The sequence below is a fragment of the Microtus oregoni genome, unplaced genomic scaffold, assembly GCF_018167655.1.
Source record: "Microtus oregoni isolate MIOR12 unplaced genomic scaffold, Mior012 000009F_ref0000495, whole genome shotgun sequence".
Classification (NCBI taxonomy): Eukaryota; Metazoa; Chordata; class Mammalia; order Rodentia; family Cricetidae; genus Microtus; species Microtus oregoni.
This window is the reverse complement of record NW_024543068.1, coordinates 6,700,744-6,944,536: the sequence shown is the minus strand read 5'-3', so window position 1 is coordinate 6,944,536 and position 243,793 is coordinate 6,700,744. Positions and strand designations below refer to the sequence as shown.

The 243,793-nt window shown below is 44.2% G+C and overlaps 3 protein-coding genes and 1 pseudogene across 5 annotated transcripts; all 4 read right to left on the bottom strand.

The window, feature by feature from the left end:
* Positions 1-292: 292 nt before the first annotated feature.
* On the bottom strand, positions 293-154,706 carry Ston2 (stonin 2). 3 transcript variants are annotated; one of them, XM_041658385.1, is made up of 8 exons: positions 154,593-154,706; positions 117,689-117,965; positions 113,337-113,612; positions 93,378-93,575; positions 15,789-17,621; positions 9,663-9,865; positions 7,908-8,005; positions 293-1,062 (listed from the first exon to the last, which is right to left on the bottom strand). In XM_041658385.1, exons 2-7 carry the CDS (start codon positions 117,774-117,776, stop codon positions 7,922-7,924), a joined length of 2,682 nt encoding a protein of 893 aa, XP_041514319.1. In that variant the 5' UTR covers positions 117,777-117,965; positions 154,593-154,706; the 3' UTR covers positions 293-1,062; positions 7,908-7,921. The 3 variants fall into 3 exon arrangements, with proteins under 3 accessions (XP_041514319.1, XP_041514318.1, XP_041514320.1); XM_041658384.1 differs by lacking the exon at positions 293-1,062 and having other exon boundaries at positions 5,234-8,005; XM_041658386.1 differs by lacking the exons at positions 293-1,062; positions 93,378-93,575 and having other exon boundaries at positions 5,234-8,005.
* Positions 43,413-79,300, bottom strand: LOC121452224 (cytochrome b-c1 complex subunit 7-like). The gene is made up of 3 exons (XM_041658163.1): positions 79,026-79,300; positions 69,486-69,573; positions 43,413-43,481 (listed from the first exon to the last, which is right to left on the bottom strand). Exons 1-3 carry the CDS (start codon positions 79,298-79,300, stop codon positions 43,413-43,415), a joined length of 432 nt encoding a protein of 143 aa, XP_041514097.1.
* Positions 154,707-178,940: 24,234 nt separating the features above from the next.
* Positions 178,941-223,519, bottom strand: Sel1l (SEL1L adaptor subunit of ERAD E3 ubiquitin ligase). The gene is made up of 21 exons (XM_041658201.1): positions 223,337-223,519; positions 217,877-217,914; positions 216,651-216,882; positions 206,321-206,488; positions 204,449-204,554; positions 203,642-203,804; positions 200,429-200,482; positions 200,282-200,341; positions 198,608-198,689; positions 198,119-198,273; positions 196,710-196,766; positions 193,032-193,100; positions 191,599-191,676; positions 190,537-190,599; positions 189,318-189,405; positions 188,843-188,991; positions 187,997-188,162; positions 187,615-187,689; positions 186,801-186,973; positions 184,972-185,100; positions 178,941-182,998 (listed from the first exon to the last, which is right to left on the bottom strand). The coding sequence occupies exons 1-21, from the start codon at positions 223,404-223,406 to the stop codon at positions 182,789-182,791; spliced, it is 2,385 nt and encodes a 794-aa protein (XP_041514135.1). The 5' UTR covers positions 223,407-223,519; the 3' UTR covers positions 178,941-182,788.
* Positions 223,520-236,599: 13,080 nt separating this feature from the next.
* Positions 236,600-237,507, bottom strand: LOC121452466 (annotated as a pseudogene).
* Positions 237,508-243,793: the final 6,286 nt, after the last annotated feature.

Below are 243,793 nucleotides of genomic sequence, written 5' to 3'. Positions count from 1 at the left end.
CCTGCCTCTGCTTCCTGAGTGCTGAGATTGTGAGATTAAAGACATGCACCACTACCTGTGACTTAAAAGTTTTTGGAGGATTAAAAAACGTGTTATGTATGTATGTTTGTGTGGGTATGCATACGTGTAATGCAGGTAGCCACAGAGGCCAGAGTATTGGTCCCCTGGAGCTGGAATTACAGGATGTTTTTGATGTATGTCCTTTGGAAGAGCAGCAAGCACTTGTAACTGTTAAGCCATCTCTCTTGTTCTTTTATTAAAGACATGAGCCACCATAGCCGGCAAATGTATTCTTTATCACGCCTGCATTTATTAAATGCTGCAATGATACTTTGCTTAAAAATGTTTTATTAATACTTCCTTTTCATAGCTCGAAAAAGATATTACAGATTATTCAGCAAAACATTGAAAACAAAACCTCACCTCTACAGGAATAGCCAGTGTGTAGACTTTGTTACGTAGGCACATTCTTTTAAAAGTTAACTGGTACATTAAAATTAGCCACAAGAGTGCAAGAAGTTACACCGAGTAAGGATAAGTTGACAAATGAAGTGAAATACAAGCCTCAGATCAGTGAAGCCATTCACTGGATCTTGGGTCCAACCACTCGGACACACTGAAATTCACACAGACATCACAAGGGGGCGGGCGAGAAGGGATGCTCCCGCGTTGCCTTTTCTCAGTGATCCCGTTTAGCCTCCTGAATATGGCAAAGGGTTCTCCAGATTCTGTTGGCAAGTGAACGTAAAAGATAAACGAATGCCGGCAGGAGGGGAAAGGGGCTCACGTCCTCCTCACATGCCGTTCTTGAAAACCCTTAGATCCAATAAGGAGTTAAGTGTACATCTGTGTTCACAGAACTTGCTGCTGGGAGTCGCGCTAGGATGGCCCATCGCAGAGCACGTGGAGCGGGCAATGGTGGCGCTTCAGGCTTCAGTCACAGTGTGGCTAGTCTCCACAGTGAGAACTGGGGTTCCGTCTGAGGCAGAACATGGGAACGACGGAGAGGATGCTGGGACTCCACCTGACCAGTTAGCGCTGACCCATTGTATCTGACTAAGTCTAACCAGAGGAGAAATTAAAGTCATGCTCAAATACAGCCACAGAAAGTTATTTTATAATGATCCACATTAAAAAAATTAAATATGTTTTAACATGGTTTTCTCTCATTTGACTTTCTTGTAACTAAGATGGCTCCAGATTAGTTTCTGTTCTCTCCTCCCTCCTATAGCCATCCACATAAAAGGATGTACCTATAAATCCTAGACCATCTTACATCCTAACATCTTCAGTACTTGGAGGATTAGATCTACTTATGTTTCACCTGGTATTCACATCCTAATATTCACCGGGAAACTACCCTTTTGACCTTTGTATTGAACTGGTATTTTGAAGTCAACCGTAGAACAGAGAATTGGGGGCTTTCCTGCAGTTCTGTCATCTAAACAGATGGGGACGGGAAAGGGGTTTGAGCAGAAAAAGATAAAAACTAGCTGGCCTCTTCAGCATACATGTTTTAAACGTCTTGGTTCGTAAGCATGGATAAAGAACCTCAGAGACAAGGAATATCAACAAAACGTGGCAAGAAAGGACATTTTGTGAAACAACCCATAAAACCACAGCTGGGAAAAAAAAAATAACCCAAGAAGTGAAAGTCCAGCCCTCTCTCTCTTTTGTCTCTGGAAACTGACATCAAGTTGGGGAAATAACAGGTGAGTTAGCAATAGTGATTGTCCTCATGCTTATGCAACTTCCCCTTCACAAAGTCATCCCCGCATGGCTACCAACAACGATCCTTAGCATCCTATTGGACAGCCTCTCCTCCCTTCAAGGAATCCCTTAGCCAGGGCACTCGATGCAAGCTGAGCTGAGCTGAAGAGCTCTGCTGTCTAGTCCTGCTAGGCACCCCTCTTTCCCACAGCTTCTTACTTTAAGAGACGACCTCCAGTTCAGGTTACATTGAATCTTGGGTGGCCAATGCTATAAATCCTTCAACTCTTTTCACTATTATTTTCTTTAGTTTGTTCTTTAGTAGCTTTTCATTACATCTAGCTTTTATTTGCATTGTTCCAGGTTCTGCAGAACATAGTACTATAGAAACTTTCTTACCTTTGTGGGCTTGGAATTGCAATACACATACTTTAAGAACTGAAAGGGTGAAATATATGTATACACATACACACATGTATACACACACACACACACACACACACACACATAGTCCCTCTTTCAATTCTTAAAGTATAAGACTGTAACAAGAAGGGCTAGACCTGCTTGTTTGTTGGGGTTTCTGTCCTTCCCGGTACCCCCAGCTGTTTAGGCCCAAAGAAAATCACACAAAGATCTCTGTAAGTTATAAAGCTGATTGGCCCATTAGCTCTAGCCTCTCATTGGCTAACTCTCACATCTTGATTAACCCATTTTTCTGATCTATGTTAGCCATGTGGCTCAGTACCTTTTTTCAGTGGGGCAGATCACATCCTGTTGCTTCAGTGGTCTGGGCAGGAGTGGAAGGAATCAACTTCCTCCTTCCCAGAATTCTCCTGTTCTCATTACCTCATTTCTATTTCCTTTCTGGTTTTCCCACCTATACTTCCTGCCTGGCCAATCAGCATTTATTTAAAACATGATTGACAGAATACAGACAATTCTCCCGCATAAGACTGACTTTCATTGGCAAATTGTCTAAGGCACACTAGAAGAAAAATAAAGCTTCCATGTTCTTACTTGAGTGACCATGGGACTATTACTAATACATGCATTTGTTCCTACTCTTAAGACTGCTTTCTGTATTTCCTTCAGTTATAAATGATAATATCCAAAACCAATCTCATTTACAAGAGCATAAATAAAACATGGTCATGTGTAGGGAACTGGTAAATTGACACTGGTCATGTTTAGAAAACATCAATTAGAATCATGGTGAGAATACATTGACTAATTCTATAGAAAATGCTATCACAGCTTGGTAGAAATGTTAATACAAGATTCATTTACTAGATGGCATATTTTTAATTTTTGTTAGCTCTGTTCATCAATTCTCTATCAAAGTCTAATCCAATCATAACCTCAACTTCAGACAAGCTAGGATTGATTAATTTAAATCAACCATTTTTAGAAGAATAACTTTGTGGTGGTGGCACACGTCTTTAATCCCAGCACTCAGGAGGCAGAGGCAGTTGGCTCTCTGAGTTCAAGGCAGGCCTGGTCTACAGAGTGAGTTCCAGGACAGCCAGAGCTACACAGGGAAAACCTATCCTGAAACACTTTTTAAAAAAATACCAGTTTTTACCAGAAGAAATTATACAAGTAGGTTGGATGGTATCGCTTCCAACTCATAACAATTAATTCCTTGAACTTTTAAGGAAAAATAGAAAAAGATCAGCTCAATCTCTCTCTCTCTCTCTCTCTCTCTCTCTCTCTCTCTCTCTCCCCCTAAACTGATTATAAAGTAGACTTTTTTTTTTTGTTTGTTTTTTGAGACAGGGTTTCTCTGTGGTTTTGGAGCCTGTCCTGGAACTAGCTCTTGTAGACCAGGCTGGTCTCAAACTCACAGAGATCCGCCTGCCTCTGCCTCCCGAGTGCTGGGATTAAAGGCGTGCGCCATCACCGCCCCGCTTAAAGTAGAAATTTTGAAATCATGATTTCACCTGGTGAGCCTCAGCCTTCCCATCTCAGATCCCCATCCCATGTGGGGATGTGGTGTGCACAGTAGCACTGGTCAATGTGGGAAGACAAAGACCTGACAGAGCAGGACTGGCTGTGTGCTCCATCAGACTCTTGCATCTTCCACTACTTACTCTTGTGGGCAAGGCCAGGCAGGGCTCACAGGTCTGTGGGACTGGCAGCAATAAAACTGGATCGATAGCCTAACTGTGGCCAACACCTGCGCCCCTCCATCTCTGAGCGCAAAAATGTTTCTCAATATGAATAAGGTCTGGTGTGGGTCAGCGTCAGCCACTCAGGAAGTGCCTCTGTCCTGACGCTTGGTTGACACTGGTGGCAGGAACAAAAGCAAAATAGAAGTGTTTAAGTCCTCTGGAAAATGAGTGCTGCCTGCTTGTTAGCTGTAACGTGAGGACCAGATGCTAACTAAGCAAAGGATAAGCGGTCTCAGAGCCAAAGCGCTGATAATTTCCACTCATTTAATGAGTGTATTTGACAGGAGTTAAGGGGGCTGGGCTCACACTTTGTGGCAAGCCTTTAAATCACAAGGAGAGTGGTTCAGTAATAACCACAATAATTTGTCTTCATGTAGCACACTCCTCAGGAGTAGACCTTCTAGGGACATACATTCCTGATCCCAGCCAGGTTTCTGCACAGAAATTAGTCTCATTTCAAAGAAGGACTCTTTTGAATGAAGGAATAATCTTGAGGACAAGCCTGGAAGAAATGTGGGAAGGTAGTGAGGTGGGGAAGCAAACAGGAAACAAAACAACAACAAAAGAAAAAGTCTGCTAGGATCAAAGGGCTGGCTTCTGAAAAACTAACCAGCACTACGTCTACAAGAGAGGTGTCGGGGGTCTGTCTTCAAGATCCCTCCCACCCTTTTCGTTGCTTGCTTATTTGGTACTGGGGGTTGAACCTGGGGTCTTGTGCTTGCTAGACAAGTTCTCTACCACTGAGCTACACAGCCAGTCCCCTTGTTTGACATAGTAGAATGAGTATCTTTTTTTGTCCTGTTTGACTGTAAAGTTGAAAAACAAGCTCTTGACTCAATAATAAAGTTTTTGAAACCATGTGACCCCAAGCGTGTTCGAACTGCATTGGTAAAATCCATCCTCTTTTTACACTTTTTCATGATTGAGAACACAGACTAGGATTTGTGTGTGTGTGTGTGTGTGTGTGTGGCCACAGGAAAAATAACCGAGGACCCAAACGGCAAGCACACATTCTGTATATCAAAAGGGCAATCTGCCTAACTATGATTTTCATATAGGTTATTCATAAGTCATCAAATACATCTTATTATACTCCTCAGCTCCATACACTGTTATCCAGAATGACCCTAAGCACAGTGGAGGCAAAACAAATCTGGTGATCAAGGTAGTAGATTTTTAAAGATTAGATAATTTGCTTACTAGATACAAATAGCACAGAGGGGAATATTTTTTTTTTTTTTTTTTTTTTTTTATATTTTTTTTTTAATATTTATTTATTTACTATGTATACAATATTCTTTGTGTATGCCTGCAGGCCAGAAGAGGGCACCAGACCCCATTACAGATGGTTGTGAGCCACCATGTGGTTGCTGGGAATTGAACTCAGGACCTTTGGAAGAGCAGGCAATGCTCTTAACCTCTGAGCCATCTTTCCAGCCCCGGGAATATTTTTTTTTTCAACCAATGTTTGATTAATGGTGAAACAACGAAATTCTAAACAGTCCAGGAGAAGCACCAAAGCAAGAAGAATTAACCGAGGGGGTAGGAGATTAGACAGCACAGGTACTGTGCACTCTATGCTACCTCAGAGACAGGGCCCTTGACAGCGCCGGGCTAGGGATGACCTTCTTGCCCATGCTTCAAGCACTTGGGTATCTGAGAACTCTTGAAGGCCTTTGGCTTAACAGCAGAAATGACATGGGATTCTTTGACCAAGTTCTTTTTGAGGATCCCACTGTCCTCCCACAGGACGAAAACAGAGAAAGGCTGTCTCCAGCTGGAGCGTCTCATTCCTATCGAGACTATTTGGAAAAGAGCTTTCCTGTCATCCTGCCCCAAACCAACATGACAGTCCCATTCACAGCACCTGGGATAGGCGTGGCTCAGTTAACCCATGGGCATCTGCTACAGCAGGACATCTTTTTCTTCTTTAGAGCACTCCTTACTAGAAGATGCTTATCTTGAGCAAACATCTGTCATCTGTAAAGTTCTCTCCGGTTTCTATTCTGTTTGCCTCTGAAGCTATGCAAAGCAAATCTAACTCCTCTTCCTTTTTATAGTTTAGTTGAAACTTTGTGGCAGCCGTTACATCATTTCCAAACTGTCCTCCGTTCGCAGCTATACCCTCTGTTCCTGAGGACACTCCCACCCCCTCCCCCGGTCCTTATAGAGTCACCATCTTCACAACTTTGCTTACCTGCCTGTGGACACATTCAACCTATTAATGCATCCATTCAGGCATGTGTGGGCGAATGCACCATGCAGAGTTGTTTAAACCCCTACCATCACAGATGGCATGCATTAGCTTTGTGAATAGCTGGTTCAAAACCAACCTCTCATTTCCTTAAGAAAACATTTCTATATGAACTGCTATAAAACCCAGCCTCCTGGGTTCTACGAACACACACACACTTCTAACTGAAAGGGTGGCATTTTAAAAACTCAAAATACAGGTTTATGCTTATGCAGCTTGTCCTTTTCATTTCAATCTAATGCTTAGATAGTTAAAAACATAGTTCAAGCTGGGGAAGGTGGTGGCACACGCCTTTAATCCCTGCACTCTGGAGACAGGCAGATGAATCTCTGAGTTCAAAGCCAATCTGGTCTACAGAGAGAATTCTAGGACAGCCAAGGCTACACAGAGAAACCCTGTCTTGAAAACAAAACAAAACAACACAGTTTAAAACACTGCAATGATTTCTAATGTCTAAGGCCAGTACATAGATCGACCTCACTGAATATGAGCTCAATATATAAATCTTGAATCAGTCAGTCCCAAACTGCAGGTATTTTATATTTCCTTATATGTCCCCAGCCTGATAAAATATGCATTCTGTCTCCTCACTTTATCCTTCAGGAGAGAAAACACCAAGGTACAAAAAAGCAGGGACAGGGAACAGTGGGTGGGCTGGGAACATGGGACAGAAAGGGAAGTTCTGGTTCTCAGAAACAGGTTTTCATGTTCACAACACCAGGAATCCGGCTTTCTCCAGCCCCACCCCGGAGGCTTCTGCCTCTTGGTACTTTCAGAACGCTGACCACCAACCTTGTTCTTTGAGGCAAAGCTCATTCCAATTGAGCTTTTACTCTTTAAGTTTTCTCTAAATTTCGAGTTAAAGGGACATGTAACAGTCACTGCCTACGAGGTATAAAAAGAACTCCCAAGTGTCTTTCTCACAGGCCTCTCCCATAGCCATGCCTGTATTTCAGGAATTAGAGGTGATCGGTGAGACCCTGACAATTCATTATGACTGAACCTGTCTTTGAACTGAATATAATTACACATAATGTCCCCTTTCCTTCAAGTGGAGAAAAAATAGTTCAGCTTTCCGTTCTTTTCAACAGACCGTGGATACAATCCAGGCCATTTGTAGAATTAAGCTCCAACCCCTGAATTTGAAAAAAAAAAAAAATCTGATTGACCTCTCCCACTGAGTATCATGACTCAGGATAGCAAATGGGAAAGTAGGAGTTGAAAAAAAAAAAACATTTTGATCTTGAACAATCCAGAATAGAAAGGAAACATCTGGAAAACTTCTGTGGAGTAAAATCAGCATTTAAAGAATGGAGATTTCTAGAAAAGGCCTAGTAGACCCAAAGGAGAAATGGTTTTGAAAGTCTTCTCACTTTTTTATAGAGGGACCCCTGGAGATGGATTCTTGATTTAACTTTCCAGACTGCTTTTTCCAGAAACCTACAAGGGACAGATGGATACCAGGAGCAAACTGTGCCAAGACTGACGTTGGACGTTCTCTTCAGGTCTCTAATCGTCACCATAAACCACACCCCAGTGTCATGATATAAGCAGAAAAGAGACAAGGAGGCTCAATATACAATACACTCCAAAAGCCGGGTGCACCCCGTGCTTCAGGCATCCTCAGCGTCAAGGAGACTATTGAAAGTGACCCCCTCTCAGGATTTCCTGTCACACACAGGTGACTGCACACAGGAAGCAGCCACAGCAGGTGTTGACTTAACATATTCAGGAAGACACCGCTCGGGAGTCAGCATTCCTCAGGTCCTTACACAGTAGGCCTCTGTCACTGTACCCCACATTCCTTCGGGTTGTCCAACTCCTCTCCCTCAAAGTCTGGCTTCAAACTCTTTTTTTGTTCAATTTCCACCTGAAAAAAAAAATGGTGAAAACATCAGGAATGAGAGGGAGGGAGAGGAAAAGCATGAAAATGAATGAGCCCAAAGAACCTCAGAAGGTTATTTTGTGGAAGTTCTGGGCTGCTGCCCTAATGGAACCACTAATCCCGCATATGTCATGACGCCCTCTTCGTGGTCCTTCTGGGGAGATTCTTATTCTTTGTCTTGCAGGATTGCTCCTCATCCAGTGGGGTGACCGAGTTCCCTCTGAACAGTTCTGGTATCCCCAGCTCCACTATTCCATAGGCCCCATGGGACAGGAGCAAGAGCTAGCTCATTTTATCCAAGGTGAGGAAACCAATAGGCAATACGGAGTTTACCGTCTCTCCAGCTACTTCATTTAAGACGCTAGGCTAATAAGTATCGGAGCATTTCCTAGTCTAGCCTATCTTCTGCTAAATACTGCCAAGAAGTTGCCCTTTCAAAGTAACACGGCTTGCACTAGAGAGACAGCTCAGTGGTTAACAATACTGGCTGCTCTTCCGGAGGGCCTGGGTTCACTTCTCAGCACCTACATGCCTCTCCACTGTCTGTGACTCCAGTTCCAGGTTCTTCTCAGGTGCTACAAGCATGGGGTGCACAGACGTGCATGTAGACAAAGCACCCACACACATCAAATAAATCAATAAATCTTTTTAAAGTGTAATTGGCCTTAACTAAAGCCCCTGATAGGTTTGAACTGAGGAATCTCATCCTCATTCCGACTGCCTCTCAGCCCTACCCTGGATATTAGACTTCTCCACTTGGAGGCAACAATTGAAGACAGATTACAGTCCATGGTTGGGGGCGGGGAGTGCTAGCTTTTTTCCTGGCCACAAGAGGGGGCATTTGTTCTTTTTGGTTGTTAAAAGGCTTAAGTGATACAACTAAGAATATTTAAAGGAATAGCAAATTATATAAATCTGTGAAAATCATTATACATAGGAAATTGCCAAATATCTTTGCAAAGTCTTAATAATGCCTCTTTCCCTTCCGTCTCTGGAAGTCAGTCGTCTACCCAAGTCTACCTCTTTGTGCCAAAAGTCCTTGCTTTTGCAGTCATCTACCTATAATCTGAGCACTCAGAGGCAAGACAACAGAATTTGAACCAGACTGAGCTACAGAGGGGACCCTGTCTCCCACTCCACCCCCCACCAGAAAACCAGTTCTCCAGCGCTGACCGCAGACTTCTCCCACAGCTTCAATCCTGTTATCAAAGTAAAGGGTTTGGCTTTTAAGTTTTACACTCTCACTGCCCTCTGAGTGCCTCTGTTGTGTTCTGATACACAATTCCCACAGATGAAATACTTGCTTCAGCTTATCACGTTCTCAGTGCTCCCCTCCATTTCCAAAACCCAAATTATGTCACAGGTGAGTAACAATTATTGCTTGGTCCCTCTGTTCTTTTGTTATCATTCATGGTGTCAGACATTATATTCTTTATTTCCGTCATCAGCCCCTTAATTCTTTTTTCTCCAAACCTTTCTCTTACCCAGGAGAGATTATTTCATTAAAGTCGGAGCTGATTTATCCACAGCTATGAGTGTAAAGTTCCTTGATATGAGAAGAATTTGCCGAAAGGAAGAGGGGGAGGGGTTGAACGAACAAATGGACTTGGGGAAACATCAGCCCAGAGCCCCCTGAGGCTACCTTGTAGCTGTAGTGGGCAGAGTAATTGACCCACTTCCTGACACCAGGCTTGTCTTCCACAGAGATGGACCTCACAGCTGCTTTGGAGGCAGAAGTCGTGGGCATGCTGAAGTCGACATTTACATAATTGGCAAATCTGGAAGGCACTTCCCGGTCAGAGCCAAGTTCGAGGTGGCAAAAGAAACAGTGTGGGTGACCAGAAGCTATAACAGAAAAAAAAAGAAATCAGAGGTCAAGTACTTTGAGGATGAAATTAAAAAGGACAAGAAGCCAGAGAGCTACTTTGATAATAACAGCAGTCTGCAGGCTGTGCACCTGGCACTTTCGGGGGGTCCAATGCTGAGCAAGGGGGCTTCTGTATGCAGACGTCAGGCTCTGTGTGCCTCTTGATTACACGCTAGAGATAGCTCAGTGCTTAAGAGCACCGGCTGCTCTTCCAGAGGACCTGGGTTTGATCCTCAGCGCCCACATGGCAGTTCACAACTGACTGTAACTCTTGTTCCAGGGGATCTGACACCCTCACACAGACATACAGGCAGAGAAAACATCAGTGCACACAGAATAGATATCAAAGTGACTAAACACCATTTTCAAACGAAAACAAAACCCCACACCTGAGAAACTGGGGCCCTTGTGCCTGTTTAGGTCAAAGAGCTATGTAGACACAGCACAAACACTAAGGAAGGGGTGCTTAGAAGTGGAAGAACGGAGAGAAGAGATTGAGTAGCACTTGGCACCTAATACAGCAACAGTGACGGCCACCTGGAGCAAACCGCTTTCCTTTACAAGATGAATTTTCTTAATAGCATTTTCTATTTTCAGAGACGCCTCAGGCATGTTTCTGTGGGTGGATGACATATGAAAGTGACAGACTTCCAGAAGCGCACATGACATCGGGGAATACAGTGCAAAGGACAGACGGTCTGATCTGTAGTCATAACGCCTTGGTCGGCTTGCAGTTCTCCAAGCGGAAAAGTCCTTTGTTCTCTTCTGACCTGAACTCCTCATCTGGAAAGTGGAGTGGTCAGGAGGGGCACGAAAAAACGGCTGTACAATAAACGCAGAATTAAAGAGCCGTGGCTGACTCTGTGTGTACGGTTGACTGTACTTACAGGTAAAATTAGGATCAACTTTTCACTTGACAAGCTAGATTTGAGGGGGAAAAGAGTTTAGTTGTGCGACTATGACATCTGAACATCACTGTCCTTCTTCATTCAGTGGGGATGGCTGGGTGCCCTGTGCTAGATTCTCCACACAGACCTACTGGCTGAAGCTCATCACAAGTCCTCAGAGCAGCAGCAGTTCTCAACCTGTGGGTCACGACCCCTTTGGGGGGGGGGGGAGTCACATATCAGATATCCTGCATCTCAGATATTTACAGTACGGTTTATAACAGTACAGTTATGATGTAGGAATGAAATAATTTTATGGTTGGCAATCACCACAACATGAGGAACTATATTAAAAGATCACAGCATTAGGAAGGTTGAGAACCACCGCCTTAAGGTCACTGCGGTCTCTGGAGACAAAGTCAGCTGTCACAGGTCATACTAGAAATTGGCGGAGCTACCTATGACTGTGGGCTGTCACCCCTTTGTCTGAGTCACAACTCATGGTCCCCAAACACGAAGGTCAGACTGTGGGACAACAGCCCAGAGATGGAGAACAGCGAGGGGCTACAGACGAACTGCGTGACAGGGCTCTGATGGAATTGTCTGACTCCTCCCTGCTTCTCCAAATAAATAACTTCAATTTTCTTTATTGCTCCGGGCAGGATTTTTCAATCTCAGAAGTCGGGGGAGACACACCCTCTCTCCAAGGAGCGCGCTACAGAGTGAAGTATTTGTTTTTCTCTGTCTCACGAACGTAAAATACTTGGAGGGTTATTTCTAAACAGTAAGGCTAGGAAATTCAACTGAAAATTTCACACTGGTTTTTAGGAAATAAACTGAAATAAGATACACATAATAATAAGAAAACACAATGGTGTCTGCGATGAATCTGTTCGTTCTATCCCCCTGTGCCGCAGACCAATTTCAGAGCCATCACGTATCAGCACCACTAATATTCGGCTTCACACTGAAAAGCACCATCCAACTTATTCTGAACGAGCTGGGTATCAATAATCCTACTTCGTAGATGAGAAGAAATAGATTTCTCTAAAAGGGTTAAATAAATGGCCTGAGGTCACACCACCATTAAGCAGTGTAGCTGAGAATAAAATTTTCAGACCTCGCTGACTTGCAAACCAGGTTCTAAATACTCGGCACGCTGTTACGGATTTGCTCACTACCGTGCAGAAGGCCTCTCATCTCAAAAGGCAACTTGAAACAATTGTTTTGCTCTAATTAGCTTTAGTTGACATTGCTGGGATACAGAGAAATTACTCCTCAGCTTGTCTCTAAGCGTGAGTGAGACAGGAAAACTCTGCAAGCCACGTCTTGTCCTGGTTTCCTAGTCTCAGCTACTGAATGCATAAGGGGAGTCAGGTGGTGGTAGCGTGCGCCTTTAAGCCAGCACTCAGAAGGCTGAAGCAAGCGGATCTCTGTGAGTTCAAGGCCAGTCTGGTTTACAGAGTTAGTTCCAAGACTGCTAGGGCTGTTACACAGAGAAACCCTGTCTTGAAAAGCCAAATATATCCAAATATGTGTGTGTGTATGTTAACTTGTCTTTCCTGATGAAATTCAGCATTAAGATTCATATTATTTCCAAAAAAGGGCCATCACATTGGGTATGTTTTCTCTTTACCTAGACCAGTAAGAACCAGCTAAAAAAAAAGGTTATTGTGCAGGACTGAATGTTTCATCTCTTAGTGTGTTCTGTGGGCCATTCACATTCCCATGTATGACCAGGGGACAGTGTATACAGAGAGGCTTGGCTTTGGACATTTGCTCGGATCAGACACTTTTCACGGTAATGGAGGTTGTACTTATGAAAAAACAATCTGTAAAAAGCAATTTACCAGCTCGGCTATGGTGGTACACACCTTTAATTCCAGCACTTAAGAGGCAGAGGCCAGCAGATTTCTGTGGGTTTGAGATCAGCCTGGTCTACAAAATGAGTTCCAGGATAGTCAAGCCTACACAGAAACCCTGTCTCAAAAAAAAAAAAAAAAAAACCAGTCCCCACCTCAAAAAAAAAGGGGGGGGGGCTGGAGAGATGGCTCAGAGGTTAAGAGCACTGACTGCTCTTCCAGAGGTGCTGAGTTCAATTCCCAGCAACTACATGGTGGCTCACAACCATCTGTAATGAGATCTGGTGCCCTCTTCTGGCCTGTAGCATACATGCAGACAGACTACTGAATACATAATTAATAAATAAACCTTAAAAAAGTAAAAAAAGGCAATTTGTTACGGGTGATACCTTATAAACAACTCAGAAAATGGGTTGGAATCAGTAGGTCATCACCAGCTCTTTGGTTTTGTGACGAGGAAGGCAGAAGCTGGGCAATCCTTGCCAGCTGTACTGGTTAGTTTTATGACAACCAGCTGGAGTCATCAGAGAAGGAGCCTCAACAGAGAAAAAAACACTTCCATAAGACTGGGTTGTAGGCAAGCCTACAGGGCATTTTCTTACTTAGTGATGGATGTGGGAGGGCCCAGCTCATTGTGGGTGGTGCCATCCCTAGGCTGGTGGTCCTGGGCTCTACAAGAAAGCAGATTAAGCAAGACACGAGGAGCAAGCCAGTAAGCAGCACTCTGCCATGGTCTCTGCATCTTGATTGCTCTGGTTACTTTTCAACTTGAGCCAAGTGGCCCAAGGACCAAAAATGATGATAAAAATTTGTCTCCATGGCTGTACCGAGACAACTCTCAGTTTCTGTGACTAGTGCTGATCCAGAGCTCTCTCTTCTGACGTGTGTTGTTTAACCTTTCCTCAGTTCAGAGAGCTACCCATACCCCCTCCCCCGCCATTCCCATTTAAGGTTGGCCCTTGTTGCTTATAACTATAATCCTTCACGCAGCACTTGTAAATACTTTAAATTACCTTAAGAAACTACAAAGTTTTGTTCCCATGGTGGACATGATTTGAGGCATGCACCTATTTGGCTTCATCAATAAGGGGACCTGTGGTATTGAGAAGAGAACCCTGTGTGCATTTCCGTGACTTCAGGTGAGTAGTGTCATCTCTCAGATTTTACTCTCTCATCTACGGCCCAGCTTGAAGGCCCAGTCCTTTCACAGCTTTCTCTTCCCCAGGGCTTCCCTGCCAAAGGAGAGAGAACACAGGGCTTCTCATCGACAGTACACGAGATGCCTTTCCAGCCACACCTCTCTAGGAAAAATTCCTAACACTCATTTCCACTGTGGAGTGAGGTGGGCCCTGATGGCCGACTGAGGCAGCCAGCACAGGAGCACAGGGAGAATGCAGGCCTGAGCAATGAGTGAGCAGGCGCGGGACGAAGCCTGTTTTCCAAATCCTGTCAGTGCAGTAGCAGAGTGAAGCTGCCCTGGCCCCCAGCACAGAGGTCTGATTGTCTCTGGCTGGCACTGCTATAGCCAGTGTCAGACACAGAATGCCCGGTGTTTGCCTACTCCCCGGGCAGCCTCAGGACTTGATTAGACTGCGTGGCCTCTTGCTATCTCATCGAATTCCGTTTTAGATATGATAATGCAGCCAGTCCACACTGGCGGCAGAACACCCTGAATACACGGTAATGATTCAAGAGTGGGAATGTGAGCCAGCAGGGGCAAGGCGCTTTGACCAGGATTTCAAGCCAGTATTTTTTTTTCTTCCTTTCTTCTTTTTGCCTTCCACTTTTCCTTAACAGATGGGCATGGTTTATTACAGACAAGAGGAGAAGTGGTTTAAAGGCTTGTGGGATCACAGGCTCTTCACGGGCCACTGAGGTCACTTAGACGCAATTCAGAAAATAAAGCCATTACAGCTGGTTGTAGCTGCCTTGTTCTGTCACTCCCGAAGTCTCGCTAGCAGCTGCCTTCTGGGCTCTTGTACACACAGCAGCACAGCCCCTGGCTGGGAGCAGGGCAGCTAGGCTGGAAAGTTTGTTTAAATCCAACACTCCCTTCTTTATTTTCTGTCTGGTGGAACTCTGGCCCCTTGGACCTTGATATCCTGGATATTTAGTCTCTTTTCCATCAAGAATCCCAAAGCCAGACTCTGGGTCTGAGATATTATGACTGACCACAGCTAGTTGCAGAGGCTCGCTTCTCCTACGTACTGTGTGTGGTTGGATATCAATTGGCTCTTTCACCCTCATTAAGGAGATAGAGTTCCTCTTCAGACCCCACAAGACTTTCAGGATCAGGGAATAAATGGTTTTTAGTACCACACCTAATAACGAGTTCAACAAACCTTCAAGGTGCTGGAGAGACGGTTCAATAAGTAAAATGCTAATATTAAGGACCTATAAATATAAAATATAATTCGATCCTAGGAACTAATATAAAAGAGCCAGGTGTGGTGGTGCATGTATATGATCCCCAAACTGGGAACGGGCTGGAGAGATGGCTCAGAGGTTAAGGGCACCGGCTGTTCTTACAGAGAACCTGGGTTCTAGTCCCACCACGCACATGCTAAGTCACAACCCACTGGAACTTCAGTTTCATGGGATCTGAAAGCTTCTTCTGACCTCTGCAATGTGTACACATGGCACACAGACATGTATGTAGCCCAAACACGCATATACACGATAGTAAAATAAACCAACAACAAAATAAACCATAGCTGGGGAAATAAAGATAGATGGATCACTTGGGCTCGCTGGTCAGTCAACCTAGCTGACCTGGCAGATTGAGTTCCAGGCCAGTGAGACCCTAACAACAATGTCATCTGATGACTTTCTCTGGTTTCTATACATACATGCATACACGCACACATGCATTTGCACACACACATACTCATGCATACATACACAATTCAGAAGATGCCCCGGAAAGCTGTTTAGCTGCTCAGCTGAGCAGTGTAATACATCTTATGCAAATACTGGTTCATCGTGGTTGCTACCACATGCAGATTTTTTTAGTCTCCTCGTCTCCCCTCCCTGTTCCCCCCATTTCCACCACACAATGTAATCAGATGCTACACAGATAGCTATGGCTATAGAAGGTATAGGCTACAGTTTTCAGCTGTCTCAGCGGCTGTCTCCAGAGAATCCCTACCTACCTGAGTTCTTATCTGGCAGCCGGTTTATCCTCCACACAATGGCATTGAAGGCGTGCTCATACTTGGCAGTTCCCAGAGTTACTCTCATGACAGGCTCAGAGCCAGAGACACCAGCCGAGCCAAAACTTGCCCCCCGGTTCACTTTGGCTTTCAAAGACTTTTCCCCTAGAACACTTTCCCTGCGGAAGTTTTTCACCCATTCGCTGGGCACTGGGTAGCGAACCATCACGTTCTCACAGGGAACCTGAGTGAGGGGGTCACGGTTGGATGAGAAGCCAGGCGACATCCTCAGCCAGCTCTGCACCTCTACCTCTGCCCCGTTGATGCTCGCTGCCGTCCTGAGCGTGAAGGGCAAGGTCTTCTCGGCAAATACTGTCCTAAACCTCATTAGCTCAAACCGGCACGCATCCAAAGGGTTGAAAAGAATAACCCGGGAACTGGTAAACACGTCCTCATCCACACACCCGTGGAACCGGCACTCGTGGAGCTTGATCCACTTTGTGGTGGTGGTGGGCATGATGTCCTGACGGGAAACGATTTCGTTTCCTTTGATAAGGATGTCATTGAGGCCCAGGCGGCACTCAGCGAGCCCAGACAGGAAACTCAGGACGTGGATCCGGGTCAAGACACGGTGCTGGAGGATCTGGTTTTCTCCCTTGCTTACGGTGCCAGAGAATTCGTCTCTCACATCCACAGTAATCTCCTCTTCGAGGTAGTTTAAGCCAACCGTGCTCAAGTCCATGGAGAGCACCGGTAAATCCATGAGACAGTCCTGAACCGCATGGATGAAGCTCAGGAAATCATCATAATTGGTGGTACCCAGTTTAATCACCTGCTCCCTCTCGGCTGTGTGGGCCACAGCCGGTTTGGGCTGGTATTTCTTCTTCTCTTTGTAAGTGACGCGGTCTATCCTCAAGCTGTGGATCCTCCCGTTCTCATCATAGTTTTGGAGCCGGGGTTCGGAAACCTCATGGCAGATCTCCAGCTTGAATTCACGGAATGGTTTTTCCAGGCCCTGCTCGTAATACAGCTGCAGGTAGCCGCTGTCTGTCAGTTTGATGTAGATTGGTCCCCAGTGCCTAGAGGACATGATGTTTTTCTTCTCGGGGATTCGTAGCATCATCGGCCATCCATCCCTGGGTTGAGACAGAGCTGAGGCAGGTGAGTGAGCATCTAGTTCAACCCAGGCTATGGGGTCGTCATCAGGCAAGGCAGCAGGGCCGACCTGATCGGGGTCATCAATTTGGAGCTGTTTGAGCTTTTCAATAGCATCGGGGTGGGACTGGCTTTTGCCCGAATCGTCAAAACTGATGGTTTCCTGGTAGATGACAATGAGAGAATCTCTTTGGCTTTTGCCCGTGGAAACAGAACTGCGTTGGGAGCGCCGCTCTTGCTCTTCAAAGAAAGCACTAAACGGGTTGATAGGGGAGGGCTGTACATCCTGCAGCGTCTCATTCAGAAAAGGATTGGTGGCCCTCCAGGGAGGTGCCTCGATTACGGAAGGCGGACGGTTTAAGGAAGAAATGTCCAGCTTCTGAACTTTGGAGAAGTTCATCAGTGTGCTCTTGGGACGGTCCCTCTTAAATGACCCAGTTGGGTTGTAAGATGCATCTGGGGTGGGAGTTGCAACCGATGGTGTATTTGGTTTTGCAGGAGAGGTGGCCGGTGGCAAAGGGCAGCTGACTTCATTGTCATCAAAAGTGACCCAGCTGGGGAAACGGGCAGTGGTCACTGGTGGGACGGCAGGGTGCCCATTCATGGCTGGACTGCCGGCCTGCCAGCTGATAGCTTCCATCTCTACTTCTTCATCTTCCTGGAGGGAGGAGGAATTGTCTGAAATGAAAAGGCAAAGACATGAGGAGCTGACACGCAGGACCTTAAAGGAAACTGAACCCAGCGAATGTCCCAGCAGCTTAGTACACGACTCGAGTGTGCACAGTGGACACTCTGAGCATTAGTCTCATGGTTTCGTGGTGGCATTCTGGAGGGCTCACCACATTAAATGTAATAAGAAAGAACATGACGACTTTGTCAAAACAGATGCACTAATGTGTGACACCGACCTTTTCTGCACTTAGTTCTAAGGTGCGTGTTCTTAATTAAAACATCGGAATGACTCTATGTGAAATGATACAAACTGACTTTTGAAAAATAAACTATAGTCTATCAGTCATAATGACAGCACATAGCCTTAAAATAACAATGACCGAAATATGATCAATGAAAATGAATGACAAAATGTGAGTACCCTCAGTGTGCATGTGATAAATTCAAACACACAAATAATTTGGTCACTGGCCAGAAATCGGTCCAAAAAACGAACTTCTGTGAGGAGAATTCTTTGTGCTTGTGAGAAAACCTCCAGAACACAAGACAAGAATCTTGTGACCTCAGCTTCTCCAACTGTGTTCTCATGCTCCTTCCAGGTGTGCTGGATAGGCGCGAGCTTATTTCAGCTGTTGTTAATTCATACTGCCTCGATGAAATAAAAACCCACATGTGGCTTCTTTTTGTGATTGTATTCACCTTGACCTCATGAGAACTCTGCTCATGTGACCTTTCTTAATGCTCTGAGTGTAAATTGTCTGATGCTCTGAATAGAGCTGGCTATTGCATGAGACGTTAGCCTGCTTCACTTTTAGGCTCCATTCTTCCAGCCCCACTGTCTTCAGAGCGATAGACAAGCAACTGTGAAGAGATTTTTTTTTAAAAAATATTTATTTGTTTATTATGTATACAATATTCTGTCTGCGTATATGTCTGCAGGCCAGAAGAGGGCGCCAGACCTCATTACAGATGGTTGTGACCACCATGTGGTTGTCGGGAATTGAACTCAGGACCTTTGGAAGAGCATGCAATGCTCTTAACCACTGAGCCATCTCTCCAGCCCCCTGTGAAGAGATTTAAGCCCACAGTGGAGTAATACCTAGCCACCACAGTGTTGATAAGTTTGTAGCAACACAGGAAATGATCATGATATATAGTTTTCTTCCTTTAAAATTTCCATCTCTGGGTTTATGTACTTTATAATTTAAAAGGTTATTACAAATATAATTCTGTTCTAACAGGGTCATCAAGGAAGGAAATAATGGATTTGGGTTTTAATAAGAGAATGGTCCAGGGGCTAAAGTGATGGCTCAGCGGTTAAGAGCATTGCCTGCTCTTCCAAAGGTCCTGAGTTCAATTCCCGGCAACCACATGGTGGCTCACAACCATCTGTAATGAGGTCTGGTGCCCTCTTCTGGCCGGCTGGCATACACAGAGACAGAATATTGTATACAGAAAAAGTAAAAAAAATTTGAAAAAAAAAAAAAAAGAAAGGTCCAAAGTTGTTGTGTAGCAGAAGTCCCTAAGTGTATGAGGGACTTATGGGGAGGGACCACAGGCTTTTAGCAAGGAGGAATGGATTTAGATAAACAAACATAACAGATAAAAAATGTCAGGCAACAGTAAATACTCAGAGTTTTACTGACTAGATAAGGAGGAAGTTTTGCTATGGTGTAGATCAATATTTCTTTTTTTGGTTTTTCGAGACAGGGTTTCTCTGTGGCTTTGGAGCCTGTCCTGGAACTAGCTCTGTAGACCAGGCTGGTCTCGAACTCACAGAGATCCACCTGCCTCTGCCTCCCGAGTGTTGGGATTAAAGGCGTGTGCCACCATCGCCCGGCCAGATCAATATTTCTGTGTGTGTGTGTGTGTGTGTGTGTGTGTGTCTATGCGTGCGTGTGTGTGCGCACACGTGCATGTGTGTGATACCACCCACTATTTCTCTTGCCAGTCATTCAGGGGCAACTGGAAATAGACACTTGAGTTTTATTACTATCTCACTGATCCTTCATATGTATCACATCCAACTACACTGAATCAACAATGCTACACACAATGCACACATAATTACACATGGAAGGGATGGCTGGCTTGTTATCCATTCTTCCAAGAAATTCAATCAAAGAGATAGCAATTTTCTTAATTAAAAGGGTCATTTTGAAAGCCAGGCATGGTGACATACACCTGGAACCACAGTACTCCAGCAACTGAGGCAGGACGAGTGACATAAATTGGAGGTGTGCATGAACTAACTATACAGAATCAGACCAGTTAGAACACATGGCAAAGTTTTGTCTCAAAGAGGAAAATAAAAAAGGACATTATAAGGCTGAAGGTCTCAGTAACATGTTCGCTTTGCAAGCTCAAGGATCTGACTTTGAGTCCCCAAGCTTATACTAAAAACAAAGGGAGATTCTTGACAGACAACAGCATTACAAGTCTAATACGCATGCATACATACACATGTACACACAAATTTCCATTTTGAAAAGGCAAGATAAACGATATGAATACAAACCCATCCAGAGCTACCCCAGAACACAACAAGCATAGCGTGCTTTCTGTATGTGTAGCCCTGAAGAGGTCTCACCCTCAGATGTGCTTTTGTAGATGCAGAGTTTACTCATTTACTTACTTACTGTGGGAAAAGGGAGAGGGGGAAGGAAACAACCCAAGCTCATAGTATTAATACCTTATGCATTTATTAGTCATTATTGTGTTTGTAATGAGAGATAAGGGGAACATTGTGGATTCGTATAAAATATAGTAACCTCTTTGAAGCAGTCATACATCTGACAGACCCCAGGAGTCTCAATGTGGGAGCTCCCTGTAAGGCAGTGTCTCCACCCATACAGCCCCTTGCCATCGCTGTTCCAGGGACATCCCTGCTGACTTGAGCTCATCCTCACTCACTAGCTTGAGACAAGCTGAGCCCTGTTCCTTTGGAGGGTGGCTTTCTGCCAAAGCTGTTTATACTCTTGCCAAGGGATTCCCTTCTGTTGGAAACCTTGTTCACAAAATAGCCCCCTTCATTTACTTCTGAGACAAAAATTTTAAAAAAATTAATTAAAAAAAAAAAGAAAAGGAAAAAAGGGCTTGTGTCTTTCCTGAAGATTATTTTCTTTTTCTTTTTTTTTTTTTTTTTTTTTTTTTTTGGTTTTTCGAGACAGGGTTTCTCTGTGGCTTTGGAGCCTGTCCTGGAACTAGCTCTGTAGACCAGGCTGGTCTCGAACTCACAGAGATCCGCCTGCCTCTGCCTCCAGAGTGCTGGGATTAAAGGCGTGCGCCACCACCGCCCGGCCCTGAAGATTATTTTCTTATAATAAATTCATTTCAAAACCAAGTTGTTTAAAGTTCTAGACATTAGGGACTGAAACATTAGACTCAATGTCCAATTCATCAATTTCAGTGTTAAGACTTTAACTCAGGTTGTCATTCATGCTAGATGCTACCACTGGGCTATTCCATTAGCTATCAACACACACACACACACACACACTTACTTTTCTTTTAAAGGTGACTCAAGAATTCTTATATGAATTTGCCTGAGAAAATAACAAGTTTGTCACAACGTACAGAGGGGATGTTTATCATAAAAATGTTTAGATCACTGAAAAGCTATAAACAGCAAACACTTCAACAACAGACAAACATTCTCTAAACTGTTGCGCCCTTAAAATGGGACCCCGTGTCACCTTTGAGACAACGACCTTGCTGCAGGTTTGTCGAGGGCCAATCCAGACCCTACAATCTGAATTCGAATTGCTCATGTTTTAATTATGCATCAGGGTCTTACTACAGCTACTTAACTTTGGGTACATCTTCAACATCTGTGTCTCAGTTTTCTATCTATGTACTTAAGAAAATTATTAAATCCCACCTGATAGGTCAAGAACGTAACAGTCAGTGACTGCGCTTCCCATTACTACTAGAAGAAGACATTTCATTTATAAAGTAACTATACATTAGGGCATAGTATTTCATAAGCCTTTGAAGACTAATGTCTCATTGAGTAAAAGCAGGATTAGAAAATTACAAATCCACATTCTTTCTCGTGCAAAACAAAAACAATGTGATATTACTCACACAAAAAGCATAAAATTGTTGGGTCGATGGCTCAGTGGGTAAAGTGCCTGCCACACAAGTGTGAGAACCTGGCTCCAAATTCTGTGAGTTCAAGGCTCAGTAGCACAGGTTCGCAACCCCAGTGCTCCCAAGGCAAGATGGGGGTGGGAGGCAAAGACAGGGGAACCCCAAGACAGTTCTGTAACTCTTACAGAAAGGAGACAGCTTTGCTACAGTCTGTGTTAAACAAGCCTGCTAGTTTTTTTTTTAATTCCAGTCTGAAATTGGCAAAAGCTAATTATCTTGAATATGAATTTTACTATCACCCACAATTCCATTTACTTTTTAAAAAAATCCAGTATTTGGTTTAATTACTCTCCCTTCCACTTGCTACTCAAAATAGCATTTGTTATGGTCTAATTGACTGCCGACCAAGGGCCGCGTTTAAAGATCAGGTTCCCCGGGGCTGGAGAGATGGCTCAGTGGTTAAGAGCATTGCCTGCTCTTCCAAAGGTCCTGAGTTCAATTCCCAGCAACCACATGGTGGCTCACAACCATCTGTAATGAGATCTGGTGCCCTCTTCTGGCCTGCAGACGTAAACGCAGACAAAATATTGTATACATAATAAATAAATAAATATTAAAAAAAAAACACTCACAAAAAAAAAAAAAGATCAGGTTCCCCGTCCATACTATAAGAAGATTGCGGGGGCTGGAGAGATGGCTCAGAGGTTAAGAGCATTGCCTGCTCTTCCAAAGGTCCTGAGTTCAATTCCCAGCAACCACATGGTGGCTGACAACCATCTGTAATGAGATCTGGCACCCTCCTCTGGCGTGCGGGCATACATGGAAGCAGAATGTTGTATACTTAATAAATAAATAAATCTAAAAAAAAAAAAAAAGAAGATTGCTAAGGCCCAGGAGCTTTCTGGCACCATTACTGATATAAACATAATATTCACAGTAGTGAATTCTTAAAAATCAGCTTATACAAAATTTAGTGACCACAAAGGTAATCAAGCTGAAGTCTCCACACTTGGGACACAGTAGACCCCTGCCACGCCCAGCTGTTAATCTGATTCGTTAATGTAATGCCACCATGCAGAAAACCTATTTCCAAAAGGCAGGTTTCTCACCACGAAAACGAGCCTAGTTACATAAGAGGATACACTTCGGCTTGTAGTTAGCCTCTGATAAATGGCAGCGGTCTGTGCGGTGAGAAGAGGAGCACAGTACTTCTTGAGAGACAGTAAAACTTAACCCTCATTCTGCCGAGAAGACCATGGTTTGGGGGTCTTAAGAAAATTGCCCAGGGGCTGAAGAGACGGCACAGTGATTAAAGGTTTGTTCCGGTCAGCCACATGGCAGCTCACAACCACACGTAATTCCAGGTTCAGGGGTTCTAACACCCTCTGCTGGCTGTAAGTATTGCCCTCGTGTGGTGCATATATCTGTGCTGGCAAAACATGTACACGTGTAAAATAAAAATAAATAAATGCTCTTTTAAAAAAAAAGAAGAAAAAGGAAAAAGAAAACCGCTTCTCTAATGAGATCAGGAGCCCTCTTACTTTAAATTTTATTAACTGTTATTCCCTTAGTGTATGATCGCCACTGTAAAATCTGACCAACATTTTCCATTTGAGACGGGCAGAGTCACACCGATATAAATTTCTTAGGGGTTTCAACCAATTTGGAGGAAAGATGGAAATTATACAAAGGCTGACATATTTGCTTACACTTAAGCTTCTGGACAAAAAGTCACACTCTGTTACCCCAAATGTGTGTATGTGTAAGAGCATCTAACTTTATACAGTAACAGTGAGATGATTCAACTCCACGATAAAAACACAGCCAGAGATGAGGCTCTACCTGTCCTAAGCTCTGTCCAGGACTGGGGATGCTTCCTTGCTGGTAAAGTTACCTGGCCAGAAGTTTCCGGGAAGCAGGAAGCAGACTGGGCATCAAGATGCTCCTCTGTATCTATACAAATAGTGGGCACAAGTTTCCTGTCAATTCGTCTCTCTGCTTATCTAGACTAGCCAACCCGCCATGCAGGAAAATGTCGGTGTCAAATGTTTCAGGAAAATTCCATTTCCTTAAAACCTGCCAGTGTGTATCCTTACGTATGGTCAGGGATTAATCTTTTCTCTGGAGTTCCAGACTTTGGCTCCTGTTTGATCACGGACCTCTTTTCCATAACTACCCAATACTCAGTTTCTGTATCTTTTTACTCTGTCCTATCCTCCAAGAAACCTTAATCAATCTGGGCATCCTAGTTCCCTGGCTCAAGATGCACCAGAGGGACTCAAAGACAGATTCTGAAGAAGTGGGAAGGGCTCTGAAGCTTGAGAACTTCAGAGTTGTAAGGGGTAATGCAGGTAGCAGGGGAGGGAAGGAGCCTCCTCCACCTTGACTGAATACAGTTCTGCCTAGAAGTAGCTACCAGATCTGGGATCCAGGAAAACCACTTTCTGGCAGAGCATTGGCAAATCCTCAGGAGCAGCTGCCTGCCTGCGGTGCCAATGCTCTGACTAGAGTAGGTGACTCATCAGAGCTGTAATCGCCATCTCCACACAAGCCTCACTCCTGTGCTTCCATGTCCCCACATCCCCTCCCCTTCACCAGGTGGAGCTCTATGCCAGTAACAGCCCAGGGCATCTGTAGGAATCTCTAGCTACCTGAGGCAAGCTTCAGGAAGCTAGTGAAGGGCTAGGGTGAATCAGTACATTGAAAACTGTGGCTAAGGGAACTGAACCCTGATCTTATGTTGTTCAGTGACATCAGTTCCTAATAGCATCTCCTCTCTTGAGAGAGCAGGTAAAATTAATTCGGTGCAATCGTAAGACAATCTCAGATCCTGGGATTGCTCGGGAAGTTAAATAAACCACACTATCACTTTCACAACCCTTTAATTGCACTAGTTAATTGTTTTTGTTTTTTTTTTTTAAAGGACAGATCTATAGAGGATCAGAGCATCCAACAGTGAGGGCTGCATTACTCTCTTGGTTATGTTAATAAGTAATAAAAGCCAAGCTAAGCCTCAGGGAGGATGTCACAGTGACCAAATGTCAGTAGGAACATGAGCTTGAAGGCAGACTGGGTTATGAGTGAGATCCTGTTCCCAAAAACCCAAATGAAATGAAGATTTCACGTCTCATCAGGGCCTCATCCATCACACTCACAGTACTCTACCCTTAGCCCATTAATGTCCTATCACCAGTTTATGCCCTGGGCCAAGCTGGTACTTAACATCTTTCTCACAGATAGTACTTCTTGTGTGTATGCACATGCCCATGATTGAGGGTGTGTGCAAAGGGCAGAGGTCAACCTCAGCTGTCACCCCATAAGTGCCACCCACTTTGTTTTCTGAAATAGTATTTCACTGGCCCGCAGTCCACCAAGTGGACAAGGCTGGCTGGCCAGCAAGCCCCAGGGATCTGGCTTTCTCCAGCTCCCCAGCACTGGGATTACAAGTATGCATCACCACGCCTGGCTTGCAATTATTTACTCATTTACCTGGTTGTCTATTATTTATTTATTTATGAAGTGTGAGCTTTGGGAACTGAACTCAGGTCCTTGTGCTTGCATGGCAAGCACCTCACAGCTTGAGCTATCTCCCCAGCCCACACATGCAGTACTTCTGTGTGTATTTTCATTGTGTAAGCCTTAGTGAAGGGAATGTCTGATTCATCAAAGTGAATTCTGTTCATTTGTTTGGGGGTGTGGTGGGGAGGACAATAAGCAAGGCTGGGAGTTCTTACATGGTGTTAAATATGCATGTGCACACATGTACAGGGGTATGAGGAACAGACATTCTGGATAACTAATACCTATTGACCTTGTTAAAATACAATATAGTTTCTTGAAGAAATTCCAGAACTTTTTTTGGGAGGGACAACATCACCACCAACATCACGTTAACTGCCTATCTTACAAGCTGCAAGGACCTCTTCTGATCCAGTCTCCTGTGCTACCCCAAATTCACTTCTCTTCGTGTTGGTTTTCTAACAACACTGACAATAAAATGACCAAGCATCATGTATGCAACAAGCCATTTCTTTTCAAATGGGTTTGAATTGCACAATTTGTTTTTATTTTGTTAGATCAAAGGAGACAATCTTACAGACTGCAATTAATAACAGTAATAGAGGCTTGAGAGATGATTCGGTGATAAAGAAGCACTTGCTCCTGTGGTAGAAAACCTGGGTTTATTTCTTAGCCCCCCACATGGTAGCTCACAATAGATATAACTCCAGTTCCAGGGCATCTGATGCCCACTTCTGACCACTGCTGGCATCATCACACATGTGGCTCAAGTACATACGTGCAGGCAAAACACTCACACAGAAAATAATAAATCAATCTTTAAAAAAACTTAAGAAACTATGCACATATCAAGATAGTATCTTAGACAAATGAGAAAAAAAACCTAATTTCTAACAATTTAAAGGATTCATTTAGCAGGTAGAGATTTAGGTGTGCTTCTAAATCTCTTAAAACTTCCGAGCAATGCCTTAAAATAATCTGTGGGAGAACAGTTATAAACTATCTCTAGATGGTTCCTTTGCTCAATGCTTTTCCTGACTTGTTAGCAAACTATATTCAAGTGTTTCCTAGGTGGACACACAGCTCATGAGCAAAAGGCTGCCTTAAAGGGGGTTTGTACTAATCCTGATTGACTTTCTGAGCCCATGCCTGGCTTGACTTCCAATTCAGAGTCATCAAGAGGCAGGAAAGGACAAAAGTTAGGTTCTTGAGTCAAACTGACCTTGCTTAGCCCTTGCCCTACTATACACTGAGTTCCTGGGAAGGCTCCTCAGTCCCCCATAAACTTCAGCATATAATGTTACCAATAATGTTACCAATTTCAAGAGTTTTTATTAAGGACAGTGAATTTAGGAATGTCTGGCCCAGCTGGCTGTGGTGGTGCATGATGGAGGCAGATACAGGTGGATCTCTGTGAGTCTGAGGCCAGCCTGGTCTACAGGAGTGAGTCCCAGGTTAGCCAGAGCTACACAGAAACCCTGTCTCAGAAAAACAAAAACAAACAAACAAGGATGCCTGGCCTATGGGGCTGAGGAGATGGTGTAGTTAGTAAAACACTTACCATGCATGCATAAGGATCTGAGTTTGGATGTCCAGTACCCACAGAAAATAGGGAGTTCAGAAGCACGTGCCTGCAATTCCAGTATTGGGGAGGCAGAGACAAGAGGATCTCGGGAGCTCAGTGGACTGCCAGTCAGGCCAAATCAGTGAGCTCCAGCATCATGTGACCTTGTCTCCAAACAAGAAAGTAGATGGGGGCTGCAGAGATGATGGTTCACTGAGGAACCAAGGTAAGTTCCTAGCATCCATATGCCTGCAACATCAGTTTGGGGGAAGGAGTGAAGCAAAGCAGGGGAGAGGGAAAGGGAAGGGAAGAGGGAGGAGCAAGTACCTGGCCCATAGTCAATAAATGTTATTGTAATAGGAAATCTGTGCATAATTACTTCAGAATTGCTAAAGAAGGGGAAAAGGAAAGATGAAAGTTATCTTTTCAATTATATTACTATTAATCTAAGAGAAGAAAAGTGAGAAGAATGGAAGGAAGGGAAAGAGAAATAGGTAAAGATTCCACATACCTAACGATTGGAAGCCCCTGGCCTGGGAGTTGTCCTGGTCCAGACTCCAACTCCCAGCCTTCCAAGCGCTGACCTCTCCCCCAGGGAGGGTCAGAACCACTCCCACAGGCTATTTAAGCTTGCCCCAGAAAAAGAAACACAAGGTCTTGGGTTTGCATGGGCTCCTCTTCCCGCCATGTTGTGTTGGTCCACCCAAGAGTGCCACATTTATTAAACATGGACATTTTAATTTAGTCTAATCTGGTTTGATTGGAGTTCATTTGCCTCTGCAGAGAGGCTTTTATTAAGTTGGTCAGCTAACATAGGTTTCTAAAAATGTTTTGTCTGTCTGTCAGAATGATGTGGCCACACTATGTCCGGGTAAATGTGTTTTTGTGATGTGCTCAAAATATTCCTTTTAATCTTCTTGCACCTACTAGCATTGATAAACTGTAACTAATTGGATACAACACATGCCTAAATTTAGCTTATATGCCCAGTTTAAATAACAGGTAACGGTACCTAGTTCTCAAGTGCCTTTACAGATCTGAGGGCATGGCATTTTAACAAGAGCTTCTAACATAGACATGCAGCTTCTGCAGCACCCTTTAGTGCCTCCAAAAAGACAGAAGACCTTCCACTTCCAGGCCTTGCCTCTGGGTTTGTCAAAGTAACCCACACAGCAGAAAGCGGCCTTCCACCTCTATAGCTTCCTGGACGCCTTTTGGGGAATCTATTTCAGCCAAGACAGTTAGACTAATCCTCCCCGCTACAGGAAAAATCTTTGGGCTTCTTGTACTCAGCAGGTAACGGCAAACACTGCTTCTAAGACTGGTGTTCTCCAAGGACTAAGGAGGGGATTTGCGATTGCCTGTGTGGCTAAAAAAGCTGGCTCATTTTTGCTCATTTATCCCTCCCAGATCTGTCTAATGGCATTTGACAACTTAAGGTACTGTTAATGTATTACTTCATCCATGACATTTAATGAAGTTTCTTACTAAAATACAGACAGGTATGACTCTTTAACAGGCTTCATAGTCCAGGACTAACAGGTTTCAGGTGTGTCTTCAGAGGTTCAGAGTTTCCAATTTCCTTTAATTGTCTTCTAAAATCTGTTCCAGTTCTCTTAAAGTTCTGCTACACTAACCCTAGCCAGTTTCACGCATATTTTACAGGTTACTCCTGCTGCCTGGGCCAAGACCAACTCACAAAGCGCTCTCTGGATAATGCCAAACACCTATAACAGCTCCTGGGACTTCACCTTTGGTACCAACTCTCCTGGATCAAGGACACCTGTCAACTAAACTCTGGTTCTATCTGCTATTGTGTCCATCCCATGTCTAGCCCGATTTCATAGGGCCAATAATAACAATAACAATATTTTTTTTATCCTAGCCACCTGCCTTCTCATCTCCCTCAAAAATCAGCTGCCTAAGGACTCCAGGACGACAGTAAACCAGATGCTGTTCCAGCCACGCCTTTGGCTGAGCATGCTCGCACCAACTCTCAACTCTCCCCCTTCCCACGTCGCCCCATGCCCACAGGAAGTAGCCAGACTTGAGCCAATGCCCCTTTATCCAAAGAGAGCCTAAAATATTGGTCATAAATATATCATTTCAGCTCATTGTCAGATCCCTATATCCAAAGAGTCCAGAATGTAATATTAAGTTGGGGGCGTCACCTCAGCCCCCTAATACCCCTATATCCAAGAAGTCTGGGATGACTGGAAGCCCCTGGCCTGGGAGTTGTCTTGGTCCGGACTCCAACTCCAAGCCTGCCAAGCACTGATTCCTCTCCCAGGAAGGGTCAGGAACACTCCCACAGGCTATTCGGGTTTGCACAGGCTCCTCTTCCCGCCATGCTGTCTCGGTCCACCCAACAGTTTATTAAACATGGGCATTTTAATCCGGTCTAATCTGGTTCATTTGTGTCGGCGGAGAGGCTTTTATTATGATTAAACCAAACACTTACATCTTTCTATAATTATTAAAGACGAACCCTTACAAAATGATGAGTATTATGAAGTGCACAAGTGCCTGTATTTTATATATGCAGACAGTGACGTTCACAAAGCCACTGTTAACATAACAAGGAACGACAAGAATTCAGGCACAAACACACCTCGGACAAGACAAAGCCCCTGATTGCCCATTATCCCTAAGGTATGAGGAGGCTGCAAAGGAGTATGGGTAAGTGGTGCAGATGAGAAGTCCCTAAAGTAGAAGTACAGGGAGGAAGGAAGGATACCGCCTGACTCACTGTGGTGTGCCAGGAAGGTATTTTAAAACCTTCATTGTGTTCCCTTTCTTTTAAAAACTGTTTTTTTAATGTAATAAAAAATAAACTAAACTAAGTTTAGAATTTATAGGCAAAATAGAGTCTATTTGTTAATAAATACATAGGCATATTAGAAGCACATAATTAAGCTTTTAAAGAAACATGATCAAACACTTGGAGAAAGTTAACTTGGAGCACTAGGCATGCGTGGCTCACATACTTGGCATGGGTTCACACAGACACACAGACAGCACCTCCTCCTCCCGTCCTTTTGTAAGAAATGGCCATTATGGTCAGAAAAATGGGCTTGGCTGTCAGTCCAAAAGGAGAAGCATTCGCCACAAATAAGATCTATTATTCCCTTAAACGCTTCAATTTATTTGGGCATTAATTCAATCAAATGACTTCATTCCCTGGTGACAATGCTAACACCCTGTTCAGGCTTTCTCTGGTGCCTGGAATCTAACAAAGCTGTCTCCACCATTCCCCTTCTCTGCTTCCTATGAAGTCTGCCAGCTAGCCTTCCAGTTCTGTGGAAACTATGAAAGTGACCCAAATAAGTAATTGCTGTAGTCGCTGCCAGGGTCGTGGGTTACGTAACTTCACAGAATGTTTTTTTCTTGGCTAGTTACCTGGTGCCTAATGAATATACAGCAGTGGCAGGAAGGGGAAGCCTATGGGACTACAGCCCGTGCTGGGACATCACTAGCTTTACAGCAAGTGTGTTCTGAGTTAAATGTTTAAATCTGATGCCCAATAGGCAGGTTTTTACTGTTGCTTCCAGTAAAGGCCTACAGTTCCTACAAGGTCCAGAGAAAAGCCACAATAGCACAAAGAGCAAGCAGATGATCTTGGGGCCCATAGATGTGGGTCCTCTCCACCCTGACTTTTAGGCCAGAGAGTTTGAGCCAACTTTTGCTCCTTCAAAGTTATTGACGACAGGTGTGGCTACAGAAAAGCTATCCAGACCTTGGGTGTCATTACTTGTGAGAAACCGGGCTGATGCTGTCGTCTGGACGCGGAGGACAGCAGACGTGTGTGTTCGGGGCGTTGCTTTGTGTGCTCTGCACCCTCCCCTACTCCTCTGGATCACAGCTTCATAACTGTTCGTCTCTGTTAGGGAACTTTTCTCCTTCCAGATAAGTCTTTACAGATCGCAAAACAAGGGCCTCTGTCCACAATATGTATAACCCCAATAAAGATTCCTTTCGGAAATCTTGAATGGCTTTGCTCAAAGACGTGCAAATGCTAGGGGCTAAGTTAGTCAGATGGAGGGTCCCTAAAAAGCTGGCAGCACTTGAAGTAACATTGTCTTGAGAGGGAGTTTGGTGCAAGCATGCTTGTAATGCTAGCACTTAGAACACGTGGTAGGTTCAAATGAGGTAAACTGTGAGAACCTGTCTCATAAAGCCAGGGGCAGGGGGACAGATATATAGTCCAGTGGTGGAGAGCTTGCTAACTCACTTGCACAGGGGCCAGGGTTTAATGCCCAGCACCACAATAAAATAAAATAATAAAATAACAACAAAACTGATAAATTTCTTGACCATATCTGGGGGACACAAAAAAGGGCCAGGGATTCTTCCCATCTCTACATCTCTATCCTTGCTCTGGATCCATCCTGTCCCCCACTGACTGTATGGCCCTGTGTGTGCTTCATTAAGAATTAAATTATGGGGCTGGAGAGATGGCTCAGAGGTTAAGAGCACTGACTGCTCTTCCAGAGGTCCTGAGTTCAATTCCCAGCAACCACATGGTGGCTCACAACCATCTGTAATGAGATCTGGTGCCCTCTTCTGGTCTGCAGGCATACATGCAAGCAGAACACTGTACATGTAATAAATGAATAAATCTTTAAAAAAAGAATTAAATTATGTACTACAAGTAGATATTCATGGGATCCGCAAGGTTACGCAGTAGATCAGCTGACATTTAGAAGGCTAATCCACCAGAGATTTACACATCTGATGTAGGTTAAATTCACGTAGGCATGGACCATGAAAAATGCTGCCTTTTGAAAGGCTGGCTGTCTCTAAGTGCAGATTCTCTCGTGTGATAGCATGCTCCCCTGCAGTGTAGCAGGGGATTCCTCATATGTTGGGCACAGTTTTCCTGTGTTCTGTTAGTAGTACGACGTTTTCCCAGAAGCTGTGTATTCTGGCATATAAAAAAAGACAATCAAACCTTTTGTCCCACCCTGTAATAGGAAAAAAACCTTAGATGATGAGGCCAGAAGAAAGTGCTTGGGGAGAGATCACAGGAGGAACTTTCACAGAGCGGAATAGCAGGTATTTGGCCTTGTTAGATCTAAGTCCTTCAAAGATTTATGATGAATTAGGGCAGTGTTGCAGGTGCCTGTCCTTGTTATACCTTAGTCCTTCAAGAGATCAATAGCACCTAACTTACTAATCATGTCAGATATTATCAATCACACTTAAGAAGTACAAAATAATGTATGTATTCTTTGCCTTTTCCTTAGATCTCTCAATGGTTTCGTTTTCTCCCTTTGTAACCTGTAGCGGTTCCTTTAAAAGCAGGCCAAGACATCCTCACAGCTGCAGCTGTGGCTAGCTACAAACTAGCTGAAAAGTTTGCTGCATATCTTCAAAGAATGTTTGTGTTCCTGAGAATTTTCCTTGTAGTTTTTTTAAATTACTAACAAGTTGCTAATCGATAGATATGGATATATATTTGGGAATTTGTAACAGCAGAAGAAGTAAGATGGAGAAGAAATAAGATTGAATTAGTAAAAATGTAGAAGAATAAAGAATGTAGAGAAGAAGAAGGAGGAGGAGGAGGAGGAGGAGAAATATAGAGTAATTAGAACAAGAATGAATTGGAACAGAGATTTGTAACAGAGAATTGGAATTAGAATTGAGACAGAATTAGAGCGAAGAAATTATCGAAAATTAGGGCAAGAAAATTAGAATTACAGCAAAATAATAAAGAGACTCGGCCGGAACTGCAAGCATGCGTGAGTCTTGTCTCTCAGATCAGAGCTATCCTAAAACCCCTTTCACTACGCTGAGGCAACTGACCTGAACCCTGGTGGGAAGTCAGTAGAGCCGGCCTCTGCTAGCTCCTGAAAAGAAATGGGAAAAATGCTCGTACATTTGGATTTTACTTTTACCCAGCACTTGAGACCCTGAGACCATCGTTCGTGTGAGTGACCTTCCAGGGGATGGGTAACCATATGGAAGAGAACTGTACTGTGCTTAGCTAGCTGACTGACGGCACACTCCATGAACAAGAAACTCCCCAGGGAGACCAGCAGAGCCTCACACAATCTAGGATGTTCAAGCCCTGCCCAGACTGCTGATTTACAAGAAGTATGAGCAAAACAAAGGATGGTTCTGAGCCACTAAATTTGGAGATGTTCTGTGACAAAGCATAAGTTGACATGGCAATTTCCTAAAGCCTAAGCGTCTGGCTTTTCTGTTTCTTCTACACACTATTATGTTCTTAGAAGAAATTATTTTTGCTTAGTTGAGTTGGCTTCTGTTAGTTGCCATGTGAGTTTTTTAGCGACCAAGTAACACAGATGGATGAAAAGATCCTGTGGGGTGTGTAGGTAGACAGGTATTCCTAGCCAGGGTCCTTCAGACATCTATCTATGGCTACTGGGCAAAAAATATTTTGGCTTCATTATTCTCCTCTACGAGTGCTTACACTTTCCACAAGGCAATACAACAGTTAGTTCTATTTTATTGTTTGAGCAATATAAAAGGCATACCTGAAACTCTTAAGTTTGAAAGCAATGAGTTTTGCTATTTGTACAAGAGATTTGTACAAATATTTATTCTGGGGTAATAAAAAAACCCACCTTTGGCCTGGCTGAACCTGTAAACCCAGGCTGATGTGTGTCAAGTGATGGAGGATATGTGATTGGTGCTCACTCACCTCCTGGCTCCTTTCTTAAACACAAGAGGCCTTAATTCCATAAATGCAGAGTGGAGATTCTCCTACGCTGACGCGAGGATGGAGTTGGTGTAAGTGTTATAGAAATATTTGGCATTATATTTTTTTTTCTTTGAGGCTGTGAGCTCTTGGGGGGGAAGATCTTGAAGAGTTTTAGCATTGTGGGGCCTTTGACAAAGCTATGCAACAGGAGGAGGCTTTGTTTCTACTCTCAACTCTACTGAGAGCTGTTGTGCCAATTTGCTCACAATAACATGGAACAGTTATCTCTGGTCTAGCCCACGGGGTTGTTCGAAAATAAATATGAAATAACATGCACGAACTTGCTTCTCATCGTTCACAGTGAGCAAGCACTGTCTGGCTATGATTCAGACTACTATTTGGATATCAAAGTATTTTTGGGTTACTAACGAGTTTTCCTCTATTTTGTTTGAATAGGTCAGTCCCAGGTGGGTAGTCATTGCAACCTAACAGAAAACCAGAAAATTTAGAAAGTACGCCTGTTTAAAAGAATGGTAATTTGAAAGCATTCTTGGCAAAGGGATTCATTTGAAAATATATTGTTACACTTGTCTACAACTATGGATCTGTGATAATAAGCTGTGTTATATAACAAATCAAAGGCACTATAGCCTTTTCAAGACTCTTAGAGATCGTGACTATTTCTGGGGAAGGAAGTGAAGTCAGGTAGCTAGGGACTAGAGGAGAGCAGGGAATGTAAGAGCACTTCCGTGTGCCTTAGACAACCTGAACCAAGAGGTGTCACTTACTCTACCTGTCGCCTATCTTTAATGGTTTGGTGTACGGACTCCACTAACATGTAATGTGAAAATCTAACACCCAGTGTGATAGTATTATGAGGTGGACCTTTAGGAAATGATTAAATCCCATGGGTTTGGTCCTCCTGTACAACAGAAGGGTTTTAGGAAGCGACTAGTGAGCACCAAGGAAATTGGGGTGCTATGTTGGCAGCAGAGACCAGGATCCTCACTGGATGCTGAAACTGCTGGCACCTTCATTATGGACTTCTCAGCCTCCAGAACCATGAAAAATAAATTTTGACCCTTATTATTAAAAGCAACCATTTAACGAACTCTGGACTAAAGTTAACTCAACATCTGTCTCTAGAGCCATAGGGTGAGTGTCCTTGTGCCTCTGTTGAGAACGGTTCAGGATTCCAGGGTATTGAGTCTAGTGTAACTCACATTTGAAATCAGTTCAAAGAAGATTGGTTATATACATGTTCTAAGTTATCATGTTCTAAATCAACAATATTTTGTTCCTATAAATATAAGAAAAATTATATTCCTTGGCTTTTAAGGACAAAGTATATGTCTTTTGTTTGTTTGTTTTTGTTTTTTCCAGACAGGGTTTCTCTGTGTAGCTTTGGAGTCCAGGACCAGACCAGGAAAGGAAACGCTCACAATTGGCTGGGCCCCCTCCCTTTGATAACTAATTAAGAAATTGTCTTATGGCTGGATCTTATGGAGACATTTTTCTCAGTTAAGTTTCCCTCTTTCAGACAACTCTAGTTTGTGTGTCAAGTTGGCATAAGACCAATCAGCACACCATAAAGTATTTGGGAAGCACAGAAAAACATTCAGATAATAAAGAATACCCAAATCTTGCTGCTGCTCGTGATGCTCAACATCACTACTGGAGTGTGCTATATTCAAGCTGTGTATTCATGCATGAATATCCATAGCACACGCATGGATGTTATTCTGCAAGGGCAATTTATAGCCTGTTTTCCAGGCATGGTGGCAACATACCTATCACCCCACTATTTAAGAAACAAGAGATAGTGGTTTAAGGCCAGCTTTGGCTCCGGGTCGAGTTCAGGGCCAGCCTGGGTTACATGAGATCCCGTCTCAAAAATCAAGATGAAATAAATATTGGCTGAGAATTTTCCTGGGGCAACAGAAATAAAAAACAAAAAACAAAACAACAACAACAAACCAAGCAGTGCAATGACAAAGAAAGAAAAGGAGCTGTTAGCAGTGCCTGATTAGGCTATTAACAGACACATCCAGTACACCGACTGAGGACAAAGGGCAGATCATTCAAATCTCAATTCTGGTATGTAAATGCAGTATTTGGCCACCTCCGTGATCATACAGGATATACGAAAAGTAATAAAGGATGACATTGGATAAAGGACGAGCAATACTGCTGGGTTGGTTTAATGAAGTAAATCTGATCCCAGCTGACATTTAGAGACCAGGACTTGAGTCGACCCAGGTGAGGTCATGTGATCAGGCTGCTGTTGCCCAGCGGGGACACACTGTGACATGTTGACAAGCAGAAGCTCTGTGCCCCATACTTGGGGCACTTCCTAGGGATCAGCTGGAATCTCCTTTGCAGCTAAACACATAGCAGAGCGGTATGTGGGTACCTGCCACCCCATCGTTGCATATATGACAGAAGAGATCACGCTAACCCTCACTAAACACATGCTACTGCATGCTAGGCATTCTGTCCGTGAGGAACCAAATGGTTTTGTTTAACCCTGAGATACCCATTTACCTACCCGGGCCAGGCCCTACTGTAACCATATTTTAGGGATGGGGGACAATAAGACATAGAATTTCAGTGATCAGTGAAAGCCACACAAGTAGAGAAGCTAAGATCCAAGCCACAGAAGTGAATTTACAGGCAGCCTAAGACCAGAGTAACCTTCTAAACACAGCACTGGGGCTACAGCTTAGTGTCGCCAGGGCTAGCCAATCTCAAGCAACTTCCTCATGGGGGTGGGTAAAGGGGATGAGACAGGCTCTCAGGTAGCCCAGGGTGGCCTTAAACTCCCTCGGTAGGTGAGCCTGTGAACTCCTGATTTTCCTCTCTCTACTTGCCGAGTGCTGGGATTACAGGTGTGCACTGCCACAGCTGGGGTCTTTCTTGTTTCAGAGTCTCCATCTCCTCCTTTTAAAGATAACTTACCTCACACACTGAAGCGTGGATGTGAGTCCCATGTGGGACACCTGGATACATTTGAATGTCATTTTTAAATTTTCATGCTATATAATTTAGGTGTTTTTTAATTAAAGATTTATTTTATATGTAGTAGTGTGTTGGTGGCACATACATGCCTGGTACCCACAGAGGCAAGGTATGGGCAACTGTAAGCAGCAGGCAGAGCTCTTAAATGTTGAACCATCTCTCCAGTGTCCTCTGGCCCCCTGGGAGTAGGCTAGATTTAAACTGGAAAGTCTCCTGTCTTAGTCTTCCGAGTGCTGGGAGAGCAGGCGTGCATCCAGACAGGAAGCTGGATGGCCTTTCAGCTCAAGAATATGTTCTAAGCAAGGTAGTGGTGGCACACTCATTTAATCTCAGCACCTATGAGGTAGAGGCAGGTGGATGTCTATGAATTTGAGGCCAACCTGGTCTACAAAGCAAGTTCCAGGACAGCCAGGGCTACACCAAAAAAACCCTGTCTTGAAACACCAAAAGTTTCTAACCTTAGTAATTAATATAAGATGATAAAAATAGGGACATTCATTGTATATTCAATATTGAGACCATCTCAATATATGCAGAAAGTGATCCATCTATCCAGGAACCTGTCATCAGAAAGGAAAACATAATAACGTTTATTTGGACAAGACAGTGACTTTGAATGGTGTTCCCATGGTGGGAACACTGGAGCCATGGACACTAAAACCACTGGAACTGCTCGCAAGCAAGAGACACTTCCCTCTGGGGAAGAGGAAATGAACAATAAAGGATGTGTGGCTCTCTAGAGGATGACTTCCTAGTCTACAAAAACAAAGCACACAGCTGGAAATAAGAGCTTAACTCCTGTATCCGTTTCTCAAGCTGCTCAAAGCCCAGCGTGAGACAGGTGTCTGCTCTAGACCACAAGCATCTCAGCTGCATCAGATGGCTTAGACTGCTGGAATCGGAAAGGCAGCCTTAGAAAGTCATCGCTGAGAAAGTCGCTGTGAACACCACAGTCCGCTTGTTAGAGGTTGCTATCCCTGCAAGCAGAGCTAAGCTGCGACCAACGTCTTGGTCCCACTACACACTGGCATGCTCTGCCATGCTCGTCATTGCCCACCCTGGCTAGTGAGTCGCCCGAGAGGAGAAGTTAGAGAAGAGCCCAGTGTATGTCACAGTTATGGGAGTATCGCCCAGGAGACCAAGAGTGACTTGCTAGCTTTGAGACGCCCTGCTCACCTGAACATGGCTTGAGCCCTTACCTCTGGCATGACCCTGTGGACCCAACAGCAGCTGTCTCAGTCTGAGCGCTTTACGAGAAAGCTAGAGAGAAGAATAGAACGAAAGAGAGAGAGACAGAAGAGAGAGAGAGAGAGCGCGAGCGCAGCGGGTGCCTCCGTAAGTATCCATTGAGATCATTTATCTATGAGCTGCCAGCTCTGTGCCTGGCTCACAGCAATACGCGTCTTAACCAGCATGGGATGCCCGTTTGCAAGTGTCGAGAACAGAAGCTGGCAATAGGTAATACATCTTTCAGATAGAGCTGGCCTAGTGAGGTAGGAGCAAGATAGCAGAGCTTTCTCAATATAGGAGGGGCTCTTCCTGCATAGACTAGAAGGCTCAGGTGCATCTAAGATTTTAATATACATAGCAGTGTAGATGTGGTGGCCCTATGATGGCATAGCAGGCTATGTGTTTCTAAAATAGGAGCTCAGAATCTGTATGCAAGGCTCACCTGGCTCTTACTGACACCCCAGTCAAACTAGTACCAGGAAAGGAAGAACATATCCATGATGCCAAAGACCACAGTGCCAACCTCTGCCAACCACGTAACTTTGCATGCGTGTAACTGACAAACTGAAGGGAGATGGGAATTAGCATGATTGAGTCAGCAAAGCAAATACCTCATGCACTTCCGTGAGGCACATGAGACGCCCACGAGGATGGGGGATGGTACTGTGCCATGAATCGGTTGTGGCTGGGGAAAGTTGGTGCCACTTATGCCAAATCCTAGGCCTTCACTTCTAAAATGACACCCCGTAGCCATGCGTTAAGAGCCAGAGATTCGTGAACCAGTGCCGGGCAAGTGCCTTCTATAGGACAAGACAGATAGCTCTTTCCGAGATTATCATTAACATAATGCACTGCCAGCAAGGACTACGAGCTGCGGGAATAGGAAGATATGGGCTAAGAACGGATGGCTTCTGTTGCAGAGAGATGGGGTCAAACTGCTTTTAGCCTGCTTTTATGGAATGCTACTCTGAGGAGATGTAAATGGGACGAGAATGTGAAAAGATGTACCGAGTAGAGGCGGAGCAGAGAGAAAGGAGGAAAAGGAAAACTGCCGTTTTCAGAAGAAGCACATGCTATTTCATCACCGGCCTATAAACAATTGGAAGGGAAAGTCTCCAGCATTTCCTTTTATCTTTTGTGCTGCTTTTATTCATTATGAAATGCTATATTAGAATCTGAGATACTGCGTGGGTACCCAGCAGGTGTGTCTGTGAGTAAACACAGGAAAAGGAAGCCAATGGCATGGTGTGGGGACAAGCAGCAAGCCATAGTACTGATAAGCAGGAGTGACCTTTGCCCCCGTGGGTGAGTCATGGCACCACCAAACTGACGACACATTGTGACAGGTCCATTCACAAATGACACGAGGTCATTCCATGAACAAAACAAAGCCCTGGGAGAGGCCTCAAATCTCAACACAGGAAGAACCTGTCCCAATTTGTAAGAAACTGTCCCCAGTGAGCTGATGAGGTAACATAAAACACTATAGTACTCTGACTTACCCTCAAGACAAGGAGAGGTTTCATAGTCTATAGTAAGAAAAAGTTAGCTTAGGTAATTCATCTTGGAGCCAAAACTTCGAGTTTCAAAACCATTCTCTTCATCAGGCCGAAGCAGAACACACGGCGAGAAAGGGCACACAGATAGACAGGACTGTACGGATTCATGTCTCCGCAACCTCCACAAGAAACAAGAGCCCTTGTATGTCCTTCAGTCAGCCCCTGAAGGGTGAGCACTAACCTACTTCTTTAGCCACTCCATGAGTTTTACTCAGGGCAGTGTGACGTGTAGTATCATTCCTTGTGTGTTCTTTCTTCCTTCCTTCCTTTCTTTCTTTCTTTCTTTCTTTCTTTCTCTCCTTCTCTCTTTCTTTCTCTCTTTCTTTCTTTCTTTCTTTCTTTCTTTCTTTCTTCTTTTTCTGGACCGTATTCCTTTGGTAGCCTCAACTACCCGAGAACTAGCTCTGTAGACCAGGCTGGCCTTGAACTTACAGAGATCCGCCTGCCTCTGCCTCACAAGTGCTAGGATTAAAGGCGTGTGCCACCACCACCCAGCTGTATTTTTCTATTTTTTTTAAGATTCATTTATGTATTCATTTGTGTGTGTGTGTGTGTGTGTGTGTGTCTTTCTGTGTATGCAGGTACCCTTGGGGGCCAGAGTACATTTAATCCCCTGGAGCTAGAGTTACAGGTGGCAGGATGCCTCCACACTTGGGTGCTGGGAACCAAACAGGTCCTCTGCAAAAACAGCAAATGCTCTTAAATATTAAATACAAAACTATCTCTCTAGCTCCAACTGCATATTTCCCTTACCAATGACTAATCTGTATTTTCTCAGTTCTTATAGAGGCAACTGTTTGTTATTTGACTTGTCTCTATTGATTCTAGCCTCACCTCAAGGTCAGGCTTTTGTACAGGTTAAAACACTTTAGCCCAGAAATGTACATTCTGGAATATTAGTAAATACACAGAGATATCTTAGAGATTAGACCCAAGTACTATATGTGGACTATGTTGCTGAATTCATCTAATAACCCGACAACCACTATCACCCGGTAACACCCAGTCAGTGAGTCAGGATTCAGACCCTGACATTGTCAGTTTGGCCTTTCTCATTGTGTCCCTGTCTCCCCTTTCTTTTTTCATTTCTGTTTTTTTTTTTTTTTTTTTTTTTTTTTTTTTTAGACACATTCTCACCATTTAGCTCAGGTAGGCCTGGAACTCACTACCCAGTCCTGGCTTGTCTCATATTTACAGAGCTCTTCCTGCCTTCCCCTCCCAAGTGCTGGATTATGGACCTATAGCACCAGGCTCACTTTCTCCTTTGCTTTCTGCGAACAGTTTATTAAAACGTCCAGCACAGGGAAAAAGAACATAAATTCTATCTATATTTACAGCTTAATGTGGTTTGTGAAGACATTAATGGATCGAGAGCCAGAACACAGCCAGCACTCAGGAAGACGTCACTTTGCCCCAGCCCTTCCACCAGCTCCCCTTCTCATCATGCCTGTTGTGAGTATTCATACCATATAGTAGCTTGCAGGATTCTGAACTTTACACAGGTAAGACCAGCCAGTATAGGGTCCTTATGGTCATGAGATTCATTCGCAGTGTTGCATGTGATAGATGAACATTCCTGTACTGCATCCCAGTGCACGAGTACAGTTTATCCTGTGGTGTGTTTATAGATATCTGTAGTTTCCGTACATGGGCGATTAATAGGTGGTGCCTCAGTGCGTGTTCTTGTACATACTCCGGTACTCACAAGGGTGTATTATTTGACTATGCTAAACAGGATGCTAAACAGTCACTGTATCAAATTATACTTCTATCCACAGTATCCAGTGCTCTGTTGGCCTGTATCTTTGCTAACACTCTACACTGCTGTCATCTTCACTTTAGCTACGATGGTCCCTATGCAGTTTATTATTCGGTAGACTTAGCTGGCTGTCACTGATAACTAGGGTTAGCTTGCACCCTGTGGCATGTTTTATTAGCTATCTGGCGATTCTCTTTTATGAAGTACCTCTTAAAAGCAATAGTTATTATTATTGTGAGAGTATATGACTGTGGCACAGGCCTGCCACAGCATGCTCAAAGGACAGGTCTGTGGAGTAGGTTCTCTCCTTCCACCTCTAGGTGGGATCTGGGAATTGAATTGAGGTCACCAGGCTTACATGACAAGCACCTTTTCCTGGCCCATGACATTATTTCACAAGGCTTTTTTGTTTGTTGTTTGCTGTGTTCCTGCTGATTCACAGAAGTTTATGTTCTGCACGTCAGCCGTTTGCCAGATATACCTATCGGCAACATTTCTTCCTACCCAGTCGTTTGCTTCTAATAGCTTTTAATTAACAGGTACTTTTACTTCAAATGTGATCTAATTTATTGATTATTTTCCTTTATGGTTAGTGCTTTCTAGGTCTTAAGATTCATTTAGAAGAGACTTAAAAAGACGGACTTGTGGCCATTGTTGGCTTTGAGTCACTACAGAGCTCTTTCCCTGAAAATGAGAAAGCATGTTGCTCCTTCTCCAGGGTGGTATTGCTTAGAAGGAAGCGCCTGCAAGCTCATAGGCTCTTGCTCCTTTCTGGAACTGGCTGTCCGACTTGATCTTTCCCCTTGCCCTTCATTCCCGCGAGTGTCAGCCACCAGATTGCCCCCACAAACCCTCCTTTTCAGACTTCTGGTTGGTCAGCACTTATGTTTGCTCCCTGTCACCAAAGCGCCCCCCCCCCCCCCCCCGTTCCCCCGTTCCTCAGCTCGCATTTCCTTCACTTGATGGTCTCCATGTTTACCCATCACTGTGTTGGCCATTTCTCTAACTGCTGGGATCTGACAAGCAGCAAGGGAAGGCAAAAAGGGTTAATTTTGGCTCACAGTTTATGAAGGTATATAGACTATCTCAGTGGGAAAGGTATCATGACCGAGCGTGGGAGTCAGGAAACAGAAAGCTGACAGACAGGAAGCAGGATGAGAGCTACAAAACCTGAAAGCTTGTGCCTCGCCCTCAGCGACCCATCTCCTCCTGCATGACTCCCCCCACTTAATGGTTCCCCAGCCTTCTCAAACAGGAGAGAAAGGGATCCAATACACAAACCTGTAAAAGGAATTTTGCACTCTAACCACAATGACAGCAAACACAGCCTGAACGATCACACTATATTAACGGAAAGTTCACCTTCAAGGAACTCAGTCTTCATCCATTCATGATTAGTGCAGGATGACTTCAAAGGACAGGCTTCGGGTATGCCCAGGAGAAACAATAGCACGCTCCTCTCACTAGCCTTTAGTGCAAGGATGAAAGGGAAACCCTAGCTAACATTGGGCATCAATACAGTACAATATGAACACTCGTCCTCTAATGAGTAACAGCAAAGACACCCAGCCCCGTAGCTGCCTGAGTATCATAGTTAATACTATCTTTTCAGCTGATTTACTGAACAGAAGGGCAAACAATATCGGGCAGTTAAGGGAGCCATGCTGATACCAGCTAGCAGGCAATGGGAAGCAGACGCTGATGAAACACCATCATGCCTGTAAAGGTGTTTGGGGACTCTCTCCAATCCTCTAGGGCCAAGGCTAACATGACTGGCAAGCAGCACAAGTCACACCTCCAAATGCATCTAAGCTAGTGAACCAGGCAAGCACTGATAGGGGCAGCTAGGATAGGAGGCATGCCTTGACTACATCTCTCTGCAAGTGTTTTCAGAAAGCCAACGTGGTCTTCAGCCTGCCCAAGCGGTGGCAAAACTTCATCTCTTGGCATTGACTGGGTGTAGTATTTTAAAACAGAATTAAAGCTAAGGAGTAAACATCTGTTTTTAAAGGGGCACCGGAGTGCAGTTTAGAAATCTGGATCCGACTGTCTTTGGCTGGTGTCTGACAGTGAAGCGTGGCTTCAATTTCCTAAAGCATCACAAAGGATTAATACCGCATGGCCCGGGTGCGGCTGATAAATCGGATAATATATCTAGAGCTATTATAGCTTTTATTTTATTACTGTAAGGAAGAAGAATGACCTTTGTCTGCTGAATATAAATTGGTTTAGAAAAGATTTCCCTGACAGAATTTTATGAGTTTTAACCATTATTATGGTCATTAGTCACCGTCAAGACATATTTTCTCTGGATTTGTGCAATCCACCTCAGACCCAGCATTATTTTTAGGGCTCTGAGCTGAGAAAGCATAACCACAGGAACCATGTGCTAACAGTAGGGCACTGGGTCACGGTTCTTCTCGGTGTCAAACAGCTTCTGAGCCGAGTGTCTCACGGGCTGTAGAGGGAGCCAGGAAAAAAGGGCAGTTTTTCAGACCAGGAAATATACGAGAATGAATGGTGGAAACAGACATTCCCAAGGAATAGATGTGCCCAGAAGTGATGGGGTTGTTCGGGAGAGTACAGACGGGCGCCTTTTCTTTAACCTAGTAAGCATTAATGTGCCATGTCTTCAAAACGCCAGACAGCTGGCTGCTGTGCAGTGCTGGCCAGGTAGAACCGGCTGACTTAATAAGAGAACCAGCTGTACAACCTCTCCATGGCATCTGCCTGCCCTGTTTTTATGGACCTAGAAATAAACTGTCAAATGGCCACCCCACCCCCATCAAGTAATTTTGACTCTGAGCCTCAGTATCTGTATCAATAAAATGAGAGAAATCATATTTCCTTCCCAGTACTATGAAAATTAAATGAGATCTCAGGAGAAATATTTATCACGCTGTCTGGCACATATTGCTGCCTGACTAAGATGTTGTTACAGTAATTATTATCGGTTTTAAACAAAGAATTAAATACCAAATATTGGGTCTAAATCACAAATTGAGAAACATTTAGTCTAGTCTGGGATATTCTAGGACTTGCTGAGTCTTGATCAATTTCAATATCTGGAAGGATTATGCTTCTCCCAGTGCTTCTTCACGCCTTTTTGTTTTAAATGTTTATGTGTATGGGTGTTTGGCCTGTATGGATGTCTGTATCCCATGTGCTTATTGGTGCCCATGGAGGCCAGAATGTGCTGGAGCCCCTGCAGTTACAGTCAGTTGTGAGCCACCCCATGGATGCTGGCACTGAACCTAGGTCCTCTAGAAGAGCAGCCGGTGCTCTTAATAGTTGAACTATCTCTCCAGCCCTTTACTTTCTCTTTAAAGTCTGTATAAAATTTGGAACTTGATTTAGTTAAGAGGAATTTTTTTTAAGTTGCTTAGTAGATTACCTAGGGTTTGTGCTCTCAGAGCTGATAGCTGCTTGGAGCTGGTGAGAGACGGACTGAAGTTCTACTATGTAGCAGTGTTACAGTGCCAATCTCTGGACCATAAAGGAGAGCAAAAATTGTACCACTGTAACCATGGCTATGGATGCAGGAGCACACAATCTTGGGAATCCCTCAGTGGGAAAAACGGGAACTGTTAATTTTCTCATTACTGTCCTTTCTGAAAACAGAAGGATGGGTTTTCTGATGGATAGGCAGAGGTAAGTGCCAAAGACAGGAAGAGACTTAGCCAGAGGTGGTGGTATCTGAGAGTCCTTCACACAGGTCATCTTCCTTACATTTCGAACAATGGCTCCAGAATTGTTTTATGACCTGTTAATGATGGGGAAGTCATAGGCCAAGAGACTGTACTACAGGTGCAGGGTGCGTAAAGTTCTGCCCTTGGGCTACAAAATTCATTTAATACCCTAAACCCTCAACTCTACTTTTTAAAGGAGATGGTTCAAATGATCTTGTATTAATGCCAGAATGAATTCATATTCATATTTCCTATTTACTCCTTTTATTATGAAATGCAACCATGCAAGCCACCCAATTTTTATCAGAAAGCATTTTTAAAAATTCACAGCTTTGATGAGGTAAAATGATGAACAAATAAGAATAAAACATGAGTTCATATTAGCATGTATATACGATGCTATCCTGCAGTCACTACGAAGACACTGACTGGCCTACCCATCATTACATCAGCCTGCTTACCATATTTCCTCTCTTTTACCATCTCTGGCAATGACAGACACAATATCCATGGGTCATTTAATTCTAACCTATGAACAACTAAGACTCTGTGGACCTGCAGAGAGATTGGCCAGCACGAACAGCTTATACCATTTCCTTGTGGCCAACAGGAACGGTGGCAACATCAGCAACAGCAAGAAAGTTTGAGCTACACAGAGCCAAGAAGTCTTGATGGCCTCCAGGAGTTAGGCATACGTTAATCATGGCTAACATCTATCGAGAACTTATTGTATGCCAGGTCCTCGGGTCATGGGCTTTATATATGTTAAGATCAGTAAAACTTCTATCTCCAGATGACAGCAGCTCTGGAAAAATACAAACACATGGGTAGCTGCCATTTTAACCTCACTGCCATCTTTGGTAAGGGTAACCACGTGTGCTAGTCCACCATCTGCTAGTATTCTTTGACTTATTAAAATATTCCTTTTAATCTTCTCACATCTACTAGCATTGATAAACTGTAACTAATTGGATACAATACCTGCCTAAATTTAGTTTATATGCCCAGTTTAAATAACAGGTAATGGTACCTAGTTCTCAAGTGCCTTTACAGATCTGAGATTATGGCATTTATCAAAAGAGCTTCTAACACAGAGACATGCAGCTCCTGCAGCATCCTAAGAAGACATGCAGCTCCTGCAGCATCCTTCTGCTTCCAGGCTTGGCCTTGGCCTTGGCAAAGCCACTCACACAGCAAAAAGCAGCTTTCCTTAAGATTAAACCAAACAATATACAGCCCCGTAGTAAAGTTCAATTGGTGCTCCTGTTCTGTGGGTTAGCAGAGAGGACAGGAAAGCTCTGGCTCCCCCCACCCTCCCACGTCCTCTTTCCAGGGCCTTTGCAGAGATGGTTTACATCCCTTTTGCACAAGCCTGAACGTCCTTCCAGGTTAGATGCCTGTGAAAGTTCCATCCTGGGTCTGTCTGCTCTTTGACTTTTTTTAAAAAAAGCATTTCCTCTAAGAGCCGAGTGGCTGTATGACTGCCGATCTGTTGCTAGCATGAAGTCCTCTGGCAACAGTGATCGCCTTCCTTCTTCATCTGGGCTGGGCATTTTTCCACGTGGCAGGTTTGGGACAGAATCTGAGCTAAAGAGCAAGCACAAGAGGACTTAGAGAGGGAGGCTAGACTAGAACCTAGATTCAATTCCTGGAAGATTGAGTAGAATTCCTATTTCTTTTGCACCTCATATCCATGGATATTCAAGCTGTATAGCATAATGCAAGAGCAACGACACAGGAGGGAGAATATGGGGCTTAGGTTTCCAATACCCCATTCCTGCCTGGCCGCCTCTGTTCTGCCATGTTCCAATACAACCTGGACACCAAGAATGTCGAATATGAAGAGATGTTTCCAACTGGAAATGGCCGGAAGAGGTTGTCTTTCTGAAATATCTATTAAAAAATTAACAGCCAGGCTTGGTGGTGGTGCACGCCTTTAATCCCAGCATTTGGGAGGCATAGGAAGGCGGATCTCAGTGAGTTTGAGGCCAGCCTGGTCTGCAAGGCAAGGTCCAGGACAGCCAGGAATGTTACAAACAGAAACCCTTTCTCAAAAAAATAAATAAATAAATCAGCAACAACAACAAAAAGCATGTAAAAAAAAAAATCAACAGCCAGGCATGGAGGGGCACATCTTTACTCTCAGCACTCCAGAGACAGAGGCAGGTGATCTCTGAGTTCTAAGCCAGCCTGGTCTATGGAGTGAGTTTCAGGACAGCCAGGGCCACACAGAGAAACGCTATCTTAAAAAACCAAAACCAACCAAACAAAAAATGAACACAATGGGCCAGTTATTGTGGAGGGAAAAAAAGGGCTGTTAAATAGTTGCTTCTCCTAAGAATTCTAGGAGAGATATTGCCATGAGCTCAAAGTAAGATAAATACGATGAGGTGCAAAGAAGTCAACTGCACAGTTAGAAAGCGGTACGGCTGTGATATAAAGGAAAAGAACCGGATTTGCCTTATTACGTGTTCTTCTGAATAAGTCCACAACCGGGCAGATTGCTAGGAGAGCCGGAGTGTTTACAGCAGACCCTTCTCTGGAACACTGGCTAAGGGGCATCAGATGGGAAGGCACCATGACCTCCCGTATTACTTGGTGTGCTTTTGTACAAGGAAGGAGCAGCCAGCCATACGACTTGGGAAGACATATGTGCCTTCTGACTTGGCTGCTTATCAACTCAATTATTTCCTGGTCTCTGGCCAACATGACACACCATACTGCCTCTACCCAAGTAAATAAGCCAGTGCATGTGTGTAACAGCTGTGCAGCTGGGGATAAAGGCCACCAGGCACACCTTGCATTCTTGGCTTAAATCCTTCCTGTCTATGAGGAAGAGGGATTGTGTGTTTGTTTTTGTCATTCTTCTCCCCCTGACGTGGCTCAGGGAAGACCAGAACCCGGCTAGGATTGCATCTGTCTAGTGTGGGTGGGACCAAGCTTAGAGGTAGGCAGGCTGTGGACATTTCTGTGCCAGCAGGTGCTGGTCAAAGGGACACCAACCATCCATTCAGACAGCCAACCAACTCCATCCTTAGACCCCTTGAGGGAGAGGACCACTGAGAAATAGGCAGTTTTACCTGTCCTAACTCTTACTGAGGCTTGTTCTGAAGACAAATGAAGGGTGCCTGGGCTTCCTGAGCCGAGAGATTCCAGCCTTTTGACTGAAACCTAATTGCTTAGGCAACACCCCCACCCCAGGCTACATCCTCTGAAATGACAGACTCTTTGAGACCAAAGGACTTGCCTCTTGCAAAGCAGTCAAATCCCCTCTCCCAGCTTCCTCTCCCAGGACTTCACACTTTAAACTTGAGGAATTCTCACCCTTCAGGCATCTAAACAAGCCTTGGGGGCTTAGAATCAAATGATCTCTTGTTCTTTGTTTGTTTGGGCAGGACTATCTATGAGTTCATGAACCATTCGTCTGTATTTACCATAACTGCACTAAGTTATAGAAACCTGCCAATCCTTCTGAAAACGGAAATACCTTTCTGGTTGTGTTTGTACATGTTTTTGGTTCACTCATTTTGTTTGAAATATAATCATCCTTTCAGAAACTCCTGTGTGATCTTCCAAGTCCTCACCTCATCTTATAGATTCTGCCCCGAAAGGCCTCGCAGTCCAGCCAAGGAAAGTGAAAATCTGCCTAACAAGCAGATCAGTAATGAGAATCCAGGCTTTAGGTCTGAGGGAAGGCAAGGGGGTTAAAAGACAAGGGAAGCAGAGAAAGCAACTTGGAAGACCCTTAAGGCTGTGGCTAACAGATTGTAGACACCCAGCGATTCACCTCACTTCCACTGCCCATCCTAGACATCGCTTTCAAGTCTCTCATTATACATATGATGTGATTATGTTAAATCCCCACATCAACAGCCAGGGTCCCTACTGATTAGGCTAAGCACAGTGACCTTGTAATCACATGACCCATGCCTGGACAGTAGTTTAAGGGATACCAGGGAATTTGAGGTTGCAATGATGAGACCTGGAAACCTACAAAAGATTAAGAGTTTGAACTGTGTGGTTTAAGTATAAAAAACAACTCAACTGATATTTCAGGTGGTGAGGGGTTTTGAGAATTAAACCCAGGGCCTTGCTCATGCTATGTAAGTGATCTATCACTAAGCTCCTCCCCTACCCTAAAAGTACATTTTTAATAATAAAACCTGGTGCTCTTTCTGAATAAAGTCTCAATATGCTGATCATAAAAAAAAAGTCAGCATGCATTTGTAAACCAGATACAGACAATGAACCAAGTAGATTTCTCTGTAGACTAGCACTAGATCAATTAATTCAAATGACTGCTAAAGTTCATACTTGGCTGCTCTTCAGAAGACCTGGGTTCGATTCCCAGCTCATAATCATCTGTAACTCCAGTCCAATGGAATCTGATGCCCACCTCTGGCCTCCACGGGCTCCAGGCACACATGTGGTATACAGACATATATAAAGGCAAATCACAAACACACATAACAATAGTTTTAGATTCAGGTTTACTAATTTCGTTCATTATCCCAGAAGGAACTACGATTAGCTCCAAACTCTGATTATTCCCACACCTAAGGTTTCCTTGCCCCAGGAGAGACCCTACGCTGCAGCCTAGAGTAGCAGGTTGGGCATTTTTGTTTGTGAAACTTCCCCTGAAGTCAGTACCCTCACTGACTTTCCTCCCCAATGTTCCCATCACAACACCCCGCATTCAGAAAAAAAAGAACTCCATTTCTCACTCCCGGTTAGCTCTTGTCAATAAACAACGAAGGCAGCATACTAGTCAAAAGGCCTGATAACTGCGGAGGGACACCCCACATCCTGGCACACCCTGTCGTCTCCTCAGGAGCTTTGCCTATCCATACCTGTATGCTAACAGAGAGAATAAAAGGAAGTGTTCCGAATGTGGCCATGAGGTGTCTCTCAAAAGAAATGCCTCACTGAAAATGGGGAGAGGCTCTGCCGGCTACAAATCAAACCTCCACTCTTGCCCCACCTCACACCTCTTCCAGAGACAAAGGATTGGCAAAGTCCCTCCAATCAAAATGAGAGTGCTTTCTGCCTGTCCATGATTCTTAGCTCTATACTTGCATTAACCGTTTGGCTTCTTCCAAGAGTTGCTTCCTTGAAACGTCACAGAGAGCAGCTGTCTCCACACAATGAAGTGGCCCGCCACTCAGGCATTTTCAGTGGGCAGGCAGGCGACAATGCTGGCAGAATTTCTCAACCTGTTGCTATAGTAGCAGGGAGAATGTGATTCAGGCAGCTCTGCTGAGATCCAGATCCAAATCCCACCCGCTCTGGGAGAGAACATTAACCCTTCCCCGCCATTGCCAGGCGCAGAAATTCCCCAGGAAGAACCTTCTTTTCCTTTGTGCTGGAGGCAGTTCTCTTGGCATGTAACCATCCTGCCACCCACCGAATGCCCGCTCATTTACATATCATTATGCGAGTCCCGAGTTTTCATGGAAAGCAAGCCAGGCATGGTATGAAGCATGAAGGAGGAGGTGGATGTTAAGATATTGCTAAAACCACAGCACACAGTGTAGTATCAGCCTATTTGAGAGACATGAAGTTTCAGCAAAGACATCACCAGAAAACCATCTCTCCAAGATAATCAGAGGATTCTGTAGTTACAGTACATTCTGCGTGTTCTGGGCCAGGGTAATGATCTGATAATTTGTGGGTGCTAATTTAACAAATAACATCACTAGAAAAGCCTGCCCTAATGCTCTCAATGCCTCCCACAAATTGGTTTAAATAAGTTGTTTAATTAAATCAAGTCTCCCCTCCCACAACATAAAATAGAAATAAGATAGTCTGTTAGAGAAGCATGGCACACAATGGCTGTACATGTCACCTGGCAACAAAAAAGCCAGGTACCTACTTGGAAAATACACAAAGAAGCAGTGTCCAGGCGCTCTAAAACAGTTCCCACTTCCCATTCATATCTGTGATTAAGATGTCAACGAAAAGGTTTTGGGAAATACACTGTAGAAATGACCTATGTTTAATCCAGACGTCTTTCCTTACATTGTGGAGTGGAAATCTCATGGTGTCAAACACACCTCCTTGCTCAACTTCCTTATTTCCCACGAAGCTCAGACAGAAGGAAGGTGGAGCTTCTTAGGAGATAATAGCAGTAAGTAGGTAATATTATCCCATAAGCTTTCTGTGAAGCAAGGCCACAGCAATCAGATTGCCAAGCAAGAGCTAAGAGGGCTGGGAGAGAGTGCACTGTGCGTAAGGCTGCTTTCTGGACAAGCTAAAGGACCTGGGTTTGAATCCCCAGCAACCACACACACCACACACACATAACCAGGCACTGTCACACATTCCTGTAATATGTGCATGGAGCAGGGGAACATTGTGATTTCTGGAGCTCCCTGGCTGGCCAGCCCAGCCAAAATGAAGATGTTTTGTTTCAATGAGAGACCTCGTCTTAAAATAAGATAGAGGGTGGGTCGAGTGGTGCAAACTAGCACTTGGGAGGCAGAGGCAGGCAGATGTCTGTGAGTTCAATACCAGCTAGGCTTACACAGTGAGACCCTGTCTCAAAACAAAAGCTCCTCTGAGCTGGCCACTAGGTGTGATCCTTTGCACCTCAGTTGTGCTGAGCTATGAGGTAGATTGGATGCAGCACATGGATGCAAAGCCCATCAACTAGTGGCCTGAAAGAAAACACTGTCAGTGTTCTTAGTAACAGTGTACAATGTGGTCTCTACCCTGGACAATATTTGAGAACCACAGTCCTATATTAAAACACTGATTTCCTATCTCAACAAAAGGCTCAGGCCACAGTTAAAGAAGGAATAGATACAGATATTCACTCAAACATCTGAACCACAGCAACGCTGGATTAGAAGATGTAATAAGACCCCAACAACAGGACTAGATAGAAACTGGTTACTTCTCTCTCTGTCTCTGTCTCTCTGACACACACACACACACACACACACACACACACACACACACACACACATTCTTCTCTTATACAATACATTCTGACCAGTTTCTCCTCCCCTTACTCCTCCTAGCCCTGCCCCAACCACTCCTCTCCTCCAGATCCACTCCTCCTCTGTTTCCCTTCAGAAAAGAGCAGGCCTCTCAAAGATATCAAGCAAACACAGCCTAACAAGTTAAAATAAGACTGGGCACAAACCCTCTTCTCAGGGCTGGGTGAGGCAACCCAGTAGGAGAAAAGGGTCTCAAGGGCAGGCAAAAAAGTCAGAGACACCCCTATTCCCATTGTTAGGAGTCCCACAGAAATACCAAGCTAACAACCATAATATATTTGCAGAGGACCTAGCTCAGATCCATGAAGTCTCTGTGACTGCTGTTTCAGTCTCTGTGAGCCCCTATGAGCCCTGCTTAGTTGATTCTGTGGGCCACGTTCTCCTTAAACTGGGTGGCACCTTTAATTCCAGCATTTAAGAGACAGAGGCAGGGGGATCTCTGAGTTCGAAGCCAGCCTGGTCTACAGAGTAAACCGGTTATTTTTCACCAGAGAAAATAAATGATAATTAAGGTATGTCGGAGGACCTAGAGTACCTGATGTCACCTGATGTCACCCTTCTCCAGGAGTTGGAGAGGAGGCAGCCCACCAAGTGACCTGCACGGTTTACAGGACATTCCATAGAGATTTCAGTCAATTCTCTGCAGCATTCCTTTCCTTTGAAATCTCATTCAATAGATCATACAAGGTCGGATGCTACTTCCACATTACCAGGGGCAAACAGATTGGCTCGAAAGGTGGGCACTTCCTTGCCTCTTGGCCACTCAGGGACCCAACTATAACTCCATGATCCTTTCCAAAGGAAATGGTATGATTCCTTCACACGCCCTACTACCTGCTAGTAGGTAGTAATCCTACTACCATTTCCCACGCTATGAAAGCAGATCTATTTCCCTGACCTTTGACACTAGACTTGGTCATGTGAGATGCTTTGAGTACTAGAATGGTATGAGATTGAGGACACAATTAGAAGCTGGAAATGGGACACCATAGTCTTTGCCATCACCATGAGTGTATGTGTGTGTGTGTGTGTGTATATAATATAATATATATTATATATATTGTGTGTGTGTGTGTGTGTGTGTGTGTGTGTGTGCGCGCGCTTTCACTAGCAGGGAGAATAGAATGAGGGGCATGGGTGGTAAAGCTACTCCCATCTGAGCTCAGCCTAGAATTAGCTGGTTCCCTGGTTCAGCCTGCAGAGGGGCGAGGTAATGGGCAGTATTGTACGCCACAGGGATCTTGTAGTTGTATTCAATTTTTTTTTTTTTTTGAGATAGGGTTCCTCCTCTATGTAGCCATGGCTGGTTTATAACTCATTATGTAGACCAGACTCACAGATACCTGCCAGCCCCAGGACTGGGATTAAAGGATGCCCAGCCTGTAGTTGTTTGCGCAACAACCAAATCACCCAACACAATACTAGTTTACCTGTAGTCTAAGAGTTCAAATAGTTTTTGCTTTTCCTTAACATGTAATAAAAAAAAAATGAGTATTACCCCATAAATTTGGAGTCCCATTGCCTTCCTAATGTCCAAGACTCTTGAGTTCATGTCGTGTTCTAGGCTCTAGAGAACACGAGGTCAAGATTACATAATTGTAATTATCAACTGCACCTGTGATTTTTTTCCATCCAGCACCAGGGCCAATGTGCTTTTTCCTGAAGATAATAATAAAATGATTTCTGCAGCTAAAAGCCGAGTCAGTAACAAATTCTGAAGCACCAAATGTTACTTGCTTAAGTACTGGAAAAACTGCAGTCACTGCATTTGCAGTAGTGACAGTTCTGTGGATTGGCAAAACCCACCAGTTATTAGCTTTTTTTTTTTTTCGGTTACTAGCTTTTATTCTTGGCCAATCACCAGAGCTCTGCACATTACAGATTCTAAATCTCCATCAATACTTCTATATCAGATCCAAACAAATATCAAACCATATTTGATGAGATACTGGCACAAGACACAAGCCTGTTGTTAGAAACCATCCCGGCGGTAGTAACAACCCTAAGAACTGAGGACGTCTCACCCAGCACCAATCTAACACAAGCCTGTTGTTAGAAACCATCCCGGCGGTAGTAACAACCCTAAGAACTGAGGATGCCTCACCCAGCACCAATCTAACACAAGCCTGTTGTTAAAAACCATCCCGGCGGTAGTAACAATCCTAAGAACTGAGAACGTCTCACCCAGCACCAATCTAACAGAACTCCATGTGCTGACCAAATCAAGTCTGTGATGACATTAGTTGATTCAAAAATGTGCTCAGGAACCAATTCCAGGCAGACCAAATGTATCGGTTGGTTGTGGGTTGCATAATAAACCCATCTGCATTCTAGCTTAAATCAACAAGCGTTTGTCATCAGTCTGTGGCTTGGCTAATCTTGGCTGGGCCATTCAAGTGTCTGGACAGCTCAGCTGGTGGAAGTGGGTCTCTGAGCCACTAAAGACCATCCAAGGAGCATCTGTTTCAAGAGATGCAAGCGCAGGTATATGAGGTCTCCCAAGATCTGGAGTAGGGAACACACACCTTTACTTCTGCATGTTACTGGCCAGCGCAAGCAAGGAAGGCAAGCCTCAGTGGGAAGTCTGGGAAGAAATTCAAAGAGAATGACAGAACCCATTTTTTTTTTTTTTTTGCAATCAATTTATCACACAGAATGGGGTGGGGTGGGGGGAATTTCAGCTCCAGCCACGTGTGAATCTAAGCTGTATCATTAATCTAGGCTGTATCATTATGAGTTTTATCTAGAAAAGATACAAGGCTCTCACATTAAAGTTTCATTCCTATTTCTACTTCTGCCCGTGCTTGCACATGCATGCACGTACTGCTTAAAATCCTTCTGACCTCAGCCTTGCTTGCACCAGAGCAGAAGCAATCTGGCTGCTTCTGGCACCATGTATATCATGGTTTGGGGCATCGGAAGATGTGGAAGACATGAGTATCTGGTCAGGGCAAACCTGTCTCCCTGCAGTGTATATTCTTGGCTTGGGACGTGACATTGCTACGTCCTCAGAGAACATGCACAACCTTCACATGAGGAGCAGCCAAGCACGAGAAGAAAGTTACACAGCAAAGGTAAAACGTAAGAATTGCAAAGAGCCCAGAGAAGCAGGAACCTGGAGCTTGCTAGAGATCACAGGCTGCTGGCTACTTTAGCTAAGGGCTGCTGGCTCAGCTAGCCCTGACTCCCTAGGTCACTCACACTTGCCCATTGTTACCACTTAGGAAACATGCAAAAACTATGTCGACTACATCTACAACTGTTTTCCCCGATCTGGGTTCCCACACATAAGTGTGCTGCCTGAGACTTAGAAGCAGTTCTTATACAATAAGGTGCGGCTTCTGTTTTGTTTTGTTTTTTAGAAAAATCACCATGACCTTTTGGAGAATGCGATCACCACTGACACTTGAATGTCTTAAATACCTACTTGTGAGGTCTAGTCAGCGTGGGGCGGAAGAAGAAAGAATTCCAGCAAGCAGAACACAGTTTAATGGATGAGTAGGATCAACTAGAAAGTTCCTAAAGGCTCTTTGGAGGGAATTCTTCAAGCAGGAAGGGGAAGGTATATCTTTCTCAAAAGCAAAGCTGTCTAGAGGAGTACATACATAGACTAGCTCTGGCTTATTAAAAAAAAAAAAGAAAGAAAAAAAAGAAAGAAAGGAAGAAAGGAAAGGCTATGAGTTCTCTTAGGTATGGTAGAGGAGAAAGTTTATTGTAGGCCAAAAGAAAAGCATAGCCAGAGGCAAGGGACATCAGGGAAAATTCAGAGTGTACATAACTCTGAGCTGAGCTGGGCCATGTGGGGAGAGGGGGAGGAGAAGAGAGAGGAGGACAGTAACCAAGAGAGCAAAGGTATAAAAAGGGCTGGTAACCAAAATGGCTGGATTATATAGGGAAGAGCCTCTCTCTGGAGGAAGTACAGTCCAGGTAGGAAAACCTGGTGGCTGTGGGGGGCCAGCCAAGATAAGCTAAGTATGGACAGGTCACCCAAAGGAAGTTCTTTAATTCCAACCATTATCACCTGGCAGAGGAGAACTCTGGCCCTGATAAATTTAATTAGAGGCCTGAGTCACAGTAGTTTATCCTAAGGCAACACCTGGTTGCAGGACCCAACCACTGCCCCAAAAACAGAACATTGAAAGGAAATGCCTAACATTCCAATCACTGTAGATAGGACCACCTGTCAGTGCACATTCACCAGGACACCCCTAGACAAATGTTGGTCAATCAGGGGTTCTGAACCCCTCACCCCCACCTTTACTACTATAAAAACCCAATTCTAATTGAGCTCAGGGCTCTCCAGTTATTCCAGTACGTTTGACATGCGAAGAGACCGAGTGTGCAAACTTGATTAAAATAAAGGCTCTTTGCTTTTACATACGGGACTGGTCTCCTTGTTGGCTTTTGCAGAGACTTCGCAGATTTGGCTAGGCTGGGTTTGATATGGTAAACAGGCACCTCAACTATTTGTCCCAGGGTCTGTAAGTCTAGTTTACAACGTGCCGGGTAGGACCGCTGCTTACAATACCAAGCACCAAGAGGACCAAACCCAAGAGAATAGTAAGAGATGCTCTAAGTTTGCCATGAAGATGCCTCAGAAAAGCCCAACTAGTCAAGCACTGCATCCAGTTTGTTTCAAGACAAAAGCCTAGGACGTTAGGGCACCAATGGGAGGAATCATCAGCCACTCTCTTCTAAAAGGTATGCCGTCCCAGAGTTCCAGATCTGGGAGTGTGATAGGTTTGGTAGGGAGAGTGGTATCATCTTATCACACGAAACACTCAGTGTGCAGATGCTTGCAAAGCCAGAACGGAACAGTTCCGAGTGTTCTGCAGCGCAGGGGACAGCTCGGTACGCGTCCACTTGCTCTCTGTCACAAATGAACAGTCCTAGATTGAAACTAGGGATTGCCAGGTAAAGCCACCCCGGCACAATGTTTCTCCCTCCACTTCTCACAGAAGTGCCACACTGGGATCTCAGGACGAAGAGCTGACTGATTGGGAGGCCTTCAGTTAGTTTCAGCTTTTAATTAGCCAAGGGGAAGCCACTTGGATAAGGAAGCAAACATCTGGCATTATCACCCCGGGAACACCGATAATGACGATGAAGACAAGCCAACGACTCTCTTCAGCATAAGGCCCTCTTAAGAGGTTTTTTTTCATCCAGCGACCCCACCCCCACCCCCCGCTCTCACACACCAACTTTATGCTCAAGTGCTCTCCTGCCTTCCTATTTTTTTTCCCAAAGCTATTCATTGCTGCTTGAAAACTCAGGTTTGCTCAGTTTAGGCAGCTCCTTACGCAGAATCCTGGTGCTGCCTGCTCCAAGGTGCCAAAGAACGATGCAGTGAGAGGCACCTGGGCACGATCCAGCAATCCACATGCATCATGCAGGGAGCCTCTGCTTAGCGCAGTTTCTATCACAGTTCCTATTCTGCCTGCCTCTTAGCTCGGCATCTTCCCACTCTAATGTAATCACGAGGTAATTCCTCGGGGCTGTGAAGAGAATAGCATGTCTCAAATACACAGTACTAGTGTGATCGAATTAAATTTACCCGTTGCTCTTTATCTTGCCTTTCAAACATTTTTGTTTTTTGTTTCTTTTTCCCTCTCCCATGTATTCAGGTTCAGATGGGGCCGGGGAAACAGAGGCAGTGGTTTTATTCGGCCCCACGCCAGTGATTCTGTGGCTTGTTTTCAGAAGATCTGAAGCCCAGCCGATGCGAACAGTGAGCAACTTGATTGCTCTAAATGACTCTCTCACCCACAGCCTTGAGAGAGAAGCTCTTGGCCCGAATCCCACACAAGAAACCTGCTTCCCAGCTTCCTCCATCTGTCTGGCGACCCTCCTCTCTCAGAGTCCTCAGCATACAATACAAAGATCTCCGTTTTCTCCCTTCAAGACACACGAGGTTCACATCAAACGCCAGCCCTTTCTCTTCCTGGACTGTTGCCACCTTAATACTTCCGTGCTCACATAAATTTAATTAAACTCACTTATCTCTTAAGACCTTTTCCACCCCGCCCCCGGAACACCACCTCAGGTCACCTCTCCAGAGTAAAACCTTTTAAAATAGATTTTTCTCTTTGCTTTTCAGACAAAATGTCATGTTGGTTTTCTTTAAAGCTACAGTAATAATCAGGTGTACACTTCAGTCAGAAGGGCCCACACATTAAAATTACCACAAGCCCTTAGCACAGTTTTCTCAAAACCTATTTGGTTATTTGGTGAGCAATTTGGAAGAGGAGGTGGGGGGGAGGGGAGAGGTGTAGGGGAGTGGAGAGGTGGGGGGTAAGGTTTGGCATGGATAGTCTCTACAAGGCCAAAAGGCTAAGTTATACTATCAGAAGTCCTGAGTATGTTAAGTTTTGTTGTAAGCCAGGCTATCAGGTTACAAGTTCTAATAAACTAGACCAGAGAAAGACATTTCTTTGTCTCGGGACCACTGAAAACTAACCAAACAGAACACCTCTCAAAAACACGCCCACCTCATCACAATTGAACGGGAAAGCCAACACGAAGGAAAACAAGGTCCGTGGAGAGATCCAATTGCAGGTAGCCCTTACCACTGTGAGCAGAATCCCCCTAGGAACCCTGGCCCGGGCTCTGGGTCCTCCCGGTTCAAGGAGGTGGTGGTGACGAGGGGTCCTGGGAATGGGCGCGGGTAGAAGTGTACTCCGTGCATGCTTCAACAGGACTCCGGCTGTCTGCCTGTCTGCCACTCAGTCCTCTTGTCTGGGTGGGAAGGGCCAAGACGAGGGGGAACAAAGTGCAGGTTACTCACTGCCTTCTCAGGCAGACACACCCAGGAGGAGGGAGAGGCTAGGCGGACTGGGAGACTCTACTGAGGCTTTCTTTGCCTGAGAGATCAGTCGGATTCCTTTTGTTATTACTTCCTGAGTTAAGTCGGCCTGAGCCTGGGTGCTGAAGGGAGGTAAATAACACTTGGTGGCTGGATTGCAAGAATGTAATGCAAAGGTTGCTTTGAAAGGAAGATACCTAAGCATACACCTTCAGGCTGAACCCCCCACATTTGATTCTGCTGGGTTTAGGTGATCAACATTGAATCAACAGACAAGTGAACGGTTGGTTACCTGGGGCAGAAGCTGGGAGAGCCTGGAGCAAGAGAACTAGCATGTATTTCTAAAATAACCTGCAGACTCCAGTCTAGGAAAACGGGATGCTCGGCTGCCTCCTACAGTCAGCCAATGGGCTGCATTTTGTATAAGATGCACGTTATTGAGTCAGAACTCTGTAAACAGAGATGGAAATGGAGCCATGGCAATTGCAAGAACTATCACCTGATAGTCTGGTGGCTGGTAGATCCCAAAAGGATCGTTCTCTGATAAAGGGACCATATTGTGACTTGTCTGTCAGGGTATTTGTGGATGTGCCAAAACAAAAACAACTTTGGTAACTCAAAGAAGATAATGGTGAAAACAAGGGAACCGGCCATGGTACTTTCTACACCCAGATGCTAATCTCATTTAACCCGAAAACACGCTCAGGAGAGGGCTGTGCCTCTATCTTCATATTTGAGCACATTGAGAGTTTGCACTCAGCCAGCCGAGGAGAAAGCCCAGGCTTTGGACACAGGTATGTCAGAATTCAAGACCTCATACTTACTGTCCCAGTACATCAGCAGGCATGTCTGCAATACATTAAGTAAAGCTCTCCTTCAGTTTACCTAAGACCAAGACGTACCCCCATAAGGTAAAGTCTTGTGGGGGTAACTCATGCTAGAACTCACAGCACTCTCTGAGGCAGGAGGATGGCCACTAAATTGATGATTGCCTACTGAGACCCTATCTCAACAAATAAGTAAACCAGATTGGTGTGGTGATAAAAGCCTTTAATCCCCAGTGGAGGCAGGAGAATCTCAAGGCCAGTCTGGTCTACACGGGGAGATCCTGACGAGCCAGGGCTACAGACTAGGACTCAAAAAAAAAAAAAAAAAAAAAAAAAAGGAGAAGAAATTTTAAAGAGCAGTGGGAAGGTAGGGCTGGGCCGATGACTCAGCAGTTCACAGAGTGCTGCTCTCACAGAGGAGGTAGTTCCCAGCACCCCTGACACCGGAACTCCAGCTCAAGGGACCTAACAATCTCTACAGGCTGTCAAGAGCACCTGCACACATAGGGTGTCTATTCACACTGACACACATGGAAACTAGAAATTTCATTTCAAAAAGCAACAGCAGCCTGGCAGTGGTGGCGTGGATCTCAGTAAGCTCAAGGCCAGCCTGGTCATCAGAACGAGTTCCAGGACAGCCAAGACAGAGAAGCCTATTTTGAAACACTCCTCTCCCCGCCACCCTTTACAAAGTTAAAACAAATTGTGAATCTACAAGCCTGGGGGCCCATGCTTACCTTTTGCAAAGGGGTTTGGGGTTTGTTTTGCTTGATGAGAGGGGAATGGTTTGAACTCAGCCAACACTAGTACGGAAACAAGTCATTGCATTTTTCTCTTCCTCTCATAAATTATTTTTAAACTTATAAAAAATCCATCATGAAAACTTTCAAGGGGTGAATGAATATAAAATAAAAAGTAATCTCCCCATTATCCCCCAGTCCAGTTCCAGTCCTCAGAGGAAAGACAGCACCACTAACATGCCTTATGTTTCTGGCCACGATGAATGCACTTTTTAAAATAACACACCCAGGCTAAAGTATAAACCTGGTGTGCTATTCGGCACATTTTGAAACTTAATGATATGGGAGAATATTTCCCATATCAGCATATTGAACTGCTATTAGCACGTCAGAGTCAAGAAAAGTAAAGGTGGTTAAGGCTAGGGAGGATGTTCAATGGAAGAACTCTTGCCTGGCATTTGTGCCAGCCCAGAGTTTGATCCCTAGCACTGAGAGGAGGGAAGTAAAAGTATAAGGGGGAGTCTAAAATATGAGGTTACTGCATTACAAAACTGTCCTCTTGGGCAGGGCAGTAGCGGCACATGCCTTTAATCCCAGCACTTGCAAGACAGAGTCAGGCAGAACTCTGGGGTCGAGGTCAGTCTGATCTACAGAAGGAGTTCTGGGACAGTCAGGGCTATACACAGAGAGAAACCCTGTCTTGGAAAAAGAAACAACAAAACAAACAAATAGAAAAACAAAAAAACCACCCTCTAGGGGCTGGAGAGATGGCTCAGTGGTAAACAGTGCCCAGCACCCACTTGAAGGCTTACAACTGTCTGTTCCTCTGGTTCCAGAACATCAGACACTGTCTTCTGGCTTCCAAGGGCACCAGGCAAGCAAGTGCTGCACAGACACCCATGCAGGCCAAACAGCCATACACATACATGTCTTTTTAATTATTTCAATAATATATACTTTTTAATTAAAAATATCTTCTGTGTGTGTCATGGTAAGCTTTATGGATCTGCCTGGCTTCCCACTCCAGCCCTGGTTTAACCTACAGCTGGGGCTCAGGAATAGAATGGGGAGACTCTAACAGTTACCTCACCGTAAAGGCCTAGCAATGGTAGCACAAAACTGATAAATAGGGGCTGGAGAGATGACTCAGCAGTTAAGAGCACCGGCTGCTCTTCCAGAATACCTGGGTTCGATTCTCAGCACCCACTGGGCAGCTCACAACTGTCAGGGGATCCGACACTTTCACACCAAGGCACATAAAATAATTTAAATTATTTTTAAAGAAATGATAAATAAATAAATAGTGCTCAATGAGCACTTAGCATGTCCTCAGTGCTTTTTAAAATTCCTATCATGCACTGACTCCACCCTTTCTCTCCAGAACCCTGTAATGCAAAGGCTGTTTATAGAAAGTAGCCAATCACTTTGTAGCGAGCGCATGGGAAGAGCACAAAATGTTTAAAGCTGCTGCACTAATACAGCAGACAGTCTCGCTACGTGTCCCTGATTTTGCCACCAGGCAGTCTTCTCGTAGGATTATGATGCTATTTGCCTGGAGGAACACCGTCATAAAAACTCTGTTCAAGGATCTCAGCTTGGCTTCCTATAAATTCCAGACATGATCAATAAACTGTTTTGGCCTTTTTAAAAAATTTTTTGCTTTTTTTGAGACTCTCTGTATAACAGTCCTAGCTGTCCTGGAACTCACTCTGTAGACCAGGCTCACCTCGAACTCACAGAGATCTGCCTGCCTCTGTCTCCCTAGTGCTGGGGGGTTACAAGCATGAGCCACCACGCCCCTCCCTCTTGGCTCAGTTTTGACATTATTATTATTATTATTATTATTATTATTATATTTTGGGGCCAGAGAGATGGCTCAGTGGTTAAGAGTGAATCCTGCTCTTCCAAATACCCCTAGTTCAGTTCCCAGTACTTGTTTTCAGGCAGCACAGAGCTGATGACAGGCCATAGCTCTGTCCCTAGGACCACCTGACACCTCTCTAGGCTCCTGCACTCACGGGCACACACCCTATATCCACCCCCAGTAAACAATTAAAAATAAAGTAAATCCTTTAAATTATATTTATTTACTGTGTGTGTGTGTGTGGTGGGGCTGTATGCACATGCATGTTGTAGCTAATGTGGAGAAGTCAAAGGACAATTTGTGGGAGCCAGTGGGTCCCAGGAATCCAATTCAGATCAAGCAGCAAGTGCCTTTACCTGCTGGGCCATCTTGATAAATGATCTCCTACGACAGAAACTGAGAGCGCCTCAAGTAGTCTCGCCTTTTTAAAAATTATTTTTAATTCTTTTCTTTCACACTTTTTGTATGTATTTACTTGCATTGCCATCCCTTATCTCCCCCCACCAAACTTTTCTTATTCCCAGAAAGTCTCCTTTTGCTTTCATGCTTTGTGTGTATGTGTGTATGTGAGTGTGTTTATGTGTGAATGTATATGTATGTATGTGTGCCTGAGTGTGTATGTATGTGTGTTTGAGTCCGTATATGTATATTTGAGTGTCCCACATAACTATATATGAATATATATGAATTATATATGAATAGTATATAATTATATATATATCAATTATATAGGAATATAATTATACTCACTTGCATGAGAATTGGCAGGGGTTATTTATTGGAGCAAGGGTGACTTACTTGTGACTACACCACTGAGAAAGACGACTTCCTTTCCCCATTGACTATTAACTGTCTAGAGTGGCTCAGGGGGGGCCGCCTTTCATCTGCCATGTTGGCCAGCCCAGCTTGAGCAGGTAACCACCCCTGCTGTGAGTTCCTGCGGGCATGGTGGCCACAACGGCCAGGTCACATCCAGAAAACAGCATTTGGATGGCACTCCTTCCTGTTTCGCTGCCTCTCACATTCTTTCTACCTTCTCTTTGGGGATTTTCCAGAGCCTTGGAGAAATGATATAGATGCCATCTTTAGACAGCCCCTCCTTTATTACTGAAAGAAACAATGTCTAATAGGTTGCTGGACAGGCTCCAAAGCTTCAGAGAAACCCTTTCTGAAAAACAAAAACAAAAACAAAACAAAACAAAAACAAAAGAAAGAAAGAAAGAAAGAAAGAAAAAAAGATTTTGCCAAATGATTTTCTTCATTTAGATTATGGAAAATTTCAAACATACATGAAAGTGGAGAGAAAGGTGTAGCAAAGACTCAAACATCAAAGCACGTTAGGGCTCACCCTATGTTCATGAATTGAAGGCTCAGTCCTAGGGACTGAGCTGGGACATAGTAGCGTCTTTAATGGGTGGGACCCACTAGAAGGTCATAAGTTCACTTGAAAAAGACTGTGGAACACTTACTCCTTACCCCCTTTCTTTTCCTTTTGTACTTCGTAGTCACTCTGCCATGACCTCCTACTAGGGGCACAGATGGTGGAGAGTAGGAGGTGGTTTGAGAAATGTACCCTATAGGCTCTTGTGTTTGAAAACCTGGTCCCTGCATGGTAGTGCTGCTTTGGGAAGTTCTAGACCTTCTGGCACCCACATTCTTGGGGGGGGGGGGCGCTTTTAGACTTTAGAGCTTTGCTCTATTTCCAGTTGGCTCTCTGTTTCCTCTGTGCGGCTGAGACATGATTTCTCAGCTTCTTATTCCTGCCATCTGTTGGCAGAATTCCCTTGTCATGAATTCTTCCTCCATCACAACGAAAATTAAGACAAACAAGGACTTCTAAAGCTGAGTAAATGTTTTCTCATTATAAGCTGATTATCGCAGGAATTTCGCTATAATAACTGAAAGCTTACTAGCTCACCTTCTCCAGTGGGTTGAACTGTGCCCTTTAAACCACAGGCTGACGTCTTGGCCTTCCAGAACCTGCGAATGTAATCTTAATTGGGAATGGGGACGTTGCAGAGGTGACTCAAAATGAGTCACGATGGATTAGGGTGGGTCCCCTAAATTTAATCAGTGTTTTCCTTGTAAGAAATGCAATGCTATATGGACAAGAAGGGGGCATATAATGGAGGAAGAAACGAGTTATGTTTCTACAAGCCAAGGAATGTTAGGGATCACTGGAAGTTACCCGATACCCTAAAAACATGCAGAGTTTGGACTTCTTATCTCTAGAGCTGCAAAAGGATACATTTCTACTGTGTCAGGACACCCAGTTTGTATTCATTCGCTGCAGCACCTGAGAAACAAAGCACCCAGAGAACTCGGATCCCAAGCGTAGCTCAGGCAGTCTACTGTGGATTTAAACTGCTCAGCGAGAGTGGTGGCATGCAGGGTGTGGGGTGTGGGTGGAGATCCCAGATGGCAGAACATGAATCAGCAAATCAGCTAGAATGGGCCTCGCATCAGCAAGGCGTACAGCCGACTCTTCAAAGCTACACAAGTACCAACAGGTGAGGCCGCCTTACCTGGCAGGCAAGTGGGCAGAAGCTACACAACCTGCTGGCACAGACACGTCCTGATGAGAATGCTCTCTGCGCGGTTAGGCAGCTTTCATCTCAGGTGGGGAACGGGAAATGCGAACAGGACTCAGGCATGGTGGGAGGGAGGGCCTATCCCAGGCAACCTTCACTGTGCCCTAAAACAATGTCCATCTGAAATTGTCTTCAACTGCCAAGCACTGACCACCAGGCAAAACTGCCTTTCATCTAAACTGAAGATCACCAGACAGTGGACAGAATCATTGGAATTGACCTAGCTGCCCAGGTCAAGGTAGGCTTGTCTTCCTACAGATTTCTTAGCCCACAGGATCTTCTGGAGTCTGGCAGGCCCTGCACTAAACAGCAAAAGAAAAAATACGACCCTCAGTGACCATAGAAGACCCTGAGGAGGGGCTCTAGGTGCCAACCAAGTAAGTTCTCTGTCATTTTTTAATCAATAACTCAAGTAAAATTTTATCCTTTTCAAAGATCTCTTATGCAGTTTAACAATGGAAATGTTTAAAAGGACAACCTCACCAAACATATTTCAGTAAAATACCAATATAAGTTATTAAGGTGTGTACCTGCAAGTTATAAAGGTGTGAGGACAAATACAACTTACCAAATCTCTCTCTCTCTCTCTCGTTGCCTCCCATAGTCTTTTTTTTAAAATATTTATCAATTTATTTAATTATTATGTATACAGCTAGCCAGAAGAGGGCACCAGACCTCATTACAGATAGTTGTGAGCCACCATGTGGTTGCTGGGAACTGAACTCAGGACCTTTAGAAGAGCAAGCAATGCTCTTAACCACTGAGCCATCTCTCCAGCCCTGCCTCCCATAGTCTTAAAGATACTTTTCATTATACAAAAACATCTGTCATAGTCATTCTGACATAAATATGCTACTGTTTATACAATGTATTTGTTTAAAACTTATGTTTTCACAAACCCAAAAAATTCTTGTGAGTTTCAGGGAGCTGAATTGAAGGATCCACCTTAAACAGGTCAGATACAACCCTCTCAATTCCCTGGTCCTAAATATTTTTTCCAAAACTTAATTTTGTCCTCTGTTCTGCCAATATCAATATCCTTTTTTTTTTTTTTTTTTTCAAGACAGGGTTTCTCTGTAACTTTGGAGCCTGTCCTGGAACTAGATCTTGTAGACCAGGCTGGTCTCAAACTCACAGAGATAAGCTTGCCTCTGCCTCCTGAGTGCTGGGATTAAAGGTGTGCACCAGGACCACCTGGCTTCTGCCAATATCTTAAACAGTTGTAAGAGATACCATGTATTTCCACATCACAAACACTGGACAGGAACAAAGAGACCAGTTACCCCAGGATGTGACTAGCACCCAGCTTTCTCAGGTTCTCCCTCTAAGATGATGCCCACAGATAAGCAGGAAGTAGTCTTGAGAATCTGCCACCCCAATTCCTTTGACCTGTTGTGCCTAACCTCCTACCTTTTATTTTTTAAAATATTTATTTATTATGTATACAATATTCTGTCTGTGTGTATGCCTGCAGGCCAGAAGAGGGCACCAGACTTCATTACAAATGGTTGTGAGCCACCATGTGGTTGCTGGGAATTGAACTCAAGACCTTTGGAAGAGCAGGCAGTGCTCTTAACCTCTGAGCCATCTCTCCAGCCCCCTCCTAGCTTTTTATTATAAAAAAGAGATGGGAATGTAATGGTCTGTCCTTTCCGTCTAAGAGATGAGCCCTGCCCACTCCCCACCAACTCTGTCTGCTGAAGCAAGTGGATCTTTCTTCCGCTTCCAGCCCGAGTTCCTTCCTTCCTTCTTTTCTGTTTCTCTCCCTTCTCCCCACTTCTCCCCTTTCTCCCTCCTCTCTCTCTATCTCTGTTTCTCTCTCTTTCTGCTCTTCTCCCTTCTCCTCTTCCCCCCTTTCTCTTTCCCTTCCATAATCCACTACATAAATACCCACTTTCTCTACATGGCATGCCTATAGGTCTCTGTCTCTTACTTGCCAAATGGCTCCCTGCCTGGGACCGGCTGCCTTTGTGGCCCACCATGGTCTAGTGACCCACTCAGGGACCTGCAGTGTTTTACCATAACAGAGGATCTGTGGCCTAATGGAAACATATGTGCACCGAAGAAAGATGCTATGTTACTTAACTGTGCCAACGGTCAGGAAGCCACCTCTCGCACTGAGAATACATCACAACAATGAAGGGAAGAACATGGCAAGCAAGGGTGCTGCCATGACACCTGTTACAAAGTCACTGCCTGCACATTTAAAACACGAAATAATGGAGGTGGTTGTTCATGTTCCCTGAACACTCTGAGCATGGAGTGGGCTGTTAGAGTCAAGATGAGCCTTGGCTCTGATAAGTGAAGTGTGTCAGGGGTTGTGAGATTACAAACTGTGTGTGTGTGTAGGTGTAGTTTCTTTAATGTTACAATGAAATTTAATAATAAAGTGTCTTAAAATGAAACTGGTTGTTTTTAAAAATAAAAAAGGCTACCACATGCACATCTTTACAATTTTTTAAATAGCTACCAAGGAGAGCCAGTGATCATTTTTGCCTTTTTCCTCACCCACACTGAATTCTAAAGGGGTCAACAGCACATGATCATGATTTCGTTAGAATTTAATTGATGGCGAATCAATCATCTCAGGTGTGCTGGCTTGATTTCCCCAGATTAACTCCTTCAGAACAAGAGTTACCTCCTTTCTCGGCATCTGCTAGCACCAACTCCAGGGCTCATCAATCTCTGAGATTAGGGAGACTTATACACAAATTGCTTCTGGCCCCGCTGAAAAATGAGTCATAATTAGCGACCTAATGATTACTTTGGGGCAAGGAAGGAAGTAGAAAAGGCTGTAAGTCTTTTGCTCACATTTGGGGTCTACTAATCATTTTTTTTAAATATTTATTTATTTATTTATTATGTATACAATATTCTGTCTGTGTGTATGTCTGCAGGCCAGAAGAGGGCACCAGACCTCATTACAGATGGTTGTGAGCCACCATGTGGTTGCCGGGAATTGAACTTAGGACCTTTGGAAGAGCAGGCAATGATCTTAACCACTGAGCCATCTCTCCAGCCCCTACTAATCATTTTCTATTGGTTCCCCTAAAACAGTGGTCCTCAACCTTCTTCATTCGGCAACTCTTTAATACAGATTCTCATGTGATGAACCCCAGCCATGAAATTATTTTCATTGCTACTTCAGAACTGTGATTTTGCTACTGTTATAAATCATACTGTAAATATCAGATATGCAAGATATCTGATTTGCAACTCTCAGAGTGGTTGCAACCCATAGGCACCTTTTATCAGCGAGGTAGTCTCAACTTGCTTCCTCTGTGTCTGAATGATGACTAAAGACTCAGCCTTTTCTCTTCCCAGAATTCTCCTGTTCTGGTTGCTCTGCCTATACTTCCTGCCTGGCTACTGGCCAATCAGCATTTTATTAAACTAGTACAACTTACAAAACTTTACAGGGTATAAGACTATTGTTCCACAGCATGTGTGTGTGTGTGTGTGTGTGTGTGTGTGTGTGTGTTCATGTTTGTGTGTGTATGCATGTGCACGCCAGGCTAAAACAGTATCTTGTTCTACAGAGATTAAAAGCTAGCCTTTCTCAGTGACTTCTGGAACAGACTTGCTCTGGGACTGCCACTGATACTTTGGGTTCTTGTCAGTAGCAGCTGCTGGTCCCATGTATCTTTGAAAATGTGGAAAAGGGTGTCGTGTGTTATACTGTGCTGAGATGTGTGTGTGTGTGTGTGTGTGTGTGTGTGTGTGTATGAGTGTGTGTGTGTGTGTTTTATTCCTTTTTTTTTTTCCTGCTTTTTAAAGTCGAAGTTCCATTATGTAACCAAGGCTGGTTTGGAACTTGCTAATATAGGCAAGGCTGGCTTCAAACTTGCAATTCTTCTCCCTGGCCTCTTGCATTCAGGAGTCTCAGGAGAAAGCCACCATGCCAAGCTAGTGCTAATGTCTTTATTCTCTGCTCTCTTTCTCTACTCAGCCTCTCACAGCAATCCTAATCCTGTGACACTAGCTGGGAAACTGCCTCAAAAAGGCAGAGCCAGGGCCGATGCCATGTTTGAGTGCCAGGTTTGATGCCATTTAGCTCCACAGGACCACAGGACTATTAGACGGGAGAGGAAAGAGCCACAGACAGAGACAAGCATAAGTGAGGCTCCTAGGCATTCTTCTCCTGTACCCTCACGCACACTGCCCACAATGTAAGCAATGAACTCTGATCTACAAACCTCAAAGTCAGGGCTGGAAAGATGGCTCAGCGTTAAGAGCACTGGCTGTTCTTCCAGGGGACTGGGTTTAATTCCCAGCACCCACCTGGCAGCTCACAACTGTCTGTAACTCCAGCTCCAGGGGATTTGATACCTTTACACCAATGCACATAAAATCATGTTAAAAAACAAAAAAATCCAAAGCTATACCACAAGGGTAGTCTCAGTACTTAAATCCAGCCATGGGGCAGAGGGAAAGAAGGGAACCATGAGGAAACTACTCCACTAGAGTTACCAGCCATTTTCCTTCCTCTCCACACAGAATATCTAGCTAAAGTCAGAACCCTAGAAACCAAACAAAAGGCTACCAGAATCCCACACATTGTAGCCTAACTTCTGCCAGCCACTGCAGGGAGGGCAAGTGCCCCGACCCCACAAGTGTTCAACGGTTTAATGAAGACTTGGCCTGATGTCTTTGCAGGGAATTAAGCCCACTGAGAAGAGCTAGATTTTATTCTCTAACAAAATAGTAGAATATCCCTTCAGGCCAGTAATCAGCATGAAACGGACCAGACATGGTTTTAACTCCTCAGTGTAGGCAGCTGGATATGTCCCAAGCCCCTGATTTGGCAAAGCCAAGATTCTCAGGATGCTGAGAATCATCAGTGGGAGGCATGTGGAGGGCATGGCCTGCAGCTGGCGGCTGACAGGCTTGAGGCACATTTTAGGACAAGTTTCTTTCCCCAGGCATCGCTAAGGATGGGCCTACTCACCCAATACCACCCAGAAGCAAACAGGGGCGTCCAGCTAGCGTTGCTGGTTTGGGGTGATTCACATTCACACTCATAAATAACCACAAATCTATAAGTAAATAACACTAAAAACTCCATGGCTTTATATACATCAAAAGCGAATTCTATCTTTGAATATAAAAATAAAAAATTGTCCTTTTTGCTTGGTTAAGACTCTAAGATCTCTCTTTTGAGGATAAAAATTTCAAGGCAAAGTCATTGTTACTAAAATATTAAAAACATTTTACTGTTGAGTTCTCTAGTTCGCAGGGCATCATATAAAACCTAAGGCACACAGGTCCTTTACTCTTTTGCCTTTATAGAATTAAGTTTACAAGTAGAATGTGGGACTGAAGACTTTTTAGCTATTTTCAAATACAGTGTAAGCTGACATATTGAAAAAAGACTGGATGTATTCTTCAGTGATTTCAGACAGAGTGATAATGATGCTGACTGCAAAGACAAGTATTATTTTAATGGATGAGAAGATGTCCTCTAAGCATACTTATTGTGTCAATCATTATCTAATCTAAGAGTTTTAAACACACTTTTCTGTCAATCTCCATGTGATAAATAATCTTTATTATCATGTTGATGGGATTAAGAATCACCATGGAAACACACATCTGGACTTCTCTATGAAGGATTAAAAGTAGGCTGGGCAGTGGTGGTGGTGCATGCCTTTAATCCCAGGAGGCAGAGGCAGGTGGATTTCTGTGAGTTCGAGACCAGCCTGGTCTATAAGAGCTAGTTCCAGGACGGGCCCCAAAGCTACATAGAAACCCTGTCTTAAAAACATGAAATAAAAGGGCAAGGAGTGCCCAACTGGCATGTAGGTAGTACCATCCCTCCCGCTGGGGTCCAGTATTGAATACAGAAATGGGAACAAGTCAAACCCCAGCATCCATCACTCTCTTGACTATCGAGCCTGTAGATACAATGTGTCCAGTTCCTCATGCTTCTGCCAATGTGACTTCTCCACTAGGACTAGGCCCCCAAACTGAGTCAAAATAAGCCCTCCTCCTCTTCCTCTTTCCCCCTTTGTTTTTTTTTTTTTTTTTTTTTTTTTTTGAGACAGGATTTGTCTATATGGTCCTGGTTATCCTGGCACTCATTTTGAAGACCAGGCTGGCCTTGAACTAAGAGACGTCCCTGCCTCTGCCTCCCAAGTGTTGGGAAGGCATGCACTATGCCCCCCACCCCAGTAGCCTTTCTACTTTGTCCTTTTTTTCCCAGTTATTTTATCAATAGAACAAGAAAAGTGACACACTCCACAGCAACTTCTTGCCATTTCCTGTTTTAATTTTGCAGATGAAAGAAACTCTAAACCTCAGAGATGTATGTTTCATGAGGCCAAACAACTTCAGAAAAGCAAAGGAAGTATTCGAACAGGTAGTTGATGGCTGTAGGACACGCAGCTCACCACAATGTTGTGTGAACTTGGAATAGGGTACTCCCCAGAGAGTAAGTCTTACAGGCATGGACCACTGAAGTGAGAACTCAGGGTACACTTGTAATATTGGCCGGTCACCCCTTCATGTCCCTAGTAATGACTTCGTATTTTATGACATGGAGTTACTTAGCATAAACATGGTTGTCTAACTTTTAACAGGTTCTACAGTTATATTTTCATCCTTGTCAGGAAGTTATATGTCATTCAAAAGTCTGCAGGAGAAATAACTGTCATTATAGGTGACATTCAGATTTCTGTCTGAAGACAAAGCTTGGTTCTGAATATCTGTTCTGAAACTCCTTCCTGTCTTCTTGGAAGTGGGTGATTAGAGGTGCCTTCCCCAGTGTTTCTGTTCCAAAGCCAAGAAGTTCTTCAGTCAGGCTGTTGCTGCACGGCACCTATGTCTCTTACGATCCTTAGTTAGAATGTGAGCCAAGGCTCCAGTGTGTCACTGGGACCAGAGGGGACCAAGACCCTGCAAATCCTAGTGAGACGCTATAGGTTCCTGATCCACCCCAGTGGCCTCAGCAATGTGCCTCTCCAATACCCCAATCCTCTGTGCTAGAGTCCAGAGCTCTGAAGTGTGTGTAAAGAAGTGATATTAGGTTTTTTGAAAGACTGTTCATTTTTTCTTTCTTGACTTTTTTCCTTTTCTTCATTTACTTAAATATGAGGACACAATTTGAGATCCACCACACATGATAAAACCTTCCAGAACAGAGAAGGAGGAGATAATGTCCTAAGTTCACTCACCAGCTTTGAATAGTTGAAATGGGACCCTTGATCAAGCTTCTAGACACTATCAAATAGTGGTTGCAACCCTCTCCCCCCTAATATGCTGGGGGAGTCAACATCAGAACGCTCGGCCTCAGAGATGCCTTCAATTGTCTCTACTTCCATATCTTAGTTCTCAGACAAGCGTTCATTATGACCCTCTCACACATCCCAGTCTGTGGTTTCCACTTAATGAGGTATGCAGGGGTAGCTGGACCTGGAGGGATGCGCTTAACAGAACAGTTTCTTCTTCCCCTCCCAAGAAGACAGAGGTCCTAGGGGTACGAGGAATCTACGGGCTAACACAGTCAGATGGGGAATGTATATCTATCTAGCAGGATAACAGAGAAGGGGCCTAAAGGAAAAGAACACCAGATTGTGACTATGGACCTCAAGAATGTCAAAATATTTTAAATGGTTTATTGTTAATTATATGTATCTGTGTGCAGGTACGTGCAAGAGAGTGCCGGTATGCAAGTGCAATTGCAAGGACGGGTGAGTGCAATGGAGGAAAAGAAGGGCAAAGAGGCCAAGATTAAGTATAGCAAGGAGACCCTGCCTAAATGGAACAGTCTGGGAAGGCTATCTTCAGGAACATAGAAATTGGGTAAGCAGTGATCCGACGGAAGTTGGCAGGTACAGGCCTCTAGACAAAGAACAGCAAGCAAAAGAGCCCTCAACAGCAAGGATGGCAGGCGTGAACACGAGAACACAGAGCGTTCTGGGCAATGCAGTGGGGATGCGGTGATTGGCTGTGACAGAATGGGTCCCACCTTGGGGCACTAGCGTGTATGTGTAAGGAGGCTATTGTGGCATACATTTATATACGGTCTTTGCCCCGTTTTCCCAGGCAGGACTCCTAGAACCCTTGTAGGGAAAAATGTTTTGTTCTAAGAATTGGTCCTTGGGCCCACTTCTTGACACTGAACTTCTAAATTCCTTGGATTCCTCGGAGTGACTGAATTTTTTGTTTTAATGAGGTGACTCTGGGTAGATTCCTGAAGAGCCTCAGGAGAACTAACCACGTGATCAGAGTCTCCCGGAACTCTGGTAGGGTACGGACTGAGGCCTGGGTTGATCACCAATAGCCACCGGTGTTATCAAAATCCACGTCCACTTAGTGAAGCCTCCACAAATCCCCCAAAGGTGATTTCACATGAAGAGTTTTCTGGGAGGTAGCATGCCCAGAGAGGGCACAAAGGCTCTGGGCCACTTCCCATGTTAGCCTATCATTTCTTCCACCTGGTTTTTAACCTTTATACTAAACTGGGCAGGGTCACAGAGTATTTCCCTAAGTTCCGTGACAGGATGTAGCTAATTAATCAAACTCAAAGTAGAGGTCATGGGAACCCCCAATTTATGCCTAGTCAGACAGACATCTAGCTGGCACCCTAGTGACTGACATCTGATGGAAGAGTGATCATGGGTCTGAATAACACCTTTGGGTCATTATTCTATTTCCCGAGCCAGAATGGAGTTAAATCAGAGCGTTCAGGCATCTGGTGGACATCTGGGTGTTGGTAGCCAGACATTCACATAGCTCAACTCTCAGAGGTGAAGTATTCCATGCTGAGAATAAAATTGGGTTATCTATCACTTATGAGAGCACTTAATAAATCTATGCAGATGTCCCAGGGGTGCTTGTCAGGGATGGTATTTGGGCCCATTGTAAAGGGAAACCACAAGCCAAGTTCAACAGCAGTTGCAGGAACAAAGAAGGAACAAAGAAACCTAAAGCAGAGGCAAAACAAACAACATGAAGTTTTAAATATGTTAAAAAGACCTTATTTGTTTATTCAATAAAGTCATTGTACTGTAATTAATTCTCAAACAAAGCATCACCCAGAGAACACCACTAAACACACATTTGCCCAGTCCCAAACCCCGTATACCACAGGTTAGAACGGCTATTCTGACGTCATGCAGCTTCACTTCAGGGTTTTTTGTTTGTTGTTTTGTCTTGCTTTCCTGTCTTTTCTGAGACAGGGTTTCTCTGGGTAGCCCTGGCTGTCCTGGAACTCACTATGCAGGCCAGGCTGGCCTCAGACTCACAGAGATCCTCCTGCCTCTGCCCCCCAGAGTGATGGGACTAAAGGTGTGTGCCACTACCGCTGGCATACTTCAGGTTTTCTACTTTGACTGTCAATTACATTTTTATATACTTACCCACGAACAAAATAAGGAAACCACGAGAGTTGAAACTAGAAAACAAAAACAAAAAACCAAAACAAACAGCAAAGAAACAAAAACCCAAAGCTTTGTGTCCTCTTTCATGGCTCACGTGTCCTTTTCCCTGCATTCTGTCCCTGGTCATCACCTAATGTTACCCTTCCTTGGTCTTTCTGAATGTTACCCTTACCCGTGCAGCTCTTTGCATATATGCCTGCACACACTATAGGCTAGCCCCCACCTATGAGAGGCAGAACGTGCAGTTTGTTTGAGTTTGGGTCATTTGCTTAATATGCTTTCCCAGCTCACCCATTTTTCCTATAGATGTCATCTTTCTCTACAGATGAGTAACGTTCCATTTTGTCTATATGCAGTGCATTTTTGCTCCCCATTAATTTGTTGGTGGACACCTGGGTTGGTCCCATCTCCTTGCCATGATGGAGTGGTGATAAGCGTGGATCTATAAAAGTCATTATGGTAGAATATGGGGTTGTCTAGATATATGCCCAGTAGTGGAACAGCTGTGTTATATGGCAGTTTGATTTTGAATTACTTTGAGGAACCTTCAAATTGATGTCCACAATGGCTCTATTCGTTTGGACTCCCACGAAGAATCAAGGTTCCTCTTTCCTCACCTCTTTTCCAGTGTTTTTTTTTTTTTTAGTTAGATTTCTGGATGAAAACCATTCTCGATGGGGTGAGGTTGTATGTCAAGTAGCTATAATTTGCATTTCTCTTATAATTAGGGATGCTGAACACTTTTCAAAACAGTTACTGGCCATTTGTTTCTTTTGAAAACTGCCTGTTCATTCTATTAGCCCACTTGGAATTTTGATAGGCATTGCATTCAATCTGAAAACTGAAAATCAGGCAGGAAAAATAAAGGGAAAGAGAGGGTAAAGAAAGAAAGGAAATCTTAGTTGACTGAATACCGTGGTTTGTGCCTGTTAACCCAACACCTGAAAAGCTGAGATAGGAGGATTACCATAAGTTTGAGGTCAACCTGGGTTACATAGCTTGATTACATAGTTATAGGCCAACCTGGGCTACAGTGTGACAGAGTGACATTCCAGGCTAAAGAGTCAGAGGTTAGGCCTAGAAAATCATGGAAGGCTTATGAGCTCAGGTGGGACAGAGTCAGAGTTGTGGTGTTCTGAGTTAGTCAGGCATGTAACACGCACCAGCAAATGACAGTGAAGATCTCTCGGTCTCCAGGGAAGATCCTGGATGAGCTGTTTCATTTCTTTTGAATTCTGAAGGCCCTGGGATACGATGCCAGGCCAACATCAGATAGAAGCACTTGACAAGCAGCCTATCTAGCTTCAACTTCGGAGCCAAAGAAAGTGCAGCATCTGCCCTCCTCAGTCATTTGTTGTTTGTGTGTTGGGTTTTGCGTTTATCATTATTATTATTTTTTTTTTGAGACAGGGTTTTACTATAGCCCTGGCTGGCCTGGAACTTAACTGTGTAGCCTAGGCTGGACTCTAACTTACAGGTATCTGCCTGCCTTTGCCTCCCAAGTGCTGGGACTAATGGAGTCCTAAGCCAACTTACTGGTTTTACTCTGGACGAGGAGTGGACAACTTGTTCCATGACAGAAAAGCCATGTCCCAGCAGCATTCTTCACAGTCGTGATCTGAAAATCCGTCCTTGTAAAATTCTGTTTAACACAGGTGAGAATATAGAACTGTGGGTTCATTCAAAATAAGAATATAAAGGATAGATTTGGAAGATAAAAAAATACCAACTGCTATTCATATTTAAGGCTCTTATCCTGCTTCAAAAGTCTAGCCCTGAGACCTACTCTCAGAATATCAAATATTGCTCATCTCAAAGTGAATTTGGGTTCTTGCAATTGAGATGCAGCAATTATAGCAACTGAGTGGGTTTGGGGAACGTTCCTGCTAACTTCCAGAGCTCCAGAAATCCCTTGAGATTTCTTCTAGACTCTTCTAGAAATTGTGTACATCATGGCAAAAAGTTCTGCTAAAGTCATATATTATTAACATTATGTAAAGCCAAGACACCTTTCTTTTCCTTTTTTGCATGTGTGTGACCGTGTTCATGTATGTTCACATATGTGTAGATGCATGTGCATTCACACATGTGTACATGAATACGGAATGCTAAAGATCTTGTTTGCTTGTATGTGCACCCCCCCCCATCTCTGCTGTGGAACAGTTGCTTTGACACTGAAACATTCCACCCTGCAGGGAAGCGCCTTAGGTAGGATGGCAAATAACTCAAAGTAACTTCAGGAAGTCCCTGAAACTGAGTAAATTCACTAGGCCCTTCCCTGCCAGAATAAACAATAAAGGTGAGAGTCCCTCTCAAATGACATGAAGCTCACTCAGAGGAGAAAAGCTACAAGGAAGACTTGAAAGCAGACCAGCTGCCTGGAAGAGGTTTAGACCAACCTAGGCACCAGGAAAGGACACCCTTTAACCTCTTGAGCTGCCTGTCATTTCTGTTCCTGTAAGGAACCCCTAACCCATACTCCTGTAAGGAACCCCAGTAAACCCGAGGCTCACAAAGTTAGAATTTGATATCTGTACTCTTGTCTGTCACGCACTCCCTACCTAGGGTAAGTAAACGTGTGTGTTGCGACTCCCCAGGAAAAGTTTTGTCATACAACAATGTCCATGGTGTGGTCCTCGCCTTCAAAGTCTGACCACTAACACTGTGGTCTATACGTAGATTCAGAGATCCTGGAAGAGGGGAAAGTCTGTCTACAAGGAGGATTCTGGAGGCTGGCACACACAAGACACTATCTAAAGTGGGCACGAGTACATGTAAAGGTAGGTGTGGAACAGAGGTCAAGCCAGGGTGTGAGAGTAGAGGGTATGGAGGGCAGTAATGCTCGGCTCTGACAGGACAAAGGGAGCACATGGCTCTTGCTGCTGCCAGCAACCCATACAGCTGTTCTTCTGTAGCCCCAAAGCAAGTCACATGGCAAAGCCTGATATCCACAGGGTGAGAGCAATGTCCTGTTGCATGGGCAGTGGGTGGTGGTGGTGGGGATGGTGGGGATATGATTATTAGGTCATTGGGAGGCAAAGTGAATGTTTTCACCAGAAATGATATCTTTCTTAGTCACCAGGACTGAACGATTAAAGAAGGAAAGCAAAGTCCAAGAGTTGAAAGTAAAGATTAACTAGTCGTGTTGGAAAGAGCAGAGCCATGAAACAGCCTATCCCACAGTAGATAGATACCCGGTATAAAGAAGAGTTCAGGGCTGTGGCCTACCAAAGTGGGAAAGGTCCCTTCCCTCCCACTTCTGCAGCGAAGGATAGAAGGGAAGTATTAAGTCTCCAGGGACACACACACAGGTGCAAACTAAGGTGCTGCTTGAGTCAACCCATCCTGGGGAAGGGACCTGGTTCCTCTCTGAAGGGACTCTCATGACTTGAGTGTAATAAGCACGGCTCTGGCAGGCCTTGCCCTTCTCCCCCATTCCTGTTGCCTTGGTAAAAACCATTAGATTGCATTCCTAAAGCTGCCCCCAAGGTCTAGTCCCTTATTCGCCCACTTCTTCCTCCTGAGTTTGACTACCAAGGTTCAGCTATTAAAGTATTGAAGTCTGGCAATCAAAAGTCCCCTTTGGCTCACTTAGCTCACATGCCCAACTAAAATTAAACACATCCTAACACAGGGTTTCCCCTTGTACCTTTATAAACTGACATTTGTCTATGGGCCACATCTGTCTCCTCCCCATCCAGATGCAGTCCTTTGTCCTCCAGGACCAATATCCCTTCCCCACTCCATTGCTCCCTTCTCCTTCTCCCTCTTCCTCTATCTCCTGTATTTGTCCCATATCCCCTGCCCTTTGTCCTTCTGGAGAAATAAATCTCCTTCATGCTGAGAACTTGGTCACGGGGGTCCTGAGTGGATACGAACCCCTTTCCTTTCATTCTTTCTCCCAGCTCTCTCAGGAGAGTTTCTGATCCCAGTCCTGTAGTGTAATGCCAGTCACCAGTTGGGTGAGTCCTCCCCTCAGTCATGTGAACTGAAAGAATAAGAGAGACCACCCGTATATGTGACCTGGGGCTTATTATTCATCATGGGGTGGCCTGAACCTGCTATATAGTCCAGGCTGCCTTCAAACTCATGACCTTCCTGCATTAAACACCCCAATGCTAGAATTAGAAGAGTGCTCAACAATACTGGACAGTAACCTTCCTTTTCCATGAACAATGTAATTGGGATACTTGTCAGGCCTACACAGCATTTCATTTGATACTTGGAATCTGGGCTGTAATTGTTTGCTTTCGTTAATATAAATAGTGCTGCTTGTCAGGCAGCCTGGTGCACACCCTTAATCCTAGCACTCAGGAGGCAGAGGTAGGTAATCTCTGTGAGTTCAAGACCAGCCTGGTCTACATAGTGAGTTCCAGGACAGCTAGAGGTATATAGTGATACCATGTTTTGAAAAACAAAACAAAACAAACAAACAAACAACAACAACAACAAAATGATGCATTTTAATCCCAGTACTTGGGAGATAGAGGCAAGTGGATCTCTGTGAGTTCAAGGCCAGCCTGGTCTACAATAGCTAGTTCCAGGACAACTATGACTGTCACACAGAGAAACCCTGTCTTTTTTATGTTTTGTTTTTTTGTTTTGTTTTCTTTTTGTTTTTCGAGACAGGGTTTCTTTGTAGGTTTGGAACCTGTCCTGGAACTCACTTTTGTAGACTAGGCTGGCCTAAAACTCACAGAGATCCACCAGCCTCTGCCTCCCGAGTGCTGGGATTAAAGGCATGTACCACCACCACCCGGCTGAGAAACGCTGTGTGAGTGTGACTTGTTTTGTTTTGTTGGTTTTTTTTTTTTGGCTTCAATACACATTTATTTAAAGTGAGGTATCAGAAGAACAAATAATTCTTAAACTGTGATTCAGGCTGAAACAACTTCATAAAAATATGCTGAGAGCCGGGCGGTGGTGGCGCACGCCTTTAATCCCAGCACTCGGGAGGCAGAGGCAGGCGGATCTCTGGGAGTTCGAGGCCAGCCTGGTCTACAAGAGCTAGTTCCAGGACAGGAACCAAAAGCTACGGAGAAACCCTGTCTCGAAAAATAAAAAAAAAAAAAATAAAAAATAAAAAAAATAAAAATAAAAAAATATGCTGAGACCAGGCACATCCACAGATCTCAACTACAAGATCACTTCTTTGCCCGTCTTCTTTCTCTTTTCTTTCCCGAATAACTTCTTTCAGATAGGATTTAAGGTAGAATTTGTCCTCCTCATATTTTGTCCACTGCTCCTTAGGCAAGATCTGATGCTGCATGCTCAGGTCCAGGGCTCTCTTAATTCGAAACATTCCGTCATTATAAAGATGCTCAGGAAGCCTTCTTATGGCTTCTTTCACATCTTCAGTCTCATGTAGTGTATCACCTCGCATTAAACCCAGTTTGTTGAATCCAGCAGCATTATAATATCATTTTCGAAAACCATCCAGCCACTTGCTTGAAGCTGCAACTATAATTACCACACAGCAGGTCTGCCCACCATGATGACTTGAGCGAGCGTGACTTGTTTTGTTCTAGCAACAGAATGTTTAACTATGGATGTAGCCTGCGACTTCCAACTAGTCTGTTCATTTCCTTGTATCATGTTAATGCAGTTTTTTTTTTTAATCTTACTCCTACCTCTTGGGTTCTGGGTATTTTAAGCAAACTGGAAAATAAATGCGGGCAATTTCAGTACTCACTGGAACTCCCTTCCAGTACTATTGTACATTTTTCTGTCTTACTATTTTTGTGTCTTTGAATTCATTTTTTTAACTTTATTTTTTATGTGCATTGGTGTAAAGGTGTCATATCCCCTGCAACCGGATCTTCAGACAGGTGTGAGCTGCCATGTGGGTGCTGGTAATTGAACCCAGGTCCTCTGGAAGAGCAGTCAGTGCTCTTAACCACTGAGCCATCTCTTCAGCCCCTGAATTCTTTATTAATATTTCTAAATTCCAATGCTCCTACCCTGACAAAAGGTATATTTATCTAGGCTGGTCTCCAACACACACCAACAGAGTCACACCTACCCAACAAGGCCACACCCACTCCAACAAGACCATACCTCCTAATGCCACTCCTTAAGCATTAAAATATATGAACCCTATTGTATGTGGGGCTATTCCTCTATTCAAACCAACACAGGGGCCAAGTTTTCAAAAACTCAAACCTTTAGGGAACATTGCTCACCCAATCCATCACAGGGACGCACACAAGGAGAACAATATACATACACAAAGAAGGATGGGCACCTGCAAGTCAAGAAGTTGGACCTCAGGAAAAAGGGGGAAAAAAATCAACTTTACTGGCATCTTGATTTTGTAGAACTGTGAGAAAATACCTTTCTGTTGCATAAGCCAGCCAGCTGGTAGTATTTTGTTTCAGCAACCCTGGTCAACAAATACACAATGTATTCCACAAATGACTAAGAGAAAGTCAACTATCAAGTTCACAGAAAAGACAAGAGGAATAATGATCACTTTAGGTGCTGCTACCAGAGAGGGAAAATATGTTAACGTCCACTATTCTGTCTGTGGCGGTTATCTGTGTTGCCAAATGTGCCACAAGGCGACAGCATCAATTTGTTTGTTAGTCTCATGACAACTCAAGTCAAGAGCAATGAATTCTAACTCTTCTGGAAGCTTTGCCTCCTGGGCTGCTTGCCATGTTTGTCACTTGACCAAGGTTAAGCTATGAACTCATGCACTCCCTTGAAGGAAAATGAAAACCAACTGTCATTTTATTGTTGTGCGTGTGTGGGGGAATCTGTGTTCATATATAATCCACAAGGAGCTTTTTGAAAATGTGAGTCATTTGAGAATGGAAGGGAGGGCTGAAAGTTGAAGCCAGGAGGCCGAGAAAGGTTCTCCCCTGTAGAGTTTCAACTCACCTCCAACAGGAAGAGGGACTGCAGGTTTCCACACAAGAGGCCCCAGAGACAGAAAGACCAAGACTTACCCCATAGTGCGTCAGTATCAGCAGAAGTGGTATAGAATCTAACATACATGAACTTGGAAGTCAAAAGACTTTCTATGACCAAATATTCATCATGTCAAACTTGCTATTAAGGGCAAAATAATGTATTCTGGGAGGATTTTCACAGTCATTGGTCCACCTTTTATCTTTTGTATGAGTGATGGAGGAAGGTCATTGGCTAATAAAGGAACTGCCTTGGCCCATTTTATTGGTTAGAACATAGGTAGGTGAAGTAAACAGAACAGAACGCTGGGAGGAAGAGGAAGTGAGCTCAGTCTCCACAGCTCTCCTCTCGGGAGCAAACGCCTCAGAGAGACGCCATGCTCCCCCTCAGAGAGATGCCATGCTCCCCACTCCCGGGAGGAGAGCTGTGGAGACTGAGCTCACTTCCTCTTCCTCCCAGCGTTCTGTTCTGTTTACTTCACCTACCTATGTTCTAACCAATAAAATGGGCCAAGGCAGTTTCTTTATTAACCAATGACCTTCCTCCATCATATGAGTGAATTAAAACCTCAAGAAAGGTAATCTAGGGGGCTGGAGAGATGGGTCAACAGTTAGGAGCACTGGCTGCTAGGGGACCCTGGTTCAGTTCCCATCACCCACATGGAAGCTCATAAATGTCTCTTATGCCAGTTCCAGGGGATCTGACACCTTCATACCAACACACATAAAATAATAAAGTTAAATAAATTATTTTAACAAAAGAAAGGTAATCAAATTTTTTGGAGGGGTTGGAGGGCAACTTTTAGAGTGTAATGAAATGAAGGGCAGTTATGGTGGATTGAAAGAAAATGGCCTCCAAAGGGAGTGGCACTATTAGGAGGTGAGGCCCTTTTGGAGGAAGTGTATCACTGTTGGGGCGGGCTTTGAGGTCTCTTTTGTTCAAGCTTCTCGCAGTGTGATACTCAGCTAACTTCCTATTGCCTCTGAGTAAAGATGTAGGACTCTCAGCTCTAGCACAGTGTCTGCCTGCTTGCTACCAAGCTCCATACAATGATAATGGATTGAACCTTTGAAACTGTAAGCAAGCCCCCTCAGTTAAACGTTCTCATTTATAAGAGTTGCCATGGTCATGGTGACTTTCCACAGCAATAGAAAACCATAAGACAGCAGCCTACCCATGCTCCCTTGACCAGTCCCTCAGGTTACAACATGATTCACCAAATGGATGAGGTATAAAGTGGGGTTCTGCTCATGATATATCCTAGGCATTGGTGTTTTTGTTTGTGAAATGCAGAAATTCTACTAGATAATCACTTTTATTTATTTATTTATTTATTATGTATACAATATTCTGTCTGTGTGTATATCTGCATGCCAGAAGAGGGCACCAGATCTCATTATAGATGGTTGTGAGCCACCATGTGGTTGCCGGGAATTGAACTCAGGACCTTTGGAAGAGCAGGCAATGCTCTTAACCACTGAGCCATCTCTCCAGCCTAGATAATCACTTTTAAGGTCTTAGCTACCTATGTAGACCAGGCTGGCTTTTTTTTAAAAAAAAATATGTATATTTTATGTACATTGGTGTTTTGTTATGGGTGTTAGGTCTCTAAAACTAGAGTATAGATAGTTGTGAGCTGCCATGTGGGTGCTAGGAATTGAACCCAGGTCCTCTGGAAGAGCAGTCAGTGCTCTTAACCACTGAGTCATCTCTCTAGGCCTGATCAGGCTGGCTTTTAACTCACGGTGAGCCTCCTGCCTCTGCCTCTGGAATGTTGGAAGTAAAGTCATGCACCATTGTACTTGGCCAAACTTTTAAGTCTGTTTTTATTTTAAAAGGCTATGATACCCAAAGAGTCCAAATGGGAGCCAGGAATGATAGCATACACCTATATCCCAGCCTCTGGGAGAACTGCCTTGTGGCTGAAGTCAGCCTGGGCAATACAGGAAGACGCTGTTTCAAACAACTTTTAAAAAAAGGAACTAAATGGGTTGGGGTATAATACAGCATGTGTTTAGCATATGTGAACTCCTGGATGCAATCCCAGCATCAAATTAAACAAAACAAAACATTACCAATCACTATGATTCCATGTCCAAGTAAAAAAGACACTTATTCAGAAAAGCTTTGGCACTATTTAAATAAGATAATAATAAAAAATTGGTAAAGGATTATGTACCACCAACTATGGCATCAGAACTTTATATCTATGGATATTTTATTAAGTTTAACATTTTAGTATTTAAAAATAGCATAGCTTATAATTCTTTCTCGTGTCTGAATTTTCTGGATGTTGAATGGTTTGTATGAAAGTTTTAGTGAGCAAACTGTAATTTCATTTAAATCAATTTTGTTATCTTGTTTATCTGAAAAACATCAGACACTATCCTTCTCAGGTATATTTGGTCACTTATTTAAAAAGTATCTACAGCAGGCGGATCTCTGTGAGTTCAAGACCAGCCTGGTCTACAAGAGCTAGTTCCAGGACAGGCTCCAAAACCACAGAGAAACCCTGTCTCGAAAAACCAAAAAAAAAAAAAAAAAAAAAAAAAAAAAAAAAAAAAAGTATCTACATTTAAAACTCCCAATAAAATAATTCAGAATTGCTGGGCTGTGGTGGCTCCTGCCTTATATCCCAGCACTTGGGAGGCAGAGGCAAGCAGATATCTGTGAGTTCAAGGTCAGTCTGGTCTACATAGTGACTTCCAGGACAGCTAGGGCTACACAGAGAAACCCTGTCCCCAAAATCAATAATAATAATGATAATGATAATTGTTGTGGGAACTCCTTCAGCTAATAAGATACGTCCAGTTTGGGCGTGGTCTCATGCACTATAAGTGCAGACAAAAAGGATGTGCAGCTCCTTTTTCTGCTGGATTTGGTTCCAGTTCCCAGTGCATGCAAAGGATTGTGGATTGCTATCCTTACTGTGAGTTTATTCCCAAATAAATAAACCTTTGTTATACTCCATTCTGGGCTATTGTGGAACTCTTTGATACTACCACAAATAATAATAATAATATTATTAATTTTTTAAAATTAGCTTTCCTTTAATTTCTCAGGCTGGAAGCAGGAGTATAATGCTGATAGTATAACAGAAAGGAAGTATCTCCATGAAAATGTCTGAGGAACAGCTTCTTAGATCCTGGAATATGATAGGAAGATGATGTCCAAGTAAAGAGCCCTCTTTGTTCCAAGGTAGGAACAGGTAGAGCACTCATGACATGGAACAAATCAGAGAACTGAGGCTGACTAGATGCTGTCCCTGACCTCTGACACATGTTCTGTACCAAGTATGCCCTTTTCACATCACACACACACACACACACACACACACACACACACGCAAGTAAAATAAAGAATGAAAGGAACTCCAGTCTGTAGGACCATGCTTCTCACAGAGAAAGAACTTCATGGGAGGAAAACAGCTCTTGAATTCCATCTTAATCAGTGGGAGTTTGTCATGTGTGTACTGGGAGGGAAGATTATTCAGGATTAGGAACAAGAGCAGACACATAGAAATGGACTTTTCTGAAACATAACAGGGGAACCTGTTTGAAATCCCGTCCCTCTGAAGTGCTTTTGACTCCAGTTTCCTTTAACCCTGTCCAGTCTCTGGTCCAGACCACCATCTATTGTTGTGAAGAGGCTGCTCGTTTGTTTCCCAGCTGCCCAGACTCCCGAAACAACTACACAGAAACTGTATTAATTAAATCACTGCCTGGCCTATTAGCTCCTTTTATTGTCTAGCTCTTACATCTTAATTTAACTTAATTTTATTAATCTGTGTATTGCCGCGTGGCTGTGGCTTACCAGCAAAGTTTTGGCTCGTCTGTTCCTGGCGGTGGCTCCATGGCATCTCCCTGACTCTGCCTTCTTTCTCCCAGCATTTAGTTTAGTTTTCCCTGCCAACCTCTATTCTTAAGCCTGCCAGGCTGAAGACAGCTTCTTTATTAACCAGTGGTATTCACAGCATATGGAGGGGACCCCCACATCCCCTGCATCCTGTCCTGGTGGCTAATATAATCTATCGCAGAGCAGCATTTTCCAATTCTGCAGACATCATTCATCCACAGCTTTCAGACCTTTAATGGATGCCACTCTTAGACATAGTTCACTCTTTCCCCACCACCCCAGACAGGTCTCTTTATATAGCCCTGGTTGTCCTGCAACTCTCTCTGTAGACCAGGCTGGTCTCAAACGCAGACATCTGCTGGCCTCTGCCTCCTGAGTGCTAGGATTAAAGGTGTGTGCCACCACCGCCTGGCTATTTAAAACTCTTTAGTATGAATTTGCCTCCAAAGTCCTATGTTGTCTGTCCCTGCCTTGAGTTTAAGATCCAGCCAGTCATGTATCCACCACTTACTTACAGCTCTTTAAATTTAAATTAATTAAAAAAGAAAAATTAAGTTATTTCTCTCAGCCACATCTTAAGTGCTCATTAGCAACATGTGGCCAAAGGTTACTACTGTAGAGGGGAGCATGGTCCAGAGGAGCACTAACGAGGTGACCCTCTCACCATTCAGGATGAATAAGCTGTATGGTTTAATCAGAGGAACCAAGTTCCTGAACTCGCTATGCTTTCTCTGATTTTAAGGCCTTCCTTCAAGCTCAGTAAGCTGCTGCATTGAAATGGCTCTCTGGAGAACCTTCCTGTCTCACAGCTTTGGAGGCAGCCCCCTTGCCCCCTTGCTATTTCCTTGTGATTCTCCTAACCTTTCCTATCAAAGAGGCCCTCCCTCCCTCCCTCCCTCCCTCCCTCTTGTTATCTCGACCTACTTTCAGACACATTCACAGCTGTTTGCACACCAAAGCTATTGGTTATGTTATGTTATGTTATGTTATGTTATGTTCATCCTCATAGAGCCAGGTCCTAGGCCAGTGGTAGCATACAGATAGCCCCGTTTGTGGAATGATTGAATCAGCTAAGGTAAAATTACACCTAGTTTCACTGAAAAGTACCAGAGTGTCAACAAACCAGGATTCCATAGACCCTCTGTCAGTCTGGTAAGACCCACTGAGGGCCAGGTGTAGTAGTGCACACCTTCAATCCCAGAATTCTGAAGGCAGAGGCAAACAGATCTCTGTGAGGTCCAGGCCAGCCAGGGCTACACAGTCAGACCCTATCTAAAATAAATAAATAAACAAATAATGAATAAGACCTATTGACTCCTTTTCGGGGCAATTCACTAACTTTAAGAATGTAAGACTTACAAAAAACTATACTGAAATAATAAACATTAAAAATAGATTTCAAAAAACTTCTGAAGTAGCATGAATATAACTGTGATAATGTGCTAATACTATCAATACAATGTGTTGATGAGGTCTGTAACTATCCTCAGTTAGGTATCAATGACATATGGTATTCTGAGGGACCCATTGCTACTAAGAAGCGCTATGGAAACAAACATCTTGTTCTGTTGGTGTGAGATTTAGTATTGTCCACTTGACAGGATCTGTAGTCACCTTGGAGACAAACCTCTGTGCATGCTTGTAAGGGAGTTAACAGACTAGGTTACCTGAGGTGGAAAAACCTACCTTAAGTGTGGATAGTATCAATCCATGGCTGGGGTTTGTGGTAGTTTGAATGTGCTATTTTTTTTCTCAGTGATTCTGAATTTCTAATTGGCTCCCATAATCTCATAGGGAGTGGTGTTATATAGGAGGTGTGGCTTTGTTGGAGTGAGTATGGCCTTGGAGGAAGTGTATCACTGAGGGGGTGGCCTTGAGGTTTCCTATGCTCAGGATACCCACCCCCAGTGTCTTAGTCAACTTCCTGATGCCTGCAAGGTATAAGACTCTCAGCTACTACTCCAGCACCACGTCTGCCTGAATGCTGCCATTTTTCCTGCCATGATGATAATGGGCTGAACCTTTGAAACTATAAGCAAGCCACCTCAATTAAATGTTTTCCTTATAAGAGTTGCTGTGGTAATGGCGTTTCTTCGCAGTAATGGAGACCCTAACCAAGATAGGGTTCTAGACTGAGGACAAAGGGGAAAGCGAGCTGAAGAGTGGCAGTCACTGTTCTCTGCATGCTTAGTGCACATATAGCACCCTTAGTGCATGTGCAGCATCCTTAGTGCACATGCAGCATCCTCAGTGCACATGCAGCATCCTCAGTGCACATGCAGCATCCTCAGTGCACATGCAGCATCCTCACTGTATGTGCAGCACCCTTAGTGCATGTGCAGCATCCTCAGTGCACATGCAGCATCCTCAGTGCGTGTGCAGCATCCTCACTGCATCCTTTTAATTCTCCCTAGTCCTGTAATTGTGCTTCAGTGAACAGAGACACTTAAAGCTACATAACTGAAAAAAATACGCTTGCAAATGAAGGCCCTTCAGCCCTGTATTAAAATAATTACTTTATTCCATAAAATTCCGCTGTGGAATGTCGACGTGCCAGACATAGTGCTGGAGAAGTAAGCACAGTCCTTTCTTCCTAGATGGCCTCAGTCTGGCGGGGACTCCTGAGTCTCTCTCCTCCACTGAATTAGCTGCATGAGAGAAGTTTACACGAGGCTCCTGGGAGATGCAGAGAAAGCAATGTCAAGGCCTTGGAAGGCTCTGTCAGTGCTCCTTCCCACAGCTCACTGTATTTCCTAACACTGGCTTTAACAGCAGGCCAGGCACAGGGCCGGTGAGCAGCAGAGAGGGAGGAGTTGAATTGCAGTGTTTCCCTCTGTGAGACTATGTATGGGCAAACCCCTTTAGGGATTATGTCTGCATTTATAACATGGGATAGTACCGAGGACTTTTAAGATTGTGAAGACTGGATAATGTGTGTATCAAGTGTGCCGCACATTCCTGCCTGGGACATAACAGGTGTTCTATACAGAGAAATATTCTTAAATTATATGTAAAACTCTCCTTAACAACAAGAGCGAAGGTCTGTTTTCAAACCACCAGTTCTCTGTGGGAAAATATCACCTAATTCTCTCCTTTGTTCTCTATGACTGGTAAACGTAAGGACTGTATTAATATCTGTGCACTGGGGAACTCTCAAGCTTCTCCAGAGAGACTTTCAGACAAAACAGACATCGGAGCAGGAGCATTTTCTTAGCACCCGTGAAAAATTAAAACACAAAATGTGTTGGGCGGTGGTGGCGCACACCTTTAATCCCAGCACCCAGGAGGCACAGGCAGGTGGATCTCTGTGAGTAGGACCAGCCAGTCTGGTCTACAGACTGAGTTCCAGGACAGCCAAGGCTACGCACAGAGAAACCCTGTCTTGACAAACCAAAAACAAAGACAGAAACAGAAAAACCACTACAAAATGTACAACTAATGAACACATAGAAACAAATGTCAGGATAAATTTGTGTTTTTTCATGAATGAGAAAACATATATAATTTTCTCAAAAAACTACTCTGCTACTCCCGAATTTGGAGGAAGGAAACTACCAGCCACAAGATTATAATCATCAGGTAGGAACTGGCTCAGCAGGTAAAAGTGCTGGCTGCCAAACCTAATAGCCTGGATTGACCTGAGTTCAATCCTTACTGTCATGCACACACACACAGACACACACAGACAGATACAACATAAATTAATTAATTAATTAATGTCATTATAATTTTTAACAATTACAATTGTCTCTGAAATATAAAGGAAGAAGTTTTAAAAGAAAACAGTGAAGTTTTATTTTTCACACAAGTATAGTATATACTGCTATGTGTATTACATGAAAGAATTTAGAAGATATATACTTGTGCCTTGTGAATAACAAAAATTGTTGTAGGCCGCTCATGCACACGGCAATTACTGTTTACTTGGGACTCAGATCTTCATTCTAATTTATGCTGTACTGGCTGCAGTAGTTTTAGGACAAGACAGAAAAGCAAGTTCTACCATGTAAAGAGACCTGCACCTAAGGGTAGGTAAGCCTCTCACACAAGAGAGTCTTCTGATACACTGAAACATTGTCACAAAATGTGGGGCCTCTGTGGGCTGGGGGGATGGTACAGTAGGAAAAAGCTCTTGCCAGGCGAGCATGAGGCAATGTGGGTGCCCAGCGCCATGGTATGTGTCAAGCGAGTGTGGTGGCTATCTGTAACGCCAGCCGAAGCAGAGGATTCCCCTGGGCACTGCTTAGCTAGACCAGCTGGGATTTGCAAGTTCCATATCCAGCGAGACACTCTGCTTCCATAAATAGACAGCAACTGAGGAAGACACCTACATCAACTTCTCAGTTATGCACGTGCACACACCCATACACCTGCATATATAACACACATAAGCACGTGCCAAGAAGAAGAGGAGGAGGAAGAGGAAGATGCAGCAAACAAACAAAAAAAAACTTCAAAGACCTCGGTCCATAACTCTTTATATAACATAAACATTTGTTTCTGAGAAGGAAAGACAAAAGAATCCACGTCTGGGGATAGCCTCTGGCAGAACCCAACTGCAGTTAGAAGCAAATGAACCACAATCATCTGGGCTACATCTGCTTTAAAGTCCGTGGCTTTATGTACAAAAGTATGTATAGTTTACATAAAAAAGGTATGCATAGCTCACTACAAAGGAAGCATAGCAAAGTATACTTTTGCAGGGGAGGTTTCAAGACAGGGTGTCTCTGAGTAGCCCAGGCTGTCCTGGAACTAGCTCCGTAGTACAGACTGACCTTGAACTCACAGAGATCCACCTGCCTCTGCCTCCCGAGTACTGGGATTAAAGGTGTGCACCACCACCGCCTGGCAAAAAGTTCACTTTTACATCTACTGGGTCTAGAACTTAAAGCAGCAACAGCTCTTTTTAAAAAGGCCAAGAGGTTTAGCAGTGCACAGGACTAACTTCATAAAGTTAACTCATCTGGGAGTTTATTTTATACATTTTTCCAAGTTCTGTTCTTTGCCAATATGTTATTCCAAAATAAAACTTGCTAACTGATGTGTTTTGGGTTTTCAAACATTGACGTCTGACCAGACAGGTAGGATAATTCAATGGAAAACTGAATATGTGTGTGTATAAGCACACGTATGCTCACATATGTATATATACAATTACATACATATGTTTCAGAACTTTGCATATCACAGATCTGCAGCAGAGGTACCAAAGTATGTCCTAACCCAAGGACTCCCAGCATCCTGCTTTATGTTCCTGCTGCTGTATGGAATACAGGTTGGGAAATGCTGGATTCTTAAATATGAACGACACACAGGCATCTAGGATGGTGATAACTCTTGCCTCCATTTGACAGACCTTCCAGTCCGACATTCTTAGTTTGTCTAGAGCTGTACGTTCTAATCTCACACTGAAATGTACACCTTTCCTGTGCACACGCAAGCACCAGAGCTTAGGCATACCACTTAAAGCAGCTTGTAACTACTGCAAACATAATTACATGCTTTTTCTCCGCTGCTTAGAATAGAGTTCAAAGGAAGAGGCTTGCTCCCATTCCCTTGATCCTCTGGCTCTTTAAGAACTTTGTGTAAACGTGGTAGCATTATCTGCCTGGTGAAGGTGACAGGTGTGCCTTTCTTGTCTAGGCAAAGGAGACCTTGGGGAGACAGGGGTGCCAGAGAAGGGAAAGATCTCAAGGTGGTGCTTCTTCCTAATTTTCTTGTCATTTGCCCTGGAATGGGGTCTCTAGAGGATACACCATCTCTACTCCCCAGCACCCCATTCCTGTAATCTACCAACTCCGGGGCATTTGTTTGTTTTCCTCCTCTAATTATCCCCTTGGTGAGAAACGGAGAAGAAAGTGTGGGCTGGTGACAGAATCCTTTCCTCCACAATTACACGGCAAATCATGTTGTCCTGTGAGGCAGGCAAATCCCCGCAGAACTCATGAACAGATGTCAGGGAGGAGACCGACTCAGCTCCCTGCAGTCTACAGTCCCGCAGGCTGACCTGAGTGCCACCATCCATCTTCACCCAAAGGTGACAACACACAGAGCGCTTGTCCTGGCTGCTGTCATCACACTTGCTCAGGGAGAACCGAATGAGCTCTCCTATGATCTCAGCTTCTGCCTTCTCAATGAATTCTCTCCAAATAAGCCTTCCTCGTGTACCACCTGCTTCCTTCCAGGTCCCTGACCAACCAAGAAGGAAGTGTTTTTCCTTTCTTTTTTTCCCTCCTCCTTCTCCTCCTTCCCACCTCCTCCCTTCTTCTCTTTTTTGGTACTTTTTTGAGACAGGGTTTCTCTGTGTAACAGTCCTAGCTGTTCTGGCATCTCTCTGGAGACCAGACTGGCCTCGAACTCATAGAGATGCGCTTACTTCTGCCTTCCAAGTGCTGGGAGAAAAAGTTTTTCTTGATGATGAACTGTCACAATATCACTGAGAAAAGTAAGATGTTAAAAATTATAACTGCTGTGCGTGGTGGTGCACACCTTTGATCCCAGCCACTCCGGAGGCAGAGGCAGGCAGATCTCTGTGAGTTCGAGGCCAGCCTGGTCCACAGAGTGAGTTCCAGGGCAGCCAAGGCTACACAGTGAAACATTCCCCCCAAAAGAAAAAAATTATATATATAATTACAAACTTGGGATCAGATGTGGCTCAGTGGTAGAGCATTTGCCTAGCATATAAAAGGCTCTGGGTTCGACCTTCACATTTCTTAGTAAAGGGCTGAATTTGCACCTCTGGAGAGTCATGAGAACTATTTGGCAGTTTATCCCTGGTATCAGTTCTTCCAAAGCAGGCATCGTGTAGGTTATTCTATATAAACTGTCTCGCCTGGTAAGGTACACGCTGCTATTATTTCTATTTGGCAGATGATGAAACTGAGTCATAAAGATATCAAGGGTCTAGGGCTGGAGATGTGTCAGGTGTAGCTCAGGGCAGAACACTTGGCCTGTCATGCCTGTGACCCTCTGTCTGATCCTGAGAGTCGCAGACACACAGTCTCTCTTCTCCCCCACCCCGCCCCGCCCCCACTCAGGGCTATAGTGTTTTAATAAATGTTCCCCATAGTCCCATACGATTATCCCCTTGGTTCTCAGCAGGTGGTGGTGTTTGTCGCTGGAGGAATTGGGTCACTAGGGGCAGGTCTTGAAATTTACCAGACACTGCTTCCTGTCTGTCTGTTTCCTGTTCCACCAAGACATGATCAGGTGACGCGTCCCTGCCGCATGCTCTGGACGTCATGAAGCCACCTGCTACTACTATGCCTGGCCTACTGGGATGGACTATGTCCTCTCAAACCACGAGCCCTAAAAACTTCTCCCCCTTAAGTTGTTTCTTGTCAGGTATTTGGTCAAAATGATGTGAAAATATAAGAACATACTTGTACACACATGTCAATATACATATATGCATGTAGACAGTGTAAGGATTGGTGAAGGTGTGTGGCTGGTATATGACAGAACCAGGATTTGAACCAATGGCTGTTGAATCTGAGCATCCATAAACACTACAAAGAGTGTGTGCTTCCTCCCTGTGAAGGCTTGGGGAGGAAGTGGAAGGCAATGAGAGGTGAAGGGGACACTCAGCCTCTCTGCCTAACAGGCTCAGCCGCTGCAGGTACCGCCTACCGACGAGATTGTCCCATGGTAGAAATGGAATTGTGGGGCACATAACAGCCACATAAGCCACAGAGACTAATGCACGCTGAAGGAATGTTTATGAAAACAAAATGCCATAAGGAAGAATGGTTGGTAAAGATGAATTCTTTGGTTAACTACGCTGGTGGACAATTTTATCAAATTCCAAAGCAAATCCTGCCTGAACCTTTGACTTTCTATGCAGGATCACTGTTAATGCTTGTAGAATCTACCAGCGTACTGCATGAGAAAAAAAAAAATGTATCTAAACTTTAAAAATGAAATGACCTAGAGACAAATTTCACAATATTTTTGAGAAGGAAAACAAAAAACTATTGACACCGTGGGGTGTGTCTGAGAATAATTTCTCCCATAGACCAGCTAGCAGTGAACATCAAGAACATATATCTTTCCAGTACCATCCCAAAGAGCCCGTGAGACTGCTTGTTGGCAGACCCATTGTCTACCTGTGGTGAAGACCAGACTTCCACCCTATGCCTACTGCAAAGTTTGATAAATGAGACCATGGGACATTACAGGCTGTCACATAGCTCAATAAGGCACAATGCTACAGGCATTTGGCTGCATAATCCTTAGCAGTCTGGATGCTAAGGTTGAACCCAGATTCTCATTCTGTTTCACTTAATAATTAATTTCTCCCTGTTGAGATTCACCTTCCTCTTGCTGAGGAAGAGAGGTGTGTGGGCGGTAGGATGAGTGATTCAGCCTCGTGAATATTAGACACAGCTCAGCAGCAACTGGAAGAGGATGCATTGACAGGGAAACAGTACTTGTGCTAAACAAAGAGCAATGCTTTGATACACACCATCAAATGGTTTCCCAACATGAATCCTTGGCCAAGTAACCAGTCAGTCTGTTTACCCATTTTCCCGATGCCATTACAAACCACTGAGGATGCTAGCGTTCGAACCAGACAACCACATATGTATTTGTTCTGCAGACAAAGCTGGCTGTGGGGGAAAGAGGAGCTTAAGGAGGACCTGCGTACACCAAAAGTGATCTGCAGAGAGCTCTAGCTTGGAACTCTGACTTACCCGTGGAGTCGGTCCTGGAAGCCCGGCCACTTGCCTGCTCCTCAGCACTGAGGAGCTGCAGGTCCGTGTATGAAGGAGCAACACTAGGACTGCTGGTATCCTCGGAATGGGTTGTCCAGCTGCTCTCGGAGGTTAGAGGGCACCTTCTTAAAGAGTCGAAGGAGGGGCAGGTCCAGCAAGGCATGGTCAATGTGAGGGCTGAGAAGAGATGGAAATCCAAGAGGATACGATGTAAATAGTTATCTTTTGCTTACGTCTATCACACTCGTCTTACGTTGATGTCACTCAGATCCTATGCAACGGCAGCCATCATAGAAAGCAAGGGGACACTTGGGATGAGGAGAGAGAAAATAGATTGAATGAGGCTTCATAGAGAGTCACTATCAGGCACCTTTACAAATGTTTTTTGCATTTGATCCATTGATATTAGGAGGGCAAACCAGCACAGAGATTAAGAAACCTACAAGATCATATAGTCAGTTATCCCAGCTGAAGCACCGAAGCTATAGTTGGGGTAAGAGACAGAAAGGGAAAATCGAGATTTCAGAGGGAATACTTGTTGCAGTATGGAAATGAAAAAAAGAGAATCTGCATTCCTTATTTTCTTGGGCATGTATGAAACTCCTGGATCTTTGCACTGAGGGCTCATGGCTTCTTTTCCATGGAACTATTATCCCTTGGCAAATCACCTGTGAGCTATTCTCTCCACAAATGCAAGGCTGCCTTCTACTTATTTATTTAATTTATAGCATCATTGCTATGTGACCCGCTATATCCCTGTTTTCAGCTAGAATTCAAGATCACCAGGGAGGAAGACCTTTTGTCTGTTTTGCTCACTTCCTACAATGCTGCCTGACACAAGGCAGGCCCTCATCACTTGCTGATTATGTCAGATGAACTACGACAAACCATTCCCTAACAGTCTGTATTACACAGACTGTCAAAACCAGACCATCACCTCTAAAGCCCCTAGACAAACAGAAAGCAAAAGGATACTCGTACAAATAAGACAACTAGAAAGTAAAGATGAGCTTGTAATAGGTTTGTTGTAGGACTGCCATTCCCTGGTGGAGGATCAGGGACTTTGAACTACTACGGAAAAGATCTCTTAGATAAAGTATATTAACATTAACATATATATACAGCATGGTGCTATCAAGCGGCCAAGGGAAATCTCAAAACTAGAAATGTAAGTGAAGCTTAGCTGATTTCCATACCCTGAGGACGGCTGAACAAACAGGAGACCCCCTGCTGAGTCTGAGTACGTATGGCCCATGTGATGATAAAGGAGAATGAACCTTCAGTCAACCCAAGATAGACAAACTAACAAAAAAATCAGATGCCTAAATGAGAATTCCCAGAGGTTAAAAGGAGTACATCGGGGATACCTTTATCTTTAGTTAGAGATACAAAGAAAAATGTCTACCTTAAATTTGGGTCCAAGGGACAGAGAAAAAGAAAAATCTGATGTAAGGTCCCACATAGGGATTTGTGTGTTGTGTGATATTTTGATTACATAGTAATAGTAAAGTTTGTTTTGAATCTGAGGGTAAAGCTAGCCACTACCTGACCAAAATTAACCATAGAGGTTTTGGAGGACTGAGGAAGTAGTAAGGCAGGGCTTAGAGAGGATCTGGGCCCTTTTTGGAGGAAGGAATGGAAGAGGTAGGAAGTCACTGGAGGCTAATCCGTTGTTTCTCTGATCTCTCAGGTTCTTACCCCAATATCTGACTCCTGATTTTTTATTGATAAAGAATAATTGGATAAATGCATCATTTGTGTATATTGGAAAAACTTTCAGCCTAAATTTCAGCTGAAATATTTCCACATAGCTTCATATACCTGTGAGAGAAAAATACTAACCCTTTCTGGAAGAGAGTGCCCACAAGCTAGCCATCTCAGGCAGAATATCCCAAGAAGGTGGTAAAAACACAACAGTAGTAAATCACAAAGTACATAGAAAATCAAATTACCATGAACAAGAACAAGGAAGATATTGGAAGGCTGAGCAAATAGAGTCAGCCCGGCAAAGAATTCAGATAGTGGGTTTAGGAAGCAGGATGTGCAGCTAGATATGGTGTGTGTAAGGAAATAAGAAGCTGGAAATATGAGAAAGGAACACGTAGTCATGAGAAACAGCTAAATGGATTTCTTAAGAAGAGAAAAATAAACTACCTCAAATACAACAGTGAGTGGACAGCGTGAAGGGCAAAGAAATAAGGTGAAAGACACTGAGGAGAAGGAAAGTCCACGGTGCACAGGGAGACACTGAGGAGAGGGAATGCCCACGGTGGAGAGGGAGACACCGAGGGGAAGGAACGCCCACAGTGGACAGGGAGACGTTCTCATCCGTATATCTGAGTTCCTAAGGATGTGAGAATGGGAGGAAGGCAGTATCTGAAAAACCGCTGCTGGCTGAGAACTTCCCAGGACTTGTGAAAGAATTTCTTTTTCAGATTAGAAATCCCCAGGAATGTCAATCAGAGTAACTAAAAGTAGACCTCAGAATCGTGTAAGACTAAAGACAAAGGGAAACTCTTAACAGCTATTGGGAAAACTACACATTACTTTCAAAAGTGGTCGTTCCTTGTCCTCAGTGTCTCCCTGTCTGCCATGGGTGTTCCTACCACCTTCTCAACAGGACGAGATGGACGCCAATGAACATGTCAACATGCTGATACAGGCTAAGATCAGGATAGGATCTTACCCAGGGTGCTCTGCTTTCCTTCCTATTGCTATGATAAAACCCAATAATCAAAAGCAAGTAGGGAAGAAAAGGGTTTATTTCAGCTTCCAATGTACCACTCAAGGGAGTCAGGAAGGGAACTAGAGTAAGAACTTGAAGCAGAAACCATAAAGAGATGCTGTTGGCTGCATGGCTCTCAGGTTCATACTTAGCTAGCTTCCTTATACAGCCCAGGATCCCCTGCCCAGCAACAGTACTGCCCACAGTGGGTTCAACCCTCCTGCATCAATTAACAGTTAAGAGAAACACCCCCCCACACACACACAACATGCCCACAGGCTAATCTGATCTAGGCATTCCTCAAATGAGACTCCCTTTTCAGGTGACTCTAGGCTGGGTCCAGTTGATGGTTGAAGCTAACTAGGTAGGACATGGAGAAATGCCTTCACACTGGAATCGGCCAACCTGTATAATATATGGGTGCACACATGCTATTAGCATTTGATGGCTGCTTGGGGGAGAGTTAGTTTTCTTTAACAGGGTGACCCCAGTTGTAGTTGGGGTGGCACAAACTGTATCACACTGGTTTTGTTTTCTTCTATAGAGAGAAGGAGAAAGAGAAAACTCAAAATTGGGTAGGGAGTTGAGGGTGGAAAAGCTGGGTCTGGGAAGGGGTGGAGGAAGGAGAATGAACATGACCAAAATTCATTGCATGACATTCTCAAAGAACTCATAAAAATAATATTTTTTTTAAAAAGTCCAGTGACATCCTTGGTCGTATAAGGAATCTGAGGCTCACCTTTACGAGAGCATGTCTCAGTGCAAAGGAAGAAAAGGCATTAGAAGAATGTTCACAGAAGCATTTTGTTAACTGCCAAAGTAGAGAGGACCCACGTGTCCAGCCGTAGCCTGGTAAATGAACTTCTGTAGAATGCTATAATCATGATGGAAAGCACAGCATAGAAACAACAGGGACTGCAGCCACAGGGAAGAAGATGGGCAAGTCTCACAAACCACAAAGTCACAAAATACTAGCTAGAACACTGTTCCATTTTTGCAAAGTTCAGAACCAGACTAATTTAAATCACAGCTTCCTCGACAAATGTGTAGGTTGTAAAGCTGTCAAAAAAAAAAAAGGTACAAAGACAAGTTATTGCCATGAGCCTGGGGCGTGGGGGTGGGAAGCAGCTGAGGGAGGGGCCGTGATGGAGGAGGTTGTGATTAGTAGGAAATCAAAGCCCTTCCGGATGGATGATGGCAATACTCCATTTATTAACGGGGCAATGGCTTGTATGTTGTTCTTCAGACTTTGATATATTTTTAAGAACAATCCGTTTGTGTTTACCTAGTTATAAATAAAATTTATTAAACCCACATATCAAAAATGCTGATTTCAATACCGATCTTTACCTTTATGGGTGAAAACATCCATATTTCCTTTGAGAGATAAATTAAGGCTAGCCAAAGGAGGGTGGGGAGGTTAATAAGGCCTTGTAGCGAACACGCTGTTCTCATTTGGTCCCTAGCCACTATTCATTTACCAGCTTCAGATTCTGGAATGAGCTATTTTACGCAGGCTTGACTGAATGAATGTCCTGAGGCCACAGGTTTCTCTGAAATGAGAGAAGGCCCTGTGCTGGGCTAGATGGCTCTTCTCCCAGGGCCAGACCTTTGATGCCTGAGCCAGTCCAAAGTGGGCTGCCATGATGATGTTTCTCAGACACATCCATCCAGTGAAGATGTATGTACCCCAAGTTCTAGAATGAGGGCTCTGAACCCAGATGCCTCATTCCCAGGCTGAGGGAAATGGATAAATGCATCCATGACTCCACTTTTTCACCTGGAGCATGGAGCCAAAGAGAGTAAAACCCTAGCTAGGGTATCGGGTCGATGGCAAAGCACTGTATACAAAGAAGTACCTGAAACAGATCACACAGTAGCAGCTGACGTACGAATGTGACAGCATATCCTGAGGCTTCAACCGACTTGATGTCGCCATCAGATCTCTCACTCTACATATCCTATACTAGGTTACTGCCATCCCTTTCAAACAGCCCCTTCATCCTTTCGGCTACCCAGGATAAAATTCATGTCACCCTAAAGTCTTTTCCTATTTGGTCCATCATAAGTTCTGTTCAAGACCTACTTTCTTTCGTTCTTATTTTATTTATTTATTTATTTATTTATTTATTTAAGATTTCTGCCTCCTCCCCACCACCACCTCTCATTTCCCTCCCCCTCCCCCGATCAAGTCCCCCTCCCTCATCAGCCTGAAGAGCAATCAGGGTTCCCTGCCCTGTGGGAAGTCCAAGGACCACCCACCTCCATCCAGGTCTAGTAAGGTGAGCATCCAAACTGCCTAGGCTCCCACAAAGCCAGTACGTGCAGTAGGATCAAAAACCCATTGCCATTGTTCTTGAGTTCTCAGTAGTCCTCATTGTCCGCTATGTTTAGCAAGACCGGTTTTATCCCATGCTTTTTCAGACGCAGGCCAGCTGGCCTTGGTGAGTTCCCGATAGAACACCCCCATTATCTCAGTGGGTGGGTGCACCCCTCGCGGTCCTGAGTTCCTTGCTCGTGCTCTCTCTCCTTCTGCTCCTGATTTTGACCTTGAGATTTCAGTCCGGTGCTCCAATGTGGGTCTCTGTCTCCTTTCATCGCCTGATGAAGGTTAATATTCAGGAGGATGCCTATATGTTTTTCTTTGGGTTCACCTTCTTATTTAGCTTCTCTAGGATCGCGAATTATAGGCTCAATGTCCTTTATTTATGGCTAGAAACCAAATATGAGTGAGTACATCCCATGTTCCTCTTTTTGGGTCTGGCTTACCTCACTCAAGATAGTGTTTTCTATTTCCATCCATTTGTATGCAAAATTCAAGAAGTCATTGTTTTTTACCGCTGAGTAGTACTCTAATATGTATACCATACTTTCTTCATCCATTCTTCCATTGAAGGGCATCTAGGTTGTTTCCAGGTTCTGGCTATTACGAACAATGCTGCTATGAACATAGTTGAGCATATACTTTTGTTGTATGATAGGGCCTCTCTTGGGTATATTCCCAAGAGTGGTATTGCTGGGTAGGTTGATCCCGAATTTCCTGAGAAACCGAAACACTGATTTCCAGAGTGGTTACACAAGTTTGCATTCCCACCAGCAATAGATGAGTGTACCCCTTTCTCCACAACCTCTCCATCAAAGGCTATCATTGGTGTTTTTTATTTTAGCCATTCTGACAGGTGTAAGATGGTATCTTAAAGTTGTCTTGATTTGCATTTCCCTGATCGCTAAGGAAGTTGAGCATGACCTTAAGTGTCTTTTGGCCATTTGAAGTTCTTCTGTTGAGAATTCTCTGTTCAGCTCAGTGCCCCATTTTATAATTGGGTTGATTAGCCTTTTACGGTCTAGTTTCTTGAGTTCTTTATATATTTTGGAGATCAGACCTTTGTCAGTTGCGGGGTTGGTGAAGATCTTCTCCCAGTAAGTGGGTTGCCTTTTTGTCTTAGTGACAGTGTCCTTTGCTTTACAGAAGCTTCTCAGTTTCAGGAGGTCCCATTTATTCAATGAGGTCCTTAATGTCTGTGCTGCTGGGGTTATACATAGGAAGCGATCTCCTGTGCCCATGTGTTATAGAGTACTTCCCACTTTCTCTTCTATCAGGTTCAGTGTGTTTGGGCTGATATTGAAGTATTTAATCCATTTGGACTTGAGTTTTGTGCATGGTGATAGATATGGATCTATTTTCATTCTTCTACAGATTGACATCCAGTTTTGCCAGCACAATTTGTTGAAGATGCTCTCTTTTTTCCATTGTATACTTTTAGCTCCTTTATCGAAAATCAGGTGTTCATAGGTTTGTGGGTTAAAGTCAGGGTCATCTATTCGATTCCATTGGTCGACTTCACTGTTTTTATGCCAATAACAAGCTGTTTTCAGTACTGTAGCTCTGTAATAGAGTTTGAAGTCAGGGATGGTAATGCCTCCAGACGATCCTTTGTTGTATAAGATTGTTTTGGCTATCCTGGGTTTTTTTGTTTTTCCATATAAAGTTGATTATTGTCTTCTCCAGATCTGTGAAGAATTTTGATGGGATTTTGATGGGGATTGCATTGAATCTATAGATTGCTTTTGGTAGAATTGCCATTTTTACTAAGTTGATCCTCCCAATCCAAGAACAAGGGAGATCCTTCCATTTTCTGGTGTCCTCTTCAATTTCTTTCTTCAAAGACTTAAAGTTCTTGTCAAATAGACCTTTCACTTCCTTGGTCAGAGTTACCCCAAGATATTTTATGCTATTTGTGGGTATCGTGAAAGGTGATGCTTCTCTGATTTCCCTCTCTGCTTCCTTATCCTTAGTGTATAGGAAGGCAACTGATTTTTTGGAGTTGATCTTGTATCCTGCCACATTACTAAAGGTGTTTATCAGCTGTAGTTCTTTGGTAGAGTTTTTGGGATCACTTATGTATATTATCATATCATCTGCAAATAACGATAGCTTAACTTCTTTCTTTCCAATATGAATCCCCTTGATCCTCTTATGTTGTCTTATTGCTATTGCTAGAACTTCAAGCACTATATTGAAGAGGTATGGAGAGAGTGGATATCCTTGTTGTGTTCCTGATTTTAGTGGGATGGCTTTGAGTTTTTCTCCATTTAATTTAATGTTAGCTGTCGGCTTGCTGTATATAGCTTTTATTATATTTAGGTATGACCCTTGTATCCCTAATCTCTCCAAGACCTTTATCATAAAGGGGTGTTGAATTTTGTCGAATGCTTTTTCAGCATCTAATGAAATGATCATATGGTTTTTTTCTTTCAGTTTATTTATATGGTGGATTACATTGATAGATTTGCGTATGTTGAACCAGCCCCGCATCTCTGGGATAAAGCCTACTTGATCATAATGGATAATTTTCCTAATGTGTTCTTGGATTCGGTTTGCTAGTATTTTATTGAGAATTTTTGCGTCGATATTCATGAGTGAGATTGGCCTGTAATTCTCTTTCTTGGTTGAGTCTTTGTGTGGTTTTGGTATCAGAGTGACTGTAGCTTCATAAAAGAAATTTGGCAATGACTCTTCTGTTTCTATATTGTGAAATACATTAAGGAATATAGGTATTAGCTCTTGGAAGTTCTGGTAGAATTCTGCATTGAAACCATCTGGTCCTGGGCTTTTTTTGCAAGGGAGATTTTTGATAACAGTTTCTAGTTCTTCGCGACTAACAGGTCTATTTAGATCGTTCACCTGGTCATGGTTTAGCTTTGGTATATGGTACTTATCTAAAAAAATGTCCATTTCTTTTGCATTTTCCAGTTTTGTGGTATACAGGCGTTTGTAGTAAGATCTAATGATTCTCTGAATTTCCTCTGTGTCAAGATCTACTTTCAAAAGCTGTGGGATCTGGTTATTTCTGGCTACCATGCTGATATCCTCAGCCCAGCCACCACACTCTCATTTGGATAAGTTTGAGGCCTCTCTAGCACGTCCAACCACACCCTTCTCAACGGTCACACTATGGCAAGCCACAGAGGGTGTGTTTTAATTAACATATATTAATTACACATTATAATGGGTTTCATTATAACATTTCAAGCATATACATAATGTATTTAGATCATATTCACCCTCCCAACTCTCTCCTGCTCCCCTCCCACACAGGCTCATTCCCTTCTTCTTTTCTATTAGTCCCTCATCTGTTCTACTCATATGACCCTCACCGCCCCCGTATATGTGTGTGTTTCCATTAGTGATTTACAGGAGTATGGATGAGGGCTTGTTTACAGGAGCATGGGCACCTTACCAGTGGCTACAGCATTGGGGGAAAAAAAGCCACAGTTAACTGTGTACATCCTCAGCGGGGGTGGGGCCTCCCCTCTCTCCACGACAGGGTGTTGAGAAGCCCAAGGTTATGCAGATCTTATATGGGTAATCACAGCTAATGAAGCCTCAGCATTTTAATAGTTATTTTTTGAATTGTCCCTCTTTGGATAGCTGCTATTGCATCCGTAATAAAAGTCAAAATCCTCATCACCCTGTCCACGGATCTACATGCCTGAAGCTCTAGGACTCCCCTGCTGCACGGCTGTCTCTTCTCCCATTTTGCTCCTGTCAGAGCGCAGCTACCCTTCCAAGCTGTCGCTCCTGCTAGGCCAGTCTTCCACCGCTTCATCTAATCACAAGGGCTACATGTAATTTTTTTTTCAATGCTGAGAATTCAGCCATGGATATAAAACAGATATTAATGCATTGTGATTTTCCTGTACTTCAGAGTGGCAAAATGAAGCGCTTGTCCCCAGCACTGGTTCAGGGGAGCTCTTGTTCATCTCTAGAAGGCCCATTAGGAACAGACCGCCCAATTGTTAGTAAGCACAATTGAGGGAGAGCAGGGAGTCCTGAGTCCAGCTGTCTCATAACGGCATTCCCAACACCTAAATACTTTTTCGCATGAAGGCACTAGTTAATTGATGCATGTTCAGGTAGTTTATTATGTTTTGTGTTCCACAGATGGTAAGAGAGGCCACAAATTCTGCTGAATGTTCTCTGGAACAGAATATTGGAATTTTAATGTTTAAAGATAGAGAAAAATTCACCTTTAAAACTTTTTCCTTTACCCGTGGCACGATAGTACCTTTCAGTACAATAAATAAAACTTACAGAGGATAATTTTAAGTATACTTCCTTTTAAAGGCAGCCCCCAGGAAAATATATGTTCATGTATATCCATGGATGTATCTGTATATACGTACATACACGTGTGTTATGTTGTTATGTGCACATGTTAAGTATGTGTGTACACGTGTTACTATATATACATATATATGGAGAGAGACATGTATACATATATATATTGAGTATATGATGATGAAAAATTATGAACCAATGATAATAGTTAATCAGGGCATGATGACAGGTTGGCACAATTTCTTTGTCTATTTTGTTGAAGAAGAAAGAGAGGAGGAGGAGAAGGGAGAGGAACAGGAGGTGGGGAAGAAGGGGAGGAAGACTGACAACTATAACAGTAGTGAGAAAGTGGAGGAATGACAACTATGACGATGATGGTGGTGGTGGTGGTGATAACAATAACAACAATGATGACTGACTTCACCAAGGATGCCATCTCTTTGGTCTAACTAAGGGTAGACCTGTTATTCCCATCACTGGAGCCATCAGGTAGTCCACAGTGGGTTTCATACCCACCCCTCCTATCTTCATTTACTAATCAAACAGACACTAAGTAAGCACCTAAATCCACATACCACATTCTCGGAGAGAGGATGGATTAGAGAGATGAAGTTCTTTGTTCAAGTGGATAGACAATGAAACCAGTCTTCTTTTGAGAAACCTGCTACCCATGTCTTGGGTTGTATACTGTCCTTTTCCTAAGCACCACCCCCTCCCAAGACAGGGTTTCTTTGTGTAGCCTTGGCTATCCTGGAACTAGGGCCTAGAACTCAGAGATCTGCCTGCCTCTGTCTCTTGAGAGCTGGGATTAAAGGTGTGCGTTACTACCGCCCACCTCAGCACCACTGTCTTAGTATCTTTGCTTAAGCTATTTATCAATATAAATAGCTCAAAGTTATTTATCAGGCTGGGGGTATATCTCTATTGGTAGGGTACTTGCCTAACATGTACAAAGTTCTGGGTTCAATCCCCAGTGCCACATAAACCAAGTACACACCTGTAACTCCAGCCCTGGGGAAGTAGAGGAAGGGCTACTTGTGACCTGTCACAAAACAAAACCAGACAAATACCCTGTTTCTTCATAACTATACTCCATCAAGAAACTGACTAAAGAAAAAGAAAGTAAAGGAATAAACATGTGACTGCATTCAGCTGGTAAATTTCCAAGGGAAAGCTAGCTTGAGGGTGGGGTGTGGAATGCTCTCAGCCTCCCTAAGGAGGCCACAGATGTGTGGGATTTTGAGTGAGAAACTGGAGGGAGAGCCTCTAGGCAGAGGAAACAGTGCTAGCGGCAGTCAATGTGTCTGAACCAGCAAGGCTGAGCGGTGAGGGAGGCGGGACCCACTCTGTTTCAGATTTATTCCTGGGTATGTCTTCCGGAAAGGTCATCAATTATATCTAGTAGCAAAGAACAATTCAAGGTACTAAGAAAATAAGAGTGCCTCTATTGAGGAGGGAAATACATATGCATGTCTCCATATTCACCCCTACCCAACACCCACCCCCAGCAGCCAGAATGAACCACTGGGCGAGCTTCGAAGATGAAATCTCTCTGGCCTCTTTCTACACAGCTGACATCATTGCTGATCCTCCTCCCAAACAAATGGCTCTTTCTCTGGCCCCAAATAATTAGCTTACCCCAGACACAATGGGAAGGCCTCAGCCCAAGCTCATAGAGGACATATGAAGGATAAGGGAATATTAGTGTTTCGCTTGGGCTGTGGGACAAATGTTCCGGAAATGAAAGGGTTTTGAGAAATGTTTTTAAATATTCATATCCTGCAGTATCTGCATAATGGGTTCAATTCAGCCCCGGTTCCAGCAGAAACTGTCATGTCCGTGGAGGAAGGTCAGCACACAGGATAATGAGGGACAGGAAGCCGCTGCTGATAACAGTGCCTTCATATCCGTCTTCTAAAATTTGGAGGGTGAACTTTGTTCTCTTCGTCAATCTGTCAGCGTTTTTAAACACAGTCAGTACGTGCAATGCACTTTGTGCATGGGTGAAATTGGTTTTGGTCGGAAAGAATCTTTGTGAAGATTGTAGGGGATAGGTTAAGTTGACCACTACGCTCTTTGCATGGAATTTTAAAGCCAAATGTCAGTCAGATGTTTGTGGCTACAGAAAGTTGGGAACTAGAGCTAATGGGCTCAACATGAACAAAACAGCAGCTGGGTTTTGCTTCATTCTCAAAATCTTTCTCTTAAAGAAAAATACGAAGACTTGATTTTAGTTTGGACAGACTTTCTAGAAGTTTATTTATTTATTGTATCCCTTCGTTCTACTCATAGCTTAGCAGACTGTCTGAGCAGCAAGCATAGGGCTCAGCAAACAAGTTTTCTTAAAAAAACTTTTTTTAATTTTTAAAATTTTACTTTATGTGTATATTTCTGTGTATATATATGTACTCCACAAGTGTGCCTAGTGCCCATGTCAGAAGATGGCAAAGACACCCTGGAACTGGAGCTACAGGTGGTTGTAAGCCACCATGCAGTTGCTGGGATTTGAACCCGGGGCCTCTGGAAGAAAAGCCAGTGCTCTTAACTGCTGAGCCATCTCTCCAGCCCCATATAATGTTGTACCACGGCACACACACAAACTGAGATGCGGACAGTGTTCTGTGACAACATGGTCTTAAGTCTTTGGCAATCTAAAGTTCTGACATCAAACATTTACTAAGATGGCCCAACTGAAAATAGTCTTATTAAGTTGGAGATGTATCCTATATCTGACTTCCATCACATTTCAGGGGTTTTCATGGGATAGAGTCAAGGGGAATCGTCTGATTGGTCCTCTCCCTGCTAGTATCCTCAGCTCTCACATCCAAAGAATTGAACATTAGCTCACTTACTTTCTTCAACACATGGTAATAAAAGGGCTTTTTTCCATTTGTATTCATTTATTGCAGTGCTGGGGATGGAGCCTAGGGCCATGAGGCTAGGCAAGCTCCATCATGTTTTTCTAGAGGAAATCATGTGCCTCTTTTTCCTAGGCCAGCCACGATGGGATTTTATTCACTTCAATTCCTGCCCTAGTTAAAAGTCCAAGAGCCGGCTGTGCCGCTGATGTATCTAAGCGTTTCTGGAACTGTTTCTGGATCAGGTGCCACTCCTGGCTTTCCAGTGACCCGTGGGCCCCTTCAGTGCGCAATAAAATAAGTGACCAGGTCATCAAGGTGAGCTAACAATTCCCTGGCCTCGCTAAACTCCCTAGGGCAAGGCTCTGGCCATTTCAATGTCCTAAAAATAAAAGCTCTACCATTGAGGGCAACATCTTTGTCCCTAACTCCACTGTGCCTACAGGCTCCTTGCATTTTAATTGGGGCAATCCATTCATTCCCTTTCCAGGCTGGAGTCCAAAGCCTTCTGGCTTCACTCTTAGGTGGAGAGATCTTTTGTTTTTGTCTCTCCTTTGCCAGAAGGACTTCAAAGAATGGAGGGAAGGAAAGGAGTCTTCCAGATAGCATTTCTCCTTGGTGTGTCTGCTCCCCTTGCTTTCCCAGCTCCTCTCGGCAAGCCAGAATCTTCAGATACTGAGCAGCTGGCTAGAATAGGCTTCACTTCTCTTGTAGAAATGACTGCTAAGAATGATTCTATCAGAACAACTTCTTTTCCTCATCCTCCCACCCAATTCTCTTAGGCCAAGACCACGGAATTCAGTGACTACAGGGAAACATTTTTCTCTTAGCTCAAAGACATCTTATTCTACAGTCTCTTAGCACAAAGACATCTTATTCTACAGTCATAGGGATTTAATACCATCATCAGAAATAGTGAATAAACTAACTACACATTACTGCTCTGACTGGAAAGAAGGTTAAATCAATCAAATTTCCTTTCCCTGGTCCTTCTCTATGGCTGAACTTCACCACCTACCTGAATGATGAGACAGACCTACATATTCATCTCACCAGAAATCCAAATTTATTTCCATGTTTAACATACACATCAAACACTGCCCTTTTCTCAGTTCCTGTATGCGTTTTTTCCTGCATGTATATCTGTACGTTACTTGCATGCAGTGTTCATGGGGGTCAGAAGTGGGCACTGGATTGCCTGGAACTGGAGTTACAAACATCTGTGAGTCCCCCTATGGGTGCTGAGAATTGAACCTGGGTCCTCAGGAAGAGCAGCCAGGGCTTTTGATCACTGAGCCATCTCTATTACTCCTCCATTTCATTTATACATCACCTAGTCTGAAAGAAAGGGACAGCGAGATGGCTCAGTAGGTGAAAGCAGTTGCCATGCAAGTCTCATAACCATAGATAACACCCAGAAGCCATAGAAGGACAGAATGCATGCTACTCCTGAAGATGCTACTAAAGTACACATGGGCGTGGTGCTTACATGCCCACCCCACCTCTCACACACACATTACACACACACACACACACACACACACACACACACACACACACACACACACACAAACCACCACCACTAATAATAATCTTGATGATGAATAAACTTTCTAAAAAGTTTTCTTGGAATCTACAGTTGAATGAAAACATTCAGAATGTGAATCCAAAGACTTAAGGAAAACATTTTTTAAAAAGTAGATAAGTGAGAAATAGGTAAAGAAACTTTTTTATGTTGTCAGATGCCCCTGAGAATCATATGATAACTACTGATTTTCTGGAAGCTGAAAACCTACCTACCTGTGAACTCTCTAAGTAGTCACCAGTGGTCCAGGGCAAACTGAGCAAGAACTTCGAAGAAGCCGCATGGTGGTGGCGCATGTGTTTAATCCCAGCACTCGGGAGGCAGAGGCAGGCAGATCTCTGTGAGTTCAAGTCTAGCCTAATCTACTGAGCAAGTTACAGGACAGGTTTCAAAGCCACAGAGAAACTCTGTCTCGGAAAAAACAAAAACAAAAAAACTTCAAAGATGTCCTGGAAGTAACTGATAACTGACAAGGGAGAGTGCTTTAAATTTTAGTTTTTATTCTTCACAAGAGATAATAGCTGAACCTGGCTATAAAATGAAGCTCTTGAATAGAACAAAAAAGGAAAGCATAACAAAGACAAAAAACTTCTCCCAATATCTACTTTTTCCTTTACTTCCTCAGAGACAAGTTCAAGTTTCCAGCTACAATAAAATGTAAAACATTAACAATAATAACAAAAATGCACGAAGTTGCTGAAAGCCATGCATGGGAAAACAGGTGGTTGGTTATCAACGGGAAATGGACAGGAGAAATCATACAGGTGCAAGCTGGCTCTGGGTTCCTACTAGAAGGCTTGGGAAGAAGCTGAGTGAGTGTCTGTTAAATTCTGAGCACTACACTCTGTCTTTGGATGCCCACACCTAGCAGAACTGCAGAGAGGAAGCACTTGCATGGGTCTTATCTCCAAATAAAGTAACATTGACAGGTTCAAGGTGGTGAACCTGCTGCTTTTGGGTGCAATTATTCATCCTACTGAAACGTAAATTTCAGTATTACCAAAAGAATGGAGCAGGCTGCAGTGAGTGCGTGCAGCAGCGGCAAGGGCCTCCAGCATGATGAAGGAGGATGCTGTAGAGATATAGGCTGTTTCTGTGTGATGCTTACAGGTCCAGCCACAGTCTTGATAACATGACACATGATCCACACATGTTCCACTTAAGTTAAAATCTTGCACTATCCACTATCCACCAATGTCCAAAGTGAACAAAGGTCTAACCTGTGGACTGTTTATGTTGGCCACACTGAGTGGACTGATGGCCAGTTTCTCTTCATTTTCTTTTGTTGTGAGCTCTACCAGCCATCCTACTTGTTAAATACAGCCCAAGGCAGGAAGCCCAGGGGAGCAGGCCCACGAGGAAAATGATGGTTTAGATGACAAGAAAGCATCCTGTAGCCTTTTATTTAGCGTGCTCTCTCAAAGGTCAAGTGGCACACGGGCAGGTTTAGAATCTGGCTCTTGGATTTCTTAATCCTCTGCTCTTAAACAAGACTAATGCTCTGTATAGAGTCTTAGGGGACCAGATAGTCCTATGCATAGTTCAGTCTAGCTTCTTCCTAGGCTCCATCTTCACAGAGTTAGTGAATTCATCAGACACAGAAATGCATGGGATTATTGATATCTGAGTAATTTTCAAGACAAACTTAGTCTTCCATAATTGTAACTTTTTGCTTTGTCTTCTACGGACACTAATACACCTTCAATTCAACGAAAGGCTAGGGTTAGGGTACAGCAGGTGATAATAATTGTCTTGGGTTCACAATTTACAATGTACCAAAAAAATCTCAGCTGTCAAAACAATACTTTGCAACATGTTATAAATGTGATACTTTAAAAATATCAAAGCAAACCAGCAAACTAGGGCCCAGACATTAGCCTTTTGCTGCTGTCAATAAAGCTTTATTGCCAGGACTGAGGTAAGCTGTAGTCTTACATGTCTGAGCTGGATTTTGTCTTTAAAGTCTAATATTTTGTTCACCAAGGATATTTTTGTATTATTAAATTTTTAGAGATGGTGTCCCAAGTAGCCCAGAATGACCTCAGGTCTTGCTACAAAGCTGACACTGACCTTGAGTCTCTGGTCTCACCTCCCCACTGCTGAGATTAGAGGTGTGAATTAGCACAGTCATTTTTTACAAGGTGGTGACCAAACCCACCGACCATGCATGCTAGACAACCATTCTACCAACTGAGCTATTAACGTTGCTTCAGGTAATAAAGTCTTAACTCTATAGCAAAATCATTGTCAATAACCACTCAGGATCCTTAGCTGGATGGAAACTACATAATTAAGGCTAAGTCCGACATCAGCTTCACCAAAGGAAGTGGTAACGAGTCGAGGCAAGTTGCCCCATCTGTCACCCTAATTGTTTTGAGCAATTAGAGGCTAAACGTGAAGTCTGAACAAGAAGCAAAAGGATCTGGATACTTTGAATATTATCCAGGCCCTGAAGGCATGGACACTCAGAAGAGAGTTCTTTCTGCCCTCCCATCACCTTCCAGCCCTGGCCTCCCACCCCTTACTCCCCTTGCCTCTGGTGTATTTCAGGAGAAGGGGGCCCTGGAGCACTGGCAGTGGGAGGAAATGTGAGGCAAGAGGCAAACACCACAACACAGCGCTGGCTGCTCCAAGGCCTTGAGGCTGGTGCACCAGGTGTTAAAGCTCTTTTCTGTCACTTCTTAGCCCCTAACCTGGAGCAAATTCTCAAACCATTACCTGCCTCGGTGTCCTCACAGAGAAAGGGACTTCATAGTAAAACCTTCCTTATCGGATCGGTGTAAAGGATACACGGTGACTCAGTGAAAGTGCTGAGAGTCGGCGTTCCACAGAGGTAACTGACCAAAAGTAAAGACCGGCCAGGCTTGTGCTGCTTGTCTGTAATCTCACTATAGTGGAGGTGGAGGCAGGAGGATCAGAAGTTCAAGGCTAGCCAACCTGTGCTATATAGACAGTCAAAGGCTAGCCTGGGCTATATGAAATCCTTTATACAAAATAAATAGTAATAACAACAGTCACACTTTTGTACTGATTCATATGACTGGCTTTTCTGTTCTTGTTGTCATACTATGATACCGTGGGTTGAGTAATTTATAAAGAATATAAATTTAATCCTCACAGATCAGGAGGCTGGGAAGGGAAGGTCAAGATAAAGATACCAGATTAAGATCCTGGTGAGGGTCCATTCTGTACAGACAGCAGCTGGTGTTCTCACGTGGCAAAAAGACAAACATTGCCGTGGGGGAAGGGCGCTGAGCCCCTTCACAAAGGGTCCACCCTCAAGATGACCTAGTCACCTCCCAAAGGACCCCATAATACCAAAACATTGGTGATTAGATTTCAACATAAATCCTGGAGAGACAAAACATTCAAACCACAGCCCCCGTGTTCCATCATTTTCCTGTGTGGAGAGCTGAAGAGCCAGTGTCAGAGGTTCACTAAGAGTGGCTCTCTCACTCCCCAGCCAGCCAGAACCAGTCTGGATCTGACACAGCGTGGCTCAATCACCAACAAATCGCTGAAAGCCTGATGATTAGAAATGAAAAATGACACCCAAATGTTTGAGGTATTCTGTCAAAATGGAAACACGTGTTATATGGCAGAATCATACTTTATATTTTTGTATATAACTCAACTTAATTTCATTTTATATGTATAGGTGTTTTGCTTGCATTTATTTCTGTGTACCACAGGTATGCAATGCCCAAGGAAGCCAGAAAAAGACATTAGATCCCCTGGAACTGAAGCTACAGATGTGAGTCACCAACACAGGTGCTAGGATTTAAAGCCAGGTCCTCTGGAAGAGCAGCAAGCGCTCGTAAACCCTGAAATGTCTAACTCTCCAGACCGGTATATTTTCTTGAAATTATTTTTAATGACAAGGAAGCATGTTAGAAAAAAGGAATCTCTTTTTAAAAATGTCTTCAGTAGTTAGTTTTCTGTTGCTGTAATAAAAAAAAAAAACAAAAAACAAAATTATGATCAAGGGCAACTCAGGGAGGAAAGCTTATTTGGCTTCCAGTTCCAGGGGGTCAGGATCCGCCCTGGTGGTGATGACAAGCTAGCAGAGCCAAGAGACTCTGCTTCCATCCACATGAAGGAAGTTGAGAGAACAAACTGGAAGCTGGGTGAGGCAATGAGCTCTCAAAGCCTTCCCCCCAACTGATGTACTTCCTTCGGTAAGGTTCCACCTCCTAAAGGTTCCTCCCCAGTGTCACCAAACTGGGACCAAGTTTTCAAATATCTGAGCCTATCGGGGACAGCTTTAATTTAAGCCACTACAGGTTCTTCCCATGCTGCCTCAACTGATCTCAAACTCCTGCGCTCAGATGACATCCAGTGTCAAGCAAGACTGCTCACATGCTTAGACCACTGCTTCCTTTGAATCCTCCTTCCCAATATTAGGGACTGCATGCAGACCTACAGGTATGCGAGGCAGTGCTCGACCAGCCCTTTACATCTTTTATTTTAATTGACAGGGTCTTTCTAAATTTCCCCAAGCTTTACAACTAGGCCTGACTTCAGATCGTATTTTTAAAAGTAAAACTAGCAAAACAGTTAACACATCAACAGAAACACATAGCAGTTCTGGTTTTTTTACTAATATGACTCTGTAGTAGACAGGATGATGTCCTTCTAACCCCCAAGACCTGTGAATGTATTACCTTACACGGCAAAGGGATTTAGCAGATACGAGGAACATGAACATGGTGGTTTGATTAAGAATGCCCCTACAGGCTCATGGATTTGGATGTTTGGGCTTTAGGGAGTGGTGCGACTTCACAGGGATTGGGAAGTGTGGCCTTGTTGGAGGAAGTATATCAGTGGGGGGGTGGGATTTGGGGTTTCAAATGCTCAAGCCAGGCCCCCCATCTGTCCCTCTCCTTCCTGCTGCCTGCCAATCCAGATGTAGAAGTCTCAGCTACCTCTTCAGCACCATGCCTGCCTGTGTACCAAGACAATAATGGACGAAGCCTCTGAAGTGTAAGCCAGCCGCAATGAAATGCTGTCCTTTATAAGAGTTTCCGTGGTCATGGTGTCTCTTTACAGCAACAGAATATTAACTGAGACATCGAGATAGGGAAATTATTCATATGAGCCCAACATAACCACAACAGTTCTTAAAAATGGAATAGGGGGGCACTGGAGAGATATTACTTCAGAATAAAGGCACAGAATAATACTACAGCTCTGGCTTTGGAGACAGAGGAAGGGGTCCCAAGTCAAAGAACTTGGGTGGCCTATGGAATCTATGAAGGACCAGGAAACCGATTCTTGCCTAGAATGTACAAAAAGGAACACCATGTCAGAATACTGAAAGGCAGAATTACAGGTGATAAGCTCACGCTGTTTAAGTCACCAAGTCTGTGGTCATTTGTTACAGCAGTAAGTTAAGAACTAATACACACACAGGATTATCAAACCATCCTTGATATACTGGAGCACATAGCGCAGTAAATGGCTAGGTCACTAGGTGGGGATGGGGAGTCAGGGTGGACAGTGAGGTGTGGGTTGAGGGATGTGTAGGGATGAGATCAATTCCCTGTGTTCTCTGAGGTTCACAGTGCAGCTTCTGATCAGTTAAGTGCAACAAAATAAGATCTCTGCCACTCAAGGCCATCTCCTACCCTGAGGACTCTGATACCAGAGGTCCCTGTTTAGGGATGGTCAGTGACTTACAGGTTAGAAACACTCATTCCTATGTGTCTGCAGCTTACAATACAGGAGCTGAGTAAATGTAATTCCAATTTCTGATAATAGATAAAAATATAGGTACTCATGCTGGGTAGTAGTGATGCACACCCTAATCTCAGCACTCGGGAGGCAGAGACAGGCGGATCTTGATGAGTTTGAGGCCAGCCTGGTCTATAGAGCTAGGTCCAGGACAATCAGGGCTACATAGTGAGAGCTGTATCAAAAACAAAACAAAAATGAAAATGACCTAGAATCCAATCCTTTTGTGTACATATTTTAACCAAAACCTTGTCATGGAGTTGAAAAGAGATGGGGTCTTTGCTCTCTCCTGTACATTTCCAGGTTCTGAAGCTCAAAAATCTGGAGCCCTAGAAGCCTTACAGACCTCTCACAGGAAAGCCCTTCAACAGCCTGTACAAAGCCAGACCCCTCCTTGACTTCCTCCCCAGCTCACCGGTTTCCTTGTGAGGTGTTGAGGTGCTGCTCCAAGGCGTATCATCTTCAAACTGGACCCAGTTGCTGATGGCCGAGGCCAAGTCAGGCGTGGGCTGCACTGGGCTCCCGGGAGGGGTGGTCGCTTCAGAGATGAGGCCCATCTTCTCAGAGGAGTCATCCTGCTCAGAGTGGGAAAGGTCCTGGCAGCCTCCATCCACGGCAGGATTCTCCCCGGAGGAGCTCTCAGACGGGTCTGAGGAAGATGATGATCCTGGGAAGTGTTCTTCTGTGGCCCCTACAGAGGGTACCAAACACGACCATCATGCAAGGAAGGATGCTAATCAGAAGTGACTAACCAAGGGACGGGGTGACATGACACTCACTGGAAGATGAAATGGCCATGCCAATCCATCTCCGTGTTAAAGGGCTGTGTCCCTGATAACTTTTAAAGCCTGTAATCTCATTTGTTCCTAGTTACTATCCCAGAGAACTGAGAAAAACATTCCCCATTATTGTATTTATTTATGTGTGTATGAGTGTATATGATGTATGTGTGTGTGGGTGTGTGGCGGAGGTTGATGTCAGGCATCTTCCTTGATTGTTCTTTACTTTTTGGGGTGACATATTCGATGTACACATGTGAGGGGGTACTCTGCCCAGTGCATAGTGTATGCACCTATGGAGGCTGGACGTCAATACCAGGATGATTTTTTTCAATTGCTCTCCACCTTACTTTCTGAGACAGGGTCTTTCCCTGAACCTGGATCCATCTATTCCGCTAGACTGGCTGATCTGTGAGCCCAGGGCTCTGCCTGTCTGTACCTCCCCCTCTCTCAATGCTGGGGCTGGCTGTACACATGCACCGCTCGCAATTTTCCATGGGCACTGGAGGTTAAATCCAGGTCCCAGTGCTTGCACAGCTGGCACTTTATCTGCTAAGCCATCTCTCCAGCCCTTGTTCATTATTTTTACTCTCAGTCTCCGTGCCCAGTTTGAGAGCAAACAAATTCAAATGGCAATAGAGGTCAAGCAAGAAATATTCCTGAGCCGAGTGGGGACAAATGAGAAGCAGTAGGGTGCTGGGGACTACAGCCAAATAGTGGAGCTTCCCTCTGCACTAAAGAAATTCAAATTCAAATTTGAAACTCCATTCTGCACAAGCTACTCTGCAGGCAACCCGTGCAGACCCCACGAATCACTGGCAGCTCTGACACTGGGGTTCTTCCTTTTCTTCATGTTGTCCCACTGGCCCTGAAAGGCTTAATGCCCTTCAAAACTTGTTCCTTAAAAACTTTTATTACATTTTTTCCATAAAATATATTTTGATGATATTTGTTCTCCTTCCCAAACTCTTCCTAGATCCTCCCAAGGTCCCTACCCACTCAAGTTCATGTTCTTCCTCCTTCTGACTCAAAATAAACAAAATAGAAACAGGAAAACAAAGCAAAACAAAACAAAACAAAAATGCTCATGCGCACATACACACAGAGTCTGCTTTCTATAGGCCAGCTACATCTGGGTGTGGAGCATTACTGACAGACCTAGTGACACTCCATTGAGAAAATGGATTTTTTTTCCCCAGCAGGTAACAGTTGCAAATGGCTTCTTGGCTAAGGGTGGGACTTTGTGTCCAGGAAGATGGAGAAAGAAAACTTGTTTTTCACAATAAAGCATATGCACTGATTATGGTGGTTGAATATACAAATATATACATGTTTTTAAAATTCATCTACTGCATAGCAAACAATGTCCATTTTACTGTATGAGAGTTTACCTGCTTTTGTATCGCACAGCCTATATATGAAATATTCTAAAGAGTCAAAAAATAATTTGAAAATCCTTTTTCCTATCATAAGATAATCATAGTGTCTTTTATACAATCAAAGGCTCCAGCACTATCTAAGTAAAATAAAAGGTGAGACACGTACATAAGCTTAAGTTTTCTAGTTTCCACATTTAAAAGGAGCTGGTGGTGGCGCACGCCTTTAACCCCAGCACTGGGGAGGCAGAGGCGGGAAGATCTCTGTGAAATTGAGGCCAGCCTGGTCTACAGAGTGAGTTCTAGGACAACCAGGGGCTGTTACACAGAGAAACTTGTCTCCATAAGCCAAAAAAAAAAAAACAAACAAACAAAAAAAAAAACAAATAAAAACTGTTAATGAGATACTGAAGCACGATTAATTAAAAACTCAAGAGACAGAAATTGGAGTTCAGCCTGAGGGTCAGAAAAGCAAAACAGCCAGCCACTGGCTCTTATCTATACTTTAGTCCAAAACGACCATCTTGCCTCCAGGAATCTCAGAATGAGACTGAGAGCTGTCTCCTCCCATTTTATAATCCTCTCTAGTTCTGTGGTTAATGGTGTGCACGACTACCGCCCGGTTTCTATGGCAAGCTAGTGTGGCTATTGAGATTAAAGGTGTGTGTCATTGCTGCCTGGTCTGTAAGGCTGGCCAGTGTGGCTGCTTTGCTTTTCTGATCCTCAGGCAAGCTTGATTTATTAAAATACAAATGAAATACCACGACGAGACACAACTGTGTGTATGTGTGAGAGAGTGTGTGTGTTTTGAGTGTGTCTCTGTGCTGAATGCACACGTGTGGGGGCAGGTGCATACATGTGCCTATGCATGTGTGGCAGCCAGGAAGAGCTCACCTAGTATTTTTTTCCTATCACACTTTGCTTTAGTCCCTTGAGACAGGTCTCTCACTGGATCCGGATTTAGGCTGGTAGCCATCCATTCCCAGCAATCCTACTTCATGTCCTCCACAGGACTGGGGTTAGAGTTGTGTACAGCTATGCTGGACTTATAGCATGGTTCCTGGCCATTTGAAATTAGGGCCCCCACGCTTGCAGAGCCAGCGCTTTCACTGAGTGAGTCGTCTTCCCAGCCCCCCAGACATGTGATCTTTAGTAGGTCTTTGACATTCAGAGAATGCACATCTCCATACAGGACACTTTGGCCACGTTTCAATTCAGATTTGCCACATTTTAAGGCTTCACTATCCACATGGCGACCACACGGGCTGTATACCTGTTGACTGCCACTTCCCATCTGCGCAGGTGAAGGTCAGTAGGCATAGGGGAAGCAGAGCAGAACCAACCGGCCTGGTGCTGCAAATATCCCTGGGTCTACCTTGACCTTCACCCTGGAGCACTAGTCTCCTACAGGGCAATGTGGTCACTTCTACTGTGACAATGCTCGGCTCCTTGTGTGAGCCAGGTACTCCAGCAGGCATTTTACATCTGCTGACTAAATGCTCGCAGAAGCTCCCGAGGCAGGGCCTGTGATCACTCCTCTTATAAATAGACAAGGCAGCGGTGGTAATTGCAGCACTCCAGAGAGGGGGGTAGGAGAGCTGCTGGGGAGGTCATGGCCAGCCTAGTCTACAGTGACTTCTAGGACAGCCAAGATTATAGTGTAAAAACCTGTCCTAAAATTAAAACACAAAACCAGCTGGGTGTGGTGGGGCATGCTGTTAGTCCCAGCACTTGGGGGGGAGGGGCAGAGGCACGTGGATCTCTGAGTTCGAGGCCAGCCTGGTCTACGGATTGAGTTTCAGGACAGCCAGGATACACAGGTTTCCCTGTCTCAAAAACAAGAAGCAAAAGGAAACAACAACAGAAACAAATCACAAAGCAAAAAAAAAAAAAAAAAAAAAAAAAAAAGTTTCAGAAAGATGTGGGTAAGAGCGTTGGCTGTGCAAGCGTGAGGACCCGAGTTCAAGTCCTCGGTACCCACCTATAAACCAGGCCTGGCAGCACATGCCTATAACTGCGGCGTTGCGTAAAGACAAGCAGATCGTGGTCAGCCAGCCTCGCTAACACACAGGCTTCTGTTTCGTTGGTAGATCATGTCTCAAGACAAGAGGGCAGAGAACGATGGCACCTGAGTCCTGCTCGAGCCTCCACATAGATGGGCACGGCATGTGCACACGCCAAACACCCGCCATCTCACCCCACACGTACATCGTTCACCCCAGAACATACCATTCGTCTGTGGTGATGCCAAGGTTAGAGATCTGCAATCTGGCTCAGAACCTGTCACTTCGAGCAATTATATTTTAAAAGTTGAGAAAAATCCAAAGGGTTGGTGGGAGGAGCCACCAAAATGGCCAACAGGAAAGCAGTATGCAATTAGAAGTTTTGTCTCCTGGAAGGAATAAGCCCCCCCCCCCCCCCACTGGTGTTCCAGGGTTGTAGTGCAGTCTCACGCAAACAAAGAACCTCCTCTTGCTACTGAATGAAAGAAACCATGCGCATCCCTGGTAAGGGACCAAAAGGCTTTTTTCTTTTTTCCTTTTAAATCCCACCCACGAATGATCAAGAACCAGACACAAATCTTGTCACTTTAAAAAAAATCTTGTCCTTACCCTCTGAAGGTACAGGGAACAGGGGCTCTTCACTGAAGGAGACCCACTCCGACTGGTGGGTAGCAACGACATGGTCCAAGGTCGTCATGCTAAGAGAAGGCTGCTCATCTTCACCCTGCTGACCTCAAGTAGACCCCAGAAAGATGTCTGGGGAGAGCAGGGCAGCAGCACCACGAGCTTGGGCCTCCAGTCTATCACAGACGTCCGTGAAAGCCAGCAATCAGAACAGAGTCAAGATTGGTCCTTCTTGCCTTTGGTCAATCTGCCAGGCAGAGATCTGTTGAAATGAGAAAGGAAATTGAAATCCACAAAGACCTAGGGCTTTGAATACCACGATGAGGTCTCGGGTAGTTCCCAACATGCCATGTTTCTCTCTTTCTCTCCTAAACCGTCTCTATTGAAGCAAGATCCCTGTATAAGGAGTCAGGTCAGATCACTCATTTAATAACCACTCAAAGTTTAGCATTTTTAGATTGGCTTCCCTGATTTCCCCAACCATTCTCTTTCGGAAACACTGTTAGCTATAATGGAAGGCTATTGGTTATTATTAAGCATTAAAACTTGTTCAGAGGCTTTCCCGGTTTTTACCCAGATGGTGAAATAAAAGCATGCTCCTTCCCGTTTTAACCGAAGCCCTTGCTTGCCTCAGGCAGGTTCCTTTTTGTGAGTCTGATCTGAATCTCTGGCAGAAACCCAGCTGTAACCAGATAGCATCTCCAAGCGTGATTAACCAATCAGGAAAAAAACAAAACAACACAAAACAATAACGGAGTCACCGCTTGTTCATTTGAAGGAAGAGGTTGGGGAATATTTGATTTACTGATTAAAAATAAAAAAGCAAGTTAAATACATTTTCAATCTCGGTCAATTTGAATTAGTGTATAAATGTCAAATCCTTCCTTGTAAGGCAATTATGTTCTGTGAATGCTCAAGATTATTTAATTGGCTTATAATTTTCTTTATGTTATTAATGTCTTTTTACAACTGGAACCTCGCTCTTGATCTTATGATGAATGGATAAAATGAGAATTGGTGCAAAATTAATGTGCTTTCACAAAGGAGCTTCTGTCTGTCTCGGGCCCCATTGTTCTTGTTAAGCAAATACACTCTTCTGATGGTTTCTAGAGTGACGTAACTCAGCCTTCACAATAACAGTAGAAGTTAAACTTTGCTCTACATTATTATTTACAGTGAACACTTTATACTGAGAAAAAAATCAGAATAGAAAACATTTGATGATTTTGGTGAGGAAAAGGTTTGTTTTATAGTTCTTAAAGCAACTGTTTCTATAAAATTTATAATCCTCAGAAACCTATTTTTATACTGCTCGTCACTTAGGTTGTCAGTATACTGGTCAGCTGTTGTTTGTTTGTTTGAGACAGTCTCATATCTGAGGCCATCCTAGCTACATGGACAAAGATGACCTTGAACTTCTGATCCTCTAGTCTCCACCCCCGAATGCTGAGATTACGATTACACAGCAGTACACACGGTTTAAGAGGACTTCCTGCATAGCAGGCAAGCACTCTCCCAACTGAGTTGCTTTCACAGCCTTCACCGTCCATTTTATTTTATTTTATTTTTTTAAATTTTTATTTATTATTTTTTTAATGATTTTATTTAACTTTATGTTCATTGGTGTGAAGGTGTCAGATCTCGTGGAACTGCATTTTCAGATAGTTGTGAGCTGCCATGTGGGTGCTGGGAATCGAACCCGGGTCCTCTGGAAGAGCAGTCACTGCTCTCAACCGCTGAGCCATCTCTCTAGCCCTTCACCGTCCATTTTAGATGACTAGGGCAGGTGACAATATAGTTCTTTTATTGATTAAAAAAAAAAATCTGAGGAGAGAGAAATGAGGTGACTTATTCAACGCTAAAATGGGCCCTAACATTCCCAACACGCTTCTTCCAGGCTTTTTAAGTCAAAGAAATTCACGGCTTCAGGGCAATTGACTCTCGGTTTCCATGGTAGCCTCCTATATAAAGAAAGATCAAATAGAGGCCACAACAAACTGGTAGACTAGAAAATGGAAGCTGCTGGGTGACAAATCCAGTCCCTGAGCCCAGGTCCTCTAATGTCAAAACACTGTAATCTGAGTCACAGCCACGAAAAAGCACTACTGAGTATATTATAGACTATCATGCAACTAAAGTAGGTTACAAACATCAACTACAAGGGAACTTTACTGACATTTCCTGACAAACTCCCCTTATGGAGATCTGCCAGGACACCCTATGCACACGAAGGATGGAATGTCCAGAAGTCTCTACTCCAAGGCCCTCCCCTGAGATCCTTACCAGCCACAGGACTGGACATGTACGAACAGCCTGGAGAAGGCTGCCGTCCTAACCCAGGTCTTAACTCAAAGGACTGGTCCTCATGAGTAGCAGCCTGTGAACTTTTTTTCTCTCTAGCCCCATCAACGTCAAGGCTAGTGTCACTCAGTGTGGTAATGGCTGTGAGCCAGAAAAAGAAAGCAAAATTGAAGAGTCAGATTCATCTTCTGGATGTCAAGCCGAACCCCACTGCACCTCTCAGACAGAAAGCCACAATGCAAGGCATGTGCTGACACACGCCACGTCACGGCTCCGTGGGAGTTTATCCCACAAGGGTGAGCCTAGCCAAAGCCGTGGATAAGTGGGCTTGGAGGGATGGATAGGGAGAAGGAAATAAAAGGTAAAAAGAGCAGAGAACCCTAAGAATAGGTGGGCTCTTCAGCATAGCTCCTGAGTGTGTGTTTACATCACACTTATTTATGTATGTGTGTGCATGCAAACCATGTGGAGGTCATAGGATAATTTGCAGAAATCAGTTCTCTCCTTTCACTATGTAAATCCGGTTATCAAACACAGGTCAGCAGATTGGTGGCAAGTGCCTTTATCTGCTAATCCATTGCGTGGCCCAGTCCAGAGCTGAATGCTGTCTCAGACAGAGCTACGGTTGCTGTGATGAAACACCATGACCAAAGTAACTTGGGAGGAAAGGGTTAAATTAGCTTACACTTCCAGGTCATAGTCCAGCACTGATGGAAGCCAGGGCAGGAACTCAAACAGGGCAGGAACCTGGAGGCAGGAGCTGATACAGAGAGGCCATGGAGGGATGCTGCTTACTAGCTTGCTCTCCATGGCTTGCTTAGCCTGCTTCTTATAGAACCCAGGGCAATCTGCCCAGAGGTGGACCCACCCACAATAGGCTGGGCCCTCCCCATCAATCTCTAATTTAAAAGTGCTCTACAGGCTTGCCTACAGGCCAATCTTAGGAAAACATTTTCTTAATTGGTGTTCCCGCCTCTCAGATGACTCTAGGCTTTGTCAAGCTGAGATAAAATTAGCCTGCACGAGTGCTTGAACTCATAATTCAAGCTGCTTAAGTCCCAGTTTACCTCTGTACACCAAAAAGAACAAAACTCACTTCACCATTCAGAGCACTCAGTGGGATCATGAACGCTGCTGATGTTTAGTAGTGGGCATACTAAGCCTCCTGTACTGACAACAAGGGTAGGCTAGAGTTATTGAGCCTCTGGTGGACTACTGGCCTAGCATGCACAAGGCCCTGGACTCAACCCCACTGTGAGCACGGTGGCACACACCAGCAATCCCAGCACTCGGAAGGTGGAGGCAGGAGGATTAGAAGTTCGAGAATATCCCTAGCTACATACATATAATTTGAGACTAGCATGGGCTTACATGAGACTCTGTCTTGGAAAGAAACAAATAAGTGACAACGACAATATCAGGTGACCTGCTGTAGGAAGTCTTACAGCCAGTGGTTACCCGCCCACTGAGGCGTGGTCGCTTATACTATATAAGCTGATGTAGGGCATGCGTCCGGTCTCTTTTCCGGCTGTGGGATTCGGTTTCTGATCATCGTTCAAGCAGAGGATTCTGATTTGTGAGTCTACCCCTAAATAAATAACCATCTATTTCTCAATTCTGAGCTAGTGTGGGATTTCTTTTAAGGGTCCATCTCCAGTGACCTTACAGAGGGATTACTCTGGGCCAGGCTCCGCTCCAAACCCTATGCAAGCGTTCGCTATTGTCATCACCACAGTTGTTCCGTGTCTCAGCCGAGGTGGCAAAGCTCTTTGGGAAAAGTGTTTGGATTAGAGTACAGACTTATTGAGCTGCCCTATTTCTGCCACTGATGCGTCCTCTTCCAGTGATTTCCCCTTTCCCTCATTGTGTCTGCTGAGAGAACAGGTCTCTCAGATGCTAAGTAGAGATAAGTGCTTGGTTCCGGGGCCCAGAAGGTCAGCTTCCTCTTTTCAGACAGAAGCACATTCTGCGTGAGAAACCAAAACCATCACTCAGCAAGAATAAATGGAAGAAGGGGCCCCTGGGAACTCTCTGCTCTTTCTTAGCTCATCCATCCCAGGTCAGGCATGAGCCAGATGTCAATACTGAACAGTCCAAGGAAAGACTGACAGAATACTTGTTACAGGGAATGTCCCAGCATATCCTGTGAAATGCCTTCTAGGTACTTGTCCTGAGAAGCACTATGCGAGTTACTCAAAACCCACAGAGGAACCCAGTAATTGTGAGGCTAGGCTCAGACTGGAATCAATTCCTCAGTCAAAACCTCACCCCACTTTTAGAGCGTGAATCATGAAGTGAGGCTGGCAGCCACCACAGATGAGTGGTGACTCAGAATCAGCAGCAAGAGTGACTTGGAGATACCAGAGATTCCACTGAAGTCTTGGGGCTGCTATGGTCCGCACCATTTAGGCTCTAAAACATGGAGCTGGAGAGTGCGCTTGGCTGACGGGATAGGAGTCTTAAGCAGATTGTCTCAGGTCAGTCCTCTGTAAAAACATGCCAACTGTCCTTCGAGATAGCAATCCTCAGGCAGCCATAACTTAGCTGGGGGAGACAAGACAGAATAGCAAAAACAAGTCTGGGATAACTGCCCGCTGAAGGACATATGGGGGTGGTGTGACTGCCGGCGGTGGAGAGATCTCGGAGAGTTGGAAACACAGGGGCCTGATGCAGGCTGCATGGGTATGAAGGATGCCCTGGGTTCTGGAACACTAGAAGGCGAGAGTAAGGCTTTCCTGGGGACAGATGGATCAGTGTGAGTGGAGGCTAATAGTCTTGGTAAGGGTTAACTCTGGGCAGCTGATGAGATTGGAGGTATGTACCGGGGAAATGTGGAAAAGAAGGACCGAGGGACCTTAAACACCAAAGGAAAGATCCCTCGGGAAATGGAAACCTGCTAAAGGTTTAGGAGTGAACAGTGACTCCAGGGCATGCGTAGGGGACATCGACATTCCTCGCTGTGTTCAGCAGCAGCTGGAAGATGAGTTATCAGTCACAATAATATTCATGGCGTGCCCTACGGTCAAGGGGCTGACACTGTCAGGAGCTGGTACTAGGCAAATTGTGTTGGGCACAGAGAGTTTTGAACTTTCAGAGGATATGGGCACACAAGAGACCAACACTATCTCTGCAGTCAGCTTCGGAGATCTAGACAGCCACCTCTGTTCCCTAACTTATTCTGATGACCTGTCCTGCAGAACCGCAGGAGTAGAGAAGGGTCCAGACTACCCAGGGCTCACCTGTTCCTTCATCTGGAAGGGGGGCTCTGAGCACGAGGGAAAGACAAAGCCATTTAGGAATGGATCATAGTAATGGCACGCTGGCCTGCAATGACTTATACGCTGCTGTTGTTGGTTGGTTTTTACTCTTTAGCTTCTGCTCTTTTGTGTGGGGGGGGGGGCACCACCCAGCTCTCAAATAAATCACACATGGAGACTTATTCTTTTTTTTTTTTTTTTTTTTTTTTTGATTTTCGAGACAAGGTTTCTCCATAGCTTTTGGTTCCTGTCCTGGAACTAGCTGGAACTAGACCAGGCTGGCCTCGAACCTGCCTCTGCCTCCCGAGTGCTGGGATTAAAGGCGTGCACCACCACCGCCCGGCTGGAGACTTATTCTTGATTATAAATGTCTGGCCTTAGCTTGGCTTGTTTCTAGCCAGCTTTTCTTAAGTTCTCCCTTTGACCTTTTGCCTCTGTGTTTTTTTCTCTTACTTCTGTAATCTTAGTTACAGTCTTATTCCACGGCCGGCTGGCTGGCCCCTTTTCTCACCCCTTGGTCTCTCTTCCTCCTTCTTCCTCCGCCCAGATTTCTCCTATTTATTCTCTCTGCCTGCCAGCCCCGCCTATCCTTTCTCCTGCCTTGCTATTGGCTGTTCAGCGCTTTATTAGACCATCAGGTGTTTTAGACAGGCAAAGAATCACAGCTTCATGGAGTTAAACACATGCAACATAAAAGAATGCAACACATCTTTGCAAACGTTCCACAGCATAAACAGATATAACACATCTTGAAATAATATTCCACAACAGGCTGCTTATCACAAAGGCACAGGAGTGGTGTCAGGCGCAGTGAACTAGTCTTGAAGAACGCATTGGACCAGCTCGCTCCATTTGCACTGCTGAAGTCTGGTTCAGCCTCCTTTTCTCTCATCCTTGTTACGAGTCTCTTACAGTCTCCCTGCTTTCGGCCCCATTCTGCGGCTTCTTGGATTCCAACACTCTGCAAATGGCTGTGCTACAGTTCTCCTTAAAAGCTCCTCAATTAGCCGGGCGGTGGTGGCGCACGCCTTTAATCCCAGCACTCGGGAGGCAGAGGCAGGCGGATCTCTGTGAGTTCGAGACCAGCCTGGTCTACAAGAGCTAGTTCCAGGACAGGCTCCAAAACCACAGAGAAACCCTGTCTCGAAAAACCAAAAAAAAAAAAAAAAAAAAAAAAAAAAAAAAAAAAAAAAAAAGCTCCTCAATTGCTACAAAATAAAGCAAGAGTGAGAAATGCAGAGGCTTCCTGAGAGCAGGGGCTGTACAGCCTGCCGGCTGCGAGCTCTTAGCACTGAGTGCAGAACTTTGTACCTGCCGGGAGCTGGGTAAATACTGCAGCTCCAGGACAGGACCTCCTCTGCTGCTGTCTCCCCGTGTGAGCCCCTTCTTCCAGACAAACTGAACTGTTTTCTACGAAAGACTGTTTCTATGCATACTTTGCTTGGTTTGGTCATTTGGTCATATATGTGTCTATCTAATAAACTGGAAATCTCCTTGGGTTATATTTTCCCTACATTGTTATTTAATGGGCTCCTACTCATCTTAAAGAATTAGCTCATTCTTTACCAGGGGTTTAATTCAACCAGCATTTACTCTAAGTGGTAGCCACTCGATCCAAAGAAAGAGAAGGTAGTAGACTCTTGCTTTGAAACTTTCATAATGGGTATGTTTGTTGTGCTTATTTTGGTTTTCTCACCAAATATTCAAAAATCTCCCTCATTTTTTGAAAAAAAAAATACTCTCTGTCACTCTTGTCAGGTGATCCAGTGATTTGACAGAAGACGCTAGGATCTTGAGAGAGTCCTGAATGGTACACAGACTCTGAGCAAAGCACAAGTAACATAGCAAGCAATGGAAACTTGGACTAAGCCCAGTGGTAGTAGTATCTAAATTCAGTAGTGACAGTACCAAATATGCCAACCGAATCAGAACTTCAGCATTAGCCTAGCTCTGTTTACTGCTGTCGAGGTCCTGTCATTCTTAACCAAGAATCCCAAGCTGTCTGGCGGTTATCTGGCAATCAATCCAACGACTTCTCCAATACCTTCCATAGATTCATTTGGTTGTGGAATATTATTTTAACTATGCAAAGATGTGTTACATTTGTTTATCCTACAGAATATTACTTTAATGTGTAAAGGTGTGTTACTTTGGTTTATGCTGTATTTGTTTAATTATGTAGAGATGTGTTGCATCTGTTTCACCTTGCCTGCCTAAGACATCTGATTGGTCTAATAAAGAGCTGAAGGCCAACAGCTGGGCAGAGAAAGGATAGGTGGGGCTGGCAGGCAGAGAGAATAAATAGGAGAAGGAATCTAGGCTTGAGAGAAGAGAAGAAAAGGAGGAGAGAGAGGGAGACACCAGGGGGCAGCTACCCAGCCAGCTGGGGAGTATAAAGAAAAGTTAAACACCCAGAGGCAAAACATAAAAGAGGAGGAACAGAATAATTTAAGTTACAAAATCTGGCTAGAAATAAGCTAAACTAAGACCAGGCATTCAAAACTAACAATAAGTCTCTGTGTCATGACTTAATAGCTGGTTGGTAGCACAAAAGGTTGGTACATCATCCCCTTCTTACATTAGCCAAACTCGGTTTTGGAACTCAAGAACTTAGTGTACCCATCCCCAGCTCCCACAAATTTCATGCCCCGTTCCTGTTCTGTGTGACGCTCCCACTGTAGCCTATATTCATAACCAGTGGTAATGAAAATGTCTGCCGCTGTGGTCAGCTGCCAATGAGCCCGAGCGTTTCCAGAGGAAAGGGGGGACATCTTTCCTGTTGTCTCCAACTCTCTGTTTTTAATAGTGATTTTTCCTTTTCATTAAAAATAGATTTTTTTCTCACATAATATATCCTGATTACGGGTTCCCCTCCAACTACCCTTCTCAGCTCTTTCCCAACTCCTCTCCCATCCAGATCTACCTTCTGTGTGGCTCTCACTAGAAAACAAACAGGCTTTTATGGGATAATAATAAAATAAATTATAATAAAACAAAACTAACACATCAGACTATGACAGAACAAACAAACGAAAAGAGCCCAAGAAAAGGTACAAGAAACAGAGACCAACTTATTTGTGCATTCAGCAATTCCGCAACAGCACTAAACTGAAAGCTTTAATATATACTCAAAGGACCTGTAGGGTTAAGCGGAGGGGCTATATATAAAACGATTAAAATTTTTTAAAAAGGAAAAGCCATGATAAGACATCGAGACAAGGAATCTTCAAAGACACCACTGAGTCCATTTTCTGTTACTCATCTACAGCAGGGAACGCAGTTTATACTCAAGAGTAGTTTGTTTGGCTGGGCAGTGATAACACACACCTTTAATCCCAGCACTCAGGAGGCAGAGGCAGATCTCTGAGTCCAAGGGCAGCCTGGTCTACAGAGTGAGTTCCAGGACAGCCAGGGCTACACAGAGAAACCCTGTCTTGAAGAACCAAACAGAGGAGCTTGTTTCCCCAGTGTGACTGACTCCCTTGGAGGAAACTAAATTTTCATTTGCACGTGGTTATCAATTGGAGATTGCTCCTGGGTTAGGAATGGGGCATGTGCCCTCTTCTCCTTTCAGCTCTAGGACCCATCTGGTGCAGACCCATGCAGACTGTATGCATGCTGCCACAGTCTCTGAGTTCATGTGGGTCTCAATCCTCTTCATGTAGGGGACTTTGTGTCCCTGGTGTCCTCCAGAGGTCTCCAACTCTTCGAGTAGGCCCTGCTATGTACCGAGTAAATGAGTATGTTTAATTACATAGTAGGTGTGCTCTCAAAAACTGTTGAGATAGCAACTATTCTGAGAAGGCGCATTAAAACACTGGTGTGTGCTGGTTCGGGAGAGGATCTAGATAAGAGGCAATAGACGGTGTCACCTCTCTCGTTTATCAAAATTGTTCAATTTGAAGGTGACAGCTGTTAAACGACTGGCACTCCTGAGATGGACCTGCCACAGACTGAGTTACTCTTCAAGGACAAAATGCACACCAGGTTTCAAAACTGATTTTTTTTTAAGGTGTAAAAATGTTTAATTAGTAAGTTTATGTTGTTAACTATTGTAGAAATGAGATCTTGGGTCAAAATATGTTGCCAAAATGAACTTCTGGTGAGGAGCTGAATTTAATTATCTGTGCATGAATGTATTTTTAAAAACACACTTCAAGTGTGGGTCTCTGTCTCTATCTCCATCCATCACCAGATGAAGGTTCTATGATGATATGCAAGGTATTCGTCAGTATTGCTCTAGGATAGGGTCATTTCAGGTTCCCTATTCTCAACTGCCCAAGGAACTAACTGGGGACCTCAGCTTGGGCACCTGGGAGCCCCTCTAGGGTCAGGTCTCTTGCCAACCCTAAAGTGGCTCCCTCAACTAAGAATTGTGGTTCCGTGCTCCCCTGTCCAACTGGGGACACTGAGCACTGGATTGAGCTCCCAAGGTCCCAATGAGGAGCAGAAGGAGGGAGAACATGAGCAAAGAAGTCGGGACCACGAGGGATGCACCCACCCACTGAGACAGTGGAGCTGATCTATTGAGAGCTCACCAAGACCAGCTGGACTGTGACTGAAAAAGCATGGGATAAAACTGGACTCTCTGAACATGGCGAACAATGAGGGCTGATGAGATGCAAAGGACAATGGCACGGGGGCTTGATCCTACGTAATGTGATGGCTTTGTGGGAGCCTAGCCAGTTTCAATGTTCACCTTCCTAGATATGGACGGAGGTGGGAGGTCCTAGGTCTTACCACAGGGCAGAAAACCCTGACTGCTCTTTGGACTGGAGAGGGAGGGGGAAAGGAGTGGGGGGAGGGGGAGAAAGGTGGGAGGAGGGGGCGTAGGGTGGGAGGAGGGGGAGGGAAATGGGAGGCTGGGAGGAGGTGGAAACTTGTTTTTTTTTTTTTCTCCTTTTCTCAATAAAAAAAAAGACAAAAAAAAACACACTTCAAGATTTTCTTCTTAAATCTTCGGTTTTCAGCAGCTGACTTTAAGGTTTCTCAAAACTCATGTGAAGTTTATGGAGCGTCTCTGGTTTTGCATGTCAGTTTGTCCAGTAAATATGGAGTAATTCAATCACAAGGTATTCACACGGGAAGAACCGCCCTTTCGTTCCATCTCTTTTATTGGTGTGTCTTCTAGGTGTATCCTGGTCCCTCCCCCAAGGCTTTCTGCATCTTGGCTGGATGCTTGGAAGAGTAACAATGGTTAGCAAGGTTCTTTACTGAGATCAAGATGGACCACCAAGGCCCCTCGGGATTGACTGACTCCCAGTAGTCTTCGGGACCTTCTTGGTTCTAGAACAGCATCTTAGGAAGCTTTATCTGGTTGCAGTAAGTGGATATGCAGTCCAGTCCCACCGAAGATCCTCCGAGTTTCCTCTAACAGACTTCTGCTCCCCATAGCCCTTCCCCAAACAGCTCTTTGTCTCCACCAGACTTGCTACTTCCCAAGGTTTGGGCACTGGAATATTGATGTCCTTAGGGCAGTGCTGAGGAGGTGGAATCTTTAAAGGGTGGAGCCTCGTCATAGATAAATTAAATAACAGAGGCTCTACCTCACACACAGAATAATGCCATTTCATAAGGGCAGGTTGTTATGAACTCCAGCTGCCTCGTGCCTTGATTCTCCTAGACACATGGCTGTCTCTCAGTTTTTCTATCATGCCGGGGCTCCTTACCAGGACGTTGACGCCATGCAGTTTGAACCTTCCAACCACTGGAATTCCAGGTCAGATAAACCTCTTCTTTCCACATGCATTAGCTGGCATCGGTTATTTTGTTATAACAACAGTAAACGTGACAGGACATGCTCCCTCCTGAAGAGTCCAGGGGCTGACACTGCTCCAAATCCTGATCTCTATTTCCTTAGCTCACAGTACTGCGATTTTAAGTACAGCTTAAAGCCCTGGCAGTCAGGAAACTCTGCCCTGGAAGAGAGCCGAGGCCATCACTGGTGGAGTTCAACTCCTGAGTTTTCCTGACCCCTGGAAACAAATCTAGCACTCTGTCTTGAGCAATGCCTAAAAATGGTTTTTGTTTTGTGACTAATTACTGCTGACAGGCCATTCTGCTGCCAGTTACAGCCAGAACTGGGAATCCTCCCCTACATTCTTTCTGGGCTGTGTTCACGATTTTTTTTTTTTTAAATCAGAGACTGGCTCTGATTATCTAAAGGTAATTTGACAATACCTCCTATCTGGAAAAATACGCCTTATACCTGGAAATTAATTTCAAGTCTTCCTGAACTTTTATAAATCAGGAAAAGAAAGGTCTCAGGCAGGGATACAGTAAATCCCTCCAGTGATGAGGCAATGTTTTCTTCTCAAGTCATAATTTCAAATTACCTGACTATATGATTTTTTTCTTTCGAAATAATCTTTGTGGCTGTGCTATCCAACAATACTATGGCCCCACATCCAGAGTCAAAGGTCAAAGCCACACTTGGCTTGAAAATCAGGTTAGGCATTGCCTCAGGTCTCTGCTTCCTTCCTGAGTCAGTGACTTCGAGTGATAGACATCCCAGGCACTGACCGCGTGTCATAGAACCACATGGCCTACTAAAGTCTTCTAGTCTCAGGTGATAGTTTACTCAGTCTTGGCAAGTTCTCCTTGGTTTAACTGATTTCATATTCTTAAAACAAAAATACTAGTATTTTGTTGTGTGAAGGAAGGTGGATGGTATGGATAATTTGCTATCAGCTATGTTTTAGTGCTGTGGTTTCTGGGTCCCTTCTGATGGCCATCTTTCTTGTGTATAGCTCTAAGTCTTTCCAAGAAGCCTAACAAAATATTACTGCTAAGTTTCAATGAAGTTAAGATGTCATAGTTTGTTAAATGTAACTAATTTGAGAAATAAAAAAAAACACGCTTTTTTTTTTTTTCAAGACAGGGTTTTTCTGTGTAGCCCTGGATGTCCTGGAACTTACTCTGTAGATCACCAGGCTGGCCTTGAACTCACAGAGATTCGCCTGTCTCTGCCTCCCAAGGATTAAAGGTGTGCACCACCACTGTCCAGCAAGAAATAAAAATACTTTAAATACACACACACACACACACACACACACACACACACACGTGTGTGTGTGTGTGTGTGTGCTCAGCTTTCTGAGAGTCAACACAATATATTCTGATTTCAGAGTTATCCTAAACTACAATTAACATAAAGTTCCATAATGTAAACATCTTTATGGGTTGCTTCAATTTCTTAAGGCTGTTTGGAGGTTTCCTTTTGTTGAGGATCAAACCCAAGGCCTTGTGTATCTATCAATGGGCCTATGCTTTAGATCTCAATATTCGTACAGTAACCCTGAGATAACTAAAACAGGTATTTCTTTCAGTTGATATTCAAAGGAACTGGCTCAGAGACAGCACAGGTGAGTTCAAGGTCATGGCAGAATTAGGACAGGACAAGCCTTTAAACTCTGCACTCTGTTCTATATAAGCCTCCTTGGATCTTAGGGTAGACACCTCACCAAGTTCTGACTAATCAGTCAGACTTAGATGGATAGACAGTGAGTTACATAGTTCTGGGAGGTATTTTCTTATCTTTGTCTTGTTCTCCCAGGGAAGAAGACAGTTGTAGTCTGGTAACTATAATCCTTCCCATTTGACTGCTCCTTTTGGGAAAATGGCAGTGGTTGTTGGAGGTAGGGCAAGCATATGAAGGAGAGGCTAGAAGGATCAGATCTATTGGCTCTGATGTCACCAAGCCTCTGCACCAGTAACCATAATCACTCGCCTTTTTATCGCTTTGTGGAAAAACATTTATTTTTGTTTATGCTATTATAACTAGATTTTCTGATATACACAGATAGGTGACTGTGATGCTAACTGATTTTTAAAGGGCGGGGAAACAAACGGTGGAGAGCAGTGTTGAGATGATCCCAGGACCCCCGCACCCTGTCATTAGTCCCATGGTGGGGAGCAGAGTGTTGAGATGATCCCAGGACTCCCGCACCCTGTCATTAGTCCCATGGTGGGGAGCAGAGTGTTGAGATGATCCCAGGACTCCCGCACCCTGTCATTAGTCCCATGGTTCTGTTTCTCCTGTGGTCACTACCTGGCAAAATGGATTTGGTGGATATAATTATGTTTACTATTCAGTGGACCTTAAGAAGTGGAGATTATGCAAGTGAGCCTCTCCCAGCTAACGACCCTTTAGTCAGGGCTGCAAGCAGACAGCCACAGAACTGAATTCTGCCACAGGAGCCTGAGTTCTGGCGAGCGCACAACCCGTGAGCTCAGCTGAGCAGAGAACCCACCCAGCTACGCGGAGGTAGGGCCTCAGAACTGTGGGATAGCAAGCAGAGGCTCTTCACATCTCTGAGTGACTGATTGTGTCTTCAGAACAAGGTTATGTAAATTGGCCAAAATTTCTGGTTTTCAGATTGTAAAAGAAAAAAAATTACAAAGGTTTTAAAAGAAATGGGAAATGGAGTCAGTCTGGAGTTCAAAAACTTGAAGCTATAACCTCTTTTTAGTAACATCCCAGTAGAGAACCAACCTCTCTTTAGTAACATCCCAGTTGAGATAAGGTACAGAACCACAACTAAAACCAGCCATTGTAGCAGCCACGGGATGTAGTAAATCAAAGAAAAGTCAAAACAAAATGTACGGAGTTACGCATGCAGCATTTGGAACACATTATAAGGATATTTTCTGTACAGGAGGTTAAATTTTTCTTTCTCCTGTCTTGTTTTTTGAGCTCACGGGAACATTAGCTCACCGCTTTGGAGACATGGTGCCGGCGAACAGTCCATGGTTTCGGCGAATAGTCCATGGTTTCCTGGAGCTGAAATGATCAACTCCTGCCAAGGGTTCTTCCTACCAATGAGGGATGCTGAAGAGCCTTTTGGCGCAGGTTGAAGTGGGAGGACGGGAGAATGAACAGGTAGGAAAAGTAGAATCACTGGTGGCAGCAAGCCACACGCTCCTGGGATTCTGCTTGAGGACTGCGTGTGTCATTGACTGGAGTTGGAAGAAAAGTCAAGATTTGTTAGGGAAATGAGCTTGTCTTCTTCCCTCCATACCTTCCCTTCCTTGGCCTCTTTCTCTTTTTTTCTGTTTTTTATGAAGAAAATATCTCCTAGAATTACCCCCATCTTCCTACCTGGGTCACCCAAGTGCTGGGAGTTTGGGTGTGACTCATCATATCCAGGGAAGCATTTCTTTTAAAAGGTGACACACTTACATATGTTACAGATATTTGTTATGTATTCAAGAGATGTGTCTACTAGGTGCTTAGAGCTCAGAGCTGAAGAGCCAAATCCAGAAGTCACCACCATATACAGAAGATCAGGTAATCTAGAGGGAGGCTGTGGCAAAAGAAAAGAAATGGCCCATGCTTTTACATGCCCAGGGCAGTTGGGATGTTATGCTCTGGGATGTACCCAAGGCACAGGAGGCAGATTCCAGATGTCCTGAAACACTGAGGATGCCCTAGTTGTGGGTTGCCATGTTGGTCTGTCCTTCAACAAAAGGGTGGCCAGGAGCCAAAAGGCCTCAGGCACTCTATATCTGGCCAACAAGTCTTTAATTTAAAATAGAGCTTTTCTCAATGAAATTCCTTGACTAAAACACAGGAACGTGCTGCCAAAGAATTCAGTAAACATAGGAGGAAGGAACCTCAGTGGTGACTGCCGCTGAGCAGATGCCAGGCAAGTCATAACAAGAGCAGGGACATCCTGAAAACACAGGTAATTTCAAAATTTGGAGTAGTTATTAAATCAGTTACTGTGGGAGGGTTCCGGTGGACTGCTTTCTATAAAAAGCCAAAATCTACACATTCTTTTTCTTGACGGGCTTTGTCTCTGGCAAGAATTTAGTTGCTGTTGAGTCTTCCTGGGGCCATGAATTCTTCTCTATGGCTGTCAGAGGCAGAGAGGCCCAGGGAAGGGAAGCTTGGTTGATAATGATGCTAATGCCTGTCTCCCATTCCTCAAGTCTGACCCAAGCGTCAGTCAGGCCCACTTCTGTCATGGGGCAGATGAGGTACATCATTACCTATGTTCTTTTCATCAACCCTGAAAGAAGACGCTGCTAATGCCAGCACTTGAGAGATGGCAGGGTGGTGGCCAGAGAGGTGAGATGACTTACTCAAGTTCAGGTAGTGTGGGGATTTCGACCCTAAACCCTTTGACTTCGAAGGTAATTCACAAATCTAACCATCATGGGTAATGACTGTTGGTAAACTCTAACACTATGGTAGAAATAAATAATGCAGGCTCTAGAAATGCCAACTACCCAATGTCCTCATTTCTGGAAGGACATCTAATATCACAGTGAAAGGACAGCCATCAGATTCTCTCTACAACCTTAAATGCATGTCCCAATAGCAGACGATTCTGCAGGGGGAGTTAAATAAGTATTATTGAAACTCCTATAGTTACTGTGTGCCTAACAAAATTATGTTAACATTATAGGTTCTAGGTACATGCATAAATATCTAAGGCTAATTTGGAGAAATGAAAAGTTACAGAAAAGGGATTTTTCTAATCTTGTCTTAGAATTTGAGTTTTTTAATATATTATGGAATCTCAGAAAAGCAAAGTATATAGCCCTCTCTACCATGTTTGAGAAGCTTTGAGCATGATGATGATGATGATGACGATGATGTAGGATGCTATGGAGGATGACCACAGGTCTTGGGAGCTGGGGATACAGGAAGGATGGTGGAATACTCTACTTGACCTATGTTTTAGGAGAAGGTTCACAATGAAAGGTAACAGAGCACAGGCCCTTTAGGCTAGCCAGCCAAGTTCCTCATTGTTGGCTGCATCAGGGAATGTCTCCTAGGACCTCTAAGCCTGCTTCCGCTGACAGTGATAGGGATCTCTTCTCAAAGGCTCCTGTGAGATGAAAATAGACGCTGCAGTGCCTGAGACCTTTAGTAAGGAACAAGTGCTCAGCTGATGGCGTCCGTCATCGTCCATGTTTCCATTAACCAAGGGTGAAGCTTGGTCAAGAGAGCGAGTGTAATGCAAACCCAATGACCTGACTCTTGTGGCGATGGCATTTCAGGAAGTGAAAGTGGAAGAAAAGGGGAGACCTTAGAAATCTGGGGTGAAAGGAGGTCATGGTTAAAGTTTCAGCCTCATACAGGAAACAGCTGGCCAGCATGACCTGGGGCTCTGGAAATGAGTGTTGGGTGAGAAGCAGAGCTGTCAACAGCCACACAGGGAGACACAGGCTACATAGCACCAGCAGCACTTGGAATTCCCTTGTCCCTCAGGGACCTCCGCTCAGGTAAACCAGACTCCTGACTAAATTCCAGGTCAAAGAGAAACAAACAGGAGAGGAATACACCACCCTAAGACTTGTGTGCTGGCTCTTAAGGAGGTCAGTCTTCCTTCCGTCCTTCCTTCCCTCCCTCTCTCCCTCCTTCTCCCTCCCTCTCTCCCTCCTTATTTTCATTCTTATTATTTTTAAAAACAAGATTTTATAATGTAGTCCTGTAACTATGTGGATTAGGCAGTCCTTGAACTCACACAGATCCACCTGCCTCTGCCTCCTGAATTCTGAGATAGAAGGTTTGTGCCGCCAAACCCAGCAAGACAGTCAATCTTAAATGTCTTCATAAGTTAATTCATGCTCTTACAGCTTTCTAAATTACAGGTCCTGAAGGATATAATTTATAAAAAGGCTTAATGATAAGCAGAGTTTAAAATGTAAGATAAGGTTTAAAAGTTTAAAATGCTTAACTTTATTTTTCTTATGAGGTAACTTTTGCAAATGGAAACGTAAGGTGTTTTCTGAATCTGATGTTTGCACATTTATGGGTGTGAGGAGTGTTGATCTGGTAATATTCAAGATTACAAATATCTTGACTAAGTAATCATAGCTGTTATTTTTAACTTTCTTGTTTGAGAGGACTTTGGGAAAAAAAAACACACTATCTTTGTAGGTAATTTTGGTTGCACAGGTTGAAGGTTTCTGGCCGTCTGTCAGCATAAAAGACAAACTAGATCTTGGGGTCAGGAGCTTCTTTCCCTTCCCACATCCCTCAATAGGCCCTATCTGTCTATCCAGCCTCAGGTGACCTGGCTCGGGTCATCACACTGGACAATTCTGAGGCCCTAGCCCTATGACCACCTATGTGTGCGGTGACCATACAGTGTGAAGTACCCAGCCTGTGCAGCTGAGGGGACAATGTGCCATAGAGCCATCCCAGGTGTGCCACAGCTGCTACTTCAGTCAATAGAGAGCATCAATGTGACCGCAAGTCTCTCGAACCTCTATGCAGCATGCTAACCGTATCCAAAGGCATGTCGGTTCTGACACGAGTGTGTGGTGTTATCCTAATTGAACTGTACTTCTGCCAAAGCATGGATTTTGCAATTTAGATGCACCCTCCCACATTCTCTAGACCAAGATAAACAAGGACTAGAAGACAACAGCTCCAGGCAATACATCTCAAGCTTGTCCAGATCTATAGAGAAGTTAGCCCAACACAGCCTTGTCTTGAAAAACACACAATTTCTCTCTCCTGTTTCCCCATCCTCTCCTTTCCTTTTAGAAAAACAGCTTCTGCCTAGGTTGGTGTAAACCCCCATACTGCCCTCCCTGACATCTGCCTTCAGAACCACCGAACACATCACCAGCACGTCACCTCTTATTGTGCAACCATGGGCAGTGACATCCACATCACAGCAGGAAAACCCGACCCTTTATCTGAGTGCTCTCTTGGAGATGGGTGACCAAGAAAACACTGCCTAGCACACACCCTTTCCCACACAAACCTCCACATGTTCGAAAAAGCAGGGGCCTGCTGATTGTTAGGAGAAAACCCTTGACCCATCAAGAAGATAAAAGCAGAGGAAACACTTAGAGCCAAGAGGAATCCTTGGGTCATTCTTCACTCAGCAGAATAAAAGTAACAGTGATAAGGGAGAGCGATTAAGCTTCGTGGTGAGGGGACCGCTAATGCCATTAGTAGCTGAATAGAGGAGAGAGAAAACCCAGAACAAATCTTAAGGAAGCCAGGGGTGCTTCAGTACCGAGTTCAGCTAATTAGAGGTGGAGGTGGGAAGTGAGTTTTATCTGACATATGCTGAGATTCAAGGGTTTAAAAGTAGACTGATTACAGAAAATGTGGAAAAAGTGGGGCGGGGGGAGATTTTACAGTCATCCAGGACAGACGTGTGTAAAGCAGAAGCAGCAGGCTATCACTTAGAGGAAGTACAGAGCTAGGGGCTGCCTGACCTTAGGAGCAGCACCGCTCATGGGACAGGGGAGACTCAGAAAGGAAAAGGGGGCCTGGAGTGAAAGGTCTGAGAACCCAGAAAAAAAACAGAATCCTTCAAGAGGTCATGGAGGCAAGAGAGAATTTTCCAGAACACGTAGACTTTTCCAGTGAGCATCACAGAAAAACATAATGGGGCCAGATGGTCACTAGCGACTCTGGAGAGGTTGGCTGGAGTGTCCACTCCATGAGGAATGGGGGTGGCCTTGACACTCAGTTCAGGTCACACTGAAGGAAAGCAGCCAGAGCTGGGAGAGCAGAAGACCTGAGCTGGAAGCTTGATTACAAAAAAAAGTTAAAAATAACTACAGTTTGAAGCTCTTTAAAAAGAAATTTACTTATCTGTTCATTGATTTATTGTGCCCTAGTGCACATCTGGAGATTCGAGGACAACTTGTGGGTGTCAGTACTCTCCATCCACCATGAGGGAGCCAGGGATCAAGCTCAGGCCGTCAGGCCTGGTGACAAGCACCTTTACCTGCTGAGCCATCTTGCTGGCCCTAAAGTGTAATGCCTCTCAATATAGTTCTATAAAAGAGATGGAATCACCAGGGTACACTGTTGATCCTGATTACATATTTCCAAAGAAGAAGCAGTTCTCATCCACTGGCAGGAAGAAACTGGAACCTGCCTGAGGACCAAGAGGCTACTTCCTGGGATCTTCTCTCAACCAGAGCAAAACTCAAAAACCTTTCTGCCCCACCCCTCAAAATGTGTTAATTTAAGGTTGATATCAACCTTTTTATAAAGACTATGAAAACACTCTAAAAAGGGAAATAGGCCGGGCGGTGGTGGCGCATGCCTTTAATCCCAGCACTCGGGAGGCAGAGGCAGGCGGATCTCTGTGAGTTCGAGGCCAGCCTGGACTACAATAGCTAGTTCCAAGACAGGAACCAAAAAGCTACAGAGAAACCCTGTCTCGAAAAAAAAAGAAAATAGGCTTTGAAAACTTAGTAGGCCAATACTGCTTGCATGTAATTCTGTGTCACCCCCGCTACACACACACACTAATCTACTCTTATAGCAAGATTAAAACCAGGCCTGTGATTTACTTTCTCTAGGAAAAAAAAAATCCAGATCAAAAATATTCCTGTTGAAATCCCAATAAAGGTTTGAATGATTCCAAAATCTCACCGTAAAGTTGTATTTCACAGACACAGTTAACACTACCATTCACAAATTCTACTTAAAAAATTAGGGGCTCAGCAGTTAAGAGCACACTGGCTGCTCTTCCAGAGGTCCTGAATTCAATTCCCAGCAACCACATGGTGGCTCACAACCACCAGTAATGAGATCTTCTGGCCTGCAAGGACACATGCAGGCAGAACACCGTATACATAATAAATAAATAAAGCTTAAAAAATAAATAAATAAATAAAGGAAAGTGACAACTAAAGCTATGAGTTTTAAGTATTGATGGTGCCGCATGCTCTGTATTATAATGTGATCTTCACATGAACTCTGCGAGGTAAAGGACAATTACTGGCATTTATTTTCTAGTTAAAGAAACAGAGGCTTGGATGGGCCAAGTTTCTTTCACAGGTTCACATAAGTAGATAGATAAGCTAAGACATAAACCAATTCATCACAAAGCCATAATTATCTGCTCTGTGGCTATGTAACATTCCATTGGATTATTGGCCTTTAAAGTTGTATATTTGATCTTTTTAATCAGAAAGATTTTTTTTTTAAGTAGGAAGTCCCGGGACCAACATTAGTATGAACAACAACCAGTTCACAGGCTCCAAATTTGATCTACCTTTTCTGCTAGTAAGCCACATGCCAGTTCCCTGAAAGAAGAGTGACCAGTTCCCCCTACGGCTGCACAGCCAAGGGTGAACAGGAAACTCATGGCTGAAGTCTAAAATCTGTAGGATCTTCGATCTAGAGGCCTGGAATACTGTCCTGTTCTCGCCTCTTCTCCCTTTCCTGGCCTGGGGCTCTCAGGGAAGAGTGGCAAGTTTGAATGAGTGTTAGGCTAGAGCCCAAAGTCAAGCTTCTCTGCCAGGACTTGATGGCTACCCCAGAGAAGTCCACACGAAGGATCAAGAACAAAGAGGTAGGGAGATACCAGATGTGGTGGGACTGAGTTGGTCCTGGCTTCAAAGGAATCACAGCTTGCTGCCCGGTGGTCTCAGAGGATAGTAGGGACTTTGCACTGGACAAGGCGGTGCTTGGAGGCCGAGTATATTTGGCAGCTGTTGCTTGGTTTTGTTCTCTTTGGGTCAGAGTTGACTATATGGTGGTGGCTCAACTTCCCCATATATAGCATGTATTTTTGGCTCCTGTGTCAGGATATGGGGGGAACATAAGAGTCTATGCCTTCAGTGTGGTAATTCATCTGAATCCAGAAGTACTTGGGAGACCCCCAGCATCAATCTTGGACAGCAGAATGGCTTACCCCAGTAGAACTGGCCACCACAGCAGCCTGGAGAAAGGTGAGGCTGAGGGTTTCCAAGGTGCCTAAGAGATAGCCTATATAGGAAGCGTAGTGAAGATAAGAGCCCATGTTAGTAGTTAGTATACAATCTCACAGACACAGGAGGCTGGGGATGACCCAGCAGGTGCCTTGGGCCTTTGGTTATCTGTGCTTATGGGGCTTCTTCGGGGTATTAGAATTCTATCACAGAACATCACCCACTCGTTCCTTCACCTCCCCAATCACTGAAGAAGCACTCATTTGATATCCCCTGTTACTTAGCACATCTAGTGAAATTCTGTGGCTAGAGATAACTAAAATCTATCGTCTTCAAAGAGATAGGCAGATGGCCAGACATGGCATAATATGATTAGGGCTACCCGAGAATTCAGCCATGCCATGGCCATGCAGAAGGTGACTCAGTTCCATCTGGGGCCAGCTAAGAACAAATAGGGGGAAAGCCACAGGTTTGAAATAGAAGTGGAAATTAGCTGGGTTCCGGAGACACAAGTGAGAGAAAAGGACTTTCTCGGATGGCAGCCTTGTCTCTATAAGAACAAACCATGAGAATACAATGTACCTTTTTGGGGGTACATTTGTTTGTTTGTTTTGCTTTTTGAGACAGGGTTTCTCTGTAGCTTTGGAGCCTGTTCTGGAACTTGTTTTGTAGACCAGGCTGGTCTCGAACTCAGAGATCCTCCTGCCTTTGCCTCCTAAGTGCTGGGATTAAAGGTGTGCACCATCACCACCCAGGTTAAAATGTACCATTTTACTCAGCCTTGTTCACACAGTCATGACAACATGTAAAACTATTGTTTACTACACCAAAGTATATGCAACAGGAATCCCTAATTCTTATGTCCACACATGGACCTTGTCTTGTCTAATTCCATACTTGGACAGGCTGATCATAAAAGCTGGAGATAGATAGATGATAGATAGATAGATAGATAGATAGATAGATAGATAGATAGACAGACAGACAGGCGGACAGACAGACAGAAGAGAAAGCAGGATATAGAGATACAGATAAGCCATGAGATGAGGGACGGCTGTGCTTCAAAGGTGAGGTTAGAGTTCACAAAGGTTTTTCCACACAGAGCTAATACAAGGGATGGGGTAAAAGGCAGGAGTGGTGGATACACAGATGGCTTCAGGATGTCTGTTTTGTACATGCTTGGCAATTCAAATTCCAATAGTTCTTAGGGGTAAGATCTCCCTCAAAACAACAGCATTGAAATGCCAAGTGTTCATAAAAAGTCTAGTGAATGAAAGTCTGCTGTCTTCTGACGTACAGATAATTCGGTTTGGAAAAACGAGGAGCTGGGAGGAAGGCAGAATGAGGAGAGGTTAGAAAGACCAAGAATAAGATCGTGCACTGCAGGTGGGGCCCAGAGGCCGGGTCCTGAAATGAAAGCAACGGATGCCAATTAAGCAAGTGAGATTTTATGTTTCAGAAAGACCACTCTGGAAGCAATGAGGAGGGTAGACAGGAGGGGCAAAGATAAGCAAGAAATACGGTCGTGAGACTAGCAAGAGTGAGGAAGAGAATGTTTTTACGGGGTATAGCATCAAGACACAGGGATGAAATCTGTTAGGGTTCATTTAGAATAAAGAAGTCTTTATTTATATAGTAGACAGATGAAAAAGACCCTGGGAAGGGACCAAGTTGTATCGTTTGCCAAGACAAGGACTTCAGGAGGAAGGGTGGCTGAGGAAGAGAGGGATATGATGAGCTCAGGGCGGATGAGTGGGTTTGATGGGGCTGTGTGACTGGGCTGTTCCCGGGGTCTGTTGAGCCAGTCAGTCTAGAGCTAGAAGAATACTGATGTGCACTGCTAAGAGATACTGAAGCACCACTAGGAACAAGAGTCTTAGATTGGGAGACGCAGAGTGAATAAGATTTGGAGAAATAGGAATTAAGTTTGGGATCTGAGGAAGGTTACTAATTATGGTCGGAGATGACAAGCAGCCGCTGGGGGAGTTTGCTTTGTCACCATCCTGAAGAAGTGGAGAAGCAGGAGCCCAGAGGAAACCGGGGGAAAGAGATATGTATGTTTACTCCACAAGTGTCAATCATTCGGTAACAAGGAAACAAGGAAGTTCTACCAGGCTCAGGCACAAGGGAGGAGAGGGAGCCAGAAGAAGGCTGAGGGGAGCACCGTAGAGGTATCAGTTTGGGGTGTCCATCTTTCTGGTCCTGAAGAAGCAACCCTTTTCACCTGTTCATAGTATGGCCTGTTGGTGCACCGACGGGTTTCACACGCAGCTATGTTCCTATGGACTGCGTCAGGAAGAATTCTCCAGGGTGGGCCACAGGCAAGATGTAGGAACTGAAGCCTCCCCTGGAACCAGTTCTTGATCTTTTCTCACACGAGAGGGTGAGCTGAATCTCTTGATTCAGGAAAAAGCACACATGCGTGAGACATCATTTCCAGTTTAAGGTGCTTTATGGACAGCCTGCCCAGCCTGCAACTGAGAATACCCTTGGGACCTCTGATTCCCTGTAAAACACTCAGCCCCAGAACAACCTGTCCAGTTCAAGTCAAACCAGACGGAATCATTCCAGAGTGGCAGAGACGCGGTGGTTTCCACACTGACCCCAAGCTGACGATTCCTTCCATTTTCAGCAATGTAGAGGGGGATCTGCTTCCCTTTTCTGAGAATCCTGACCCAGGCAGACAACCAAAAAAAAAAAACAAAACAAGACTGCCACACACATAAAAAAAAAAAAAAAAGGACCACTGCAGGGGGCCTCAAAGCTGCAGCTGCAGAGGGGCCCCAGCCTGATTGTGACCTTATCCTTGTACACCAGGCTGTATACTAGACACACGAGACATCCCAAGTCTACATGTCGGCTGAAGGCAGGGGTGTGTGGGTTTCTCCAGCTGCCGGGAGAGATGAACTCAGACATCCTGGTCATGTCAACAGGGGCTGGCCAGGCTTCAGTAAAACAGGCTCTGGGTTTTCGATATGTGAAATGCATCAACGTCTCTTCCTTTCTGGAAGCTGTTATGTACAGGGTATGTATATGTGGCCTGACTACGGGACAAGAGAATTCTCGTCATAAAATGTGAGCAACTGACCACTTTTAAAGGGTCACAGCTCACCTATCCCTACACTTCAAGCTCATTTCCCCTTTCACATCAATTTTGAGTTTGTCTATTTTTTATTAAAAAAAAAAGAATATATTCCTGCTAAAGATAATCTGGGAAATGTCTACAAACACACCCATGACCTACTTACAAAGCAGCTGTTCTCAACCTGTGGGCCACGATCCCTTCGGGGGTTAAATGACCCTTTCTCAGGGCCCGCCTAAAGCCATTATTGGGAAGCACAAATATTTATATTATTTTTCATAACAGAAAAATTACAGTTACGACGTAGCAATAAAAATAGCTTTATGGTTGGGGGGGTCACCAGGACATAAGGAACTGTATTATAAGGTCACAGCATTAGGAAGGTTGAGAACCACTGTTCCAAAGTGATGTGATTTATATTTATATAACTGTTTGCATGCATTTCAACTTCCCGGAGACATGACTATTGTTCAAGGGAGGCGTTCCCATGGGGGCAGGATAGCCTGTCACCACAGACAAATGAGACAGGATCCTCTGACCTTGTGCCTCCCTGTGCTAGCACCTTAGTGGCTAAGAATTATTGTGTCTATTGTTTTCTCCCCCCAAGTTGGTGGAAATTTCCCACCATTCATGCCTATTCTTTTTACTTCCTCAAACTGGAAGACCAGAAAGAAAAAGTTTCAGCCCTGGAAGGTCTTTCCTATTAAATTTCCTACTTTGATATTTCTAATGCTTCTTTTTTCCAGTCCTCACATCACCCACGGCCATCTGGAAGCCGTTTCTCAGAACGCTCTGGTATCGATTTAGAAACAAACCACGCCGTGGCATGTTCTTGGTCCCGCCACCGCTAATAGTAGTATTTCTTTGGGTAGACAGCTCACTGACAGTAACTCTTGCAAAACAGAAAAACCACAAATTCAAAGCATAGAAACCATAAATGCAAACACAGCAGACATACTACTTAGAGAAGGAGGGGCAAGATGAGAGAGCTTGCATGCATCTCCAGCGTCTGCAGAGAGTAAACATCTCAGATGCTGGAGAGATGGCTCAGCGGGCGACGAGCTCGTTGTGCAAGGAGGAGGACTACAGTTCAGATCCCCAGCGCCTGTGTGAGTGCCAGAGAGACACAGTAGCAAACCTGCAACCTCAACACAAGAGGCAGAGTCAGAGGACTGGGGGTCGGGCAGGGGCAGTGAGGAACAAGCTAGCTAGACTAGCCAAATCAGTAATCTCTGGGCTCAAATAAGAGACTATAGGGTAAGGGGTGATGGAGGATTCCCAAGGTGTTCGGATGCACCCACACACAAGTACCTTCACACATTGGGCATGTGTACACATATATGTACACACACAATAAATAGTAAAAAAAAAAAGACTAAGACTTAAAAACTAGATTTCAAATATTTACAGATCAAAATTAAGTGGTTTCAAACAACTACAGCATCTAAATTTACAAGAGAAGAGGAGTTTGTCTGTGACAAAAAAAGGATCTTCCTTCTTGGCCCAGAGTGGCAGAGAGAGCAGGCACGAGGTTACTGTCACAGACAGAAATGACCCCCCACACACCCACACACGCTCCTTTTAATGCCTGTATTTTCTCTGAATGCCTCTGCACCTGTAGCAATTCATGCAGCAATTGCCACAACACAGGCCAGACTTGATCTCTAGATGAAGTGTTTCAATTACAGAGAAACCTAAGCAACTGGCAAGTGTGTGAAATTTATTGCACTATCTGCTTGCACTCCGTCCGCCTTTATGTTTAATTTAAGAAGGGGGGTGGGGAGGAGGAAAAGAGTAGCAGTGAGTGGAGTGGAGATTCTCCGTCTGGGGAGAATCGAAAGGGCTTTAAGGACGCGTGAACTGCCGCTGTTCCTTCCTCTAATGTGACGGCAGGACATGAGTGCTCATGGTGACAGCCGGAGGGACCACTTCAGAGCATTAGTGCGGCACTCACAGTGCCCTCCCACCTTCGATGGGCTGCTGCCACCAGTTACCAGCTGACAGGGATGGGAACTCGGTCTCAGAGACTGGAGACTGAGGTCCCCAAGGACACACGGCTGCTGAGAGATCAGGTCGTAGCTGATGCTAGTTTATTGATTTTTAGGTCTATGGATGAACCCCCTCACCAGACACTGCAAACGACACAAACAGCCCAATAAAATGTCAACCCCCAAGAAGTCAATTTCTTACACTGGAAAGGGGGAGGAAAGCAAACTAGAGATTGAGAGCCAGATTGGCATTTTCTGAAAGCCAGAACTCAAATGACCCTGGTTCACGCCCAGAACTCCCTCCCTGACTCCTTTCGCTTTTTCCCAGCATTCGGTCCCTGTCCTAGTTACTTTTGCAATGCTCTGAAGAGACATCATGACCTCAGCAACTTGTAGAAGAGGCCATTTAACTGGGGGTTTGTGTGTAGTTTCAGAAGGTTAGGCCATTCTCCTCACAGCAGGAGGCAGGCAGGCATGGCAGGCAGGCAGGCAGGCAGGCATTAAGTAGTTAAGAGATAAATCCTGATCCACAGCTAGCAGGTAGAGAGGGAAAGACTGAGACTTGTGTGGACTTCTGAAACCTCAATACCCATTCCCAGTGACACACCTTCTCCAACGAGGCCACACCTCCTCAACAGGGCACACTTCCTAATACTTCCCAGAAAGTTCTACTCCCTGGTGACTAAGCATTCAAATCTATGAGCCTGGATATTCTCAATCAAACCACCACAGGTCCCATCAAGAAGCCTGAGACCATCATGGACCCATCTTCCAGCTTCAAATTCTCAACTGCTTCCATTCAATGACCAGTTCATGTCAATGTCTAACAGCCTGTCAAACTTAACATCCAAACTTGGCCAATGACTTGCTCTCCTGAAAACTTCTGCAGTCCCCAGAAGGGTTCCCGTCCAGGATGAAGGCAATAGGGACCTGAAGAGGTGGCTTTGTGGCTAAAGTAAGTACCTGTTGAATGAGAATACAGATGTGAATCTGTATCCCCAACATCCATGTGAAAATCTAAGGGCAAAGCAGCACACACTTGTAACCCCAGTGCTGAGGGGCAGAGACAATGGGTCCCAGAGCGTCTCTGGTCAGCTACTCTACTTGTAATAGCAAGCTCCAGATTCAAAGAAAGACTCCACCTCACAAAATGAGGTAGTAAGACTAGTCAGACAGCAAGGACTAGACTCCATGGGGGCAAGAAGGAGGAAGATGAAGAGTCCTTACAGTTGGTTGGAAAGGGATGGGAGGGTGGAGATGGGAAAAGGGGAAGGGGGTGGATATGCTCAAAATAAATGGTATAAAATTCTCAAAGAATTAATAAAAATAGTTTAAAGAATGAGGTAAAATAATTCCGATGTTCATTGCCAGTCTCTACACATGCCCACTTGGGTGAGCACACATATGAATGAGTTCATGGAGAGGGACCAACACTCTTCCCAATGGCTCAAGCCAGGTTATCCAACCTTGGCTTCTCTTTTCCTCTTACACGGCGTCTCTTCTATTCCTTTCCTGAAGGGGCAGTTTATGAGGATGCCTTCTGGGATTCTTTACCGTGGCCAGCACCTCAGTGCACTTGGTAAGACGGCTGATGCCTGCGACTCACCAGGAGACCTTTACAACAGGTGCGACTATGTGAGCCATGCCTGTCACGGTACTGTCCAGCCCACACCCAGAAACAGTCACCTTCCACTTTATTTTCTGTGCTATTCGATGAGTCCTTCTTATCTCCCAAACACCAATCTCAAAGTGCTTTATGACTCTAAATTAAATAACTCATGTAATCCTCATAACTCTAGGAAGTTCTGTAATTATCCCTTTACAGAGGTAAGGAAAATGATAATAATAAATAACTTATTACAAAATTGCAAACCTGAACAGTCCATCTAGCTTTTATCCATCTGACCATATTCCAACCATGCAACATATCCCCCCTCCCATGCTATAAATGTTCTTCCTTTAAGTAGAAACAGTAGAAACCAGAAACACATATGTAATAAACTAGCCAGGACCCACCTCTGCAAAGGACCTAGACTTGACAGGTGCACAGGACAAAATGCAACCAAATGATAGAGGATCAAAGCCCCTGGTCCTGTGGCCACTGGAGAGACCACCCAAGCCACCCAGATTAAAAGCTAACATGTGACATTAAATGACTCTGATTCTTTGGAACTGTATCTCCAAGGCCTGCTCAGGCAGGAGGAACTTAAAACCCACCAGCGGCAAAGCATGTGAACGCTAGGGCCCTGAGAGTGATGGGGGGCACTGATATGGGAGTCCCTAAACACTGTGATGGGGGCTGGCAAGCTGCTACAGCCAGCACTGCCCACTCGGGCCAAAGAGGCTGAGGAGTGAGTAGCTGTCAGACGTGAAGTGCAGATTGCCCCCTTCTCAAACCCTTCTCAAATGACCTCTTTTCTAAAGGTTAGTTTGTAACAGAAGCATTCAGGTAAGTAGAAATAGGAAAATAGATAGCCTCTTTCTCAAATAGCCTCTTTTCTAAAGGTTAGTTTGTAACAGAAACATTCCAGGGAAATGTTTCCAGAGGAAAAAGGAGAGAGAGAGAGAGAACTGTGCTTCGACCATACTGGGAAAATAAGGGCGGCTTTCTCCCACGGGGCTCTCTGTGGGTGTGCCGGCAGTGAACATCCAGCCCACCGGTGCTGTGGAGGGCTTTCCCTTTTGTTCCCAGACACCATAATGGTGATTAAGTGTACAGCTTCCAAACCTAAGGGATTAGAGGAGGTGGATTCAAAGCCCAGCTCCCCTCTAACCTCAGACCCTGTCTCAGCTGCAGAAGGAGACACAGGGGCAGAAAAGACAAAACGCGGCAGAGCCGAGGACCGGGCACATAGAAAAACTCAATGAGTGAGGGTTATTGGCAGGGATTTTGATCATTTCAATAACAATGTAAATTTTCCGCACTCTTCAGCTGTTTATCATGTGAATAGGGAAATGCAGACCCGAGGAAAAAATGAGTATTTTATGTTTGGCAAGAGTGGAGAGATAAGAAAGTGAGCTTCGGTTCTGACAGCTCTGGGTTCATAAAAACAGCTACTATGTAAACTGTGCCCCACCTAACCCTTGGTCTGGCTAGCCTCAGCCCACCCACTTAATCAAAGCATTATAGGTCTTTCCTTCCAAAGTGCCGATCAAGTGCCGATCAAGAAAGATAGACAGACAGACTCAGTTCTTAAGCAAACAATGAAATCAAATCTGTTCTTAAATAAAGCGTCTCACTTTAAAAAAAAAAAAAAAAGCAGTTATAGGCCTGGGGAAATGACTCAGTGGATAACAGTAGCTGTCATGCAAGCATGAAGACCCGAGTTCAAGTCCCCAGAACCCAAATAAAGGCCTGATGCAAAGTACAAGTGTCTATTATAAACTCAGCATGGGGAGATGGGGGCGGGGGCAGGTGGTGAATCCTTGAAAACTTGAAGGGTATCTAGTCTGGCATACGCCAGAGCAAAGCAACTAAGAGACCTGGAAGGTGAGGACTGGCACCTGAGGCTGCCCTCTGACCCTCACGCTCATGCTATGGCACACATGTGCCCACATTTACATACAGAGACACATCAAGAAGAGAAGGAGGAGGGAGAAGAGGAGGAAGGAGGAGAGGAGGAGGAGAAGAGGAGGAGTTGTAACTGGCATCCTCTCCCACATGCCAATTCCCGAGGCTTAATATTAATTACAAACTGTTTAGTCAATGGCTCAGGCTACTTACTGGCTAGCTCTACATATAAATTAACCCATTTCTAATAATCTGTGTATCACCACGTGCCCTGTGGTTTCCCAGTAATGCCCTGGCATCTTACTCCTCCAGCGGCTGCTGGCATCTCTCTCGACTTTGCCTTCTTTCTCCCTGTATTCAGTTTGGCTTTTCCCGCCTAGCTATATTCTGCCTCAAAGCAGCTTTATTCACCAACCAATAAAAGCAACACATATTCACAGCATACAGAAGAACATCCCACATCAGGGAGGAGCAGCAGCAAGAGCAATTCCATACCTTCAAAAGGCAGGCAATAGAGGGCTGTATCAAGTTGGTAATGGCTTGGTGTCTCACTCCCAAGTACAAGCAGACTGAAAGAAACTGACAGACCCACAACCTGCTGACATTTGGTGACCTGTCACCAGACCCTGGCTGACATTTGGTAGAAAGAACTCAATGCCATTTTATTCAGACAGCACATTTGCACGGACCCAAGCACAAAAATGGCACTTTCTTTCAATAAAAGCCATGGTGAAGCTTGAAAGAAAAGGGTGCAATTATCTAAATTTAAAACTAATGAGGAGTTTTAGGCATTAGCAGTCGAAAACCTCTGTGGTGTATAATGCTAGCCGGAGAAATCCTCGCTAGGTGGCAAGGCCCAAAGTCCTTAGTGTCACAGTCCTTGTGATGCTCTGGGAAGCAACTTAAGCCGGGCACCAGCTAATGTGAGAAGAGGTGGGGGTCAGCTGACATGGAAGTGCCAAGGGATTCCCTGAATGACTGTGAACCTCCCATTTGACCTGTAAGTCATCTTAAAAGTCGAGAGTGGCTGATGGTCTGCCAGACGACAGCATGTATGGTAGGGTTAGGCTTTATTTATAAAGAGGTTTGACAGCCTCAGCTCCCAAGTGCTTTCCTATTAATAAAACGAGCATGGTAAGAAGGTCACATCAGAGTTCTGCGCTATTCATCTACTAATGAATAATATTCAGTGGTTAGGAGGTTATGCAAATTTTTATGTGCATGAGCATTTATATGGGATGGGCAGAGGGCAGCTAAGCAAGGAAGAGAAGCCATCAGCTCCAGCCTCTCTGCTTTCTGTGGACTCTCTCATCCAGACGAAGCGTCTTGTCAGGGAGCCTGACGTGAGTCACCAGGGCTGAACCACAGTTCACAGAGGTTCGTTACCTATGAAACCAGTGCTTTGGTTCCATGAAATCTTCTACATCCCTCCCAGGGCACCTGCTCCTTCGCAGACCTACACAGCCAGAGCTCTGAATTCCTAGCACTCGGTACCCTCTTAGTTAACTGCCCACTGACTGTCAATGGTCTCATCATTAACTGGTATTAATTTATGCAAATATTAGGCCCCTTCTCTCCTAGAACAGAGGCTGTTGGATGACACAGATTCCCCACAACTTCCTCTAGTGTTTTGTACCCAGATGGTCAATATCATCATGTGAGCCACCTTCCAAAGGCTGTGCTGGACCATCACAAACATCCGAATCATTGAGCATCATCTTCTGATCAAACACATATCTTCTAAGTGTGGTACTCTAGCAAAACTCAGGGTCTTTTCAAGTGCCACTCTATTTTAAAAGAGTTTTGGCTCACTCTATTTTATATGAACAATAGACACTGCTTCTAAAATTCTCTACGCATGTCCCATTAAGATATTTTACGCTCCTCGCCTTGAAACACATCTTGTAGGCTGCTAGTCAGTACTCAGAACTTTGGGCCCCAAATGATTTCATGTGCTCACATGCTGCATATTAGTCTGTTGTGGAATATTAGTCGAAGATGAGTTACATTTGTTTATGCTGTGGGACATTTGTTTAATGATGCAAAGATGTGTTGCATTCTTTTACGTTGTGTTTGTTTAACTCTGTGAAGCTGTGTTACTTTTTCTGTCTAAAACACCTGACTGGGTTAATAATGATCGGAACAGCCAATAACTAGGCAGGAGAGGGATAGGCGGGGCTGCCAGGCAGAGAGAATAAATAGGAGAAGAATGTGGGAGGGGAAATGAAAAAAAAAAAAAAAGGAGAGGAGGACTCCAGGGACCAGCCACCCAGTTATACAGCAAGCCCGGAGTAAGAAGTAAAGTAAGGTTTACAGAAAGATAAAAGCCCGGAGGCAAAAGGTAGAAGGGATAATTTATGTTAAGAAAAACTGGATAGAAACAAGCGAAGCTAAGGCCAAGAATTCATAAGAAAGAATAATTCTCCACGTGTTTAGTTGGGAGCTGGGTGGCAGGCCCCCAAAGACAAAAGAATAAAAACAAACAAAAAAAAAAAATCAAACAACATTAGGGTGGGCACACAACAGCTATCTGGCTCCTAGATAGAGGTCACCCTTTTGTTATGTCTAAAATTGAGAAAAAGAAAGAAAAGAAACTCTTGTTTCGTTTCCTGCGCAAACCAACATGTTTTCTCTTTAACAACCATTTTTCAAGTACTCTGTCATTGCAGGAGTGATGAGTCAGCGTTGAGGGAATTGCTGGGACTTGTTCCTCCTATTACAACAAGCCCAAGAGTTCGGGGTTGGTTGTTCTTGGATTCTCAGAGGATTATTTATCTTGGGGTAAAGATGGACTGCAATTTGCAATGACCACACCATACAGATGTTTAGTCATGAAGGTGACCTCAAATGAGACAAGCAATTTCTTGGTCTGACTCTAGTAAAATTCAGCCAAAAGTCCACCCAGTGGGCAAGCTCCGGGAGAGGTCAGACTGGAGTGACAAAAGAGTGAGAGGGGCTAAGACTGGAACACGTGGACAGGCCAGGAAGAGAGGTCTGGAGCCGGATGAGAGGGTGTGTGCTCAAAGGCAGGATGGAGAGGCTGGGCAGAATTACAAAGGGGTGGGACAAAGCAACCCTTGTATGCTTCTAGATTCTCCAACTCTGAGCTGCTTTGCATTTTCTCACTAGGAGAATTGCATGTGACATTTAATATAAACCTAGCTGGGCAGGGTAGTACACACCTGCACCCTCAGAACTTAGAAGGCTGAAGCAGGAGGATTGCTGAGAGTTCCAGGACAACCAGGGCTACATAATAAGGCTCTATTAAAAAACAAAACAAACAAAACAAAAACCTCAAGCAAGCAAGCAGTTAATAAGAACTGGAGGCTCAAGGACTCCTACACACCCTGATGCTTGTGGCCTGGGGCAGCCTACAGCAGGACAAATGCCTCAAGAACTCTAGAATTATTCATAGGCCCTCCCTTTCAGGTCTTTCAAAACATCTTAATTTCCGCCTTTAGCAGTTCAATGTGAGACCTCTGGGCTAGCAGCATCAGCATCTTCAGAACACTAGGTACAAAAGCTTACTCTCAGGCCTGACCCTGGACTGACTGGCTCAGAAACTCTGGGGTGGAGCTGGGGTGGAGCCAGCAAGCTGTTGACTGGAGTCTTCCAAGTGGTGTTGATGCCCTTAAAGTTTAAGAACCATGTTTTTAGATGATATTAGGAGATAATGTCAACATAGATGAGCATGAACATTGTAGGAAGACTCATGAAAAAGACAAGCCCCTCAAATATCAGATAAAGAATTTTCTAGACCTGTTATTTCAAGATATATGAAGGGGATTTGAGGCTGTTGGGTGAACTCAGGACCTCACCATCTCTTGCTTTTAATCTCACCGATTTCAGACTTCTCTCCACAACGCTACTGGAGATTTGTGTTTGGCCTGAAAAAAAATCTGTCTTTGTTAAACCCCATTTAAAGTCCTCTATTAGGAGCTGGGGAGATGGACCATGAGGTAATAGTGCTTGCTCCACAAGCATGAGGACCTGAGTTCAAATGTCCAGCACCCATGTAAAAAGACTCATAAACCTGTAATCCTCGGTAGTGTGGGGAGCAGAGACGGGGAAAGTGTAGGGGCCTGCTGACCACCAACCTCGCCAATGCAATGAGAGACCCTGTCTCAAGAGAATGAGGAAGAGAGAGTAAGTCAGATACCCCAAATCCTCCTTTGGCTTCTAGGTGCACAAACGAATGCACACACACACATGGTCACACACACACACACCTGCCTTTAGTGGTTGTGTTCTGCCTATAAAATAAAGTCCCAAGCCGGGCGATGGTGGCGCACACCTTTAATCCCAGCACTCAGGAGGCAGAGGCAGGCGGATCTCTGTGAGTTCGAGACCAGCCTGGTCTACAAGAGCTAGTTCCAGGACAGGCTCCAAAGCCACAGAGAAACCCTGTCTCGAAAATCCAAGAAAAAAAAAAAGTCCCAAGTGCCTGGTCTACAACCCCAAATCCTTTATTATCTACCTCTGGTAATTTCCCTGACCTTGTTTTCTTCCCCTGCTTCTAATCTCCACAGCCATGTCTGCCCATCTGCAGGAAGCTTATATTGTCTCTGACATCATGTTTGACCATGTCACTGACCTTGGCCAACAGTATGGAGCTGTAGGGACAGCCCAGCCACCGCTCACATCCTAGCAAACTTTAACTGTGAGCATCCTACGTCTTTCCCCTGCCATAAGTGAAGTTGGTATTGTCTTTGGGCAAGGCTGGTTTGTTTTTAAGTTATGTGGGACTGTAAATAAAGACATGTGAGGATCCACCTGGATCACAGCATCAAGGAGCAAGGAGTCTGAGTGACCATAGAGCAGTGGGATTTGGGGTGACTTGTCACTTAGCCCAAGCTGACTACAGCAACACTTGTCATCTTTCCACCCCACTTGCAGTGGCTTCTCTCCTCTCTTCTACCTTGCTGCCAATGACTTCGGCTGCTCATTCTATCCTGAGCTCAAGTGGTGAACTCTCAACCTGGGCTTTATCTCTAAAAGGTCACCCTCACTTTTAGAACCTCTTCTAGAGGCCACAGACCTGAAACTCTGTCCTGGGAGCTGTGTCATGGGCTTCCCACCTAACATCATCATCATCATCATCATTATTATTATACCGTCTCTTCGCTATCTAACAAAATCATTATCACTCGTGAGGAGACCGGCTCAGAGAACCAAAGCAGGGTGGCCAAGTTTCCCAGCTACAGTTAGAGCCAGGGCTCTCACCGGGTGGGAGTCTGGCTTTGAATGAAGCAATCTGCCCTGTGCCACATACCTCTGTCCCTCCCCAGCTGCAAGCTTTCCAATCCTCCCACTCTGCTGGGAAGGAAAAGGCTACAACAACAGCTGAAATCCACACTAATCTCACACTTGCACGATTTGCAGCTAGAAATGCACCCTGGGCCTGAGAAGACACACTTTTCCTAGATGGTGTATTCATCCTCAGGTAGACAAGGCACTGGGAACCTCAGAAAAACAGGGTTAGTTTGTCTGACCTTTCCCCTCCCAGGTCCAGGCTGCAGGGGTGGGGTGGGATGCCGAGATAAGCAGATGGCCACTGAGAACACAGAGGTCTTTAGGGTTTGTTCCAGAGGAGGAGGAGGCAGGAGAAGGCTCACAACTCCAACAAGCGATACATGTGATATCTTAGGTTTAGTAGCACAAATAAGCATGTAGTCAAGTGTCTGCTTGTGTCTCAGATTAAACAGCAAAGGGGCAAGGATCTGACTTAGAGCACCTGAGTCAGGCATCCCATCAGTTGCATAGAGACAGAAACACAAATTTCAGTTTTCTGTCAGCTGCTGGCATTCTGTCATAAGGTTGAGAATTTCCTTTGTGTTTCTGCTTTTCTCTCTCACCTTTAAAAAGAATAAGAATCATAAAACGCTAAAGAATAATTCCTCCATTACTCCGATCAACCATACAAATAGGGAGAGAGAGAGAATTCAACAAAGTACCGTGATATTCTTTCTGAAAAACATTCACAGGGATACAAAGCATTGATTACTAATTCAGATTCATTTACCTCTGCCATCCTTTCCCATAGGATATATTTATTACCTTTAAACGAGACCATCAGTAACATTGACATTTTTCTCCTTGGAGAGTAGAAAGCTGCTAAATGCTCCAAATGACTGTTGGGCCTGTTTGGACAGGTCTGATTTGCTCTTAAAACAACCATCCACTTCACAATAAATAGTAAGAGCCAGCATCTATCGAATGCTTGGTGCTGTGCTTGATATTTTTCAGATCCTGGCTCGTACAATCTTTCAAACAAGGAGTGCAATCAGTGTCATCACTTTATAGATAAGAGCAAAATAGGCGCAGAAAGCCTGGAGGAGACAGGGTGGAAGGCAAGCAGCCGCAGTAGCGGCACAGAACCAGAGTTAATGATTCACTTAGGCCCTCAGGCAGCTCCTTTCAACAGAGTCTGTGTGGGAACACACACACACACACTCTCTCTCTCTCTCTCTCTCTCTCTCTCTCTCTCTCTCCAACTCTTCATCTCATGGAGAGGTCAGTGTCCAGCAAATCTTCCCCCCTTCCTCTGTCCCCCGCCTTCTCCAATCTTCAACTCTCCATCCCAACGAGAGGCGGTGACCTGCAAATTGCTTGGCAACGCGCGCAGGAAACTCCATCCAAAGCCCGGGGTCCAAGCGGCCCCTGGGCGCTGTCCAGCGGGCAGAGCGCCTGAGAGGCCAGGCTGGGGTCCTGTCTCAGAACACCCCGAAGCTGGAGCGCAACGCCAAGGCCGGGATTTCGAGCGGGGGTGGGGCAAGGCACTGTCTCCAAGGACACCTGTTGTCGCCTCCCCACTCAGGACAGCGAAGCTGCCCTGGCCGAGTTGGATCTCAGGGGAAGGCATTGGCTGGCAAGAAGTGCTGGGGTGAGTATGGGGGTCACAGGAGACTCCCCACGAACACCCCGCGGAGGCCGCCTCCCTTCGTCCCTCCTCAACCTCCCCCTAAGGCTGGTGGCTCGGTGGCGTTCGGCGTCGGCTCCGTGCGCGGTGCTCGGAGACGCACGGCGCTAGGACCTCGCGGCCGGCGCCCCCCTCCGTCCACCTGCGGCGCCTAGGTCGCTCCCCACCGCGGGTTGTACTCACCAGTGTCGGGGTGAGCAGAGTCCCGGCGTCGGCGCTGAGGTCCGCTCCAACACCAGCTCCCCAGCCCAGCCTCCGTCCCGCCGCCGCTCTAACAGAGCTGCCTCCGGGTCGCCGCGCCACCACTGCCCGCTCGCGACTCTGGCCTCGCTGGGCGCCCGCCGGCTCTAGGCTCAGCTCCCGCCGCTCCTGATTGGTCGTAGCGTGTTCGAGAACCGCTCTCTGATTGGACAGGAGGAGTGGGGTGGGCGGGGTCACTCCTGGAGCTTTGCTGCCCTGGCCTTGGTCCCCCACCTCACCTGGGGCCAGCAGGACTCTGAAACCCGCTCGGTTCCCCGCTACACCCAGTGGGGTCGGCCCAGCAAGCATCTGGGGGTGGGAACAGTGTCGCAGGAGTGGCGGGAACTTGGGATCATTATGGAATCCAGCTACTGTCCCTGAGTGCGGGTGGTTGTGAACCTCCACCATGCTGGGAAAGGTGCTTCCCTGGATTCTCTCATGCAAGCCACTTTGACTTTACATTTATTTTTCTGTACTTTTTACTGTAGGGTGTAGGGCTTAGGTCAGACTCTGTAAACAGTAGGTACCAAACGGTGTTTGTGAACTGAAATTGAACGCCACACACAATCTTTGTATGGTCCCTATCTACCAGAAGCTAACAAAAAAGAAGCGATTTGTGGGAGAGCCCAATACCGTCAATATATTAAGAACTCTGTGCTAGGTACTGTCCAAGAAAGGAGAAAGATGGGTTGAGGTCACCGACAAAGAACTTAATACCTAGTTGGAGAGATGAGGCTGATTCATAACATAATAATTACCCTAATACTAACAAGGTGCATATTATTTGGCAGGCATTATTCCAAGAACTTTATACACACTTTTATAATCCAGAAATTCAGGAAAAGTCTGCCATAAAGACATTTATGTGTGCGTGAGCCTCAGGGATAGAACACAGACGCTCCGAAGAGGCCACAATTTCATCGGAAAGACAGTAGCAGGGCCCTAATCTCTGGGGAGAAGAGGGGACCATAACTGTTCCCATCATGCATCTCTTTCCTTGTAGCTCTTTAACCCTCTCAACCTACCTCTTCTGGATCTTCCTAGAAACTAAAAGCAAGCGATGTAAATCCACACGCCACTCTTACAAATCTCTGCCACCCAGATAGGCAGTGGAGAAAAGCAGCTCCATGTTCTGCCGTTTATCTTAATGAACAAATAAACAACACACCATATGCGACCATTTTCCTACAAGCTTTTCTCTCCTTCTGTGCTTTTGGGCTCACAGAACCCTTAAGAAGTGTGGCTGATAGAAAAATGCTTAAAAGATACCAGTTGGGATCCAGTTGGACCTACACTAAACAGTGATTGCATCTATCTTAGGTCAAAGTTAGGAACCACAGTCCATGGGAGAAAATCATCTCCATTTTCTGTCGCTTATATTAATGAACCTTTATATTGGAAAAGCAGACTGGACGTGGGTTGAGCCTCACGTGGCTGGAAAATGGAGTAAAACAGGACAGAGGCAAGGTGAAGAAAGTCCTATCGGGGGCACTCCTCTTCAAGCCTCGGAAATATATACACGCATGCGTGTGTGTGTGCACACATACACCCTTACACACATACATGCTTGTGACTCCTGGATGATCACTTTTCATGGCCATGGCCCTTGCCAAAACAGAAGTCCAATTTAGCTGCTCATATGCTCACTTCAAAGGAGAGAAGCTTGTTTCTTCCAGAGTTGGAGGCTGACCCAAAATGACATGTCAAATCGCTCACTTCTGGCGGCCGCGAGTGAACTCCAGCCCACAAATACAAGGAAAGAATGAGGACCACGGAGTCTACTTGTCTTGTGGGTGAGCTCACTTACGCATAGTTCTATACCCTGCCTCATCTAGGAAAAACGCTTTGCTTGGCTCTCATATTTCTTCTTTCCTGAATGGCACTTAGCACTTAAGAGCGAACTGAAATATCCCTTCCAGTGTGAGGCCTTCACCAAGTCTCTCAGGCACCCAGGAACAGTGCTCCATCCATCTGTCACGAGTCTTCTTCCGCTAAATTGCATTGCTGCACAGCCCCAGTGCCTAGCTTACCATCAGAACACGGTAGGCACTCTGTAAACATGAATGAGGCTAAAATTTCCAACAGGTTAATAAAATGCTAACCACATACTTATCCTAAATTTCAACAGGGTACTCTCCAGTTCCTGAACGAGGGGATATTACCTTAAAGGCCACATCCATTCAACCTAACTGTAAACAAGTAGTTCTTATATGTTAGATGTTGTTAAGTAAAGAAAAAAATGATAGCCTTATTGTATGGACACAAGGTGAAATGAGATTAAATACCCGATCTACAGAACAATGTTTCTTAAAAAACAAAGGTAAAAATTGCAGCATAATACAGTAATTCCACTTAAATCGTCAAGGACACTGGCTTGGCATGGTGGTGCATGCCTTTGAATCCCACTACCTTGGAGACAGAGGCAGGTGGACCTCTGAGTTTGAGGCCAGTCTGCCTAGCATGCTCCAGGCCAGTCAGAACTACATTTGGACTCTGTGTCAAAAAAGAAAAAAGAAAAGAAAACAGAAAAATTTGTTCAAGAGTATCATAGTATTGCTATAGATCGTGGCTGAAAAGTACAAAGCCAAGAAGCTCAGTAATTGCTCATAAAGAACATTGCAAATACCCAGTGTGATAGAGTATTTTTCAGCGACAAATGTTATGCAAAGTGAAAAAAGTCAGAAGTCAAAGGCCACATAGCGTATAATTCCATTTCTTTACTATATCTACAATAGGCGAATCTGTAAAGACATTGCAAAGGGCTGGTTACTGGGAGATGGGGAAGTGAGGAGTGATTGCTTCATGGTGGCCAGATCTCCCTTGGGGTAAAAAAAAAAAAAAAAAAAAAAAAAACCCTTGGAAACAGAGAATGAATGTCTGCTGATTTGGGGAAGCAAATCTATTATTATTGCACAGCATACATTCTGAGAGGGCAGAAAGTGCTCTGAGGAATGCACTCATTCTATCCTAAATGAAGGACCTAAGCCTATGTAAACGGAAACTGCGCTTTCGTTTCCCAGTCACCCTGACCCAACTCATCACATAAATATATTAATCACAACACTGTGGCCAGCTACTCAGGCGTATTCCAAGCTAGTTCTTACATCTTAAATCAACCCATTTCTATTATTTTATGTTTTTACCACAGGGCTCGTGGTTTGTTACCTCACATCTTGCTTCTTGGGCGGCTACAGGGCATCTGCCTGACTCTACCTTCTTTCTCCCTGCATTCAGTTTAGTTTTCCTGCCTACCTATATTCTGCCCTGTCATGGGCCAAAGCAGCTTCTTTATGAACCAATGCTAATAAAACACATTCACAGCACACAGAGGAGAATTCCACATCACGTATGCTTCTCTAGGTGAAGGGACTTAGGTAGGCCTATAAAAGAAAGCTAAATATAACTCATTTAGGACTCATGCCCCCACCTCATCAGTCCAGAGAAACTTTACTTGTTAGATCTGTGCTGTCTAAGAGAACGGTCTATTAAAATGCAACTATTGTCTTTTCATCTTTTTTTTGTTTTATTGTGAGATAGATTATCACACAGCTTGGGCTGACCTGAACTCACTATGTAGACAAGGATGGCTTTGAAGTCCTGATCCTCCTGTCTCCACCTCCCAAGTGTTGGAATTATACAGACACATACCATCACAGCCAGCAAAGTGGTTTTTTTAATTTGAGACAGTCAATAAAGTAGTGATTAGACATGTGCTGTGTGACTTGAAATACTAAGTTTTAAAGTTGTACTGAAATATGAATAGCTGCATGGAGCGAATGACCACCAATACAGCAGTGTAACCTGAGCTGGTTTAAAGAATTAGAACCGCGCATGTGGCGGTGGACACCTTTAACCCCAGCAGTAGGGAGACAGATGCAGGTGAATATCTGAGTTTGAGGTCAGTGTGATCTACACAGCGAGTTCCAGATCAGCCAGAGCAACATAGTGAGACTGTCAACAAACAAACAAACAACAACAAAACACATTAGAACGTCTTGTGGTAAGGTCGTGGGAGAGTCTGTGTCTTTGCCTGTAGCCCGCCTCAAGCCTGCACCCACGCAATACACTTCAGCAGCATTTTGCTGTCTCTGTCTCCCTTTGCAGGGTCACCGTGCACATCAGCCCAACAGCGGTTAGCTGCTCCTTTATGCAAAGCGTTTCCGTTCACAAGCGTTTATGGATTAGTCAATTTATGGAACATACTGACACAGAAAAGAGTAACTATCTCGGGCAACTTCCAAGTGCTGGCTTAGACTGGAGAGACGACTTGGTAGTTAAGGAAGGGCACCGATCGTAGCAGACTTGTGTTTCGTGCCCGGCATCCATATCAGGCAGCTCCCTCCTGTCTGCAACCTGAGCTCTAGGAGAGCTGACAGCCCTTGATCTCCTTGGGTACATACACAGAGATAAGTAGTAAAAATTATTGTAAAGAGCTGGTCTTGAAAGTTAAGAGGAAGGGAAGAGGGCTGGAGAGATGGCCCAGAGGGTAAGAGCACTGTCTGCTCTTCCAGAGGTCCTGAGTTCAATTTCCAGCAACCACATGGTGGCTCACAACCATCTGTAATGAGACCTGGTGACCTGGTACCTTCTATGCCAGCAGTACATTGTATACTTAATAAAGAAATAAATCTTAAAAAACAAAGAGGAAGGGAAGACTGAAGAAATCCCTCTGAAGGGCATGACCCTTCCCTCCAGTGCCTCCCATTCACTGCTTTTCAAGGAGGGAAATTTTGCTGCCAAGATGCCGATGTTGGAGAACCTTATAATTTGTAACATTACATTGATTTTCGCCTATATATCATGTACTTGTGGTGGTCAGAGAGTAATTGGCAGAAGTTGGTTCTCCCCTTCCACCACTTGGCCTCTGGAGATAGAACTCAAGTTGTCAGGCCTGTGATCAAGTGTCTTTACACACGGAGCCATCTCATCGCCCTGAAGAATCTTTTAGATCATTTTCCCCCACCCCAGGCCTTGAGACATTCTTAACTCCTTCAATACATCTCCAACTATACTTTCACTGAATTTGAAATCAATAATACGGCATGAAGTTGTTTTCTAAGTTTTCCAAGTCTATAATTTAGTATCATCCATGGCAAGATTGATTTGTTGCATAAATATTTATGGAGCTCTTGTGTATTTTGCGTATGAACATCGCTAGGTGCCATGGGAAGAAAGAAGGACTTGTTGTCACTTAGACCCTGGCAGGGAGGCACACAAAGAGCATCCACTTAACAAGCATCAAGTGTTTAGAGTGACGCCCAGTGTGTAGCAATAGAAGTATTAGATATCATGGATATTGTTATTTAAAGATCATTTCAAGCTTGCAATCAAGTTTGAGAGTTAAGGATCCAGGCCCACAGTAGAATGCTTGGCCAAGTGTAAGTGAACCCTTGAGTTTCAGACCATGTGGTGAAAAGAAATAAATTGATTAATGAGAAAATCAAATTCGTTCTTTAAAATCGCATATGGCTTTTATTTTAAGAAAGCTGCAAATTAGTGATCGTAAACAAAAAAGAACAGAGCAGACTCAGGGTGTGGCTCAGAGATAGAGCATTTGACTAGGGTTTAATCTCCAGCATTGCAAAAAGAAAACAATAAATCAATATCTCCTTAAGAAGAGCCCTGCTTGTACTGCTGCCATGACCCGAAGTTCCTCCTTTTTTGATCCATAAAAACATGAAGTATTTTTCTTCTCCCTCAGCATCTGGGATTCCTTTCCTCATAACCCCATCCCTCCAAACAAAAGCCATCTCTCCTTTTTGTTCTCCTGTGCATTTCCTGACATCTTGGATAAATGTTTCCTTGGGTAAAAGAGAGTCAGGGAGGTGAGTTTTTAAACACCTAGAGTTTACAGCTGTAAAACTAGAGTCCTTACTGGACTAACGTTCTCCATCGTAGAAGAAAGATCTGACCGAGTAAAGTGAAGGGATGGTGTCTCCTTCATCATTAGTAGGAAAAAACAAAAGAAGAACAAATAAGCCGATCTTTAATAAAAAGAGCCTCGGCTACCAATGCCAGGTCCTGGAATGGAGGGAGGTCAATAATAGGATGACCCCCCCCCCCCAATTAGACACTGGACCCAGGACCACTTCTGTGGGAATCCCCATTCTGTGACTCCAGATCTGTTTATACCCAGACCCAAACATCTCTGAGCCTGCTCTCACCTAAAAATAAATGTTGCATCAGTATCAAAGAGTAATTCTGATGATTCAATTGGATGGTTGAACAAATGCTTAGCACTTAGAAAATGCTTAACTGCTTGCTAAATAAGTAATGAGGGCTTTTGTTTGTTTATTTATTTATTGGGGGGTTGTTTTAATCTTTGATCTTTGGGTTTTTGAGACGGAGCCTCTCTGTGTAGTTGTGGCTGTCTTAGAACTTACCGTGTAGACCAGGCTGGTCCCAGACTTACAAAGATTCATTTGCTTCTACTTTCTGCGTGTTGATTTTAAAGGTGTGTACCACCACTGCCCGGCTCGGGGGATTTTTTTTTTTTAAGTCTCCTTGTTGGAAGAGGCTTCACTGTTGTTAAAGGAATGGCACGGCTTACTCACCATTATCAACGGGTCAGTCCCCAAATCCGAGGGCTGTGGCCACACAACTCCTCCAATTCTCCATGCAGAGCTGAACTGCCAGCAGAAGCCTGGGAGGCAGGGATTCGGCAAACCCCAAGTCCAAACCCTTCATCTCTCCAGCTGGCCGAGAACCACTCCACATTTGCAGCTTCCACAGCAATTATCGGAACTTACACCCTTTTATTGCCTTTTCCCCCCTTTTCTCAAAGATGGAGCAATCACACAGTTTGAACAGGAAAATCAAACCTGGGATCTGAGAGAGTGCTGATGGAGCCGCCAACCTTCTGATCCTCAACTCAGCGGCAGCGAGAAAAGATATTTGATGTTGGCAGAATGGGGACTGAGCTGGGCAAGAAACACGCTCATACAGGCTGGCCAACTAACCAGGCTGTGTTTCAGGATTATAAACAGTGACCATCCTGACAAAATAGGCGCCCAGATCCACTAAGTCCCATGCAGGCACCACCAACTAAGACCATCCCAACTGTACAGGAGGAAAATTGTGCCGACTATATTGCTTCCACAAGGTCAAAGCATCTCAGAGAAGGCCAGTGTTTACGTGCCTTGCACCCCTTCTGTGATCCCCGAGAATCTTTGTTCACCAGCTAAGCCAATCGATGTCCATGGAAGCCGAGCTTCTAAATCCCAAAGAGCACCGGACCCTTCGGAGGGTACGTATTCTGACTATCTACTGAATATGGTTAAGGGGCCAGAAATTCTACATTTCCAGAAAGCTTCCAGGGAACGCTACTTGTCCGGGAACTTCAGTTTCAAGGTTAGCCCGGAGGTGTCAACCTTGGCTTACAATGACCTGAGAGCTTCCACACTGTGCGTGGCTCCCCTGGTCCTCTCCAGAGACAACAGTTTTCTTGGTCTGAGGGTGGAGCTCCCTCGGAACAGTTGCAAAGCTGTTCTGGTGAAAGAACAACGCGCAGGCGCTGAGAGTTCGGTTGTGGAGGGACAAAACATCCGCCGGCTTCCGAGGACACCCTCTGACCCTGCACTCCCTTTTCCCAGCAGCTTGGGCCTCTGTGGCTGGCCTCCCAGGGAGGATGCCCTTGAAGGAGGCCTCTCTCCCAGCAAAACTCCAAGCCTGGAAGAGGCTCCCGCCACCACCTGTTTCCTTGAAATAGTTCGCAGCTGTGCTGGGTGACCTCATCACTCTGGCTCCGTCATGGGCCAAGATGATTTGGAAAGTCCTCTTCTCCCAAGTCTGGGCTCTCCCTGCTAAGCACCGGGGAGCTGCAGGGTGAGACCAAGCTTGGCTGGGACCCTCAGAAGGAGGGCAGCCCTACCTTGAGTCTCTCCCATACACATCCTTGCCACAAAACCCCAAGGGGTCCCCCGTCCTCCTTCAATATATAAACAAACATCCAAGTACACAAATAAAAACAAAGTCCGTTTTTTTATTTCCCTTCCCAGATGCAGTCACCAGGACCCTGTGGCTCAGGTCCTTCCCTGTAAAGGTGTGTGGATCCATCCTCCCCTACGTATTTGCAGGGTTACGAACGGTGCACAAACAACCGTGCATCGTATCATGTTATTCTGAAGGTTGTCTTGCTGGCTTGGTCACTTTTCTCATGTAGTGACATACACTTATTAGTTTAGCATCTTTCAAGCTTGCCTGGAAATCAGAATCTCCTGGGGGAAAATATTTAAAAGACAGAGGTAGGTGGGTCTCAACTCAGACCTGCCGAATGACTTCCTCCTGGAGGAGCCTGGGTAGTCTTTCCTTTTTGATTCTGCGTATTTACATTGGTGGCATACACTCCATAGATGGATGTACTGTTTCCCCCCAACCTCCTCCCAGAGCTAGATATGGAGCCGGGGTCTTGAATATGCCACATGGGTGTCCCACCGATGAGCATCCCCTCCCCTGGGCCTCTTATACCATCGCTCATCACTTATCAATTGGTTCTGGGTTGTTGTACATTTAGGTCGTCCTCACGATTTCTTATTGTGCTAAAAGAGCATGCCATCACGTAGGAGCCCATAGACAGGCGTTTCTGTGGGTCAGTCCTCAGTGCATGGAGCTGCTGGATACAGACCTTATGGAACTGCTTTTTCACTCTGAAACGCTTCTTCCATCACGGAACCCCACAGGGTGACAAGGGCTTTTTCTGTGGTGGTTGTGAACCCAGAGCCTGCCCATACCATGCTGTCTGACTGTGCTATACGCTAAGCCCCAGGATGAAAATTTGTAGACTGTGTAGTCAAAACGAGTTCATCTACTTGACACATGTGAGTCACATGAATCATTAGAAATTTTCAGGAGCCACCTTCATCTTAATATATTTACTTAACATCTCAGTATACATTCATATGCAAATTATTAAAATTTTGCTAGGTATTAATATCTCTATGATGAAGCCTGATACATTAGGGTTCTCTAAAGGAAACGAACCCAAAGGCTGAATATATACATTAAAAGGGAATGTATTTGGCTCACAGCATGTCATGTGGGTAGTTCAATGGTACTTAACTGTCCCACACTGGAGAGGCTGAGAATCTGGAGGTTGTTCAGCCCATGAGGCTGGACGTCTCAGGGGTCCCAGTCTGGCACCGAGGGCCTGGGATTCCTGGAGAGCTACTGGTCTTCTGTCTACATTGTGGCCCAGGAAAGCTGGCTCTAAGGTCAGCAGAGGACCACAGCGGTCACAGGAAGGATGAGCTTGCTAGCTAGCAAGAGTAATGGCAAGCAGGCCCAAAACAAAAGCTTCCTTTTGTGTCTGTTTATCTGGCTGGCCATCAGGAGGTGCTGGCCACATTTAGCACCATCTTCCTGTTTCAGACAAACCTGACCAAGGACATCCCTCACAGGAACGCCCTGCAGCTTGAGTTTTCATTGATTGCTGGTTCAGTCACGTTGACAGTTGAGAATAGCCAGCACACCTTATCACCAATATAGGGATGGTTGGTATCAGGAGGGGAGGTCTAGGGAGGTAGGATGCCTATGCGCAAGATTAGTGCTTATTAAAAGAAACCCCCGAGTGGCCGTCTCCTTACCTAACCACTTGAGGATGCAGCATCTATGAACCAGAAAGCAGGCTCTCACTGGACACTGAGTCTGCCAGGGCCTCCCTCAGTCTCAAACTTCCTAGTTCCAAAACTCCAAAACTGTGCGTAAGAAACAGATCTGTTTTGTTTATGAGCTTCTAGGCTCGAGGTCTTCTCGCTACAGCAGCTGGGATGGACTCAAACAATATTCGGCGTCGGTTTCTGCATGCTACGTCTTTGAGAATGGGTGTGGATTTCACACTTAGCACATCCTCCCTTCAGAGCAGCCTGTGGCCAGGCCATCTGCGGCTCCACCTTTTATTGTATGTGAGAGATATTTACAGGGAACAAGCTGTTTCGGGACGCCTGCCAGCCACTTGTTGGCCACTAATTGATGAGCACTCGATATTCATTATAAATCACCACTGGGAATCTTCTTTCACCAACCACTGCCCTTTGTCCCACTGCCGAGGATTTGTCCGTTTCCTGCCAACCGAGCTCAGTGCTGTGGGGACCAGGAGCCTGGGCGGTGATGGGGGGAGGGGGGGGGAGTTCTGGATTGAGTTTGGAAGCAACAACTTAGGAAAAAGGTAGGTGCTTAGAAGTCACGGGATAGGCTGTGTCTGTTAGAGCAATGTGGGGTCCATAATTGTTCCACTCCTCAGCCAAGACATTCAAAAGCAAAACTGGAATCTGCTCTTCCTTAGATTTCAGAGCCTTAGATTTCAGAGCCTTTGCCTGTCTTCTGAACCTGCTTATGGCTCCAAGATGGTTATTCAAAGGCTCGTTCTTAGCCGGGCGGTGGTGGCGCACGCCTTTAATCCCAGCACTCGGGAGGCAGAGGCAGGCGGATCTCTGTGAGTTCGAGGCCAGCCTGGTCTACAAGAGCTAGTTCCAGGACAGGAACCAAAAGCTACGGAGAAACCCTGTCTCAAAAAATCAAAAAAAAAAAAAAAAATCAAAGGCTCGTTCTTCTGATGTGAAGAGAGCGGGCATCCAGGTAAATCAACTGTGAAAAGTTCATTTTCAGAGCTGCTGAGACCTCCTTGCAGATAGGGAGGCACTTTTGCAATCAAGTCTGGTGATGTGAGTTGAAATCCTCTGGTTCTACAGGAAGGAAGGTGGGAACCGACGTCTGCCAATTGTTTTTTAAACTTCTAACTTCCCTGTTCAAGTTGTGGTGCAAAAATACTCTAGCACGGTTGGACTCTTGGTTGGTTAAAAACACGTGCACTGCCGCCCTCTAGTGTAAGTCAGCGTTATTGCAAAGGACTGGCAAATGGATTTGTGGCTTTGACTGTCAACTGAACATAATTAAAATACTATAACTACCTAGGAAGGTCCTTGGAATTATAAAAGTATCCTCCCACTGGAGATGTCTGGTTTTAACAAAATAGACCCTTCCGTCTTACATGGTCTGGTCAGTCTTGATGAGATTACAACTTCAGGTTGGTTTGTCGATGTATCTCGTTTTTCTAAACAGTGTGTTCCATTGCACATGGCTACTACAGATGTTAGTTTCTGTGTTGATAGGTGGGTGTGTTAATGCCTCTGAGCTTCAACTTGATTTTCAGGTCCTCAAGAAAAAAAAAGACTCAAATCCCCTTAAGTTAGACCTCTGGACTTGCAGATGCTTACTAGGTTTGGGGTTAGGGTTAGAGTTAGGACTAGGGTTAGGTATCCATTGAATAGAATTCCCTAGAAGCATGTGAAAGTTAATCTTGGTTATCAGTTCAGTTGGATCTGAAATCAACTAAGAGGCACACCCCTGATCAGGTATATAAGGCTTCTTCCTAGAAGAGGGAGGAAGACCTCTCCAAGTGGGAAGCACTGTGGACTGGATATGAGAAGTTCTGAGGAAGACTATGGCTTTTGCTTTGGCTGTGAATGCATCTATCTTATGGCTGGCATTGATGCCATCCTCCACTGACGTCAGAACCCAGCCTTTTCTGCCTTCCAACATGTACTGAAGGACCAGGAGTTCTCCTTTAGTGCTAGACTGGAACTTCGGAGGCATCCAGCCTCGTGGACCGAGCAGCTCCCCAGTTCTCAGCCTCTCCAGCACACAGAGGGCCACCGCTGGATTGCCCAACAGATAGCGTGTAAATCAACCTGATACATTCCATTTGTGATACATATTCATGTCATCGGTTCTGTTTCTTTACAGAACCCTGACTAACTCAAAGCATAGAGTACACTCTGGATTTATAAAGAAATCTATGTGTGTTGTCTGATCAGAATTTCTCTCTCTGTTTGTGGGGTCTGTAGCCAGCAATTCTCTCCCACCCCTGTGCCACAGTCCACAGAGTTTGACTGACACTGTCAATCAGGTACATGGGTGGACCTAGAACCCAATTCTAAATAACAAGGGATGCACTGTTCCCTGTCCGCCATCTCGCTCGTGGAGTCAGTTAGCTACGTCGTTGGCACCATTGGCTTCTTTGGTGCCTCTTTGTGTAATTCTGATATTTTCTCTCTGCCCTAATGGTGAATTATGTTTTCATTATATCCAGAATGGATCTAGAATATTGCATTTCACTTAATTCAGTTTCTGTTTGGAAATATGAGCACATTTCAGTAAGCATCAGAGGAATAGGGGGATTTCAAGCGCTAAGTCTGCAATGACTCCTTTCTCCGGAGGGGGTATATTAGACTGATTTACATACTGTGTGCTCCGAAGTCCAGCCCACAACTACAGTCGTGTGATACATGATGACTCAGTCAAGGGACAGTGCGGAGGATGATGGTGATTCCGTATGATTATCATAGAACTTTGGGGGGGGGGGAGAGCTCAGCAGTTAACAGCACTTGGTGCTTTTGCCTAGGACCAGGGTTTGGTTCCCAGTACCTACATTGAATTGATCACACTGCCTGTACCTCCAGCTCCAGGGGATCTGATGCCCTCGTCTGGCCTCCACAGGCATCTGCACAAGCACACTGCACACACAAACAGGCAGGCACACACACATATAAATAAAAATATTTTTTAAAAGATTATTCTAACAATAAATAATCGCTGTCATCTAGAGGTATTCAGCTGTTGTGACATCATAGGCCAAGGTATTACTTACATACACAAGGAGCAAGGTGGGCTCCCCAGAACCAAAACAATATAAAACCCTAGACTACACTTCAGCCATCTTTAATAAGAGTTAGGGTACTAGCATGAGGAGAGAAGGGAAAAACAGCTTCAAATCGACCCTTGTTGAAGCCGGAACACTGGGACTCCGGGTTCCTGGTATGAGGTCCTGTATTTTAGCCCCTCAGTCCTTAATAGGGTCTGCAGCAAGCTCACTTAACGGGACTGGGAGCCACTCACCGTCAGGACTCTCTTACAGAGTCAGCTGTGCGTTCATTTCCTGCACTCTGTCCCTAGTGACCCTCTCTCCTTACTATCCCCATGCTCCTATTCTATCTCAAAGTCCCACAAACTCGCACACCTAACAGGAGAGGCCACACCCTCTTCCTGACCCACAGATCCTCACATTGTGTTTTTGTTCTGGCCTGCATCCCACAGCCTGTCAGGAAGCTTGGGTCCATCTCTTGAAACCCAACCTAAGCTTTCCCCAAAACCTTTAGGTTAAGCCTTAAATTGCCATCATCCCTTCCAGAAAGGAGTCACAAGGCCACAGCCAGCATTCAGTAATAAACTATTTGACGGGAGCCTGGGGGCTAACTGAAGTCAAACAAGGGCTTACCTGAAGTGTTGGGAGACTGGACTGACAACCTCAATGACAGAAAAGGGAGGAAGGACCCAGCAAGCTGAGTCAGAGGGGGCCTCAGTGGCTTTGACTCTGCACATGGAGAATGTGAGTCATTAAAGGCTGTGATAGTCGGGGAAATCAGGTAGTGACTCTGTCCAAGGATACAGTTGCCATGACAGGTGTGAAGCCATTGCATAAGCCTCAGTCACTGAAATCAGGTAGTGACATGGGAGCTAACCATGTCTGCTACCACAGAGCTGAAAATGGAGTCAGGGAAGTCCCACTTTTAAACCCACCAGAGTTATTTTCTTTGGTTGCAGAGATGCTGTGGGAAACCCCGAGGGGATACAATTCACCCCAAGATTACAGAAATGACAATGGAGGTGAACACACCTTTGTTGGCCAGGTCCTTAGCTCCATCATATGAGAGAATTCTGAAGTTAGTGTTTCCAGTCTGGGGGTGTGGGGGTGTGTACAAATGTTGCCTCGCTAATGTTTTCCTGAGATTGTATCGTGAAGCATCAACACTGACTTTAAATCCAGAGTTTCAGATTTTAACACAATCCCAAGGACCAGGTGCACAGCTCCAGTTTTTTTCCATCTCTGCCCTGTTCCATTTGTGCCGAGTGCTTATTTTCTACCATAATTTAGATGTTTGCAAAAATACACACAACCATCGCCTTTCATTATTTTATATGTAGTGTCACCATATAGACAGTGGTTCTCAACCTGTGGATTGCGACCCTCCGGAGTCAGATGTCGCTTTCAAAGGGGTTGCCTTTATTTATTTCTAGTATTGTGTCCTTCTGAGTAGTTCTGTGATAGTCTTACACCTGGCACAACAGAGGCCTGCACGGGATAGTTTTTATTTCAACTCCACACAAGCTAGGGCCCTGTGGGAAGAAGACCTGTAACTGAGAAAATGCCTCCATGGGACTGTCTTGCAGGCTACTCCATAGGGCATTCTCTTGATTGATGTGGGAGGACCCAGCTCACTGTGTGCTGCCTTTGGCCAGGTAGTCCTGAGTGGTATAAGGAAGCTGAGTAAACAATGAGCATCCTTCCACGGCTTCCCATTCAGTCCCTGCCTCCAGATTCCTGCCCTGCTTGAGTTCCTGCCTTGACATCCTTGGAGGATGGATCATGGTGTGTAACTGTAAGTTGAAATAAGCCCTTTTCTCCCCAAGTTGTTCTTGGTCACTTTTTTTTTTTATCATAGTAATAGAAAACCTAGCTAAGACTTGGTCATATTGGCAAAACAGATTAAAGGGAGAAGTCTGATACAATACACAGATATGCACACAGTAAAACAGATATGCAGAATATCTGTACTGTTAAAATTTCCAGGGATGGGGTCTAGAGAGATGGTTAGATCACTTTGGGCTCTTACAGAGGACTTGGGTTTGATTCCCCACATGCCCATGGCAGCTGACAATGGACTGTAGCTACGGCTTTCAGGGATCTATCTGACACCCACTTCTAGCTTCCAGGCACCAGGCAAATGAGGTGCATATCCGCTCATACTGGCGCACACACACACACACACACACACACTAAAATAAATAGTCATTTAAAGGAATTTCAGGGCAGATAATTTGGGGAACCATATAAATCTTTCCTCAGATTCTACCAAGGAAGAAGTAGGAAACATATCCTCGGTCCAGCTCTCCACATCAGAAGCAGGTAGAGGACTGCCGGCTCTGACCCACTTAGATCCAGGTGATGCATCCCCCAGAAGTGTGTACGTGGGTGTTGGAGCAAATCTGGGATGCCGGCGACAAAGAGACACCGGTGTAACCGCTGGAGATCTTCCAGGAATTCTCAAGTCTTGAGTTTCTGTCCATCCATGTGAGGGAGGGCCACCTTCCTGGAGGCAAGGGACCACAAAGGCTGCCCTGAGACTGCAGTAGATGTGCGGGGCGGGACATGGCTGAAAAGAGAGAACACGATCTCCAAGGACAGCCGTGCTTTTCTTCTTAACTCGCTTAGAAACATCTCAACCATCATCATGATTTTTCCTTTTTTTTTTTTTTTTTTTTTTTTTTTTGATTTTTCGAGACAGGGTTTCTCCGTAGCTTTTGGTTCCTGTCCTGGAACTAGCTCTTGTAGACCAGGCTGGCCTCGAACTCACAGAGATCCGCCTGCCTCTGCCTCCCGAGTGCTGGGATTAAAGGCGTGCGCCACCACCGCCCGGCTGATTTTTCCTTTTTTCAGTTTTCCATTTTTTAAAAAGATCCTCACAAGTGATGCCATTGCATGGAAGTCTACACCCTCCTCACCATTCAGGGACTCAGACAGCGTCAACGATGGTTTAGAATAGCTCCTCTCTCAGGAACTGCATTCACTAGCATCGGAGAGAAATGGAGGGATACGGAACGGTGAAGGCATGTCCCTTGAATGTTATTATAGGCAGGACTGGAAAGATAGTTCAGTGATTAAGGGTGCCGGCTGCTTCTCCAAAGGAACTAGGTTCGAGTCCTAGCACCCACATGGTCTCACAGTCATTTGTTATTCTAGTTTGGGGGGCTCTGATGCCTTCCTCTGGCCTCTGAGGGCACCAGGCATGCAAATGGTGCACAGACATGCATCCAGGTAAAATACCCAATTAAAAAATATTCCAGGCCATCGGGCTGGTGGAATGGCTCCACCAGTAAAGGTGCTTGCTGCGAAGCTTGTTGACACGACAATCCACATAGTGAGAAGAGAGTACCAACTCCTACAAGTTGTCTTGTGACCCCCACACATGGGTGAACACCCACATAACCTCACTCCTCCCCCAGTACCAATTTTTAAAGAGGATAACAAAATTATAGTAGGGTTCTGCTCTGGGGAGGGCTAGTGGACACTGGGCACTCTGTCCACCACATAGATGTGGAGGTCACACGTGGTTCTCTGTCTCCTGGAGCAGCCTTGAGCTCCAACAGGGAGGGAAGGCTTTCCTCACCACACCCAGCTCCTTCCCTTTGCAATCTATCAAGTCTGTATTCTTCCTCCCAAGCCTCTGCCAATCCCTGCCCGGTCTTCCGGGAGCTGAACCAGCTTCCTTCCTCCGAGAGGAGAGGACAGTTTCTATTCGTGCCCTTCATCAGGAGGGGGGTTGGTCTGGTGAGAACTCATGTCAGGAGAGGTAGGAGGATGTCAGCCAAAGGCTACTCTGGAGCTTGGCCGTACTACCCAACATGTGTAAGAACCCGAGTTTGATCACAAACAATGGCAAAACACAAAAGCAAACAAAAACGAGACACATCACTATAGCAGTGTGGAAAAGCCACATTAGCAAGAAATTTTCTCAGGAAAAGTCTGGCATAGACTGGAAGATGTGTCTGTGAGAGGTGGGGTGGGGAGTGGTCTCTTTTCACATCTGAGGGGTTTGTCTGCCCCAGAAGCCCTGACTGGTTGCCAGCTGACTTTAAGGAAATTGAAGTCTGGGGTGCTCTCAGAATCTTCCTAGGTATTTTCTCCTTATGTTCTAAGTTTGTGTGTGTGTACATGTGTGTACATGTGTGTGCAGGTGTGTAAGCAATGTGGACACCATAGGTCTATATCAACTCTCCTTTGTTCCTCTCTGTCTTACTTTCAGAGAGAGACTCTCTTATTGAACCCACAGCAGTTGGCCAATTCCACAAGATTTTCTGATTAGCCAGTGGTCTTCCTGTCTCGGCCTCCACAGAGCTGGATTGTGCTACCATGAACTTTATATGAGCTCTGAGGATCTAAACTCAGGTTTTTGTGCTTGCATAGTGAGCACGCTACCCAATAGACCACCTCCCCAGTCCCTCCTCCTCCCTAATTGCTAGCTGGGTCATGCTGATGCACACCTTTAATCTCAGCACTGGAGGCAGAGGCAGGTCGCTCTTTGTGAGTTCGAGGTCAGCCTGGTCTACAAAGTCCTTTCCAGGACAGCTAGAGCTGTTACACAAAGAGACCCTGTCTTGAAAAGTGCTCCCCACCCCACCCCACCCCGCACTTTGGAATGACTCTCTTGTTAGCCTATTTGCAGCACTGTGACTAAGCCTGGCTAGTTTCCTGATTTCTAGGGTGTTCTATCTCTTTTAGAAACATGAATTTAAAAAGTCAAAAGTCGTTGGAAGCCACAAAGAGTCATTTGATAGAGCATTGGGACATTTGAGAGAACCACGAAACAAGGATAGCACAATTCACTAGGACTGCAGAGACAAAGCCCTGAAGTGCATCACGTGTCTAGAAACTCACAGAAATCAACAAGGATCAGTAACCCGAGAGGAAAGCGGAGCAGGCATGATTACGTCAGCAGAGAGAAGTGTGTGACTTGTAGGACAGAATCACATCAGGTGTGAAAATGGAGGCAGAGCACTTTGGAGAGTCTCACGAGGGAAACGGGGCCACCTTCTCCAGCAGTCACTCCTCCTCCACCTGGGCCCGATCTCTGAAGACCCCTTTCCCATACCAAAGGCTCCCTACCCTTTTATCTCCCCGTTTCACATGGTGACAGAAGGAACAACTTGGCCATGCCAGAGGGCAGCTGTGGAAGCTGCCCGTGGAGACCCTAGGGAAAGAGTGAAAAGTCACTGGGGTCTTTGCTTCTTACGGCATTGCACCCAGGAATTGGGTAGGCCAGATGGTTGACGTCAGGAGACATCTTTTCTGTGCACAGAACAAACGAGGACCGAAGCGTGGCGATGCATACCACAAAGCAGCGAGGATGATGCCAAGTAGAAGCTCTGGTGGAGCTTCTGGAAATTGTAGTTATAGTCTTGTGAGGAGCACTTGACCTCTGACTTCAGACTTCAACTTTTCTCAGAAAAGGCTTAATGGGTTTCTGATCCTACTGCACGTACTGGCTTTGTAGGAGCCTAGGCAGTTTGGATGCTCACCTTACTAGACCTGGATGGAGGTGGAGGTTCCTTGGACTTCCCACAGGGCAGGGAACCCTGATTGCTCTTCGGGCTGAGGAGGGAGGGGGACTTGATTGGGGGAGGGGGAGGGAAATGGGAGGCGGTGGCGAGGAAGAGACAGAAATCTTTAATAAATAAATAAATTTAATAAAAAAATTTGGAAACTTTTTTTTTTAAACGACCTCTTTTGACATACATGGATCTAATTAATCTACATGTGAAGTAGAAAAAGACAAGATCTTCTGAGTAAATTGGGAGCATGGGGACCTTGGGAGAGGGTTGAAGGAGATAGGAGAGACAGGGAGGGGAGCGGAGAAAAATGTAGAGCTCAATAAAAATCAATAAAAAAAAGAAAGAAAGAAAAAAAAAAAAGACCTCTTTTTTCAGATGTGGCGCTTTGGTGCCCTCTAGGGGATGGTTTGGAAACTACATCCATGTTTTTCAGGAGTACTTTGGTTTACAAAGCAATCATTGTGATATTTTCATACTCACATGCCCATTATATTTTGTTCTCATTCATTCCCTTCCCCATTGTTCTCATCTATGTTCCTTGGCTCCATCCCCGCTCTGGGTGGTTTTGTTCTTCTGCCAAGAAGACCAGTGGCTTTGTTTTCTTTAGCTAGAGAGGAACTGATAGGTCCAGATTAAAACAATGTGAGTGAGGTACATGGCTCTGAACCGGCACATTCGATCTTTGGACGTAGATGGTAAGATGACATTATCATCTACACGGTTCACATTTGAGAACCGCACAATCGAGTAACAAGATAATCTCACGGCGTTTAAGTCAGTTTATGATTGACTTTGTGTTGCGTTGCATTCGTTGCTATCCTTGGGTGTATGTGGCCATGGGTGCACGTTGGCCTGGCCTGGTAGAGACGTGTACCCAGTAACTTAGCATAGCTGTTTAGCTTAGAGAGAAGCAATTCCGGACAGGGCAAGAGGAGTCTGTCTGTATTATAGACTCCATTTTCTGCATTGCCCTTCTTTCTACACTAGCAGGTCACACCGAATGAATGTAGCCACGTAATTGCTGCTGCCACAGAACCCTAAAAAGAAACCAGACATTCCCAGTGATGAGTAGACACTGAAAACTTCCTGGTTTTTAATGGTATTTTTCCTACCTGATAAGATTTTTGCGAAAACAAGGGCTCCACTATACCCCAGGCAAGACTTCATCTTCCTGCTATGCAGAGCTCCCGAGTGAAGAAAGATGTGTGGAAGGGCCCATGTCCTGTGTGAAGCAGCGCACACCTCACGGTGTCTCCTCGTAGCACTCATGGCCCCACGAGTTCTGGCTAAGCTGGCTTTCTCCTCCTATCTGGTACAGGCTTGGATGCAACCAGTACCCAGTGTTGCATGGGCTTGGCGCACCAGAGCTAAAGTGGGCAGAGGTTGTTGTGGTCTCCTTCCAGCGACACTCGAAGTACTCAATGCTCCCCCTTCTTAGTTTGGAAAGGATGAGGACTACTTGTCCCTTTTCTAAGATGGTTTCCCAGAAGAGATTATCTCCATCTTTCTTAGGAAATGAGAAAGTTCAGGGAAGTCTCAACCATTGTGGCTAAGCTACTGGGCACCACACACAGTGTTAAAAGTCCACTTGTATGTCCACACTTTTCCCCAAGAGCAGATTCAGGATGTCAACCAGCCTTTTCAGTGTTCTTTCTACTGGAAAGTCCACCTGCTAATTCAAACATGAGACAAATTAATTTGTACGTCAGGCATCGTGCCAAGCTCTGGACGCCTGCTGGTGAAGAAGACAGATCAGGGCCTGTCTTGGGACTTACAAGCTGGGAGAGAAAGACAGGCAAATGCTGTAATCAATGATAACGAGACACACAGGGGCGCATAACAGATGGGCCTGGCTTCCTGTGGACCCAGTGGAGTCTGAGTGAAGACTGGAGGAGAGTGAGCCTGGCCAGAGGGCAGAGAGGTACCATGAAGCCGTAGGAAAAGAGAAGCCCAAGGAACTGAACTAGCCCCAGCTGGCGCGCGCGCGCGCACACACACACACACACACACACACACACACACACACACACATTCATTGGCTCCACTAATCTTTTTCAGTAGCTCGGATAGTTCACATTGGATAGAGAGATCCAAAATCTATGGACAAACTGGGCAGGTGACAGTCACATCAGAGACACTTGAAAGTTGGTACCAACTCGGATGTGAGAAGTTGCTTAAGGCCACCATTGAGGAGGTCCTCAGGATGGGCTGCTGTGTGATGTATGGTATGCTAAGGGCACAAGTTCCTTATAGAGAAGTTATCTAGAAGGCAAACATTGCTTATTCCCATGCTAATTTAAGAGGCGGAAGTATGTGGCTGCCTTCTATAGTGGCTTGCAGCTCTGCTTAACCTCTTGGGATATTTACTTCGACACTATTCTTTCTCCCCCATGTAGACAGATGCCGGCTGGTCCCCAGATGTTTGGTCAGGCTAGTCCAGGAGCCAAACACATGAGTGTTGGAGGTACCTTGGTTATTCTGGTCCCGGGCCGATGTTATTCACAGGGGAAAAGGTTTAGATCCTGGTCACAAGGTTCCTTCAGCCATTTAAGCCATTTCACCCAGCGCTAGATGTGGTGGAGCGGAGATGGGCAGCTCACATGCTCCAGATGTTTGTCATGTCTAAAGTTACAGCACGACACCTGTAAACACCACGTCAGTGGCACACGCTAAGACCAGAACAGCACGGTGGTGTGGACAGGAGGGAACCAACGCTGCACTTTTTCCCATTACAGTTCCCCATGGGACTGGCCACGTCTCCATCACAGGTCTTCCCACGTGGCATCAAGGGCATATCACAGCGCAGTCGTTTAAGAACTTGGGTTTTAGAGCCAGGAATGGCTTTCATTTGCATTTGAGTTTTAGGAATAGCACTAGCTGAGCAATCTCAAGTGGCTCAGCGTTTTATCCGTTTGCTTCTTCAGCTGTTAGGAGAAGGGTGGGGACGGAACTGACATCATGGAGTATTTACATACAAAGCACTCTTCCTGTGTGTTCAGTCCGCACTGAAGGGCTCTTAAAGGACAATGGCGGCTCTCAGTGTATTCTTTCACACACTTATCTTCCAATCGATTCCAGTGCTTTGGACTGAATAATAAAGGCCGTTGAATGAAGGATAGAAATGGAAGCAAATAAGCCTTAAGACTGACTTGTTTTAGTGTAAGGGGAGCTTTGCGTATTATTGGGGCTAACCATTTCAGTGGGATGGTGTGTCACTTCCCACGAAGTCACTTCTGGCATTTTAGATCCCCACAGTTGGGTAGGACCTCAATAGCATCCCCCATCATCCCCAGTTCAACCAGTCACATGATGCCTGTGAGATCCACCTGGAGTGGCTTGCCCAAGACTCTCTAGTCACTCACTCCAAACTCTTTCTCCTTCCCGTGGCCTTTTTCCTTGTCTTTGCATCTGAGGGCCGTTTGGTGGGACTAAGACATTAAGCCATTCAAGAGGGCTGGTGGAAGTAGCTGGGACTACAACTGCAGGCCACAGGGGTTATGTGTGAGCTCTCCCTTACCCATCTGTCTCACTGGTCCAGGATGGTGACAATGAAAAGGCCTACAGGCTAGAGGGAGGCAACCACTTTCTGCAGTTAATGCCGGGGTCTTTCGTGTTTCCTTCATCTCAGTATTTTAAGGCTGTATCCGGTGACCCCAAGTATACAAAGTGCCAGTCTTGTTATAATAGTTTTATTACTTTTAACTCTCAAGCGAATGATGAAACAGATACTTCTTGGCTTCTTCAAGCGAACAGAGGCAGCTGTTGTTTGCGGCTCCGCCGTGGACAGCTCTACGTATTTCAGTTCATGTCAAAACAGGGTTCTGGGGAAGAGTGTGTTATTTTCAATCCCCTGAAAGAAGCAAATTTGCATGTGTTGTGTAAGATGTTACCAGACAACACTGTTCAAACAACCAGCGAAAGAAAACGGCGTGTGTGTGGGATGCCAGAGCAACTGTTCTCTGAGATGAAGAATAACAGAGTCGGCTAGAAAGAAGCTCCCCCTGTCCCCTCTCCCCCATGGCTGAGTGTATACACAGAGCCAGGATTACATTCATCAAGAACAAAAATGTCTAATGCCAAACTGTTCCTAACGTCTTTTTTTTTTTTTTTTTTTTTTGGTTAGGAAAAGCACAGAATTGGCAAGGCCCCAGGACGAGAGGGGAAACCCAGGTGGGTCAAGTCTGAAACTCACAGCTGCATCTGCACAGCTCAAAATAAGTCTGCTTCCAAGAATGCTTTCTAGTCAGACTGAAATCTTGAATCACGTGAAAGAGTGGCATCTTCGTTCTCTAAGTTCAGAGTCCTTGCATGGACTATGTGGCTCTCCCAGTACTTAGAAGACTTAGGAGAAATCCTTCTCAATGCTGAGAGGCTGGTTCTACTGGGAGACAGAGAGAAGGCAAAAGGAAATCAGGTTGAGCCAGGATGACTGTTTCCAGGGGCAACATGGATGTTCCAAGGGTGGGTAACTGACTGCGTGCCACTCAATTCCTCTAAGAAAGTGATTCATGCTCTTTTTCTTTGCTTTTAAAATAAAACTTTGGCATTAATGCCATACTATTTTAATTCCTTCCTTCCTTTCTTTCTCTCTCTTTCCTTTTTTTTTTTTTTGACAGGGTCTCTCTGTGTAGCTCTGGCTTGTGCTGTAGAGCCGAATGGCCTTAAAACTCTCCACCTCTGAGGGTGGGGATTAAAAAATGCACCAACCACACCCAACCTTTGTCTGTCTGTCTGTTTTTCTGAGACAGGATTTCTCTGGTTTAATAGCTCTGGCTGTTCTGGAACTTTGTAGACCAGTCTAGCCTTGAACTCACAGAGATCCACTTGCTCCTGTCTCCCAAGTGCTGTGGTTTTGTCCAAAATGGAACATTAACAAAATATTGCTAGTTTGGTAGAATTTTCAGAACCCACTTATACTCATGTTCAGTCTGCTGACTTTCTAAGTTGTAGCAGCGGTGGCCCGGGAACATCCTCTTCAGCTACCAGGTTCTAAAGCTTTTTTTTTTTTTCTTAATACATATATTTCTGGAAAATAGTAAGTAAAAATGTTTCCTTTTGCTTTTTTTTTATAGTTTCTACTTTCTAAAATTGTTCATGCATGGCTAAGAAAACCTAGGATACAGTGGGCAAGGCCATGGCAGAAGAATCTGGGAAATGCAGATGGGAAAGCTTTCAACTCCACAGCTTGGCAGCAGTACATTTCCAAAGGTAGGGCAGCCATTGTCAGTTAGTGCTCTCCAGGAAGTTAGGGGGAGGGGCTGTGAGAGCCAACAGAGGCTGCGGGGTTCCCTGTCATGCTATTCGTGCTACACAGCTCCACTCCTAATTTCTGGTTGAGCTGGCAGACTGCAGAGGCTGTCACTCTGATGTCTCTATCTTCACGTTAGCCAAGGCCACCTCGGGTGGCTGTGTTCCTCGGAGTAACAACTGCGATCCAACTTGCAGCAGTCTGTGTTATACGGACCTTGTACCCAAGGATCCGTCTGATGTTGTCCTTTGCTGGACCATTTGGCAATCGCCACCTTTGAGTTTTGAGTTGCCTGCCAGGGTGTGGAGGGACAAACCTATGGTTCTCTTCCAGCTTGCTTGCTTTCCACCCCTAGCCCCGAGGATGGAACTCAGGGTTTCTTCTACTTTATTGGCAAGCCCATTCCCACTGTCACACGCTCAACCCCTGGCTAGGATTGTGTGTACACAGCTCACTCTCAGCCAATGCTGTTTTTGTTTCCCCTTTATTTAGATCTTATTTTAAATAAGTTTCATTGTGCTGTATCTGAGTTTCTGCAAGACCTCTTCAAAACCAGGGATGAACATGCAGTCATATGCTGGCAATCTACACTAGAATCAGCTTAAAAAGAGGTAAGTTCTGCTTACTATATACAACTCAGGCAGATTAAGGCCAAACCTAGCGATTCCACAAATAGTTATCAGTTCCTGGCAAATTCATGTCCTTCATAGAACATCTGAAGGACAGATGTTAGAAAAGAAAGAGAGATTCAGATTTCCCCAGACGAGTGCCTTCTGGAACGTTGTTTCTGAATTTCAAGGAGGGGTCACTGAAATGTTGACTCTTTCAGGTTAGAGCAGAAGTCTGGATGGGAAGGCCTTTGGGCAGGGCACACAACCACAGACAGATAACCAGAGGCGGGATCTTTATTTCACAAGTTTCAAGATACAGTACAAAACGAATCTGTACATCTCTCTATTAACAGGATTTGTTTACACAATTATAATACACTTCACCAGCCTTTATACTGCATTCCATTAAATACAAAATAAATTTACAAACGTCTACTATGGTGTTCCTTCACAATGCCAGCTTAGGCTCTTTAAAACCTCCCTCGACATCTATAGTGGTCATCCTTTGATCATGTCATCATTGTTCTTTTAAATAAAAGGGAAATAGTGTCAGGTTGTTCGTCAATAAATAGTAAAGACAGCACATCTGAACGGCGCCCTGCACAAAACCAAAGGACCCTTCTTATGCATACAAAACCAGTTTTCTAAATGTGTAAACAGTCTCGTTAAGATACAAATCATTGGTTTATGGGATTATTTCAAATTTTCTTGAAATCCCTAATGGGTGGAGACACGTGGCTTCTTCTCAAAGAACATTACCCATTTAAAAACCAGACAACTTAACATCCGGGAACATTTCTCTCTCAGTAACTGATGAGAATATATTTTTTTTTGCATAAAATAGTTTTCTTTTGCTGATTATTTCCTGCACAACTCTGGCCATAATATTGTCTAATAAACTTTAGAACCCCTGCCAAACACCAGCTGTCTTGGCAGGGAGCGGGCCACCAGAAGTGTCCTGTCTGAAATGTACACAGGAAGTGGTACACATGCCACACACACACGAAGAGCTGAGTCCGCTTCTGAAAGCCTACATGCCTGCTCCCAAGCACTAAAGAGCAAACACGAGGGCAGAGAAGGGCGGAAAAAACCCCAACCAACCAGTCAAACAAAACCAAAATTCTATGTATAGAACAGCCAGCCATCAGCTCATTACCAGGTTCCTGAAGGAGTCTCTAGTGCCTCTCAGGGTAGAGAGAAGACAGGTGAGTGGAAAGATGTCCAGAAATTAATCTTATATTCAGAAGAATAACAAACCTTCAAAAATATCAAGATTTAGGACTTGTATTTTTACATTAATCTGGCTTAAGTGTTAATAAATCTTTGAAAAAAAAAAACCAGCCTTTGATTTACCTTTTTTTTTGTGCTATTAGTTAGTAACTAAAAAACCCCCAGAAATCAGAAACAAAAACTTCAAAAACAAAAACTTCACCTTTGTAAAACACCACCGAAGTAAAACTCGTGGTACTCTGAAACAGCTGGCTACCCAATGGGGCAGGCACACAGGGGAATAGGGACTGAGCAGAGAACAGGACAGACAGACCACAAAAGGCAGTGGGAAGGGTGGGCTACAGGGAGCAAGAAAGCCACACTCTATCTGGAAATCTAAACCCTAATGCTAAAACTCCGGAATCCTGGAGTTGCCTTAATGTCACTGACATTAACTAGCTTTACTGCCACTTGATTCAAATGGATGCCATTAGTAAGAACTGTGCATTATTTTAAAGAGAAACACCAAACCCAATTCCTATTTGCTAAGGTACCATGTGCCTTGAGCAGTAAGAGAACCGGAGCAAAGCATTTTGAGATCGTCTTTGAAATAAGCAGTAAGAACTGAATTATTTTACACATGGTACCCAGATTTCTGGGTGCAAATGACCCAGGCTGGAAAGAGAAGGTGTTAACAAGCCAAGGGAAAACATTTGCAATCTTAACAACGGAGGGCAGCAAGGGGCAAGTCCACCACATGAGGAACAAGATCGCGCTGACTCATCCAGCCTCAGGTAGTGTATGGCAGCTTAAGAAGTGTTTTCTCCAGTACTCTCTGAGGGAAGGAAAGATGGACACAAGATTGCTGCTGTCCAAGGAGATGTTAGGTGGGTGGCACAGGACAACCACAGAAGCCACAGTCACTTTAGAGAGTTTCCCAACTATTTATTTTTAGAGACTGGGTCTTGTTTTGTTGCCTGAGCTGGTCTTGAACTCCTGGCCTAAAGTGATTTTCCTCCCTTAGCCCCACAAGGAGCTGGGACTACTGGTACACCACTGTACCCAGTTCCCCTAAATAACTTCAAACAGGGCCTTCTAAGTGCTGCCACCATGGGTTATGCTGGGCTTGGGGTGGGGCTGCGAGGAGAGGCAGCAGCGCCAGCCCCAGTGACAACCCGTTTACTGTACCACTCACTACCTAATCTTTAAGCACAGGACACAGAATAAGCCTTAAAATTTAAAGGTGCTGCCCAAAGCAACATTACATTTTTTGAGAGAAACACTTGATGCTTCTCAAAAGATCTTCTTTTATGCATATGGCTTCTCTGTGGCCACCTCTTTAAATTTGGAGGCAAGTATCCTGGAGGAAAGTTTGCTTACGAGGTATCTCATAATCCCGTCAGCACACACGAAAGTACACAACTTCACAACAAAGCCTTCATGTTCATTAGAGATGAACTAATCTAGTTCTGACTGGAATCCCAACCCAAAGCATTACATACTGCACAGGTCTCGTGGTGGGCAGGGATGAGAGAAAAGTGGAAAGGTGCCGTCAACAGGCTGGTGTCAGCTCCCTTATGATAGGGTGCTGGCTGCTGGACGCTGCCATCTGAGGCTTACTCAGACCCCAAATTCAGCTTTGGCTTTAATTCCTTCATATGGGTGATTACATGATGCTCTCCAGGCTTGTTGTTTGTACATCAATCACAGCAGGAAATGCTCAAGTGTGACAGCCTCGATTTCCTCCCGTTTACAACAGCAGGGCCGTACCACGACAGCTATGCAAGTGGCCGACTCCCACAGCCACACAAGACCGCCAGAAACAAGAAGCTACCAGAGCACACAGAACGGCACACCTAGGCCTTGGTTTTCGCCATGCACTGACTGGGTCTAACTCACCCTTAATGATCTGAGTTTTAGTATTACAAGGGGAAGTGACTGCCCGACAGATCTTGAAAATAGAATTCGACATCGGAAGATTTTCAGAGGGTTCTCTGTTCTCTGTACAGTAAGAAATGAAAAGTGAAACGAAACCTGGGAAGCAGGGCGTCAATTTGTGGAAGGGTGTCTCATCTCCCCGAAGTCGGTTAAGGCTGTTTTCCGATTCCTCCACTGAGTCCGTCCTCTGGCTTCTGGACTACTATGGACACTCACACCGACAAGCAAATCACACTGAGGAGCAGGGGCAAATTCCTATGTGAGTGCAAGGAGTCAGTTCATTGAGTTTTACTTCTATTCCATTACAAGTGACGTTCACAAAGAATGTTTTAGCAAAGCCTTTCAGTCTTCAAGGAAGTCTGTTATGAAGTGTCGCAGCCGCCAGGACAGGAAACGGCTCAATAATCCCTTTTAATACAGAAAGTGCCATATATGTGTACTTGCAAGTAAGCTGGTAAGCTGTCCCAGTTACCGCATTTCCCAAACACCCTGAAGACGCCTTGTTTGGCTTGTTGTGTTTTTGACTTAAAGGCAAGTTCTATTCTCAGACTTAAGTATGTTTTTATGGTTAAACTTGCAACTAACTGAGCTTTCCCAGGTTGTCAAGGCCTGGGACCTGAAAAGACACTCATGTAAGAACTCACGCGTGTTGACAGGGTGACAAAAGGACGCTCTCAGGAGAGACAGGTGGGTACAGTAGACATGACTCGAGTGTCTTATGCTTCCGGAAAAAAGAGAGGAAAGGAAGGAGAAGGGAAAGCCACTGAAGTTGTCATTCCATATGGCACTGAAGCGAACATTCACTGTAGCTCCAGCGAGAGCTACTCATCCCTGAAAAGGAAGGCAGCAGGCTCTAAGCAGCTTTTTCGAGCCTCTTCCAGGTGGTGGCCACCATCCAGAGCCCTACGTCAAATGCAAGTGTTCTCAGCCAGCAGCTCCCTAGTGGTGGGACCCAGGAGGGCGTGTGGCTGCTACTGTGGCGGCTGCTGCTCCGGTGGTCCTTCCTGCTGGGGAGGAGCTGGTCGCGGCCCTGGGGGCCTGGGTACTGGTATATCCTGGTGCTGTCTCTGCCTGTAAGCTATGACTGTACCCAACAGCAGTGCGATGATGGTCATGAGGTAAAGGTCCCATTCGGGTCCCAAAAGCTGGTCCATGTCCAGATGGGTAAATATATCTCGAATCTTAATGAGAACAACACAGAAAGCATTATCACTTCAATGTCGGCAAAAACTCTAAAGTCGTTACATGAGAGCTGGTGACGAGCAGAAAGCTCTGAAGACTTGGATTCTAAGATGCTGTCATGGTTCTTACAAGGGCTTAAAGCTCATAAGAAGAAACCCACAATGGCGTGTCTCAAGAACTGAGCTGCTATGTCCTAACCACTGACAACGTCAGATGTCTACGTGAATTCTTCCATCAGAAATCTCATGCAGCAACTTCCAGCTAGTTCTCACAGTAGATATCTGAAAGGACCACCGGGATGGCAAAAGAAAGTCCAAAAACTCCTGCATGCTGGCATATGTAACCTGCCCACAGTGACAGCAGACCAGCTGAACCTCACTTTCCCGACAGTCAGCCATGCTTCTCCGGCCTAAATGAAGACTACAGGACCAGCGTCCACTGGCTAACCTCCCCTCCCCTCCAGGCATGTTTCTCTGTGTTGTAGCCCTGGCTGTTCTCCTTGAACTATGCTGGCCTCAGTCTCTCAGAGATCTGCCTGCCTCTGCCTCCTGAGTGTTGGGACTAAAGGTGTGCACCACCACTGCCTGGACGTGGTTACATTTGAAGTGAGATGCACACTATTTCACATGTTAATCTGAATTTACAAGTTATATCCTTAGTCTAGAGGTTTTGTAAAACTGTGCCCCAAACTCCTGCAATATGTATTTGTAAACACAGGCACTAAATCTTCTAGAGAAAAAAAAAAAAGTACTGTGCCCCAGGGGATTCTAAGCTTTTAACCCAGTCTGGCTTTCTTATTATCATTACTTAGTATTGTTGCTCCCCCCCCCACCCCAGGCTGGGACTGCTTTGGTGTTTTTTGTTTCAGTTGGAGAATCTTATTGTCCTCTTTGTAGATCTGCATAAAAAAATCAACAAAAGTATCTTCTCCGTGGCATGCCACCATCCTAAACCCCAGACTGCAACCGGCTGAAGGAAAGTGCAGGAGACAATGGTCTAGGATATCCCTGGCAGTCAGAGACTTGCCTCATGCTGGCTGTGTATAAGCCAGGCAACTGCTCTGTCCCGAGTCCAAGCCCAGCCCTCACTGCCAGCTGCAGAAAGTACAGCACACTGGGGCTCATGCTACCAAGGAACTCCAACGAGGGACATTATACATATATAAGAAACTGGGTGGACAGGGTATAAGGGGTCCTGGGTTTTGGGAATTGTGTGGAGGACCTTGGTAGTGTGGGTTCAAGTGGCAAAGGGAGAGAAGCCCATTTTCTGTGTGAGTGTGGGAGGAGCACTGTTCACTTTTAAATCTGTAATGTGTAAGGGTAAGTCTAATGGAGCAGCACAGAAGACTTAAACATCACCCTTCAGTCTGGAATGAACTAAAGGTGAATGGCTCTTAACAAGGGCTCAGAACATGGAGTGTTTATGGAGCAAACGGAGTACAGAGAAATCTAAGTGCAGAACCCAGGGCACTTACACCCATGTCCTGTTACTACAGTCGGGAGCTTTGAGGGGAATAGGTAGCCCACCGCCTAGTTAGGCTCTATTATCCATACGCAGCCAGGCTATTTCAGAGAAGAAAGCTGTGGCATTTTTAACTTCTGTTTCACTGTTGGAAGAATCAGAAGCACAGTGACTCAACTCTCAGACTCCCCTCCATCTTTTTCTTCTCATGGTATTGGTGTCTGTCTGCCAGGGGTGTGCCTGACTTAATTGTTATTACTGTTTCAAAGTGTCCAGTTAGTGCTCAGCTGTCCCTGGACAAGAAAACACCTGCACCAATGACAAGCGCTTATGCCAAGGACACCGGGAAGTGCTACTTGAAAACTCTGCTGCCTGCCTGGTCTACAGCTCACCCCACTTTGCACTTTACCTGGGAAGAAGCCGAGACCCTTTTTTTTTTTTTTAGCCTTGAGGCCCGAGAAAGAGACATAATTGTACTTTTTTAAAAAAAGAGACACAGCTCATTACTCACATTTGCTTCCCGAATGTACTGTAAGAAATAGACGACACCCAATTTGCAGAGAGCAAGGAAGACAGGAACTTGTGCATCTGGGCTAGCCTCGGCTGCCATGTCATAAAACCGTTTTGCAAGGTGAATATCCTACAGTGCAGAAAACAAAGGAAAACTCATTCTTGTCAAAATATACAAAAAGTATCTATTTTATTTCAGAAAAGTTGTCCTACCTTTCAAGATTCTATTTAAAATTAATGCCCACTACCTAAAGGAAAACCCAAAACTTTACCTGAGTAAAATTTCTGTAATTAAATAATTTAAAAAATTTAAAATCAGGAATTAGAAAATATAACTCATTTCTTCCAATGTAACGTCAGATTTTATGTGTAGACACACTGTATTCAGGCACACACCTGACACAAAATATTGCTGACCTGGAGATTTCCAAGGAAAGCCTCTAAGTTCCAAGCTAATCTTTCACTTAATACTTTAGCCAGTGTAAGAATCTCTGGTTTAGTTCACTGGGGTAGGACCTTTGAGAATCTCCAGCTGGTCCTTTCTAGAGAAGTATGGGAATCTCTTCGGGAATCTCTCAACTTCTGCTATGTGTTTTTCTAAGACAGAAATGCCTGGGGTCAACATGTAATCTGTCTCTGCAAAGGATGGCTTAGCCTGACAGACCCAGTCCTTCCTCAGGGTGGGGAAACCTCAGAGATCACTAATCTAGGCAGGCACCTTGCTATGCTGCTGCAGTAGGAGGCTCTTGTGCTGACTGATATGAACCACCACAATATAAACACTGTATCTTGCTACAATGTTTCTGGAAATAGTGACCCTAGGATGGAGGGTTCAAGATTCAGAACGGCAGGGCAGGGATGATAGGAGCTCTGAAGAATGTTAAACTTACAGGACAGAATGCTATTACACATGGGAAAGGAAGGAGAACACCAGAAATTACATCCTCCACACATAGACTTAAACAGAAGCAGTTACTTTCAGTTAGTCCTTATCCATTAAGAAGAAAAGCACTTTCAATTAATAATAGGAATATGGTTAGTATCCAATTAAAAGTACACAATTCAAACATTTTTTGACAACCGAATCTTTCAAGACCTTGGACCCAACTTTATGATATAGATGATCTAACTGGGTATTTAAATCGTATCAAACCACATCCTGAATTATATTTTCCAATCATCATCAATCTTCATACTTTAGTAGCAATTTACTTGGTATTGGACTGACTTTTGGGGTTACTGCTGTTTTGAGGCAGGGTCTCATGTAGCCCAGACTGGACAGAAGTAGGCGTGTTCTTGAGGAAGACCTTGACCTGACCTCTTGTCTCCCCTTGCTGGAATTACAGCCTGTGCCACCATGGTCAGCGGCACCAACTAGTTTTTAGTAGTAAATGTCTCCTTCATTCACAAAGTAGGAAGGAAATGGAAAAGGTGACTAGGACACATTAAAAAGTCTTGCCACCTAGGAGTTACTGGGAACTATATTTGATTACTTGTTCTCAAAAGCTGAACCTGGGTTCCTTTCCTGAATACTTGGACTTTTATTGTAGTGTTTATCTAAAGTGTACAAGTAGTAATATTCTCAGAATTCTTTTGGGATAGAGAGGCAAGGACTTAGAGCCATTCTAAGAAAAATAAAGGTAGAGGCATTAGAAAAAAGTTTTAATCCATTTCAAAATGATCCAAAAGCAATGGCGCTGACTGAGGGTGGATATAGTACCTGACACAAGAGGCTACCAACAGGGCAGCGCTACCTGGAATACAGCAATGCAAACATCTCCCCTTGTCTTAGCAACGCTACTCAGGTGCCAGTTTTGACGCCACACTCACCTGTTTAATGCCTAGGCCCTTCTCATGCATGTAGCCCAGGTTAAACATAGCTTGGGCACTGTGCTGCTGCTCAGAAGCCAGGCGGTAATGAATAAATGCAGTCTCGTAATCCACATCAGTGCCAAATCCATAGAAATGGTAGTCTCCAAGTTTAATTCGGGCCACAGTGTAACCTGAGACAAAATTAAATGCAAAGCTACTGATAAACAAAGTGTGCTTAAAACAAATCAAATTTATTTTTTAAACAGGCTTATGTAAACCAGAATTTTCATTTGTAGTAGAAAAGCTTTAAATGGATCTCCCAGCCAAGTCCTAAAGACAGCAGGCATGTAGAGCAGACATTATCTCTTCTGCAGAAAGCACCTGACAGTCACAGAGAAGTCAACCAAGTGGGTGGTCCTGTGTCTCACTAATGCCACCCTTTAAACGACCATGCTCCCTTTATCATGTCATTTAAGTCTAAACTGACTGTTCAACTTGAGCACTGTGTAGGACTGGAGAAGGAGATGCCTAATTTGGAGAGGAGTATGTGAGGAAAGTAAGTTAAAGAAAAAGTAGGGAAAGGGTAAGAGTTCTTTTCCATTTCAGGCTGGTATTATATTATATATTCTTCAGTTCTCCATTTAGCTAGCCTGAAGCTAAAAACCACACGGTGATGGAAATGTCCAGTCAAGGACTGGCAACTCAACTTCTCATTTAAGAATGAAGTCTGGTCACAAACAAGGTAAGCAACGGTATCTTTGAGGGTTCATGAGATGAAAATCAACAGAGGGAGGGGTCCTGGGTAAGACTCTTTTGACAATCAGTTACTCACCTTGTGAGGCAGCCCTGTTCCAATGCAGCAATGCTCTGGGGTAGGTTTCATTCTCGCCTACAATAGTTGCTTCCCCTACAGGAAAGACAGGAAACAAGAGTCAAGGGTTTTCATTTGCAATTTAGAATGACTACATGGAGCACAGCAAATATGAAATTAAGCTAGTCTGAAGAGTAAATAAATATTAGAAGAAGATACTGGATTTAAAAGGAATCAGTGATTCAGGAAGATGCTACTTCTTGGAGCAGGTTTTAGCCATAGCCAGATTCTGAGACGAGTCTGGGGATTTGGATGAGGAAAAGGGCAGCTCCGTATTCCTTTCACTTTGAATGTACATTGCTGAGTGCAGTAAAACCTGCTATAGGACCAAAGTGGACCTTACTCTGGTCAAGGATGAAGGCTGCGTTGCTTTGTGCCACTTCATAGCCCTGTTCGGCCAGCAGGAGGTACTGGATCACTGCGGCATTGTAGTCCCCGTCTTTATAGCTGTGGTAGGCCGTCATAAGCCTCTCCGACCAGCGGCCTCGCTCACACACATTCTTAAACAACTGTGAACAGAGGAAAAGCAAACGACATGCACGTCTAGAAAACAAACTTGCATCCGGGCATAGGTGACCAACTATGCTCCATGACTTGTTGGCAGCTTACTCTTTAGAACCGAACACACTGCAAAAAATAACAGCAACCAACACATTGTTTGCTGTGGTCAGGAGCTATTCTAGTGATTTCTGTGTAGTACAGGTTTCAGCACATTCCTCTACCTGAGGAGTTGTTCGTGAGGTGAGCCCTGCTAACACCCCCATTTTACAAGTGAGAACACCAAATAAAGCAGAGAGAGATTTCCAAAACCGTGCTAAGCGTTATCAGCGTCCCTCCAATGAGAGGTGTGAGTGCTGAAGAGAAGCTGGAGATTAGAGATGCTGCTTTGCCCTTTGCATAGCTCCTTCCTGTATCTTTACTTTGATACTTGGTATCTTATACTCCGGGAGAGCTACAGATACTGTTGGTGCCTACACTCAGCTTCACAAACACTGCTTATTACAGGAACCAAAAAGTAGGAAGGGCAGAATGTATACATCTCCACTTTCTTCCTTCAGAATATCAATCCCAGTGAGCTGAGTCAGCTTCTACTGTGGATGGAATCAGGTCAAGAGACCAGAATGGAAAAGGCAGGACTTCCCAGTAGGCAAACCCATTTCCTACAGCCAGACTGCAGGAAAGTCCTCACCTCCACCGCAGTGTGACAGGATCTCATCACCCCTGTGCCGCTGGCATGCATCTGTGCTAGGTTATAGAAAGCCAAGATATGGCCTCCTTGAGAAGCTAAATTAAAATACTTCAAGGCCTGTTTATAATCTCTCTTGACTCCAATGCCATCTGCAAGACAAAGGAAACAAAAGCCAATGAAAGGCGAGCAGAGTCTTACACAGAATCTAGTGACGTAGCAGAGAACTTTCTCCAAGAGGAATAAACCTGGTGAAAGTCGGGATTATTACAGAGTGATACATGTCAATCTCACCACTGCAGATTAATATATTAATATCGATTAATATAAATTGTAATGAGAAATGAGATGCATAAGTCATCGAACTGGTAAAATATTAATTCACCAAAATCGAGTCTCCCAACTTATATCTAGTGCCATCTGGTGGAACACTAGTTTAGACTGGTATATTCATCATTAATTCTACAAAGATACCTACTATAGTACATAGAGCCAAGCTGCAGCTGCCCATCCACCCAGCCTTGTTCAGCAGCTTTCTGGAAATACTTGAGTGCCAGGTCATAATTCTGCAGAACAAGATGTCAAATGGTAAGAAAGCACAAAAGACTAATAAACTTGGAAGTACAGAGATCCATTCTATGTAAGAATAAGTATACATATTCTTAAAAGACTATTTTATGATTTAAAAAGTAGTCATTAATGCTTCAGGTTACAGGGAGTCAGGGCCTCATATTTAGAAGAAAAGCAAGTAAGAGTTTTGTGAACCAATTTATGTTTGCTCTCAGAAAGCATAAACACAAATAGAATACTAGAGTAGGAATTAAGAAAACCTTTTTATTAACCTCCTTTGCCCTTTAAACCTTAATTTTTCTAATATTAGGTCAGGAGTATGATTTTCTCCTTGTTTCTTCCCTTCCCATGTACATTACAAGATGCTATGTTCTTAGAGCCCACAGATCATATGTAACCACAGGACAAATTAAAATATATTACTCTGAATTTTGGTATTCTAATGATCAGGGGTCAAAGATATCACTGTCTTTTATGTTAGGGAATACATATAGGTAAGTTAAAAAAAAACTCAGTTCTTAGTTTCAAACACCAAAAGCATGTTGGTTAGAATAACATCATGATTCAGGAGCATCTGCCATGAGGCAATGGCCAAGGACAAACAAGTGCTTGCAGACATAACACTGACATTTAGGAGGTTACTGGTGACCTGGATATGAGACAGAAACCTGACAACTAGGAACTAAAGTGGCTTACTAAGGTTCATTCTTTGGAGACACTTGGCTTTCAGCGAAGGACTGGAGAGAAGAGAGGCGGAAGCTAGAAGGAACAAAGGGCAGAAGGGAAAGCCTCTCTCTTCTAAATAGAGTCTCGAGTGCCTTCTTAGCCTTGAGTAAGGAAGCGGGCAAGGAAGGAAGTCCTGGAGAAATGGGAAGAGTGCAGAGTGTAGAAAGCAGACACGGAGAATGGGAAACAACGCTAGCCCTCAGATGGTCCCAGAGATGGAGCTGGCCTAAGAAGACACGTGAGGTGTGAGGCACGGCATGGGAACAGCCAACTCGGAGACCGCAGGAAAGGGCTTGCTGCAATGATGGCTCCTCCCGACTGAACGGGAGCTATTCAAGGAATACCTCCCGCCCGCACTGGCTGCCTGCTTCCTAAGCTCAGCGTGCCACACACACACTTACAACTTGAACTCCTCTTCCATAGAGGTAGGCCATTCCAAGCCCGCTCTGTCCCACAGGGTTGCCCTGTAAAACAGAGAAATCAGACAACAGGGGAAAGAGCTCATTACAACACAGGGGAGGATAAATGACTGCAGAGGAAATAATCTGAAGCATACTAAAATAGGTTTTAATTAGTTTCCAATAAAAACAAGCTTCTTCCTTCCATTTAGAGTAAACTTAACTGGACCTTTAGACGCAGAGGGCTATCAAAGACTACAACATTAAATGACTCCAGGATCAAATTTGTGACCTGACTTATGACCATCATTTCCATGAATTTATGACACAAATATAACTAATACATTTCACCAAAATTAAAAGAGGTCACATCTGGGTTGCTGATTCACTGGTCTCTTCCTGTCCTAACAGAAAAGGAAGGACAGCTCTGTGGAGCAGAGTCAACACTCATGCACTAAAAGCAGCAACGATACTTAAGACTAGCTTAGTGACAGTATTTTGAGATGCAAAACACAAAATTCTAGAATTCACCCAAACTTGCAGGGATAGATGACATTTAAAAAAAAAATGTGTCATAATATCCCTCAGGACAACACTCAACTGAAGCTATGATGCGCAGCCATACATCGCTGGATAGAGGTCAGTGCACACACAGGAAACAGAGAGTCTTATCTTAAGTATCTTACATGTGTCCTCCCCCCCCCCCCCCGGGTCAATGAAAGTCTAAACTGTGTGTCACGGTTGTCGGTGGAACTGGATTTTGCAGCTTTCAAACTGCAGTACAACCGAGGTAGGGTATGCAACTCCCAATTTCATTACTAAAAACCAGTACTCTTCTGATTAGGAAATACTTCAAAGAGATTTAAGCAGACTTAAGATTCATCCACCTAGTTCCTAAAACAGAAACTGCTTTTACTGGGGAAGCTTTTCCAGTCAGCTCATCAGGTGTATGTAAGCACTTCCAATAACTCAGGGCATGGGTCGGCCAGTATTAATCCTTCACACAGTCTATTCATTAACCACCGGTCACACACAGGGTCAGCACACTGAGTCGGGAAGACTCACCATGTCAGCGGCTTTCTTGAAGTAGTGGAGTGCTGTCTCATTGCTCTGAGGCACAACATCACTTCCTTCAGAATACATCTGGAAAACACACCCCAATTTCAGGTGGACTTGTTACCCTTTCTCCAGATACATTTTTGTTTCTATTTCTCATCTCATTTTTATTAGCTCACATGGAATTGTCCCACAAAGTTTAGAATTCTCTATAGGAAAGTGTAGAATTTAAAGCAAACATTTATTGGTAAATACTTATATGTTTTTAAGTATTTGGTATTCTACTAAATATATGATTTAGGTATAGATTTGAATATAGAAAGCAGGATAATGACTGCATCAAGAACTCTTAAAAGATTTTTTAAAATTACATTTGCTTGTGTCTGTATGCTGGACAGCTAATTCAGCCTACTTATTAAGTTCCAGGCCAATGAAAGAGCCTGTTTCAAAAATAAGGTCCATGATACCCAAGACTATTTTCTGGTCTTTATATACAGGCACACACTTACACACACATATTCCATGTGCACACACACACAAAAATATGTAGCTAAAAAGTTATTTAACAAGGTATAAACACTTAACTAGTTACAGGATCAGATAAGACTTTCAAAGAAAGGAAAACAAATGTCAACATTGCTTCTCATTCATATAATACATTAAGGAAACAACAACACTAAGGCTGCCTTTAGATAGAGGGTTAATTAGTAACAAAGAAAAAGTAAAACTGTTCGAAATAAAGAGATTTAAAATTCTTAACAAAAACAAATGAAGAAAAAAAGATTCCTGTGTTCTGGTGCTGGAAGGCTGAGATCCTCACCACCATAGCACCCACACAGTTCATACTATACAACACTGGAACGCTTGCTCACAATGTTCCAGCTCACAGGAGCTAGCTATGATCGTGTGGTAAGTCTGGATGAGGTTGTCTTATCTGTAAAATCCTTAGACTCCACCTGATCTTCCTTACCTTAGGATTTGGTTATACATGAACAACTGTCAGTTTACCCTGTATTAATGTTAAAATGATGAAAAGGGAATCCTTCCCAGACACAGAATCTATTCAGTAGTTTTTACATGTAAATACTTCCTTGCTCCAGAAAAAAACTACACGGAAAGGTGCTCACAGCTGTCATATTTAAGACAACGAAAAGATCTGCAGACAAGTGCCAAAAAAATTCTTTCATTCACTTATGAATAGAAGTAGATAACTATGAATCTTAGCAAAACCCCGTGTGTAACACAGTCTGGAGCCCTCATCATTGCATATACCTGATAGAGTAGTAGGAGCTCAGACAGTGAATCACTTAGAAGTAAGCACTCCACTAGGTCTAAGCGGTCTGAGAGGGCTCACACGGCACTGTATGGAGACAGGATGCGATACACGTGCATTGCAAATTCTATTTTGCTGTCACATGACATAAGTGCAGAGCACACAGTACCTTTCCCAGGAAGGCCATCGCATGTGAATTACCAGCATTTGCTGCTAAGTTGAAGTAGTCAAATGCTCTCTGTGAAAGAAGAATTCATAAAAATATTTAGTTTCTAACCAAAACACTTATTTCAGGAAAACCAGGGGAAAAAAGATCTCGTTATAGTAAAGCAGCTTAAAAACCAAGAATATCCAGTTATCAGAATTTCAAGCAGAAATGCATGTACCTAGAAGTTTTTATGACCACAAATAAATGTCTTGTGTTCCCTAAAGTTCCCAGGTAAGAGGGCGTTTTTATCACAGGCAATGTAAATAAGCTTTAGGCAGCGCAGCTTCACTATCTGCTTTACTAGGACCTGGGAGAAAGGAAACACAACACAACAAAAAACCCAAACAACAAAAACAAAAATACCCTAACAGACATTCCCAAGATATTGGGCATATTCTGGAATGCAATTCCCTTTTGTATTACTTAGAGAAAGTTTTTGGCTGTATTTAGAGTCATAACTAAACCCACTGGTGCTGGAAGATCTTCATTACCATCCCCGGCAACTCAGGCTTACACCTTTGTTAAGGAACTGATAGCACTGGTTATGCCTCACTCCTGTTGATGATTTAATCTCTTCTTTTTCTAATCTTTTTTCATTCAAGTAAATTCTCCTAACCTATTAATAAAAAACCATACAAGATGCATTTTTTTCTCCTGAGTTTCATTCCTCTTCAGTGGGATGGCTACCCATTCGTGACTTCGCTCCCAGCGCAGCTTCTCAGTGGGTCCTCTCAGGACTCCACTCCACTCTGCAAGCTTGAGTGCCTTCCACCAACTGCTCCAGAAAGGAGCTCTTCTCTCAGTCCACCTCTCTGCGGCTTCTGATGGAGTCTACTTCACTCTCCGGGAAACACTCCTTGGCTTGGCGTCACATGCATCCTTTCCTGCCTTCCTTAATCTCATCTGTACCTGCGCCATCCGCAGCCACCTTTGCTAGTTCTTACTCTATCATCTGCTCTCTGTACTTAAGTTCTTCAAGGGGCACCTGATGACACCATCCTCACGTATGCTCTCAAAGCAGCCTTGTCTACTCCATGGTTTCACATACCATCTAGATGCTGGCAACTTAGAAATTTGTTTCTGGCGCCAAACTAGTCTAATCACGGAACTGACAAAGTATATGTCAAATCCATCTACTAACTGCCGGTACCACGGCTCTACTACACATTATATTTTCTTTCACACGAACCTCTGGAATAGTCTCCTCTTTGATTTCCCTGACTGAATATATTTTGGGATTCTACTAACTCATTCTCCACATGGAAGCAAAAGTCAACGTTTTCAAATCTGAACATGCTGGCTGTAAGAGCCCCTTAGTACAGAGGTTAAGCTGGTAAGAACAAATGCCACCTGTCTCAGAACTACATTATGTCCTATGATGTCAGCACCATGACCATACCAGCCCTGTTCCCTTCTGCTCCAGGGCCAGGGCACACGGTGTTCCTTTCGTCCTGGAATGGCTCTACCTCCAGTGTCAACGTGCCACCTCCTTCTCCCTTCAGAAGTCTTCCCTGACAGCTGGATCTCCCTCCCTTACTTATTATACCCCTTGATTCTGCTTTGATACAGCCACAACAACTTTAGATGCTTGCTATTTGTTGGTACGGTCATTTAAAAAGGAACCAATATTCCACTGGATTTGAAACTCCAGCAAGGACAATGACCAAAGCGTTCCATTCAGTACTGCATTCAGAAAACCTGGCAGTGACTGGCATGTGGTAGGAACTGAAATGTTTGTTGAATTAACACAAACATGTGCTGGAAAATACTACTCTTTCTCTTGTGAGGCTGGTGAAATATCCTCCCATTGTGGAGGTGCCTAACTACCTCAGAATCCTGCACTCTTGTTATTTTGTTAAATAGCAGCGTGTAGCATACATTTTAGTGACCAAGAGACAAGCAGCTGTCTGATAAAAAAAAAAAAAAAACAAAAAAACAAAAAAATTCCACAGGTACTTGGCACCGTGAGTGATAAGTGTCTTTGTGACAATTTCATTCTTTTTTTTTTAAAACATTTTTTTATTTTTATTTATTATGTATACAGTGTTCTGTCTGCATATATGCCTACTCGCCAGAAGGGGGCACTAGATCTCACTACAGATGGTTGTGAGCCACCATGTGGTTGCTGGGAATTGAACTCAGGACCTCAGGAAGAGCAGTCAGTGCTCTTAACCTCTGAGCCATCTCTCCAGCCCCCGACAATTTAATTCTTAAAGGTGAAATAACTTTACTTGACATAGTTAATTGGTATGGCAGCAAATTAAGAGTTTTGTAGATTTGACACATACTTCTAGAGAACTTCCTATGAGCTAGGCTCTGCCGGGGGTTGGAATAAAGTGGTAACAAGGCAGATGGTGACTGTGCTCTCTTGAACTGATGCTGTAGCACAGAAAAAGGTTAGGTAACCAACCAATTTGCTTTGGACAAGGACCACAGAGAGCACTATTTTTCAGCCATCCTTTGTCATATGTGACCTTTCTCTGGAGTGGGGATGGGGCTAAGGGAGTGATGGGTAGGAATTACTGTATAAGCAAAGCAGCTGGGATGACAGTCACCACAGACAGAGGGGTTGACATCACTGAAGTCATGAGAAAGAGGCTCTCAATAGGTTCAGAGACCTTAGAAAATTCTGTGTGCTTGTGACTTAGCAAGGGACTGGAGAGGTAGGGGCTGGAATGAGGTCTTGGAGGTCATGTTAAAGGGCAAATCTTTAAGCTGCTGGAACCCACAGAGCACTGGGAAGTCCTAGGTGAACAAAGAATCAGATGCTGGTTTACAGAAACTGCAGGTGACTCACTCGAGTGACAGGTATAATGGAGAGAGGGGAAGAGATGAGTCATAGGCAGGCAAAACAGAAGGCAGGTAAAACTCAGTAAGTAGCTGTATCAGCCTGGGTAGTTGGATGCTTCTGATTTGTAATAAATAACATCTTCCTCAGCCCTATAGTCTTTAAAAGTTGTCTTTTTTGATGGCTTCCTTTTGCTCTTTGAAAAAAATTAATTTTTAATTTCGAGTATGTGTGCGTGTATCTGAGTGTGGTATGTGTACCTGAATGTGGGTAACTGCAGGGCCCTGAAGACTGTCAGATCCTCTGGAACTGGAGTTATAGGCAGCTCTAAACTGTGGACATGGGTGCTGGGCACAAAACTCAGGTTATCTGTAAGGGCAGCAAGCACTCTTAACTGCTGGTCATCTCTCCAGACCTAAACGGTGTCTAAGATTTACTCTACTATATACTTAACAACAACAAAGAAATCAAGAAGTGTCTATGTGTTTGGGCAGTACTAAGAGCTAAGTTTAAAAGTAGTACAATCTGAGATTGAGGCGGTTGAGGGCACATGCTGCATTTTTCCCCAGGACCTGAGTACAGTCTCCAGCACTCATGCCTGTAATCCAGCTTCAGAGTATCTGACACCCTTTTCAACACTCTGCACACACATGACATAGAGAAATACACACACACACACACACACACACTGGTCTTTCTGACATCTTTTCATGTGTTTATCAGCCATCAGGCAGGTGTTGAGAGCTCACTTGTGACAGATGTTTAGAAAGCCTGACTTATAAAGAACACCCACACTGCACCATTTTGCTCCCATTTCCAATGGGATCAAAGCCTCACTACAGGGTGGTTACCTGGTGATTCTGTTCCACTCCACGCCCTCCATGCAGATGCAGCTGGCCCAGACCAACCTGAGAAGCAACAAAAACAATGTAAATGTGAAAGTGAGCATCTGCCATACAATTAAAATCAGACCCACAGTTGGCTGTAAAAAGGCTCTGTTTATTAATCAAAAGACTAGAAACCTAGTCTATAATCCTGAGTATCTATTCTGTTTTAATTATCCTAAAATTATCAGAAACTAAAAAGGCATGCTTTAAAATGAACAGCATTCTTCTGAAGCAAACAGTATTCTTTTGTACACACATGCAGTGTTTTTGAGTGGATGTATGAAGAGCACATGTATGCAGGTGGAGGCCTGAAGTTGATTTCAGGATTCTTCCTCAATTGTTCTCTATCTTATTCATGGAGGCAAGTCCTCTCAATTGAACCCACAGATCACCAACAAGATCACCCTAGCCAGCCAGCTTGCTCTGGGGGTCTTGTCGCTGCCTTCTGAAGGCTAGAACTGTAGGCAGGAACCACATCCATCTGGCATTTTTGTGGGTTCTGGGCACATGAACTCTGTTCCTCACACTGTACAACAAGTGTTTCATCTATCGAGGTATCACCCTCCCTGGTTCCTAAAAGGTTTTTAGATGAATTACACTTAACTCAGTGAACATGCTCTAAAGGAAATACTAAAGGATGTTTTAAGCGAATGAAGACAATTATCCAAGAAGCTTAGACATGAAGAAATAAAAACAAGAAAAGACAAACCCGCGAGTAAATTTAAACTAGTATGAGCTGTATAAAAGAGAAATGTGAGGTTCACAAAACCACGCAGACGTCATCACGCTCAGCACAATCTATGGTCGGTATTGTCCCGGGAATGGTAACGTGTCTGTCCATTAGACTAGAGGCGGAGCTGTGTGGGCATTCTAGGTAACACAAAGAAGGCCCAACTGTCCGGGTCATGGAGGAGGAGAGGCAACAGCAGTAACCACCAAAAACAAGGCCAAGAAAGCAGAGGAAAGGGAATGTAGAAAAGCAAGATAAAGGAAGCAAGTAGCAGAAAACATTTAAACCAAAATATACCCCAGTGTAAAAGACTTTTAAAATGGATAGGATAGTTGTATTCTAACTTCCACGAGTAACGTTCAGATCTGCTATTCACTACAGCTTTAACTTAAGACTTCCTTCTGTGAGCTTTCAAACTATTCTTAGTACTTATTTACATGTATCTCAAACAACTGTGATTTTAATAGGAAAAAAGTGTTGAGTGTGTGGGACGTTCTTTTTCTAAAAGATCCAGTGGTGATCTAGAGCAAAGCTAATAATTACTCAGAGCAAAGACAACATTACTTACAGATGGGGGTGCTTGCCCCCCCCCACCCCATGAAGCAGACAAGGCAGCAAGAGACTGCCTGATGCTAACACACACCTGTGCTTGGACATCACCCTTCTCAGCTAGGAACTGGTAATACTGGATCAAATCTTCTTCCAGCATCCCACTGTTCATCCCCGGGTTTTCCACTTCATCAGGCAGCCGTATTCTCTGGACCACAGAGCCTCCAGTTAGGGAGATATCGCTGGCAACTGACAGAGGAGGACAAATAGGAACGCGAGGTGAAGTCAGAGGAGCAGGTCCACAACTGCAGCAAGCAGACGTGGACAGACATGGCGCTGATGGCACCATTTCTGTAGCAGTCTACATAACAACCCACTAATAAACCAGACTTCTACTACAAATGTTTAAGAACAAAGTGGTGAAAGGAATGTCTTTCTTGATAATTAAAGCAGTTAAAAGGTAAGTTCAATTCAAAGAGTCATTTGCAACATCTGAACTACTACAACCAAAACATATATATATACTTCAAATTAATTATGTATTTTTTTTCTAGAGCATGAAAGATGAAAACAAGATAGGTACCATGATTGGCAACAAGGCGATAATGGGTCAGTGCCGACTCACAACTCTGGAGGACTCCGATGCCGGCCCAGTAGCGGTAACCCTGTAAGACACCCTTGTGTGAGAAGACAATAGCACCATGGTGTTCTTGTGACACATACAGCCAATCACACTCAGACTATAATTCTGCTCTCCGTCAATCCACACACTCCAACACGCATGTTAGAGCTAAGCACGAGACAAGAACATTCCTAGAGCAACCAGGTGAGTGGCATGAACTTCATGAAAGAAGCGTGGACACAGTCCTCATCACGTTTCCACTCACAACCACTGTCAGTCTTATTTTAGATATCATCGTAACAAGAACAAGGTGTTCTCACCACTAACAAACGACTACAGACTGACGGGAGTGGGGGAGCAGGAAGGAGCTGTCTGAAATCTGAATGGACTCAAAACGTCGTAAGCTTCAGCAGTCCTTGCTGCATTACTATAGAGCCATATGCACAACATGGTCAGATTCTACAGCCATTGTTTTAAAAAAGTTGGTAATTTAAAGCATTTCATATATATTTGCCACACAAAATTGTTTCATATTTCTTAAAAATCGACCTGAGCTAGGTATGGTGGCAAAGGAAGGTGGATCTCTGTGAGTTTACGACTAGCCTAGTCTCTAAGGACTACTTACGGAGACCCCTGTCTCAAAAGCTGTAACAACAACACCAAGACAAGCAAACAAACAAAAAACCCACAAAACCAACCCTTCCCCGCAAAAAAAAAACAAACTACCTAAAAAACTTATCTGAAGGTGATTTTCAGCTACTCTCTGAGATGGTACCATATAGATTAAACAAAGACAACACTGAAATCAGAGAGGAGAGATGTTTAGGAAGCCCAGCATCTCTGCTTTCCATTTCCTTCAATTCCTTTAGTGGCTAAACCCAGGACAGGAGGGCCCAAGTTCCTGGGCACAACTTGGCTATTTGGCTGGATTCCTATCTGCCCTGCTTATCAACTCCCAGCATTCTACTTGTTAGGCTGTCTGTCTACCTAAACATCTAATTTGATCTTGACAATCACTCAGTGATGACTTTTGAAATTATCTATGATTTCCCGAATGGCTGGGAAACTATACTATTCTTGTCTGCCTTGTCAGTAACCAAATCTGGAGCCTTTCTCGGTGCTGGACTGGTTTCCTGCTTTGAGTTTCACGTCCACTCAGTTCAGCCTTTACATTCTTGCAACAAGGAATTCATACTCATTTAAAACGTAATATCTATCATGTATCACAGGTCATGTGAACTATCCCAAATTGAACATATAAGATACTTAAGGCCCTTAGCACAAAAAGAAATTGGTGGACAGATTTTGTGTCTCTAAGTGATGTATGTGATCAATGTTATCAGTTTATATACAGATACTTGCAAGGGCCCTTTATAGGACAGTTTTGCATAGTAGGTCCTTCATTAATTTAAATGCAAAATCTCTGATAATCTAATCAAAAAATCATTCTGATAAACAATTCTAATTTATATAAACTTTTATTCATGTGGATTCAATGTGTTATAGCCATTGACAAGAATTTGTTGGCTGTCCACCTGAGGATTTGATTGTAAGCAAATCTCAGTCAGAAACTTATGGCTACTGCAAACACAGATTTTAACTTTTAATGTACGTTGTCTTAAAGATCACACTTACCAAAACCATGTGGGCTATCAGATTGCCTCCAAGAGCTCCAAAAGTATAATATACAAGAGCCTGTGAAATAGCAGATATATAAGTTAACACAGGCCAGGGCTAATTCAATTCCAAATTTAATATATAGTAAAACTTCAATAACGTTACCTTCGCCTGACTTGAATTAACACCAAGTCCAGAGGCATAGAGAAAGCCAAGAGCCTGAGGTAAAAAGAGGAAAAGTAAATATTCTTATTTTGGTGAAGACATACACAGTTTTACACAGAGAAGAGTCAGGAATCTTTAAATATGAAAAGGTTTGACTACAACTATGCTGACCTTCAGTAAAATAGCCAGAGCAATACATTTAGCCTTTTACAAACCACACACCTGAGTACAACTTTAATCAGGTCATTAAGTTTAGTTAGAAGGTCCATGGAAAGTTAAGAAGACATTACTAATGAAACAAAGCTAAACACACTTAAACGTGGTTCTTACTTCATTCTTTTTAGCTTTTATGAAGATAAAATATCTTCTGTGCTATTATATCAACATATTTCTTTCTCTGCAAGAGGGATGAAAAAGGACAAGTGTCCCAAGAGAAGTAATCTCAGGTATGAAGAGACACTAAGTGGTCAAGGGTTGCTTTGAAGAACATGAATTCCTGAGGAAGCCACCTCCAAAGGATGTACTGATGAGGGTCCACCTTGTCTTCTGTGCACCATCCTGATGACACACAGTGGTAAGGAAAGCACGGTAGAGTCTGTGAGCTCATGCACATTTCAGCCTCTCTTGCAGCTAGGTAAGACTAGATATGTCTGCAGAGGAGGCCGACTGTTGCCCAGGAGTCACCATTTGCAAGAAAGCCACCCAGGCAGAAAACAGAGCTCAGTCTAATCTGGCGAGCACGAAGCACTGATGTGGGCTCTGCTCGCTGCATCAGCCAAACTTGATGAGCACAGCAAGAGTGGTGGGGCGGGGTACAAATTCAGTGACACTGCAGAGGTGGACGACTCTACAAAATGCTGCCAAAAGACATCAGCGCCTCTGAAGATGATGCATGTGTGTTTACAGCTAATGTAAGCTGATTTAATCAAGAAAGGAACAAGCTTCAGACACATAAGGAAAACAGTTAAGACCGCATCTGTTTATAACTAAAAGTGAGACCAAGAAATATTCACAGACAATAATGGGTATGATCCTGCTGCCTGCCATAAAGCCTCAAGGCAACTGTCTCTCACATGCTTTATTATATTATGGTCAGGGGAAAGCAGGCATTTTTCTAGGTTGCAGAAATGATAATTTAGAAGAAAATGTATCTTTAAAAATAATTTCGCAAATATCCATGTATTTGAACAATGTATTTTTAAGCATAGCTTATATTCTGTTAAACCTGAATTACCTATAATTCAGTGTAAATAAATAGGATGGCCAACTTAAAAATTTATTTATGTTATGTTATATGTATAGGTGCTTTCCCTGAATATATGTCTATGTACCATGTGAGTGCAATACTCTTACAGGCCAAGAGAAAATGCTGGCTCTTCTAGAATAGGAGATACAGCTGTGAGCCACCGAGTAAGTGCTTGGAATCGAATCTTGGTTCTCTGGATGAGCAGCCAGTGCTGCTCTTAACACTTGAGCTATCTCTCCATTCCCCTATCACATGGCCTCTTAAGCCTAGGCAATCTTTGCGTTCTTTATATTTCTATTGATAATGTAACGACGATGTGTTATCAATGCATGTAGTGCAATGTGGTACTGAAATTCACCTATAATGCAGCCTAGCTAAAAACAGTTACTTCAATTTATTAGCCTTTAGCTGTGATATCTGGTCTACAGAAAATACAGGTAATAGAAAAATTAATGAATAGATGTTGAAATGAGGACAAATGCAGGCAGAACATGTTACAGAAAAACTGTATCTACCTCTAACACAGAAACAAACCAATCAGACAAAGGGCTACATTAGAAATAACAACTAAAATGTAATGCTGTGATGGACACTTGCTTCGACAAAATCAGAATAAAGGAATTTTTGAGCTCAGTGCTCTAACAATATATTATGGGCATTTATAGGCTGGAAGGATAAAGAGAGGGAGAGAAAGACACGCACACACACAACAGAGAGAGAGAGAGAGAGAGAGAGAGAGAGAGAGAGAGAAAGAGAGAGAGAGAGAGAGAGAATGTGTGTGTTTGTGTGTGTGTGTATGTATGTATGTGTTTGTATGCAGTATAGTACTAGGAGATTGGACCTAGGGCTTTGTACACGCCAGGCAAATGCTTTTCTTGGCTATATTCCCAGTCCTAAAATATTTCACATTACTTTTTTTTTTTAAGTATCAATACTGGGCTGGAGAGATGGATGGCTTAGTTGCTAGGCATGCTTGCTGTTCTGCTACAAGGACCAGAGCTCAGATCCTAGCACCCATGGGAGGTGGCTCACAACCACCTGCATGTATCTGATACCATCTCCTGGTCTCCTAGAACACCCTAGAATCAATCAATCTCTCTCTCTCTGTCTCTCTCTTTCTCTGTCTCTGTCTCTGTCTCTCTCTCTCTCTCTCTCTCTCACACACACACACACACACACACACACACACACATTCACACCTCCCTCCCCACAACACACACATTAAAAAAATCAAGGTTAACTTTGGGAGAAAATCCTATGGGGAATAATTTCTGATAAACAGAATTGCTGCTCTATTGAACTGCTCTTCATATTTCACTGTCTACAGATTTAAAACTGCAAAACTACTACAAAAGAATTTGTAGTAAGATGTAGCTATAAAATTATCTTCATTGACCATAAAAGTTCTTAGATGAAGGAAAATAAGTATCCAAGAAAACAAGTAAAATGGTCTGTCAAAAAATTAGTAATTAGAGATATGCTCTCATCCAGTCTTCTGTTGTTGAAAAAAGTCAGGGTGCAGAGAACAAATGGCTATTAGGATTAAGTGCTGAGTGCGGGAGAGAGATTGGAGGGATGGCTTAGCAATTAAGAGCATGTGTTGCTCCTTCAGAGACCTGAGTTCAATTCTCAGCATCCATGTCCCTTGGCTCCTGCACTCACATGTATATAGATAAACACACATCCACATTTTATTATAATAAATTAAAAAGAGGTGGGGGCTAGAGAGAGCACTGGCTACTCTTCCAGAGGACCTGGGATTGATTCTTGGACCCACATGGTGACTCACAACTACCTGTAACTCTAGTTCCAGGGGACTGGACATCCTCTTCTGACCGCCTTGAGCACCAGGCACACAAGCAGTGCACAGATACTCAAGCAGGTAAAAACACCCCCACATAAACACAGCCCTCAAACAAACAAACAAAGTGTTGTGTGCAGAGGTTCTCTTTTGGAGCTGCACTTACAGTTTGTCCTTTGGGAGAACCTTCCTCAGTCAGTTTCTCAAACATCTCTTTAGCTGCTGGGATATTCTGTGTGAGGTAATCACCAAACAGAAGAGCATAGGACACTCTCTCCAGGGCTTTGGTGTGATTCATGCCTGCTGCCTTTTGAAGATACCGATACGCTCTTTAAAAGAAACAATCAAACAAAAAGTCAGCTGTGTTTTCAGAACAGTCAAAGATTTTTCCTTACTAAAATGGACTGCAATTTTCTTATTTTATAGTGAGAAATCCCAACCCATTACTCCTACTATATCATGTTATTATATATATTGAAAATATCCTGGAGAGTTTGATTTAGCTTATGTGTAGCATCGTGAGATTATCTAATTACACTAACAATGACTGAAAAGCTAATAAGGAGGTTAACAAGATTTGTAATGGAAAATTGTAACGATGCCAGGTAAATACGCAAATAAAAATTTTTCACTCTGCATAGACTAACAAAACCAGCATGAACCAAACAGACATAAAATGCTATAATTCTTTCAGAGAATAACGTTCTAAGTGAAAATGTCAAAGTAGAACAAAAAAATTCAACACATCTAGTGACAGTTCCTTTTGTTTATGTCATTTTGGAATTCAGAACAGCGTATTCATTCTTAGTTCTTAGAACCAACTACAATATATTATTGCCATTTTTCTCACTGGTCAGTGTTATGGTCAATATGTATAATCTCATCCAAATGAGTTAAAGTCTGCCCAAAAAATATTAAGGTTTCCTGCAACAGGGCCTGTGCTGAGAAGAACGGGCTGGACAGTGCGACCTACTCTCTCTTCTGGCTCTTCCGATTGCTTCCGTTCAGTATCTTCATCCCAGCCTGATAAACCATCTCTGCTTCCTGCATCTGTCGTCTTTTCGCAGCTTCTTCTTCAGCTGACAATAAAATGACACACGCATTAAATGAATTTCATTTACCTAGTACCAAGTTCACTATTGTTTCAGGTAGGAATACATACAGAAAGAACGATCTTCGGCTATTTCCAAACATGACTAAAAATGGCTGAAGTGTGTCCTGTACTGACAAAGAGTTTTAAATAACATAGTCTCTTTTAGTGATAGCAAGACAAGCTGCTTTTGAACATATTTCTCATTAGAGATGATGACTTTAAAAATACAATTAAACTAAAACTTCATATTAAATGCTAAGTTCAGCTGAAACAGTAACAAAAAAGCTACTGGAGAAGAACAACCAGAAATTGCTATAATATCCAAAGGTCACATGTTGTATATTTACATAATCATTTAATTATATAACTAAAACCTTAAAACTTGGCTTTTACCAAACATAGAAGTAATTTAGCGTACAATGTTTAAGTTCAGTCATTTCTCTCTTCTTTTTCTGAATGGGGTTTCTTATAGCCCAGGCTGGCTTCAAACTCCCGATGTAAGCAAGGATGTCCTTGAACTTTTGAACCTGCTGTTCAGTGTGCTACCATGCCCAGTGTATGTGGTGCTGGGGACCAATCCCAGGGCTTTGTGCATGGCAAGCAGGCACTCTATCAATCAAGCTACATCTCCAGCCCAGCTCATTATTTTTCTATTTTTCATACTCATTAATGTAACACTGAAAAAAAATCACAGAACAGCTGTGGGTTTAAAAAAACTATTTTGAGCCGGGCGGTGGTGGCGCACGCCTTTAATCCCAGCACTTGGGAGGCAGAGGCAGGTGGATCTCTGTGAGTTCGAGGACAGCCTGGTCTACAAGAGCTAGTGCCAGGACAGGCTCCAAAGCTACAGAGAAACCCTGTCTTGAAAAACTAAAAAAAAAAAAAAAAAACAAAAAACTAAAAAAAAAACAACAACAACAACAACAAAAAAACCCCTATTTTGATCCTTGAATGCAACTTTTAAAACAGAATACAGAACTCATCATAAGACAGTGAGAAATGAATTCTTTTTGTAATAAAGAAAAACCTGTGCTGGGCGGCAGTGGTGCACACCTTTAATCCCATCACTCGGGAGGCAGAGGCAGGCGGATCTCTGTGAGTTCAATGCCAGCCTGGTCTACAAGAGCTAGTTCCAGGACAGGCTCCAAAGCTACAGAGAAACCCTGTCTCAGAAAAAAAAAAGAAAAAAAGAAAAAAAAGTCGGACATATTAAACTAGTCATAGTGGCCTGCATCTGAAGATGGCCTATGTTTCATGCTGTTTTAGGAGGCTACAGCCACCATGTTAGAAATGGTATCTGGTACCACACTGCTATGTCTTCCAAACACAGTTTTCCAGCAGAGGGCAGCATTTACACACAAGGTGGTTAAACATACTACGTATGTCAAGTGTAACATAAGCATAGCATAGTCCACTCAAAGCCTTTTAAAGATGGTATTTTTTTTTGGTGTTCTTCTAACTACTATTAACCTTTGCTTCCATTATTGATGAATTATTTTGTATTGATTAGTTCAATAACCCGCCTCAAGGATTTATAGAAGAACTACTTGTGAATCAATGAGACTTAATGTGAAAGGCTGAGTGACAGCTTGGAATAAGTATATTACTGCTCACAGCTCTTAAGTTGTTCTCTAAGGCTGTGAGCATTTCACCAACACGGATCCACGTGGAAAAGGACAGCTAGAAAATGCCTTCCGAATGCTGCCCTAGACATAAAACAACAGGGCATGGCCCTACTTAGGCAGTACTCACTTTCGCAGAAGCCCCACTTCTCATCTGTCTTGTAGTCATAGGTGGTGGCACACCACAGTCTGCCATCTTCCCTCCCGTCTGACGTGCACTCGTCATACTCCTTCTCCAGGAAAAGGAAAGGGAAGTGGCAGGGCTCCCCGTGCGCCGTACCTTCAATGGCAGTCAAAACTGGAAAAAACAAAAAACCAAAAGAACAAGAGTCTAAATGAACACTTTTGTGATGTAGGGACTCAACAATGTCAAGCTTCAGCTATATTAAATGTGAAGGCAAAGAGACACCCTGCGGCATCTGTAACGGGAGCCAGAGGAGAGCCAGAGCTGTTTGACTGGAAAAGACCTGAGGCCACGTCCACTTAGTAAGCCTGGCTGACTATTCACATGTGTCTAGCTTAGACTTTGAGTTCTTACGATAAAACAGCATGGTTTCAAAGTCTACCAGGAAACTGCCTAAAGGCTGTCCTGAGTCTGAGACTAGAGTCTCAAAAAGCAAAGCAAGGCAAAACTAAACAAAACAACAGACCCAACCAAAGAGCTCTAAGGAGTGAACAAAAACCAAGCAGACATAAGGGAACTTAGGTCTCTACTGCTAGGACAATTTTCCTTTTTTCTGAATAGAGTCCAGCAATTTCAGTTATCTAAAGTTATACCTGGATAATGCTTCCCCAGGCAAAATTCATCATTCACATATTCCTCTGTGAAGCCCTTTGTTAGAGTACTTACCATGTTTACTGAGGGTTTTGTTACTAGCTTCCTCCCCCCCCCCCCCCCCCGCACTGTAGCTCCTACTAGACTATTTAATATGGCCCCTGTCATGTCAGATAATAAGTTCAAGAGCTGACAGCTGTTATTTATTCCTGACACCTTCCTCTGAGAGGCTAGAGGCATCTCTCCTTTTTTACAGTTTAAACAAGAGACGCAGCTGAAGATACTAATTTTAGAAACACTTTCAGTGAGCTGGGAGAAAACAATCTTTCACTCAGTGGCATCAGGTAGATGCCACTTATCCTGTAGTGCAAGACCTGCTGCTCTTCCTGCTCAGTCAGCAGCTCCAAGTGTGATGAAAGGGGATCTGGCAAGCACAGCTGCCATGCATGATTTGCAGGTAAAGGGGCATGTACCTACTCAGACTTCTTTTTCATATGACTCTAAATCACTGGTTCTCAACCTGTGAGTTACAACCCCTTTGGGGAATCAAATGACCCTTCCACAGTGGTCACATTATCAGATAATCTTCATATCGGATATTTACATTATGGTTTATAACAGAAGAATAGTTATGAAGTAGCAACAAATATAATATTATGGTTGGGGGTCACGTCATGGGTCGGCATGAGGAGATGCACTAAAAGGTCACAGCATGAGGAAGGCTGAGAGCCACTGTTCTACCGTTTTCCACGTTCCCTTTTCTATCAAGTATATGAATAATGAAAGTCAACAACTTGCTTCTAAAATAAAGGAATTCTACGATCATGGGGAGGTGGAATACTCCAGGTCCAACGTCAAGGCTTTCCTTCGTCCCCTAGAGCGCCCTTTTCGTAACATCCTTTTGACCGTCAGATAAAATCTCTGACACACATAAACTTAGCAGACCATTAGCTCGCATAAGCTCAAAAGCTACAAATGCTATCAGATAACATCTGAACCTGTAACAGATTTCTTCACTTTGTTTTCTCTCTCCTAACCAGACAGCCCCATATTATCACCATGTGGTAAAAATAATGCATTGATTTGTGGTTTCCTTTTGTGACTGTAAAACTCGATGAGGCCACTTCTACAGGGGAACAACCAGTGCTTCCAGGCCCTGGCCACTCACACCTGGCTTAGAATAAGCTTTCTCCCTTTCTTTGGAAGGAGAGTAATGTTTACGGTCAACAGCAACATAATCCTTTCCATCAAAGCTGGGAGTGTAGGAAGCCACTGCCTATGATTCACCCCAGCTAGGCGAAGGGTCCTTCTCTGTCTTTCCCAGAGCAAAGTAGAAACATTTTTGTAATAGCCAGCAATTTACCTTCTCTGAACTTGTATTAGCTGAACAGATCAAGATGGTTATTCTACTGAATTATTATTTCTGTATTTTTATTTTACCATAAAGGAAAATGTGGTTTTTTTTATGACATAAAACGACCAGATAGTGTGCAAATGTAAAGGAAACCCAATCACCTTTGCCTACCACTTCAAACTCTTTTTTTTTTCAGCTAATCAAGCTTTGTGGAAAATTTGAGCTTTTCCTTTATATTTGCAAACACGCACACACAAAAATGGCTCCCCTGCCCCATACACATTTGATGGAGGAAGGTCATTGGTTAAAAAAAATAAAGAAACTGCTTGGCTGGCCCTAATAGGTTAAAACATAGGTGGGAGGAGTAAACAGAACAGAATGCTGGGAGGAAGTGTAAGTGAGCTCAGAGAGATGCCATGCTCCGCTCTCCCGGGCAGACGCACGCCATGAAGCAAGCCGCCAGGTTAGACATGCTGAATCTTTCCCGGTAAGACCGGTGCTCACAGATTATTAGAGATGGGTTGATCGGGATGTGAGAATTATAAGGGCTAGAGCTAAAGGGCCAAGCAGTGTTTAAATGAATACAGTTTGTGTGTTGTTATTTCGGAGCATAAGCTAGCCATGTGGGCAGCCGGGGTGCTGGGGATGCAGCCCCGCCACTCTTATTACTACACACATTCATGTGACTCACATGTTTATATAAATGTGGTTTATCGTCTACACCTGTTTTGCTCTTGGGAGTCTACAGTTTTGGCACATGTGAGGCCAAGGTGAATAAATGGCTAATTCCCAGACAAAACACCAAATACTAGGTCTCTCATGAGCTTCCCTGCTAGCAGCGCCTCATGCGCTCCCCCCAATGTGCTCTGTGTATGGGCACTGGGAGGTGTCAAGTGAATCCTATATGAAAATGGGGCCCTGAGAATTTAGGCCCAAAGTGTTCTTCAGCTCCACCTCCCCACAGCAAATACCATATGGAGTTTAAATGACTGGTCCTCCCTAATCCTGGCCCAGCTGCCAGGAGAAAAGACTTAGCTTCCAGTTCAAATAACCAAGACACATCGCCCAAATCTACCTGTGCACACTGGCTGGCTTTTGTTTCGCCTTTCCTATAACTTGCTACATTGTTTAGGTGTTGACAGATTGAGGATTTCTCTCTTCCCAATTTTGATCAAAATTGCTGCAAGTAGATAACATTTTGTGTTTATACATTATGTCTGTCCGTCTGTCTCTCCAGTTCATTTTAGGATGTGTGTGTGTGTGTGTGTGTGTGTGTGTGTGTGTGTGTGTGTACGGGACATGTGCACATGAGTGCAGTGCCTAAGGAGACGAGAAAGCTGGAATTACAAGCAGTTGTGAGCTGCTTGACAAAGATGCTGGCCAGGTTGGCTGCAAGAGCAGTATCTGCTCTATACTGCAGACTAGGCGCAGACTGGGGCTCTGGTGATGCTGACAACCAGGGAGAGGACCTCAGGCATTCGTGTCTGGTTTCCTCTACTTGGCCACAATGCAACCTTTCCCTTCACTGACTCTGCTTTGAATCCCTTTGATGTGTAAGTGCTGGCCAAGTATTTTGATTCCTTATAGCAAATCACCGAACAGTCTTGGGTACCTCGAAGCCTTGACCTCTCACGTGGGATTTACTAGAATGGCCGATTCTCCCTGAAACGTGCTGTTGCACTGCGAGGGAAGAGGAGGGAAGGGCAGGGTATGATAAGCCTGGTGCACAGGTAGGTGGGCTATGGAGCCATACGAGGTAGCCACTGAGGTTCTGTGTGTATGAGAGGAAAAGTGACCTGTGGGAGCTTAAAACAAGGGGTTTAACTCTAGGAGAGTTGGCTTGGATCTCCTGACTGCTGTTGGTTTTACTGGCTACAGAAAGGGAAAATATAAGAGTAGCTTAGTTGATATGAAAAGTTCTGATCTGTCCTCTGATGGGCCTTAAATTCTCCAGGCTGGATAAAGATGTTAAAGTTGACATTGTTCTCTCCTCTAAAAGAGAGCACACAAGTGTGTATAGGGTGGGGATAGGATTAAATCAGGCCCCAGGGCTGAAGAAAGCTGGCAGCTAAGCCAGAGGAGAAAAGGACTGCAGGCAGGTTTAGTTAGGTGCTCTCACTGCTGCGGCAGCCTTCCTTTCTGTACTCAGGCCGCTGGGTGTTCTCTGGCTGCTCTGAACTAGTGAGGGTATACCGAAACAGCAGTGAGGACAGAAATGGAAAAAGGATGTTTAGTGGAGCATCGTTTAGTGCTTAGACATCTTGGATATACGCTAAAAGTTCATACAAAATATTAAGTACTTACGACTTTATAAATGCTAGAGGTATCACTGTGGTCAAGAGAAACTGAAGAAAAAATATGTTACTGAGACAAAACTTGGTTTTTCCCAGCAGCACAGGCTGGAATTTAAACCCTGAGATTGATAACAAGACAGACAGAGATATTATGTAGAGTTCAAAAATCAGGTTGTGTTTGCTAATTCATTCCTGTGAAAGCTGAAGTCTGACTTTTCCCTCCTTCCCTCCTTTTTTAGTGACTAGGGTCTTACTGCATAGCCATAGCTGGCCTGGAGCTCACCATGTAGACCAGGTCTGCCTCTTCCTTCAGAGTGCTGGGACTGAAAGCATGTCACCAGAGTTGGTCAAAGTCTGATCTCTTAGAGGCAGATGATTTTCCAACTTGAATATATTTTGAGTAGGCCAGTTAGGATTCTAAAGATTGACTAGATAAAAAGGGCTTAGGAAAGCCTGGCTTATTCAACTCCCTGGTCCTGAAGCACCTTGCTTCTGAGGCTGCTAACATCTGGCCTTTTTTGAGTCCTGGGTTTACAGGCCTTAATTGCCTGAACTTGATTCTGAGCCAAAAGTCAATACTGCCTGGGACGGGCTTGCAGCGCCAGTGGGAGCTGTGCCGCATTCAGAGCAGGAATGAGCTCCATGAACAGCACTGAGGCTCCTGCAGGCACACATTTAGGGCACTGCTCAGGGGCCCACAGCTGTGAAAAAGTCTCCTTTGGGAAGGCTGGTTGGCCTGAATGGCCACATTCACATGCTCGCAGAGGAGGGCTCATTCGGTGCTGAGACCCTCTGAAATCCAGCTCCCGAATGGCTTGTCCACTTCTGGTATAGACAGCACTGTGAACTTGTGATTACTGGTCCAAGTTACAGGTTTGGAGAAGGTACATAGCAGAGACCATGATCCTCTGGCTCACTCTAGGCAGGCCGACCTGATTTCTGCTGAGCAAGTCTCACTGCTGCTGACCCTTGGGCTTCTTCCTGCAGTGTGACGCAATGGACTGATGACCTACTTCCTGCTGCACACAGCTCAGGGAAAGCCTCTGAATGGGCTGATAAATGAAGAAAGATCAAGGTGAATGTGTAAGAGACTACATGGATTTATTTCCAGAGTGTTTGAAAACTGAGGATTTTGTTGTGTTCAGTTTCTGGGCACCGTTTTCCTGGCAAAGTTATACAAATGTTTTTCTGTACTGTTCTGTGCCTCTTCCATAGAACCCTCCAGACACATGCTACAGATGAAATTAGGGAATGGATGAAAAAAAAGGTGTACTTAGGGTTTCTGAATGAAATTACTGATTTTCTAACCAAATAAACTGAAACTCCTGCATGGAGGAGGCAGAGGGAGCAAAGGGCATTCATGATCTCCAGAAACTGTTTCTAGAAGCTGCTACTCCGTCCTAAAGACAGGCTAGCTATGAGAAGGTGGTAGGTGACCCAAGGTTTCATTTCCCACACAGAAATCTTCCAGATCCTTCTCTGACTCATGGGCAGATGGATTGGGTTATCGACAGTACAGCCAAACCTCCTAGCAAGTCCTCTGAAACCAAGGGCCAGACTAGGAAGGCGAAGGCAAGCCACCATGGTGGAAGGACGGTCACACTGTGCCACTTAATGCGCTTCATGCTTAACAGTCCATTGTCAGGTGTGTTTCCATGGACGTCTCACAACACTGCCTCAACCCTGAAACGTTGCCGGGTCTACCTCAACCTACTAGACTGTAAAACTGTGTCTGAACTGACGCTTTGGGCCAGGTTAAAAAGCAAAAAAGTTAATATAGAAACTTAAGGAGGAAGCTACCTGGCTTTCTAACAGATCTATTACAACTAATAGCATTTGCTGTAGTTCACTAAGAACAGAACTCCTAGGGAGTAAAGCAGTAGTCTGGCCTCACCATCGCTGGGTCTTACTAATAACACCTCAGATCTACAGATGCCATTGGCCAATGACCACAGAGGTGAAGACTGAGTGGAGAAGAATTAGCGTATCAGCCTAAATTCTGTCCTGGAAAGGGTCTGCTGACAAAGGCTGCCCTTAGCTGGCATGTATGAAATTACTGATTTCTGATGAGATCCCACCATCCTGCCTGCTCAGAGTGGCTCACTCAAACTATGCAAACAGTAGGATTCATAATGAACATGCGCATTCTCTCTGCGTGCCCGCAATTTTGGTATATGCCAGGTACGCGGTTGCCACCTTGCCCAGCTCCCAATAAAAAACTTCAGGTACTGTGTCAGCCCCAGCCTAAGTTACTCTGAGAAACGCTAATGCTTGCTATGTTACTATAACTGACTGCTGGAGGGTTAGGTACACCTGGAGAGACATCCCTGAGAGAGGACCCTTAGAAGCTCCCTGAGACTACTCGATTTCATGTACTTCTTCCTTTGCTGATTTTGATTTGCATTTTAAAATTAAAATTAATTAATTGGGGGAGAGGCACATGCATGCCACAGTGAGTGTGTGTGTGTTTGTATAAAATTAGTTTATTGGAGTATACCTATGAATACATCTACATGCTTAAGTCCTTAGATTCTTCCTAGTGAATTACTAACCCGGGGGCTGTGGTCTTGCTAACACAGTAGGAAACATTCAAGGAGAGGTATGAAGGCAAATGTGGCTGGGGTCATGTGGGAGAAGGGCGCAGCAGAAGAGAAAGCTGGAGGGAGGTGAGAAGTTTGGATTCTAAGATGACAGGAACCCAAGAGCACGAGCAGAAAGTTCACTCTGCCTGCTGTCAAGGACTGACTTTAGAGAAAAGAGCGAAAGCCTGGGCCACAGGGGAGGCTCTTACCCTTGGGTGGGGCAGAAGCTGCTGCACAAAGAGTAGGTGAAGGGGAACAGAAATTTGGTGTTGGGTTTGTTCAAGGGGGTGGAGAGGGCATTTTAAGCTGTGAGGGTAACCTGTGGAAAGGCCCAGGACACAGACTGCACTGTGTGCAAACTTGGGGGAACATTCAGAAGAGAGTGTTCTAGGGAGAGCTGCAGGTGAGAGCACAGAAGAGGTGCTGTCATGCCAGATTCTGTGAATCATGCCAACAAGTGTGTGCCTCACCGCAGAAGGCATGGGAGGCAGTGCTGTACATAAGGAAGCAGGGTCAAGTCTGAAAGTTAGGAAGATTAACACAGCAGGAACATGAACCAAAGGCTGACAAAAGGAACAACTTAGAGGGACAGTAACAGAATCTAATTCTAATGTAGTTGAATGGAACACACAAATCCATGCAAACTTATGCAATATATATTACATATTAAATATGCATAAGTGCATATGATTTTGTGTATTATGAATAAATTAAAAATCAATCAAAATCATCACTGAAACAAGCTGAACAGGTGAATATGTTTATAAAGTTGCTGGTAAAGCCACCCACAGAAAATTGCATAAGAAAGAGATAGTTATAATACTATTTCAAATCCCTAATAAATACATCCTGGAACCAAAAAGAATCAGAAATCCTTATCTGCTATGTCTTTTCACTGGCGTAAAAGAGAGACTTGGTGAGAATTCCTTATAAACACAATAGTGACAGACTGGCCATCAAGTATGTTAAGGGTCCAGAAAGTTTCACAGTACTGACTTCTGGCACATTTTAGCAGGATGGACTTGGTCTGCCCAGATGCTCATTTACACAAGCCTCAAATGTATGCAGGCCCCACTTTCTAGAGCAGTGGTTCTCAACCTTCCCCAATGTACAGTTCCTCAGGTTGTGGTGATACCCAAACATAAAATGATTTTCACTGCTACTTCATAACTGTAATTTTGCTATTGTAATGCTAAAAATATCTGACATGCAGGATATCTAATATGTGACCCCTGTAAAAGGGTCATTTGACCCCCCTAAAGGGTTGTGACCCACAGGCTGAGAACTGCTATCCTAAAGGACATCTCAAATTTTATTATCAGAGAATGAGCAGGAGATAGCTAACCAACACAGCTCTCTTCTGTGGAAGTGACAATTCACAGTGTCCCTTGGAGTCTAGTACAGTATGACCTGGCTAGAGCCCATTCTGGATGGGGCAAAGAAGGCGCTGCAAGGAGCCCTGGTGTCATGGACTTGTCTTCGTTTTCTGTGTCTTGTGGCAGCTGACTCTGAAAATATGCACCATGTCTGGCATTGGATAAGAACTCGGATTCTTAGAAGTTCAATTTGTCAGTCAAACCCTTTTCATTATCTTGCCTGTAATACTTAATTTGCACTAAGTTTCCTAAACTTATCTACTGAAAAGGCTCAATAGCCTTGGTGCCTAGGCAGGGTCTAACTCGTGAAAATGAATCTAGGTTTTCTGGAGAAATGACTAACGTTAACCTTTAGGTTAGGAAATATACTGAGTTTGAGACATACTATTCTGCCTGAAACGTTATGAAAGATCACCAGAATCCAGTCAAAAGGACAAAGGCATAAACTAAAGGTGTTCTCAATGGACAAAAGTAAGATACTATTAGCCATAAGAATGGCTGTACAGTGTGAACTGGGAATAACTAAAGGTCATGGGTTTGCCATGAGGTGGTCGTATGTAAAAAGCCTATTTGTTCTTCCTCTAAGTTTCTTCACATGCAGTTCCTAGAATCTTAGATTCTCTTGGAGACAGAGAATTCCCTTCTATATACCAAAGTCAGTGCGAGCCAGGGCTCCTAAGTTACCAAACTAGGGAGCTAACCATGCATCATAGAGCTGAAGCTTCTTCCACTACATCAGAGGAGCAGAAGGTAATGAAGCTTCTATAGGAATCCAAAGGACTGAGTTCCAAGAGGGTCTCAACAGCTGCGAGGATGGAGGTTCCCAGAGGGTGGTGGACCCAGAGAGGCAAGGAAGCTCTGCTTCTCCTCTACCTCAATCTACGCACTTCCTATCCGACTCTTCAGTGCCGTCTTTAACACAGTTTGTAACATACTTCATAACAGATGGGTAAACACGATCTATTCCCGAGTTTTCTGAGCTGCTCTAACACCTGAAGTGAACCTAAGGATGATGTCACGGGAACTCTGGCTTGCAGATCGTCAGAAGCACAGGCAACTGGCACGTGAGCGGGGCAGGGGGCAGGGGGCAGGGGACATTCCTGTGGGGCTGAGCCCTCGACCTGGGGGATCCGATGCTATCTCCAGATAGAATGACAGAACTGAGATAGAAAAGAGGACAGCAGGCAGCATCAAGTGCGACACCCACTGCAGAATTGCTTGCTTGCTGTGTGGGAAAATACTGACCAACCGGCGAGCATATGAAAACTACCTGCACTGATTTCTTTTCTCTGTATTCTTACTAATGCTCAAAAACAAAGAACTTCAAATTGTAAATATATGCCTGGTGAAAGCTTGCCAGAATATTCTAGGATAATGTTGAACATTATTTTTAGTTGATGGAATAAGGCGCTTTTAATTTTTGAGAAATGATTTTTCTATCAATGAGTATGGCAGAGTTTCACTTGGGATCGATTCCTGACTGTGGCTGGAATTGAAGCAAGTGCTGCTGTGGTCAACCGTGAAGTAAATGGCAGAGTGGACATTACCAAATTTTAAAAGGACAGACACTTACCCCACACACTGTTTTAAGGTCAGTTTTGAACATAAAGCTGTGAAGCTGGCTCAGGTGAGAAGATGATTAGGGTTCAGTTTCAATGGGAGAGGGTAAGACCTAAATCAGATTACCTAGGATGACTGAAAACTTATAGGATGGTGAAAATGGCAGTAAAAACTCTAACAAAATTTGCAAACACCCTGGAAACTCTGCTTCTTTTTTTCCCTCCCACCTTGGCATATAATTTCAATTTTTTTAAAAGAAATCTACATGCTAGTCTACAAATATGCCAAGATATTAATAGAAAATATTTGCAATTTTATCAATGAATTTAGGTCATGTAATATCAAACCACAGTGAATATCTGATTGGCTAAAACCTTGAAAACCCTATAAACCACACTCTCCTCTTTCTGCGTGGTTAATAATCAGCGAGATCAGCTCTAGCATTTGTCTAGGTTCCCTAGCTTTAAAGTTCCAGAAGTCTCTTTCCGATGTCACGTGAAATCAAAGTGTCTAGGTTACCTGGCTTCCTGGCCCTCTTTGCTTCCTCATAGCTCTTACTGCTTAGATTTGGAGAGTCTACAAAGCTGATTTCTTCGGTGGCACTGCCTTCCTCCTCCGTCTTGGGGCCCTCTTCCTCATCCTGAAGAGGGGACTCCACCTCTGGTTCCTCAGAATCAACAAATATCTGCCCAGCAACCACTCTGCCTGTGGTGGTGTGGTCCTTCACTGACTCATCTGCTGGCAAAGAACTCTGAGAAGAGAAAATGTTTTTGTTACTCATCATCTGTACCACGACTTCCCCAATCCAATCTGACCGCTGCTCTGATAGGTGTCTACAGGTGTCTCCTTCAGTTCTGAGGCATGCCAAGCTCCACCCGGCTATAGGCTCTGATGTGCTTATTCTAGCTGGGGCTGCACCTAGCTTTGAATTCCAATTCAGATGTTACTTTCCCATTAGCCTTCTTTAATCCCGGAAGACGGGGCTATGCCTTTCCTTACATGCACTCCTCCTTTATCCTTGCCCTTGGTAACTGTCTGTTTTATGACTTCCTGTTTGGATCTCTACTCTGTCTAATCTAGAGATCTGTGTTCAGAACCAGCAGCCCTCCCTGGGTATGTGAGAACCGGCTATACTTATGCAACCCACAAGGACATGCATTTCCTAATCTGTTTAGGTGGAACAGATGGCATGGTGAGACGGTGATGTGTACTCTCAATCCCAGCACTCAGGAGACAGAGACATGGACCTCTGTGAGTTCAAAGCCAGACTGGTCTACATAGTGAGTTCCAGGTCAGCCTAGACTATAGAGTAAGACCTTATCTCACCAAACAAACAAACAAAAAGGTGCACACCTGCAATGCACTTGGGAGTGCAAAAACAGGAAGATGGAAAATTGTAGGTCACCTTCAGCTACATAGTGAGTTTGAGGTCAGCCTGAACTACATGAGACTTTAGAAGAAAAAACAGGGTATAAAATCCATCTTTCTTTGGGCACTAAAAATGCTGTCTTTGTGTGAGTGTCCACCATCCACACACAATATTCAAATTTAAGATGAAAGTGATCCTAACAGCCAGCACCCCTTAAAGAAATTCTCATTATTCTTATATAGTTTTTTTTTTTAAATGAAAAGAGTTAGAATTAATATAGGTATCATCTTTAATTGAATTTGTGACTCAGAATTAGTATGCCCTTTCTAAAGTGTATATCTCCTTTAGTCTGTTCAGTGAAAACCTTAGTACCTACCTTGGAATCTATGGATTCATCCTGGTTACTTTCGTCATCTGCAAAGAAATTTTAAGACAAATTATCTTTTGTGTTGGGAACTGTAAACGTTAGAAAGTACACAAAAGGCCCCATGTATCCCTATCCAAGAGTCCAAGTATTTCAGGAATCCTATGTGAAAAAATTGGAGGGGAAACAAACACACAACAGATAACTAGTCACTAGATAAATGAACCCACTTTATTATCTATTTATTTAGGGTCTTTGAGACAGGGTTTATCTGTAGCCATAGCTGTCCTGGAACTCACTCTGTAGACCAGGCTGGCCTCAAACCCACAGAGATCCGCCTCTGCTTTCTAAGTGCTGGGATTAAAGGCCTGCACCCCTCCCATCTGGTTAATCTAGATTATTTAAAAATTGATTGTATTCAAAGATTTCACAAAAAATTAAGGGGAAAAAATCCCTCTTCATCTTCCACATAGGAAAACCAGAAGGCTCCCTTCCTACTCCCCCAAACCAGCCTCTTGTTCAGATTCCATCTCAATTTATAAAAATGAAGCTCTAATTTCATACTCCAGGTTTTTAGCTCTTTTGTTTCTCTGCTGAGGATCTGGAGCTACTGTAGGTTATTTTAATTCAGAGCAGGATTTCGTTGTTTTACTAATTTCTTCAGCCCCAAGATAACAACAGCTTCTTAAGAGGTGTGTGTGAGAGAGGGAGGGAGAGAGGGAAGGGAGGGAGGAAGGGAGGGAGGGAGGGAGGGAGGGCAGGAAGAGAGAGAAAACTTGAGTGCATGTGTGTGGAGATGGCTCAGTGGTTAAGAGCCCTGGCTGCTCTTGTAAAGGGCTCAGGTTTGGTTCCCCACGTCACATACTGGCTCACAGCCGACTGTGACTCCAGTTCCTGGTGAATCTGACACTCTTTTCTGGCCTCCATGGGCACTGCACACACATGCTGCACTGCACACACATGCAAGTAAAACACTCATCCACATAAAAAGAAAAGCAATAGCTTATGGTTAAGAAAAAACAATCAATGACTCCAGCCATTTTGACAGCTTGCTTCTGAATGCACAAAGATGGTTTAGCTTTCTCAGAAATTATATTTTCTATTATCCTTTCCATGGTTTTTGGCTGTTTTCACTAGTTTTAGTGCCTGATTATAGTGCTATCTAGAGAAACAGGCAACAACTCAATGCCAGGTGCAAGTACTTGACCTTCATAATCACTGCCAATGTAAAGACAAACAGCGACATGATCTTCTGTTTCCTTCTTTTTTAAAAATGGCCTGATTTTACCCTGAATGGGGCATTACTATTCCCGTGCCCATAAACTATGAGAAATTCACAGTGGAATTTTATAAAACCACTTTTTACTGGAAAATGTGGCAGTACTTTGTTTCTGATGGCTATACCATAAGGGTTTGAACTTTCGACAACTTAGTTTGCAGTATTTGTTTTGCATATCTGAGAAGAATAAGTCTTCCAGTGAAGTTATGCCTCATGTATATTTTCAATTCAAAAGAAAAAAGTAGAGTATAGTCACTATATAGATTCACCTGCTTTAAGAGGGCCTACAAATGTTTTACTTCTGGAAGTCTGAGGTAATGGTGGCGGGGATGGCATGTCTTAGTCCCATAGTGCCCATGGCGTTTTGGTAGTGGTCCATGAATTAACAATCATCCTCCCTCCTAGCTCTTTGAAGATCTAAATGGTTCAAATACTATCCTTAGTATTATCTCTTGCTAAGGGAAGGAAACCCACATCTATTATGTATCAACGTTGTATGTATTAATGCCATTTGCTAATCACAAATACCAACTATTTAGTACCTGGCCTGAAGAGCAGGCACCACCTGAGCAGATTTGTCTAGGATATGTCCCTACACACTAGGCCTCTGGACCGGCTGCAAGTGCAAATTATTCAGATACATAGAAATGAATACAAATGACACACATCTGAATCAGAGGTAACAGCGAGGCGCTGGAGGAGCAAAGTGTGTTGTTCGGCTCCAGGAGAAAGGATTTGTGTCATCAGGGTGGTTTCATGTGGATTGCATCATTCTTTCTTTCGCTAAGATGACTTGGTCAACAAAACAGTTTTCTCAGCTACTAAACAGGAAAACATACTCCAAACAGTAGCTTTAAGGATAAGCTAAAGTTGTTTTCTCTTACCAGCTGATATTTACACGTACCATCTTTAAAAAGGTTGCTGGTAAATGTAAGTGACTCTTACGTACTCAAGTAAAATCCAAGACACTGACATTGTGCATAAGTAGGAAGGGCACAGCAATGCCTGAATCAGGCATTGCATTTTATCAGCAACAGATACAAAGCAAGAAGAGAAAAAAATGCCAAAGGATTTAATGACGAGTTCCAAATGTCTCGTTTACCTGTATCACATCTAAAATGGAACTGCTTTAACTAACTGTACAACTTCCCTTGAAAAACAACCCATGTTCATTTTTATTATACGGAACTGCACACGACCAGGGATCTTCTGCCGAGGAAAGGGGATCACTACATTTTCATTTTCCTATGTGTCATGTACATTAAACAGATGAGTTCACCTCCAAACACAAAGAGCTGTGAGTTTAGTGAAAAGGGAACAGCCACCCTGCTTCTGCTTTGCTTGACACGGGTGCAACTCCTAGCAAACTCCTGATCCTGAGTCACCCCAAATCTGAGGTGTGGAAAGCTGAGACACACACAGCTCAATACGAAAAGCCTGCTCAGCCTCTATTTTCTTAGTCTGTCAAAAGGGAACACCACAATGTGCCTGTTGATTCACACTGATGGTGCGAGGAGCAACTAGAACATTGAAATTAAATACCCCCAGCCATCTCGAAGATGCTCTCTGAACTTCTGCATTAATACAACTTACGTCAAATACCTGGCAGTGTTGCTAATGGAAAGGCGGTAAGCAGTCCTTCTCCTAACCTCTCAGTCTTTCCTCACCCTGTCTTGGACTGAACCCAGACCACCCCAGTGACACTACCAATAAGGTTACACTCCCAGCGCCACCAAGGCCATATTTCTAAGTGAGAGAAAATTAAGGAGAAATAGCTTTTTAAAAACTCTCCTCTCAATTTACTCATTTACAAGAAAAAGGAAGCATTTCTAATACGAGAACCATGTTTTTACATGTCTCTAAGCCAACATGTTAGATGAGGTTTACCAACAATGATGGAATAAGGGCCAGCTTTATTGGTTAATCAGAACCTATGTGGTGTGGTTGTAAGTTCAACCTGCCCTGGGTAACATTAATATTAAATAAAACATGATCATAAAAACCCGATTTTTATGAAGAGCTGGGCTTTAAATCACAATCTCAAAAGTGAGACAAAAATCCTATGTAAATAAGCAACCACATCCTTACCATGAGAACTGAAAAACCCAAGTCTTTAATTTATAAAGCTTCATATTAAATATGGTATTTGAACATCATGTGAGCAGAGTAGAGCTATCTTTTGATATACACAGATGCCTCAGTCCAGAACACCCCATGATGTCCTAACCCTAGAAATCCTTTACATAAAACAGAATTTACAGATAACTTTCATCCCTTCTTACAAGGTAAATGTTAAACAATTAGTTGTTACATTGTCTAGGAAGTAAGGATTGAAATAAAAAGTCCACATGTACACGATACAACAATTTAACCCCAAAAGCAGGCTAAACCTGACAATGTGGAACTTGTGGATCAGCAGGGTCCACTGGCCTTTCCCTAGCTTTCCTCATGCACGTTTATACTGTTGTTCTGGCTAAGTTTTCACCTGTACCACAGAAATGCATGGCTGTCACTGTGATGGAAATCAGAGCAGACATTTTCTAAACTCTGTACTCCCCTTATATCAATACAAGCTGAAGATTTAACACTTGAGTGCTAAGTACTTCAGCAACAATAACCAATGCCAAGAGCTCAAAGTACACACAGCACAGTCGACAGAAGAGTAGGAAAAGCTGTTATATTTGAATGTTCTTTAGGACGTAGGAAAAACTGTTATGTCTGAATGTTTTTTAAACTCTGCAAAGTGAATTTCAGAGGGATATATGCTATGTTGTTTAATTACTGGAATCTTCAAACTTCAGGGTGAAGCATCATACAGCTCGTTCACATACAGGTATGTGGTGTATTGTAGAGCTAAAACTGTATTATTAAGAAAACCCGAGGAGGAATTCAGTTGCAAAAGGTCCACAGTCCATCAGGGTCTTTACCCAAAACATGCAACAGCTCCACTTCATACTTCTTTTGGACAGTAACTGCTAAAATTTCTGCAGGAGTCAAGTACTGTACAGTCTTTAAGGATTTGATTAATCAACACAAATGTCACCTCAAATGGAGCAGACTCGACCTCCAGACCGATGCGGGCAGTAAAGTGATTACCATATGCTTGCCCCTTTCGAAGTGGGATCTAGAACTCACCACCCATGGGATTCTGGTTTAACTCTCTAATTTTAGAAGTAGGGTGCTGTTATGGCTTTCATTTACAACCAGGACAGAGAATTTGGGGATTCAAATAACCATCTGGAAAAATGTCTGTTGTTAAAAAAAAAAAAGTTGACATTTATATTTTCAGTGTTCCAGAAAAAAAAAATGTAAAGCCATCCAACAGCTGTCTTGTTAAATGGAACTGACTAAAATCTCAAAGTTTTTCTGTAGTCAATGTCTACGAACACCTAAAACATTCTTAGTATGTTTAAAATAAACATATTTAAGATAGTAACTGTTCTGATATAGGCAGAGCAAAACATTCACGAGGAAAATCCTTTGCAAAGAGGTAGTATAAAGTCAGCCAGGTGAAAAATCAATTAATCACACGGATTTTTGTACCTGCAGGAAAAGGCTAAACTATTTTCTGTTCATTCTGAAAGAACCAAGTCTCTCTCAAAAATCAAAAAAAAAAAAAAATCACTATCTACAAATTCAGAAACACCATGGCAGAGGTCACATTTTCCCAGGAAAGTTTATTTAAGGAGGGGGGCGAGAATGACTACAATTATATCAGAGGTTTTCCTTGTAAAAGACCAGACTAACAGACCAGGTGTTGAGCAATGCCTCTACGCCACTGTCAACATCCTAGTCCCAATGAACCCTGCTCTGCTCAAAGTGACAGCTCCAGGTGTGTCAACTGCAACCCCCAGAGCGTCCCTGAGTCTGGACACACATCCCCTCCGTGAGGACCGAGGAATCCCGGTGGGTCTAAGCCAGCTGTCTGGAATCCCTCCCCATCAGTTCATTCCTCATTCGTCACAAGTCACCTAAAGTTTGCTGCGTGGGAGACGTGTGGGCAGGGTGATCAGCCTTGCCTCACGTCCAGCTTCCTAAGCATCCTCTTTGGCCCGGGATAACCGAAGCCCAAAGCAAGAGCGAGTGACAGACAGGGCGAGGTGTGGCCAGAGACCACCAAGCCCCTCGGCCCTGTCTCCACCGCGGTTGGGGGGCGGTGGCTCGGGGCCTGCTGCCCGAGGCCCGATACTGACCCGAGGACGCGGCCGCCGAGCTCAGGAGCACCGTGCAGAGCAGCAGCGTCAGCCCGAAGCGGACCCGCATTCTGTTCTCCGAGGTCGAGAGCCGTCGCGGTCGCCGCGACCAAATAAGCCGCTGCCACCGCCTCACCGCCGCCTCGCAGCCGCTCTTCCTGCTCAGGTTCCTTCTTCTCCCCTTCCCAGGCCACCCTGGCCCAGCGCGCAGCCAATCCCCAGCTGCCGCTCCGACCTCCTTGTCCAATGATCGTGCTCGCCCCGCCCTATTCATAGGCACGTCCCCTATGTCATCCCTTAGCCAATCATTGTGCATGATTTTCACATCAGCTTTCCCGGTTGGACCACGGCCTCACCGACATGGCCCCAGCTAATTGGTAGCGCCTGAACCAGCGCGTTAGGCAAGGACTCGGATGGAAATGTCCTCACCTAGGACTACAACACCCACAATGCACTTCATTAGAGTCTCTCGGCTGATGCTCTTGGGAGATGTAGTCCAGAATAACGCAAGCGTACCGCCTGCAGGTGACAGAGAAAGTAAGCAGGAGGAATTGGGTTAGATACTCACGGCTTGGCTTCACGGCACTCTTGGCGTTTGAACCAGAGCAAATATCAAGGAACAGATATTACATAGTTAAGAACTTATAAAGGCAGCTAAGGATTTCTTTGTAATTATTTTGAGAATTTGAATTGAACATGACGTGAGCACTGAGAAATATGCAACAGCTACATTAAAATCTTAAGTATTTTTAGAATTTAGTTTAAAAATACAGTCTTGTTTTTTTTTTTTTTTTTTAAAGCTTGGGCAAAGCAATACCTGTAGTTTAAAGGGCTAAAGGACAAAAAGTGCCATTCAGCTTTTCCCTAATAAAACAAAGGGAAAGAAATTTCCCCCAGTGAAGATGGGTTCAACTCCTGTGTTTATTTTTGCTAGTCACCTGGTAAAAGTGCCAACAGCGCTCCAAAACCTCTTCCAACACTTGTCCTCATTGTTCTCTAGGGAAATACAGCAATGTTCTCTTCTTCCTTGACCAGAGATGGGGTTAGATGATTGTGGGGAGACAGAGGCGAGAGCCAAGGCTCTCAGACATGGAGATAGTTATATAGGAAGTAAGGAGACAGCGCAAGATCCCTTTGAGCAGCAGGGCAGCATCTTGGTGCAATCTTCTTAATCCAAGTGGGTCGTTCTGCTAAGGCTTATTTCCCAGCACCAGCCCAACTGGGTTCTAAGGCCAGGAACTCACCTGGGGTTTGGATAAAGTCTCAGTGCTTTGATGTCTTTGAACAGTTGCTTTCCATTTTCTTTGATCATCCTTATTTTTAGGGAAATGGTAACAATTAGCTGTTGCTCATTGGCATCGGAGGGGATGAGGAAAAGAAATCTTACAAATTCTCGTGTGTGTGTGTGTGTGTGTGTGTGTGTGTGTGTGTACATGTGTATTTGAAGGACAGAGGTTGATGTCAGGTATCTTTCTCAATTGATCTCCACTTTGGTTTTTGAGACAGGGTCTCTTGTAGGTTCAGCTAGACTATTTTGACCTGAAGTCCCAAGGACCTCCTGTCTCCTCCTCCATAGGAATGTGAAAGCATGGGTTCTGCAGGTTGGAGCTAAGCTTCTCAATAGTAGGCTCAGGGTGTCCATACATTCGGAAATGAGCTCAAGCTGAACTATAAGAGGACTTCTGGCAGTTAGTTAAAACCGAGCATTCTTCTGGACATGCATACAGGCAAAACCCCAATGTACACAAAATAAAACTAAATAGTTAAAAATAGTTCTTCAGGAACTTATGAAAATGGTTTCCATCTGCCAAAAAAGAGTTATTTTGCTTACCTCTGGCAGAAGGGACCCACGACTCTCCAGTGATGTGTACCTGTGGCTGCATATCAAAGCCCACATCAGCCTCCAGGCCCCCTTAGTCACTGTTCACAAGGGCTTTTTATGCATTTCAGAGCCCCCATGCCAGTCTCCTGGCCCCTGCCCATCTACCCACCCTCCCTATAACCTGCTGCTACTCTCTAGAGTCCTGGATTTCTGCGATGACTCTCACTTCTCTTCTCTCACCCTTGTTATCTGTGCTTTTTCTCTGAGTTTGGCCATGTCAGCTTTCTTTTTTCTCTTCCCTGGACTCTTCCAGATGCGTCTGGCTGTTTTCCCTCTCATATATACAATAAAAAGCTATAATGGAGTGGTCCTCTTGGCAGTTTCTTTACTAATGATCACTCATGCTTGTAGAGCAAGCTCTTCACCAACTGTCCTGGTTTGATTTCTTTCTTTTTTCTTTTTTGTCAACTAAACAGAAGTAAGGATAATGTGGAAAGTGAGAACTTCAGCTGAGAAAATGACTATTAGATTGGATCCCAGGAAAGTCTGTGGGGGGCATTTTCTTCATTAACAACTGATGTGAGAGGGTTCAGGCCACTGTGGGTAGTGTCATCCCTGAGCAGGAGGTCCTGGTCTGTGTGAAAAAGCAGGCTAAGCAAGCCATGGAGAGCAAGCTAGTAAGCAGCATCCCTCCATGGTCTCTGCTGCAGTTCCTGCCTCCAGGTTCCCGCCTTGGCCTCCTTCATATAGACTGTAACTAGTAAGCCAAATGAACCCTTCCCTTCCCAAGTTGCTTTTGGTTATGGGCTTTTATCACAGTAATAGAAAGCGAACAAAGACACAGGCTGAGTCATCTCCCCAGTTTGTTTATTACCCCCTCCCCCAACAGAGTTTCATATCCTAGCCAAGGCTGGCCTGGAATTCACTATGTAGCCTAGACTGGCCTTGAATCTAATGTCAGTACTCTTGCCATGCTGTGATTATGGGCATTGGCCAGTTCAGCTTCAAGTTCTATTTTTTGTTTTGTTTTGTTTTTTTTTCTAGACAGGGGTTCTCTGGGTAACAGTCTTGGCTGGCTTGGAACTCACTTTTGTAGACCAGGCTGGCCTCAAAACCACAGAGATCCACCTGCCTCCGCCTCCTAAGTGTTGGGATTAAAGGTGTGCACCACCACCACCCGGCCCAAGTTCTTATTTTTATTGCCTCCTTGGCGCTTATCTTCATTTCTGTCATGAACAACGTTTCCTCAGACTTCCACTGTGTGGCATAGCTTTTGCCAACTTGACACAAGCTAAAGTCGTTTGAGAGGAGGGACCCTCAAGAAAGTGCCTCCATAAGATCAGGTTGAGGGCGAGCCTGTAGGATATTTTCTTAATTGATGAGTGATGGGGAAAGGTCCAGCCCATTGTGGGTGGTGTCACCCCTAGACTGGTGATTCTAGGTTTTATTTTATTTATTTATTTTTTTAATATTTATTTATTATTTATTATGTATACAGTATTCTTTCTGTGTGTATGCTTGCAGGCCAGAAGAGGGGACCAGACCTCTTTACAGATGGTTGTGAGCCACCATGTGGTTGCTGGGAATTGAACTCAGGACCTTTGAAAGAACAGGCAATGCTCTTAACCACTGAGCCATCTCTCCAGCCCCCAATTCTAGGTTTTATAAGAAAGCAGGCTGTACCCTTTTATGCCCTCTGTAATAGTTCCTGCCTCTAGGTTCCTGTCTTGACCTCCTTCATTGATGAACATCGATATGGAAGTGTAAGCCAGATAAACCCTTTCCTCCCCATTTTCTTTTTGGTCACAGTATTTCATTTAAGCAACAGAAACCCCAGCTAAGACATCCACTGTTTTGAAATCAGAGAGTAGAATATGGTTTATTTTCCTACCTTTTATCCTACCTATTATCATGTCTTATCCTTTTTAACCATGTAATTGTTGTTTTTAATTTACTTTTATTTTTAATTAACTTATCAAGCAGCAGCTTCCCTTATGGCATTTAATTATTTTACTTTATACTGTATTAATACTTCATATTACTTTATATGACATATTACTCGCAGTGCGGCATAACTCATCTCTCTCAGTAGACACTCCCTTATTGGCCCTCATCTTCTCTTCCCTGGAGATGCACCTGTATCCTAGTAGCTCTGCCTCCCAATGCCAGTCTCCCTTTGCTCTCACCGGAGCCACATACAGTGAGGGCTTGAAATTCTTTACTAGTCTCTATTTTAGTAAAATCAAAAAATATTTCAGGTTTTCTTTACTTATAGGAATCTGTGTTCAAAGTTCCTTTCTGGGGAAAAACTTCTCGTGCACACAGGAAACAGTGGTTATCTGACAAGACTGGGGAGGGCTCACTGTTGAGCGAGAGCCCAGCCTTTTTTCATTTCTTGTTTTTACCGAGTGCTTCGCGCAGTTAGAGCCCTGGCTGGTTTCTGCGCAGGTGGAGTTCTACTTCTTTTTATCTGTGTGGCAGGTTTCTACCTTAATACAATCTTCCGCTCCTTTGGGGCCGTCGTTTGTTTTCTTCCCAGTGACCTTTACTTGCCCCCCCTTAGCATCCTTCCCGATTTGACTTGCATTTCTTTTTAATTGAGATTTTCACGACTAGCTCTATCTTGATTACTCCTTATTTCTCAAAATATCTCCCAGATGTTTTTAGTCTGGCCTTTCCAATGGACTTAAATCCATCTTTTGCATGATTTCTTGTATGGGTATCGCCATCAACTAACGCTAGATAATTGTTGCTGATTGTTATATGAACTTTTCTTGTCTGATGTACAGTTCCCAAATTCAGGGAGAAAGCGTTTTATATACTGTGGTGTGTTTAGCAAATGTTACTGTTTCTTACAGATTGTTTGCAAGGGGTGGGAACTTATTTTAGTCCCTTCATTTGGAAAGGTCTAGAGTTGGTAGAGCTTTTACCATTAGCCCGCAATCAGTAACTGACATGCCTTGAAAATACTAATGGGACCTTGACTTTCTGGGGAAACTTGACATTTTCAAAGTAGGGTCAGGACTGTGGGAAATCAGATTTATTTGGTCAGCCTGCTGCCTTGAATGATGTTTAGTTGGGGGTGGGCAATCTGTGAATTGTCCGGGGCCCTATCCAGTCTGAGCACATGCTCCTTCAGGTTCTCTGCCAGCATCTCCAGTTAAGGTTATGTACTTCCTCTGCTTGCACGTGATATTAATGCTATTATTTGTTAGTCCACAGTATTTGCTCAGCTGTCTCTGTTCTGTCTCCTATGACTTTTCTAAGTCACTGTTGTAGATTGCGAAGTTTCAGAAAACCTGTTTGCTCTTTATTGCAATACAACACAGTGCCCGTGAGAGGGCGATAGGAAGGGCTTATATGTGGCTAACCTCCTGAAAGGGCTTCAATACATCAATCCAGTTTACTTTTTACCTAGGTATGGTGGGGGAACGCCTGGGTTTATCCTAAGAGTGGAGTGGCTGTCACCAGCTCTTAGACGGTTATATCCTTTCCTATGCTAAGGGATCGGTTTGAGTTGGTAATATGCACAGGTTGCTAGCATTTGTATTGCGATGTCTGCCAAGGAAGGATTAAGTAGAGAGAAACAGGATATCTTCTCAGAGCTTAGAAAACAATGTGCTTTCTTTGATGTAGTTGAGGCAAATGAAGTCATTTCTCTTGTGTTTGTTTTTCATGCATAAATAAAACATAAATCCTTTAACTAGTAGCCAGATAAAGGACACACCATGGTCTTCATTTACATTCTATGCTATTTATTAACTTAGATGAACAGTGACTTTTCACCTCATCATATCCCTCCTAACTTCGGGACAGCATCTGGAAGGCGCGTCCTAAGTAATCCAAATAAATGACCTTCAGATGTTCACATTCTAGGATTACAAGTTAAGGACGTCAAGTTCTAAGTGTAGACCGTAGATTGTGGAGGTATGGTCCTACCAGTTCCTAACTTTGAAGCTGACTGAAGGTGAGAGGGTGGGCAGGCCCTTAGGCTGTGTTCCAAGCTCTGTCCTGAAGTAGTGTTTACTTCCTGGGTTGTTTTCTCACAGGGTATGATCAGTCTTATCTGATAAAGGAAAAAGCCAGGAAGCTTTTATATCCTGACTAACTGGATAGGCATCTTTGGGTATAATCTTTGTGTAGATTTATTAACTCCTAGTTCTGAGAGAGAGAGAGAGAGAAAGAGAGAGAGAGAGAGAGAGAGAGAGAGAGAGAGGAGAAGACTTGGTCAAAACTAACTTGAAGTAAGAGTGGATTTGGTGATATTATGAGGAGACAGAAACCTGGAGTCCCCATTAAATTCAGATACATAACCCTGGAGCATATGGCAAAATATTTAATCAGTGAATTTTGCATTTACAACATTATATTCATATGAAAATGCCTTCCTTCCTTCTTTTTCTTCCCACTTCCCTTCCAACCCTGTCATAAACAGGGTCTATTCTTGCAGGTTCTTGGTCTTGTAGAGGCAATGATCTGTAAATGTGTATGGGAATGCAAGGGTGATTTATTAGAGTTAGGGAGAGAAAATAACAGGACAGGCAAACCGGGAATGCCTGCAACTCCTGGGCCAAGGGAGATGGGAAGAAGAGTGAGAAGGAAAAGGAAGTGTGTTCTGTGTTGGAAGGCTTAGCAGTGGAGGTGTGTGCGCAGCTGCCGTGTGTGTGTGTGTGTGTGTGTGTGTGTGTGTGTGTGTGCACTGATGCAAATAATCCCAATCAGACCAAATCAAACCGAATTAAAAGATATCCAGGTTTAATTGGATGTCTGCACTCTCGGGTGGTCTTCGGAAACCATGAAGGAGGGGAGGAAAGCCAACATGACCACCAGAGAGGAAGAGGGGAGACTACGCATTTATTCTCTGGGGGGAAGTTAAAGTAGTTTGTGGGAGAGGCCTTGACTTTTTCTGGGGAGGGGTCATCGTTTGGTGGGTTTTCTCGGAGGTGGAGTTTGGACTGAGGAAACTCCCAGGGGAGGGAGCCTGAAATGGAGTTTTCTGCCCAGCATTCCAAAGATGGGTGCCAGGGGGCTGGGATGAAACCCCTGACTAAATAATTATATTTCTAGCTTTGGACTGGATTTCTTTAAGTTGCAAAACTATTTTCTCCTTCACATAGGAGGTCCTAATTTTGTCTGACTTACATCCAAAGGGTGTTACTGACCATATGATATATAAAGGGGGTTACTGATTTTTACCCAAGCTACTTGTAGCAGAGGATGCAGACAGTTTAGATGGTACCTAGGAGACAGGGTCTTACTTCCACAATGCCCACAGTCAATGCCCTTTAACCAAAGGTCACCAAGAAAATATCTACAATTGAACAAATTGTCTTTATTATTTATTGCAGTGTGGGAGGGCATACAACGTATGGTGTCTTGTAACGTTTTTATTGCTGTGAAGAGAATCATGACCAATGTAACTTATGAAAGAAAACATTTAACTGGAGATTTTCTTATAGTTTCAGAGGGTGATCCCGTGACTGTCAGATCCACAAGTATGAGGGAGGTGGGGGGAAGGGGAAGACAGGGAGAGAGAAAAAGAGGGAGAGGGGAGAGGATACTACCAAACTCTGGCTTGGTGTACTCATTCATTTATTGGGGTTGCTTAAAAAAGTAAAGATTACAGAGATGGCTGCATTACCCAAAGCCCACCCCAGCATCGGAGATGGCTCATGAACACTGTAAACCTGTAGTTCACTGCCTTACTTGCAGTCACCTGTACAGGTTGGAGAGTATCACCTCTTCCAGGTGGCTCACCTGGTCTGAACCTCTTCCAGGTAGCTCTGGTCATTGCTTCTTCCAGGCAGATTGGCTGGTCTAAGTCTTTCCCAGACAACTATGTTTGTTTGGGACTGTCTCCCAGCAGCCCTTCCTGTTGTGACTTTGGCCAGGAATTTTCTCAGTTGTTTACTGCCTGAGTTTTATGGATCTTCCTGGTAGGATTGGGAGGGTTCCCCTCTCTTTAGAACATCCCAGCTCTTAAGGAGCTTCCCTCCTACATAGAAAATTTTATTTAGATTTCTAGGTTTTTTTTTTTTTTTTTTTTTTTTGGTTTTTGAGACAGGGTTTCTCTGTAGTTTTGGGGCCTGTACTGGAACTTGGTCTCGGAGACCAGGCTGGCCTCGAACTCACAGAGATCCGCCTGCCTCTGCCTGAGATTAAAGGCGTGTGCCACCACTGCCTGGCTGAAAATTTTATTTAGAAAGAAATTGCCACACAATACCCACCTATGTCTTGTGTTCCTGTAATATGACTTATGTCTTAATTCAAGAGGACATGGCCTCTTTGTGATTGCCAGGCCAGCTTCTGAATGTCAGGGACTGCTCTTTGTTTTTTCTTTGGCCCCTATCCTGTGGTACGCCCAGATCATGATGCTGGGAATTCAGCAGTGCATAAAATAGATAAAACCCATGGAGTTGATATGCAAATGAAGGAGACATCAGGAATAAGTAAATAAGTAAATAAGAACTTGTTAGAAGGTGCTGAGTACTATGGAAAAACCAATACAGTAGGGAAAGGAATACTGGGAAGGAAGGCAATTAAGTTTGAAGTGAGAAGGTCAAGGTAAACACCCCAATTTTTTTTTTTTTGGAGAAAAGATGTAGCAGTGATGAGGGAATAAGGCATGGAGATAGAAGAGAGTGCAAGGCTTCCCAGGTGTAGAAGTCAGTGCACATTGGTTGCAGGAAATGAGGGAGAATAGCAAGGCATGATGTTCAGGAAGGGACTGGAGGATAGGTGGGGTAGGAATTTTGTCCAATAATAAGATGGCAGGTAGAATGCTGCTTTTGATAACTTTGAGAGTGGCAATCTCCAGATGTGGCTTGGCCCAGAGATCTTCCATCTCCTGAACAGGAATGGCCATCTTTATTACCTTTGCTAGTTTATTGTGTGTGCATAATGTTGAAGCGAACGCTTAGAACAATCCTACTCAAAAGTGTGATTCAGGAGATGTTCATGCACTGAGTGGAAAATGAGATGGATAATTGTAAACCAGGTTTTCAGAGAAGGCTCTTCAAATAATAGTGTTGTAGATGCACCCCACTGCATCTACAAACCCAAATTGAAGGGCAGCATTGGCCAAAACAAAATTAATGTACTATACACATATATAAACAATCATATTGAAAACTAAACTTTGCAGCACAGGAACTGAGAGCTAAACTTTAGACTTTCCCCCCCATGAGTTGGTCTGCATGTCTATCCTGAAAACGGGCAACTTTCTTACATATTCAAATATCTATTGGCAAAGTTGGGTACTTAATACTGATTTGGTACTGTGATCAAATCCGCAGCCTTTATTCAGATTGTACCTATTTCATACGATGATTTATTTCCTAATGGTAGAAAATCCAAGATCACAAAGTATGTCTATTTTGTCTTTTGATTTTGCTTTTATAGGAGTTTCAGTTCTGGTAAAGAAGATTTTGATCAAATGATTAAGAACGTATTTTAACTGTGCTATGTTTTGAATATTAAATTTCCTCTATAGGCTCATCTGTTGAATGATTGGTCCCCAGTTGGTAGCGCCAACTTCAGGAGATGCAGCCTGGCTGGCAGAATAAGGAATTGGAGATGTGGAAGTATAAATTGAAATTCATACTTCATTTTTGGTCTTTATCTGCTCCCTGCGTGGCATGAGTTGGATAGTCTCTCAATCCACCTGATCTTACCATGTTAATGTTCAGCCTTTTCTTAGACCCAAGTGATGGAGCCAGTCCATCATAGACTGAAATTCTGGAACCATGGGTATATTAGTTACTTTGCTGTGTTAAAACACTATGAACAAGGCAATATCTGTAGTAATAAGAGTGGCGGGGCTGCGTCCCCAGCACCCTGGCTGCCTGGCTAGCTTATGCCAGAAATAACAACACACAAACTGTATTCATTTAATCACTGCTTGGCCCATTTCTATCTAGCCTCTTCTAGGCTAATTCTCACATATTAATTTAGCCCATTTCTAATCATCTGTGTAGCGCCCCTAGGTGCGCTTACCGGGAAGATTCTAGCCTATGTCCATCCTGGGTCAGAGCTTCATCGCGTGCGTCTGCCTGGGAGCTGGGAGCATGGCGTCTCTCTGAGGCATCTGCTCCCGAGAGGAGAGCTGTGGAGTCTGAGCTCACTTCCTCTTCCTCCCAGCGTTCTGTTCTGTTTACTCCTCCCACCTATCTTCTAACCAATGAGGGCCAAGCAGTTTCTTTTTATTTAACCAATGACCTTCCTCCATTAAATGTCTAAAAGAAAGTGTTTGACAATGCTCCAACTGGACATCTTATATCATCAAATAAAGCCTAAAGTGTCAGAAATAGGTTACATCATGTTGAGTTGTTGGCCAAAGGGGTTCCCCAGATCCTCCCCCAAGTTCACAGGCTATTCCCTACAAACATGACGATAAAGTTTCATTGCTGAAGATATCACTTGATATGTCTTGATACGTGGGGAAATCTAGCTAGTGCCCAACTAGAAGCTTCACTCCTACTGACTAGGGTTCATGGTGCTAGAAGGTAGCTTTCATGCTGGCAGAGGAGAAAAGTAATCATCCATATCACACAGTTATGAAACCTACAATCTATATCAGTGATCTACCTGCAAGATTTACTAGTGCCACAGCAATAGAAACCCTAACTAAGATGGGGCAGGGAGTTCTATGAGAACTCACTGGCCAATAACTCAAATAAACCATTCCCGGCACTAGGCCTTTATTTGTTAGTCTATAGTATCTGGCAGGGACATTGTTTTCATATTATAGGGCAACACCATATAAACTTTCTCTCTTCCATATGCATGTGTGTTAGGAAACATCTACTGAAGTCAGTTTCTATATGCCATTTCAAGATGTCTTTAGTGTTAGTTATCTCTCTTGGCATTTCCTCCTTTAGCCTCTCTCTCATCTTCTGCTCATTTAACTATTCCTTTTCCATTATTTCTCTTCAAGCCCTTATACCACTCTGTATTATCTCCCCTCTCTTGAAAGGCCTTCTCGTGTCCTCTTACTAATTTCCTGACCTCTGCATGTACTCCAAGTGGAGCACACATATCTGATGATTCAAAGATTGCATCCACAGATGATAGAAAGTGTCCAGGTTGAAGGTCACGCAGGGCCACAGCCCACCTGTAACATTTGCAGGTTCCTGTATACCTTGTTGGATCTAGTATTAGTCCTCTTTTGCTTTGAGTCAGGACAGCGCTTCACCTAGTATCAGAGCTACATGGGTCAAAGGATAGGCTCAGAGTTGAGAGTTTATTAATCTTTGTTCTTCCATTTGAAGAATCATTAGCTAAATAAAACATAGGTTTAGATTCGTTAGACAGTAGTCAAAAAATACGTAGGTTAAAACATCACCACCAGTAAAAATACAAAAGCTGCATCAAGGCCCTGACCTCTAAGACAGTATGCGAATTTTGTTCAAGTGAAGAATGTTTATATTCTTCTGCCAGAGAACTTACTTTCTTCATAGCTCAAAGTCTGCATGTTACTCAGAGCTATCCACCCTCAAATGCACAGTTATTTTCCTGTTACATACCCTATTATAATGCCAATTTATAGTTAATTTGAATAATGTATTGTATTATCCATTTAATATTTGCTTTCTTGTTGAGGCTTTGACAAGGTAATAAATTCCATTTCCCCCATGGGTTCAGAATCTACTAAGAAATGAGATAGGAACCAGATAAAATTATTAGCCTTACTCTGCTGTCTGAAAGCTCTGCTTGCTGCTGCCAAAAGAGGAAGGATGTCAAATCCCCTAGAACTAGAGTTACAGGGGGGTGGGTGTGAGCCTCCTGATGGGGTGTGGGAACCAAACTCTGAAAGAGCAGGATGCGCTCTTAACTACGGAGGCCTCTCTCCAGCCCCCATTCCAGAATTCTTTACCTTGCAGGAATCTTGCAATCTCTGGTATTAAAAATAAGTTTCACTCCTTTTGAAAGAATGGCTTGATAGAGTTTGATGAGGCTATTAGAGATTCCTGGAGATGTTGACTCAGAGGGAGTTAAGAAGAAAGCAGAACCTGATATTCCTCACTGGAAGTAAGGGATGGCTGGATTAATTCTTTGTTTTTTTTTCTTCCCACAACCCAAAAGGCAGTATATGAAACTTATTTTCTTATATCCATTATGTATTTTTGGAGCACCAGCCCTCTCTTTATTGCAGTAATAGCACATCTGTAATACGAAGTACAAGACAAGTTCTAACAATAGGAGCAGCAGGAGAAAGGAATGAGGAAACCAACTCGTCAGGTCCCATTCTGTTCAGGAGATCAAGAGCAGGGGCCAAGGAAGTCCTTCTGATGACTGGCTTTCTCCCAGGAAGGTGGACATACAAAGCTCACGCCAGGATTCTGAGAGCAACGAAGAGTTGAGGGACTGAGAAGCTCAAAGCACCAGTACATCTCAGCATTCTTTATTTCTGAGGGAAGTGGGGAGCCCACCTTTGACCCATTCTCGACAAGGCCTAGCTGATGCTTTGGGTTAAAACAGGTGGCGGTCATCATCTGATTTAGAATGTGCAGCTAATAAGAACAGACCACCATACATGGTGAGGTAGCTGTCATTCTGCTCCTGGAACTTGTGTGTTCTAGTGAGAGGTGCCAGTCAAGATTCAGAGGGCTTTTAAAAGGCATCTCTTAACTTGGTGGAACTGAGACTTCAATCTGATTCTTAGTTCTGACGGCTCTGTATTCACACAACTTAGCAAAGTTCTAGGTGTTGTTTTCCAACCCTTGAATGAGAGCTAGGAGACTGAATGAGTGGGTAGAAGGAGGCTGCTGAGACTGTACCATGATTCTCTCCTCTGTGTAAGTAGCAGAAGGGCTGAGCAGGGAGTGGGGCTAGAAAGAGCTATGTCTCGGTAGAGAGATACCAAAGACAAGTTGTTCATGTGCCGTCCATATTCTTGATCTAGGAAAAGGGCTTTGGGGGCAGCCACAATTTGGTATTAGAAAAGAGCCATGTGACATTTTCGTGAGGGTGGCCTCTATGGCCTTACTATCGAGACTGTGTAGATTTATAGTGCACACAGATGATAGTTTTGCTTGTGATGTATGGTGATAGCAATAGAAGTTTTCAACTTCCCATCAATTATGTCAAATTTGTTAAGGACAGTGGTGTCAATGAGGCAAGATCTTTGATCTAAAAAATGATCAACTAAGACTGTGTTGAACTTCATCATGGCCCTTGGCTTGATTGTCCATGGAAGGCATCTCCATAAACAGTACCACCTAAGTGTATCAGGAATAATAAATTTGGCCAGGGACGTCACTAAAGGTCATGATCTTGTGCGTAGCCAGTTTTGTCCCTGAGTTTTGTGAAAGGACCGTGGCTCACTTGCCATACAGCCTGCACTGATGAAGAGGTCACCGGGGTTCTGAAGGACAGGGTAGGGCAGTCACACACTGCATGTATACACACAGAGCTGCTCTACAACCCTGGCATGGAATGGATCACAGGAGCAATGAGGGTGATGAAACCATTCTCCAAAGCCGGCAGGCAATCTTGGCAAGCTCAGCAGCCCTCCCCACTCTCTGCACACCACCACAGAAGGCGACAACACAAGGGTGCTGGCAATGTCGTGTAGCCATGCTATTCCAGAGCGTGTCTCTGTGACACTGTGCCCGTGCAATCTGCAGTCTCCGGGAGAGCCTGCTTGATTGTGGAAGTCACGATGCTGAATGTCCCCATCGCCTTCCCTTCCAACTTGCTGACAACAGATTCACAGAGCTGGATGGCAGCGTCTGCATCTACATTCCCAGTGATGAGATGATCACACATCTAAAGAAAGAACCCACGTCTTCTGGATTTAAGCTCTTGGAGCTCACAAGGTCCTTTGGCATCCCAAGCCTGCCATCCAGAGTTCCCCTGGTAGCACTAAGTTTTGGTAGTTTTGGGTGGCCCCTTTATCTTCTGATTTCCTGCTATCTGGGGCTTGAAACTGCTGAGCAGGCCCAGTTGCTGAAGTCGAGTGAATATCCTCAGATGGGGCAGCCTCTGGGGTCCCACTGGTGTTGGGGATGCTACTTTGCTTACACAGCCACCTACTTCCATATCCAACAGCGTTTGCCTTTCTCTTTTGGAGCCTCTGACTTGACGACATCAGTCCATGACCGGATGGATTTTTCCACATCTCTCCCATGCTTCTGATTGAACGTCTCTCTGGAAAGTTCTGCTCAGTTTTTAGACCTGCAGGGGATGTTTTACTGGTAGCCAAAGGATCATGAGACCCTTTCTTCAAGCCTTCCCTGGTGCTTTTTCCCCTATTCTTTGATGTTTTCTTGAGTTTCCCAGCCCTTCTTGTTTCTATCACGGACCTCACAGACTTCATGACCTTTTGAGAATCTTTAAATTTCTTCATGAGAATGGGACCAGAGATTTTATCCCGCACTCTGCTCGATGAAGGAATTGCCAAAAGTCATTTTACCAACACAAAGTGTCATGCAATGCCCTTAAGTTCTTTGTTGTTGTAACTGAGTGGTACTTATCTATAGTAGGGCCATGGTCTGAGAAATGGCCCTATTGGTTGTATCAGGTGGTATCAGGAGTCATGAATATCAACTCAGATCCTGGCTGTGGTAGGACCACGGACCCAAACATGGCCTCTTGCTGTAGCCCAGGCTCAGATGTCATCATGGCCCCAGGTGGTAACACAGGTCATACAAATTAGCATGGCCCCAGCGGAAGCATGACTCTCTGATACCATCATGGATTCAGGTGTCTGATCAGACCCTGGTCATCCACATGGTTTTCCATGGTTACTGAAGCCGTGGACATCAACACAGAGTCTGACTGGGGCAGGGCCATGGGCCCAGACACAGACCCCAGCAGCAACACAGGCCTGGATGTCTTCATGTCCCATAGTGGCAGTACAGGCCACTCAGATCAACATGGCCCTGGTGTCAGCACAGACCTTGGACACCACAGTGGCCACAGGAAGTGGTCCACACCCTGGGTATCTGCGTGCTTTTGGTGACAACATGAGCCATGGATATCAACATAGACCCTGGATATCACAGCCACAGAGGTGGCCTTAGGCAGCAGTCCAGTCCTGAAATTTACCCTTGTCCCAGGTGGCAAACAGGTCACCAACATCAACCTGTTCCTCACAGCCCGCACTTCTTCAGAACAACCTCTTACTGCAGTGCATGGACCCTTCTGCCTCCTCCTCTCCCATCTCACCACCCTATACTACTTCATCATATTGGTAGGCCACCACCCTGCCCCACAAAGTGCCGCGCAGACATGTGGATGCTTTAGGCAGGATGGACTGTGAGAACCCAGGCTGCCCAGTGGGTATCTTTTGCCCGTTTGCACCACATTGGATCAGGGGGCATGTGGATGCTTCAGGGAGCTCAGACAATGAGGACCCAGGCTGACTGTGGGTGTCTTTCACCCACCTGAGCCCCATGGCATCAGGGGGTTTCCCAGATGAATTCTTAAAGTGAAATCATGGATGGGAAAGAATGCCAGCTAAGCCCAGGGGCAAGGAAATGGAGAAGGTCCTCCCTGCGGTATTAGTGAAGGGTTAGTTAGACATCGGAGGTGTAGAAGGATGGGATGGGATCAGCTGGTGGTGTGGTTTGAATGTGTAGTGTCTCCACCAGGATCATGCATTTGAACTTGGCTCTTAGACGGTGATACCGTTTGGGAAGGCTGTGGAACCTTTAGGAGGTGGAGCCTCGCTGGAGGAAGGGAGTCACAGAAACAGGTGGTATAGCTTAGTTCCACTCCTGTTCCCATTGGACTCCCTGACGACGGATGAATGTAATGAATTGAGTCCATGCTCCTACCTCCTTGCTTTCCCTGCTGTGATGGAGTGGATCTTCTTGAGCTATAAGCCAAAGGGAGCCTTCTTTTCCTTAAGCTACTTCTTGTCAGGTATATTGTCATAACATTGAGAAATGTAACTAATCAGTACACGTGGCTTATAGAAAGAAGCCCCCCCCAATGCCATTGTCTTTTTTATATTTATTTATCTATTATGCATACAATATTCTGTCTGTGTGTAGGTCTGCAGGCCAGAAGAGGGCACCAGACCTCATTACAGATGGTTGCCGGGAATTGAACTCAGGACCTTTGGAAGAGCAGGCAACACTCTTATCCACTGAGCCACCTCTCAAGCCCCAAATGCCATTGTCTTAACTAAACTGATTTGGGAAACACAGGATCTTGTGGCTCATCTTGGGACTGCTGCTAGTTTATTGTAACTGTTCGTTTCACTCCATCAGGAACTCAGTCTAAATCCACAGCTAGGAGGAATGTGAACCTGAATTTCCCAGGTATGTTGTGGGTGGGTGAGGCTGCTGTTTGGAAGAGCGTTTCGTGTGTTTGAACCCTAAGAAACACTGGCTTCAATTTCAGGGCATGTGCAGTTTGTAATTGTTTTAAAGGAAGGGCATTTCACCACACACTGAAGGGAAGATCCGTGAGGACCAGGAAGTGCTCAGCAAACTTCTCTCTCCACTTTGGGAATCCAGTCAGTTCGTCATTTATTAGTCTGGTTTTACGTTAGATTCCATGTTATAAGGATTGTGTTAGGAGATCTGACGTAGGGACAGAATGACCTCTAGACATGTAAGTTAAAGCCAAGCAAATTTCTCATGGCCAGTGCCGTGAGTCAGGCGGACGTCAGGAAGGGTTTGGCAGATTTGGGTCTTCTGGTGCATTTGATTTTGAAGACCAAAGGAACTTGGGACTGGCAGCTCACTTTTGTAATTTTTTTTTCTTTTAACAAGGAAGATTTCAGACTGGATTGGACTGTGCAGATCATCAAATCATCCAGCTCTTTTTTTTTTCTTATGACAACAAGACTCAGAGGGCTCAGCATGTGTTAAAGGTTACTAACAGTCAGTGGGACTTCCAGGGTCTCTTTAACTCAAACTCTGCTTGGATAAGCCTGGAGTACAGGGGCATTTCCCAATTTGGGCACATATGTGACATGCTGAGGGCCAGACACCCATAGTGTACCCTCTCATCCTTCCTCTGGGTTGTCTTCATGTCTAAGTCTTAGGGGAATCCCCAGTTCTTAGAAGCCCCACCAGGGACAGCTTCAGAGAAGCCCCATGAGGACTGACGGGCCTCCCAGGCGTATCCTTCCTTTACCAGCACGCTTGCTGGTAGCTGTATGGGAAAATACAAAGACTCGTGTTGTTTTCCTTTCCTTAGCATTCTGGAGAGGAGAGACTTGATGTCATATGATCAGCTACAGTGATCCACTGTGTCTGGGAGGTGGCTCCTTGTCATGTGCTCTTTAGTGCTTACCCCATCACCTGAGACACGGCAGAAGCCATCCCCTCTCCACTGTTCTGGGGTTTCAGCCTCAGGAAACCGGGACCCACTGGGACCTCCTTTAGATTGCAAAGAAAGGCATTGGCAAGTCCCCTAGGACTGAGAACAGCCAGCAACGTGCGGCTGCCTGCGGGAGTGTGGGAAACTATGATGCAAGCTTTCCTTCTTTTAAAAACCCAACCCGACGCTCTCTTGCGGGGGCTCAAACCTTGTCCAGGAGATTTTCGTGGAGTGAATGCAATTTTGAGGTCACCAAAAGGAAGGCTGAAGTTTTAGAACCAGATAGGGGCTGTTTCAAATAGATTGCCTGACCTCTGGGGGAGAAAAGCAGGAAAGCAATCTTCCCATCAGGGTATTTTGGAGATGGAAAGGGTCCCAGTGATTATTTGGTTTCCTTGTTGTTGTACAAACAAGAAGTTAATGACTTGCATTCCTTGCTATTTGAACTTTACTTCAGTAACATATTCAAATATTTTCATCTTTAAAATGGATAGAACATCTCCCGCCTGGGTACCCTGAATGCCCTTCGCTCAAATTTCCCATTCCACATTCGTGTTTCCTGAACATGTGGCCGTGGTATGGCTCATTAAAATAGGAACCAGACAGTGGCTCTGGGGTCTTTATACTTTAATCCTGGGTCTTACGATGGGCTCCCGTCTTTTGAAGCAGGGTCCCTTGACAGTTACAAAAACTGCCTGGGATTCAGATTTCCAAATGCCAAAAGTTCTGTCCTGGCTGCTTTGATGAGCACAGCTAACAGACACGACACACAGTCTCTCCCTTTGAGAAGCTACTCTGTGCTGCCAACTGTTAAGGGATTTTAATAGTCTAGGATGTTCATGACTGATGTCCTTATTTTCAAATGGCCCACAGCAAAGAGATGAGGGGTGGTTGTCCGGTTTCAGCTCTCAGAGAGGTGATGGACAAACTCAGCAGACCCAACTGTGAGCTTTTAGAAGCAGGAGTCCAACTGTGCAAACCTCACTGTAACTTGAGTACTGTTTGGCGCACGAGGTTTTCAATCATTTCTTGTGGAATAGGGCATGCCTTCATTTTCAGGTCGAGGGTGTGCCAGAAGCCTTTAAATGGTAAGCTAAAGGATCCGCCAGGATTAGCCTTAGCCTATTCCTGGTTGATCTCGGATGTGTGCACTATTTAGTGAGCGCATGCTCAGCTGTCTTTGTGACAAAACACCTGGAACAGTCAACTTAAAAGGAAGGAAGGTTTGTTTGGGTTTGCTTTAGAGCACGCCACTTCCTCTCGTGGTAGTTGGGAATCAAAGAAAGGGAGAGGAAGTGTGTCCTTTTAGGGCACATACCTCCTTTCAAGACCATGCTCCCAGCGACCCAACTTCATACAGCTAAGTCCCTCTTCTCAAAGGGCCACCACATGAGAACGGCATCACAGACTGGCACAAGCCTTTATTTAATTCGTAGGCCTCTGGGGGACATTTCAAATCCACAGTACAACAGTGGGGAGTCACTGAGGGCGAGATACCAGAGAATCAGCTCGAAGAAAGCACTGTTCACTCTAGTGGGAGATTTCCATGCTTGGGAATGAGATGCAGCTGGGCTTCCATGCCAGCTCTTCTGCGTTCAACAGGCTAACTTCACCCAGGTGTTTCATCTGTAACACTGGGTTAATAGTATTTTGCAAATATGACTTACAATGATTAAGTGGAATAAGTAACATTTTTAGATATTGCAGACACCCAGAGGGCTGTCTATTTTTGTTGCCATTAGTAATTAATTCTAATGATTACTGGTAATAATGTAGGCAGGTTTACATGGGGGGGGGGGGGGGGGGAGGAAAAGCTTCGTATGGTGTTATAGCTTTTGTAACCACTAGAGGGCAGAATAAGCCCACTGTTTGAAATCAAGTTTCTACCCAGATGGCTCAGTGTTCAACATAGCTCTTTTTGGTTAGGAGTTTAACACATTTAGAGGCCTAAACAGCTTAGTCTAATATTTTAAAAATGGCAGATTCTAACCTCCAGACTTCTATTCATCTGGGTATTGATGGGAACAATCTATTAAGCATTCTCCATCCCAGATGCTGAAAATATTATTGAAATGAGAACCCAACTGGGTCTGATTTTTTTTTCTTTGAGTCTTAAACATTAATCCAGGTTATCTAAAAACATAAAGCTGTCTTTGGGCATTGAGAATTTTATGACGAGTTGGCCAAGCTGTTAAACTTAGGCCTCTCTGCAGCAAGGGTGAGTTCATCCTAAATTCTAAACCCTGCCTAGCTCAGTAGGAAACATTTTGGTAACTAGAGGATTAAAAAAACAGACTCTTTTCTACTGAGGACTTACTGTGCACTCCTTTTTGTAGGTTCTTGGGATTCAGTTTTTGAGAAAAAAAAGGGGGGAGAGGGGGAGGAAGAGGGAGAGGAAGAGAGAGATTGGGGGTTGGAGGTGGAGGGCGGGGAAGGAGAGGTAGACAGGATACAACTGAAAATATGAGTGTTCTCAAATTTCTAAGAGGGAAGTGACAGAGAAGAGCTAGACAGTGTTTCGGAGCAATAGAGCAGGGGCTGGCTGCTCACGCTTGTAGCGGGCATGGCAGACCGGCAAGTCCTTCGAGTCCCTTTGTTAGAGAGGCCTTGCTCCAGCCCTACCCCGTGGCTGATGAGCAGGGCTCCACTGATATCGGCTCCCGTAGGGGGGCGCTCACACCTGTGCTGCTAAACCTTCTAGCTACGACACACAAGTGTGTTGCTAAGAGCCGCACGGAGTCTGTCAGAGGCGATTTTCTTTTACTATGAATCTCAGCTAGAAACGAGCAAGGTTATAGCTTGCTTTATCGTCCCGTGAGTCATGCTAACTTCATTTTGCCCCTTGATTCTGCTAGGAAGGCGGGAAAATCGCCTGGATCAATTCGTGTTTCCTGTTCTCGAGCTGATGGTGTGACAAGGGGCGGAGGGTGATATAAGGGTGTTGGTGTGTGTGTGTGTGTGTGCAGGAAGGTCCTTTCGTTCCTGACATTGTTTGGCCTCACAGGCATCTCTTGAGACGTCTGCTCTTCATTTGGTCCCTGGTTCCAGTTTATTTCGCTTGCAGACGGGACAGCTAGCCTCTTAGGGTTTGAAACCCATCAGCTCCTCGCACTGCCTCCTGGCCCTGGCTGGGCGTGGGTGCGGTGCATGAATCATTCCTTTACACTGCAGTTCAGCAAAATCTATGAGTAATTTTTGCCTATGAACGTCCTGTCCCAGAAACACCAGGCAGCCGTTGCCGCGTCTTGCAGCCTCTCAGGTGCTTCCCAAGAAAAGGACGTCTTTCTCGCTTTCAAATATCTAACAGCTGCCTGGGGACTTGGGGGGTTAGCTCAATGAACCCCTTCCTCAACATC

Excerpts from the sequence above, each read along its gene's own strand:
- LOC121452224 (XM_041658163.1), bottom strand. The coding sequence starts at position 79,300 with ATGCGAGGTGATACACTACATGAGACTGAAGATGTGAAAGAAGCCATA. Across the intron at positions 69,574-79,025 it reads TGTGGATGTGCCTGGTCTCA|ATTTGTGGTTATTTATGAGT; the intron begins GCATATTTTTTT and ends ATTTACTTATAG. Across the intron at positions 43,482-69,485 it reads TTGCTTCTGGGTGGTATTGG|CCCGTGAGACACTCGGCTCA; the intron begins GTGAGTAGGCCC and ends CTCCCTCTACAG.
- Ston2 (XM_041658385.1), bottom strand. The coding sequence starts at position 117,776 with ATGACGACCTTGGACCATGTCGTTGCTACCCACCAGTCGGAGTGGGTC. Across the intron at positions 113,613-117,688 it reads GTTCCCTGTACCTTCAGAGG|GGGCCACAGAAGAACACTTC; the intron begins GTAAGGACAAGA and ends TACCCTCTGTAG. Across the intron at positions 8,006-9,662 it reads CTGCCCACTACAGCTACAAG|GTGGAAATTGAACAAAAAAA; the intron begins GTAGCCTCAGGG and ends TTTTTTTTTCAG.
- Sel1l (XM_041658201.1), bottom strand. The coding sequence starts at position 223,406 with ATGCGGGTCCGCTTCGGGCTGACGCTGCTGCTCTGCACGGTGCTCCTG. Across the intron at positions 196,767-198,118 it reads AGGGTGATGTCCAAGCACAG|GTTGGTCTGGGCCAGCTGCA; the intron begins GTGTGTGTTAGC and ends GTTGCTTCTCAG. Across the intron at positions 182,999-184,971 it reads AGTACATTCGGGAAGCAAAT|ATTCGAGATATATTTACCCA; the intron begins GTGAGTAATGAG and ends GTTCTCATTAAG.